General features: G+C 48.0%; 13 protein-coding genes, 3 long non-coding RNA genes and 1 pseudogene across 28 annotated transcripts; 6 read left to right on the top strand and 11 right to left on the bottom strand.

Moving 5' to 3' along the window:
- Positions 1–5,182: 5,182 nt before the first annotated feature.
- On the bottom strand, positions 5,183–20,283 carry PPP5C (protein phosphatase 5 catalytic subunit). Its single transcript, XM_072980380.2, has 13 exons — positions 20,071–20,283; positions 16,700–16,941; positions 16,249–16,396; positions 14,002–14,123; positions 12,722–12,787; positions 11,197–11,295; positions 10,334–10,439; positions 9,897–10,039; positions 9,621–9,708; positions 8,775–8,815; positions 7,900–8,078; positions 7,669–7,750; positions 5,183–7,459 (listed from the first exon to the last, which is right to left on the bottom strand). Exons 1-13 carry the CDS (start codon positions 20,234–20,236, stop codon positions 7,397–7,399), a joined length of 1,545 nt encoding a protein of 514 aa, XP_072836481.2. The 5' UTR covers positions 20,237–20,283; the 3' UTR covers positions 5,183–7,396.
- On the top strand, positions 7,654–9,538 carry LOC144584261 (uncharacterized). Its single transcript, XR_013538393.1, has 2 exons — positions 7,654–7,775; positions 8,204–9,538. It is a non-coding gene; the product is annotated as an uncharacterized LOC144584261 (long non-coding RNA).
- Positions 20,284–31,467: 11,184 nt separating the features above from the next.
- On the bottom strand, positions 31,468–67,895 carry HIF3A (hypoxia inducible factor 3 subunit alpha). The gene is made up of 15 exons (XM_020787070.3): positions 67,742–67,895; positions 46,587–46,777; positions 45,845–45,990; positions 43,826–43,910; positions 42,626–42,735; positions 42,197–42,411; positions 40,738–40,844; positions 38,149–38,296; positions 37,328–37,488; positions 36,363–36,598; positions 35,630–35,725; positions 34,058–34,440; positions 32,448–32,562; positions 32,203–32,308; positions 31,468–31,769 (listed from the first exon to the last, which is right to left on the bottom strand). Exons 1-15 carry the CDS (start codon positions 67,765–67,767, stop codon positions 31,618–31,620), a joined length of 2,277 nt encoding a protein of 758 aa, XP_020642729.3. The 5' UTR covers positions 67,768–67,895; the 3' UTR covers positions 31,468–31,617.
- An 11,998-nt stretch (positions 67,896–79,893) lies between these two features.
- LOC144584253 (forkhead box protein G1-like) lies at positions 79,894–80,916 on the top strand. Its single transcript, XM_078379988.1, has one exon. The coding sequence runs from the start codon at positions 79,894–79,896 to the stop codon at positions 80,914–80,916; it is 1,023 nt and encodes a 340-aa protein (XP_078236114.1).
- A 4,618-nt stretch (positions 80,917–85,534) lies between these two features.
- Positions 85,535–88,056, top strand: SNRPD2 (small nuclear ribonucleoprotein D2 polypeptide). 3 transcript variants are annotated; one of them, XM_020786999.3, is made up of 4 exons: positions 85,605–85,690; positions 86,721–86,761; positions 87,151–87,330; positions 87,605–88,056. In XM_020786999.3, exons 3-4 carry the CDS (start codon positions 87,179–87,181, stop codon positions 87,777–87,779), a joined length of 327 nt encoding a protein of 108 aa, XP_020642658.1. In that variant the 5' UTR covers positions 85,605–85,690; positions 86,721–86,761; positions 87,151–87,178; the 3' UTR covers positions 87,780–88,056. The 3 variants fall into 3 exon arrangements, with proteins under 3 accessions (XP_020642657.2, XP_020642658.1, XP_078236144.1); XM_020786998.3 differs by lacking the exon at positions 86,721–86,761 and having other exon boundaries at positions 85,535–85,690; XM_078380018.1 differs by lacking the exons at positions 85,605–85,690; positions 86,721–86,761 and adding an exon at positions 85,736–85,757.
- A 4,056-nt stretch (positions 88,057–92,112) lies between these two features.
- On the bottom strand, positions 92,113–98,902 carry LOC110075763 (adenosine receptor A1 pseudogene; annotated as a pseudogene). Of its 3 annotated transcripts, none has more exons than XR_013538391.1 (3): positions 97,744–98,902; positions 97,535–97,600; positions 92,113–94,689 (listed from the first exon to the last, which is right to left on the bottom strand). The product of XR_013538391.1 is annotated as an adenosine receptor A1 pseudogene, transcript variant X2 (transcript). The 3 variants fall into 3 exon arrangements; XR_013538392.1 differs by having other exon boundaries at positions 98,541–98,902; XR_013538390.1 differs by lacking the exons at positions 97,535–97,600; positions 97,744–98,902 and adding an exon at positions 95,580–97,505.
- Positions 98,903–99,107: 205 nt separating this feature from the next.
- Positions 99,108–115,376, top strand: MEIOSIN (meiosis initiator). Its single transcript, XM_020787095.3, has 14 exons — positions 99,108–99,272; positions 101,762–101,841; positions 103,084–103,174; positions 103,394–103,493; positions 104,270–104,404; positions 104,888–105,139; positions 106,296–106,419; positions 106,990–107,093; positions 107,395–107,541; positions 107,943–108,019; positions 109,079–109,198; positions 110,374–110,621; positions 112,497–112,586; positions 113,735–115,376. The coding sequence occupies exons 2-14, from the start codon at positions 101,762–101,764 to the stop codon at positions 113,904–113,906; spliced, it is 1,740 nt and encodes a 579-aa protein (XP_020642754.3). The 5' UTR covers positions 99,108–99,272; the 3' UTR covers positions 113,907–115,376.
- On the bottom strand, positions 115,258–124,813 carry LOC110075764 (homeobox protein SIX2). The gene is made up of 3 exons (XM_020787284.3): positions 120,413–124,813; positions 118,327–118,490; positions 115,258–117,722 (listed from the first exon to the last, which is right to left on the bottom strand). The coding sequence occupies exons 1-3, from the start codon at positions 120,794–120,796 to the stop codon at positions 117,452–117,454; spliced, it is 819 nt and encodes a 272-aa protein (XP_020642943.3). The 5' UTR covers positions 120,797–124,813; the 3' UTR covers positions 115,258–117,451.
- Positions 124,814–125,180: 367 nt separating this feature from the next.
- Positions 125,181–134,442, bottom strand: SIX5 (SIX homeobox 5). 2 transcript variants are annotated; one of them, XM_020787093.3, is made up of 3 exons: positions 133,357–134,436; positions 128,988–130,261; positions 125,181–128,369 (listed from the first exon to the last, which is right to left on the bottom strand). In XM_020787093.3, exons 1-3 carry the CDS (start codon positions 134,199–134,201, stop codon positions 127,729–127,731), a joined length of 2,760 nt encoding a protein of 919 aa, XP_020642752.3. In that variant the 5' UTR covers positions 134,202–134,436; the 3' UTR covers positions 125,181–127,728. The 2 variants fall into 2 exon arrangements, with proteins under 2 accessions (XP_020642752.3, XP_072836012.2); XM_072979911.2 differs by lacking the exon at positions 125,181–128,369 and having other exon boundaries at positions 129,023–129,185; positions 129,814–130,261; positions 133,357–134,442.
- Positions 134,443–134,454: 12 nt separating this feature from the next.
- On the top strand, positions 134,455–171,069 carry DMPK (DM1 protein kinase). 6 transcript variants are annotated; one of them, XM_072979914.2, is made up of 16 exons: positions 134,455–137,543; positions 140,867–141,301; positions 155,708–155,799; positions 157,428–157,511; positions 157,820–157,915; positions 158,145–158,293; positions 161,324–161,417; positions 162,154–162,354; positions 162,863–163,126; positions 164,686–164,771; positions 165,475–165,583; positions 165,746–165,888; positions 166,814–166,911; positions 168,428–168,504; positions 168,970–169,050; positions 170,819–171,069. In XM_072979914.2, exons 2-16 carry the CDS (start codon positions 141,142–141,144, stop codon positions 170,918–170,920), a joined length of 1,836 nt encoding a protein of 611 aa, XP_072836015.2. In that variant the 5' UTR covers positions 134,455–137,543; positions 140,867–141,141; the 3' UTR covers positions 170,921–171,069. The 6 variants fall into 6 exon arrangements, with proteins under 6 accessions (XP_072836015.2, XP_072836016.2, XP_072836014.2 ...); XM_072979915.2 differs by lacking the exon at positions 140,867–141,301 and adding an exon at positions 137,644–137,793; XM_072979913.2 differs by lacking the exon at positions 134,455–137,543 and adding an exon at positions 137,649–137,793.
- A 1,673-nt stretch (positions 171,070–172,742) lies between these two features.
- DMWD (DM1 locus, WD repeat containing) lies at positions 172,743–182,305 on the bottom strand. The gene is made up of 4 exons (XM_072979912.2): positions 181,650–182,305; positions 179,935–180,117; positions 177,568–178,821; positions 172,743–176,239 (listed from the first exon to the last, which is right to left on the bottom strand). Exons 1-4 carry the CDS (start codon positions 182,172–182,174, stop codon positions 176,192–176,194), a joined length of 2,010 nt encoding a protein of 669 aa, XP_072836013.2. The 5' UTR covers positions 182,175–182,305; the 3' UTR covers positions 172,743–176,191.
- A 734-nt stretch (positions 182,306–183,039) lies between these two features.
- Positions 183,040–198,659, bottom strand: SYMPK (symplekin scaffold protein). Of its 2 annotated transcripts, none has more exons than XR_013538389.1 (27): positions 198,425–198,659; positions 197,597–197,740; positions 197,400–197,465; positions 196,922–196,975; positions 196,711–196,784; positions 196,192–196,318; positions 195,561–195,810; positions 194,876–195,046; positions 194,246–194,485; positions 193,971–194,125; positions 193,482–193,632; positions 192,834–193,050; positions 191,519–191,669; positions 191,203–191,438; positions 190,507–190,588; positions 189,867–189,980; positions 189,542–189,689; positions 188,706–188,866; positions 188,467–188,575; positions 187,871–187,971; positions 187,538–187,628; positions 187,092–187,193; positions 186,429–186,616; positions 185,412–185,588; positions 184,958–185,098; positions 183,722–184,068; positions 183,040–183,399 (listed from the first exon to the last, which is right to left on the bottom strand). XR_013538389.1 is itself a non-coding variant. In XM_020787133.3 (27 exons), exons 2-27 carry the CDS (start codon positions 197,690–197,692, stop codon positions 183,196–183,198), a joined length of 3,924 nt encoding a protein of 1,307 aa, XP_020642792.2. In that variant the 5' UTR covers positions 197,693–197,740; positions 198,425–198,659; the 3' UTR covers positions 183,040–183,195. The 2 variants fall into 2 exon arrangements, 1 of the variants encoding a protein (XP_020642792.2); XM_020787133.3 differs by having other exon boundaries at positions 183,722–184,039.
- A 4,153-nt stretch (positions 198,660–202,812) lies between these two features.
- LOC144584260 (uncharacterized) lies at positions 202,813–212,149 on the top strand. The gene is made up of 2 exons (XR_013538388.1): positions 202,813–203,016; positions 204,511–212,149. It is a non-coding gene; the product is annotated as an uncharacterized LOC144584260 (long non-coding RNA).
- Positions 212,150–224,280: 12,131 nt separating this feature from the next.
- LOC140702003 (uncharacterized) lies at positions 224,281–227,325 on the bottom strand. The gene is made up of 3 exons (XR_012081047.2): positions 226,213–227,325; positions 224,877–225,356; positions 224,281–224,640 (listed from the first exon to the last, which is right to left on the bottom strand). It is a non-coding gene; the product is annotated as an uncharacterized LOC140702003 (long non-coding RNA).
- A 9,260-nt stretch (positions 227,326–236,585) lies between these two features.
- FOXA3 (forkhead box A3) lies at positions 236,586–258,063 on the bottom strand. Its single transcript, XM_020786997.3, has 2 exons — positions 257,507–258,063; positions 236,586–238,923 (listed from the first exon to the last, which is right to left on the bottom strand). Exons 1-2 carry the CDS (start codon positions 257,576–257,578, stop codon positions 237,733–237,735), a joined length of 1,263 nt encoding a protein of 420 aa, XP_020642656.1. The 5' UTR covers positions 257,579–258,063; the 3' UTR covers positions 236,586–237,732.
- A 1,873-nt stretch (positions 258,064–259,936) lies between these two features.
- Positions 259,937–266,563, bottom strand: IRF2BP1 (interferon regulatory factor 2 binding protein 1). The gene is given in 2 exon segments (XM_072979534.2): positions 259,937–263,280; positions 263,282–266,563. Coding segments are annotated over 2 exon segments (1,896 nt in total). The 5' UTR covers positions 263,492–266,563; the 3' UTR covers positions 259,937–261,594.
- A 1,795-nt stretch (positions 266,564–268,358) lies between these two features.
- Positions 268,359–274,351, bottom strand: MYPOP (Myb related transcription factor, partner of profilin). The gene is made up of 2 exons (XM_072979695.2): positions 273,432–274,351; positions 268,359–270,320 (listed from the first exon to the last, which is right to left on the bottom strand). The coding sequence occupies exons 1-2, from the start codon at positions 273,910–273,912 to the stop codon at positions 269,632–269,634; spliced, it is 1,170 nt and encodes a 389-aa protein (XP_072835796.2). The 5' UTR covers positions 273,913–274,351; the 3' UTR covers positions 268,359–269,631.
- Between the last annotated feature and the right edge of the window lie 3,712 nt (positions 274,352–278,063).

The following is a 278,063-nucleotide window of genomic DNA, read 5'->3' as shown; positions in this document are numbered from 1 at the left end:
CATCGTCTAGCAAGGCACCACTGTATTTTCAGCTCTGACATCTCCTGGAATTGTGATGTCAATGATCCAGACCTTTCTTTGTTCTATGACTACTATGTCTGGTGTGTTATATTCAAGATGTCTTATCCGTTTGGATCCGGAAATCCCACCATATCTTGACTTTGCCATTTCCTGACACTTTCTCCACCTGATGTTCCCGGTGGGCATTTGCAATGCATTTTCTCCATCTTTCACAGATGAAGTGTGACTCAAGTTTGTCTTTTTCTTGGCAGAGTTGACATTGGCTGTCGTTTTTGTTCTTCTTCTTATATTTTAATAATAAACAGTAATATGACAAATACATAGTATACCCATACAATTTTGTTGTATGGGTATGCTATGTATATACTCACAATGACAATACATTTATTTGAAGTTTATTTGAAGTTTAGTAAATAAAACACAGAAAAGAAAAATTAGCAACAAAAACATAAGCCCAATTTCAAATCAAAACTCATCATACAAGATACATCCAGTGCCTTGGGACTGTTAATTTTTTCCCCTCTCCTCCTTTTTAATGGACATGTCCCGTTTCTCTCCAAAATGATGTGAGTGAGATATTTAAGGAGTGGTTTTGCCAGTTCCATGCACTCCCTGTGAACTTGCATGATTGAGTGAAGATTCAGACTCAAACTTCCCGAATCCTAGACCATTACTCTTCCCCCTACACCGCACTGGAGATCCTCTTTTAAGGAACCTAATGCCATGAAGGCATTTAACATCCAAGAGAAGTTTTCAACTTGATTTTCCCCAAGGGTGAGAAGACACCAAAGGGAAGGGAGAGGCTGGCTTTTCGTTTGATGAATGTTCCTGTGGAATAACAAAGCCTGTATACTTCTGTGTCACCCCTTAATTCAATCTAATCAGAGGTATTACTTTCACCCACTTCATACCTCCCATCCCTTGGGCTCCAAAACAATATACAGCTTCCCTGTTTAAGAATTCATGGCTGCGCAGAACCTGGCAGCCTTTATCACACTGTCAATAGATGCCTTCTCATCAACCTCGTAAATGTCATTTATATACCCTCCCATTCTCCCAACCGTTGGACCCAAGGCTTCTTAAATTCCAGATATTAAGACGGATAAAATTGCCATCAGTGAGAGTGCTGGAAATCTTGTTGAGATTATACGGGCACCCAAGCGGAATCCGGTAAGCTGCTGTACCCGAGAAGGTGCTAGTCGTGGGCTGGGCGCAGGATCGGGAACACAGCTGGGCGTGTGCCTGGCCTGTGCTGGGCTCTCTCCGCGCTTAGTCACAGCAACCAAACAGGATCCTTCTCTAGCATTTGTGTAAAATCCCAATGGAATTTTGCCCATCCATTAAAGAACAGTTCAACACGGTGTACTGAAACCATTAAATCAAAACCGTTTAAAACTACTTCACTCTTTGCAGGTCCTTGACTGATATTTAAGTTACTACCAAGTTGGCATTTTCTGCAGGACTTTGAAAAATTGCGCTCTCTCTTTCTCTCTTTTTTAAGATGACTAATAGCCAACACAGACTCTCCCCCCCCCAAAAAAGGGGACATTTCCAAATGTACATCTTCTGATCTTCACTTTAATTGACAAGCAAACCAAAAACAGATGGAGGGCGCCTGCAGGGCCCATAATAAAATACAGTCTCCCTCTGCTGGTCATTGCCAATGAAGGCATCCAGGTATTGTGCAGAAACTTGTTTTTAAACATCGACAATAATTTGTTTTTGCGCGGTCCCCAGGCAAAATTTTGAGTGCAACGTTAATGGAACATTTAGTGCCTCTTAGTTTGAAGGTTCCGTTGCAAAAGAAACTTTTGCGTTCCTAATGAAGCGTGTTCTCATCTTCAAATGCTCACACTGTAGATCATTCCACCTTTAAGGTGCTGCAGAAGGCTTTTTGTTCAATGCCACAGGCGAACAGAGCCAACCTCTCAAATTCGCCATGTAAAATGAGCCTCAAGTTTGGTCTTTGCAGAAAAGATTGAGTTGCATCCTAAATAAATATTTGATTTATTTGATGCACTGACACATGGAACCTGAACCAAGGGAGCAAGTGAAGGTCAGCGGTGATTTATCAGTTCCGCTGCCTTCAAAGAAAGACATCCTTCTCTTTTCTGCTCCACAGGAAAGAGGCATTTCATTGTTTACAGAGGAAATGAGCGGAGGCACCTCTGCTTAGATTACAAACGGCAGCCTCCACTGACACACAAGCCTACATTATTTTTGCAGATGCTTCCAGGAGGATTCATCCCACGGATTATGGTGCTTGCTCAGTCCATAGCCCATTAGCATTTTGGACCCCTTCAGGACAAAGTCCAAATGCAGTAGGTCGAATATAGCCGCTCAGGTGAGTCTGCTGGGTTTTGCTTCTAAGCATTCAAAAATGGCAGAAAAGACACCTCTGACCATATGCGGAGTGCATGCCTTCTGCGGGGCGAAATACTCAACTAAGCATAATCTTTCTTTTCAAGCATTTCTTAGAACATATCAGTGGGTGAGGACAGGACAGTCCTCTGCCTGCACCAATACCCATCAGCAGGGCTAAGGGTCAGGAATGATGGGACCTGTAATACAGCCCCAGAAGGCCAGAGCCGTCCCCCCCAGTTCCCAACACATTCCAGACCTTTTCAGAAACATGCACATACTTTCAGCAATATAGGATAGACATTTCATTGGGGGATGTGCCACTCTAGAAAAAGATTTTCCTCTTTTCTGGCATGATCTGAGAATTGATGAAAAGTACAGTTCTAGAGAGCAAGAGGGATGCGTTCCTGGTTTGCCGGTTTCTGTCCTTTGAAACTGGGGCAGGAATGTGGAGTCTTGGTCCAGCGTCAAACCAAAGTGAGTGTATGAGAATCTTTTTGATCCCCTCCTCTTGGGCTCCCCCCGCCCCCCCCCCAAGGCGCCCTCCTTTTTCAGTTTGTTTTCGGGCACAAACAGAAGCCGCCCCATTGACATCTGTGCTCCAGCCTCGACAAAGCCTCCTTTGTCCTCTCCGGAGAGGGGCGGGCTGGACAGGAGAGGTTTGCAAGTTGGGAAAAGAAAGGTCCCCGCCAGACCCAGCCAAGGGGTCAGGCGTTTCTCAGACCTCTCTCTGTCCCAAGATGGCATTGATTTTCCCCTCCTCAGTGGGCAGCAGGCCTTTCGTTGCCTTCCCCCATCCCAGACACGCAGGAACAAAAGGGGAAAAGTGGCTTCAACCCCCCTGCTTGCACCCAAGTCAAGAGGATGTGTGCATGAGCGCATTCCCCCCCTCCCCCAATAGCAATAGTGCCGAGACATTCCACATGGATTTCCAGCAACAGGGGCCCGTTATGGAAAACGCTCCATAGCTTCACACCACAAAGATGGGTTTTAGCATCTCCAACAGTTTTCAATACGCAATTTTGATTTATTGTCACTGTCCTATCCTTGTTCATAATTTCTCTTATGTTGTTCTCAACTTCTTTCACCTCTGGGGACTGAAAGGTCCTCTACTGGTTGAATAAGTACTTCCAAGTATGAATTTTAAGGACGAACCAGAGACGGCCTGTGAAAAATTTCAGAGATTTCTCAGAGCTGCATTGCTCTGCTTGCTTTTAGTTGCGTTGTTAGCGATCCTGAGTGCTAGGTTTAACAGAAAGGCAGGATTTTTAAAAAAGTAATAAACAAACACTATCTCACAGACATATACTGTAGACATACCTCTTTAAAAATGGGATGGGAAGTTATATTTTTGGAACAGAGGGCAGTGATCATCTGGGTTTGCGCTTGCTTCCAGCCAAAACTGCAGAGTTGCACAAGAATGGATACTTACCTATACGACCCAACATTCCAAACCATATTAGTAGAGAATTCAGGTGTTCAAGCCCTCACTAGATGGCCCCCAGGCCAGAGGTGGCCTCACTAGGCTTCCCGTCCGATTTCTAGGTGGAGCTAGGAAAGATCCCTGGCAGAAACCTTGGACGCTTGCAGCTTGCCCTTCGGAGTAGACACCGCTGGACTAGATGGACAATGTTCTGACTCAAAAAAAGCAGATTATTGTGCTTCCTCCAGCAAGAACATTTTGTGGGTTTCAGCCAAGCCAAACAGTGCTTTCTCAAAGCTCCATTTTGTCACCTTCTTGGGAGAAAAACATTCCCATGTCTATTTGGGCATGTCTATCCATTCCTCTTAATTCTGACCATTCTTTGAATCAGACAAAGAAGAGGAAGTTTTTCTTCCCTTCCAGGTTCTCCTTGGCTTTTTTGTGCAACCCTTTTTCTACAGAAGGAACACTTTTTGCAATAGCTGATCAACAATCCTTCACTCCAAACCAAAACTCTGCCTGAATTCTCTTTGGGAGCAAAAAATGATCAAACTGAGGTTGTTACATTTCGGGCACATCACAAGAAGACAAGATTCCTTGGCCAAGGCAATAAAGCTGGGAAAAGCTGGCGGCAGCAGGAAAAGAGGAAGACAAAACGTGAGGCAGATCGACTCAGTAAAGGAAGCCGTGGCTTTGAGTCTCCAACACGTAAGCAGGGCCGTTGGTAAGAGGAGCTTTAAGAGGAGGATCCTCTCAAAGGCTGAACTGCAGGTGCGCACAGGTAAGAATGCTCTCCTTCGTGGCACAAACATCTGCAGTTGCTAATTTCTACAAAAGCATTTCGTAGCACAGATCATGGAGGTGAACATCGATACCTGATGCCGAGAGCGACAGAGCGAAGGCCAGTGAACAGGATAGCAACCTGAAAAGTTTCTCATCTTATAAAAATTATTTCTCCTTCTTCCTTCAGGTCTCTCTTCTGAGTTTTTTCTTCTTTGTATTCCTTCCCACTGATGAGTTTCAGAACTTTCAAGACACCGACTCAATTCATCAGTCTTTTATCACTAGGACACACTGTCACCTCTGAGAGAAAGAGAGCTCTCGTCACCTCCGGGTTGCCTCTTTCCCCAATAACGTCCTAAAGGGAGCGAAGCTCTTCCCAGACCATTGACCCATGAGCTTGATTCAAGCAAATCCTACATTAGGCATGCAGCCCTTCACAAACATGGGTGTGCGTGAGCGCATGCAGAGCATGGAAAAGTTATTTTTTGGACTAGCCGCAGGCCCATCAGCCGTGTTTTCCAAAAGTGCGCATCTGCAGGGCAGGTTGTAGAAGACTTGAGCAAAGGAGAAAGCAACACCGTGCCCCAGCTGGCAGATCTTTCAATAGTTACTTTATTTTAACATATTTTTGTTTAATTACAGACAGTAAAATAGCTCATAGGTAGGAGGGCAAGTGGAAAGGGGATCCTGGATGTATAAAAACCCTCCATGGTCAGCATGGAAAAAACAACATCCAAAGTGCTTCTGGAATATTCGCTGGTTTCTCTTCTTTTCGGCCACAGAAGGAGGGGGGAAAGCAGCCTCGTTTCATTTTTTTTTTGGGGGGGGGGAAGGAATTGACGTCTCCTCCTTGCGGGGCAAAAAGGGAGAATGGAAGGGGCCTCAAAGCTCTAGGGACAAAGGGGCAGGATTGGGGAGAGGTGAAATCTAGCTATAAAAACAGCCACCCTGTTTCCACGTCAGTACAAAGGCTTTTTTTTTGGCACAGACAGATGCCAAGAAGCTGGATTCTAGCCCCTCCACGCTTTCTGCTGCTTCCGCGGTTAGTCACACAGAAGGCTGGCCCAGCTCGTCTCGACTGCCGGGTTGAATTGATGCTGCCCTTTGTCAGAATCCCCCTCTCTTTCTTTCTTTCTTTCTTTCTTTCTTTCTTTCTTTCTTTCTCTCTCTCTCTCTCTCTCTCTCTCTCTCTCTCAGTTCCCAAGAAGGTTAGTTGACCTGGACTTTCCAAAGAGGCCTAAGAGGAACATCCTCGGGATGAGGTGAGCTCCCCGCACGGCAGGCACGAGAAGGGACTCAGGAGGATCCCTCACTCGGGACAACCAGGAAGAGAGATGCCCGAGGCCTGCAGGTCTGAGAGAGCCATGACGCCTACACCAGAAGAGTAACACCACTAAGCTGTGGGTTAGAGGTCTGCAAGAGACACACACACATACACCAAGCTGCAAAGCTGGGGTGCAGAAAGCCACAGGGCGGCCCAAGACCTATCCCCTTCCATCCCCTCACCCTCTCCTTCTGTCTCCCCACCTCCACTCAAAACTGCTGCTGAAAAACTGGCGCGCTCCAGCAGTGCCCGCCTACTTGGTCTCCTGCGGAGGGCATGAAGACAGAGAGGGGAAACGGCAGTCAAAGACAGGCCAAGTGCAGGCCAAACTCTGCCCATGAATGAGCCCCCCGGGATCCTGCTGGCCATCTAATCCTGCACAGCAGAGATTAATTTATAGGGGGTGTGTGCAGAAGCGGTCCTTTCAGCTCTAATGGGCCTCATGCCCACACACACACCCCAAGCTCTGAAAATTCATCGGTTCTTGGGTCGACGAGACCAGCTGTGAACATGCTGGGTGCCAGCAACCAGGCATGCATGCATGTGGGAGGGGAGAATGGGGGGGGGGAGAACCCTGCCGGACAGTGAGGTGCTGGGTAGGGGCTGAGAGGCCTCCCTGCTCCTCAGGTCCATGGGATGGCAGAACCAGAAGATTTCCTATGGGAGAGGCAAAACGCTTAGGAGACAACACAGGTGGGACACACAGGATGAGGCCCTCCGCCCAATATTTGTTTCTTGGGACTTGCCCCTTGTCTTTTAACAGAGCTTCTAAATGCTACCTTTTCTGGAGTAGAGCCCAAGAGACCTTCCACCCGACCCCTCCGTGCTGCCTAGGGAATTCTCAAGAGTTGCCCTCCAAAAACATGAATACTTCTCAGCTCTGCTTTTGATTAGGTAGGCTCAGAATGTGCCAAAGCAAGATGCTGGCTCTCGTGCCGCCACGTGCCACCTTCTAAGAGGACGGGCGTCAACGCGGGCCAACCGACAGACCCCCCCATCTGCCTTCCTTCTGCCCTCCAGACTTTGCACGGGAAGGCCGAATCTGGGCAAGCGGAAAAGCAGAAGAAGAGTTTCTGAAAGGAAGCAAGCAAGCCGATTCATAGGGAATAAATACAATCAGTCCTTTCAAACACTCTGGCTGCCGTTTTCTCCTGTGCGTGCGTGCACGGCGTGAGCAAGGAGAGAGAAAAGGGGCCGCGCTGAATCGGTCCCTGCCTTTAGGGGTAAGGGGCGGTGGGACATGGGCAGTCTCGCCCCTGCAGCTCAGGTTTAAAGGCCCCCTTTCCTCCTGGTCCCTGCCCAAAACATAACCTCTGCGTTGCAGTGAAGGCGGATGTTGGAAGAATTTGTAAAAAAAAAAAAAACCCGAAAAAAACCCCCCACAAACAAATGAAGAAACGGAACCGTGGGTCGTTTGCCTAGCGCATGGGCCTCCAGACAGGAAGGAGGAAGGGAGGGGCCAGCAGAGGCGACGGGCCGCTTTGTTACATCATTCCCAACTGCAGCAGCGAATTGGCATACATCATTGGCTTGACATTCGGATGAGGCTGAGGAAGAAGGAAGAGACCCCGGAGTTAGTGCCGGCGTCGTGCTGGGCTTCGAAAGAAGGCCCACGCAGAGGGCGAGAGGCTGCAAGGAGGGGAACCGGGGCAGGAAGGCGGCCGGGGCCTCTGGGTCTCCACGCCTCCGATGAAGGGCTAAAAGTGCTCAACTCGGGAAAGCTTCCGGGGGGGGGGGGACACACACGAGGACTCACCACTGCTGTGAACTGGTGGAATTGCGGCCGCAGATCTGAGCCTTTCAAGTGGATGTAGGCACCCTTATTGCCCATCTGATCACTGGGGACAGAAGACCCAAAACAGAGTAAGTCACACAGGAGAAGGAAGTTGATGCCTCCTATCACAAATGGGGATGGAGCGGGAGGGGGGGCCGACGAACAGGGCAGGGGCCATGCTTGGCAGGTGGGCGCACCCCGTCGCTCACTCACCAGTAGTTTGGGGCAGAGAAGACAGTCACACACTTGCCGTCGTGGGCCACCTCGTACCCCTCGGGCTTAACCTCGTGGCTGCGGATGATGTAGTCCAAATGATTGCGCTCCAGGAAGCTTTTGGTGACGTCGGGTCCAAACTGGCAGCTGACGCCGCGCTTGCTGATGGACCGGCCGTTCTGGAGGAGACAGAGAAGGGGAGGGGGGGAAAATGCAGACGGGTCAAAGGAAGCAAGGTGTTGGGTTTGGAAAGGGCCGGCTGGTCAAAAGACCGGGACATCCAGCTTCCCTTTCTTCTCCCTAGCTTTTGTGCAACCCGGGTTTCAGTCATCAGCTTTCCTCCCCTCTAAGAGCTGCTACTGAAGCTGAATCAGAGGAACACACAGGAGCCTAGCCGGTGAACAGCTGACCAACGCAGCCTGAGTTGGAGAAGGATGGAAACACACCCAGGACCTGGGATTCTCTCCCCTTTCTGCTCCCAGATGGGCCCCACTGATGTCGCTTTTTGTTCTGGAACTCCCCCTCCCCCCCAATAAGCCCTGTGACGAAGCACCGGCTCCTCTGTTTTCAAAAGGTCGTGGCTTGGGTTGGATGGGGACGGGCTCCTCTGAGGACCACCAGATACTCAGAACTTGGGGTGGGGAGGGGAGAACAGGCATAGAAGGTACTAGAGCTTTATGAAGAACAACCTGGAGATGGAGGAGGTGGTGGTGGTGGTGGTGGTGGTGGTAAAGCAGCTGGTTCTACAGGCAGATCAAAAACTTGCTGTGTTTCAGGAGAAACTGTTGCACGGAACTCAAGACGAGACCAAAGAGGCAAACTGGGGGGGAAAGGCATGCGGGTCAAAGGCGGGGGACACACCAAGCAGGACCTACCTGGGGTTGTGGGTCTGACCAGAGTAAGTCACACATGGGACCTGTTAAAGTGAAGGGTTAGAGTGTCAACGAAGTCAATTCACACCGCAGAGAAGGTGCTCCTCTCTCTTTCACTTGTGAACCTGAAACCTTTATTAAAAAACGCAGACGAACTAAATGAGAAGTCACATGATTCGGGAACTTTCTAAGATGGAGTGGGGATTCGAGACTGCATCGTTTTGTTAAATGGTGTGAATAGCCGGTGTTTAGAATGTTACAATATTTAATAAGTAAGATGAATAGTTAATTGCATTATCTGTTTGTACCGTGATGGATTGTCTAAAACAAAGTAGTAATTCTAAAAAATAAAAATAATTTGTGAAACTGTTCTCGATCCTTCATCTCTGCCCTGTACAAGCTTCATCGGAACTAAACCTGCAACGCTTCAATGATCTGTTGTTGGTCAGATTAAACCAATATAAAACATTTTGAGCAATGAAAAGGTTTCTGAAAGCAAGCCAGCAAGCCGATTCATAGGGAATAAATACAATCCGCCCTTTCTGACGGCTGTAAATTTAATTATCTTTAATTAATCCTCATTCAGCATGGTAAAAGAAATTAATAACTTGTTCTACGTGCATTCGGGACTTATTCTGACCCCAACAGGAACTCCTGAGTACTTACTTTGCAGTACTTCAACAGAAGGAAAAAGGGTGGAAAAAGCAAAAAAAAAATCTATATTGCAAATTCCTCGATATGGTGCCACCTTTGTTCTGATTAGAAAACAAGGCCATTTGCCCCCCCCAAAGCACCATGACATGCTTTCCCCTAATGTTTGGGTTTTGATGGTGCCTCTGGGCTACTCACCTGAATCTGGAGGTTGCCGATTCCGCTCTATCTTCCGGATGTCATCTAATGTTACACCATCTTCACTGAAGAGCCCACCGTGCATGATCTACCATGGGGTGGAGGGAGGGAGGGAGAGAGCCAAAGGAGAACGGATGGCCGGGATTAGCAAAGGCGAAAGGACATACAGCAAAGAAGGCTCTCTCTCTCTCTCTCTCTCTCTCTCACACACACACACACACACACACACACCTCGGTCCCCGCCACACCTGCCCATTCCACCCACGGCCCTCTCACCAAGATTTTCCCGTTGATGCACTGAGCCAGAGGTAGCCACTCAAAGACCTCGCTGAAGAGTTCAAACATCTGAGCCGTGTATTTGGCTTTGACCTCGCCTTCAAACCCATAGATTTGATTCATGTTGTCTGTCTCATGATTCCCTAGTGGTCAAAAGGGAGCTGGTTAAATCAGAGGCTAAAACAACCTCTCTCTCTCTCTCTCTTTTTTTTACTTGAACCGGCTTGCATTTTGCAGACAGAACTGCTCCATCTAGAAAGCATTTCTGTGACCAGGTACTGGGGCCCAATAAGGCTGACAGGATTTGAAAAAACGCCAGCTTGGTTGCCGCTTGGTGCAGAAATCTGTATCAGGCAGACAGAGAGGTGAAAAAAGGAGGTTCTCTGCCCCGTTTCCCCCCGCCCCTGAGAAGCTATTTAGGGCAAGGGGCCCCTTACCTCGAAGTAGGTGGAAATGATCTGGATATAGCAGCTTAAAACCAAAGAGCGTTAAGATCACCTCCACGGAGAAGGAGCCGCGATCAACAAAGTCTCCATTGAATATCTGCAACGGTTGGGTTCAAGGAAGAAAAAGCAAGGTCCCATCGAGAACACGGTCCTTTCGTGGACAGCCTGAGGGCACCTCCTCCCTCCTCCCTCTCCCGCCCCCTTTCTCCCACTCCATGCCGTGAAAGGCCATTCCTTCTTAAGTGTGCCACATCCACAGTTCTTGGGAAAGAAACCAAGAGGGACACAAACCAAGGAATGGAACGGTGGGACCTGGTGGTTAACTAAGGTACATTAAGGCTAGGCATGTCACCAGACCTCATGAAGCAAGTGCAAGAGTGAACGAAATGCTCGTACAAAAGGAAACCAGAAGAGCTTGGCCTTCAGAGCAAAAAGAGGGCGAGGAAGGGGTTCATCTTGGTTCTCAAATAATCCAGCTCCAAGCGCACGACTCGTGGTTGTGCCTCCCAGCTCTGCAGTTCTGAAATTATTATGTTGTTATTATTATAAAGTTGTCCCCGCTGGCTATGGCTCAGAGGAGATGCAATCCAACAACACAGAGTGAAGTTCATCCTGTTTCTGCTCCTGAAGATTTTAAAAAGCCAGCTTTCTGACATGTTACAGAGAAAGGGAACTATGGTGAAAGAGGAACCACTATTTTCCCATCATAACTCCTGCAGTTTCCTCTTTTTGACTCGCTCCCTTCCTTTTCCTCCAAGGAGTCTAGGCTGGTTACCTTTCCTTACATCCAAGGGGAGACACAAACCAGCAGAGCCTCCAGCAGCAACACACAGGGATGAATCAGGAAAGGATACATATGGATTTGTTTCCGACGGCAGCCCATTCAACTCGAATATATTCAGGAGGTCGTAATATTGACCGTGGGTGTCTCCACAGACAGTAATTTTCTCTGTCTGGAATGAAGAAGTGGGAGGGAGGAGAAGGCAGAAGAAGACAGCAGGAGGGGGGGAAGCATAAAGCTAAAGCCAAATACAGTTACTCATAACTCTTGCTGGAGACTTTTTTCTGCCCCTTCCATTTCAGTGGGGCAAACAGATGATAACTGGGTACCCCAGGATGGTTCACAAGGTAATATTGGCTAGATTATCCTTCTTTTCTCTCTGTGAGATCCACAAAACTCTGGTGTATCCTGCCTAAAGCAAACAGCTATATTTTCAGGAAGAATCTCGATAATACAAAAAGAGCTGTAACCTTTCCAATGACATTGGTCCATTTTTGTAAGGTGAATGTAAAAGAAGATGCTCAACTGCCAGTATTTTAGTTTCGGTTGCTGGCTGTTTTAAACCTGATTCAGCTATGAGTTCCTTACAAAATGAGGACTGGGGATTATGGATTGCTTTATTTATAATGAAACTGGTTAACTCAGAAATTGCCATTACCTCTACTCACCTACCTTTAATTATTGTTACTTTTGCTACCTGTAATTCCAAGTCATTCCCTTTCCTGAACCCCCACTAGGATAACCAACAGTGGCAAACAGCAACTAAACTAAATTCTCAGACATTGAGCAAATGGACTACAATTAAGACAAGCCTCCTCAAATTTGGGGCCTTCCCGAGGGGCTGGACTACAATGTCCCAAATCCCCAGGTAGCTATGTGGGTTGAGGGCTGGGTCCCAGGCTGGGGGGAAAAGATCCAGCAAGGTAAAACTTCCATGGCACTTCGCAGGCCCCTCAATCGGAAGATGGCCTACCTGTGCAGACACATGGGATTTGGCTTTTTTTTGATCCTGCAGACAGGAACTCTCCTAGCCTTTCCTCCGGAACAACAGGAGCAGCCATGATGGTTCAGCTCCATCATGTGGATACATAAATTTGTGCTGAGGTTGCAGCACATGGAAACACTGACTGGGTCATGACAAAAGGAAGCAGAGACCAAACTAACAAGAATGCACGGCAGGGTAGGGGAAGATGCCTGACCTGGCTTGAACACGGAAGGAACAAGCAGGACATGAAAACAAGAACCAGCCTCGTGGCACCTTAAAAGATCAACGAGCCTGTCCCCACCTGAACCCTTACGAACCACAGCCCACGTCATCAGCTCTGAGTATAATGCACAGAAGCTTATGCCAGAATTGCTTTGCTAAGTTCTGGTGCATACGGGTTTTCTCTTTTTTAAAAAATTGCTTTTCACAGCAACGGATCCACAAACCTATCCTCCCGCAAGTAGCAAGTGACACTTCTTAAGGCTGGAAGATACAAGACAGAAACCGCTCCCTTTAAGGCGTCAGCCCAACAGCTACAAGAGTTCTGAAAGGAGGAGGGCGTCAAGGGTGGGCCTACATGTTCTGATTTAAAACCAAAGAGACACAAACTTACCTCTTTTAATGTTGTTTCTACTAGGGTAGGGAGTTTCGACAGCACCTGTTTCACCTGCACCAAGATCTACAGGAAAGAAAAAGCAAGCCAGGAGAGGAAGAAGAAGAAGAAGAAGAGAAAGTGAATGTGAAATAAAAGAAGTTGAGGAGGAGCAAAGAGGAGTGTCTCTCTTTCTCTCTTTTTTGTTTTGGTGGGGGTGAATGTTCAATAAACACGTCCATATTTATTTATTTGGAATATCCTGTTCTCTATTATAAGACCTCACAACAGTTACAAGGCAAAACATTAAACAACCGAACACGTATGAAATTATCTCAGACCTAGCCAGGTAGAGCAGGTAAGAGAATTTTTAAAATTCTAAACAATTTAAAGCCGTACACATGATTACACCTCTCAATCAAACCACACCCTCTAAGACCCGAAGCCCCTGCAGAACAGGGACATTTCAACTTGAGACCAAAAGGAAACCCACACTAGTGCCAGTCGAACCTCCAAGGGCGAATGGCCCTCAGTATGGGTGCTGCAGCTGTACCCCTGTGCTCCATTCTCATCAGTAGAACCTGGAGGAGAAGCCACGTGCCGTGGCCCTAGGGAAAAGTCTACACCGATATAACACTACAATGCTTCCTGTGCACCCGATTGTGTGTTGCATACACACACTTACAGCACGCCTGGTGACGGCTTTTGTTACATTTGCTAAAATAAACATCACTCCTTTTTTTAGAAATGCCAAGCTGGTGGGGAGAGGAGGAAAGCATGTGAGTCATGATGCCCAAGAGCTAAAAAGCCAAAGATCCCCAGTTGGGGACTTCTAGTTATCAAGACTGCCAACTTCATACATTCTTCTGATGGCCGGAAAGAAAAGCGGCCGCTCAGGCCCTGTGAACAGCACGGGTGGGGTGGGGGGGGGAATTCTTTGCCCCTCATCTGCTGTGGAAAAGTCACAAAGATGAGGGAAGAGGCGCTCAACAAAATCAGTCACTGGAATCCAACGTGCCTGTGATCAATAACGGGAAGCCACTGTGATGGAGGTCTGTTGGAATACGTGGTCTCTGTAAAATGTGCCTTCGATTACGGACCAAGTGTAAGATGACTCTTTTACTTAAAAACACTGAAGGCAGCTTTGATGGCGTTCTGGCGAGATCACAGCCCAGGCCAGGGTGGCTCCTTCCTCCTCGCTTGGGCCACTAGACCGATGTACAGACAGCTGTCCCTGACCCTGTGCCCTGACTTCGAATCCTGCTTGCGGCAGCTCCTGAGGGGCCCGGGAAGAGACGTACCTGATAGGCACATTTCCTGTGGAGTTTCTTTTGATCCTTGTACCACTGCATCAACTCCTTCATGAACTCGTGCGTCACCTTCCCGTCGTCCAGCTTCGGGCCGCTGTACTCGTCCTCAATGGCTGCGGGAATAAAGGGGGCAAAGAGGCTGAGACGGGACAGGCAGAGGGGAAGCACGCAGAGGCCAGAGACGGCGCCGGCCAGCTTTGCACGAGAGGAGTCTCGTCTGAGATGCAGCCGCACAACATTTCACGGAGAAGCTGCTTGCGCTTCTCAACCTTAGCGGTCTGCAAACCTTCCACAAACCACACCACGCTATGGGGATGCCGGCGTTTTAATGTCCTCCCCTGCAATGACTTCTGCGTGGGACAGAAACCAATGCTGGCACCTTATTTCTGTGAATGGAAGGCCCTCACCCTGCATCAGTCCACCCAATTGGGGGCCCAATTCACCCACCGAATGTTATCTGGGGCCAGTTCCATACACCTGATTTGGGCTTCCAATATAATTCTTGGAAAACTGGACTCTACGTTGTCACCGTCCCAAAGAGACTTCCCTCTGCTTTTTATTCAAAGGAAAGGAAGCGAAGGCGGCTCTCCTTTTGGTGGGCTATGGATGGGAAGTGCTTAAAGCATCCACTGGCAGAAATTATTTATGGAGCAAATCACATGCACTACACACTCCCCACGCTCAAGCCTCATCCGGTCCTTCTGGGCCTCTTTAAGTGCAGCCACTTGCTGGGCGCAGGATTTAAGCCTGGCTTCAAGCCAAGGCAATTCCCCCAAAGTCTGGTTGCCTTGACGGGATGCCCTTCCCATAATTAGAAAGCAAGTGCCTGCCTTTTGCTTTAAATCGGGTGGAAGTGCCTGCCTTAAGACGCCATGAACTCAACTGCAGAGACCATGTTCTGGAGGCAGATGCTTCTGGGTTCAATCCCTGCCATTTCCAGGGAGAGTTCAAAAAGAAGCATGCTTCAACCATGGAAGCACTGCGGCTGCCGGCTTGTGTTGGCAGCACTAGGCTAAGCAGACCAAGAGCCTGAATCAATAGGGGGCAGCTTCCTAACTACCCTTTACCTGCAGCCTCTCTCCAACCTTCTTTGACTCTTCTAGGGACGGAAGGGATTCATTCCAGAAATGTCAAATCCAGGCTTCACCGGCCAATTCAGGGTGTGACTACGCCGCAGCTTCACCCAGACACTGGGATTAAGAGCCCTCGCTCGTGCCAGCAGCTGGCCCGCTGCGAACAACGGCCTTGTTTATTTTTACGGATTAAGCCTCTCTGCACTGAGATCTATTTATGATCTGAGATTTGGATCTATTTTGAGTGCTGGCAGGAAACCTTGGCGCAGCCACCCGTGTGAAATGGCATTAGTCACCGCCAGCGGAATGACCAGGCTGCCTCGGAAAGAAGGGATGCTACAAGAAGCAGGAAGCATGGCCTTCCCCACTAGCAAAGGCACAAGAAAAAACAAATTTATTTGGGTGAAAGAAAATGGTCCCGCCCTCCATGAATAACCCAAATCCCTTGCGCTTTCTTAACAGCACCCAAAGAAAGCCACCACACTATTTTCGGTCTGGAGTGCATTGGACTGCTTATAATAGAACACTTTTTCCTGTACATCCTGAGTTTTCTTCTCTATTCTATGTTGGGTTCTATCAGAAGATTCCTGCGTCTTTTACCAAAAATGGGAAGCCAGAAAGGGCACAAACTGACCAATTGTGGAAATAATGCAAAATGTAGGATGAAATTTTTTTAAAAAAAACTTTTCCCATCTCTGACGACTGTTTTTCAACTGAAAAATCTTTGGTCTACAGATCTCACAGATACTGGAGGTGATGCATTAGCCCAGGAAATGCAGGAAAACAATACTTTGCATGCCCGGAAATCAGGAATGATGATGCTGTATATGCTGGGGATCTGGGCCCTTTTTTGCTCCTAGTTTAGGGGAAGAACCCGGAAAGGCTCATTTCTGCCTTCACCAGCTCACTCCTCCATTGCCCTGGAATGCTGCCACATGGACACAGCCTCCTCACATGCTCAAAACACCAGTTCAAATGGCTAATATGGAAAAATTCAGCAATGGGGTGCCAGTTAAGCCCTACAAAAACCCTCCCATGTGGACCAAGCCCGCAACTCCTCAAGGCTTCAGCTGCAGGTGCTAATCTGTTGGCGACCCTGTCACAGGCCACCCCTCACGATGCCCCTGGACGCACCCCTTCTCTTCCCACGGCCGCCACCACTCACTCATGTTCTCTATGTCCAGGGAGTCAACCACCGACCGCTTGCGCTCGTCGCTGGCAATGGCCCGCTCAAACGCCTTCTGCTTCACAATCTTGTTACATTCCTGGTACTTCATTTTGGCATCCTTATCGTTCGGCTTCACCTTGACAACCTGGCCGAAAGAGGGAACGGAGCTGGTTACGTTCACAAGAAGAGACTCAGGTCAGATGGGCCGCCGGGCACTTACAGGTGACACCCTATATATATGTCAGTTTCTCCATTCCTGTTTGAATAAAAACTCCCAGAAACCTTCTCTGCGAGTCAGGCTGGCCAAGATTTCTGGGAGCTGCAGCCCCAAGAACCTCTCGGGGGGGGGAGAGGACCCAAGGCTGGGAACCCCTGCCTAACCGAAACAACAGAAGAGGCGAAACCACTTCCCGATCGCCCCATCTTTCCAATCCCCATTTCTACTCACCGTCTCATAGTCCCGCAGGGCCGCTTTGAATTTGCCCAGGGCCATGTTGCTGGTGGCCCTCCGGTAATAACCTTTGATGTATTTTTTGTCCAACTCGATCGACTTGGTGGCATCAGCCAAAGCGTAACCGTAGCATTCCGTCCGCAGGTAGGCCAGGCTGCGGTTGCCATAATAGATGGCGTTGGTGGGGTTCAGCTCGATGGCTTGGGTGTAATACTTCACTGCGTTCTCATAGTCCTTTCCTAAGAAGGAAGGGGAAAAAGAAACCATAAGAACAGCCTTTGCCTGGGAACTGGCAGGACAGCTAGAAGTGACTTGAAACTCCTCTCCGGTTGTAGAGCCCCGACCTGTTAATTAGAGGCTGCAATCACATAAGCAAAGGGGAAGCTGTGTGCCCAAGAGCACACACACCCCATATAAAGGGGGGAGGAGAGCACAGATAAATCACATCTGGATATCCCTGACATCTCTTCTCAGCACTGCCCATGGGAAGACACCAGGGAAGGTCACAGTGTGCACCTTGGGCAGCCCCAGACACTTTTGAGAACCTTGGTCCCATCAGACGCTCCCGCCCTTGTGTCAAACTAAACAAAATCAGAACAAAACCTGGCTTTCCCCTGCAAGAGGACGTGGACTTGCCATTCCTGCTAGCAGCAACGCGCCATCAGAAAAGGCTTCAGGGGTGCCCTGCAATGTTTAACAGGCCCCAAACACCCATTTTTGAAAATCTGAAAGGCACTTCTGTCATTTTTAGTGGTCTGTGAAGCCAACAGAGGAGAGAAACCTGGATTCCAGACCCACTGAAAGTACCTACCCCATTCTACATGACAGACAGATGCCGCCTAGGGAAAAGAGTCTTGTGGTGCAGTCGTTAAGCTGCAGGACTGCAGTGAAGACTCTGCTCTACGACCCGAGTTCAATCCCAGGCACAGGTGGCTGGACTGAGGCTGACTCAGCCGTCCATCCTTCTAAGGTTGTACAGAAAAATCAAGTAAAGAAGTCCATCAACTAATTCAGGGAAGACGTCGGCTTCACTCAGGGAAAGAGACTAAATTCCACACAAACACAACACAAGGTCACATCTAGAAGATGACCGAAGCGGTTATTACATAACTGCCTTCCTTAGCCAGACATGCTAGACTCTTCCAGATTCAGAATGATAAAAGAGAAAATAAAATGTGTGCGTTTTCTGACACTGTTTGTGGATGTTTATACAGGGATTCTCACAGGTCTTAACACAAGGGACAACACGAGATGGACTGAATAAACTCCTGTCAGGACTGAAACCCAGAGCCCGTTATACTGAAACAACTATTTCTGTGAACAAGACATGAACGGTATAGAGAGAACAAGACAAGGAATAACTGAAGAGAAAAGTCAAGAGCGAGCAGCGCTCTTATCTATCATTTATTTCTCACACTTGCCTACCAGGCAGCTGCAAAAGTAATAATTTAAAGACAACCTAAGAGGCTATTAAAACATCTTGCTTCAGGGCACCGAGGATTAAGGTGAGTCTCTCATTCTGGAAGCTGGCAGGGCTGCCACCAAGTGCGGCAGAGAGGCCAAGAGGCCTGACCTGTTTAATTACAGGCTCCGTAACAGAGCCCAAAGGCACAAGCCATGGTTAAATGTAAGGGAAGCAGGGAAGCTTCTCAAGTCCGCCTTCCGAACTCCAGGAGGGTAGAAACCAGAGAACTCGGGCTCAGGAGGGTCTGTTTGGGAAAACAACAGTCTCTGCTTTTGGCTATATCTCAAAATTGGGGGGGAAACAATGAGGCATAGGGATCTTGGTTCACTTGGCGTATTCAAGGCAATCCGTCTTTCACAATTAATCTTAGAAAAGGCAAGTGGGTGGTTTGTGGAACACCGCTTTCAAAGGGATCCAGCCCTCTTCCTCTTCCCCAAAAGCGTCCGAAAGTGAATCCTCATCAGCCAGGCTGTCTTCCAAACCAGCAGACTTCCCAGGAACTGCAGCAGATCGGACCAGCCCACTGTTTGGCTCTCCAAAGCGGCTCTCCACAGCCGTGGTTCCGCTGCCGCCTCCAGAGATTACCATTCCTTGAAATGCTAAGGCTATCGATGGAGCTCCACAACGTTTGTGCCGTTGACACCGCAGGATCCCAGGAGATGTGCCCAGAGACGGAAGGCAGCAGTAACCATCTCATAACGGGCCAGGAAGCCAGCCAGGTCATCATGGCTCCACACGTATTGTATATTCAACTTTCAAGAATCACCAAAGGAAAGTCAGTCCCATATAAACGAACGAGGGGCAGTGCTGGTCCAGCCAACCAGTGTCCTCATCTCCATTTCCACCTGTGAAGCATACACCCCTCCATGGCCACCCATGTTCTCTGACACCACCATTCCTTTCTCCAACAGTGGTCCAATGCAGGAGACATGCCCCCCTTCATCAAAGAAGGCTGACTGCTTTTTTGCAAGAACATCCTCTCCCCACTGGCTCTTTTCTGTGACCTCCAAAAACAAAGCCCTAAAACAGAGGGCAGTGGTTGGCTGCTTCCTATTCACCTTTCTTACTACGGTATGCTTTCGAAGCAACTGAATTCTACCCTCCTTCCACCCAGCACTTGCTCTCTCCCAAAGAGGAGCCTTCAGAAAAGCTCATTCCCTTACCATTTGCTTGCTTCCCCCCCCCACTTACTAACATCATATTCTCTGGTCTCCCCACTTTCACAGTTTCATTCCCATAAACTACACTTCACAAGGGGAGCCCCCCCTTCACTCCCGTCTACTCCCAAATCTTCTTGTCCGAGAACCGTCCCCCCCATCCTGATGACACCTGTCCACCAAAAGACCTTCAAGGACCCCTTCCCCCTCGTCCTCCCCCTCCCCCTCCTTCCTCATTAAGGAAACCCCTCTCTCAACACCCCCTTCCACGTCTTCCTCGCTTCTGAGGCGACCCCTTCCTGTGCCGCCCCTCCCCAACTTTACCCCCCTGTGTGTGTGCCTCCTTCCTCCCCCCCCCTTTAGTCAATCTCCCCCCATTCCAAACCCTAACCCAAATCCCACCCTTGGGCCAGGGGCGCTCCCCTCAAGCTTTGGCCAACCTGGCAGGGTTGTTGTGGCACCTTCTTCACCCCAAGGCCCTCTGCCCCACAGAGGTTCCCGTAGGCGCTCCCTCCTCCTCCTCAGGAGACCTTTCTCCCCCCCCCCACACACAAGGACACCCCCTCCCCCCTAAGTGGCTCCCCCTCCCCAATTTGGGCAAAGCCCCCCCCTTGAAGGACAATCTCTCCACTAATTCTCCCCCCCCAAAGACAGGCCTTTGGCCCCGCCCCTCCTCTCCAGGCCCCGCCCCTCCCGGCGACCCTCCCCCCTTCAGAGCCCCCTCCCCCCCCACCGCCTGGCGGTACCTTTGAAGTACTCGTTCGCCTGCGTCTTGAGGGCTTCGGCTCGCTCGATCGCCCCGGGCTCGCCTTCCTGAGGGGTCCGCCCGGAGCTCCCTCCTCCTCCTCCTCCTCCGCCGCCGCCGCCGCCGCCGCTCCCGCCGCCGCTCTCCGCCCTCTCTCCCTCCGCCATCGCCGCCGGGCCGTAAAGCGCAGCCACCCTGACAACCGCCGGAGAAGAGCCAAGGGGGGCCCGCGAAGCAGCAGCAGCAGCGGCCGTCGAGCGCGGCCGTCGCAAAACGCTTCCCCGCGGGGAAACCTGCGAGGGGCGGAGCCAGAGAGGAGACGTCAAAAAAAAAACTTCCTCACGAGCTGCACGCACGCGCAGAAGCGACGCCGGCAGGAATCCTGGTGGTTTCCTTCCCTGACGCAAAGCTGCCCCGAGAGGGGGCGGGGCCCAAAGGAAGCCTCACCATAGAGAGGAAAAACGTCTTCCTCGGGGGCGGAGTGGAAAGGGCGGGCGGGATAGAGCGTCATCACGGTGGAGGGAGGCGGGGTAGCGTCGTTGATAGACGTCAGGGCAGAGGGCCTTGCGGGTTGGTTTCCGAGACTGGCCATCTTAGCGCCGGGGGAGCGATAATTGGTCGCTTCTTTATGACGAACTGGAACCGGATTGGGCCGCGCCAGTCCGAAATCTGATTGGTTCGGTTTATTAGCTGGGCGGGGTAGAGGAAACGTTCCATATGTGTTGCACAGAATCAATGGCATGGAAAGGGGGGCGAGGGGAAATGAAGGGCTCGGAGGTGCAATGAGGGGAGGTGGGAAGTAATTAATTTTTAATTAATTAATTACTTTTTAATTAATTGAGATTAATTAATTTTTAATTACTTATTAATTAAAAATAAAAGAGAGTAACCAGGAAAATTCTGCTTACCTACCCTGTTAATGTTTCCTCAGAAATAAATATCAATTAATTTAGGGCAACACATGCAAGCTTGCACGAGATGGGCAGTGTGGTGCAATGGTTAAAGTCCTGGCTTGGCAGTGAGGGACCCGCAGCTTGGGCTCCACAACCAGTCACGAAATTCATCGAGTAAAGTTCAGAGGAAAGTCGCTGCCCGCCACCAACCTTGACTAAAGCGAAGTGTGCTGCTTATAGGCCGCCCTGGATGGTTTATAATTCAGTTATGCGGGCTACAGATCATTTATTATTTATTTATTTGATTTATATCCCGCCCATCTGGTCTGGTCGACCTCTCTGGGCATTGCACCCTCGCAACGAGCTGGGTGTTCCTTTTACCGACCTCAGAAGGATGGACCCTTGAACCCATAGAGTTTGATCTCAGGTTGTGTGTGAGCAGAGTCTTGGCTGCGAGTACTGCCGTTTAGCCACTGCACCACGAGGTTAGAGGCTCTGACCAACCCGGGAGGATTGTTGTGAAAATAGAAGTGAAGGACAGCTGTCTGCACAGTTTGGAGCTCTACTGGAGGAAAGCGAGGATGGAAATGCAGCCACTACATAGATAAACTTGGAATGTTATGTTTTCCCAAGTCAGAACTGACATAGCCACCTGATTAGGGCTTTGAAGATGAATGGTTTTCCCAGTTTCACGGCCCCAGTGAGGTTCCATGGCTGAGCTTCCTGGGTCCATCACTCTATCCAGTACTGTACACCACACTGGGTATGAACTCAGAATACTGTACCTACATCTCATAAAGGCTTGGTGGCAGTTCTGAGTAAATATACTGGAAAACGGGGCCATGTTCGCCAGTGTTAATTTGTGCAGAATTAAAGTGAGAAACTAGGTTTTGTTTTGCAGGTTAAGGCCGGTGATCCCATCAATGTTTTTCTCTGAGGGTTATGTGTGGATGGATAGACCTCTGGAATGTGGCATTTTGAAAACTCAGTGAGAATCTCAAAAGGTGGGAAAAAACTTGAAGCAGACTGCAAGTGTGTCTGAAAGAGAAACTCTCCTGTCACAAATTACAATAGTGCTAGTGGGGGGGTTGGAGCAGAATGATCTTGGCTGATTTTTGCTGGCCTCCGAAGCGTTTGTCCAATGCATTGTGTCTGTGGATTTAACTTTTTTCTTCTATTAAAGTGTCGCTTCATTGCTGTGTTTCGTTATTATAATATTTCAAACTGTATTATAATCTGTTTATTAGTTATCTATACATTTAGCTGTGTATACTCAAATATTGAATTGTACAAATGTATCAAGGTTGAGGGATCGGGAATTGATCTAACTGTAGACTTGAATTGAAGCTGGCCTTTTTTTTATAGCAGGGCAACCTCACTAGCTTGTATTCAATGTCTGGTTCACAGCTGCATAGTGGACATAAGGCCTCAGTCCAGCTGCCAGTGTCACTCCACTCTCCTGCCTTTGTCTGTTCGTTGCTATCAGTTCCCTTCTTAATTATGGCAATCCTATGAACGAGCAACCTCCCAAAACTTCGATCCTGAACAGCCCTACTCAGTGTCTTCCAAACTCAAAGGCCATGGCTTCTTTATTGAGCTAAACCACTTCGCAGCTGGTCTTCATTTTTTCCTACCACTTTCAACCTTTCTCCGCATTATTGTCTTTTCCAGAGAATCTTGCCTTCTCCTGATGTGCCCAAGGTACAACAGCCTCAGTTTCATCACTTTGGATTCGAGAGAGCAAGCTCCACCTTGTCCTGTATTGTTTGTGTTTCTTCTATGGTCAGCTTGTCTGCAATCCTATACGCTTATTGCTTGTGTATTTGCATCTGTACCAGTAGATGGTGGTAAAGGTTTAGAAAATAAATTTGATTACCCTAGGCAGTTGTTGCCAGATTTGGTGGATGGGAAGGTTGAAAAACTATGCACACCCACTTGGGATTGCCCTACAATAACTTCTGCACCACTATATATGCAGTTTATTTTTCTGCCCTAAGGTAGAATTCTGGTCAAAAATAGCTGTTTTTGGAAGGTAAATATCGATGTAAAAAATGGGTTTAGCTCATAATCTTCCCCAAAATAAAACTAAGCACACTGGGGATATGTTGGTGAGTGAAATAGCTGCTTTGAGATAGTTCAAACATTTCTTAGGGCTGGTCTCCACTGACTTAGGGAACAATGTCCCTGATTTATCGCGGGCCATTCATGTTTCTTTTCACACGTATTCCAGTTTAGGAACAATGAATTTACAATTCAAGAGACGCTGTGTTGACCTGAAAAGGCAATTAATGTAAGCTGGATTTTTTTTTGTTGTTTAAGAAAAAGGACACACACACACAACCAGGGTATGTTATGAGACTTATCTTTATGTTTCACAACAGCGATACATACTGTATGCAGCAGGGGCTAAACCTGATCCCGCCACAGAGAAAAAAACACAAATTAACCATACACAAGGGAATAAGAAACAAGATATATAAAAAATTATATATAAACAGATCCCCAAAGCCTTTAAGGAGACACTCAAGCCTCCTGCAACCAGATCTCCTTTGAAAGAGCCCTCCTCACCCTTCCTTGTCATGGCCAGCAAGCTCTGATTTCACCGCCGGTTGAAGACAGGAGACCTCTTAATGAATTGCTGATTAATTCCGAGTGTTATGGACAAGGAATGCCAGATAAACCGAGAGCTAATACCTGTCTGAAGCGCAAGAGGGCTGCTGCTCTACGGCAGTTGTGCGGCTGTTCCACTCCAAACCCCTGTAACCATCTCACAAGAAACCCTACTTACCGTCCAAGGTAGGTGAGTAACTGGGTGGAAGTATCCGGCTCAAAAGACTATCCCCGCCTTCTGAACGCTTGAGTGCTGTCTCCTAGCAGAATTGGGCCCTAAAAAGAACCAGGGAGCTACTTCTAAATGAATCCAGTTCTCTGGCTTCAGAAGTGCCAAAGTACTCCTCATTTATACCAATCTGATACGCCACTCTGGATTCCCTCTACTATCAATGCTTTGAATTAAAACCTTCGGATTTTGAAACTTTAATCCACAAGTATGCCTATTAGACTTCCAGAGTGATCCTGGCCCCTTCTGTTTTCCCCACCTTCCAATAATTTTTCCACTCTACCTTATTTTAGCTCAAGGACAGTTGTGTGCTTTTTGCGACTTCTATCAGACTACAGCAGCTTTAAAAACGTGTCACCTCCTGGATACAACTGGTCTTAAGCTCCCATCAGCACTCTTATCTGTTTGCCCATGGTAAGGAAACATGGGTGTTGTAGTACATTAGCAACTGGAGGGCCACAAGTTGCCCCCTGGGGTTTCTAGAGTCTCGGATGGCCAACGAAAGGCGGCCTGTCAGATAAATCAGAGTGAAGGCAATCTTGAGCTACAGAGTTGTAGCAAACGGGTGCCCTGAACTTTTACCAGATGTATTGTTAATTAGAGGCTTTCTGGCATTCCTCAACCGGGAATTCAGCAGGAGGCACTTAAAGGTGTAGCAGGCCTCTGTTTTTGAATCTGTAAGGCCAAGGTCTCGTCTTGCATGAGAGCATCAATCCAGTGGCTTCCAAAATGCTTCTCTACCTTCAGAGGACCCTTCTCCAGACTACCGTGGGTTCTGCAAACCACGTTTCAAAGCCTCTGCCTGCACAAGTCACCTAAAGGCAATTGAGTGTGGGGTTGAGAACAGTGGTTCCCCACCTTGGGTCCCCAGGTGTGGAAGGACTACAATTCCCAGAATCCTTGCCCATGGCTCGCACTGGCCAAGGCTCTGGGCAGCTGAAGTCCAAAACAGGTGGCAAGCCAACACGGGAGAACCACGGTTGCAGAGCACACCCACGGGCCATCTGCTCCTCCCTGTGGGTTTGGTGCCAGGGAACAACCCTCGAAGTTTGCCAGAAGGTTGTTTGAAAGCCACGGATTGAGCGCCGGCTGGCATGACAGATATTTCGGAGTGAGGAGAGCCATGTGCGTTTGTAAGCGTGGCCGGAGGGGAGGGGGGGTTGTGTCTCTGTTACACGCCTGTTTTGTCCCGGGACCGACGTGATCTCTTCCAAATGGCTTCCGCCGACTCACCAAGTGCCATAAATCGGGAATCTAGCCACCCACGTCAGAGGGAATAGAAGAAGTCTGTGGTCTCTATTTGACCCTGCCATCCCCACCACGGTCACGGTGGGATGGAGCACCGGGGCCTCGCTAGCAGCTGAGCGACTGCCTTGCTAGAGACCAGAGGACTGGGTTTTCGGAGTCAAGTAGGGGTTGCCACCTTCCCTGTGCCTTCCTACGGACGCCCCTCTGCCTTCTAAGACCTGCTTGCCAGGCCCCGTGGGAGAATTCGACGGGAGCAATCGCCAGGCTCCCGGCTAGGATCCGACCCTGGAAAAGCAGTCGTAGCAAACGTCGACAAGGGGGTGAATCTTAGAATGCCACCCTTAAACCACAGGCGCAACGGGAACTGTGCCAGTGGCTCCCCTCGTACAGTTGCAGTTTTCTCGGCCGTTTGCGAAATCAGTCACGCATCCCAGTTGAGCAAAAAAGAAAAGAAAAACTCAATCTGGCAAAGAAGGGGAACCACTTGCACCTCTACCGTGGGATGTAAAGTTTTGGCCAACAGGATCCCAGCCATTTTAAAGTCATATCATCCCACCGTGTATTCTGGATTCTTCCTTTGGGGCATGGAGGGGACTCAGGGGGTTCTTAACCTAGTTTCCAAAACAAACACCCAAAGGTTGTGTTTGGAACTTAAAAGCGCGTTCAGCCGCCCTTTTTTGAAAGACTCCGGACTGCACGGTGGGCAAAGACATCCAGTCTAATGCTATGAAATGTGCGTATATTTGAAAGTCCGGAGTCTTTCAAAAAGGGCGGCTGAACATGCTTTTAAGTTCCAAACAGAACTTTGGGGTGTCTGTTTATATATTGTGGCATTCTGAGACTTCCGTTCCTTGTTTGCTCTTTTTTAACATCCCGCCATGAAACAGCACAGGAGCGGTTCTCCAGGGTGGCCTATTCGAATCCTGCCATTCATGCAGATCTGAATGCAATCTGGACAGGCAGGGAGCGGGCACAAAGCTCTACGTGGCCTAGCACCATAGCCTCTGCGTGGTCTAGCCACTGCCTTTAGGCGTGACCCGGGCACCACTGCACTTGGCAAAGGCTCCTAGCCATCACCAATTGGGGGGGGGGGGAAAGGATGGCGGAAAGGAGACGAGGACCGCCATTCGCTCTGTGTAAGCTAGCAACTGCCACGTGGGCAACAAGAGCACCATAGCCACAGTGTGGCCTGAAAACTTCTCCTAGGGACACAACACCATAACTGGCGTGTCGTTTAGCACCTCATGCTCCGTTGGCATGACATGTCCCCAGAAGTTGGCGTGGCAGGAGAGATTATCACAGAGCGGGGGGGGGGGGGAAGCTGCCATGTAAAAAACAGATGATGGTCCCGGGTGGAATAAATTCTGGCCATGAGAGAGGGAGGGAGACAGAGACACAATGCTTCCCCCTTTAAAAAAAAGAAGGAAAAAAGTAAATTAAAAAGTAGCAGGACTGATTAAAATTCAAAGGAGGGTGGTGGCAGTGGTCACAGCATCAGGCTTCTGGGGGGCGGACAAGAAATTAAAAAGCTACAGCCCTACAGGAACAACAATCAGCAACATCAACAAGAATAAAACGGTGCCATGATCATTTCACCACAGTCTCTGAAAGAAATGAAAACATGTTTTTTTAAAAAAAAAAAAAGAAAGGAAGGAAAATCAACAGTGGACGGGTGAGGAAAGGGGAAGAAAGCACAGCCCCTATTCCGCACACAAACATACACAACGGGGAGGAATAAAAACAATTAGAAGAATTGTCACAATTAAACAAAACAAAAGGAAAGAGAGAAATTGAGAGAGAGAGAAAGAGACGCAACATCCCGTGTTCTTCACCTGGCTTGGAGAGAGATAGATAGATAGATAGATAGATTTTTTTCTATTGTTCTGTGCGTCTTATCAAGTGCGGCTTTTTGAGAAACAGCTGCCTGAGCCGAACGCGGCCCGTCGTGCTTGTGTATGTGTGTGTGTGTGTCTCTGTGTGCATGTGCATGCACCGGTGCGCTTGTGTGGATCAGTGGATTGTGTGTGTGTGTGTGTGTGTGTGTGTGGCTCGCTGGGACATTGAGCCGTCTTGGGGGGTGCAAGATCTCGGTGCCGGACGAGGATCGGGTCCCTCCGCAGGCCTCTTTTGCCCCCTCGCGCCCAACCTCCTGGTTTTCCCGGAAAGGAAAAGCAAAGAGGAGGCAGGACAAACGTAGGAAGAGGAAGCATGTTAGGAACGGAGAGGTAGACACAGAAGAGTACTGTGCACGCGCACACACACCCCGTCCCTCTTCTTCCTCGCTTGTGGAAAACAGGAAGATCTGCAGCCCCTGGTTTTACTATTATTATTTTCTCCATTCTCCCGTGCCACCGACAGCCGCTCTCGCCCACCCGAAGGAGACGGGAGACGGTCAGGTTGGGAAGCCTTTCCTTGCTTGAAAATTGGGTGCTGGCTTTTTCAAACGCGAAGGCACAGGTGAATGGCGAGGACCGAGGCAAAAGTGGTATGTGTGTGTGGGGGGGGTACAGTCGACCCCTCTTAAGACGGCAATTCCCAAAGCAGCTCGTCAGGAAAAACCAAATAGGGAGGTGAAAGGAAAAAAAAACCCAACCCACAGGCTCTCTCGCCACCTTGCTGGCCCACGAAGGAGCCTGATCGCACCTGGTTTTGGTTTTCTGGTTTTCGCAAGACAGGCGGCCCCAGATTGAGTTGGAAGCAGGAGCCGACGGGTCTCAAAAGACGGGCGTTTTGCTAAACACCTGAAACGCAGTCCCGGCTTCCCAAGCGCCGCAGGGCGGGACTGCCAGACATGTGCATAGAGTTTCGTCCCGGGATGCACCCCGGGGGTACCCTCACCTCTAGGGAGCCCCGTCTAGCCACTGGATGGGTCCCTCAGCAAGCTGTCCCCGTTACTGGGGGTTTTGCGGGAAGAGAGATAGAACAGCTCCAGCAAAGGAAGGCTTGTGATAAGCGTCTGGGTTAATTCTTTTCTTCTTTTTTTTTTCATCTCCCTGTTGCTTGCTATCCAACCGGAGAACCCCCAAGGTGTACCTGTACGGCTCAGTTCTCATCGTCTAATGTTGTTTTAACCACCTGATCTCCATCCTCAGAGACCCTGAGGTTTGACATTTGGGGAGCTACTTAGAATTGAGTTAGTACGTTCTCGTCTACGCCCCTGGATTCTAGCCGAAAATCTTAAGTCGCTTGCCAAATATTAAAACTCAGAATTCCACGCTGGCTAAAGTGGGACGGAAACCCCCCTCTTTAGGGAATGTAGATACACCTTCTGGGGGGTCTCCTCCTCAGCTCGCAAGTTCAGCCGAGGGACAGTGAAATGGCCCGGCCGCCAACGGCCAGACCGGTGATCCTGTTCTCACACACACAAACACACACAACTGAGGAACTGGTGAGAAACACTGGCTTAGCTTACACTGTCTCCTACACTCTGTTTTCTCCTCCAAGACGTTTGCACAGCAGGGGGGGGGGGAAAAGCAGCGGATCGCGTTGATGTAAGCTCGGTTCGGGAACGGGTGTCAAATCCAAGCTTTAACTCACAAACTCCTCTGTGGAAGTTTGTGGTGAAAGGGGTATAACGACAGCAAGGGTGAAAAAACTGAGATTTTAAAAATAATAGTAATAATAATAATAATAAAGCAAGCTTTGTGGGCAGAATCCAACGTCCATTCCCATGAAGAGCAGACCTACTGAAATTATTAGCAACTAAGCGAATCTCATTCATGTCAGCAGGTCGGCTCCGGGGGGGGGGGGGGGAATGAAAACGAGATTCTGCCTTTTTGTTTTTAAACCGAGACTACTGGGGAATTTCCCCCCCCCCCACCAAATGGGCTTAAGAACTAGGGTTGCCTGCTTTCTCGTGTGGAACGGTTCCTATGATTTTAACACAGTTGCCTGCTTAGTAGAATCGGAGCAAATGATGCTTTGCCTCACAGTGTAATGCTACCAGGAGCAAAGCAAAATCTGCCAGTATTCTTTCTTCTGGGGAACAATTACAGACAGAGGCGCCCATCCCTCATAAAATCAGGGGCAACCCTACCATGAGTGTCAGCTAATACTACTGTGGGCCTTTTATATCAAAGGATACAAAAGAGCTAAGGCAATGCAATTGTTCGACCATTTTTGCTAGTGCAGGAGTATGCAGGGTTTTGAGTTACACAGAACTCTTCTCTGAGCAGAAGGGGAAGGTAACTTATTTTCAAGCACAAAAGGTCGGTTACAAAGCCAAACTTCTGTAACTTTTTTTTCTGTGATGGGGTTAGGACGCTCCATCACAAAATATTTCTTCGCTGGGCCTAAGAACAAGTTACCTTTCCGTGCCGCTGTTGCATGATGGAGCTGGAGTTTCAACTCCAAAGCATGCTGTCTTAGAAGTAAAATCATCTTACTCAATGAGACCTACTTCAGAACAAACATGCATAACATCAGGCAATACAATGGAATGGTTGGGGGGGGGACAGAAACTTCAATCACTAAAGCCTGGAAAAAAACTTGTTTTTCAAACTCTGTCCTATACACAGTTATTCTGAAGTCAGTCCTCTTGATTTAGATGAAACCTACTTCTGAATGAGAAGATTTAGGATCAGGGCACCAACCTCTCCTCACCCCAGATTTCTTCTTTAAAAATCTAATTCCCACATTGTTTCAGCAGGAAAACAAAAACTGCCACCTCCTAGCAAGGTATTATAAGGTGGATCCCAGTTCATATTAATTTGAACTGGACTCGAGGTTTGTTCAGCAACCCAAGATCTTAGGTCTGGGTTGCCCATCTTTAGATTTCCAAAAATAACAGGTTAGCTGTTCCCTTCAAATTCAGGAAACCTGCTTTTTCAAGATTGTCCTTAAAAGCTTCAAGATTGTAAAAAAAAAAAATCTTCTAAAAGTGGCCTTCTAGATTAGGGTTTTAAAATCACAGTGAGGGTTAAAATCACAGAGGGTTTTAAAATCACAGTTCAGGATTTAGAAAACTCCGTGGCTGAAATCCTGTGGCGGAGCTACGCAAACAGCGTTAACTTTTAAATGCAGATTGCAGTCAAGTTAAGAGATCTCCGTAGGCATCTCCTCCTAAGTTGTGCGTCTCAAGGTACAACAGATCATCTCGAGGGAGACTCTGCAACTTAATGGCAATCTGCTTCCTAAAGTTACGTTATTTGCTTAACAGCACAACAGGATTTCAGCCATTGTTTAGTTCCTTCTTAGTGAGAACTCAGTACTTGTGTTTTGCTTTTGTCACCTATTGTTCACTATTCGAGAGTCAAGGAACTAAAAAATATTTTGAAAATTAAAATCCTAACATGGCAACAAAGCAAGAGGGGCGCAAAGGGGTCTTCTCAGGAGCAGGAAACATCTTCACTGCACGATGAACTAGACATAAGATGCCATTTTGAAAATAGCTTTTCTAAGAAAAACTATTCCAGTTCCCTCCATTAATTTTTCTCCACATTTTAAAGTAAGTGGCCATGATTCTCAGAAGCAATTAAACATATTTTGTAAACGTCACTATAAAGTGGCCTTAAACGGGGTCAGAAGGTTAGAACCACTGATGTGACTTCCTCTCTTGGGGGGGACATATTTTTCGGCCATTTCCGAAAAAAATTATTTGGACGAGATAGCAAGAGGAGTGACGATTCCTCTACCCAGGCCATAACTTTCCCCCTCGGGTGACTCAAAAGTGCCTGTAATAGGCACTGGGCGCCTGCCCTAAAAGTTAAGAGCATCGCTGAGGTAAATTAACAAGGTGCTACTGCCAAAGAGACACCTGAAGGATTCTAGGATATCTAGCTGTCATTGTCATCTCTAGGGGCCAAGCCAAACATTGACCACCCAAGACTGAGCGCTCCCAGTTTCTTCAAGAACGGGTGGCTTCATGCGAGAAGTTGGGAAAACGGGCGTGGTGCTGGCGGTTTGCCCCATTGATTAGACCCCTAAATTAGACCCCCTTTGAGGTGTGTTGGTCAAAGCCAAGGGCAGCCGAAAGGGGAGAGCGTAACGGAAGCTACGCCTTGTCTTTTGAGGGAGCCCGCAGTACCTCTGTAGGATGCCCTGATCACTCCACGGGGGGAAGGAGGAATATTTTATGAAATCACACGATGGCGTTCCCTTCTCCACTTGGGGAGTTTTCGATAATGGTCTCTTCCCCACTGATGCTGGACGGAGTGGCATCAAGGAACCCTTTTTTATGCCGCTACCCCCGCCTCCGGAACATGTTAAAGAGGACATGCAAGCACCAAAATGGGGATGGAGCTGGGTAGCAGGCATTCAGGTCTTAAGGACGCAGGCTCCGGCGTTTGGCAGGGACCTCCTTCCTCGCCACCTCCAGAGAGGAGAGGCTTGCCCGGGGAGGGGAACAGGACTGAGGTAGGAAGAGATCCAAGGGGGGCCGGCAGAGGCTGGGAGCTGGGGAGGCCCGGGAGGAAGAGGAGGAGGAGGAGGAGGAGGAAGGCAAAGGAGCCCTGTCTCCCTCGGCCTCTCATGGATGATTGGGGCTTGGATTTGGTTCCGTCTGTCCCGGCTGCGCAGCAGGAGTGTCGGATGAAAGGTGCGGCGGTGGTCCTCTCAGGTGGCTCCCCTCTCAGGTGGCTTGGTCCAGTTCCACCAGGAGTTCCTCTCCGAGCTGGAAGTGCTCTCCCCCCCGCACGGAGCCCTCGTCCTCCCCATCGTACAGCGCCAGCTGGGAGAGCGCGGGCCCGTCCACCACGAACGGCAGGACATCCCCGAGGAGGCCTGGAAGGCAGAGGGCAGAAAGAGAGAGAAAGAGGGGGGGGGGGAAGAAGCAGGCGGGAGTTAAACGAGAGAGAAGCTGCCGAGACCCGGGCGTCTGCTCTCCTTGAAACAAAGGCGGAGGACGGTTCCGGCCACCGAGCAGCCCTATGCGTTCCACACACCCAACATGGAGCTTCTACAGTGCAAATGTGTTGTTATTCACACACAGACAAAGCAACAGAAATCCAGGCAGTTTGAAAAGAAAAATAAAGACAAAAACTCATCAGGCAAAACCAAGAGAACTGACGCGGCTCAAGGATTTCACCAGAGCTGAAATTTTTGGATCTTTCTGCCCTCCATCGTACAGGATTCCCACTTGAAGACAGGTGACCAGTTTTTCAATCCACTCGCTCGGCAGTGTGTAAATTCCTTCTGGGCCTTTTGCGGTACTCACCCATGGGTTCCTCTAGAGAAAGAAGCTTCCTGCTCAAAGCCAGGGTGCTTCCGCAGCCCCGTTCGGACCTGGCATCCAGACACTCTTCCACACTCAACAGGAAACCCTGGAAGGACAGAGGAAGAACGCTCCTGATCCTGGCAACCTCCCACGGCCCAGGCGTATGCGCCGGATCCATCCTCCGTGGCCAAGCTGATCACAGAGACCCTTTTGAACCCCACCGGCGGTTCCCTCTCGGCACATACCAGGCTCAAGGAGGGCATCAGAAAGCCGTCAGGCTCGTGGTGGCCATGGGCACGCTTCGGGGGCCCAGCCTCCAGGAAGAGGTCCCTTTCCTCTTCCAAACTCAGCTCCCGGGCCCTGTGAAGGGACACAGCAAAAGCGGTTTTTAAGAGGGGAGGCAAGCAAGCCAAAACAGGGCTTAAGAGGCTAGCCGCAAAATTCTGTGAGCCAGAGTGAAGAAATTAAAATGAACATTAATAATGATAATGAAAGTTCTGGCAGACCTGATCTGGAGATCTGGAGGGACACCCACCTCTCCTTGATATTTCGGTTAAAAACCGGAAGCACCACAGATGCTCCGAATCCCCATTTGAGCCCAGGAATGGACAGGGTGTGGGCCAGGAGACAGAGACTCAGTCCAGACAAGAGAGCAATACTCTCGACATCTTTATAATCTTTCTCCAAACCTTTATTGGCATAAATACAGCTGGGATTACTAACAATAAACACAACGGGTTATAATTTGGAAGTTAATTTAAGAATCTCAAGCAGAAAAATAGCGACAGCTTCAGTGATACGGGAGGAAGAATCATTCAGAAAAATCTCAGGGGTGTTCGGCAGGGAAGATAACCAGGGTTCTAGTAGTGCCTTACGAATGGAAAAATGAACTGAGCAGAAAAACAATATATGGTCAAGTGTATCCGGAACCAAATGGCAAAACAGGCATAATCGATCCTCTTTAGGAATATTTGCAAATCGACCGGTATGGTTCGCTGAGGGAAAAATGTTAAATCGGGCTAACATAAATGCTCTTCTTAACCTGGGGTTGATAAGTGAGGAAAAATAATTTGGATGATAACCAAGTGAAGGGAAAAGACCAAAAGAAAGCGGGGAACAGGTAGGATTCAGTTTGGCTGCAAGAACCTCAAACTCATGCTGCCAGAGTTTAGATTTAATAAGAGCATGGGCCTGTTGAATTCCTAAATCATTTAGGGATTCTAGATTCAAATCAAGGGATTGAAGTTTAATCTCAATCAACTTCAGCCACTTGGAAAGGAAATTGTCTCTGAGTAGATCGTATAGTAAGGAATTGGGCTTAGAGTTTAAATGTAAACGAAGCCAATATTTAAATGTGGTGGACCAAGCAAGGGTAGAAGGGAGATGGGTACCCAATTCCAAAACTAAAGTTGAAAGACGAATCATGTTGGGGACTCCTAAGATTTTCCTGAAGAAGGCGGCTGCCAAAGTGTCAACATCGTGATCTATGGCCTCAATCCAAATAGGAGCTCCATATAGTAAGTGGGAAAGCAATTTAGTCCGAAAAATAAGCAACGCTGCAGGCACAAATTGATTGCCAGATGCCAAAAGCGTGCTGAGGGCTGACCCCTTGTTCTGGAGGAGTTCTGTGCTTTCCAAAGATTGATTGCTGAGGATGCTCTTTGCTTTCTGTCCCTAAACGGGCACAAAATTCTTTGCAGATTTTCCGGGCAGTACAGATATTTGGAAAATAACGACCATCACAAAGAAAAGAGTAATTCCCCATTGTCCCTGTGTACCATTCCTGCAGCTCAGAAATCTTTCATTTTATTGCATGGTTTAAAGAAAAAATCTTTAGAGACGTCCACCTCCTCACCTCTTTCTGCCCCCAGCCGAGGCGCCCTGCCCGTTGGCGTTCGTCCCTTCCTGCACCGACTGAATCTTGACTGATGCCACCATCTCCACCACCTGCTCAGCAGCGCACTCGTTACCCCCTGGTAGCTGGACGGGACGGGTCTGACTCAGGCTGGTGTCGCTGCCCCAGCGAGGGAGGGTGGCTGGCTCTGGCGGGCGCGGCGACACCCCGTGGAAGCTCCTGGAACGAGGCCGCGGGGGTGGCGAGGCTGGCCGGGTGGCGGCTCCGGGGTCTCCCCGCTTCTCTGCCAGCCAAGGCGGATGGTGGTCGGTGCTGCTAAGCTGGAAGTCATCGTCCATAGAGATGTAGGGGGCCAGCATTTCCAGGTCGAGGCCCTCGTAATCCTGGAAGGAGCAGCACCGAATTATTGGCAGCCACCGAAAGGTATACTTCAAGGGCTGGAGAGATTTCTCAAACGGATATGTCTCCCGTAGAATACAGTAGGACCCCCGTATCTGTTGGTTCCAAGCTCCCCTTGCAGATACTGAAAACCGGGGATAATAGCAAACACTACATATATAGCATGGGGGGGGGAACCCAGAAAAATATTTTTTCATATGCTTTACCAGAACAGGTGACAAGATGGCACCAGAGACAATGCCATGTATTCTACACTAACAAGTATTCCTAGCACAGTCTCTGGCTCCCTCTAGTAGCCCGTTCTGGTAATACATGTAGAAATAGCATTTTCTGTATTTTTTTTCCTTTTAATATTTTCAACCGCAGATCAGTGAATCAGTGGATAAGGGGGTCCTACTGTACTTTTGCAAAACGTTGTACTAGTCTAGGCCGGTGGTTCCCAACCTTTTTTCAAGTCGTGGCCCCCTTTTATCATAGCCAACTAACCTGTGACACCCCCCCACAGCCATGTTTGCAGAGAAAGTCATTTTTAATGAGGTAAAGTCATCCCTTCTCAGAAAGCAGAGGCTTCTTTTTCTCCCCAAGTGCCAGTTCCTCATACATCCACATGCATGCTAACTTAAAAGTCAGAAATCATTAAACAAGGGCTACAACCTATGACTCGCCCTCAGAAACCACTTCGTGACGGCCCTCAGGGGCGACAGCCGCCAGGTTGAGATACATTGATCTAGGCACAACAAAGATTTAATGGATCTAAAGATCCTAAAGGATTGTTTTTAGGCATCTCATACATTCTGCCTCACAGTTGTCGTGAGGTCCTGGCTTGCCACATACAGAGCAGTAGCAATCCCAGGATAAGTGAAACCGCAGATCCCGATACTATGGACGGGCGGGCCCTACTGCAGGGTCGCTCGAAGGATCGTACCAAAAGGCATAACAGACCTCTCCTGTGACCTCTAGCAACCCTATTTAGACCAACCCAGCCATCCCAAAAGGCTCCCTTTCAGGCTTGGGAAATCTTGACAATCTTAAGGACTAGAAATATGATTTTTTAATAAATAAATAAATAAATAAATGAAAAAGAGAGCTATTGTAAAATATGGAATGCAGTCCTAAGCCAAATATATCCACACAGGTCAAGGCAAACCCCTTCCCAACAACCACCAGCCGTACCTGAAGTTCTGTCTCCATCGCTTGCGCCTCCTTGTTAGAAGCAAAAAGCTTCTGGACATTCCCCATGTCAAAAAGCAGTTCCTCTGGCAGATCAGCCTGGGGGTGGGGGGGGAAGAAGGAGAAGTTTGGTGTAGATATTCCTGCTTTGTGTCTTGTTTCTACCACAACAAGATAGAATCAAGTATTCCCCCCCCCCCCCAGTTTCCCGGAATTCAAAGAAAGCCAACTTCTTACAGGGCCAGCTCATTACAAGGTGAGAAATACAGTCTGGGCACAGTCCTGCTGTCCCACATCATATATCCCATAATAGAGCAAGGCCATATTCCCTCCCAATAAGATAATCCCACATTCCAGCTGGATTGACATCTCCCGTAACAGAAACAGGCAAAGCAGAGTGTGGTGCTTATATTCCACCCCACAGAGTACTTAAAGCACTCCCTGGGCGGTTTACAATTTAATGATGCAGGTTAAATTTAATGATGCAGGTTACACATTGCTGCCCCCCCCAATCTGTAAACTCATTTTACTGACCTCGGAAGGATGGAAGGCTGAGTGAACCTCAAGCCGCCTACCTCGGATTGAACCCAGGCCGCGAGCAGAGTTTTGGCTGCAGTACTGCAGTTGAATCACTGTGCCTTGCAAGACTCCCCCCCCCCCCCTCTCTCTCTCTCTCACACACACACACACACACACACACACATCCTCCTGGGGATTAACTCTACCGTCTCCTTACTGAGCTGTTGTTTCCAGAAGCTTTCTTGGCCACGGAAGCCAACTTGGGAGGTGGGGCCGGCGGCTTTGCCCGGGAAGTCCCCCCTGCTTGAGAGTTCTGGGTCCCCGGAGGGTCAAAGATGGGGCCCAGGAGTTTCTGAAGGTCAGGGCTGCAAAACCGCTTGGGGTCCATTTGTAACTCTTCTTCGCTGATGTTTGCAGGACGCAGAAAGGCCAGAATCTTGGGGCCACGCAGCTCTGGGGAAAGAGGGAGAGCAGCAATACTGAAGAGGGCCAGAAATAGCAAAAGAGATGAAAGGTTCCTTTTGTCCAGCATCCTGTTCACACAGATGTCGACCTGCTCACCAGCAAGAGGTGACTCCAATTGCACCCTCTTTCTCATGTTCTGGGTAGCTGATCTACCGAAGCCTTTGATCTCGAGATGTACACATGTCTTGACTAGTAACTGCGGATGGCCCTAACTTCACGAATCTCATCCCATCTCCTTCTAAAGCCCGCTCTATTGGCAGTCTCCCCTTGTGGCTGGGAGTTCCACAGTAGAACTGTATGCCCAGCGGAGAAGGGGGCATCTTTTTACCTGCCCTGAATCTCCCATCATTCAGCTTCAGTGGAGAACCTCTTTAGATTCTGGAGTTATGAGATAGGGAAAATTATGCCAGACAAAGGAGTGAGTGCTCGATTGAATCTGTCTTGAGCTGTCTCTAGAATTAAAAACGTGAAACTCAGGCTGTTGTACTTGGGCATTATCATAAGAAGAAAAGACTCGTCGGAAAAGACAATAATGGTAGGAAAAGTTGAAGGCAGAAGGAAAAGAGGGAGACTGCAAATGGACTTACTCAATGAAAGATGCCGCAACCCTTAGTTTGCAAAATCTGAGCCAAGGTGTCATGTCGTGGACCTTCCGGGGATCACCTGCCCAACCCTCCCTTGACTGGCCAAATCCTGCCAGCGCCACCCGTCACATACCAAAGCTGAGATTGATAATCGTGTCTCCTCCGTTGGGATCCAACTCATCCAGGGCTCCATCCGAGTCCAGTCCTTCGAGGCAAGGCGGAGGCAGCCGGCGATGTTCTCCTTGCCGGTCGGTCTGCTCCAAGGAAAGAACCAAGCCCTTCTCCTCCACCTGGCTATAAAAAGGTGTCAAGGCAAACATTACCTTGAGCATTGAGTTGGCATCATCCTCCATTCCACTCCCCACTGAGCCAGAGGCCCAGCAGGGGGGCTGGGCGTACCGGGAGCATTGATTCAGAAACGTATCTTTCCCAAGGACTTCTGTGCTGCCCTTAGATTGAAGAACACCCTACTCTAAGGAGTCATGACCACAGTTTCCACTACTGCTGCTTTCAGGGTGTGTATGAAGACAACCTGCTTGCAGATTAATGTTGTTGTTGTTTGGACCACAACACTTAGAATCCTCTATGCAAAAATTCTAAGGAGTGCAGTCCAAAAACTCAGATCTTCAATGAAGGCACCAATTTTTCATTCTAGGCTCTGAAACTGGTTTTATGATTGAGATCATTTGCAACGTCTTTTACAATTAAAAGCTTTAAAAAAATTGTTTTAGTGATGTCCGTTCATCACTTACGATGAGCATTTTTTAATGGAAAGATGAGAGGAGATCTAATGAAGAATAAAACTCCACTCTTGTGGGGCATGATGACCCACTAAAACCCACCAATCAATTGACTGTCTTGTCACCTTTCTTATAAACATCACCCCAATTTCCAGGATTCTTCCTCTGCTGTAGGGAAAGACCGCTCGCCAACCCTATTTCCCTGGAATCTCACCTTAAAATTGAGTGCATACAGACGATGCTCTCTGGCTGTGAGTTTTTGCTGCTGGAGATGACCGTGGCTTGCGTCTGGGTCCACAGGTAGCCGCCGTTCCTGGCCAAGAAGCGGTACTGGCCTGTCACTGCCTGCCCCTTGCTCAGCACTACCAATAGGAAGTGAAACACAGACAGTCTAGAACAGACAGACAAACGGATAAGCTGGGAGAGAGGGAGGGACCGGAAGGTGGAACAGGATGCTCGCTTGCTCTCGCAATGTTTTTTTTTCCAGAAGTTCCTTGTTTTCAGACTCAGAAACGACGACTGCACTACCTGACACAGTATTCATCATCATCATAATCCTCCTCTTCCTCCTCCTGATGTGAATTCTGACTTTTTCAGAGTGTTCCAAGTAGAGACAACAAACCGCCTTGGGTTTCAACTGTTGACAAAAGCACCCTAACTCTTGGAAGTCATTTGGATGAACTTATTTCCAACTGTTCAGAAAAAAAAATTAGAAAAAGGCTCTGTACAGGTCCTTACAAGACACAGATGCAGGAGCAGGCAAAACCTTTATTAAATAATAATCTTATGTCATTGAATCAATGCTGACTTATGGCAACCTTTTCTAGGATTTTCCAGGTAGGTTAAAACTCAGAAGTGGTTTACCTTTCCCTTCTTCTGGGGGGGGGGGGGCTTCCTGGGACTGTGTGCAGCTGGCCCAAAGCCACCCAGGCTGGCTCTACTTGCAGGAGGCACCGTAGGGGAATCAAACTCCCAACCTCTGGCTCCACATTCAGACGCCTAAACCAGTGATCTATCTAGCCAGCTGACACAGAATTACCTGTCCTTTAACCAGCTTGCCACCCTCCAGATGGTTCTGGGACCTTTGGCCCTCCAGATGTTTTAGAATACAACTTGCCCCACCCTTCACATGTGGCCATGACGGCTCAGGTTTCTAGACCTGAAGGCCAAAACATCTGGAAAGCTGAAGGCTTCCTATCACTGCACCAGGCTCATTTTTAGAAATCACACCTCTAGGGGAACATCTGTGTGATTTAACGCTAGTTTATAAGTCATCCTCTCTACCCTGACAAGCTTTGGAACTATCATGTATGGACGCAGATGTTAAAAACCAAGAATACAACAGAGAGCCTGACCCCTATCTCCCTAAATTACAGCTTTCAATATTCTTTGGGAAAAGCCGTGATAAATAAAGACACATGCAAAACAAATATAAGTTTGTAGTGCAGACAGAATTTTAAAAAAACCCCAAAACCCTGTGTCGTTTGAACTTTTTCTGAACTTGAAGGGTGTTGAGGGTGAAAATGCAAAAACCACAAATTCGCTTTGTTCTAGATATTGAGCAATGTCTGCTGTGCCCCGTTAACGGCCTAGCTGGCTCGTTCACCATCGCTGGCCGTTGCAAAACGTTATCTCAGTTCACACAACAGCCGGGTTCCTGCAAAGGGTCCTGGTTTAATTTGCTTTATGTAAATTAAGGATGTTATTGTTCATGATGTCTTGAAAGGCACCACGAGAATCTTCACTGGAAAGGTGGTCAGGAATTTGAGACTTTTAGACGGGTCTGATAACATCGCAGAGAAACCGGGAGGTTCATTTTCCCGCCAGCCACTTTATAATTCAGCCTGTTTTCTGCCTCTAGCAAGGGAGGGAAGGACAGGAAGCAAGAATACAAGAGGAAATTACAGGGAAAATATGCATACCAACTGAAATTACAGATCACAGGCTAGGTGGGGATGCAAGAGAAACCGGGACCACATAAAACAGCGTATGACTTTCCCTGCTTTTCTTGGTCTCCAAAATGATAGGGACTGGTTCTGTTCACACACAAATGAACACATTATGTTTGGATTGAATTAAAAGAAGCTGGGCCAGAAGAACATGGCAGAGCTACTACCTGCAGATACAGTACACGCTGATCAGAAATTACTTCCAGCTTCAGGGGAAAAAAAGAGAAGACCCCCACCATGCGCTGTAAAACAGGTCATGGGAGTGAATGTGAAACTAGAGGGTGCAAAGGTCCTCTGGGGTCCTGATTCCAGGTTATTTCTAAAAAAAGTAGATCCCACAATTGAAAGCCTAGCCATCAGTTCATTAATCTCCTCTTCGTTCTGGGCAACGTACTGTGTGTGTAGGTGTACACACAGCTAGGTTCTGCTGAAGCCTCCTACTCACGATGCAGGATGAAGATGAACGTGGCGTACATTCTGCATCGTTTGCTCTGCTTGAACCAGCTGCGGGCTAGAGAACTAAGAAAAAGGTAGAGCCAGCAACCCCCAGCTGTTTTCTGGCTTTCTAAAATTTCAACAGATAGCCTCTACGTCGTAACCACCATGAGGGCTAGCACCCTTGATTTCTAAGGATGGACAGCCAAGGCTATCACAGTACTGTAATGACCGCTGTCCGCAATAACTACACCCTTTACTGGACTTGCGCTGGCTATCAAGCAAGGAAGTTCTCTTCAATCTTTCTCTCTTTTCAATTGATCCTTTTTCTTTTGCTGCAGGGAGAATTTATCCCAAAAGCAGGATCAGAAAAACCAGGGCAAGGAAAACAGGCAAGGCTCAGGGCGGGTCCAACTTACGGGTGTTGATGCTCTTGATGACAGAATCGGAGTCCAGGGCGTGGATATATTCATACATGGAGCAGCCAAGCAAATCTTCAGGCGTGTAGCCGGCCACCTCAGCAATCCTGCCCAGGGAGACAGACAGTGCAGGACACGCAAGAATGAATTGCTGCTCTGATGTCCCATAGCCCCAGCTATTATTCCGGATGGCCTGGTGCTCCAGCAAGACCCCCCCACACACACACACACACACTCCCAGGCCGAGCATCCCAAAACTGTTTCCATGATGATGACAGCTACCTGCCACCACCCAGATTACTCTTTTTGTCTACCCATCCCTTCCTAACTGGGGTCTTCTGTGGAACCAAGATTTTGCAAGGGTAGAGGGTAAGGTGGGGAGAGATCAAAGCAAAGCCAAAGCAAAGTGTGCTGCTTATAGACCAACACATAACGCTTAAACCACTCTTTGGGCTACATACAATGTCATTATATAGGCCACACACTGCCTCCTCCCCTGGAGCAAGAGGGATACCCAATTTACCAATCTTGGAAGGATGGAAGGCTGAGTGAACCTTGAGCTGGCTACCTGAGTCTGTTGGGATTCAACCTAAGGTCCTGAGTAGAGTCTCGACTGTAGTACGGCACTTTAACCTCTGCGCCACGAGGCTCTGTGGCAAAAATGCCAGGAAGGAAATCAATAACCCTTAACTTAGTGCTCTCTGAATGGTTCTGATGAAAATTCTCAGCCGAACTGGCTCGGTCACTCTGAGAAGGGCAACGCCTCTGGAAAATGGCCCGTAAGAGAAAGTTGCATGACGAGCAAGATTTTAACCTAAACTTTACAGGCGCTCTCCGGGGTGCTGAAGTCGACTGGCTTCAGCCATCCCCACGGGTCCCAGTCTGCAGTCTGTGAAGACTGTTCTCTTTTTTTCAGCACACACAAAGGGGGCTACAAAACAAAAAAAAATTAGCAGCACAAAACCACAATTAGGTGCCAAAAAGCGCAACATAAAGGGACAACCATCAAGAAGAAGAAGAAGATTCTCGAAAGGAAACTGGGAGGATAATTTTGGCCTTTCCCCTGACCATTAGAAGTGTTCAGATTTGTGCTTTTTGGACTTCCAACTCCCAGAATTATCATCATCCTCTTAGAACGGCAGAGCTGGAAGGGACCCCCAGGGATCATCCAGTCCAGCCCCCATCGAGGAGGCCCACCACGGAATCGAACCGTCAACCTCTGGCTCTGCAGCCAGAGAAACCCCAGAGTCCTCCAGCATCCACATTCTGGGTGCAGTGGTCCAAAAAAGTACAAATCTACCCACCTCTACGGGATGTCGCGCATGCTTCCAGCTGCAGCCTCAGCAGCCACGGGGCTGGGTGAAGAACGGGAGGGCTGGCTTTTGCCCTCCCCTCCGTCGTCATCCTCGTCTCCCCCCGGAACCCAAGAGCGTCTCCACCCGCACGGCCGTCTGCTCACCTGTCGTCACAGTAGCTAAACTTCATGTCCATGGTGTGGCGGCTGAGGAAGGTGCCGCTGGCCAGGGGGGTCTCGATGTTGGCAGGGTGTGGGATGGCTTCGCAGATCAGCACCAGGCAGCGCAAAGGGGGCTCTACGAAGGCCCCCTCGGCTTCCTTCCCCTCCGCAGGCTTGGCCGGCGCATAACACCGCATGTGTCCGGAGCAATGCAGCACCTGTGAGCGCGGGAGGATTTGTGACTTTTAAAAAAGAAAATCCTGCTGAAACGAGGCCTTGACATGCAAGCTCTCCCTGTAGAACTGCTGGCAGGGTAGCTCAGCGGTTTTAGGCGTCTGGCTGAGCTACCCAACCAGAGGTTGCGAGTTCGAATCCCCCACCGGCCCCCCCTGGTGGGCGGAGCCAGACTGTGGGCTGTTCCAAGGCACTCACTTTCCAGGTGGCAGACTTGAGGTTGACGGTGCGCCCCCTGGTGGTCAGGGTGCTCTTCATCCGCAGCGAGAAGTTGCGTTCGGTCTTCACCTCCTTCTTCTTGGAGAAACCTGGGGAGAGGTTAAGAATCTGGTGAGGCCCGTTGTCCTTGGGCTGCTAACCCTCCTTCCACGCTTGCAGGGCTCTCCCTGGCTTGCTCGGGAGCAGGCAGAGAAGCTGGCCCAATCATGCAACTTCTCTTTTATTTATTTTTTACTCCGACAACGATGAGCCTTGGGAAAACTTCCCACCCCCATTTATTTTATTTATACCCTTCCTTCCTCTCAATACAGGACCTGATGAGATTCAGAATGTGATGGGAGTGGAAATGTAATACAGTAGGACACCCTGCAGATGCCAAAAAACAGAAGTATTGAACGTGATACATTGCATAGCATCTTGTTCTCTCCAGTGGGCAGTTCTGGTTTTTTTAATTTAGTATTTTCAGGCAGTGGATAAATGAATCAGCGGATATTGATGTTGCAGATAGGGGAGTCCTACTGTATTAAAGGCACTGTGGCCAAAATGTAATTAGAACGAAAACGGTATAAGGAAAGCCATTCCTTATACCGTTTTCTGCCCTTCTGCAGAGTCTTAGTTTGTGTGCTTGAACGTGCGAGGGGGGGTCTTGTTTGGGGCAGGGAGGACACGGCCACAGATGCTGTTATGCAATTGGATAATCAAACAGGATTCAGCCGTGTTATAATGCTAAAATACCGTTAAACAAACTTAAAATAAAATGATGCTGTTCAAAACAAATGGAAAGCAAGTTGTAACACACCGGGGGAAACAAGTATAACAAAGATATCCCACCAAAAGCCAATTTTTCTGTCCCAAATTAGCATCTTTTCTTTTGGGGAACAAAGCACATACATGTATGCACACACAGAGAGAGACAGAAGGGCTGTGTGATTGTTCAAGAACACACAACCGTCCAATGCTTTTTAATTCGTATACACCCATGAAACAGCCACTGCAGTTTTGGGCGAATTGAGTTCTTCGTGCAAAAGCCGTTCTGTGAAAGTGTTTGTTCAAGCCCACGGGAAATGTCTAGCTCTCTTGCAGGCGGGGAGGGGGAAAAAAATAATTCCCAGCTTCCTGCTCTTCTGCGTGCACAATACCGAGGCAAGAGAGGATTTTGCTTCTCGAGTACGGGCTGACCTTGTCTGGGGCTCAGTACATCTTGAAGCTCCTCCTGGTCGCAGGGATGAATGAAGTCAAAGACGCTGTGGCCAATGAGCTCCAACTAGAGGAAAGAAAGGGGGACAGAGCATCAGGAAGATCAGCAAGGCGGGAGGAGGGAGGAGGGACAGCTGGCGGCACGGCACTCTCTCCGCACCCCCCCAGAAGAACACCACCATATGCTAGAACACGAGACCGGGAACGAGGATCTGTCGAGAGCTCCCTGATTGGCTAGGCTGCCCAAGAGCCAGCCAATCAGGGAGCCCACCCCCGCCTGTGTTCCCTTGCAGTCTCCCACGTATGCCATTAAGAACTCCGAAGCCAGATCCGCACATCGGAAAGGAGACTTTGTCTGAAAGCATTTGACCTGCATGTTTGAGATGTCTCCCTTGTGTCGTCAGCTCCAGTTTCTAGCAGCATCGACGAAGAGGCGTTGCTTCCACCACCCACCCACCCACCCCAGGCCTCCCCAAGGAGCAGCTTGGGAAATTACAGACTTTGGAGCAACTGGCCCAATTAGCAGGCTGCAGAGCTGCAAAGCAAAATGGGTGGTTTTCAAGCCGGTTGTCTGCTCATAAATAAACGGCTTTATTCAAACCAACCTTCAGCAATAGGAACGTGCTTTAGTTATCTACAAGGATGTCGAATAATTTAAAGTCCTAGATTTGGACCAAATAGGATAGTTCTCATTCAGTCAGGTTTTGCAGGGGGACAACGACAAATTCTACACCTTTCATGAGCATAAATGAGAATATTTCTATTGCTGTAGTGCTTTTCTTGAGCTCTTCGTTCCCCCCTAAAAAAATTCATCACAAGGAAACATGATGTTGAAGATACCACCCTATTTTAAACATGTCACATGAAAGACATTTTAAACAGAACAAAATGGTCCATTCAGAAATCCATCTTCCCCCTCCCCTGCTCTGCCAAACTCTTCGAAAGGCCAAGAGGAAGGCTTGCTACCCCTGCGCGTCGTCCAGCGAGGCTGAAAAGGAGGCGTTGTCTTACACGGTGAACATTTTCCAGCCCACAAAAATGAAGACAATGTGACGCCTTTGTTTTTATGGACTGCAAGTCGTATGGGTGGCGAGAGAGGAACAGCATTGAGGCTACAGCTTTGCAATCATGAAATTCAGCTGCAGGAAAATTCGCTCTCTTCCAAGTTTTCTGCTCCTCCATAAGTGCGACCGACCGCGAGGAGTGCAAAGCTCTGCTTTTGTTTTAAGTGAACCATAATTGACGAAGGGAGAAGCAGTTTAAAAAAACCCCATTCTGGAAGCCCATCCTTGAGGGAAAGCTTGCCTGCAGAGAAAGGTCTTTGCCTGCTTGCAGAAGGACAGGAAAGATGGGTCTAGCCGAGCCTCCTGTGGGCGTCAGCCTAGCCATTCCATGATATAAGTCGCCCTGAGTCCCTTTTAGGTGAGGTATAAATAAATAAATGTCTCTTTTTTAAAAAAAAATCCTTAGACAATGTGGGGCACGACAGGCCTCCAAGGTCTGGAGTAGAAGAGGACAAGAATTCTGGAAGCTGCTTCTCCCTTCGTCAGCTGTGGTCCCTCTAAAGCAGCGATAGTGAACCTTTTTGAGCCCGAGTGCCCAAACGGCAACACAAAACCGACTTATTTATCTCACAGGGCCAACACTGCAATTAAAACCTGAATAGGGGCGGTATTAACAGAGAAATATTTAGCAATCCTTCAATCCCCCATCGGGTTAGACCGGTCATGGCTGCCATGGCACCCCTTCGCTGGACCACTGCATCGGCAGAGGGGAGTGCCAAAATCCGGGATCGGAGGATGGGTAAGTATTTCTCCGTGGCAACTTATGGCTGGCGTGCCCACAGAAAGGGCTCCGCGCGCCAGCTGTGGCTCATGGGCCAAAGGTTCGCCATCACTGCTCTAAAGGAACTCAAGCTCAACCGCTCTATAGCCTTGGTGCCTCTTCCATCAGGAGCCCCACACCTGGTCTCTGCATCCTGGCCTCACCCCAGGGTCTCACCTGACTGAGGCCCAGGTGTTTGTTGACGTTCTCAGAGAGGTAGATCATGTCCCCTTCTTCGGTCAAGACCATGAGGAAGCCATCCAAAGCCTTCAGGTAATAAGCGTCCACCTGCTCCTCCGATTCCATCTCATTCCTCCATTCGCCTGTGTCGGTCGGTTGGCAGAGAAACAGAACAGAGTTGCCTCAGGTTCGTTCAACTATATAGACATCACAGGACCGAACATTTGTGCCCCAACGAAAGTGGGTTGGTGGCATTCCACAGCCCTGCTCTCCAGAAGGTTCTGGAAGCTGTCGTACAAAACGGGAGGTGCCCACGCTGGAGAAAACATGGGCTGTTTCAACAATAAAGTAACTGTGATCCTAATTTCTTACCCTATTTTTGAAATACATCTTTATGACATCCTCAGTATCTACAACCAACATCTACGGTGGTAGATAACTATATGTTTTGTGAGCCATTATTTCCAAGTCATTCCATACCATTATTTTGGGGGTTATCACAAGGCCAACATCTGTCGCCATAGCTCAAGTCTTGACACTGAGTCCCATCAGTGCTTCCGTGAGGGGACACAGGCCATGAAAATGGACCAGGGGACGATTAGGGACCACCACCATCACCCCTTGAGAAGCTCAGCGCCACCAGCAATGCAGAATCAGTGCTTTGTGGCAGGTCCCCCTCATCCACAGCCCCCTCAGGAAGGAAAGAGGGCCACTCCGGAGAGAAGCCAGCTATTCTCACCAGAGTTTAAGAGTTTGTGCATCCTCAGGTAGCTGATGGTCAAGCGCATGATAGAAGCTTTGTCTAAGTGAGCACTGACCCCCCGGGCAAAGGGTAAGGTGTGTGCCAGCTGGTAGAACACCTCCGTCTCTTTGCTGCGCCGGCATCGTGCCGCGTCCCGCGATTTCTCCTTCCGGATCTCTGTGGTAGACCTGCAGGAAAGCAAAGAAGCATCAAACAAAGTCCGAGCATGGTCCAGTGCATCCTTGAAAGGCGGTAGGCATGGCCATTACCATGAGGATCAGGAAAAACCTGGGTTCAAATCTCCCCTGTGGCACAAAGCTTGCTAATGGATCAGCTTCCCTCAAGCGGCCCTAACCTGTGAGACTGTTTATTTAATATATATATATTTTTTCATTTGAAAGATTTTTACCTCACCTTTCTTCTTATCTTAGAAATTCTCCCACCCAACAGCCCCATGGCCTCGGGGTGCTGCCCCCTTACAGGAAGTGCAAATCCACGGCACGCAAATACAACAAGTTATTCTCACTCACACACAGCCTCTTGTCTCAAAATGATCTCCTGATGGACAGTTTCTGAAATGAAAATGAGGAGGAAAGGCCCCCTTGGAAATTCTTCTGTCTTGCACGTCCACCTCCACCCTGTGCTGTCAGCACATACGGTCAAGACGCGGCACTGCCACAGATCTTCCTCACAACCACACCGAGGGTGAGGGGATTCTTTGTCTTCCCTCTGAAAACCAGGCAAGTTTCTAAGCTCGGACCACAACTCACACACAACGCGCATCCCAGAACCAGGAATCGCCACCGGGGCTGGAAAGGAACACCTTTCTTAGCATTTAAATTTCAGTTCATCCAAAGCTGCCTGTCGTCCAGAAAGGAGAGAGATAAAGCTATGAGGTTCTTGCTCTGGCTTTCCAGCCAAACAGACAAACGAGGAAAGTGTGGGCAAGAAACACACGCCCTGGAGTGGGGACGGTTGCAAGAGTGAGAGATGGCAGGAGGCCGCTGAAAATGGAATGAAATCCATCTATGAGTGTCCGCCTCTCAACGCTATACACTAGCTGATGCTTCACTATTCTGTTGAAATCAAGACCAAATTCTATGCACCTCTGAATTCTACCATTCCTTCTCCCCCTACTAAACACCCCGTTTAGTTTCCCTGATCCTACACGACTCACTCAAGACAAACCGATCCAGAGTTCCAGTAACCAGCCCTCCTAAATCCTTGCCCGCCTCCAACCCCATCCTTTACGGAATCCAGATCCCGGCCACGTCCTCAGCGCCACTCTAACACAGAATAACTCCATCGGATGCACATCCAGGCTTCTTTTTTGTCCCTCCTGAACACAGCATTTCCAAACCCCGTTCGTGTAACTTGGAAGCAACCCCAGGGATGAAAAACAGACACTCTGCAGAGATGACGTTTCTCCACAGCTCCTCAGAATCCCATCATCCTGGCCACAACCCCCTGAAGAAAACCGAAGGAACGGTCAAGAAACTTCTGCGTCCCAAGAAATGCTAGAGGAAAGACAGGACGCTTCGTGAAAGACAGGAGGATATACAACCCTACCTTTTTGTACGGATTTCACCCAAGAGAGGCGGGAGGACAGTGTCTGCGTTCCAGGAAATACGCTGAAACTTACCATAGCTCGGGGGGGGGGGGGAAACACCACCACCCCAAATATTCTCCTTATACTACTGGAGGAAGCAGATATGGTATGAATCCCGGGAAACCTCCAAATACTGAGAGCCATACAATTCACGGAAGGGTCCCACACATTTAGGGAATCTGAAAACTAGAAGTAGGCAACTTCTAAGCAAAAAAAAGGAACATCATATAGGCAGACGGCAAATTCTGGAAGTCCGTTCCCAGAGGTTTCATCCAAAAATGCCAACGTCCACCCGGCTGCAGGCATGCATTTCTCTCTCCTCGACCCGTCCGGATGCACAAGAGACCACGCATGTACCATCTTCTGCTCCTCCGCCGCTTCCGTCGCCGACACATAGACAACGGACGGGCTCTCTCTTCACTCCCCGCGTTGACCAAGCTGGACTGCGCGCTCCCCGGTCCTCCCCACAGCTTATTTCCACCTTCTGACCCTCCCTTCCGAGGTCCCATCAAGGGTACAGGCTGTTCCATTTCCGTCCTCTGGCCGGGTGCCCATCACTCCAGGGCCCCAGGTTGCAGGAGACGGGCTGCGTTTTCTCACAAGGTGTAACGGCCCTCTTATCTCGCTCTCGGTTTGCTCCCGGGCAGAGGGTTCATCAAGAAGGCATGGGCGCCAGCCAGGTGGACCACGGAGTCAGCAGACGTGGCTGGCAGCAAGCCAGGGGATCCTCGTGAGTAGTCATGTGCATGAGCCCAGGGCGTACACATACATAGGCTCTGGAAGGAAGGGAGGAAGGAAAGAAGGAAGGAAGGAGGGAGGGAAGGAAGGAAAAAAGGGAGGGAGAGAAGGAAGGAAGGAAGGAAGGAAGGAAGGAAGGAAGGAAGGAAGGAAGGAAGGAAGGAAGGAAGGAAGGAAGGAAGGAAGGAAGGAAGGAAGGAAGGAAGGAAGGGAGGGAGAGAGGGAGGGAGGGAGGGAGGGAGGAAGGAAAGAAGGAAGGAAGGAAGGAAGGGAGGGAGGGAGGGAGGGAGGGAGGGAAGGAAGGAAGGAAGGAAGGAAGGAAGGAAGGAAGGAAGGAAGGAAGGAAGGAAGGAAGGAAGGAAGGAAGGAAGGAAGGAAGGAAGGAAGGATGGATGGGAGGGAGGGAGGGAGGGAGGGAAGGAAGGAAGGAAGGAAGGAAGGAAGGAAGGAAGGAAGGAAGGAAGGAAGGGAGGGAGGGAGGGAGGGAGGGAGGGAGGGAGGAAGGAAGGGAGGGAGGGAGGGAGGGAGGGAAGAATATAAAATTTTCCCAGGCATTTTAAAGGAAGAGTTGCAAAGAAGCCGAAATAACAGTTCTGGGGCTTATTGTTTCCTGCATCTTGGAGGATCCTGCTGTTTTCCCCAGGTATGTATTCCTCAGTGGCCAGTCATCTGTCATCTGTACACACAGGTATTAGAAACCTCATGCCAGCTTTTCCCGTTGAGCAATGTCACTTCCCAGTAGGGGTGTTTTTTTCTGTGTCTATCCTTATTTTAATTATGATTTTTTTAAAAAAGATGTATTTGTGAGGATCACCCACTATGCTTTACTATCCCTGAAACAATAATAAAATTGACTCCATTAGAAGGCGAGAGCTTTCTCTCCCAGGAAGTCTGCTTCAACTGGAATTATTCTTTACTGATCACGCTGTGGTCCGAAGCTTTGACAAAGGACCCGAAGCCAAGGATTTATGGGAGCATTCCGGTCCGCTGGGACAACCATTACTAAAGAAAAAAATGGACTTCAAAGGAATTTGTGAAAGAGAGATTTCAAACCTTCCTTGAAATCTTGCACATAAATGAAATGGACAATATGAAGAGAGCATTTCTTTGGAAAACTTTTCGGCTTCCTTGTGGATCTGTTGGTTCTAATGAATGAATTTGGGGACTGACTGAAATCAGGTTAATATTCATATTGTTTGACTGAGAAAGTACCTTAAGAAAACAGAGTAATTCTGGGATGTTTGTATTAAGTTAGACTACAAAGGGTTTCCTCTTAGGGCTTGATTACCGGATGGTGTTTCTCTTGTTTGGGGTGGCTCTAGAGGAGAAGGAGATCAAGAGAAAAGCATGCTGCAGAGAGCGGCTTTCACCCTCACCAGAACTAGCGCAGCTCTCCGGTCTTGGAGCATGTTTGTAGTGATGGTGGCCCTCTAAAACTGGAGCGTGGCCCCAGCGGGAGTTCATTCTGCAGCACCACTGCGCTGCCTGATAACGGCAGACGACGCAAGAGCGCACGTGGGCATCGCTGAAACCTTCTGCTCCGATCAAGCATCTCTGACGTCAGTTTCCTTCCTCCCCCGAGAGCATATCTCTGCTCTCCACATGCAGCCTTCTTACCAACTGGCCCTTTCCCCCCGCCTTAATAGCACAAAACTAGAGAGATCCCCTTCACAGATTACTGCCCTGTCATGGCGAAGGGGCTTGAGTTATTAAGAGAAGCTATGGGCTATGCCATGCAGGGACACCCAGGATGGACAGGTTGTAGTGGAGAGTTCAGACTAAATGCGATCCACCTGGAGCAGGAACTGACAAGCCACTCCAGTATCTTTGCCAAGAAAACCCCATGGACAGAAACAAAAGGCTAAAAGATATGACGCTGGAAGATGACCTCCTCAGGTCGGAAGGCGTCCAACATGCTAATGAGGAAGAGCGGAGGACAAGTACAAGTAGCTCCAGAGCTAATGAAGTGGTTGGGCCAAAGCCGAAAGGACATTCAGCTGTGGACGCGCCTGGAAGTGAAAGGAAAGTCCGATGCTGCAAAGAAAAATACTGCATACGAACCTGGAATGTAAGATCTATGAACCTTGGGAAGCTGGATGTGGTCAAACAGGAGATGGCAAGAATCAACATTGACATCCTGGGCGTCAGTGAACTAAAATGGACGGGAATGGGCAAATTCAATTCAGGCAATTATCATATCTACTATTGTGGGCAAGAATCCTGTAGAAAAAGTGGCTATCCAACGAGGCCTTACAAATAGCAGAGAAGGGAAACAAAATGCAAGGGAGATAGGGAAAGTTACAGAAAATTGAATGCAGACTTCCAAAGGATAGCAAGGAGAGACAAGAGGGCCTTCTTAAATGAACAGTGCAAAAAAAAATAGAGGAAAAGAATAGAAAGGGAAAAACCAGAGATCTGTTCAAGAAAATCAGAGATATTAAAGGAACATTTTGTGCAAAGATGGACATGATAAATGACAAAAATGGGAGAGACCTCACAGAAGCAGAAGACATCAAGAAAAACTGGCAAAAATATAAAGATTAATTATACCAGAAAGATTTGGATGCCCCAAATAATGTGGATGCTGACCTTGATTCAGACATCCTGGAGAGTGATGTCAAGTGGGCCTTAGAAAGCATGGCTAACAACAAGGCCAGTGGAGGTGATGGCATTCTAGTGGAACTATTAAAAATCTTAAAAGATTATGCTGTTAAGGTTCTACATTCAATATGATAGCAAGTTTGGAAAACTCAGCAGTCACCAGAGGATTGGAAATGATCAGTCTACATCCCAATCCCAAAGAAGGGCAGTGCCAAAGAATGCTCCAGCTACCGTACAATTGCACTCATTTCACACGCTAGCAAGGTTATGCTCAAAATCCGACAAGATAGGCTTCAGCAGTATGTGGATTAAGAACTCCCAGAAGTACAGACTGGATTTCGAAGGGGCAGAGGAACTAGAAACCAAATTGCTAACATGTGCTGGATTATGGAGAAATTGACTACGCAAAAGCCTTTGACTGTGTGGACCACAGCAAACTATGGGAGGTCCTTAAAGAAATGGGAGTGCCTGACCACCTTATATATCTCCTGAGAAATCTATACGTGGGACAGGAAGCAACAGTTAGAACTGGATATGGAACAACTGATTGGTTCAAAATTGGGAAAGGTGTATGACAAGGCTGTATATTGTCTCCCGCTTACTTATCTTATATGCGGAATACATCATGCGAAAGGCTGGAATCCCAAGGCGGAATTAAGATTGCCGGAAGAAATATCAGCAGCCTCCGATATGCAGAGGAATGCTATGGTTGCATTCTAGCGAATACGTCTGGCTCCAATGCTGTCCCTTAATTTCAAATATTAGAGCTGGCAGGGCTCCATCCTGCAGGACGCTGGTCATGTCTTCTACCCGGCTGGCCTACATCTTCCATTCTAGATTACCCCAGGCTAATCCCAGGGAACTCTGCCAAGAGAAAGTTACTCAACACACCATCAAAGGCACCCTTTCAGACTTCCTACATTCCAAAGATGGGTGCTGGCAGAAAACCCTTGGCCCCAGAACTGGGAAGCCACCCAGCTGAAATCAAAGTGCCATTTGAAAACCAAGCAAACGCTAGCAGGGCGTGCCTGCCTCCCTCCTAACCCCACCAGGTCTTAAAACACACTCCCTACATCTCCACACCAGGGACCCAATTTCAAACTGCAAGGGGGAAAAGAAACACGACAGCAAGCTTCACTGGCAAACACTTTATCACCCTTTGCTACTTAGTTGTGTGTCATTAAAGTCAGAACCAAGGGAGAGCAACCCTAAAAGGGCTTTTAAGGTCAGTGAGATATTTAAGGAGTGGTTTTACCAGTTCTGCTCCCCCAGTGACTTCCCGTGGCTGGGCAGGGAATCGAACCTTCTTCTCCAGAGTTCAAGTCCATCACTCCATCACACTGGGTGAGGATCCCCTGGCTAAGATCTGCTCATTCACAGCCTGGTAGTCCTCCTTTACACATTTTTTTATTTTAGTGCAAGAGCTTTATGGATCTGTTCCTGAGCAAGGCCATAGCTGTACTCAGTGGTCATACAATACAATGGTTTGTCTTTAAAAATGCTCCAGCATTTCCATTTCCTCTGCTTTTTTTTCCCCTTGTCTTTCTCCAACAAACTGAGACCGGCTTACGCAGCTACATCACACCACTGTCCCTTCCTCGGTAATCTGCACTGTGACTCTTTATCTGTCATGGTCCCCTAGGCATTTTCTCTCACCAGCATGGGAATAAACCACAAGGAGCGTGTGTTTGGACCCCACGAGGTCCGGAGAAGTGGATTTTGATCCACAGACACTCCTGTTAAAAATATAATCTTAGGCATGCGGAGCTGGAAGGGACCCTGTGGGATCATCAAGTCCAGCCCCTTGCCAAGGAGGCCCAAGTGGAGGATTGAACTCCCAACCTCTGGCTCCATAGCCAGATGCCTAAACCCCTGGAGTTATCCTTCCCCTGTTTGTCTTTGAAATGTTACAATATTTTCCCCCCTTCTTTTTCTACTCTTTCCTTTAGCCGGCATAACACGGAATATTTGGGCCTTGCACCGACCGCTTCCTTCTCTTCTCCAAGCCTTGCCCCTTAAGCGCTCTCGCCGCCCGGCCCCATCACAGATCCAAGCGCCTTAATCACAGCTGTGTGCGCATGTGTGTGTGTGTGTGTGTGTGCATGTGCGTGTGTAGAGGGGCCCGCCTTCCTTTTCCTGCCGCACGTGCTCTTGGCAGTGCCTCTGGCTGTTCTGTCCACATCGGTCCAGGACACTGTGTACTGTAGACAGGGCCAGGTGCCAAGAACTCATCCCTGGAGGAGGGAGGGAAGGAAAGGGGGGGCGGGAGGAAAGGTTCGGCGGTTGAGAAGAGGACGGGAGAACGCCGATCCTTCACCCTCACCTCTTACAACCTTTTGCGTCACCCCTAAAAAAAGAGAGAGGAGGGGAGAGGCACACACCCCGTCTTTTTGGGGAACACTCCTGTATCCCCACCTCTGCTTCTCCCTGCTCTTAAGTAACCTTACTGTACTAGCCTCCAGAGGCAGAGGGTGAATCTACCTCTTTAAAATCTACTCCTCCAGAAAGAGTGATGTTTAGGGATTCCACGGGGTCTCCTTTTATTTTTAAGGGGGAACGAGACGGGGGCCAACGGGGCAAGAGAGCCAGCGGCAGCTAACTTGTTTTTCCACCGGGGAAAGGAGGGAGTGTGGGTCCAGGAATATTTCGGAATGAAATTTTACTTCCCTCTGCACCCCGCTGCGGCCGTGAACCAGGAGTGTGTACAAAGCCAACTCCGATGGTTCCCCGCTCTTCACACCCACACGAGGGCCTCTTCCCTCTGGGTTGGGTGGGAACGCGATGTTCCTGGCAAAGAACCGGCCTCCCCACCCTATAGCTAGCTTTACATCTGGAGAGAATGTTATTTGTGTACATAAAGGAGGAGCGAGCTACCTTTCACCTGAACCGGCTCAGGGAAGGCGGCGCTGGGTTTAGGGGGGAAGGAATGGCACTTTCAGATCCCTCTGTTGAGATTCTGAAACCTTCTTTATCCGGAAAGCAACGGGGAAAGAGGACCGCCGAATGCGCAGAGGGTCGACCCCCTAACAGAAGCCACCGCTTTGAGTTTGCCAGAGCTGAGCACCGGGCATTACGGAGGTGGCTCGTTCTTAAGGTCATCATAAGGTAGAAATGACTGGACGGCACCTCACGATTCTAACATGCAAAAAAAAAAAAAACGCGGCTTAAATTTGCAAAAGAATCTCCACCCTCCTCGTCACAATGGTTTCCATTTCTCAGGTTGAGAACCAAAGTCAACAGCACGAGAGCTTGCCCAAAGCCGGTGAACAAGCAAAAATAAAACTCCGGCGCTCGGGGACCCCAAAGCAAGAAACGTGCAAGGAAGATTTCCCCGCGCTTAGAAGGAGCAAACCCGCAACGGATTAAGGACAGCTTAAGGCTCTATATTTATTTACAAGCAACGAGGCCAGCTCCACAGGGTAGCAACCAGAAAACCTGAAGACAGCCCTGACCGGGCTGCCATCCTTGGTTGGCGTGCACAATTGTGTAGATTTGTGGGGTTTGGGACTATATAGAAACCCACACAACACACTGACACACCTGTACAGGTGTAACAGAGCGACAATCAGGCTGGTTAAAGGGTGGTCATTCTCGAAAGCTGGGGCAGTTCAGTGGACAGAGCGGTGATCTAGGACTCCGGAGAGCTGGATTCAAATCCCAGTCCAGCCACAGCAGCTGAGCGAGAGGTGGCTAAGGGAGATCATTCTGTGAGCATCTCACGCACCTGGAAAAGCCAATTAGGGTCACCACGGACGGCCCATAACAACAACATCAACTCCCATTAGACACTGTGCTTTCCAGCCCGTCGGTGGGTGATGGTCTCCATTCCAACGTTTGTTACAACGACGACACCAGTCTCCTTGATGCCTAATGGGCTCCAAGGTACGAAAGGGAAGAGCCCTCTTTAATGGCACCCTCAAAAATTCTGCACCTCCCTTTCTTGCACCACCAACAGCCGCGTGATGGAAACGTGCACACTTGAGTTACATCAACGTATAGGGGCAAGCCTTTTGAGGCATTCTCGGTGCAGCTGACTCCTGAGGCCGACACAATAACGGTGTGTGTGCACATCTGTGTGTATACTCCCGCCCCCATGCGCATGCATAGATCCTGGGATTCCAGGCTGACAGCTGCCACTCATCGTGTGGAGCACGGATGTATTCTTCCCCAATAAAATGTGCCTTTTGTCGTTGCCAGGGACAGAGGCAACAAGACCAGGGGGTCAGTGTGTGATGGAGGGGAAGGAGGCGCCTGCTCCTTAAGAGGTGGGCAAAGTGCTGCCTGCCGCCACCAGCGACAAGCCAACGGGGCCTGGGGAGCAGCACAGCACCCACTTCTGTGCCACCGAACGGCCACGGCCCACCCTCTTCCACCTCCCGGAGCAAAGAGCCCCAGCCTTCCAAGGCCGGCTGAGAAAGGCCGGGGACGGCAGTGGTGGCATTCCTGAGGGTTGAGCCGGAGAGCTAAAAGCTGACGAGGCCGCCGGGGCTTGGCTCCCATCCACGACCTGTTCTCTGGCCGAGCCAGCAGAAGAAGCCAAGAACATACATAGCGTGTGAATAAGGGCAGAGAGACGGAACAAACTGCCCCCCCTCCCTGGTGCCGGCCAGGAAGCCAGAGAGGTTCCTCGCAAGCGTCAAGGCCGGGACACCCACGCCGGCAGATTCACCCAGTGCCCTACAAAAGGGGAGCGACTTCAAAAAGAATCCAGGAATCCTGGTGGTTTGGTGTGACTCCTGCACCGCACTGCCTCAAGTGCAGGGGGGGGGAACCCCGGTGGCTTGATTCTCTCATTGCACCCTTGACCCCCCCATGCACACTCTGCAGTTCTCAATGACTACCCTTGCAACCTCATGCTCCCCCACCAGGTTTCACCACTAGGCTTCAATGGCATCCCAAATCTTGGGGGGGGGGGGGAGAGAAGAGACACAGCAGAGATGAGCAGATGACCCCATTCAAGTCCTCCTGGCAGTAAATCTCTCTCTCTCAAACACACACTCCTTCACACGCTCGGGTCCAATCCTGCCTCCTTCCCCTACGTAAAAAGCTCCACATGTGAAGAAGTGGGTCACAAATCTACAAAAGCACACCCCTCGCTGAAATGAATTTGTTGTCCTTTCGTGGTTCCACAGTATCAATTTCCGTGTTTTGTTTTGGGTTCCCGTGTTTGTTTTGAAGAAAAAAGTTCTCCTTTTTTGTAGCGAGCGTGATTCTGAGGCTGACTCTTCATTTCAGGTGAAGGCAAGGAACGTGCAATGGGAAGACTACAAAGTCTGCAAAAAGCTACTCCTTTAGACTACAAGTCCCATTATCCACATACCACCCCTACTCCGCCGCCCACCCCCCCAGCTAGCATAGACAAAAAGGATTTCAGGACTAATAAAGTAACTTTCCCAAGCCCTCAGAGAAGGGGATGGGAGACAGCTCGCATGCCGTCCTAACCCGAAGCCCTCCACGGGAAGGAGATAATAAAAACATACCAGGCAATAGATTTTTTTTTCTTCCTTCCAAACTTAGACTCTTTTTATAGATATGTACAATTTCCAAGAGAGTAAAAACCGAATGTGCAGTGGTTTTTAGGATGGACAGTTTATACCCACTATTCTGGAAGGTAACAAGGGGGTAGGGAATGGGGTGTAAAAGAGACTTTGGGGTTCCCCTGGGAAAGAAAGGGGTTGCCTAAACCTAAAAGGATATACGAGACCAAATGACAACGGACATTCGACATGACTCTTGGGAAAAGAGGAAGGCTGCAGGTGAGATGGATTGATTCAATCAAGGAAGCCACCGCTTTGCAAGACCTGAGCAGGCGCTGTTAGCGAGAGGACCTTTCGGAGGCCATTCATTCACGAGGCCACCGTACCTCGGAACCCACTCGTCACCGCTGGCCAAGCACTTGACCCAGCTCTGAACCATCTTTTCTAGGCTTTTTCGGCCGGGAAATCTACGGCGCCCGACCCCCTTGGCTAATGTTGCCAGCGATGCCCACCCATGACAAGGCCTTGGGAGTTGCAGAAGTGGGCTGGGCGCCGATTCCTCCCTGGGAGTGGCACCCCCACGCCAGCATCTGGCCTGACCCCTTTAAAGCACCGGGCTGGAGGGGGGGCAGGCATGTGGGGCTTGAGGCAGCCTTAACCACCCCAGTCCTCTTCAGCAGCAGCCGCAGCAGCAGCAAAAAGCTGCCTTTCCCCAACCCACCCACCCCTGGAGCCCGCCGGCCCCCACCATCGCTTGGAAAGCGGCCCAGAGGCCTCTCGCTCAGGCCGGGGCTACGTGAGCCGAGCGACGGGAGGGGGCCCGGGGTAGGCCCGGAGCAGCCAACCAGCGCCCGGCCTTTTTTCCTGTTTGCTTGCTAATTTCAGCTGGGAACACGGCGCTGCCATTGGGCGCCCGGCTCCCATGCGCAACGCTGGGGCCCTCGGCCAGGTGGGCCGGCCTTGGCAGCATCAGCTGGCAGGATTCGACACTGTACTAGGGTTGTGGGTTGTTTTTTTTCGGGGGGGGGGGGGGAGAGATTGAGAAAACCGGCCAGGGGGTGTGGAAGTGAGCGAGGACAGCCCCAAACCGAAGAACAGCCAAGTAGGATAAAGAGAAGGCACATAAATTCGTGCACACAAACACACATATTTATATACAGAGGAAGTGGGTTGCATTTTAAAGATCAACCTTGCAAGACGACCGCCCTTTCCTCAGCAACAAAACCGTTCAAATTCTCCTCACGGTTGTCAAACACAGAAGGAGTTGGAGGCAACTTCCTTGACAGCATAGCAGGAAAACAGGACACGCTCCGATGGCCACTTCTTCCTGATTTGGGGGCTCTGATGCAGCCTCAGCCCCACAGTGCTGACCGTAAAATGTCCCTCCGTCCCTTCAAAAGATCATTTGGAAATGCATTCATCTGAGGGAATCAACAGAGGATCCGTCTGTCTCAGACACACACACACACAAGACAGAAAGGGGTTCCCATAAAAGAGACGTGACAGAACAGAGAAACCCACTCTTTTATCACTTTACCGTATATACAAATGTCCGTCCACTCATCCACCCACGCCTAACCATTTTTGATAACCTTACAATCCTCCACGCTTCCCCTCCCTTCGAAGATCTGCTCCCAACCCCTCTGGCCACCTGCTTCAAGTTTGCACCCAGATATTCTGCAAGAAGGAATCCGGAATAACTACCACCCTTCTCTATATGCGGCCATAGACTCAACACTGCCATTTTGTCAATGAAAATGCAATCAAAGAGGGAAGGGAGCTACCCATCTAGTGTGCTTTAATGTTTGCCTACCAAGTACAGCTCACCAAGAAATAGTTAAGCCTGTGGTAATTGGTAAGTAAGAGAGGTTATCTCTCCTAATGTGTTTCTCCTGCCTGCTCCATATTTTTGTCTCATTTTAAATCAACCAGAGGCTTAGCGGAAAGGTTAGGATTTTTTTTTCCCTCTCTCTCCTACTGATTCGACAGCCCTTTGGGTGTTCACCTCATATCTGTGAGGCTTCATCTATGACCTCCTTGCCCTACACTGCAGGGTGGGCGGATAAGAACAACTCTCCTCTTTCTTTTCATATGAGAAGATGGAGGGGTATTGCAGCTTCTGTTGGCCTTTTAATCTAACTCCTCAGAACATCTTCTCCAAAAGTCTTCCGTTCCAGCAAGACGCATCGTCAAGATCCGTTTGCACATCGTCAAGATCCGCTGACACACAAAACAGCCCATCACGGTGCCCGCAGTCAAGGAAAGCCGGGCAAAACCTGCCCAGCTGGCACCTATAGGGGCACGACCCCCTAATTATGGGAGCCGCACGCTTTTCACACAGCCAAAAGTGGAACAAGGAGGTTTGTGGCTAAAGACGGATGACACACCCCTCCCAAGAGCGCTGAAGGCAGGTAGAGAGAGAGAGGGATCGTTGCCCACGGACGGCTGTTCAACCCGTCCCCAACTCTTTTTTTTTAATCTCCTGTGAACAGACTCGGTCGGTTTTTCCAAAACATGTTGAACCAGGATCAACAACAGGACCAGAAAATGTTATGCGTCTGTTCTTGTGTGTGTCCTGGAAGGAAATCTGAGTCTTTGTTACCGAGTCCGGAGTCCCTATTACAAACAAGCTTCTCTCCCCAGAAAAAGCGGAGGGTTGCCGGGGTTCCTAATCCTTTCTACCTTTGGTTTATTTCCCAAATGAGAATTCAGGATACCTTACGGAACGAGGAGAACAGAGAGCATTCGAGGTGAGAGGATGCCACCCACTGACAACTAGGTCCTGCTTCCTCATCTTACGTTCTTACTGTTTTAAAAACACGTAAACGCAGTTCAGAGTGAGCCCCAAAGCATGACTTGGAACGCTCCGAACGTCCAACTTCTCTGTCCACAGGTACACATGATTTCCTCCTTCCAATAATCCTGGTTTGAGGGGGAAAAAAACATAACTTGCCTTTTTACTAAGGGGCTGTGCCTTCGCCACAAACCAGGATCAAACCATGGTTTATGGGGCCAGCGCAAGGCTTTGTTGTTCAGTTTGGACTCGAGAGCAGGAGACGGTTTGTTTCAAACCAGGATTTAAAGGGTGGGCCGGAGGGGAGGGGAGAAAGCTCGGCGCCCCGTTGGCATCGGAGAAAAACCGCTTCACAAACAGACACAGCATTCAGGCGGAAGGGAAACAAAAAGCATGACTGAAGAAAAATGCTCATTATGCCTTCTAACCGCTGACCGATCTGGACAGGAAATGTACCACCAGACACACACACACACATGCACGCCATTTTCCAGAAAGACAATTGGGACAACAAATACTTTTAATTTTTGCACACTCTGGTTGCACCGTTCAATCGAAATCTGTGATCAAAACACAGATGAGCATCTGGAAGGCCCCTGACCACCCCCACCCCCCATCAGAAGACAACTTAATGCTGTGCAGACACAGATAACCATTTCCTGGCGAGTTCAGTGATCTGTAATGGGGCAGATTTTACTTTCTTGGGCTCCGTGATCACTGCAGATGGGGACAGCAGCCACAAAATCAAAAGACGCCTGCTTCTTGGGAGGAAAGTGATGACAAACCTAGACAGCATCTTAAAAAGCAGAGACATCACCTTGCCGACAAAGGTCCGCATAGTCAAAGTTATGGTTTTTCCAGTAGTGATGTACAGAAGTGAGAGCTGGACCATAAAGAAGGCTGACGGCCAAAGAATTGATGCTTTTGAATAGTGGTGCTGGAGGAGACTCTTGAGAGTCCCCTGGACTGCAAGGAGAACAAACCTATCCGTTCTGAAGAAAATCAACCCTGAGTGCTCCCTGGAAGGACAGATCCTGAAGCTGAGGCTCCAATACTTTGGCCATTTCACGAGAAGAGAAGACTCCCCAGAAAAGACCCTGATGTTAGGAAAGTGTGAAGGCAAGAGGAGAAGGGGACGACAGAGGATGAGATGGCTGGACAGTGTCTGCGAAGCAACCAATATGAATTTGACACAACTCCGGGAGGCAGTGGAAGACAGGAGGGCCTGGCGTGCTCTGGTCCATGGGGTTACGAAGAGTCGGACACAATTTAAGGACTAAACAACAACAAATGGGGAAGAGGTGGTGAGAGACAGCCAGCTAATCTTCAATAATGAAGAACTGCAACAGAGATGAGTTTCATCTGACTGACCTGCAAGCCCAGATTCTTGTAGTCGGAGAAAAAAAAGCAGAGACCACTGAGGGCTGGAAAACAAGCGCACATCTGAATCGAGGAAAGCGAACAGCAACAAAATACATCGTTCGTGTTCCATATGAATTAACACCGAACACTGGTCATCATCCCCTCATACTGACCAATCACTCAATGTTGCTAAGCAATCCTAAGCTACAGAAGGACAGGGCAGAAACTTTCCACAAAACTAAAGGAAAATGGATATAACCATGTGGACTAGAATCATTAGTCATGTTTTGCTCCATGCTAATAACCAGCAAGAGGAGAAATGCAAAGTGACACTTTTTACCACCCTGCCTTACAGTACAAAAGGGGGATTAAAGAGCTGAGGGTCAATGTAGGTCTATAACGTGACCTTAAAGACCTTCCCCTTTCCAGCCACCTCCCACACTAGGGGTTCAAAATGGCTTCAGATTTTTTTGGGGGGGGGGACCAGCTGTGGTCTCTCACACACACCCCACTTTGCTCTTAAGCGTGCAAAAAATGGATATATATTTGAGAAAGCAAAGCCCTTGAGACACGCAACGCATTTTCTCGTATTGGCTTTACACATCCTCTTATTAGAGATCACGCGGAAGGGATACCAAGGAAAGCGCGAGTCGCCTAGCGTTGCTTCTGTCGTTCCCTTTCATTCATGAAAACAATGCTTGCCGACGGCATCCAAGATTCTCTCCGGCAGCAGGCGAAGAGGACCGCAGGCCGCGTTTGGGGTGGCAAGGATCAAACCCTCAAATGCAAAATGCAACCTCAACTCTGCCTGCTGGGAGTGACAGTGACCCTGGGCAAATCAGTTCTCTTACGCTGTGAAAATAAAACGAGGCAAACCTCCTCCAAACGGCAAGGTTGGGAACTCTCTATGAATGGAGCCTCACGTAGGGATCTCAAGGCGAGTTCTTCCCAAAGATTATCAGTAGTGCACAGAATAGCAAATGTAGACAGTGCTTTAACGTTGCCCACCCTGCAAAGTCAATGACCATCCTCTACCCTGTGTGGAAGGATGGGCCTACCCCACAGAGCACGTCTGAACCCTCTCCTAGGATACAATGCCAACCAACATCACGTCTTTGGACTACTTTGTGCTTTGACGCTCATAGGAGCATCATCTGATCTCGGCCTCAGTCTTAGATGGGGCTCTGGTTTTATCCTCTAATAAAAAGAGGATTTCTGAGCATGCACAGAGATCTTTTACTCCCCCCAGCAAATAACATGGCCAGCTCCTAGACGATATAAGAGGCCAGCAGGAGACAAGACTGTTTTCAGGCCAGTGTGAGTCCAGGCGCTTATTTTAGAAAACAAATCAGTGACAATTCAACAGACACAACCACGGAGAGACCTTACAAGCAGGCAAGAGGCCTCTTTACACGGAGATAGAACTGTTCACTCAACTCTTTCAAAATACCATCAGTAACCTTAGCTGGCTTATTGACAGAGAGGGAGGCAGGGAGGGAGAGAAGGATCTGATCAGCATAAAGCACCAAAAATCTCCTTCCACCCCCCCCCCCCCGCCGGCTCCTCCTGCCGGCCATTCAGATCCAAGAGTCCAAAATACCAATTCTTGACATTCCATAGCTCATCCAGGAAGATAAAAAAAAACATAAGCAATAAGAAATGGTGTTCTGTTCTCATCTACTGTCCAGTTTACAGGAGGTGGAAACGGAGGCCCAGCCTCAAAACTAGACCCCGATTCATTTGCACGGAGGTCCCGGAAAAAGAATCCAGGCATCCTGAGAAAACTCCTGCTGCCAATCCCTCAAACAGCTCCTTTCCTGGGGCCAGAAGGTCTAAATGCATGTTCCGGCTTCCTATCTCAGGAGAACACCATCACCCTCACAAATCTTTAATATCTTCCTCCCAGTTTCGGTCCTCTTTCGCCAAGAGTCCCATGTCACTGTTCCCAGTTTCAGAAGGAAAAGCAAAACAAACAAACAAACTAAACATTGTAAAAAGCACCACCAACAGAAACACAACGTCGTCTGGACGCGGTGGATCAAAGCGTGAGCCAAAGCGGAGAAAGAACAGACCCACTCCTGCCGAGTTCTGGGTTCGCAAGCATCAGCCCGACGCAGCGCCGTGAGTCAAGCCAAACCGTATTTTTCCACGGGTTCTGTGCGGCTGGAGATCTCCGGCCACTTCCGTAAGCCTTAAGGAGCAAGGTCGGCTTCGGGGAAACGAAGCACGGATCTCCCCTAAGCACAGACTGGGAGAAGCTGGCAGCTGGGGGGGAAGGAGAGACCAAGGAGCAACAGGTCCATCAAGAAGAAGAAGAAGACAGAGAGAAGAGAACAGGAGACATTTTAAAAAGCTGGGAACAAGATGAGTAGAAAGGGACACACGAAAGACAGAGTACAGGCAACGAAAGGGTGCTAGAAAGAGATACGGAAGGCATGGATGATGATAAGTTTCAAACGCCAGCCTGTGCCAAGAGGATGGAATAAGCACAGCGTGTGCCTAGGGAAGTAACAAAAGAGATCAAAGCGGGCACCAGACGAGGGGAAGGCAAGACACACCGCTAGACGAGGAGCAGGTAACACGCGGATGAGGAAAAAAAATCCAGGGAAGGGAAAGGGAAGAGCCGGAGAAAACCCACACGCGTGAGAAGGAACAGAGCAGAAAGCCGAAAAGCCCACACAGGAGGAACCCAAGATCTGATGAGAGATGGGTGAGAGCATATCCAAAAAGAGAACAGAGCCAAGAGGCGAACAAGGAATGTGGGGAGACAGAAGTGGGGGGGGGGAAGGAATGAAAGGAGAAGACCACCAGGAGGGGAGCCAAGGCGAGCCGGCAGTTGTGCCCGGTGCCCTCCAGTGCCCACACTCACCATCAAAGGGGGCCAAATGCCCACAGGGCCTGCTGCGTCCCCATCGCCCAGCCGGCCCGCAGCGGCCACCATCCGCCGTCTCGCTGCCAACCTCCAGCCGAGAAGAGGGCTCCTCTCCATATAGGAACTGCCCCCTACCTCCGCCCACCGCGTCACGGCCTGGCACAGGGCAGGGAACACGTGATGCCGACAAGACTGGTCATGTGTCCGTCCTCCGGCATGCGAGGGCCACGGGCTTCCCCGGGTGGAGGGAAACCGTCCACAGCAAAAAAAAAAAAAAAGGCTGCGGAGGAAGGACATGTGTTGAGAAGCAGGAGGCAGGGCTGGGCCACATGCCAGTCAATCCGCCTGCGGACAGAGAAAACGCTGAGGCAAGGAGGTACAGTCAGCAGCAGCAGCTCCTGGGCACGCCACGAGGGGGCGCTGGCCGCAGGCAAGGGGGCAAACGCTGGCCCGTGCCAGGGAAGCTACACAGCGGAGGCAGGAGAGAAGCCAAGGGTACCCGGCTCAACAGGAACTGCCAGGCTTCTTACGAGGAAGCAACGCCTTGCCAGCTGGAGGGGGGGCAGGCCGGATTAAAACACAAACCGTCTTCCTACAAAGCAAGCTTTAAGGGAGGGCACAGGCTGCAGGCATCGCAAACGGCTGGCCTCGGGCCCAGTGCATTTGTCTCTAGGGTCCAAAACAGGATCGGGGTTCTGGGTCCTTCAGACAGACATCTGTCTGCAAAACCTTTCGGAGCCACAATTAGCCCACATGGGGGGTCCTGTCGGGGCACCTCAAATATGGATGCGGACATTGCACCATGAATGCATGGATTGTACCAGGGTGCGAGGTGGGGGGGTCAACTATGGGCTATGGTCCCCATTCACCCGTGGTTTATCGGAATATAGCATGCAGATCTTTGCCTTAAGCGGGCCAGTCCTCGTAAGGAAAAGAACTGACAGAGGCAATTTTTGCCCCAGCCAGGAGGGGGCGGTGATGTCACGGTGGAGAGGGAAAAGAGGCAAGATCTGCGGTCGGAAACCCCTGCCTGCATTTGAGACCACAGTGATTTAGTAGATCACAGTGATTGCCTTAACGGAGAAAATGCAGGATCTGGTAATCAAGAGGCTGTGTCTGGGCGTTGCGACGTTTAGGTGCTTTCTCCAGCCATCTAAAAGGCAGCACTGACTAATGGTTAGAGCAGAGGGGGGGAGTGCAGAGGGATTTTAGCAGAACTGCCAGAGGCAGCTGATCCTTTTAAAAAGGTGATCTCTTTAGTCCACAATAAGCCGGTCCAGAGCGACCTGACAGATGCCATTTTAGCCAAAACAGCAAATCACACCCACCCGCACACTCCACCACTGGCTGAATTATACGGACTCTCCTTTTTGAGTGTTCATTGGACACCTCTCCACTTCTGCCTGCTCTTGGTTCTTGGCTTAATCCCTCATTAAGGGAAATGGAGTAAAGCGGGGGAAAAGGAAAACACCGAACCACCCCATGAGGTCCACACTGGACTTGTGCCCTTCCGACCGATGCCAGGGACAGAGGCCAAGTTCTGCAACGGGACATGAAGCGAGGTGGGTTTGTCATCATCCAGCCCAAAGGACGGAGAGGAGCAACAGAGAGCAACACGCCCACCTGGGCACTGGGGCATTGCCACGGCTCCACGCCCTTGTCTCATGGCATCACACACCAAAAAGCTTGCTGCGCCCACAGCCAAAAAGCACACCGCAAACGGGACGCTGTGCCAACCTCCCGTGAGCCGTACCTGGCCCCCATCCCGCAAAACAGCTCGGCCACCCTCTATCCGACTTGCTGTGACCCACTTCTGGAACAGTCTGCACCCCTTCGACCCCACATATTTCCACCACCCCAAGTCTGCCCACATTCCACGGGGAGGAAATGTGCTGAGTTCTACTCGGGGACTTCTTCCAGGTCTCCAGTCTGGTTCTTAAAAACCTTTTTGCACCTCAAAAAAAAAAAAAAAGCATACACCTCCTTCCCAACAACATCCTGACCCCATAAGCCCCCTTTTCCTGCCCATCTTCCCATGCCCTCGCTTTTGCTGGCCATTTAAATTCCCGCACGGGACAAACCGGGTCAGCCTCCCAGTCGCTAAAATAGCCCCCTCCACTGCCAAATTCATGAAAGGGGGGCTCTATCTAAAGAAGCCAGGGTCCCCTGACTGCAAACATTCTTCATCACAACCATCATCATCCTCCTCAGAAAGCGGCCAGACCATTCCATTGCCCCAGCCTTTTCCCGTCAGAGGTTTTCGGGCTTTTTTTTTTACTCCCCTGGCGCTACTGTACGAAGATGCCTGCCAACGCTCTGCCTGCCAAAGGCGCACAGATTTGGAAAGAGCTCTGCCCCGTGCACTTGCTGGTTTTCCTTTCCCCTGCAGACATCCTTTAAATCAATATACTGTACTGTATATATACAGTACATCTAAACAGACCTGCACAGATCTAGGTGTGCATGTCTATGCCCGGGCATATCAAAGAATGTTAAAAGCTCCCTGGTGCAGGTGTTTCTGAAAAGGCACCTCTTTTTGAACACCCTTCCTATTTTGTTCCTTCTTTGCAGAGTTCCTCCTTTCCGCCCACCCCCCATCCCTACATCTAATCCATATGATTAGATTACCCAGCCGGGTCTAAAGGCAGTCCGCAGAGAGAGAGGCCATGATAAGAGATTACAGCCGTTGTAAACAAGGCATGCGGGCGACCAAGCTGCATCCACACGACTCCCGGGAAGGGAAAACTGTCGCAAGCCGGTGCCTCTTTTTTGGGGGGGGGGCGCGAGGCTATTTCAGGATCAGAGCCTCCCACTGTTTGGGCTGGCAAGCAGCCTGCGCTGGCGAGCGAATCCGGAACAACTACGCGGCCACCTTTTCCTCTCCCCCAAGAATTCTAATTGCTGATGGATTTTTTTTTTCTTCTTCTTTTGCCCTTGGCACCGCGCTCCACTGTAAGCGACTGGATTCCCTTGCAGCCGAGAGGACATAATTTAAAAAAAAAAATACAACTCTTTCTTCCTCCTAGCTCGAAAGAAAGTCGGGGGGGGGAGCAAATTCCATGCACCCACCACGGCAACATGTCGCCACGGGGTGACTCTTTGGCCAGCCGGAGGTAAAACCCGGTCCCCTGAATTCATTGAGCATTTTTTTTCCAAACACCGATCCAAGCTCACCTCCCACGCCGCCGCAGGGACCCCGCAGGCACGTCCCGCCCCCAGCAAAAGCGCCCCAAGGTGTTAAAAAGACCCCGGGAATTTTGCAAGGAAGGCGGCTGGGTTTTTTCGGTTTATTAAATTTTCCCGAGGAGGGGGGGCGTCCTGTGTGGAACCCCAGAAATCCAGACACCCGACGGGGGAAGGGGGAGCCAAATCTGCTGACTGTGCATGGCATCGTCCCTCCCTTAAGGTGTGTGTGTTTTTCTTAAAAAAAATAAAATAAGAAATCGCCCTAATTTTCGGGGTGAGAGCCACCGCCGGCTGGAAGAGACCCCTGCAGGAAAAAAAAGGATCGCAAGAAAAATAAAGCGCGCCCCCCCCCCCCGCTATCCAAAACGGGGAGTGCGCATTTCTCGCGCATCCCGCCGGCGCAGAGCTCACCGCGGCGCACGCCCCGAAAATATTTCCCGCGGGGGTGGGGGGGGAGAAAAGGAGGCTGCGCCCGCAAACCGGCCTCCCCGCCCCCGGACTTTTCGGGTTTACCTTGGGCATTGCAACCCATTCTCCATCGCGAGGCAGATCTCCCGGCTCCCCCGGTCCGGCTCCCTTGGTCGGCTTTGCGCTCTGCGCTCCCTCCTCTGTCCTTCCTGCGCTTCTCTCTCTCTCTCTCTCTCTCTCTCTCTCTGCCTGCGCTCTTTTTCCCCCTCCCCCCTCCCGAAGCCCACTCCCCTCCAGGCTACTCCCACCGCCCCTCCCCCATCCGTGCCATTGGCTCCCCCTCCCACCCCCCAAGGTTGGTGTCCCCCCCCTCTCCTCTCCAAGCCCTGCAGATCCAAGCCACTTTTTTTGGCACGCCTCCTCGGGTGGATGCGCGCGGTGATTGGGCGCTGGGGTGTCACTCCGAGACTTGGGGGGGGTCGCCTTCGCCCTCCCTCCCTCCCTCCCTCTCGCTCCTTCTCCCGCACCCCCCCACCCCCCCACCCCACCCCCGCCTTCTGCTGGCAGCTGGCTAAGGCGAGGGTGCCCCTCTGCGGCGGCCGGTGGGCGCTCTGGCACGGCCCGGGGGTGGGGTCGAGGGCGGGGGGAGAGAGTAAAAGCAGAGCTCTCCCAATCCGGAGTGAATCTGGACTCACACCTGTTTGGTGAGCTAGTGGGCTTGCCGCAAGCTGGGTGGATCCGGGTTTTTGGTGTTTTTTTTTTTTTTTGGTTTGGCTTTTTTTGCAGCTCCGTGGCTCGGCCGTGTCGACGCCGGCTGAAACCAGCTGGGCGCCTACTTCGGATCTCCAGGCAGGTTGGAGGGCGGGGGCGGGGGCGGGGAAGGGGTTAACAGGTAGGAACAGACCGGGGGGGGGGAGGTCAGCCTGCAACCATCCCTCACCGCCACGCCTAGCTTCTCGGCACACGATCGGCCGTCCAGCCGGCTCCCTCCAAGCCCACCGACTCAAGCGCCCCTAGAAGGCGGCTGTAGGTTCCCCCGTTTTAAATCTCCTCCCTAAAGTCTGCTCGTCCACACGTTAAGTGGCCGAAGCGGACCTAAAATTTCTCCCCGGGGGGTTACAATGGTGGTTGAGAGGCGCCCCCTTGCGGCAAAAGGAGCTCCCTGCAATCCGTGTCTCTGCAATTCTATCCCCCGGATAATACCGTAGGCAACATTATGTTGTACGTTATTTCATTTATTTTTATCCTAGGCAAAACTCAAGCCCTGATTAGCCACTCTCCAGCCGTTGTTCTCACAGTAAAGCCAAACAAGACATTTCCTAAAATAAAACGCCTCTCTAAGAAGTGGAGTAGCATAAATATAAAAAAAATAAAGTGTCGGTATAAAAGCCACAGTGACACACGGAAGTATTTTATGCACCTATCCAGGAGGAGCAAACAGTTGCAAACCTTTCTAATCTTCTTGTCCAGGCACTGATAAAAATAATTTTAAAATTGCAGATTCAGGTTGGGTTCCAAGGATGTGGTAGTGCGTGGAAGAGGACGAATCACAGTCGGATTTGGGTCTTAGCTTCTTGGAAGATTGGGTTCTGTAATGTAAACTAGAACATGAGTCATCAACTCCACTTTGGGGTTCGCTGGTGACTCCACGTTAGCAGTGGCAGCAAATCCACTCTGGATTATAGTCAGAATGTGTGGGATGTGTTTCAGAAGGAGAACGGCAGCATCACGAATAGCTTTTGTAAACGTTCAGACCAAGATCCGAAGCAGGTTCATCCGTAGAGCGAAGAACAGTAAAATGTGGAGCTAGACTAAAGAAAATGGCAAAAGTGCACCGGTGACAATTCAGTCAACGATGAAATGCACCCAGTGTTAAGCAGGGTGAATCATCCACCCCAGTAGATATTAATCTTTGGGAATGGGTCAATGGATATCAGAGTGGGCCAGGAAGCCACTGCATCCATTCAGACCCAAATCTGTTGGTCCCAATTCTAAGTGGAGTTTTGAGCCATGACTTCACCTTTTCAGCTGTTCCATGTGTGAGCTACCTTTTGAAACATCTTTGTCATACGGATCACATCTGGGCTTGTAAAATGCCGGTGGGTAAGGATGACTTTAACCTGACAAATTTATTTAGTCTTCCAACTTTAAAGAATGGATGGACGGAGTAGACCCTACTCCTCAAAGGAAGATCAGGCTTTCTTTGTCCAGCAGAGGGCACTGCTGGTTCACCCATCAGCCTTCCCCACAGATGCCCTCCAGAAATATCTGAAGGTCCATCATCATCCAGGGCAGGGTAGGGAGAAAATCCACAGATGGGAGCCTCATGTCAAAATGCCATCAACTGGGGAGAAGCTAGGGCTGGTCTCTGATCTCTCCGTCCTGTTTTAAAGGACAAAGGCGGGATACAAATATCTTTTAATAAATTAATTAATAAATAAGATGCATCTCTCCTCCTTCCCCCATTGCATCATTACCTTTGCTAGCCTTTATAATGGTCTGCCTTTCTTTAAGGAAGATTCAAAGCAACCAGGCTGTCCAGAGTTGCCTACTCAGTCTCTATGTGTGCCGTATGCCATCATATTGCATCTGACTTCCAGCTATTCTAACTGGGCTTTCAAGGGAAGTGAGATATTTAAAGGGCGGTTTGACTCGTGCTGCTCCCTCTCCCCAACGTATGTTCCCATGGCTCAGGGAGGATTCGAACACAGGTCTCCTGAGTCCTAATCCATCGTTCTCTCCACTGCACTACACTGGGTATATGCTTTTTACCACCTCTGGGGAAATAAAAGGGTTCAGTTTGCAACTGCTAACAGATGGCTTCGAAGGGCTGTCATTCAAGAAAAGCCGAATCAAGCAACAAACAACGAATTCTCAAATTTTGCTACCTTGAACCAAAAGTAAAAAAAAAAAAATGAACAGAGAATGATATTGGTGCAAGTGAGAGAATCGCAGCAGCGCTGTTTTGGAACAGCGCTGCCGATTTTGATCTTCCCCACAGCCTCTCTGTGTTTTCATTGTTTGCATAATTCAAATGCCGCATTTATGGGAGTATCTTGCTGATGGACAGATCCTGTCTGTTTCCCTACAGGCAGCAACGAAGCAAACGAATCCTCTCTGGGCTTTGTGCTTTATTAATGAGGTTGCTGAAAGCCCGTTAGCAGAAATCAGTAACCAGACACAACAAGGCTGATGAGGTGAAATGATTGGTCCTTGGGGCATAAATGGCATAGGAGGACAATTCTGTTTCAGTTGTGTGTGTTTTTCACAAAGGAAAAGTGAATTTGGGAGCTAGAGATTACTTAATAGCCCATGTTACCCAATAAAGAGGAGCGCTGTTATCTGCTCACCACTCCTCCAAGTGTTGGGGAGTTCCGCCGGCAGTGCTGCCTGTTTTAATTTTCATTGACTGAACGTACACTGGAGAGAGAGCTAAGCTGTCTTTTACCACATTTCCTTTACTTACCTATAGGATGTGGACCAAATAAGTAACTTTTGGAAGCTCTTGGCCGTCCAGGAGGGTTGGGCACTTTGAAGCTGAGGGTAGGAGACAAGCAAGGGAGCATAAACAATTATAATCGGTTATAAAATGCAATATATTTCCAAAGGAAGTGCAAGAATGCAATAAAAAAAATAAGCAGATGCAGTAGCAAGCATCGGGAAGGTTGCAATACAAGCAAAGATGTTGGGTAAAATATGCACCCAGTTTCTCAAAAATTGTGTCTCTTCTGTATACAACTACCCAGGCTTTGGGGGATGTCACATCGGTGGGAGCAACTGGGTTTTGTAGAGTTATGAAGGAAGGGCTTCTCAGCTGACACTTTGGCTGAGGAATGCCCTCCCTATAGAGGCCCGACTGGTGCTGACACTGGCTTCATTTCAGTGCCAAGATAAAACCCGGCTGTTAATTAAAGCTTTTTAGGACTAGAGATCATGGTTGGAATTCTGACACAATGTACAAAGTCTTCACTGGCTCGACCTTGCTTTAAATTGTCTAACGCTGCTTTATACTGGGCAGAATCAGAATCGTTGCTAGTCAATGTGTTGCCGTCCACATTCCTGGCCATGTGCTGGTCACACAACATGGCATGTGACTAGGAATGCGAACGGCAACTATTTCGCTAGGAGCCATTCACAGCTATGATTTATGCAACTGCCCTTAACACTGGCATATCTCCCCAACAGATTTCAGGACATTTCTTTAAATCATTTGCCTGTCTTAAGCTAATTCTTCGCCTGGAATTTTTTGATAGAGGGCAGGACATAAAGTGTTTTAATAGAGGAATAATGGCCGATGTTGGAGAGGAAGCCCTTGTTTCTCATTCTGCCTGAACGGCTCTGTTTTTCCATTGGAGTCCTCTCCCCGGAGCTTAGCTAGGGTGGCCACTGGCCGCACTGGACTGAGGTATCCTGGGCCTCGCAGGCCAAAGAAGTACAAGTTTTTCCGAGTCCGGGAGTTCCCTAACCCAAAAGCCACACACGCTTTGTCACTGGCAACGTCTGCTTAACTTTGCTTAGAAACAGCACCGAGCTGGCAGTGAGTCAGCAGGAAACGTCTCCCAGGATTAGGGTGGGATTGTTTGTGTCTGGGAGCGCTCGAGACCTCATTCGGCTGCCCTTTCTTCTCGTACGTGAAGAATGAGGATCCTTCTACAAGTGGGAACAGCGACCAGAATCCTTTATTTAAAAAAAAGAAAAAGCTTGAATGAATGCGTAGGTGCCTTTGTCGTCGCAAGAGCTCCCTTGGCAACTGTGCCCCGTTCAGTCTTAGATCAAATACTTGATCTAAGAATACCATGGCCAAAATCCAACCCAGCGCCAGGTACAGGAGGCTGCACCGTGTTAATCGCTGGCACAGGCAATGCTGATGTAAATCCCTTGGATTCAGCAGGTCTCCTCTAGTGTAGATTAAAAGAGAGAGAAAGAGAGAGAGATCTTGTTCCCCATTCCAGCCTTACCCTAGAATCACTTTTGATATACAGTATATTTTTACCGAGCTTCATTCTTTTCTGAAAGGCAAGGAGATGACGGGAACAACCATTACAAATTTAATACTGGTCATTAATGTTTCCCAAAAGCTGATTAGCACCAACATCTAGGCATACGTGCTGCTCTACGGAGCGTGTTGTGGATTAATCGTGTTGGAATTTCCTTAATATCCAGGCATTTGGGTTTTTAAATTTCTTTTCTCGTCTTCTCTGCCTCCCTCGTGCATCCCCGCACCCGTTTGCCTTCTGAAAACCAAGGCGTATCTTTTTGTCCTGCCTTGCACTACGGGGGAGGAGTTTAGCGCTAAGACAATTCCCATATGCAGTGATGTCTGTGGACAGTCTAAATTAGATTAGCGCTATGTCAGATTACCGCTATGCCACTATTCTCGCATGGGTGGGGGAGTTCTAACGCTGCAGTGCCAATGTATGAGGAAGGGTGAAGTGAAAGTGACCCAAAATGGAGAAGCAGGAGGTGCTGAGCAGCAGAGGAATGGGGGGCTGGAAGGGGATAAAGATGGGGAAATCAGACACTTGGTATCCACTCCCTACCTTCTTCTAAATGACATAACCAGCCCACTTGAGTTCATTCTCTCTCTCTCTCTCTCTCTCTCTCTCTCTCTCTCTCCCACCTTTCCCATGCGCCTGGCTTTTTGGTGTACCAGTTAGAGATGGGCACGTCCCACTGGTTCTTTTATTGGCTGAACTGTGTTCAGTGCTTCAAAGCCCCGCCTCCTCCAGCAGGCACCCACTTGGAGGCAGCAGCCCGGCCTCCCTGCCCTGCCTCCTCTACGCTCCGCCTCAGAGTGGGCACCCACCGGAGGAGGCGGGGCTTTGAAGTGCCAATCCAATGTTAGGCCACTAAACGAACCGGCACGAACTGTCGAACCGGCACATGCCCATCTCTGGTATCTATGCTGTGGAAGCACAACATTCCTGCGCACGCTTTCGCAGGGGATTGGGAAGAGACAGGTACCCAGGCTTTAAAGACACTTCACACACAATAAGCACTGCTCTTCTGCTCCTGCCGGCCTTGAGATGTGTCTCTCCACCTGGAGACCCACAAAGACAGAGTGATTCCCTGAGATCTCCATCAGCAGCCTGAGACCTTGTCCGTCTGACTGGGATGGACTCGCTTGAGCATCCGCCGCCTACATCCTACACTGCTCACTGGGATCCAAGACCACAATGCGCCCGCTCTGGGGCGTCCCTTGGAGACTGGCACAGAACACACAGCTCATGACATGTCGGTAGTTAAGTCCCCGGGCAGAGCATAAGGAATGTTACACTCTTTGCTAAAATAACTCCACAGGCTGCCGATACCTGTCCAAACAGAAAGGAATGTTATTGATATATATCATGCCCTAAATTTGGGAAAAGTTTCCGTGAAGAAGCGCCTTCTCCCATAACCTGATTGTTGAACTCTGGAGGCAGGGCTGCGGGTCTTTGTGTGACTTGTAACACATATGTTAGGAGGAACCGTGAGGAGGGGTACCTCCATTCCAGCACCCCAAATTTAGATGTCTCCCCCCCTACACACACGGCTGCTGCGCTGTGACAGGCACCAATATTTTCCAGAGCCTGTTAAAAATACATTCACTTGGCCATGCATTTGTTGTGAATTTGTATTTCCATGTCACAGTCGTGTTCATGAATTGGGTACACCCGTACGGAATTTGTTAATGGAGGACAGAATCTTGGAAAAGTTCCTTTCGAACGAGCCCAGCCAGGGGCCATTCCGTGGAGACCTTCCGAGAGCTGGCGTCTGAAAAATAATTTTTCTAAGCTTTCGGGTGGGTGGGGAATATATAGATATTTTTAAATAAACTGAGCAAATAGAAGGTGTCTGTGAGCAGAGTCTTCTCGCACCCTTCGCAAATTCTATCGGGAAACTGATCCCCCAAGCCAAAGGCGAGCTGGGCTGGGCCGTTCCACCTGCCCAGATGCTGAGAGACAGGAACGACGGGGGCCGGGAAAGCGGGTGGCGGAGTGTGGAGAGACGCCGAGGGTCTGGCGGCCGGCCGAGCCGCGTCGGGTGGGGCTGAAAAAAATGGACGATCTGCAAGGGCCAGGCCACGGGCGCCATTACGGCTTTGACAAAATGGAAGCCTGCGGCGAAACGACAAAACGAGGAATCAAGCCAAATTAAAAAAGATTAAAAATCACTTGCCCACTACAGGGGAACAATTTCAAGCGTCTTTAATTGGAATTAAGAGTCAGCTAAAGTCGTTTTGGAGTTGGCTGGGTAGCTCAGTGGCTTAGGCACCAGGTTGCAGAGCCAGAAGTTGTGAGTTCGATTCCCCCACTGGATCTCCTGGGGGGAAAGCCAGCCTGGGTAGCCTTGGGCCAGCTGCACATGGTCCCAGGGCTCCCCCTAGAGGAAAGAAAAGGTAAACCACTTCTGAGTACAGTATTCTCTTCCTGGAAGACCCTGAAAAAAGACTGGCAGAAGTCAGAATGGACTTGTCGGCCCATGACGACGACGACGACGATGATGATGATGATGAAAGTCATTTGGGAGGTCCAGTGGTGAAAAAACAAAAAACAAAATGGCACCATCAGGCAGACATCACTTATTTCCTTTACTCATTCATTTCACAGAGCTTTTCATTCCTTGAAAAAAAAAATCTGAAAGCGGTTTAATGATAAAAACAAATAGAAGAGAAAGTGTAGGTAAATAAAAAGATGAGACAATAAAATCCATTAAAAATAATTCATTAAAAATACTTTAAAGGTTGGCTGATAAATCACTAAAAATCATGGGGGGGGGGGAGGAATCAGAAAAATGCTTGGGTTAACAGATATTTCTTCAGCAACTTAATTTCGTTAGAGAGTTTTCCATGTTGTTGGCGAAACAAATCAGGCTGTGCAGAAAGGCAGACTTCTACAGATGTATGTAAAACCAACTAGCTGCGCTTACATGTCAACAGAAAAGGACCCCAGTGTTAAAACAAACCCATCAGGAAGGGGCACAGGAAACAGACGCCAGTCCACAAAGAGGGTGGATGTGTTAAAATTGTTAAATAAACAAATAAAATTAATACAATAAAATAAACAGTTTTAAAAATCCCAAATCAAAAGTTGAAACAATATGGGAACAACATTTTTAAAGTGATTGTACCGGATTATGAATGTGGACCATGAGAAAACAATACCTCTTGCTATTTTTAATTTGTCTCTCAGCTATTCTTTTACTGTGCTTCTCTTAGCAAGAATTTTGCTTTTTAAATCTAATGATACTAAGGCTCCATAAAATATGTAGCCAGGTATACAAAGTTAGTTTCTTTCTTTCTTTCTTTCTTTCTTTCTTTCTTTCTTTCTTTCTTTCTTTCTTTCTTTCTTTCTTTCTTTCTTTCTTTCTTTCACAAGAGTCCTATGCTTTTTTAAAATCTCACGTGAATAAATAGGCTTCATGGATTTCTGTTTCAACATTTTATTCTCATTAATTTTCTTCCTAAACTGTCCATTCTTGGACAAACAAGAATTTCACATTACAAATAATTTTTGATGCAAATGATGCACTTTTGTACCTCTTAAACACTGACTGAAAAGCAAATTAGGAAACCATGGAATAGGATTTTAAATTGTTTAAAAAAAACAGTTTGTACAGTTTTGTCTTCTGACTGAAGATGTAAGTAATAATTTTTAAAATAACTATTCGAGATGTTTGGATTTTTTTTTTGGACGTGACAATGTTAATACGATTTTTCCCCTCTCAGATCCTCTTCGAAAACACATCTATTAATTTATTTTAAAAGTCTCAGTTAAAGCCTGCTGTTAAAAAGTAGAAAATCACAAATGCATAGCTTTGTATTTTGTTCCAATGCTGATAGATAGTTTCAATATTAAATATTCAGCCCAAACCAAAACAAACCATTTAGAAGATTTCGGAGGGAATATCTACTTTTCGTAACTATGATCTCACACCCAAGATTTAAGCCCAGTTGACTCAAACGAGACGGGGGCTTCCACCCGATCCTGTGGCAATTGAATCAAGCGAAATAATTAGTTATTAAAACTCACCTCGGTTTCTCAAGCAGCTGGTTGGTGGCTTACTATGTGCAACATATGAAGGAATGACTATTTACTCGATTAAAACGTCTTCCCCCCCTCTATTTCAGAATTACCTAGAGATAATTTGGCCAGTTTCACCGAATTATTTAGAAAACAGCTGTGAAATTAACCACATGTAGAGAACTGCTAGATAGCTCAATGGCTTAAGGGTTGGGAGTTCAATTCCCCCTTGGCGCCTCCTTAACAGGGGCTGGATTCAATTCAGCTCTGCAGTTCTATGAGGATTATTTCTATAATTATTCATTTCAAATGGTTGCCACAAGATTTTGGTAATGATGAAAGTTTCCTGTTATCCTGTTGCTATTTTAAGATCTAAATTGCTCTTAAACCCAAGTATCTGTTACGTTTGATGAAGGCAGAGGAAAATGTTCATGTTAAACAACCAACAATATATTGTAGAGATTTAAAAATACATACGTCAGTTGGAGGGTGAAGAACCGACTGAGAGGCAGATTAGAATCTATGGTTCCTTTGGGGATGTAAAAATGATTTTTTAAAAAACAACCAACTCTTTCCACCGAGCTTCATGACATGGACGGCAGGACCTTCGTTTCGAATACATGCCATTCATATTTCCAACTAATCATAATTTGTCTTCCATGTCTAATGTTCTCATTGCAAATAAATCCCGGAAAGAATCATATTAAAAGACATTACTCTAAAGAGCAGCAGTGATTTAAAACGTTCATTCAAGTAGTCCACGGTTTCATACTTTTCACAGAAACAACACTAACTCCAGTCTGCATCATTTGAAGGACACCGAGAGGATGATGTAGAATAAAATCTGCTTTGTAAAAATCGTGGAGAAAAAGCATAAATTATAATCCCTGCACATAGCCTTGGGGACTTTTAAAAAAAGAAAATGTTTATTTTAAATGTCTGATAAGGTGATGAAAATTTCTACCTGATGAATAGTCAAGAAGACACTGACTTGTCCTTCACACTTATAAAGGCCTACTGTTGTGATGATGTCAATGATGGATAGAGCCGCCTGACTGGCTCAGAAGGTGGCAGGCTCCCTTTTGTCTGAGGCTTTCAGACAGAAGTTGGACAGCTCTCTATCAAACGTGCTTCAGTTGTGGATATTCAGCCCCAGCAATGGGTCAGTCTAGATGAACTTTGGTATCTCTTCGTCACATACAATTCTGTGACACGAGGGTGCCTAGGGAGCACCTACTGAAGAAGCCGCTCGGTCAATTTTTATCAAATTCTGACTTTATCCAACCTTTAGCAAAACATGCTTTTGCAGAGGTAGCTGTAGGAGATGAATTACTCTACATTTTGAGCCAGCATTGCATTTTTAAGGCGTTATTTTCTTACAAGGGTCCCTTTTCTCCCCGTCCTTGTGTTTTTAAATCTGTAGTCTGTTTCTTCTCTTGTTCGCTCCTTTCGGGTTGGGCACTGGAGTTTATTTCCCAATGGAAGTGTGAGAGACAAGTAAAAAAAAAAATTTAAAAAATGTATCTTACTATATTTTTAAACCCATGCTTTAAAATATACATTTAATATGTCTTGGGGAAGTATAAGTGGTTGGGTAAATTATTCGCCACATTTTAAAGCCAGGAGGATTATTTGGCAAAACTAATTCAGCCCATCCCTTGGGGTTTGGAAAGCCGAAAACTGTAACAGAGACAATTTTGCTTCTATAGATTTTTTTAAAATAAAATGTTATCTCTCACCATCCCCGCCCCCCCGTCCTGCCCAGTCACCCACACTGTGTTTTACAGAATAGCTGTGATCTGTTTGCTGGATTTTATATCTAGTTATGCATTCAGCATGAACATGGGCTTAATACAGGCAGAAGCATGGGGACAGCCTTTTAATCATCATAATCTTAGACCTGCAGGGCTGGAAGAGACCCTCTGGAGCCAGGGACCTGTCCAGCAGTTTTCTTATATATTTTGGTGATATATTGTAAATAATTAATAGAAGCATAGATATGCAGAGCTGGAAGTAAGCGCCAAGCGCTCATTGAGTCCTCCACTCCCCTGCCAACACAAGGGATTCAAGAACTTAATTCAGTGAATAATTAGGCATGGCAAATGAAAGGAGTAGTCAAGAAGAAGTTACTGCCACCATTAATAACCCTTTAAAACTGATGGGTATCATATTACACAAAAGAAATTTGGATTCTAATCCATTTTCAGCCTAGAATGGAGAGCGGTTAGGATCTCTGGACGTCATCTACTCGATAAGCTTTTTGCCAGAATAAAAAGGCAAGACATAAACCATTCAGAACTCTTAGAAAACCATAATCACAGATACTTTATATCTGGTCAAGATGACATTTTGAGGAGCATAGAAAAGGAAACCTTGCATAGTTATACCTCATCAACAGCGCAGCGCAGGTGGCAAATAACCATAATATAGATTATTTTGTTATTTTCCGTGTGTTTTTATTTTAATTCTGTTAAGTGCTGTGATTTTATGATGATAAGCCACCCAGGAGAGCGTGCTGAACTAATGGAGCGGCATATAAATTCAATAAATAAATAAATATTTTAGAGTACAAATCAGTTTATGTATTTAAAATATATTTTTTTATCTTGCCTTTCTCCTTAAAAAGAACCCAAAGTGGCTTACATCAAATTAATTAGATTACAATTTCCACCAGAGTTTGGGAAAAGTCCATTTTTAAACTACGCTTCCCAGAATCCTCAAGATGGCTCTTAAAATTGAAATACAGTACAACAACAACAACAACAACAACAACAACAACAACAACAACAACAACAACAACAACAACAACAACAACAACAACAACAACAACAACAACAACAATGTGTTCGTGCTTGGATTTCCAACCATACTAAGATCTAGACTGTAGATTATTTCTGGGACTTTTCTTCTGGAGATGCAGAAGTGCTAATCTCACGGAAGGGTAATGCTCCCCGTGGGTTGCAAAGCATGCCGTCCCCCCTGCTCATGATACAGAAGGGGAGGGTGTGGAGAGTGACGGTATCAAGACCAGATTGGCTACACATGCAAGAAAGCTAGCCTTGAGTGGCTAAAAAGAGAGGGAACCCGATGGGGGTGGGTGGGTGGTGTGGGCAATGCCCAGCACAGGAGCGGTCACTTTGCTTCAGGGTTCAGAGAGAGAGACCCAGTTGGTTTGCCAGACAGGGTTGGCTGGCATTATCGTTGACGGTTGACCGGACCCAAGAAGACCCCATTCCGTATCGTCCCTCAGCAGGCATGGAAGGGTTAAAGACCAACAGCTGGGCCCTGCAATCTCCCTTCAGCATCACAAACCTCCTTCAAGACGGGGCGTCAAACAAAGCTCCCCGGGGCTCTCTGTCATCGCCACTTAGGGAAGACGAGACCCTCTCAGTGGCCGCCAGCGATGAAGAAGAACGCCAGAAGTTGAGGAAAGAGGAGCTTATGGGGGAAAGGAGAGGGAAACTCGAGAAGCCCCCCTTCAGCTACAACGCCTTGATCATGATGGCCATCCGCCAGAGTCCCGAGAAGCGCCTCACGCTCAACGGGATCTACGAATTCATCATGGGGAACTTTCCTTACTACAAGGAAAACAAGCAAGGCTGGCAGAATTCCATCCGCCATAACCTCAGCCTGAACAAATGCTTCGTGAAGGTGCCCCGGCACTACGACGACCCTGGGAAGGGCAACTACTGGATGTTGGGTCCTTCCAGCGAGGATGTCTTCATCGTAGGGGTCACCGGCAAACTTAGGAGGAGGTCCCCCGGATCCCGGGCCAAGTTGGCTTTCAGAAGAGGAGGTGGGCTGGCTTCTGCTGAGGTGACGTTTTCCGGGTCGCTTTGCTGGCCGTTGCCGCCTCTCTGTGGGTCCTCCTCAGCTTTCTTGGGCCATCATCACCCCGGGGCCTTCTCTTGGTTCTCCTCCCATCAGGCTATGATGTCTCCAGAGATCCACAGACAGTCAGAAGAAGTCGCTCCGTGCAGCCGCCACCAACACATCACGACCACGATGTTGGCTTCAGCCGTGCCTTGCGGCCTCTCCGCCCTTGACCGCTTAGACTCCTGTTCTGTCAACTTAATGGCAAGCCGAGCAAACTACATCTTGTCTCAGAGACATCACCACGCTTCGCCCTTTCACCCTCAACCTGGCCTTCTGTCCAAATGCACTGGAAATCTCCTCGGCGGAGTACCTCTGGTTTTCCCTGGACAACTTTCTCCGGAGTTCTCAAGCTATTTCGCTTTTCCGAACCAGGGATCTCCATTTAATCCCAGCCAGCCTTAATGGCGTATCTTCATGTCCAGCCTCTTCACAAAAAGAAGACAATAATTGGACACATCGGGACCGTGCCGTACTGATTTCCGTCCATTGTGGGGAAACTGGAAAAAACCTCCATGCACAGTGTTTGGACTGAACCAACCAGGAATTTACTTCTTCCAGCGCCTCTTGCTAATATTTTGAATTAGGAGAAAAGGCATCTTTAAGGGTCATTGCGAGCTAGTGATTTCCCCACCTGAATCCAGGCTGTATTTTGCCGATGCATGTGGAATCAAGGCCAGCACTCTGAAGCCAAGGTGAGACCACTGTGCCCCAGTGGGTGCAAATCAAAATTATTTCCATCCATTGCGCACACACCGACACGCTTTCCAGTTCTGCTTTTCTAGCAATCCGAATCAACAAACTGAAGCAAAGGATCATTGCCTCAATACACACACAGTAACCTCAACACCCACAGGCTTTGTGGGCGGTATTTCTTTTTATTAAGCATCACTATCATTTTCTCAATTGGGATCCAGGCAGAACAGAGTATAAAATGTCTGAACCAGACGTAACATTTTAATTTAGATGGATTTGAGTGATTAAAAGTGTTTCTTTGCAATAAGATCGACACCCCTGTGATCCTAAACAGAATTCTAAAAGTTACTTATAAGAGTCACCATTTCCCAAAATTCCATGGGCAAAAGGAGATTCTGGGAGCTAAAGAAGTGACTTCTCCAAGTTTGGAGCCCATGTACGTATTTAGAATAACCGTTCCTGAATTTGGTTGATCTATTGGAAACCCTCCGCCTTACAGCAAAAGGAAGAATCTTGGAGAAAAAACATAGGTACATTCTCTGCAGAAAAAGGGAATATTCTGGACATTTCTGGATGGGAGCAATCAGCTATGCATATCAGAGATGCTCTTTCCGAAACAAGGTATGACCGAGCATTTCCTTCCTTCACTGTCTAGCGTCAAATGCCACAAGGTAACTCACAGTTTTCAGGTACGACCAGGATAGCCACCCTGTTCTTCGTCCACAACATCCCAAGGATGCTAAATGTGGACATGTAATTAATTACTAATTACTAATGGCCCTTTTGTACACCTGCCCTCAATGAGTCTGACATCAAGTGAAATGCATGACATATTTTATATTCCTAGAGCCTGTCAATCCATTTCATTTGCAAATTCTAAATACGGTATTGAGCCTTGGCCTCTGCTGGTCCGTGGTCCGGGCCATCGGGGTGGGCAGCCCGTCGCACCACTGTGGAAGGAGCGCACTGAGGTTTTGACAGAGGGGAGATCAATTCCCTATTCAGCGATCCTCAAGCAACAGATACAGCCTCTAGAACTAGCAAGGCATGAGGGTTGCAATTTAATTGAAGGAAACATTCATCAACCCAGCTCATTGGGTCTGGACCCAAAAATGTGTCCAAAATGACCAAATAAAACACCAGTGGATCAGTCAGTTTGTGAATCAGGTTCACTCTCTAGTCTATACATTTCTGTTGAATCTGATAATATTAAGGAAGTAGAGCAGAAACTGCAATTTGATAGCCCAGCCCTGAACACATTTATACACTCAGTCCAGCTCCATTGACTTAAGCACTGCATGTTTAGAATCAGTATTTTAAAAAAGAGGGTTCAGAATCAATTCAGAATCCGTTTTTGTTCTATTTGTTACTAACTTGTTGCAGTGAATGTGACTGTGTTGTTGTTAATGAACTGCTACAATTTGTGTGTGTGTGTGTTGAATTCTCCTTCCTGGGGGGGGGGTAAAACAACCCCCATCCCTTCCAGCCCAAACATTTGCTTGCAGAAATCACAACTTAAACAAACAAATTGCAACAGATACATATTGGAAAACGCTCATTCATGGTGTCACCTTAAGTCAGAGGCGACCGGATGACACGTAATAACAACAACTCTGAATTCTATTTTAATGTGCATTTCTGTGTTAAGAGTTGGCGAGACTTGGAAATAAGGAATGACGGAGAGGGGGGAGAAATTAAAAACAATTTAATGATATCTTCCTGCTCAATTTTGAATACGTTTAATAGAGAAGTTCAAACAGTCGGACTAATTTTTAGCTTGCATTGTTTGCTTAACTGTATTACTTCTGAACTGCTGTTTCAAACTGAACAATAAGAAAATAATCAAGAATATACCCAGCACATAAGCCCCATAAACATGAATGTGTGTTGTGAACAGTATGGGGAATTAGCAGACACGCTGTCTTGCAAACGTAATTTAAATGAGATATGTTTGTGTGGAAGACGGAATGTACCTTAAGCTTCTGATACTACAAACTACAAATTAAATGTTGCCTTGATGCATTGATCCTATAGAAACCAATAAAAATACTTATCATTGATTGTATTTTATTCTGAATTTTCATCATTCTGTCATTATAATGGCTGAGAAGTATTGGGGTTAAGATATAATGGTGATTAATGTGTTTTGGTTTTTTTTAATTTTGGTGACTCGCAGAATTGGGCAAAGTATTTATTCATGTCTGGTTTTATGCATAAATGTCCTAACAGTTTGGAATTTTGAGGCCACATAAAACACAGTCGAACAACAATCTCTATTTATTCGCATTTCCAAAAACCCAGACACCTTCACCTTAAAAAACCCAAAGCAACAATTTTATAGAAAACCTTTTAGATCAGGGGTTATCCATTTTTCATACGTTTAGATCTCCCCCTCCTATGACTCTGTCTAAGAGTCTGAGTCCGCTCATGATAAACCAGCTAACTTCCCCCAAGATATCTGTATGTTTACAGACATTTCTGTAATTATCCTTATTGTCATTTATGGTAAGCTGGTGCACAGAAAGAACATAGGATCAGAAGCAGCAGCGTGTGTTCAAAGTTATTCATAACATGCCTAACGATCACAGAGAATCCGTGGCAGCAAGGATTGATAAGAAGAGATGGGAGGCCACGGGAACAGAGAAAGAGTGAATTTTTGTTATCCTGACATGAAAAAAGTGGGCACCGGTAATTCAAGAAAAAGCTGTCTAAGGAGGCAGTCATGAAAGGTGGGAAGTAGCCAGAAACTGCTATTAATTAAATACAAGCCCCATGTTTTTGTCTCTCTTCCTTGCCCTCTCCTAGGCTAGCATCTTGACTTTTACGGTATTCAACACACCCACAAAGCAAAGTTCTCTTCTACTCCTCTCTGGCACAGTGGCCCCACTGTTCTCAAAAAGGCATTCAAGAAAGTTGTCATGAACATCATTACTTAGTTTCCCTGCAGCGCCTCTCCTCCAACTGTCCCGAAAAGCTTTGGGATTTTAATTCTCTGAAGGACCATTAACCAATACACCTGAAGAGGGGCACAAAATATGAATTTCTTGTGGCCTTTTATGAAAGCGGGGAGACAGCTCTCCCTGAAATCTGGAAGAGGACACAACTTGCGTTCCACTTGTGAGGTGCATCACAGATTCTCACCTGACCCAACCTTACGTAGATGCGAGAGTAACACACAACACAACACACGCACCCCATCAGTTGACACACACACACACACACATTGTGTGCAGTCCTTTATGAAGAGGAAGGCCATTAAAAGTCTTTGTGTTTCGTAGTTAGAGCAGAAGCGGGCATTCAAACCTTTGGGTCTGGAAATCAGTCCACTGGAGTACAGGTTCTGTTTTTACAAATCTATGTTGTTCTAAATTGTGTTATTGAGTGTACAAGTCCCTTGGGATCCTCTTCAGCCATAGGACAGAGCATGTTTTAGTAAATTAAGCAGAATAAAACCTATTTCACAGAATTGTTCTAAGGTTAAAAGACGCCTAGGAGGAGACAACCACACGTCCCAACTTGAATTCCTTGGAGAAACTGCAGGTACTGTAATAAACTAGAGCAATTTCCGACAGTGCATTTTGAAGCCTTGAGTTAGGATGATGTTTTGGCCTGATAAAGCTTCTACTGTACATGCGTGTCAGTTTTGGATTTTCTAACTTACAGACCGCCGGACAACCATTCTGTAAATGCATTTATTTACTTATTTACAATATATTTACTGTATCTATTTATGGGCAGTTCCAACATCTCTTATCATCTCCATCGTCTTCTCCCCTGCATTACGCAGAGATATTCTCTTTAAGAGAGGAAAAGGCAATAAACCATATTACTACATATAATAAATTATCCAAAACCTGAATACTTTTAAAGTTTAATTGCTCTTTCATTGAATTCTATGTTCCTCCTGTTTATACCGCCTATGTTGTACACACCACCCAGAGAGACTGTTGGCTTAGAAGTTTAAAATATAAATAAATAAAATAAATTGTTTGCTAAAGTATAAGCTTTTAGCTTCCATTCCGGTGTTTGCAGGGAAATCTGGCGTTACCTGGGAGGAGAGATGTAAAATTTCCAAAAATTTCCATTTTTTTCCAAGAAAAAAAATGAAACATTTTCAAAAAGTAATAATACTAATACTAATACTAATACTAATACTAATACTAATACTAATAATACTAATAATACTACTACTAATAATAATAATAGTGGCAGCTGGCTCTTGCGTCTCTTTAAAAGGGCTACAAACACGGGGCCATAGCTTCGCGAAGCCCCAAGGGAGCGCCCCGACGTCTTTTGGCCCCTCCTGCGGGCCGTAGCTGTAGCCATCGAGACCGTGGCGCGGGAGGCGAAGAGCCGCTCGCACGGCCGCCACCACGCATGCGCGACCCCGGGCGCTCCTCCCCCGGAAACGGAAGCAGTCCGTCGTTGCGAGGACGGGCCGAGGTGTAGCTCACGCTGGTCGGCGGGAGAACGGCGGCATCATGTAAGGAAGCGGGTTTCGGAAAATGGGGAGCTGTTGCTACGTGGTGGGGGCGGCGAGGGGGGGTACCGTAAGTATCCGAAAAGCGTGGGCTCCTTTTTTTAAAATACTGTAGGCCCGTGGTATCCGTGGGGGATGGTTTCCAAGCGCCCCCCCCCGCGGAGGCCGAAAAACGCGGGTTTGTCTGGCTCATTCTAATGGCCAGTTCTGGTAAATACATTCTGGAGAAACAAGCACGCATTTTGGGTTGGGGGGCAGTTATTTAGTAGTTAGGCAGTGGTAGATAAGTGAGTCAGCGGATACTGATCCCGCGGATAGGAGGGTCCCCCTGTAATTGCTCCTCCAATGGATGGGAGACGCTCCCTGACTTCCTCTTCCCTAATAACCCCACCACCATCCATATCCATCTGCGCCTTCAGTGTCTGCAGGCACCATCCTCTCTCCGGACTGGGACGGATCCTGCCATTCTGGGGTTAGGATGTAGATTAAGCGGCTTCTTCCGAGGCCTGGGTTCCATGCTCCTCTTCTTCCCAGGAAGCGCTTAAGCCTCCCTTTCTGTTTTCCTTCACACGCCGACGGTGTTTTCTGGCCCAGAAGGCTGCCTGTGCACCATAGCAATAATGCATCGGTGCCCCCCCCCCTTTGTATAATTTGTGGAGAGGAATGGGCTCGTTAGAAGAGCTGGTCTCACTAGATCTGTGGGAGTGCCTGGCCTGGAGAGCGCCAGGCGCTGAGAGTTTGGATCCCACTGTGCTTTCTGGGAAACGAATCGTCCAAGATTATGCCAAGCCTTGTGCCTGCTGGGGTTCCCTGGCCTTTCACTCTGCAGCCATGGGCGTTATGATGATTAAAGAATGGATTACATCCTGATGAGAATAGTATCCCTTAAATGGGTGATATTTAATCTATAATCTTCCCCGTTCATTTCAGTGGCTTTACTCAAAGCACAACTAAGTCTAGCCTAATATAGGTAGCAACCTACTTTGTTGTGATAAGTCATATGTCCTTACATTCTTCTTGTATCCACACACAGAAAGACTAAACCCTTACTTTCGGTGCATGCTGAGTGACAAGGTGAGGTTTGTTGTCCGTAAATGGTTACAGAATGTAAGGCTGTGATTTTGCATTTCAGGGTGTGGGAGACACTAGTTAAACTCTCTGAATCTCATTCCTCTCCAATTTGAGTAACAGCTTGATAATAGCCTTCTGTAGAATGGCAACATCATATATATTAACTCTCCTTCCTCTGAAAAAAATAATCAGAGACGGAATCAAGCCACAGGATAGTTCTCCACCCTAGTTGGTACATCCGTGGTGCTGCGAGCAGGAGCTGGGCTGTATAAATACTAGGAAATGTTCTAGAGGGTGAATTGCATTTAGGTGGTGCCAGTTACCCTGTTCATCAGGTCCCTGCGTCATAAGCATGGAGTTTTCAAAGGCCCATTTCCTTTCCTGCTTCTCAGGAGCCTTCTAAACAAGCCCAAGAGTGAAATGACGCCAGAGGAGCTGCAGAAGCGAGAGGAGGAAGAGTTCAACACGGGCCCCCTTTCTGTCCTCACACAGTCCGTGAAAAACAACACTCAAGTGCTGATTAACTGCCGCAACAACAAGAAGCTTCTGGGGCGTGTCAAGGCCTTTGACAGGTAGGATCTCACCTGTGTGCCTTCCTCTGGTTCGTAAGAGCTTCTGTAGATTTATAGCACTTTGAGTCACCAGCTGTGAAATAAACAGCAATAGCTTAGCTTTAAAGATTCAGTCTTTGCCTGATGACAGAAGGACAAGAGAGTGGGTTGGTGAGGGGAGCGGCAACCTGGCTTAAAGACCGGAGAAGATGTGTCACTTGGCAGCAGAGTGTGTTGGAGATAGGATCTTGCCTCTCGTGTCCGTGCAACGTGACCTCTTTTTCTCCCCCACCAGGCATTGCAACATGGTGTTGGAGAATGTCAAGGAGATGTGGACGGAGGTGCCCAAGAGCGGGAAGGGCAAGAAGAAATCAAAGCCAGTCAACAAGGATCGCTACATCTCTAAGATGTTCCTGCGTGGAGACTCGGTCATTGTGGTGCTCAGGAACCCCCTTATCGCTGGCAAGTGATTAGCCGTCAGATGGTTGTGAATGGCCCAGAGTCGTGCCAGCACGGGAACATGACCCAGGGCCACGATCAAGAGACTCATGTAGCCCTAGCCACTTAAGGGATTAGTTATTTGAATGGTTCTTGTTTCTCGATATTCAGGGGCCAGATAAAAGAAGCTCATAATCTGCTACTTGTCTGGTAAGGATAATTACCAGCTGGCAGATAATTCTACTTCTCCAAATCCTTGCTGTGTTGTTTTTTTTCGGGGGGGGGGCAATAAACATTTTGTTACATTTCTAGGTGTGCTTGTTTCTGACTCACTCTTATCCCTGGAGAATTCTGAATTTTGGATGGATACTGGAAAGGCGGGAAATTTGAGGCTAAAGGGGGCCAAGCAGTGTGCCCAAATTCTGAATTATATGTTTGTCCCTTGAAGCCCTTTTTGTTCGTTTGGAGACCTCGCATAGCAGGAGAAAACTCACTCCAGGACCTGGAGGTTTTTATTTCCTTTGCCCTTTTCACTGGAATGAGTCACGGTCCTCTTGCCATTCCCCACCACCATCTCTATTGCCTCTGCTCTGCAGTTTCCCTTTAAATGGCAGCAGAGCTGTCTCCCTTGTGTGGATCCACTTAGCAAAGGGTACCGGAGCTGACGTCGTGTTTTGAGGCTGAACGGGCTCCCTGACACATTTGGGGGCCCTTGGAATCCTGCATGCATGGGACATAGAGGTTGGTGATCTGTGTGGTGTTGCAGGCTTTAAGCTCAAGAACAGCAACAGGGTTGCTTTGATTTTAGAAGTCTCCCTCCCGCTCCCAACTTCTTAAAAGGATCTCCAGATGACCTTTAGCTCTCCAGTTCAGAATAAAACTTACCTATGGAGAAAATGAACCAAATGTATGTTTGCCTGAATCAAAGCTGAACATGAACCCTTCAAGGTTTCCCAAATTCAGATCTGAAAACTCAACTTTCAGGAAAGGAGAGAAATGCATTCATCGTCTGTAGGGTAGTGATATTTAAGCACCATATTTCCCAGAGTCGGGGGTTTGCCTTATAGGTTTAAAAACTGGATGCATCCCTGGTAAGAGTGCTGTGAAACCAATCCAAGTGGAAAGTTTGAATGAGAAGCATTTTCCCCAAGTTCATCTGGCCAAATACAGTGATACAACTGTGCATAAAATATAAACTACTTGGGGGTAATTTATACTGTAGTCCCTAAACCCAAAAGCACTTTCCTGCCTGTTTTCCATGCTGTGCCTGGTATCTATTCCTCTGTGCTATCTGTTAGTCTCTTCCTTGCTCCATATCAGCATGAGCTCATTCCTAAGAACCCGCTGGCTTTCTCTTCTCCAATCCACCCCGCCCCATCTTGAAACCCTAATCCTCCACAGCCAGTGCAAGTGACTTTGTGCCGCTTGGATACAGGACAAACCTTTTACCGCCTTGTGCGTGCTCGTAGCATGTTTTTCTGGCGCTGCAGCTTTGCTTAAAAACAAATTTACTTAAAGTATCCATTGTCCTCAAGGGGATGATCAATTGACTGTGTGCATAAGAATCCAGCTGCTACGCCAGGGGAAATTTTATACAGGGACAGATGGAGTTGGCAAAAGATTCATAGAAAGGGGGGGCGGCGGCAGGGAACACACTTCCCGAGGTGGCTCATGACATTTTCAGCATGGTAGGATGGGGGGGCAGGGAAGGTAAACCAAGGCCGGTTTAACGCAAACATCTTCTATGGTGCCTTTCGGACTTTAACTGGGCGATAAAGAGTGTTTGGGCCTTTCACATTCAAAGGAGCTCTTGAGAAAATCTAGCTGCATTCTCAGCCTACAGACCAAGGCTGGACAACCTACGGGCTCTAGGCTGTCAACCTGTTCCTCACCTTGCAGCTTTTTGGCCCATACTCTGCTGGATCTTCCTAGATAAAAGCTAAGAGCAGCACACTTCCTTTAAAAGTAAATGCAGCATGCACACTCCTTTGCAATTTGTTTGCCTAAAAAGGCTTTTTTTATCGTCTTGGGTTGGGAAAGTGCTGGAAGCCGCAGCTCCTGGTGGGGTCAAAATGACCCTGGAGGTTACCCACCCCTCCTATTAATACAGGAGGCCGTGCTTGTGTTTGTTGCTCATGGCCTGGAAAGCTAAGGTCAATGACGGTTAGCCGGAGACCTTGACGCTTACTGACCTGTGTGGCAGTTCTTGGCTGTCTTGACAATTGATCCCTTTTAACTGGTATGTTCATTCCTCTGTTCTATAAAGTGTGCTGTGGCCTTTAGCGACGCTTCTCGGAGTTCTCTGTTCAGCAGGGACAGGGAGAAGGCGAAAACCTCAGAGACGCAGCTCCTAATGGCTCTCGGGGGGCCCACGTCGATTTCTCCATCACCCTCCCACTCCTCCTGCCAGGCATCGCATCTCTGACAAAGAAAATGCAGCTCAATATTGCAGCTCAGGTTGAATGCAAGCTGGGGCTCAGATTTCATCAAGTCAGAGGTTTTTGCAGAGGCTTCGGCTCCTGCTCAGGAAATGGGCAGACAGCAGACTCCTGATGTTTAATTCAAGAAGGCAGGGGGAGGAGGGCAAGAGAAGAACGTTCAGGATGATTAGAGGGTCCACGGTTGCCCAAAGCAGGTGGTAGCCAAAGATCTTCTGGGAGATTTTCCAACCCGGACAGCCGGCCCTCTTGCCAGTCTGTGGAATGGGAAGCTAAACTGGTTAGCCAGATCATAGGGGGTTGCACAATACTCTGTGGGTGCAAAGCATGGGCTTTGGAGGTTAGGCCCTCTCATATTCATTCTTCCTCTTTTCCTACCGCCTTCCACTTCTCCCAGCATGATGGTCTTTTCCAGGGAATCCGGCCTTCTCATGTCGTGCCCAACGCAGGCCAGTTTTGCTTCCGGAGTTAGATCCGGCTTGATCTGATCTAGGACCCACTTGTTCGTCTTTCCCGGGTATCCACAAAGCTCTCCTCCAGCACATTCTGTTACACATCAGTCTAGCCTCACAACCTAGACGGTCAGCCTCTCCAGAAGTGACCTATTTCCTGCTAAAAAAAAAACCCTGCCTAGCAACTCTTTTGTCTCTGTTCTCATCAGGGCGCTTTGCATATGTTTAGGGGCCTGCTGTCTTTATCTTTTACTTCAAAACCTCTGGGACTGCAGATTTCAGAAACAGAAATTAATAAACATAAACTCTAGAGCCCATCTAGCCACTAGGGCCACTGGCCATGCCGCCTGGATGAGAACACACTAACTTTTCTAAACTTTGCACAACAGAGTCCTGTCACTGAGCATAGATGCCAACGATGGCAACATGTCAACAGAGCTTGTTTCACACTATTCACCTACATCAGGTTGAATTTCTTGGGTTCTAGTAGTAAAATGCCTGTGATCTTTGTCCAGGACATGGGGGATGCTCTTAGCCCCCCCCCCCAAGAAGTACAGCCCCTAGGAAATAATTTTGCAGCAGCACCTCAGGGACGCAGACAGGCAGGTGGCTTGGTTCATCTCTCCTTCGATCTGACCTGCGGGCCAGACTGGATGGCCCTCAGTTCCTGCTGGAACGAAAGGAAGGGACCCTCGGTGTAGGTAAGGACCAGTCTTACTGCACCCTCTTGTGGACAATGCATAGACAGAGGTTTCCAGAGACAGGCCGCTCTTAGCTTGTTTCAACCTCAACAAATCGAAAACCAAAACCGAAGCATTCTGGCCCTTTTAAAGACTCAGCCCATTTATTTCATTGATTTCAATCTCCCTCTTCATCCCTTGACGCTCCCACTGATACACGTTTGCCAGTCTCAAAGGCGCTTTGCTTTTATTTTGTTTTGCTTTTGCTTTTATGTCTTTTTTGTTCTTAACGTATGGATAAATCTCTTAGGCAGGAGTCAGCTTAGAGCATCGGGAAATTTGGGAAGGCAGTTAAATGGATGTTTCCTCTCCTACGTGAAACCAGAACTCAAGGACTTCAGCCTGCTAGGAAAGCGGTCCTTCACACAATTTGTATGATCATCATCATCATTGCCTTAGAATGGCAGAGCTGGAAGGGAGGCCCTCTGGATCATTGAGTGCAGCCCCTGTCCAGGAGGCACCAAGGGGGGACTGAACTCCCAACCTCTGGCTCCACAGCCTGAGACTTAAACCACTGAGCTATCCAGCAGCTCCTAGCAGACGCCCTCTTTGCACGTGGAATATTTTTTTTTATTAAAGCTTGCAGGGGAATGTTCTATGTACATTGCCCAGAATCCTCCAGCCAGCACAGTTGAGATATTCTGGAGCTGCAGTCTGAAAAACAACTTTTCTAAGCTCTCATCTTTATGTAGCCCACATGGCATCACCGTGACACAAGAGAGAGGCGCTCTGCGCTTGAGAGAATCCCAAGATTTATTTTACTGGATTTTCACAAGAGAAATATTTAGAAAAAGTCCTAATTGCTCTGAAGGGCAACAGCCCATCCTCCAACATTTTGTTGCAGCTCCCACTTCTGACATTCACCATAACCCAAAATATAGAAACATTACCATTTAAGATACAGTATAAGAAGAGTTTATCAACAGAGAGGAGGGGACAGAAAGAGAGAGATGCATTTCTAGAGCTATGGCCTTCTGGAACCTCCTTATCCTGATCATTAAACGAAACCCTCCAGGACAGGCTTCGACCTCCCAACATTAACTACTGAGGACAAATCACAGGAGAAGGCAGTTCCCAAAAGTAGTACAAGAGAAAAAAAGTATCAAAACCTAATCTTTTGAGACTGCAATTCCCAGAATCCTCCAGCATGGTTCCTTAGCCACACTATGATTCTTAAAAGAAGAGACAAAGATAATCATAATAATGCTCCACGTGTCCATAGGGGCCTGTCCTGGAGATTTCCAAACACTTAATCTGTTTTACAAAAATTACAGCAGCTCGAGTACATTTGTGCTACAGAACTGCTGCACTTTGATCCCAATTTAACTGCTATGGACTATCTGTAGTTACGGGGAGGACTTACAGTTCTTTGCTAGACAGCAGTAGAGCCTTCCGTACCTCAGTAAACTATGGATCCCAGGATTCCATAGCACAGAGTCGTGGCCGCCTTGTTAGACGATGGCCGACTTCATTAAGTGATACACATCCCAAACTGGTTGAAACAAATGATGCACGTTAGACAGTAGGCATGGGGACATGGAGGAGGCGACCCAAACGAGGTGGCACCGGATGGAGAGTTTCATTCCTCGAGAATCTCAACTTCTGCTTTCATTACAGGAGCAAGTTTCTAGTCCTGAGAGTGGAAAGATAAGGCTTGAAAAGGTGGAAGCAATGACTGTGGTAATCTTAGATGGGAAAGAAACATCCAGGTTCCCCAGCGTGTAGGGATGTACCGTGAGGAGCAGCATCCATGCGCCATTTAGCCATAGGTTCCTCACCCGAAGCAGCAGAAGAACGTATGTGAGGATAGGGGAAAGTGCAGGTTTGCTGAAGGAGTCCGTTTTTGTTTTTCTTTTTGCTAAGACTGGACTGCCTGTTTGGATCCTACCACAATGGTTGATCAAGACGTTGGCCTCAGGAACTCAAGCAGGCGCCTTCTACTGAGCCATTGTTCCATCTATCCCAGTGTTGTCTTTCAAGAGTCTTGAGGCACCCTTCCTTCCCAGCCTCACTTGGGGACCCCAATACTCTGTGGTGGTCTCCTTCAACCAAATACTGATCAGTATTTGCTGATGCTCCTTCAGGGAGAACTTCCCCATGAGGGCTTCAGTAAGTCCTGCTGGGTCTGAAATCTTTTCCCCGGAGACACTGATTGACCACAAACTCCGAATTTATTTTCCCGGCAGAGCAGTGTTCCTAAGGGGTGGCTCCTCCAATATGGCGGAGGGCATGGCCTCAGACCCAGGAAACGTGCCCGCGGTGGAGGAGTAGCAGATGCGAGAGAGGGCTCCTTCAAAGGCCTTCCGGAAGGATCTCATGCGGAAGACGTACACCACGGGGTTAATGGCGGAGTTGGCGTGGGAGAGAATGACGGTCGTCAAGCCGAGCAGATTCGGAATGCAGCAGGAGGGACAAACGAGGGCGACGGTGTTCAGGATGTGAACCGGGAGCCAACAGACAGTGAAGAAGAAGATGAGGATGAAGAGGGAGGTGGCCGTCTGCAGCTCCTTCCGGATAATGATCCGGCGTCTCTCATGAGCGCTGAGGTCTACCTCCCCTTCGGCCACCTTGCGAATCTGGCGTCTGACCTCCAGAAAGATCCGCCCGTACAGCACCATCATGATCGACAACGGCACCAGCATGCACGCGATGAAATTGAAGTAGACCATGTACGAGTTTTGGATGATGCTCTTGAAGAGGCATTCCCCGCTGGCTGGAAAGGGGCCGTGCCACCCCATGAAGGGCAGAAGGCCGCTCACAAAAGCCAGCACCCAGCAGGCCAAGATAACCAAGAGCGCGTTGCGAGGGCTCAACAAGGCTCTGTACTGGAAAGGCTTCAAGATGGAGACGTACCTCTCCACGGCGACAGCCAGCAAGCCGAAGACCGAGGCTTGAGTGAACACCAGCAACGTACACAGCATTAGGAGGCACAGCTGTGGCCTGTACCGGGGCAAGCCCACGTCGGTCACCTGGGCACAGGGGATGACCACCGCCCCTACGAAAAAGTCCGCTACGGCCAGGGAGACCAAGAAGTAATTGGCAGTGATGACGCGCAGCTCCCTGCTCTGCAGGATGACGGCGCAGATGAAGAGATTCCCCACAATGGACAGCAATGAGGTCAGGCTCTCGCACAGAAAATAGGGGACGTCCAGAACCAGGGAGTACGTGGCCTTCGGGGTCTGGAAGCACTGCTGGTCCGAGGAAGAATTCACAAGGACATCCATCCTGGGAGGGTGGCCTTCTTGTCCCCCGTGAGCATCCGCAGGTGGCTGGCTCATCAGCCCTCCTTACCTGCTGAGGAAGGCCATCCATCTGTGGAACAAGAAAGGAAAGGGTGGAAATTCTCTGACCTCTCTCAAGATCTCTAAACAGGTGCTGCTGTATTTCACCTGGATGGCAGCTCGCCTAGTTTTTGTCAGCTTTCTGTATCTCATTTCCACATTTCAAGCATCCTGAATCCATGCTAGGAAAATCTTGTCTGCAGAAACTGACAGCCTGTTGATAAAAGGGCTTTGGACTGCAGTTTTTTTGCCCCAGACAAGCTTCCAAAGAACTGCAGAGTAAACCCTATCTGGAAGAAAACTGCCTTAGACCACCTCTGTTTCTCTGTCTAGCCCTATAACGGTGGGTCTGACTGGCAGATGCCCAAAGCCTGCTTTCTTTAACAAACTTAAATGCCTGTTTCACACCTCCTCCCCTCTCCTTCAGTCATACTCTCCGCTACTCCATTTCAATCATTCTTTCCTTTGTCAACGATTTTGCTAGCCACTCCCTAGGTGCTTTCACAAGTGATGATCTTGTGTTCGAGACCAGCCAACGCCATTCTGCGCCGTTCATTTCTGCTTTTGTCCGTGTGGGGAGCCAAAAAGCCTCAAAGGTGCAAAGGGCTGGGGAGTAGGGGGAGCTGGCAGCAGATATTGCTCTCCAAAGCAGAGGCAGTGGGTAAAATGCAACCCAAAGCTTAGGAAACTGGGGGGGGGGGGGGGACTTTTTTCCCCATTCTGATCTACAACCCCCAGAAACTCCTGGCCATTCTGGGTGAGACTTCTGGGCGCTGCACTCCCCCCAAAAGTAACTTCTCCAAGTCCTGGGTGCCACCTTTCTTTGAGTCTGGCCAATTAAAGTTTTGGAAAGAAACAAAAAATGGCAAGGGGGAATCTTCTAAACTAGGGAAGCCAAGAAAAGGAATATTGCTTTCTCACCTGCAGGTATCACTCCCTACGCAAAGGGCAGCCCTGAAAGACGAGGGCCAGAAAAGGCAGATCTGTCGGTCCCCAAAGATCCATCTCATGCAAGCGGAGCCGTCCGGCTCGCTCTTTGCTGCTTCCGTCCTCTGATGTTTATAAAAATTGGATCTGATAAACGGCAGTGTGCATACAAAAGCACCTGCATACTCCGTGGAAAGAGGTAGACAAAAGGCCGGGGCAGCTGAGAGGGAGAGAGAGAGAAAATTGTTGCCTGGCTCCAGCAGAGGAAGCAGGCAGGCAGGGTGGAGGGCGAAGCACCCCATAGAGGTTTATTTCAGATTGCTCATGGCAAGAGATCCAGGAAAGCCAGTGAGAGATTTCTCAACGCCAACTAGGATGGCCTCGCGGCAGCAAGAACTACATAAAGTGTTTAAGAGATCTGGGCAAGAAACTTGGAAAAGTTACTTCTTTAAAATGACAGCTTCCAGAAACACCCTGACCAGGAAGCTGGAGGGTTCTGAGACTTGTAAATCACACACACACACACAATTTTTCCCCAACTCTGGACTTGGAATTTGCAACAGAGGGGTGGATGGTATATTATAGGAGATCTTATGCTCTCATATATTTATAATTTTCTCCAGCATCTCACAGTGTTTTTGCTCTCTCTGGGTTTCCTGTGCTTTAAAGGCACAGGACCGCAGGCAGAAGAAAAGTTGGCAACCCTCAATGGGAAGAACGTATTAGCTCATTACATAGGGAAGGTCAGCAAGCAAACGTCACTGAATGTTGTAATTGTTTATATATTTTTGTTTATTCAAAAACATTGTTTACTTTTACATCAGAAAAGCTTATAAATCTCTTATCTGGAGATTTGCCTGATGGGGGGGGGGCGGAGGGAAGTATCAAAACTATTGAGACAAGCATTTATCAGCCCAACGGCTCATTAAACCTGTTAAGCTGCTAAAAATGGGGACAGGAACTCAGTGCAGTTGTGTGGATACACACTGGATAAATAGACTTTCTCAGCAAGGGAACAGGAGCAGAACCAAAGAAAAAATGAATTGGGCTGAGAAGGTGCCACCTGTCTTCAAACCCACAAAAGCAGGTCACTAACTGGTATTTAGTATTGTGCAAAAAATGTTCATAAATGGAGTTAAATTCTGTGAAAACTGATGTTCCCTTGGAGAGCTAAAGAAGTACTGATTAAATAACATCCTATTTAACATCAGACGGTCAAAGGGAAGCAAAGAGTGGTTTCCAAAGTATTATAGGTAAAAGCAAAATAGAAAAGTTTTTGTCTCTTTTTTTCCCCTTTTTATTTCTATTTTGCTTTTACCTATAATGGTTTCAAAAACAGTTTACGAAGGCGGAAGGCACAGCCTTTCACCTAGCTGCTTTTCTTTTCTGTCCGATTGTTTATTTTATATACTTCAACTCCCCTTTTTACTTCAAATAAAGGTGGAAGAGATCTATTTATTTCTAATTCCAGATTAATTTCTGTGCCTGTTGACTCGCTTGTTTGGTGCTGTTTCTTTGCTACACTCTTTATTTTTTACGTTTCCATCTTTTTCGCTGTGTTTTGTTCTTGCTTTTAGAACCATTTACAAGCTCAGCAGTGATTTATTTAAAAAAATGTGGAATGCAAATGTGTAAATAAAGGAAATAAATGTTGTAATACTCAGAACTGCAGAGCTGGAAGGGATCCCAGGGGTCATCCAGTCCAGCCCCAGTGGGGAATCGAACTTCCAAACTGATACTCAAATGGTTGAGTTATCCAGGAAAGAGAAAGGAGGAGAAAGATGAAAGAGAAGCAGAGCTCCTAAGTGAGTTTCTGTGATTTTAAAACCAGTTGGTGTGACCAATCAGAGCCTGGTTTTGCAGATCACAACTCCCATTACCCCCCAATTCTGGTAGACTGTCACTGGTAGATGCTCGAAGCTGTAGTTACCAACAGGAACATGCCCTACCTCTAGTCTGGAGGTGCCATCTCACTTGCTCCACCGACTCTGAACCTGGAGGGTGCCTCTGCAAACCTAGGGAGCAGAAAATAGCAGGGGCCTGAGATCGGTCGTCTGGTTTAGGAACATTTTATTCCTACTGTCTTGGTCTAGCTTAACAAAGTGGCTCAACCCCCTCTAAATAAGACCCGTGATGCATCTTCTCATGCCTTTCTCACCTTGTAGGATACGGGCAACTGGCAAGCCAGAACTACGCCCATCTTTGCAGAAAACAAGACAAGAAAAAAAACCACATCTTTAAGATAATTCTGATTAAAATCTCTTCTAAGCATTGGTTAGTGATCCATTTAAGGAGCTGAAGGATGCAGTGTCAGGGATTCATCCCCACAGGTGTGAGGGCTGAGGTTCAGGGGCAGACGTGTGTCAAAAGACTTGACAATTTTCTCTCTTAACCCTTACACCCTATTTTTTTATGTCAAGGGCTCTGAAACATTATGATCTCTCTGATCTCCCTCCTCTGGCCACCCAGTTACTCATTCTCCTGCATTTATATTTTCTCCCAAACCCTCCCTTGATGAGTTCCCCCCACTCCTCATCTAATCGCTCTCTCTGTTTTGATCTTCTCGCCTCTTCCAGTTTTCTGTTTGTTCTTTTTACCCGTGGTTATTCTTTCTGTCCTCCACTGAGATCAGCCTCCTCGTTCTGGCTGCTTTTGTCTAAGTTCAAACCAGAGCTTTAATAATAATAATAATAATAATAATAATAATAATAATAATAATAATAATAATAATAATAATAATAATAATAATAATAATAATAATTCATTCCTGTTTAGGTTGGCAGAATTTCAGAGAAATCTCAAGAGAACGGTGTTGCTTCTCAGGGTAAACCCAAACTCCACACTGTGACGATCCCTTTATAAGCCAATCAGACAGGCATGAGAATTATGATATAATTTCTGTCCCTCCTTGTTCGAAATTCAATTTTAATTGTCCTCCATTACTCTTTCCCCCACCTAATCATGAGATGTTAATCCTTTTACGTATTGCCACCCTCTTCTCTCACTATTTCCTCCAAAACGGCAGCGGGCTGATTTATTTTTCAAGGTTGCCAACGTCTTTTTGCTGGTCTTGCGCCTGTGTCTTTAGCAGCTTTTTTTTTTCACGTCAGATCAGCATGTGCAATTTTTCCTGGCATGGATGGAAAGGGAGAAACAAGCTTAATTGCTTTTCATCTCCATTTCATCGTGCCTTTTGATAAGGACACATAAAGAAAGCGAGGAGAATCAGCAACGCCTTTCCCCATGTATTCCATGATGCAACTGATGGCAAATGAGGACCAGCAAAGCGTTCCTTTCGAGCTTCACCGGCAGCTTCTGATCATGCGCTGGAAATCTACGCATGCTCATTGTCGACAACTAAAAGACGGCAGTTTTCGGCGAGGCCTCTCCTTGACTCCGCCCCGCTTCTTCTCCCGTCGAGGTGACCAACCAATCGTTTCGCCCTGTCCTTCCAAGGTCCACGCCCACAGGACCTCAAGGCCACGCCTACTCCTTATTAACTTCTCGCGGCCGCCTCGCTGGCGCGGTCCTGAATTCCGCGGGCGCGCGCGTTTCATTATATGGCGCTTGAGCAAAAGCGACTCTGAGGGGACAAAAAATCTTTTTTGATGTTTTAATATTTAGTATCAGTATATTGGGGAGGTTCAAGTTCTCCTCAGCATTGACCTCTCTCCTTTCTAAAGAAAAGTACGAAGCCCACAAAGTATTCCCGTTTTATTCTTCCTGGTATTTTATTCTTTTATACACCTTCCTCTCCCCTCTTATTTATTCGTTATATGACCTCTGTTACCTCATGAAATGTTAAGAAAAGTTACCACACAAAAATGAAACAGCCAACAGATGCTTTCCTCTTCTGAGCGACCCATCCCTCAGAGCACAAAAGTTATTTTTTTAAAATTGCTTCCCCTGCACTTCCTTGCACAGAAACCTGTACCCCTTTTCAGTATTTTTCTAAAAGTTTGCAAAAACACATACTTTTTTTGGGCTCCTACAGACCCAGACCTCACAGGTCAGTCCTTTCAATAAGCAGCCACAAACCCTCCGTCTTCAGGGTCACTGAAAAGGGCCACTAAAACCCCACTAAAAAGGATGTCTCCCCATTCAAATTTACCCACCATTTTAATTTTTTCAGCCCTTGAAGGAGCCCCTTTAAAACCAATCATCCCCACATTTCCCAGAACTGGGACTGAACTTGCAAAGAGGCATCTTGTTTTGGTAGGAAGGCTGCCTCTGGTGGGTCCCAATAATGCCCCTTCAAAATCTCTAAAAAAACGATGTACTGTATATATTTCTAGTTTTCCCTCAGACCTCTTCTCACTTCTGCTCTTCAGCCATGGCAAGGAGAAGCTTCATCCCCATGAAATGCTTCTACACAAAGAAATAATGGCTTAACCTGCACATGACAGATTTGTTAAGATTTTCCTCTTCCCACTGTGTTTCTAGGGAGCAATATTAACTCTTTCAAAATAAAAACCATAGACATTTCTCTCTACTATGATTTTGTATTTGATTCCAGTCTTTGAGGGGAAAAATCTTCCTCTACAAACTCCTTTTTGATTAATTTTGGGTTTACCATGAGATAATCCAATTAAAACTGAGAGTTGTGTGCGTGCGTGTGGTTTTCTGAGTGTAAATCCTTCAGATTACCTCATCTTTGGCTGGGTCTCCTTTCTCATGTCACCGAGCCCCAAGAATTTAACCTTTCCTTATATATCTCTTTGGTGAACTATCATTTTGAGGCCACTGAGTTATTATTATCTTTTTCTGATATCCCTCGGGCCTTCAACATCCCCATAAAATGATTGTCATGGGTGGGGAAGTTCAAAAAGCAAGTCAGTTCATGAGCGCCCCATAATATCTTCCATTACTAGTTGATCTTTCTTTTCTTTATTTGCACAATTTAAAATTATAGGCGTATCTGAAATATGTAAAATTAAAAACAAATTAGAATGTCAAGCTAATTAGACTACAGTATTTTGACCAGAAGCAGGATACTTCAATGGTGTTAGCTCTGCCATTTGCTAGATCTCTGTCTCTCTCTGTCTCTGTCTCTGTCTCTCTCTCCCTTTTGTACATGTGGTGTACATGTGGTGATGTGCATGCACATCAGCTGATATACAGTGACTTCCCCCATTTTGGATGGGTGAAGAATCTTCCATCCCTGCCGCCATCTTGAATCCTGTTATCGTTCTCCATGCACCTACTCAAAACCCTCATTCATGCAAGTTCTGCTCCATTGCTTCCTTCACGCTGTGGTCTCTGTGGGATTTCCATGAACTTGCCTTTCCCCTCTACCTTTTAGTTCCCACACCTGCTTTTGCTTCCCCAGTTTCCAAAATGGAAGGCAACAGCTGCCTTGACGTCTGCTCAGAGCTGGGATGTTGCTCTCACCAGCTCCAGGAGGAGAGCTTGTCTTACAAGCCAAGCGAGCACAGCTACCAAGCTGAACAGAGTTCACTGGCCATGTACGGAGGGCAACCTGCCAAAATTTGGACAGCTGTCATGATATCAGCTTTGCAGCTTGCAAGTGATGTAGACCCATTTTATGTTCAGCAACTGCTCTTTATTAATCCTCAAATTAATCCCAAGACTGTCTTGTACAGCCATTTTATGTGCTTTAGAGCTTGGTAGGGTGGCTTTTAAAAATAACTCCCAGAATTCCCAGCCACTATGAGCACCAAGAGCTTGGAAATGTTACATTATGAGATTACAACTCCCTAAATTTCTACCCGCATAGTAATGGAGAACCATGGGGATGTTACTTTTTTGAGACTGTAACTCCATAATTTCTAACCTGTCTGCTGGCTAAGGGATTCTGGGAATTGTAGTCCAAAATGTATTTATTTGTTTGTTTGCTTGTTTGTTTGTTTATTCAATTTATATACCGCTGCCATTATGCCAAGACACTACTCTGGGCAGTTACAATAAATATAATACAAAACCAGATATGAAGTTAAAAAGACTAAAAACAATTAGCAAAAAAGGTATCATCTCCCAACTCTGGTTTCTTCACTGGGAACATCCTGTCTCTCATCTTCTTTTTCTTTATGGCTTCTATATGCCCTTACTTTTCCTTGTTTAAGCTGATTTCCCTATACTCTCTATTTCCTTTTTATATCATATATGATTGAAGAATAAACGAGATTTCTGTCCCCCTTCATCCCTTTCTATTATAGATGTGGGACCAAATTGGACGTGTTTGCCCTGAAGAATTGCAATCAAACAGCAAGAATTTCAAACAGAACTTAGGTGACAGGTGAGGGAGGAGAAGCCTGACAGCTTTTATGGAACATTTACATGTGGGTCTCGCTCAGATGTTGTGTTGGCCCAAAGCTGGTGTGTTTGTGTTGCCATGTCACTCCTCCTACAAAGAGCAGTAGCTAGACAAGCTATTGAGTTCTGTTCATGGGTTTGTTTATTCTTGTGTGCAACCTGGAAACCCTCAATTATCTCGCTCCCAGCAAGTGGTAGTCAGAAATCAAAAACAAACTGTGCTTTATGACTCTGGCTTGTCAGAGGAGAGACAAGCCAGGGTTCTCAGTTCACAGTGGGATAATAAACCAGGAACGGAAGCTCTCCAATTTGTTCTTTTGCTTCCATTTACAAGAGGGCTCATGTTCTGAGTGAATGAAAATCAGACACTGGTTCTAATAAGCTAGTATTCTATAAATGTTGACTTATTTATTTACGGTATTTATTTGTACCCTGCCCATCTAGACTGAAGTCTTTTCTGGGTGGCTTATTGTGATATACAAGTGCAATATGGCAGAATTCAAACATAGCTAGATCAGACTAGCAGTGAATTTAACATAGGTGGACCTAAATTTTGTATAAATGTGCCTGAGATTGAGCCCTGTTAACTTGATGGTCCAAATCCTACTATTTTTGTTTTCTGCACATGAAGGTAAAATCATGTAAGTGGTTCACTGAGGCTGCTTAATTACGTCCCATCACATGACCAAGCCTGCAATTGACATGTTGTTAATTAGCCTCAGTTAGATGCTGTAACCTGTATGCTATGTGGAGAAAAAAAAATATTCTGGCCAATGGAAGTTGCCACTGAGTAGGGGTGCCTAAGATTACTCTGTAAATGCATATCTGTCTGTTGGTTTAATTCAGAGCACTGTATGAAGAACTGCCTCTGTAAAATTGACACTGTAAATATGCAAGGTATTATTTTCCTCTCTTGCAAGTCTTCAGTGAGTAGAGAAGGTATGCAAGCCACTGAAACTGCTTTCAGTGTTGCTAATGCAGCATTGAAAGACAGAAAGCTGCTTTTAAAATAATACTAATTTTAAAGATCCTAAGAGTAACTAGATGCTGAATTCTATACTCTTGTGTGTCACAGCACAGACCACACAGCTTATCTTGATTATCATCCTCATGTCACTATTGACAAACAAAAGCAAGCACCTGCATTTTTATTTTATTTTTTTTTAATTATCAGTAGAGTTTGGAAAGAAAGGCTAACTTTCCTCATCTCTCTTTCTCTCAGCAGAAGAAAATGTGATAACTATGCCAACACCCTTAAAGAACTGGCAGGAATGCTGCCTATCCCTTTGAGAACTAACTGCAAGAGGTTGACAAAGGTACTGTGTCACTGGATTTACTGTAGACATTGAAGGGATACTGAGATGGCAGTATTTGACTTGCACAGCTGATAACTGGCCTTCACTGTTTGGAAAGTTTAATATGTGCAGTACCAGGCGGTGAGGGACTACTGTTCTTAGACCTTATAAGAATAAGAATTTCAAATGTTCTTCTTTCTATTCCTTTCCATTTGTTATGGATTCCCTGGCTTGAAACAGAAAGAAATTCTCCTGCGTGTCCTCCAGTACATTGAACACCTGCAGGAGAGCATTGATACAGCCAGATCGTTACTTCACATCAATTCTGACGAGCGAAAAGGTAATGTTCCAAAGAGAAGCAGAGGAAGCAACATGACAAAAATGTCGTGAACATCATGGAAAGACATACTGGCCTAACATAGACAACTGTCCAGGTCGCGTGGGGAAGTAATGTGAAAAAAGAAAATGAGGAATGAGACAATGCTGCCTAAATGCATGATGGTAAACAGCGATTTTTCTGGTTGTCATTTGTAAGGAAGAAGCGCCTCCAGGTAGTTAGGAAAACAAATCTTTACAAGGGTTTCCTCTCTTGTTTTGGGTGACAAATGCCTGATATTTATATGTGTGGACCTGTTGTCTAATAAATTGCTTGAAGGCTAGAAATCTTGTGAGCTTTTAAATATACTGTAAATAGTATTCTGTGCAGCACTCCATATTAAATTGTGTGTCAAGGAGAGTAGAATTAATTGTTCATAATTGTTTAATGTAAATGTTTCATATACTTTCCTAATTTATGCCAGCGGCAGAATGTGCATTTTCTGGTTGCAGACTTATTACCCTGTTTCCCTGAAAATAAGCCGTAGTATGATTTTTCAGGATGCTCATAATATAAGCCCTACCCCAAAAAGAAGACCTAGTTAAGTGTAAGTCCTCCACACTTGTGCAGCAACCAGAAGAAGATGACATGACTGTATTTGAATAAATGTAGATCATTGCACGTGAAAAAAATTAAAACATCCCCTGAAAATAAACCCTAATGTGTTTTTGGAGCAAAAATTAATATAGGACCCTGTCTTTCGGGGGAAAAAGGTAGTATGTGATACTTTGTTAATGCAGGGGAAGCTGAGCAGCTGGTGGTGGTGGCCCCTGCCCAAAAGAGAGGACAAAGAGAAGCCACACCACGCACAAAGAAAACGAAGCCAATGGTGGTTTGCAAAAAACCGAGGAAGAGGAGACGCACCCGCAAATCAGGTTTGGAAAGGATTCCACAAACTCTGAAAACACTTCTTAGGTATATGTCAATCTGTAGAGCTTCCTGTCTACACATGACAGAACTTATACACTGTCTCCAATGCCCACAATTTACACCCCATGTGTGTAAAGTCTTTTCGGTTCAGTATGTACCAGATTCCTCCCCAGGTGTGAGGCTGATGGCATGGACCAAATTGGCTAATAGATCGAGCACCACATCCTTATTGCTTCTGTTAAAAAGGTGCCATGGAAAAGTAGTGCCTGTAGCGCTCATCTATAAGGTAAACCAATAACTTGAACTATATCTATCTTTGTGTTCTTTAAACACAATTGTGGGGAACGCTTGAGCCAGCACATGGATACCCAACATGTTTTCTTGTCCTTCTGTGCCCGTCTCAAAGACGCCTGTGAAAACAATGCAGGTGGTTGTGATAACCTGAGACTCGTTTCATGAATGATGTTGGTGTTGCTTGGTTTTTGTAGATCGGCGAGCAGTGAACAAGAAAGCCTGCAAGTGCCTCGCTCTGGAGACTGAGAACATCCCTTGCCAAGCTGGCAGATACAGTGAAGAGAACAGTTTATACGCTGTGGGAAAGGTCAACTCTATTCTTTCATCCTCCCAGAAGCAGTCACCTTTCTTTCCTAACTTCCAAGTTCCAGTACCAGAATCTTACCAGCCTGCCAGCACTACCTCTCTGGATGTCACCCCAAATGGAGTTCAATTTCATACCACAGGCATGGTTTTTTCATTGTTTTGTGGGGGCTTTAAGTAATTTTTGGTGAAAAGTTGGTAGACTTCTCTCCTGTAGTCTGTTTAGTGTGACATCCATACCTGTCAGAAGCTGCCACTCTGGCTTGTCAAGGGAAAGACAAGCAAAAGTGCTGTCTCCTACTAGGTTTGGGTGTCACATTAGCAATCCGCATATGGAAACCCTGCTCTTTGTTTATCCACACTCTCTGAAAGCAGAAACAAGCAGCCAGGGTGCACCAGCAGAGTGGATTGTTCCACACAGGGATTTTGGGGCACAATTGAACCCAAAATGTACAGCTGGAAATTTTTTGGAGCAGATGGAACATTATTGGGCTCAGCTCAGGAGATTAGGTTTTATCTGTCAGTTTCCAACTGCACATTTTTTTATCCTAATGGTAAATTTTGCATCCAGTTGATTCCTAACTGCTCTTCCACCCCATGTTCTAGTTTCTTGTGCCCTTTATTTTGTTGCTGTGAAATTCATCAAGTTAATTATGTGTGGAAAAGTTGACATGAGTTTTATGAGTTACACATAAGTTGTAATTGGGCTGAATATAATGCTAGCCTTTGGTTATGTGGAAAGAGCAAGACAGATTACAGGTACAAATGTTTTTTTGGTCACCAGAAATATTTTTCCACACTTTGGGGATAATTAGGTTGCCATTTTTTAAATCTGCTGTTCCTGATGGATTTGATAAGAAAATGTTAGCCTATATTCTTTATATTTCTTAAATCTCTCTGGACTTAGTAGCTAGGTAGATACTGCATATGCTTAATTCTCCCCCTCTTCTCACGTCAATTTAATTTACAGTATCTGTTTGATTTCAGCTAGACTGTCCCAGACTTTTAAAGAATAGCATTACAAATACTGTATATTAAGACTTTACCTATTGGGGTAGGGTGAAGGCAGCTCATTTCTGCCATACAGTGCTTACCTCTCAGGAAATTCTAGCTTGGATTTTATCAGATTTTGAGAGTGTGCTCCTAACCCAAAGGCCACTACTAGGAACTGTTCTTTTCGTGCTTTTCCAGTTTGTACCTGGCTGCAATAAAGCTTGCTTTATGTAGTTCGCAGAGTGTGGACTGGATGGATTCTGAAAAGTTTTACAATCTTATCTCTCTTTATAATGTTATTGGCAGACTGGAGCTTGGGCAGCAATGAAGAGGAAGGCAAGAATGGCGATATGTTTTCTGTGTGTGCAGCACAAGTAGCTTATGATGAGCTGCATCAATATGTCAAGGAGACAGGACATTCATCAGCAGGGTATGAGCACGAGCAGAGAACATATAAATTGTGTGCTATAACATTTAGGTTCATTTGATACTGTGGGTTGAACTTGAATTGGGAAAGGGCTTGAAGGCTACAGATCATAAACAGGCTGTGGAAAGGGAGACAAAGCATTTTAAACCATTTACTCCTGACCTCAATGGCTCATCCCCATGTTGGCCCATGTTGACTCTTTCACAAGCAGGTGAGGTACATAACCAACACTGATGTTAAATAAACCTTTGCCAACATCCCCCAGACAAGACAAATGGTCAATTTTGAGGGGAATGACCTTAGAATATATGAAGGAAGAGGGGAAAAATCCTGGGAATCTTTGGGAAGGGGGTTAACCCTGAAGCCTCTGTGTCACTAGTTATTAACAAAGTCCAAAGCAGTCAATTTGTCGAATGCTGGAAAAGAGTACTAAAAACATACTGTATGCTCAACTCAAGACATTGTGTCTCTAGGATGTCAGTAATCAAACAACACTCTCCTTTTTGTATCTGGAATAACATGTACTCTAGTGTCCTTTGATTTTCTTGGTGACCACTTTACTTGTATTTTCAGACAGGAACTGGTGTGTTACAATTCTTCTTGTGAGGAAGAAGATGAAGAAGGACCCAGAGCCAGCCCTTGGCTGTCCACTCAGTCTCCCATAGGCATGCCCCTTGGTAAGCAGCAAACAGATTAGTGAGAAGGCCCAGGGATGGTCATTGCTGGACACAGACGCAGGGAGCCCAAAAGGCCAAAAGGGTGCAGTTCAAGCTACAATATGCCATTCCAAGCATATTTATCCAAAATTACATTTAACAGGAATTCCAGTTTACCCTCTAGGAAATGAATTTAGAGTTGTAGCTAAGTGCCCCAGAGAGGCAGGCAACAAGGACACTTCTCTGTGGTTGCTCCCATTTTCATCTATTCAGCATCCTCTTAAAAGCTGAACTGAAACAATAAACTGCACTCTTTCATTAGCAGGGAGCATGCAGCTGTGCTCTCCCAGGATTGAGACACAAAACAACAGTTGCTCGGATTTGGGGCTCAGTCCTTCGCTTTTCTCCTCTCCTGGCCGGCTACTCACCAGACACACTCTCCAAGGCATTCAGGAGGAATTTTCCCCAGGTAAACAAGCAAAAAGTAGTGGTGGTATGGGAGGGGATCAGTTGTGTGATTGTAAGTCCAAATTGCAGCACATGTTGTATTTCTGTTTAAAAGACTTATAAGGCCTCTTTAATGCTTTTTTTAAAAAAAAGCCCTCTCTAGAAATCTTACAAAAATAGTAAAACATCAATAAGATAAAAGTAAAACCAGAAATGGCAATTCAGAAGAGCCAATGATATTTGGTTACTGTTTCTCTCTCTCTCTCTCTCTCTCTCTCTCTCTCTCTCTCTCTGTTGTTGTCGTCATTGTTTTACTGTATGACACAATGTTCTCTTGTCTTGTTGGGCAAATGAATGGGGGATCTAGCCTTCTTTGAGAATGCTTTCTTGAGATTTAGAAGAAACTTTTTTGTTTCCTTGCAGTTTTATTTGAAGATGTGTATATGTCTCTGCAGTCTAACAGTTTTGCTCAGACCCTTTCAGGAACTCTCTTAAGAAAGGTAAACACTTTGTCCTTCAACGTCATATATTTGTATATTTGCCATTATAATTCTTTAGCCATTGATGCAGTGGAATGTTACATGATGCACTTGCTTGTGAACCAGCCATAAGAACACAGGGAGGAGGCAAAGATAGCTCTGCGGTAGAGCCATGTGCTTTGCAGTGTATAGGGACTTTGTACAGCCCACAAGTCCCTGTCATCACCAGCTGAAAAAGTTGGCTAGCTAGAAGGGAAGACATTTTTTTTGCTGGAGGTCCTAGACAACTTCTGCCAGACATGATAGACGGTGCTGAGTAAGATGAACAAATACCCTGACCTGACATAAGACAGTGAGTGAAATTTTCCAGGCATCAAATGTTGGTCTGTGTTATACCATTTTCAGTATATTTTGGTTGAAGAAGAAAGGTGCTAAAATAATATTGAACTGTCTAGTTCAGGGGGATATTCTGATTTGTCTGACAAATTTCCTCTAACTTTATTAGCCACCTTTGGCAAGGCCATCAACAGTGAACTCTTAGTTCAAAAGATGGCTTGGGAATTGGTAAGTACTGTGTCATCCTGCGACCGTGTTGGATTCCTTCCTAGAGTAGGAGATGATGGATACTTCTTGCCACACAGTATGGAGGAATAGTTAAAGTGTCAGAATAAACCCAGTGAAGTGATCACTTCTTTTATTTCTGTTCTTCACCTATCAAGGGGAATATGTTTAGGTCATATACTTGGGACAAAATGTCTATAGTTGGTGACCCACATCAGTGTTGTTTTGACTGTCTTCCCAACAGCGAATGTCTCTGAAGTTGTGGTAATAACTTTGCACCATGGTTACACTGTTCCAGGAGCTCATGAACTAGTTTAAATTACATGGAATTGAGGATTAGTGAAATTTCAAACCACAATCTTATAGTGATCATAAGTAGCAATATTGATCTATACATCTCTGTGTGGAAGCAATAACTCCTTAGACTACTGTATAAAATGCATCACTGCTGTGGTGGCGGCAGTATCAGCTCCTTTTTCATTGGTCCCTGCCTCTGATTTCTTCCTTCACCCCTTGCAGCCTGCGTTCAATCTGGATCACTGCTACCTTTCCTACAGTGAAACAGGTCAAAGCGACTCCAGCCCTGTGTCTAGAGTAAATGAGGCAGCATCTTCATGGAACAAGCAATTCCTCCAAGAGGTGGGAAGAGACTCTGGGCAGGGGGTGTTACTTTGTGCGTCAGAGGAATCATACCATGGAACAAAGGCTCTCACTCCCTGAGCCTAGTCTGATAGGGAATGGAATTTGTGTTCTGTAAAACAAGATCTGCCGGTAATTCATTACAGCAGTGCTAAAAGTAAAGGTTCCCCTTGACAATTTTTGTCCAGTCGTGTTCGACTCTAGGGGACGGTGCTCATCCCTGTTTCCAAGCCATAGAGCCAGCGTTTTTGTCCGAAGACAATCTTCCGTGGTCACATGGCCAGTGCGACTTAGACACAGAACGCAGTGCTGGCTTCCAAGTAAATTTTTAGGATTTAGAGCTAAAGTTACAATTTTCTTACTAGTTTTTTTTTAATATCACAATGATAGAAGAGGTGTTCTTTGAACTCACACTCAAGAGTTGCCTTCTGTTGTTCTTCAATGAGATTATTGCACTTTGTCAATTTTACCTGCTATCTTCCTTTTGCTTTTGAAGAAACATTGGAAATGAAGAATTCCTTCAAATGTTGGGTGAAAGGGCAAAGAGGCTGGGTTGAGGATGTAATGAAATTCTGCCCTTTTCTAGCTTGGTTATGAAACTGGCTAGCAAAAAAATATATATATATCAAGGAGCCAATCTGAAACTTTTTCGAAAAGGGAGATCTCCAGGGAGATATCAAGTGGCTAGAGTGACCATCTAGGACTCAGGAAATCTGGGTGCAAATCCATGCTCAGCCATGGAAACTCAGGAGCGGGGCTGGCAATAGAATAGCTCATGTAACTTAAAAACCTCATTAGGTTTGCTGTCATTCTATAAGCTGGATATGTTTAGATGGCACATGACAATATAAAAAGAAGACTGGTGAGTTTCCTAATTGGTTGTAAAACTAACCATGAAAATACATGATTTGTAGCTCCATCAGGAGCATTTTTGTTCAGCAGTACAGGTGCAGTCCATTTGACCTGCTTTGCTGGCTATGACGTTTGATTCCAGTGTCAGATTAGTAAAATCAATTTTTTTACAAGATTGGCAGGATAAGCTTGATCAGCTTAATCATACTGAAAAAGTTGCAAGATTCATAGGATGCTTTAGTGTTTTCATCAACTAATTTCACAGGCGTCTTTCCACATTGATCACCCTGACCTTAACCCCTCCCCTCACCTTGTACTATTAGGAGGCTTCCAACATCAGGTCTGAAGGCCCCATGTCCTCGAGTGATGAGAACAGTGATGCTACCTGGACACCATGCAAGAGGACAAAGCCACCTCAGGTTGCCTGTCAGAAGAGGAAGAAAGTTGTCAGGAGGCAGAAGCGCCGGCCAGGACTCTGTGAGAAACATAGCAGTTCTTCTCTACAGCTGAAGAAGAAATGTGTGAATGGATTTATCATGTTCTGCCGCTTGAACCGCAGACACTTCATCCGGTGAGAATCTGAGAACCAAACTCCTACAGAGGGACTCAAATTCATCCAATCAATAATTCTTCTAACAGCACATTCCTTTACACTAGAGACACATTAATTAATTGGCTTCAAAATGCAAAATTAATTATTAGCTTGTGTGTAGTATTTCAGAATCTCCAGAGCTTCTCAAATATGTTATCTTTCTTAATAGTCTAATATTCCTATTACAGTCCTGTAAGGCAGACCACAATTCTTAACTCCTATATTGTAAGGAGGAGGCTGAGACCTCTCTTAAACTGAGGCCTAAGCTACCTATTAAGTATACAGTAATGAAAATTTCCATCCTTATTACTTCTTGCATGCATTGGGGGTTAAACTGGTGGGATGACTGGGAAGTGAGATTTAGCTAGAGCGTTGTGTTCTCAGTCTGGATCAGGGTCCTGTGCATGTACACTGAGAATAAGAAAGTAATTTAGGGTTGTTGGTCATTTTGAAAGTGGCTCACTTTGAGGCGCTATTGTGAGTTCAACCCTGAGTCTCTAGGAGCTTCTGAATTCACAGATTTATATTATTATCCATAAAAGTTAAGGAAGTTTTCAACTATTATTTAAAACAGTGAATGGCTTCAACTAACAGCTACAGCAGCATTGCTGAAGCTGAGCAGGTTTTGACTTGTTTGGCAATTCAGATGGAAAATTTGGTTTGTGTATGAATGAGAGCTGTGCATAATAAAAGCATTTTTTTTAAAAAAAAACCTAAAATACATAAATGCAGAGTAGAGCGAAAGCAGCTGTTTCATGGTTCTAGGTGTCATATTTGATGAAGGTCAATATACTTTTTAATATTCTATTATTGCAGAAGTCTAGCCCTCCATTCACAGCTTGTGACTTCACCTGTCCAAACAGAGTTGATTGGCTTCGACATTATGCTATATATATCCTCTGTTGAAGTAGCCGTGCTAGTAGCATAGCACAGCTTTAATTCTGCTGTAGGAATCAAGGAAGAGGGATTGTTTATGGCTCAGAAGCTTTGCATCTCATGGCATCGTTTCTTCCCCAAGTACCATTCTGAATCCCTTTCAAGTACAGTTGTTTGTTTCTTGATTATTCTTGCTTGCCTTATTCTGAAAACTCAGCATGGGTAACAAAGGGCAAAATCTATACTTCTTGATCATTCTCTTAGAATGCTTAGTCTGGGCTTAAAATTGGGTGGGTAATTACTGAGAAGTAGTACCACTAAGGAGGAGAAGCCATGAAAAACAAAACTATTCTGTAGTCACTTTTACACCTGCAAATTATAAAACTCCTTGTTACAAATAAGAGATTTGTTTTAAAGCTTCAAATTTTAGGAACTTGTGCCTGGAGATCACAAGTTATACATCTGTATTTCTTAGCAGCCCTGAAAGTTGGGATCTCAAATTAATTGCCCCCTCTATGGAAAGTAAAGCTTTTAATTATTTTATCAGAAGACCTGTAGCCAGGGAGCAAAAACAAAAACCCAACAACATAGCATCCCAGAAGCTGTGCCTAGAGATCTCAAGCTCAGGGCTTCAGAGAAACATGAGCATAGGGAAAGTGCAACTGAATACTACTACCCTGTTGTTTTTCATGATAAGATGCTAGGATATCTTATGGAAACATTTTTTTAAAAAATGAACATCCAAGTACCTTTGGACTGAGAAGTTATAGCATGGTGTTGGGGTAAGGTTTTCATCGTGGTTTTTCTTTGCAAAGGATTTTTAAACATTGCTCTCCGAAGACAGCCAAAGGCTGGCCTGGCAGGGAGTTGGCACGGCAGCTTTGTTCTCTTGAAACCTTGAGGGGAACATTGGCTGTGCTTTGTGTGCACGCTTCTCATGAGTTTGAATGATCAAATTAGTTTTTGTCTTCTTGGCAGTGCTTACCCAGGCATGGCTTCTACTGCTGCCACAAGGGAGCTGGCCCAGCTGTGGCGGATGATGACGAAGCAAGAACGGAAACCTTATTGGTATGTCTGGAACTGGCCAGAACGAGCTCGGAGCTCAAAAGTAACATGTTACAAGCCATGTCATTATCTTCTTTCAGATTACAAGAGGGAACAAAAGTACATTTCAAAAGTAACTTAAGCGGATGTGAAGTCACTTCGCTGTTGTAACATGTTTCGTTTCTTTTGACGTTACTTTTTGAGGATTGTTTAAACTCCCTTTAGAAGCATTTTAGCAGAAATCTTCCAAAATTTATGACAATCTCCCTTAAACCCAGTTTAAACAAAAAACAAGAAATAAAACAAAGTAATGAAAAAGTAGCAAGTGACACAGTATTTTACTTCTGTAAAAACAGTAACAGAAAGGAATTACAGTTCAGATTAGAGTCTGGGGAAAAATTGCTTTTTCCAAGAACAACTCCCAGATTGCCTTAGAAAGTATATCCAATGACTATTGGGGGATCTGGACATTATAGTCTTTAAAAAAAAAGACAATGTCCATCTTCAAGTGAAATGTTCAGGTAGCTGGTTATGGGAAGGGTCCTTCACTGCTGATTGGAGGAGTCAACACTACTGGGCTAAACAGAGAATCAGTTCAGTGCTGGCAACTTCCTGTCTATACTCTGTCATATTTTGGCAGGGAACTGGAATTCCACTGTATTTTTAGCTCTCTATGAACTAATTATAAAAAGTAACAAATTTAATCACTTTGCATCCTTTTCTGGCAAATATAGGTAGAAACTGTATCTGCCCATTGGCACCTTGAAGATATAAAGCTGGTGTTCGAGCAGTTATAATGAGATGATCCTTCATCTATAATTCCTCTCCCTAAAACAATCTGTATTATTAGCAATTTATTCTATTTATCCAATGCCTTTAAAAAATCTGCCCAGTCTTAAAAAATACAGTATTCTGAAAATAAGCAATTTATTAGCTAAGAGTAGAAGTTACATTATGACTGGAGGCTATCATCCCTTTTTATTCCAGAGCAAGCTGCTAAATGAACTTACCCCTTGTGTGCTTGATCTTGATTTATCACAGGACAGTGGCAATTAGCAAATGGTAGTTTGATTGCCTGTTGCAGTCTGTTTATTATAGATAGCTGTCAACAGGAAACAACTCATTAAGTCATATGCTTATCACATATGCTGTATTACTTTTTCCCCTTTCAGCCTGAAAGCCCGGAGATTCAGCCGGATGAACAATCGCATTGTAAGGGAAGACAACTCCAGTGGGGAGGAAGAGATGGAGCCGCCCAAGCCTTTCCATCTGTTACTGGCTGAGAAGTCCTTTCATGGTGCCCAGAACTTTGGTGACTACTCTTTACTAGACTTTATCCCATGATTATTGTTTTTTAATGGCGGAATGTTGAAAATGGCAGGTTCACCTATGAAAAGATGGCCCTCTCCCACTGGTTTGTTATTGTTTGTTACAGAGTTTCCTAGTTGGTGGGTCCCCCATTCAGTGCTTCGCTTCCTTCTTTACAGCAGTGCACAAGTTGACAGGGGCCTCATGGGTCCCATTGACAGGCTAGCAAAAAGCAATAACAGAGAGGGGAGGAAGGGGGCCAGACAACCCTATTTCACCAGCCTCCTTCCCCTATACATCTCTTTTTTATTGCTTGCAAATATCCAGGGTATCCTCGCTCACTGTGCTTCCAGCTTCCAAGGAGTAGTTGCTGAGGGGAAGCAATATAACAGATGGATGGGTTGTAGGTTTTACCTCCTGCCACCATCCAAAGTGGTCCCTGATGGGTTTGGAGAGCAGTACCCCTGTGCCCGCAGCATTGGCAAGACGAATATTCAGGTTTGCATGTTTACATGGGCATTACCATGGGTTTCAGAGCCTGCTCCATTTGACATGGATGGGTGTAATTTTCAAAAGGCAACAGTTCTGTGTGGAGTTTTAAAAAAAGAATTTTCAGAGTATATAACAGTGTCTTTCCTCTGGAAAACTCGACGTCTGTTTCATTTTGGCTTTTAACTTCAAATCCATATTTATTGCCAAACATGTTTAGCTCCTCTGATGCTTTACTAAAACTTAAGGTTTTTGTTATTGGGCCTTTAGCTTTGTGGGATGTTTTGCTGCAATACAGGATCCAGATTTTGAGGTCCACGTGGGTTAACTCGTTTCATGGTAAATGTGATGCTTTGTTACATAGCAAGTTGCTTCCTGTGTGTGTTTGCCATTCCCTGAAGCAAATGAATGTCCATGTATGTGAGTTCATATGTTTGCTCTGGGTAGCACTGAATTCACCCTTGATGGGTCTGTTACACCAAAGATCCTGAAGAGGAAAACACTTGGTAGTTTTAGTCTGAGGTTAAATAAGTTCCAAGACACTTGATTCTGAGCAAACAAGAGTGCTCACAGTGGGAAGGTAGAATGACAGGATTGTACTTGTGAAGAGCACAGATCAGGCCACTGTAGCATAACATTTTGGGTTGGTTTCCGTCCTACTTGAGGAAGACCTTCAAAATCACTTGCCGTTGACCTATCTCATAAATCAAAGGTGGGTAAAATGTAGTGCCCCCCCCCACAATTGTAAGATTGGAACTTCCATCAGTCCTAGATAGCTTAGCCAATACTGGTGAAGGCTGATAACAACAGTCCAGTTACATCTGAAAGTCTACCCTTTGCCCACCCTCATCTGAAATGGTCCCTTACCTCTGTGTTTGCAATCAGTTTTTGTTCCAAATTTTGTTACAGGCTTGAATGGATTTTTCTGCTGTTGTATTTATCTATTTATCTATTTATTGGTAGTTTTTTTCCACCTCTATTTATATTTAAAATAAAGGCTAGCTTTAAAACTAACAAGTGTTTTTGGTGGCTCTATGCCTTTCCTCCCCCTGGTCCTTTGAGGTCTGAAGCTAAAGGCTTTGAGTGAAATCAAGCAGCCCCTTTCCTTTGGAGTTAGGACTGTTTTCAGGGAAGACAGTTATCTTCCCCAGAACATGCTTTGGTTGGGCCAGAAAATCAGTTGCATCAATTCTCTCAATGTGTGGGCTGGTGGAGCAGTTATTTATCATTTTAAAATAGTTGCTTTGGGCAAGTGATACCATGTTATAAGCTTTCATCATGTTTGTAAACAATCCATTGTCTTGGTTTTCCCACTGGCAGAGATCTATATTTCCCCATTCTATTTGTAGATCTGGGAGACTCCTTTCTTACCATTGCTCCTTATTCCTGTGCTGTAAAGTACAGGCCCCATGGCTGAGACACGTTTTGGTTGTGCCTTGCATTTATTTATATTGTTTTACAGTGTTCAAAACATTTCAAAAATTGGGTCAATGATCTGTGCAACAACCCTATAAAGTAGAACAATAGTATTATGCTCACATTGCATATGGGGGCTGAGGATGAGAGGGTGCTTGTGTGCCTAGGAGAGATTATATTTGCACTCTGGACTTCCTCACTGCAGGTCACTTTCTTGAATCTGAGTCTTAACGTATCTGCTCAGAAGCATATCCTACTGGGTGGAGGGGGACGTATTCCCTGGAAAGCATGTCTTGGATATCAGCCTTTATCATGACACTTGAGAAACTCTCAACAGAGCATCTCACTGCCTGTCCTTCGCCACCTTCAGAGCTGGCAGTAGGCTGCAAGAGGCTCAACTAAATGGAAACTTTCCTCATAGGACAGCTCCTCAATGTTCCCTTAAAGTCAGCCACAGTTTCCCAGTAGCCATGCTAGTTCAGGGATTCTGGGTGTTGCTATGCAAAACAGGAAAAAGGCAAATGGCTTGTGTGATTCTTCCCGTGCCAGCACAAGGGGGGGTGGACACACCCCTTGAATGGCTCATCTGGCCATAGGAACACATATTATTCACTGATGTCCTTAGACAAGAGGATACCACCCTTTGGAAGGCTTCATTTATTATGAAATGTGGCAACACAAAGTGACTTGGCAGGCTAGAATCAGAAGACCAAGCAGAAGCAAGCAGCTGAGTTGGGTCTCTTCAGGAAATGTGCCCGAGAAGCATCTCAGAAATCCAGTGAACCTCTTCCTGCAAAATGTACCACCCCCTGAATGAAATGACTGTAGGTTCATGGTGAACTGGAGAGGGCTGCTATTCTTCTTTTCTTGGGTCCATTCTCATGCTCTCAAGTGCTTCATTCAAGTCCTCTATCAAAGTCATTCGGTTCCTCCATTCTTTTGCAAGTCACTCTAATTGCTCTTGCTCTCTCTAGAATATGATAGGCATTCTCATGTGTTCAGTTATCCAGGCTATTATCTTAATTAGCCTTCTTAACTCAGTGCTTTCCACTTTCAATCAGTGCTGCTACTGCAGGATATAGTTGTACAGTACTTAGCATCAAAGTCCTAGTTTAGAAACTACTTCTGCTTCATTTTTGCTTGGTTCTGTGGAGGCAGAACAACTCTTGTTTCACCACCAAGTGTATTTCATATTGTTCTTTTACCAGAAATGGAGGTCAGACCTTGTTATCAGCTACTGTATAGGGGAACAAGGGAGCTGCAAATTTTGGCAGAGTAAGGCAGTAGGGAATGTGCTGTGATGAAAAAATATATATACCCCAACATCCTTTTCTCTGCCTCTCATCCTACAGTACGTAGTAATCTTGGAGTTTAGAGGCAGGTGAGAGGATTTTCTTTAACTTTTACATCATTTTCTTGGGTATGGCTTTTGGTAGAAGAGAGAGAGAAAGAAAGAGAGAGGTCTGCTATGACTACTAGAGCGTAAAATCTATGCTACAAACCCAAATTTTGGATTGTAGGTTATAAACGTGGCAAGGTGAAACTCTTCTTCTCCACATAAGCCAGGAGATGATGTTTTGTAATAAATGGTCTTAACGACAGTGTTGGTCAGACAGATGGGTGTTTCGAAGGACTAGAAAGAATCTGCAAAGGGGCCTGTGTTCCACCGTATTGTTTTAGGACCCCAGATCTACAAGGGTAGAAGCGAGAGGCCCCTGGAGGCTGTTGTGGAGTGGCTGGTGATGCAGAAAATCTATGCTGTGGGCACCAGGTGTGGAGTGTCTTAGTGGAGTTGAAAGTGGCAAGCCAGGGTAGAGGAGCGAGGGGCTGGATCCAGGAGCCACAGGGCTATCTGTGGGAGAGTTCTCGTCATCTGAGCTGCGGACAGCACATGCCTCTCGTGCCATGCCCCTTCCTTCCTTCAAAGCACCACCTTCACTGTTCTCTCTGAAGAGAAGAAGAAGGGGAGGAAAAGTGGGTGGTGGAAGCAACAAAACTCTGCCTCCAGGTTCCAAGTCCTATCAGTTCCACAGGATCCCAAGAAGAATTTTTAAAAGAATACAAGTTAAGTTCTTGGATACAACTCCCAATATGGCCTGGAGGATCCTGAAAGCTATAGCTCAAGGAAGTAACTCAGTCCCAGCTCCAAGAACAACAGATCTTGGTGCCGCAGGAACCCTTCTAACCACTAATAGAAATTAATGAATGTCTTAGTCCAGTAACTTTCAGCCTTTTTAGGTTTGGTTTCAGTTTTAAATCCAAACTGCAAGGTGATATCTACTTCCCTCCCCTGCATTGTGTCCAGATAGTTCTGCTTATTTCCCTATTTCCTTCATTGCCACCACCATGTTTCGCTCTTTCTTTAAATAAAATCTGATAACATACAGGAGATCTATGTTATCCACTGAGGAGCTCCAAAGAGGCAATCTAGCTTTTCTCCCTGTTCTGTTGGTACGCAACAGTCTCTGTCCAAGTCCTTTCCATCTGCAGCTACAGCAAACCCCCTAGAGGTTGTGTTCCAGTCCCAAGTATGTAGGATCAGCCCCCTCACCTTTCCTTGGTCTCTGTGGCACGGTCCCTCTGGCGCCGGTTTTTGAACCAGTTGCTGACCTGGGTGGTGGTCAAGCCAGTGGCTTCTGCCAGTTCCCTCTTCTCACGAGGGGATGGGTAGGGGTTGTGGGTGTACCACTCTCGTAACACACTCCGAGATTTTTCCTGTGTGAGAGCAAAGGGGGTCAGGAAAGAACTGAAACGGAGTCAAACAAGAATTTGGGAAATGATGTGTGTGACAATTCCATATTCTCTCTCTTTCTATTTTGGCTAGTTAAAATTTTATAAACCTCTGCATTTCCCTTAATATATTCTCTCTCCCAGTCCTTGAAATAAAAGCACCAAATTCTTCAGCTTTGCCTCCAATCCTATGAGCATTTTAGTCATTCTTCTCCCAGCATTTCCCAGTCTGTGACACCCTTTTGAGCAACCAAACCTGTATACGATATTCTAAATTATGTTTATATGTAGCAGCCTAGATCCAAATTTAGTCATATTGACCGTTGATGGCGGGGAGTCTACTCTACAGATGATGAAGTCTGGATCTAGTCATTACCATAAATTTTCTTTCCTTGTAACATTCGTTATAAGTGTTGTAACTCTTATTACAGATTTGCTTTCTTTATAACATTGTAAGTCATGCTTTTGTTTCCTGGCTGCTGCAGTTTTCGATATTCACCCCCAGTACAGTATGTCTTCTTTTGTCTTCCAACGTCTTTTTCCAAAATTGTATCAGCCAGTGTTGCCTCCATCTCCGTGTTTGTGAGATTAAGTTTTTATTTTTAATCTCAGTGTGCAGGGTTGTAACTTCAGTTCCACAGCTCTTCACCATCACTCTTGTTAGCTGTGGCTGAAAAGAGCTGTAGTCTTTCCTGCATCTAATTTAGGGGAAGTCATAGGGAATAACCAGCAGAGGGCAATGATGACATTGTTTTCTGTGCTTCGTTGTGTTCCCTACAAGGAAGATTTAGCAATACCTTCTTTTATTTTGAATCACAGATAACATAAGACTCAGCTGGATTTTTGTGATTTATCACTGGAGGAGTAAAAACCATTGACTGGAAAAGTTGGAACTGTGGGCAGGGGTTGTAGGCAGTTAGTATGTTATTATTATTACCGTATATGATATATTATTGTGGGAACAAGTGAATATCTTGCTGAGCTTGTTCCATTCACCTTTCTCTCCTGCCAGGGAGACTGTGCTCTTAACAGGTTCAGCAGTGGCAGTCTTCCCTGGCACAAGCATGGGAAAAGGTGAGTCGTCAGAGGCTGTTCCTCTCAGACAGTTATGAGGAACATAGGAAGTCTTCTTCTGGATCACATTATTGGTCCACCAAAGCCATTAATGTTGACATGGACTAGCAGTACACAAAGTGTGGTCCCCTTTCTTTTTGGAACTGAGGCCTGGGCCTCCTTATATCAGAGGATCCCTGCTTGGAGATGGAGTGAAGAGGAATGGAATGGAATCTCTAAGGATTTGCTATCCTGTCACCCTTCATGGGGGGAATCTAGTTCTATCTTCTTCTAGTTTCCTAGTTCATTGGCTTATAATCTAAATCAGGGAGGACAAAGGTGGTGTGGAGGGGAACACCTGTTTGACCACTAAACGAACCACCACAAACTGCCCAACCAGTAGTTTGTGCCCATCTCTAGAGAAAAGGTATTTGTACACTTTGAGCCCATTGGTGGAAAAGCGATAGTTATGACTCAGTGACTCAAAATGTTCTGCCCATGTGAAAAGTGGAAACTTCAGGAGCAGAGCCCAAGTTATATAGAGCCAGTGGTGATAAAAGAAAGGTTGTTTCAATGGAGTCCTTTGATATTGACTGTCAAGGGCAAGCTTGATAGGAAGCGGGAGAGTGAGTGAAAAGATGATGGCAGGTAACTTAGACTGTTAAAAAGGAACCCAAAGTCAGTCAATTAAACAGAAATACTGATTTGCAAACCTCCAGGACAGGAAATTTTACAAAGGCTTATGTGCAGGATTTGTGCCTACAAAACATTAAGCAGTGGAAACCTGTACGTTAAAAAAATGATTTTTCTGCCCTATCTCGGTGAGAGCAAAGTGTGGTTCCATGAAGTCTTACCTTGAAACAGTAGCTGGTTTCCTCTCCATCCCAGATGGTTCGTGGCAGGAGAAATTTGCGCCGCACCCTGTATTTTCCCACGGCCCCCAGTGGCCTCCCGCGCAACTTCTCCGCTTCGATGTAGTGGGCTTTGAGCCACAGTTGTTGCAGCTTGGGGTGGTTGTGAGGAGAGAACTGATAGCTCTCCAAGATCTTGTAGAGCTCCCGGAAGTTCCCCCTGTGGAAAGCCACCACGGCCTTGGCTTTCAGGACGGCCTCATTCTTCTGCAGGTAGTCGCAGGCTGGCAGGGACCATAGGAAACAACCCAAGCGGTCAACGTTACCCCCTTGCTGTAGAACTTCGCACACGCATGCCACTTGCTCTTGAGTGAAGCCGAAATTCATGGCTGATGAGGAAGCGCACAGGTTGCCTGTTCATGGAGGGTGCCGAAAGCGGACTCCGAAACTCGGTGGCTTTCGAAACCAGCTTAGGCGGGTCCACAAGCGGAATGCGCTTCCTCTGAGGAGGCCTGCATGCAAAACACAACGCTGCCCTTGCTGCCGAGAACAGGAGGCGACCCTGTCTCTTTCAAAAAGGAAACCAGATCTGGCCTACTGTGGCCAGCGTGGATGCGAGGAGCCGGAGGCAAGCCAGGTGCCTGGCAAGTTTCTCTCCAGGGTGGCCATGTTCCCTTTTTCTCTCCTCCTGTCTGCGCCGTCAGGACTCTCTCTGTCTCTACTGGCTCTAGAGACGGTCGCCTGGGGTACACGTCTAAGAGGGGTATCGGTTACAGGCCCAGCCCTTGCAGGCTGGAGCCGTGGACAGCCATTGGCCGGCTCAGCAAGAAGAGCAAGAGAAAAAGTCTTAAGCCATGCTACCTCTGGGTGGTAAACCTTTCTCCGGAGGGGTCCTCCTGGATAAGGAAACATGAGATATCCCCTACACAGTGTGGAGTGGGGTAGGCAGAAGGTGTCTTGGTCAAGACGAACAGCTCTGCTTCTGGCTCATACTTGCCTCTTCTGTTATTAGCTGACATCTGCCCAAGCCCTGGCTCAGATCTGTCAGCAGTTTTTTTAGATTTTCATCTTATACCATGCTACTTTGAAACATGGGTTTTGTTGTTCCTGTTCTGGAAAAGAAAAAAGAGCACCAAATCCTTCCTTGTAACCTGTAGGAATCCTTTTTCCTCAGCATCCTTCCCTTCCCTGTGTCTTCTTCAAAATCATTTTAGAATCCATACTAAACTCTTTAAAAAACCCTAAAGCTTGATACCAACATGATAGCTAATCCCAAAGTTTCTCAAACTAGATCGGTTTCCTTTTATTTCCTCAAAATGAAAAAAGGGAATAGAAAGGAGAGTTTTGGTTGCTTTTAACATCTTTGGATGGGAGCAAACTCTTTTAACATGTATCACGTGCTGTAAATCCACAGGCAAAGCTCTTTGTCTCCCCTTTGTTCCTGGCCTTGCCAGGTGATTGATCAGCCCCTCTGAGCCACAGCTGCTGCTTGTGCCGTTTCATTCTCCTGCCTCCTTGCTCTTCCCATGTGGAGATCATGTTTCCCACCCAAGCCAGCAGCCATTCCTAACACAAATAACTGGTTGAGGGAAGACAGATAACAAGAGGCCTTGTCTGGCTTCTGGGCTAAAGCAGCATCTCTCTTCTAGTGAAGAAAGTGGAGAGGAAGACACTTTGCTTACGGAAAAACTGGAACCCAACTCCTCAAAAGGTACCAAGGCAGAGGAACCCTAACTCCATCTGCCCAATAATGCACCAAGTAGAAGATGGAAGTAGATAATAGGGCTGGGCAGCTGCTACCTGGTGCCTCTGGGTTCTGTAGTGGGCACAGCATTCTAGCAAGCAGATGCTGGTTCCACTTGCTCGGACAGGTAGCGGTTGCTTTGGGGGAACATGCCCAATCTTGGAAGTACTGTAACTTCAGAGCAACATGCTTAAAAAGAAATAAATAATCAACCTGTATTCCTCCTTTTCCTCCTTTGTCTCCCACCAGAAGCTGGATAGCATAATGGCTTTTCCAACTTCAGATCTGGCAACTCTAGATAACGATGTGGTGCTATCTCTAAACCAGTCTCCCAGGTTTCCCAGTCAGGCCGTCCTCTCAAACTTTTCCTATTTAATTTGCTTCGAACAATAATCTGTAACAAATAGCATTACTCATTTCACAATAGGTGAACAAAGTATTCAGGTTTTCTAGCCTGTATGTGTTTTGCGACTTCTTGGTGTTTTGTTTATTCACGAGCTTTCAGGTCATCCTCTTGATTCCAGAAATTCTTAGCATCCTGTGATGAACCCAAGATTCAGATACGTCTTTCTTTTTCACAGTTGTCTGGGTACCTATATAGATTGTGCAAATATGCCTCTATGTTTAGCCCAACTTTATCCCCACCAAAAAGTCTGTTGAGGTGGCTGAGGCTGAGAGAGGATGACTGGCCCAAGGTTAACCTGTAATCTTTCAAGGCTGGGTGGGGATCTGAGCCCAAATCTCCCCCAAGTCCCAGTCCACCAGCTTAACTGCTGGGCCATACTGACTCACACCAGATTGACACCTGCTCTGGTTCCGTTAGACATTGCTCTGCTTTCCTAACTTTTGGAAGCCCTTCGTTTCAGATCAGATTGAAATCTCCAGACTTCACACTTTTAATAACTGGAAACTGATTTCCAGCTTTTTTTTTTAAAGACATTTCTCTCCTCACCCCCTTCAAAGGGGATTCCACCACTCAAATACAACTTTTGGCAATGGAATGGGATCAACTGTACAGGTCACATGGACTTAAGCTGCAGTATCTCTATATAAGAAAGCAAGTCACTGGTTTGTTTTGTTCCTTCCCTTGATTCTGCTACCTTCCCCCTTATTCCAGCTCATATTAATTTCTGCAGCCCCTATCCGCTTTCCCACCAATACGGAATTAAATGCTCTCTCGGATACTACAAAGGGTTAATCATGCCTGTCTTTCCCTCCACTCCACCCTCCACTTCCCCACCTAATTCAGGGACAAGAAAATCCCCCTCACTGCTCCCACCCCAGATGGTGTTGCTTACACAGCCATTTGAGTAATACTATCCAGCCTGGATCACCTTCCTTCTTCTCAGCGACTTAACAGCCTCTTGGGGAGGAAAGCTTTGTTCTGGAGCTGATGCGGCAGCAGTGGCTACAGCAAGAAACTTGCTGTATGTAGAAAATTAATCAGAGAAGCGCTTTCTCTGTCGGTCTCAATCAACCATGTTCCACAGGAAGTCCAGGGGCCTCTTGTCTTCCATCCCACCACTGCTCCCAGTTCTTTGGAGAATGGTTCCAGGTGACCATTTGGTCCTTTCCCTGCTAACCTATTTCTTTGCACACATATACAGGTGTAGAATTGCAAAGGTGAGAGGAAGAGATTCTCAGTTTATGGAATTCATAGCTTCCATATAAATCTGTGGTTTGGATGGCTTTAAAAAGTCTGCTTTGGACAATATAAAAGATTGATTGCCGCATTCCGGGTTGTGAAGCACACCTCGTGGTAGGCAACGTGCATTCCAAATTCAATTTGCTCAGAGCACAGCAAGGATGTCCCTCACCTTCTTGCTCTGATTCAGAATGCTGAAATTAAATAATTGATTCATTAAAAGAGGAATCCCCTCATCCGCTCAAGATGACTGATTGTCACAACAGGTGCTTTTCTCCGTTCCCCTCATTTGCCTTTAGAAGCTAAAAATGGTTTTCGTTGGCAAGCCTGATCACTCGGACTCAATGCTCTATTGGAATCACATCTCTGGAACACTAATGTGATTTTGGCTGTAAGTTTGGCTTAGAGAGGGACCGAGCGATATGGTTTTGTAACCAGATCATATGAACTTCTGTTTGGATCCAGAATAGCCAGTGTTGAACTTGGTTCCGAGGAATCTAGATTCTAGTCCCCATTGAGCAACAGAATTCACTAGGTAGCCTTGGATCAGTTGCATTCTTTCCTTATCATTCAGCCTGGCCTACTGTGTTGGGAGGGGGGGGGTGGGGGTTGGAGAGCCATGTAGCCAGGCTTAAACCCCATAAATGTAAAATATGAATATGGTAAGATTTCAGCTCCTGAAGCGTGATGCTTAGCATGCTGGTACCCCTGGCAAGGTGGTAAGTGCTACAGGAGGGAGCACACATGTCAAGGCAACATACTAGGGATAAAGTAGTTCTCTCCACACTTTACATGGGTAGCAATGACCTTAAGTTACACCCCATCAAATAAACCTTATTTTCAGCCTGAATTCTCTTAAGCCAAAACCTTTCTGCATCCCTGCTTCTGACCATTATCTTCATATTTTAATTTCCCAGCAAGCACACTCAAATAGTGATCCAAATTGAATACACAAAAAAGGGAAGATGCTCCCTTCATGTTTTTGGAACCGTTGAGTGTGCCAAACCAGAAGCTACAAACCACCCAAGCCTCACTAATCCCTATACCAGATTCCATGTGGTTAAACAGATTTACCTATGTGTGCTTAAAGTTCTAATACTCGTAATTAAAAGACCCGAAAACATAAACAGAGATTCTCAAAATGCTGACTTCTCTGCCCCATAACAATTTTTGCATTTGTGATTGCAGAATATTATACACCATTGAAGACTGTGTTCAAATAACTGGCAACTTTGAGTACTACTTGCTGTGAAAAAGGGGCATATAAATAAATTAACTAATAGTCATCTAACATAGAATTGGACCACTTTAAATCATCTGCTGGCTGTCAGAATGGCAGAGCAGGTGAATTTCCAGAAGATTCATGAACGCATAGACAAACAGAGATTTAAGATAAAATATATTTATATATAAAATATATATATGTATGTATATATATATATAAAAGACACAAATACACATTAAAAACACGAGAAGATATAAAAATATCTTGTAGAAATGATTGTTTCTCACAAACAGTGGGAAGACGTGTAATGCTGTAGTACCTGTGTGGGGTAGATAAGGGCTGGGCGGGGCTCAATTATTCAGCTGAAAACTTAGATGCTTAGCTCTTATCATGGAAAATACAGTAATGGGGGAGAGAGAGGAACAGTTAGTCTTGTCATTTTGTAGCAATACTGTGATTTCTCTCCAGAACTGTCAACTGTTAGAAGCCGGGGGAGTAGGCTTCTGACTCTGCAATCAAGGTGGAAAATCCCAATGGCACATTGCTACTCAACAGCAGTTTTTGAATAAAATTCCCCTTCTACTTCAGTGAAAAACTCTTGATTGACACAGAGAAGTTCTGCAAGAGGGTTGAGTCTGCATGGGTACATAAACGAAGGGCAGGAATTTCTGCCCTGGAATATTTAAGCTAGCGGTTTCCTTTTGTAGGATTGGCTGGTCTGTTTTCTGGCATGGAAACATTATGCACCTGCCTTACATCATGTCAGTCTTTTGGTCTACATAGCTTTGCAGTGTTTACATCAACCTTTTCCTAGCAAGTGTCTTTCAGACTTATTGGCTTCAACTCTCTTAATCCCACAGCTGGCACGTTGGGAACATGGGCTTGAGCAGCTCTCTAAAGCTTCAGGCAAGCGTCTTTTATAGTGTTACCTGGAGATGTTACAGATTGAACCTGGGGCATTTATGTGCGAAGCAGATATGCTTTACCACTGAGCTATAACATTTCTTCTCTAAATTAGAAGCTTCACTTTTTCTTGTTAAGGAGCATGGGTAGTTTAAAAGAATACAAAAGAGAAAACCAAAGTTCTTCTGGAAGACAGTAGGGAAAGTAGCATAACCTGTAATGTTACTATGATTACCTCGTTGAGTTGCTCCATGGTGGCTCAAAAGTTTCCCTCTGTATCATTTCCAAAACTGGCTCTGTTTTGAAAAGTTTTACAGAACATTCCAAATTCCTTCAATCACTACCACAGATTCAATATTCAGAAATTCCTTCACCTGCACAGCAGGGCCTTCACGTCATATAAGATGTTAATGGTCCTAATATTCCCCATCAATTACATGGATGTAGTGTAAAAAGAAAACCAGTAACATATTGGAAGGAAAGATGCCACTTCACAATAGAAAGTATGGGAAATAAGAGATTTTAAGCTTGCTTTTTCTAATGAGAGATTTATGTATATATAATTCCTTCTGTGCCTTAAAAAAAAAGTCAGACCACCTGCTAATTTTAAAATTTGCAAAAAGAAACATATGCTCCAGGGAACTCAAGTGTAATGACATAACAAGGTATTCAGGAATGTTTTTAAGTGTCTCTAATTGTCCTGGGATTTTTTGTTCCCAACCCCTAAAACTAGGGAATTTTGGGTAAGGCCAATACTGATTTTACTATGGTTTAAAGGGCTGCAAAGCCGCATCTAAAATCTATTTGCATGTACCTTTAATTGCCAGACGGATCTCTGCAGGATCTCATCTGTTTTTCACAAGTCAGGGCTTCATGTACAGTTCACACGTTCCTTTGATTTCCTTTGCTTTCTCATATGTACTAAATGCTGAAAAATGCTTACACGGACATAAAAAATGTAGAAAAGAGACTCTAGTCAGGCTTTTCTATCCTGAAGGACCAGCACAATGTCTGTATTTCCTTTTTGGTTCCTTTTGTGTCAATGCATTCCAATTTTGAACCAGATATTTAAGCACTGCAGAAACGCACCAACATAGGGCCCTAAAAACCAATACGAGGCAAAGCCTGGATCTTTCCCTGCTCCAAACTCAAAAAGCATAGTTAAGTCCAGCCACTGGAAACTGGCTCTTCTCCCTACCCCCTCCAAATTGGGATTTGAGGGTCACACTGTGAACTGAACCCCATCCCTAGCACCATGGATGAGAGGAAAGGAAACATCCCCTTGTGGTCTAAGTGCTCCCCATTGCTGGTGAATGGGCAATGCGTAACCTCGAAGTGGCATCATCGCGGCTCGCAAGAGAATGAGACAGGTTTCGAAGGGGCAGGAAGGCCTAACAGGAAATAAAAGGGAGGACAACCCAGCTCTCCCTCCAAGCAGAGAAAGCCCTTCTTGGCCTCCAAAGAAAGCAAGTGTAGATGTTGCTTGCTACTTTTCTGGTGGCCACAAGATGGCACTTAGATATTTGTAACTACTGTGCAGAACTGGAAGAGAACGGTCCATATATGAGTTTTTGTACTGTAGTGTTTGCTCACCCTTGCAAAAAGATACACCTGCAGCCGTGATTACAAAGAGAGAGAGAGGGAAAAAAGGGTTCACACACATGGGAAAAAGGTTTCCCTTTCAAGGCACTTCTAGCTCTCCTAAACCAGTCCTGGTCTGGGAGGTGGCAAGGAACAAGAACCCAGGATTACAGGGAGAACCCCGCAAACTATCTCCTTGGATCCCTCTGGATTTTTCTGTTTTACAAGTCAAGCGACTCTTCCACGGGCACTGACTGGAGCTGCGTCAGCACCTTCTCATCCGAGTCCAGGGCTTCAGAGCCCATGGGGTCAGCCCCAGAAGCATCGAGCAAAAGGCCATCATCCTCAGGGAGCTGGAGTAAGCCGCCCTGCTCCTCCATGGGGCTCTTGTCCATTTCAAACAGCCCCTCGGAGCCGGTCCCTTGAAGATCCATGCTGACGGCACCAGGCCACACCATTTGCTGCTGGGATGCTGTGAGCCCTTCTTGCTGGGAGAAACTGGAAAGAAGGATGGCCTGCCCGGAGTTGGTGCTATATGGAGACAAGTCAGCTGACCCACCACTGTCGGAGGCTGAAAGTGAGGAGACCCCAGAGGGCAGCACAGAAGTCACACCCGGGAGCAACACCCCAGTGCTGCTGTTGTCCCCACCTTCATGGCTTCCGAGAGTGGCTGGTGCAGTCACTCCCACTTCCTGCTTGATGGGAACAGCCAAGGTCGGGGCCGCTGCTGGAGCTGAGAGGATGGGTGCCATCAGCATGCCTGCTGGGAAGGTGGCCGTCAGAATGAGCTTGCCCTGCTGCAGAGCCATGCCAGTGACGATGGTACTACTGCCCGTTGCCGGATTGGTCAGCAGGAGGTTACCTAGGTTGGAGAGCAAGCAAGCCGTCTCACATCTTAAGCAAAGAAAGAGTCTCTGTATCCTGCCTCCCCGTTCCTTCTCTGACTTGGTGCACCAACATGGAAATTCCCTCTCCTTCTCTCCAAGATGGTCCCTACACATGTATCCCACCCTAAATGGAAAAGGACTTTTGTGACCTATCAAGTGCAGGCACACCACCATAAATCTTTCCAACCTGACAGAGAAATTGCTTCATCTTCAGCCTATGGTTCTACCACTGAGTTTTGCCTTCCCTGCAGCTGCTCACATCTATTTGAATCGTTCGGTAATCTGGAGACTTTACTCTGCAGTGACCGACCTTTAGCACGTGTAGTATATTGTAAAATACCAGGCCTGCTTCTCATGATGATCGCCTGTTTGGTCCAAGGGCTGCCATGTTTATGGCTGCACCCACCTACATGGGTTTTGCAACCGTCATCAGGAAAATGGGGGCAGTGATCACTCAGATGGCAAGCTGTCCCTCAGCCTTTCTAAGGCAAATGCTGAGATCCTTGATTCATCACCTCATTAACTATCCCCCTCACTATGGCACTTGCTTCATGTGCAAGCCCTCCCAACCAGTTTCTGCCCACAGAAAATACCTGGCGTGGTGCCTGGAAGTTGCACAGCTGTCATGCCGACGTTGGTGTTGATGAGATGCACACTGCTCTGGCCAAGATTTCCACCCGCCGCTGGCGTCCCCGTCACGGGGCCCATTTTGATGGAGGCAGCACTCGTTAGGATCTGGATGGGGCTGCCCACGCCCTGCTGCAGCGTCACCACCTGTGAGGTGGGCACCACTTGGGGGAGAGAGAGGATCTGTGAACCTTGGGCCACTTGAGGGAGGGAGACCAGCTGAGGGGCAGGAGTTCCCTGTGTTACGGTGTAGATCTGCGTGGGCGACATGGGCACCATCTGGGATGGGGAGAGCACCTGCGTCCCTGGGACAGACTGGGACAGAGGGACCACTTGAGAGGGAGGCGGCACTTGGGTGATGGGAACCAGAGACGGGGCAGGAACATGGAGGACCGTAGCCTGGGCTGGAGAAGATCCCGGGATGGAAATGAGTGGTGTGGCTGTAGTAGATGAAGATGGGGTTGCCAGGGTAACCTGCCCACTGACGGTTGCCACGGTGACCTGGGGAGTTGACATGGCTTGAGTGGCAGGGACTAGCCTGGCAAGAGGGACGATCTGAGGGCTGGAGGTGGCTGCTGGCTGAAGTGGCGGGGCCAGCTGGCTGGCTGCAGGAGCCTCCTCGTTGGATGGGACTACTTGAGACATGGAAGCAGCCACCAGCAGGGCTCCCTTCTGGTCAGAGAGCAGCGTGGAAGCATTGGGGAGAGATAACAGGGGTGGGACGGCCCCCTGCCTATCCTCGGACTTCACTTCCACCCCAAAGGCCAGCGGCTCCGCGGTCTCTGATTTCACCTCTCCTTGAAGAGCTGCTGGGCTGAGGATGACAGCTGTGGAGGGAAGAGGTTCCTGGGAAGCCTTGGAGACCTCCTGACTGCTGGGTGCAGCAGGTTTCCCACTCAGCAAGGAGGGGGAGCCGTTGAGGAGGACAGGTGGACTGGGGGTGGCCGCCACAGGGCTGAGGGTGATGGTCTGGTTGTCTGCCAGGGCCAATCCGTTCAGGATGACTCCTCCGCTGGGGGTCTGGATGACCGATCCGCCATTGAGGAGCATCGTGGGAGAGGTGGCTGTGATGAAGTTGCCGTTCAAAAGGATGGAGGAGGCGCTAGAGCAGGAAGCTGGCAAGAAAAGGCTGCCAGAGTTTGGAAGCCCTTCGGGCGTCATGGAAATCCCCAGAGCTGCTTCTGTCTCTTCGGGGCCACGGCTGGATTCATCTTCTGTGCTAGGATTCCCATCCGACTCGCTGTGGGGATGGAAGAGATGTGGTTATTAGAATTCCCTAAACTACACATCTTTGTCATGTCAGGCTGTTGTGGAAAGGTTATAAAATGCTTAATAATACTTTAGGGACTTAAGGCCAGGTTGACATTTGCTTCCAATTAAAAAAGAAAAAAAAGCAACAACAATTTCATTTGTGTTTCACCTCCTGAAGACATTAAAAGGTTCAGAGTGAGCAGATGGATGCTCTCCTTCCTCTGGAGAAGTTTTCATCTTGTTCATTCATTGCAGAAGTTTAAAAAGTATTTCTGACACTCTCTCCAAGAGTCCTCTGCCCCATCTCCCCAAAACAGGGATTTTTCTCCCCAGCATAAAAATATGAATTCTAATTCCTGGAATGGTCCGGTATCTTTTAAAAAGGTCACATCTCCTCGCTTCCCCTTGCCCACTACAGTGCTGAACACCCAAAAACCCAAGAGAAGATATAACACAAATGACACAAAAAAAACCCGCCCCAAACCCAAACGTTTTTCAGACCAGGTGTGGACGTCCAAACAGCCACTTTCAGTTTGCTTTTTTGCTTGCTTTTTTGCATTTTTATCAAGGTGTGTAGCTCACATGAATGATCCTGGGAACAGCAAATTGACCCCTGCCAAATATGAGCAGCTCAGGATTAAACCCCATCTCACAGAAGGGTGGGGAGCCTCTCTGCAGGTCAAAAAAGGAGCCAACACAACAGAGGAGTCTCAACACAGCTCTTGAAAACTAACAGCATCTGCTTGGGTGGCTGGTCTGCAGCCTGCTTCATCTGATGCAAAGACAGAAGACGCTTTGCCTAGAAAGTGTCGGGTTCAAATTCCGCTGCATAGTGAACGTGAAGCAACACAGTGACATGAAGCGACAGCCATTCTATGGGCAAGGGGGTGAATGCACGAAAGAAGCCCCAGGCAATTCAAAGCCTGGGCTTCACATTTCGCAACAGAAGAGCTGTGCCTGCCACTTTCTGGCTATGCGTGGCTCACTCGAGCAGGAGAGAGAAAAGGAGAGGGCATGCAGCTGCAGAAACATCTGGACTCGCCTGTGCTCCTGCTGCTCCTCCCTCTCCCCCCCCCCCAACAGTTGGTAGCAGAGGGAATGAGCTGGAACTTTCTCAAGCTTAAGTGGTTTCTGGCTTTTGTCTGCAGAGGAAAGGAGAGCATGCAGACCTTTTATTCCCCCCCCCAAACCCTGTGAATCCAACCACAGGGGGGAGAAAAACCCCACACCTCCAACTGAAGATCCTTTCAAACATGCCATGAGTTTTCATTCTTGTAAGAATCCTTCCAAGCCACCCAGGGATGGTGGAGTTGGTGGCAACTGAGAGGCTGGTGAGAAGGTCTACAAACTTTTGTCAGAGTGGCTCCTAATTCCTGTACTGCAGTCTAATGCTTCGGTCCTCATCCACTGCATCTTTACTGAAAAGCAAGGCTCACTCTGTTCAACGGGCTTAAGCATTTGGGAGACCCACCATGGACTGTGCAAAACAAAACAAATAAACAATGTTCTCTCTCTCTCTCTCTCTCTCTGGCCATCTGTCCTGCACAATATCCAAAACACAGTCTCAGCTTCTGGTCACCCTTTGCTTTGTTCTCCTTCATTTGTCTAGAACCGAGAAGTGGGAAGACACCCCAAGAAGAACCTGGGACTAGTTCCTATAATTTTCTAGCACTATGGAGGAAGAACCTCAGACACAGCATAAGCCTGGGGGACAAATTCTTTCTTCAGGGATACAGAATACACACTCCCAGGAAGTAAGACATCCTCATGCTCGAGGATGCTGCAGTTTATTTCTTATTCTTGTGGAAGAAAGGGCTTCATCTTTCCTCGAGGATCTTTTGATTTGTGGAACATTTTGAGAGCAGCAGATGAGACGAGCTTCCAACACAACCGGTTTTCCGAAAGTTACATCACTTGACCAGAGGATCCTTGCAAGTGTGTGATGTTTAGCAACTAAGAACAATGCACAGAGTTTCCCTAAGAGGTTCAAATTCCTTCCTCTTGCTGTTTGCAAGTACAAAGATTTGTCAGTGTTTCTGAGATTTCTCTCTTTTACTAATATCTGTCTCTCACAAAAAAGTTCTGAGAAAAGAATGGGCCTTAATTGGGCTGGACTCTGGAAAGTGAAATCTTCAGCATGATACACAAGGGCCTGCCTCAGATAGCCTCCGAACCAACCCCTGCTCTCCTACCCTGAGGTCAGCCCCCCAGGCCTTGGATTCCAACCTGCCTAAAAGCCCTTTCTCTGAATGGTCTGGATGGGGCATGAATTGTCCTGCTAGATCTGACCCTGATCCCAATGCAGTGGTAGAGTTTCCGACCAGGACCTGGAAGATCTATGCTCAGGTTCCCACTGAGCCATGGTGTTCTTTGGGCAACCCTGGGATTGTCACTTTCTCCACCTGGTCTACCTCACAGGGCTGCTGTGAGGATATAATGGGGAGGAAAGCCATAGCTGCTCCCTTAGGTTGGAAGAAAAGCATGCTGTAAATGTAACACGCAATTACTATTCCATCTGAAAGATTCCATCTGAAACAGGCTTCCTCGGAAGTATAATGTTGTTATACCCAAGGCTGTGCTCCCCTTTAGCAGAGGAGTCCAGCCGGCTGCCCACTTTCTCAGCAGAGTCAGGAGACCAGAAGCCCTGACAGCTCAGTGGTTGAGAGGCTGGGAGTTCGATTCCCCCTTGGTGCCTCCTTGACAGGGTTGGACATGATGATACTTAGGTCTGTCTGCCCTTCCAGCTCTGCAGCTCTAAGATTATTATACTAGAACTGCTGGATAGCTTGGGGGGGGGGGGGGATTAGGTCTCTTTGGCTGCGGAACCAGAGGCTGGGAGTTCGATTCCCCCTTGGTGCCTCCTTCACAGGGGCTGGACTCGATAATCCATAGGGTCCCTTCCAGCTCTGTAGTTCTAAAATTGAGAAAGCCTGCTCTTGGGTATCGAGGCTCTCGCCCAGGAAGCGCTAGGAGGGAAGGCGGCCGCAGAAGCGCTCTGCCCACGCCCAGAGACGCTCTCTCCAGCTGATGTCTGGGGGGGGAAAGAGATCGACCGGGTCGGGGAGCGGAGTGGGGGCCCCTCACCTCTTGCTGGGCGTGCCGGCGCCTCTTCCTCCTCCTCCGGCGCCGGCGCCTCCTCCGCTGCGGTCGCGCTGCCGGCGGTTCTTGAACCAGTTGCTGACCTGGGTGAGGGAGAGGCCGGTGTCGCGGGCCAGGCGGCGCTTCTGCTCGGGGCTCGGGTAGCGGCTGCGGCCGTAGGAGGCGCGCAGGGCGGCGCGGGAGCGGCGCTTGAAGCAGTAGACGGTCTCCTCGCCGTCCCAGATGGTGCTGGGCAGCGGGAACTTCTTGCGCAGGCGGTACTTGTCGACGGCGCCCAGCGCCCGCCCGCGGGCCGCCTCGGCTTCCCGGTAGCGGGCGCGCAGGTAGAGGTCCTGCAGGAAGGCGTGGTGCGCGGCGCCGAAGGGCCGGCTCTGCACCAGCCGGTAGAGTTCGCCGAAGTCGCCCCGCTGGAAGGCCAGCAGCGCCCGCGCCTTGGCCAGGCTCTCGCCGGCCGCCGGCGCCGCCAGGCAGCGCGCCTCCTCCTCCGGGGGCAGCGAGCCCAGGAAGCGGCCCAGGCGGCCCGGGTCGCCCGCCTGCAGCAGCGCCTCGCACACGCACGAGACCTGCTCCGCCGAGAAGCGCGGCGGCGGCGAGGAGGAGGCGGAGGAGGCGGAGGAGGGAGCCGGAGCGGGAGCAAGAGGCGCCCCGGCGGGCACCGCCGCCGGCCCCGATCCTTCTGCGCAGCTGCCCTCTCCGCCGCCGCCGCCACTACCACCGCCCGGCGCCGCGGGAGCGGGCGGCGGGGCCAAAGTTGCGCGAAGTTTGCCCGACTCCGCCGCCGCCGCCGCCGCCTCCCGCTCCGCCGCGGGATCCGCAGGGAAGGAGGCCATCTTCGAGCGGCGCGCCCCCCTCGCCGGGCCGGGCCGGGCCTGGCCGCCCTCCCCTTCCCCTCCCCTCCGGCCTCCCCTAGCCGTGCGCGCCGCCTCCCCCGTGGAAGCCCTCCCTTTCCCACATCCTCGGCCGGGCCACGATCCTGCCTGGCGCGCCCCCTGGGCAAGCTTTTCCCAGGCGGCGGTGGCGGCGTTGCCTTGCAGCCCGAGCACCTGGAACACCCCCTCCGTTTCCCCCCTTTCCCAGCCCCCTGCCTTGCCAGGCCCCACTTCCCCGCTCTTCCCTCGCCAGCCCCCTTGGCTCTCTCTGCCCCCCCCTCTAACTTTCCTTTCCCCTCCCTTCGACCTTCCTACTTTCCTCTCCTGGGCTCCTCCCAGATCTTTCTCCCTCCCTCCCTCTCTCTTTCTCTCCCTCTTTCTTTCTCTCTGCTTTGCGCCCTGCCCTGCTTCGCCAAGCCCGCGGCCCCGATCTCTGTCTCTTTCTCTCTCTCTCTGCAAAGACACCCGCACCCGCCCCCCCCCCCCGATCCGGCCCGCAGAAAACTTTGCAAAACTTTCGGGAAACGCGGGCTTGCCATTCCCAAGGCAAGAATTTGTGAAGTCCTAGGCGGCGAGGTCCCCCTGGTAACGCCACAAGGACGTGGAAACGTGGCAGAGGCAGAGGAGGGCGCTCGGCGGAGAACGCCCGCCCGTGGAAACGCCGGCCTTCGGTGAACGCGAGGCTGCCTTGTGTCCCGCGAACGCGCGTCCGTAAAAGCCAGGGTGGTCTTGGGGCCCACGCTCAACAAGCCACCTGCCAGGCCCGTGGAAAACCCGCAGGAGTGGGCCCTCCGGTTGAGCCAAGGGGCCCGAGGCTGATTTGAGGTGCGGGCCAAAAGAACAGCTCCCCCATTCCAGCTGGCCTGGGGCCTAAATATTGACCACCCCTACCAATCACATAATGTGGAGCCTGAAAATGTTACTTTCCCTACCACAACTTCCAGAATTCCTAGGGAATCCTTAGAATTCCTGGGGATTCTGGACGCTGTAGTCCACAAAACTACTTTCCCAGGCTCTAGCCAAGACATAATCATCTATCCTACATGATGGTGACAGGTTAACTTCAGGTGGGGAGACAAAGCAGGTGCCCCAGGAGAAATTGTGTGTGTGTGTGTGGGGGGGGAGACTGTGGATGCCAACTCTAATATCTGCCACCTAAGGCAGTTGTCAGATTTGTCAAAGACCTAAGGCAGTAACAGCTTTGCTCAATGTTTGCCCAATTCCTGTATTGGTGACCCTCCCTTTCAGTGTCCCTTTTTGCTTCTCACACCAACACTCTGAGGTAGATCAGGGGAGGGGTGGCTGATTGGCCCAAGGTTAGCAAGGGAGTTTCATGGTCAAGCTCCAGAATTAGATATGTAAAGGAAAACTTTATTCACATTCCAAATAATGTACATTCTAGATGTGCTTCCCTTTTTAACATGTTCTCAAAATTGCCCCTGTTTTGCCACTTGAGAGAGCACTCCTTCTACAAACAGATTTCTTCAGAGATGTGCCTTAGCTGGTCATCTCGCACTCCTCTGCTTTGGCTTTCTTCAGAGCTTGTACCTTAATGCATTGTGTTACTGCCAGTCCAGTTCACTGGGGTTTGGGGAACCACATATTAAAAGAGAACTTTTGGGGTTCTTTCCCCCCCTGATTCAGATACCAAAATGCCTTGGGGTGGATTGTGCAGGCTATAAAAACCACACCACATCCCATATAATATTCCTGCAATGGAGAATGTCCACCTCTACCAGTAGGTTCTGATGGTATTTCTCCAGGCTGGAAAAGCCACCCTCTCTTAGCAAAGGCTACCATCTTTTACTTCTCAGTAAACATGGGAGGCATCAAGCTGCACACGCTCATTCTACGAAAGTATGTGTATGTACGAATGTTTGCTTAATTGTTTTGGCATGGTTTTTTGGCACAGTCTCCAGGGGACTGCCTGTGTAGAACTACGCCAGGCCTGACTTTCCTGTTTTAAAAGTGGCTGGGAAATTTAAAGGAAGACCTAAACAAAATAAAATCTGGCAAAATCACTGTTTGGAATGTAATCAGTGGAAACAGTAATTCTAGAGGCACCCTCCCCAGTTTGATGCCCTCCGCCCAGCTTGGGCTAATGCCTTATGAACTGGGGGTGTCACTTGTCTATTGAAAAGCCTAAGTGAAGCGCTCTCTGTTGTTTGGTTTAATTCATTAATAAAATGAAAGACACTCTGTTTAATGAGCTACTTCTTCTTTATATACTTGGCAATTCTAGTTTTAGACTGCCTTGAGGACTTAACGGATGTGAAGTGAGATTATAACCTGTAAACAAATAGTAGATCTATTTTAGATGTTGAAATAGAGATTACAGGATGGGTGTTTATTCGGTGCCTTCTCTTGTTGATTTTCTGTGTTTCACCCCTTGACTTCCAGCCCTGCAGGTACTTTCTCTGTCATGGTTTTTCTGATTTCCAGTTGCTCACTTTTAAAAGACTACTGTTGGCATTCTTTCCCACCCAGACCTAAAAAACAACAACAACCCGGGAAAGGCTCTTTTGACAGTTGTGTGACAGGCAAGCATTCCACACCGTCAAACCCCCTTTTTTTACATCTCATCAATTAAAGGCTTTAGTGTGCTTTTTGTTGTTGTTGTGCTCTGACGCATCTCGCAACGGGGGAAGAGGATGTTGTTCCCTTTGACCGAGGAAACCATGGCGAGCCTAATTACTGGATTTGCCTTGCTTTTTAAAAATAGCTTTTACTTTTATGCAAATATGAAGGGAGAGGGCGTCTGGAGAATCAGCAAGAGTCTCAGGTTATGGGGTAGAATGAAGCATCTCTTTATAGCTAGGACCTAAAAAAGGAATCGGGAAGTTCCCGGTACCTTCTTGTTGCTCCCAAGTTATAGCAACCGTATGAATTCGTGGCTGTGGAAAGATCCTCTCTAATAGCTCCGCTCAGCTCTAGCAAACAGACCTGTGGCTTCCTTATTGAGTCAATCCGTCTCCTGTATGTCTTCCTCTTTTCAGCTCTCAGAAGGTGAAGGGAAGAAAACTGTGCTGCCTATTTAAAGGAAAATAAGTATCCAGCGGATCGTATTTTTAAATAATGCTGGGAAGTGTTAAGTGTTACATTGTAGTTTTAGATCTTTCCTGTTAGATCGCCGGAGTAACTTGCAGTTTCCAAGAGGAACACAAGATGCCACTGTTGCAATGGGGAAAACGGAACATTTTCGGCCTTTCCAACCAGCGTCTCTAAGAGTGTGGAGAAATAAAAATAAAAACAAGCCAACATCCAGAATTAGCAACCCCTGTTTGCACAGAAGAGGAAGTCCAGGTAGAGTTTTTTTATTACATCCACTTAACAAGAAGTAACCTGGGGTCCAGAAATAAATTCTGAGCTTCCTGATTTCCTCTATCTGCTTCTTTTAAACAAGGGAGATGCTTTACCTGTGGGTCTCCTGCCTTGCCCGGGGTTAGCCGAAATGACCTTCGAGGATCCTTCCATCTCTACAGTTTTTGAGAACACTTGGAATGATAAATCCCAGCAATGGAGGTGTTCTGGATTTCTGACCCTTTTAATTTGGGTAGGTGGGAGACTGGGGTGGAGTAAATGTCAGTTGAATCATCCCGAGTTGTGTTTTAGTTCCCAAATAGGGAAATAAAATTTGCAGCCAGTTCTTTTGCCTCCCTCTGGAAAATAAAATGGCCAGTGCATCACCAGAAGTGAACCATTGTCTTTCTAAGCTCCCCATTCACTGGCAAGAAGGCCTCTCCCACTTTCCTTCTTGGAGTGCAAAGAAGGCATTTGCAAGACCCTGTGTTAGCCCAGAGGGAGTCCAGCAAGTTGGCTTAGTAGCCAGAAGACGGCAATGACTATGAATCTAAGCAAACAAGGCAGCTGAGGTGGGGGTGGGAGTCAGCACAAGTTGTTCCCTGGGCAGCCGAAAATCCTGGCTTCTCTGTCCCTCGATTTAGGCTTCTGGAATGTCTCTGTTGTTCTAAACTTAGCACGATGGAGACCAGCCAGAAGGAAGAGTTGGGGCTAGAGAAGAGGGTGATCGCCAGCAGATCTTGGAGAAGTTTCTTTGGGGCACTACAACTCCCAGAATGCTGGCTGGGGGATTTTGGGCGTCACAGTCCCCAAAATAAATAAGTAAATACTGTAAATAAAGTTGCTGTCCTGGCAGCTGGGCCCAGGGTCCCGAATCAATCACACCACAGTGCTTTCAGAGCAAGGCCGGCCCTACCATTAGGTGGAATGAGGTGGCAGTGTAGAGAACAGCCTCTGGGTATTCTGGAAGGGTAGCAAACTATGAGCTCCTTCATGTGCAGAGTTTGGAGGTTTTTAGAACCCCATGGATAGGAAGAGAAAGGTTCTGGTGGGGTTTTCTTTCTGAGATGGCAAAATAATCTGCCTGACTCCGGGGCCCATGTGTCTGCTTACACTGGTATATATGTGGAGAGGGAACACCCTTCACTGCTGTGCCTCAGGCAGAAGAAAGTCTTGGGGTAGTCCTCTCCAGGAAACTGCTGGTCCTTTCAAGAACGATAGGCAGGGGGCTAAATTTGGATATCTGGCACTCATAGTGATCTCAATAACTTCTTATGCCAAGAATATCCTTATTTATTCTGTTCTTTTTGTGGATGTGCCTCACTATTATTTTATTTCAATTTATTTTAATTGATCAATGGGGTGATTTAATACACCACCTTTGTCTTGGGACAGGGGTATACATGGCTGGCAATGAGGTTAAAAAAACAGTTATCAAAAAAAAAACAGTAAGTTACAAATATTAAGATGCAATTAAAAACAGCAGAATCATAGGATGCAATTAAAATTGCGACACTGAGGCATCTCAGTTCAAATACAAGTAATAATTTGCATTAAAAATGAAAGTGATCCTGTGAGGTCCCTGTTTTCTCACTATAAAAATATTGTTGAAAATATCGTTACATTGATTAAAGCCCCTTGGCCAGCATCTATTCTGTAGTTCAAAACAAAAAAATGAAACAAGAAAAAAAAAACACGCTCTGGCTCTGTGGGCATTCCAATGGGAAATATTTCCAGTAGGGCTGGCTTTTAAAATAACGTGTGACGCAGATACTAAAATGCTGTGTGCATCTTATTGTGTTTGCCCGTTGGGGCACCTCTAATTGGAAAGAAGTCTGTCCCTAGTTAAGCCTCCTTTAATACAAGTCAACCTTTGATTTTGCCATCCTTCTCATTTCCCATCATACAGTTCCGTAAACGTCCTTTTTCGGGTGAGGAGGGTCCCTTGAATGTAGACTGGGTTATGGTCTGTCTAACAGGTGGACCTGTACATAAATTCACACCCTTAACTTTAACTCAGTTGTGTTCAGCTGCCTTGCGGTCTTACACTTAGTGCCCATGGGGAATAAACCCCCAAAAAGACGGGTCTGGGAGGTTACGAAGGGGAGGCAAAAATGACCGTTCTGTACCCCTTCACCAACACAATGAAAAGCTTCAGTCCAGTTTTCCCAGTTCCCCGCGAATAGACTTGCTGAATTGATGGGATTTGTGTATTTGTGAGCTTGCCCTTCAGCCGCTGACCGGGACTAGCAGCCAAAGTGGCTGCTGGAAAATTAAACAAGTTTCATTTGCCCTTTTAATGCTTGTAGCAGTCGCAGAGGACAAATGCGGCAGAATTGGGTGCTGTGCATGAATTAAGCAGAGGACAGAAACCACTTGCCACTGGTTTCATTAGCAGCGCCTCTGGGCCGTTTTTAGAGGTTCCTATAGACCTGGAGGGACTCAAAAGTTGAGGCCTGCTAGCTTACCAGGAAAGGAAGAGGCAGTGAAGCAGTTAAACAGGGAGTCCAGCCTCTTGGCCTGCAACTTCATTCCAGGGAACTTTAAATGGGCATGGGAGTTGTTTGTGCCTCCGGCGGTCCGGGCCCTGGCACACAGAAGCTTCCCAGGCTGGGCAGAGCCGAGCTGAACTGAGCTGAGTGGTCCGAGGTGTGCTGGTGCCCAAGGGAGGAACGGGGGCCCCTCTGGGTTAAGCTGGTGGCACGCTGAGCCGGGGCTGGGAAAGAGAGGAAGGGAGAAAGAGGCGGTTGGCGTTTTCCCTGGGAGTGCAACAGGCAAGAGCCAGACAAGAGGGGTGTGTGTGTGTGCGGGTGTGGGTGTGTTTGTGTGTGCCCCTTGTTTGTCCCTCTGTGCATGCCAGGGAAGGGGGAGAAGAAGGCCGGTTGTGTGTTTCTGGAAAGCAGAAAACGCTTTGGGGGGGGGAGTGTGAGTGTGTCAAAGTGAAGGCCAGGAAGAGAAGGCAGGAGGGACAGTGTGAAAAAGCAGGGGAGGAATGCGTTTGTGGGTGTAAGGCAGGAGCAGGTACACACTCGGTGGAGGGTGCTGGAGGGGAAGGGAGAGTTGATGTGAGGACGTGTGTGTGTGAAAGAAGGAGTAGGGACTTTTGTCCAGAGGAGAAAAGTTAGGACCGGTGTGCCAGGTTAAGACAGAAAGAGGGCAGAACTGAGGTTGGCAGGCTCTCTCTCTCTGTGTATGTGTGTATGTGTGCACGTCTGTGCAAGGAAGAGGGTAGGAGGGACGGCAGAAATCAAAAGGCTCCCAGGTTTGTCAGCCGCCCCCAGCACCACTAGACCGGGCCTCGCTTGAAATAACCTTTTGACGTGCAGAGGGGCGCCTGTGCGTGTGTTTTGGAGTTACACAGGTCTCTGGCAACGAGTAACTCCTCTCCATCCTTCACGCCCACTCTGGAGCAATCGGTGGATTTACCAAAGCCGGTGTGACCTCCCAAGAAGGAGATGAGGCTGGCTCTCATGGAGCAAGAGAGGACTCACCCACCCGCATAGGGGATCCAGGCCGCGACAGCCACAGCCAGCCTCCATTGGATGCAGCTGGAGGCCAAGGGGCCGCCGGGGAGACCCCTGGCCCCTGCCTGGCCCCCGCCATGGCTGCCGAGGTGCGCCTGAAGAAGATGGAGGAGCTGGTGCTAGACCGGAGCGTCATCGGCCTGGAGACCTTGGTAGACCTCCTGCTCTGCGTTCATCATGAGCTCAGTACCTCACCTCTGGCTCAGGAGAAGTACATCAGAGAATTTCTACAGTGGGGTGAGTCATCCCGGCTTGTAACTGCCACTACCCTGCGTCCAGTGGGTGCCCGCGGCCAGACAGGGAAGCGCTTGTCAGCTGGAAGAGAGAAGGTTTTGCTTGCTTGCTTGCTTGCTTAAATCTTTTCCTTTTTTTCCCCCTTTCTTCTTTTAAATCTTTTTGGCTGTTGATATACCATTAACCATGGCTGGATAGCTCAGAGGTTTAGGCATCTGGCTGAGGAGCCAGAGGTTGGGAGTTCGATTCCCCCACTGGTGCCTCCAGGGAGAAGAGCCAGCCTGGGTAGCCTTGGGCCAGCTGAGCAATCGTCCCAGGGCTCCCCCTAGAGGAAGGGGATGGGAAACCACTCTCTACCTGGAAAACCCTAAAAAGGATCACCATAAGTCAGAATTCACTTGATGGCACATGATGATGATGATGATGATGATGATGATGATGATGATGATGATGATGATGCCACTAACAGGTGATTTTCAACTGGTGGTACCTGTACCATTGGTGGTACGCAGCAAGAGCCTTGGTATGATGAACAGACAAGCTTTTCATACGAAGTGCTAACATTTCTCTCCACCTTAATCTCCATGCTAGTGAGTTAATGAGATTACTTCCCACTCTCCTAACAGATGTTTTTAATTGTTTGAGTTTCTTTTCAATAATATGACAGCAGTCTTTAGTGTCCTTAAAACTTACTGCAAAAAATTAAAAAGAAAAAAAAAGAAAGACTAAATACAGTAGTGTAACAATATAAGCCCAAAAAGCATATTTCTCAGCAGAAGTAGGCTCTTAATTTGTGTCATGGCTGGACCAAGCCTTTCTGGGATGCAAAATGAGGCAAGTCCAGAATCGGTGCCACAGACAACTTTCTGTGGGCACGTGTGGGCAGCTGGGAAAAACTGTGAGATACGGACAGCTTTTGCAGAACTAATTTAACATATGGTCTGACTCTTAAACTCTTAGTCCTGAAATAGGAGATACCTCTTTTATGACATGCGTATGTTATATAGGGAGCCTCCCTGAGGTTTTCAGAAGGATTCACAGCTGTTATCTTGATCCTCTTTTAGAAAGTGGGCCATGACTAATAACAGTTGATGGACTAGACTAGACCCTAACCTTTTTGTAACCCCACAAAGTCATCCACATAACAGCTCTGTGACAGGGACCTTAATGTACCCATTTCACAGACAGACCAAGAAATGACTTACCCACTGCCCTTTGATAGGTTCTCAAGCTAGCTCGGTCATCAACATAATTTGTGAACTATAGAAATGAAGGTGGTAGCAGATATTTTGGTGGACAAAAGTAACGTTTTGCTACCGATGCTACACAGCTGCAAGGATAAGGAAACAACAGAGAATCACAGAACGGGAAGGGGCCCAATAAGGCCATTGAGTCCGACCCCTTGCTCAAGGCAGAATCCAAATCAAAGATGGTTTTCTCTTGAATGCCTTGATTAATACTTGCAGAATACTGAGTTCTCCTTTTTTGCTGACTTCACAAAGGGTTGTCTGTTTCCATCTCAAGACACGCCCAAAAAGCGAAAAACATCACGAAGGCGCTTCACCCAAATTGGGAAATTCCCCCGTCCAAGCTATAGTTTGGGGTGATCTCAGACATCAGGCCCCTTGTTCTGGGGCACCAGAAATCCAATCTCCCTTAAGCGTGACTTAATGATTGAGTGGATGTACAGTATATGAAATCCGGTTACACATCAGCAGGCCCTAAATTTGAGGAACCGGTGCTGACCCCTTTCCCTTTCAGTCTCAACTCTTGAGGGCAAATCCCGGATCCCTATAGCGGATATTCAGAGACCACAGCCGTTGGGCCCCACTTTAACTGCTATGGATCCATCCTTCGAAAAGCTGGGTCTTGTAGTTTGCCGAGGGGGCTTAGAGGTCTCTGCCGAAAAGCTCCCGTGTTTGAATTCAGGACATGCATGAGAAAATTCTAAGCTCTTTCCCCAAACTACAAACCCCAGGATTTCATAGGACCGAGCTATGACACTTGAAGTGGGATCGGACTGCCGTAACTGTATAGTGTAGATACTCTCTTAGAAACCTGGTTTGCTCCTAATTCCTCTCTGCTCGTTTCTCCCCAAGCTTTCTCTTCCTCCCAGTGTCTTCCCTCTTGCTGCTTACCTACACAGTTGTTTCTTTCTTTATACCACCGTCTTATCTCCAGTTTGTTGAGTTTGCCGGGGGTGAATTTTGCCATGCGAACGCCTGGCGAGCCTTGGCCATTGCAGAGCCCATTGTCAAGAAGACAGGCCCGATTCATCTTCACCCTCCACTCTGCCCTTTCATATCCCCACCCTGTGCCAGCAACTGGCACCACCAAATCAAGCCTGCAAAAGTGGCATGCCCCCTCCCCTCCAAGTTGGTTTACAAGCCTGCTGTAAAGCCTGTGTCCACATTAGCCAAGCTGGCAGCTTTGGGTTGATCTCTTTCTCCTCCTAGGTGTTTGGAAGGAATCCCCTGGCTGACAAAACAAATTACAAATGTCACCAATAAATACTTTGTGCCGCTTATAAACCTCAGACTGTTGTGTCTGAAGAAGGGGTTTGTAATCCACTAAAATTCACGTGGACATAAATCTGTTAGTCTTTTTAAATTGCTACAATTCTTGGGTTTCTATTTTTGTGCTGAAACAGAGTAACACGGGCTACCTTGTTGAAAACCCGCTTTGTCTTAAATTAAATGTGCCGAATGAAAAGCAAACAGAAAACAAAAGTACTCGTGCAGGTTTAAGAAGGAATAAAACGCACAGATGAGTAATGTCTGTATTAGAACCAGCCAAAATGCCATGAAAGCTTTTATTTGGCTGGTTCCAATAAAACTATTTGTCAAATGAAGATGTGTGCCCTGTGACGAGCTCCTGTTTGCCGTTCAGCAGCTGTGCTGTTTGAGGATGATCGGCGGTGTGAGCCGGCGCATCTAGAAGGTCCCATTGCTGTGGAAAGCTGTCTGTCGAAATTTCTTTCTCAAAAATTCATAGATATTGGTGTGTTGGCGAGTTGCTGTTGAGAATGTCTGCACACGCCTTTTTGATTCACAAGGATGTTAGCCGTTGTGCTTCCAAACTGATATGAGACGTTTTGTGGTCTAGATCGAGATGCTTTGAATGAGACCCAGACAGAGGTTTCCATATTTTTTTTTTCTTCTATTATCCTCACTTGCTTGAAAGATGCTTTCACCCTTGTCGGTAAGCAACATGCAGCCAGAGCTTAGAAAATTCACTTCCACCTCCAAAAATCTCCCCGGCTACATGTAGTCCAAAAGGGAAACGTTTCAAAGCATGGACTCCCATGCTGGCGCTCTCTGGACCTTCTGAAGAAGCAGTCTGTGAGTCCACAAAAACTCGTGTTGTGTCATAAATCTCTTAGATTCAAGGTGCGACACGGTGGTCAGTGACTTTGCTGCTGCAGACTGACGTGGCTTTCCCACGGAATTGTGCTTTAAGTGTCCTCTTTTCCAGAAGAGTAGACCTGGAGAAGGAAAGGGTGTTTGTGAGCCTGGAATCCCTGCCTAGATCTTGCTGTGAAGTCACTCATTTGCTGGCCTCACCTTCAGCATCCTTACCAGGGTCGTTTAGCCCACCTCGTTTCTACAACTCACCCCATAGACTGCTTCCTAGCTGAGCTGTGCCCTGGCTGAAATTTTTTTTTTTTTTTCCAAGAGGGGCCCCAACAGAAACATGGGCTTATTAGGTTCTCGGCAGTTGGCTGTCAGGGTTTAATTCTGGAATTTAGATCGTTCTTGACAGATGTCAGCATGTTGCAGAGAGTTGGAAGCAGACGGAAAGGTGCCTGTGCACCAGCAAGAAGTAGTTAACCCTTGCCCATGTCCTGTTGTCACTCCAGCAACCTGTGTGGTGTGTGTGTGTGTGTGTGTGTGTGTGTATGCGCATGTCCATTTGGCAGCTAGACTGTTCAGCATATTCAGTGCTTAAGCAAAAAGGTGCTACCTTTCAGGTACGCCTGGTACTGTCAACCTAGTTGCCTTCTGTTCTATTTATTTATTTTATTTATTTATTTTATTTCTATCCCGCCTATCTGGTCATACTAGACCACTCTAGGCGGCTTACAATCGGAGCAACAATAAAATTATTAAAAACATTACAAATAGACAGAAATAGAAATCAAAGAATATAAAAGAAAAATCATCAGGGATTATCTGTTGGGAAAGCCTGCCTTTACATCAGTGTTCTAGTGGCAGATGTGTGTGTCATTAATGAACAGGGAGAGAAGCACTTTGCATGTCCCCAGTGGCACTCTCATTCAGCCTCTCTGGCCCATTCATCACTGCACCACAAATCTCCGGGGCCTGCCATTTTATGGTCTACAAATCCTTTTAATGGTGTGCTGCCATAGGCTGGGGAACTCAAGTGAAAAAGCCTGTGTGTTCCGTTGGCAAAGGGAGCACCTTGAACACTTTGAAAAACACGGCAGCGGTGTGGCTTGAAAGAGAGAGAGAGAGGAAGGAGGGGTAAAAGAAAGAAAGGCCGTCTCCATCACTCTCTCACAACGCTGTAGCAGAAATGTGTTTTGGGGGAGAAGAGGAGGAAGGAAAGAGTGTGTGCTGAGTATTCTTGTCATTTCCCCCGAAACCCCTGCAGCCACCACCACCAGCCACCCTCAAAAAGCAAGCCCCGGACCCCACCCCTTGGCTGTGCACACTGCCTTTTGTGGACAAGATGGCACAACCTAGCCCCCCTGCCCACCCCACCCCACCCCACTTCCCGAGAAGATCCGGGTCTCTCTCTGTGTGTGTGAGAGAGAGTGTGTGTGTGTGTTGTTCCTGGGCTTATGCGGTGTGTTGCTGGGACTTTGTGAAACTCCATAAAAGGAGACCTGCTTTAGGCACAGCTGGGGCCCCGTTTCCCCTCCCTTTTCCCTCTTGTTCCCTCTTGGTTCCAGGCTGTGGGGGAGAAAAAGCAGCCTCCTCTTCTTTCTGGATCCCGGCTTACAAAATTGCTGATCTCCAATCAGGGCCTTGCCTCCCTTTAGGTAGGGTGAAGTGACCTGCAACAGATTCGGGCGGGGGCGGGTGTCTTTGAACGGCAGCGAACCAGCCATTGCTTAGTCTGCGGTTGAACTGTGGCTAGCTCAGGAGGAAGGCTCTTTTGAGGTTTTGCAAAAGCAGTTCTGATCAGGTGGAAGGGAAGGAACAGCAGGCCCAGTACAGTCTCCAGGGGTTCACAACTCCTGTGCCAAAATAGAAATATCACTGATTTCAGCGCTGTTTCCTTACTAGTCAATGGGTGTAGAGCTGCCGTGTGAGCTATAGGCGTTTCCTAGCAACCTTTGCCCTGATTCCATGGTGGTGGTGATATGGTTACTATTAGAGAGTCATCGTGTGGTTAGGGTCAGGAGAGTCTGCACATGGTCTCAATCCCCCTGACATGGGGGAAAAAAGCTTTTCAGAAGCAGCCGTAGGCCTGTGAGTGCCACTTTTGGCAATTAGCATGCTGGAAAAGTTTCCATGCCCAGGAATTTCTCTCTCTCTCTCTCTCTCTCTCACACACACACACACACACACACACACAAACACACACACAGAGAGAGACACACACAGACACACACACACACACACACGTCTTTCCCCAGTAACCCAGCTTGCAGTCTCTGAGGGCCCTTGTGGAATCTGAGAATCGCCACCAGCCCAGATTCCCAACCCGCCTTGTGCCCGAAATAGGAACCCGACGAAAGAGAGCAAAACTAGCCACTAGTTTTGGGAACATCTAGCGAACACCCTGGGTCATCTTGGAAGCGATCCGATGCCCCGTTCCTGGCTGAAAGGAGGAGAGAGAGAGAGTATGTGTGTCTGAAGTGGCCCAAAATATGTGTGAGTCTCGAAGCAGCTGCCTGGGCCACCTAGGGTCCTTGTCCGTTGAGACCCGTTGGAGGCCTTCGCAGGTCACCCCGAACGGACCTGCATGAGACCTGCTGATTGAGCCTGTCATCTGCCATGTGGAATGGTGCTCAGCCATGCTGACTAAGGGCGTGATTGGGAGGGGAATCCCATGGCAGTCGAGACCCCTTGCAGAGCAGCCCGGTGCAACCGCACGACGTGCCAAGAGATGCGCTCCAGACCGACTCCATCTGGAGCTTTTGAGGTTTCTCCTTTTCGCGACCAGGTTGGAGTGATTCCTCTGTAGACAGAAGGGTTGCTTTAAGAGAGATCGCTCCCATTCAAGCAACCCTTTCTGGTGCAATCAGGCACACACTTCTGCAGGTGTCTGGTCGCACACTCAGGGCCTATCCACACTGTGAAATATGACACAATCCCCTGGGTGTTTAAAAGGTCCTTATCTTCAGTGCAATTTCTTTTAACTCTTGCTACCCATCCAGGAAGGCAGAGCTATTTTGCATCTCAACGAATCGTCCCCAAAAGATTGCATGCCTTTAGCCCTGTGCCAGAAAGATACCAGCCACCTCTTAAAGGGGAAGGATGGATCGTTTTTAAGCAGAATCACAAAAGATGTCTATCAGAGATTCATATATCATAATTTTATGCCAGTGTGGACAGGCTCTCAGATTAATTTGTTGGTGCATATTATTACAGGCGGGGGTGGGATAGTTTAGCAGTAAAGCAGCGGCTTTTTATGTGGAAAGCCACAGGTTCAAATCCTCTTTAGTTAAAAGTAACAGAGTTTTGAAATAACCAACCAGTGACAGCTCATCAACCAGGTGGAGAGGCTCCATTCCTCCCAAGCACCCAAAATTCAGGGCACGCCCCTTGTTCCTGGCCACAAACCACCCCCTCCTGCCACTAGGTTCCTTTAGCAGGGATAATGAAGATGTCATGAAGTTACATTCCAAAAATTAGTATGAGTGAGACAGAAATTATTCAATTGGTGTTGTGAGCAATGTTTGCTAGGCACGCTTGACATTTATTTTTAAAGAGCATCTTAAGGTGCCATGCTGAGTAAAGAAACAAGTTACATTTCTCAGCGTTGCAATGGATGATGGCGATAGGCAAATCTCTAATGCTGCAGAGCATTAGCTGTGACCCTTTCTGATTTTTAAAACTTTTGAAATCTAGAACAAATCAAGCCTGACCTTTCTCTGGAGGCAAAGTAATGTTGCATATTCATAGGGTCACCCTAAGTCAAAAGTGATTTGGCAGCCCCTAACAGCAACTAGGTCTGTAAAATAACATTTTAAAATGTGTAATATATATATAACAGCCTCATGGTCTGACTCAGGCTGAAAAAGCTCCCCCTGTTCATTAGGAGATTTTGGGTGGGAGATTGAGTTGATTAATCAGCAGCCGTCAGCCAGCGAATCTTTCAGAGGCCAGTCCCTTTGCAGATGAATGACTGGGGGGCTAACGTGTCATTCCGCCCTGCTGTCTCTCTTGGCGAATAGAACAGAACATGCCATTCCATCTTCCAGGTTTTGCTAGACGTTTCCCCAGATCATACAGGAGTTCAGGCATTGATGAAACCAGCAGTGAAATTAACAGGCGGACAGACCACAGAAAGTTAACTGTTTCCCCTTGGTGTCTTCAGGACACACACACACACACACACACCGGGTTTCTTTGGAAGCTTCTAAAGGATCCTCTGAAAGAGACAGACCATAATAATGCAACACACACAGTCCCAGAGCATGCTGAATATCATTTATCGTGTGTGAATCAGGGCAGAGCTTGAAAAAGTAGCTTCCTTGGACTACAGCTTCCAGAATCCCCAGCTAGCATGGCCTCAGCAGGATCCTGAGGGTTGCATTTGTTTTTAAAGGACTGTTTCCGAAATCCTTCACGTTGTAGGGATGATGGCTACAAGAACATTTTTATTTATTAGTCCCATTTCCGTCTGCCCACCCCTGGCTCCCCTATTATTCTTTGCCATGACTGTGAGTTAGGTCAGGCTGAGGGAGTGTAACAGACCAAAATCACCCCCGTGCATTTTGTAGTCTAGTAAGGATTTGAACCCAGACCTTCTGAGGCCTAGTCAAAGTTTTGCGTCAATTTGCCCCAGGCAGTTTGCCCTAAAATCCATTGCAATATGCAGAGCCTCCTTAGGAGTGGCCCAGGGATTTTACCACAGGAGGTGAGCCAACTATAGTGCAGAAGCAGTGGTGGCCAGAACTATGTGATATGTAGCATCTTGCCCAGCACTAAGTCACTATTAAATCTGTCTTCAACATGGCTTCTGCTCTATTAATTGGTTCACGCCATGCGGCCATATCCAGGGACAGTGGTACTCACAAGGACTAGATTCAGCATAATATGCAAAACACAGCATATTGAGAGCCCTGTTTTTGCTTGATCAAGTTCCTAGCCCTCAAGGTAACAAGGTTGGGCTTGGAAATGTGAGGCCTGTCCATGTGAAGATCTCAGACTTCTCCAAAGCCCGTCAAGGACTGCATGACATTAAGCCTGCTGAGAACAGAACCAAGTTGTTATATTTAAAAAAAAACACACACACACACAGAATCACAGGAAAAGACCAGGTTGAAAGTCGGGACAAATGTCTACATTCTGGACCAAAAAGCCCAGAATTCCAGTAGGAGCCAGTGGCTAAGGGATTTAGGTAAAGGTAAAGGTTCCCCTAGACATTTAGTCCAGTCATGTCCGACTCTAGGGCACGGTGCTCATCCCCATCTCCAAGCTGTAGAGCCAGTGTTTGTCCGTAGACAGTTTCTGTGGTTACGTGTCCAGAGCGACTAGACACAGAACGCTGTGACCTTCCCAACGAGGTGGTCCCTATTTATCTGCTCTCATTTTTATATGCTTTCAAAATGCTAGGTTAGCAGGAGCTGGGACAAGCGATGGGAGCTCCCTCCATCGTGTGGATTCGATCTTACAACTGCTGGCCTTCCGACCCTGCAGCACAGAAGCTTCTGTGGTTTAACCCGCAGTGCCACCACATCCCTTCAGCTAAGGGATTTAGGAAGTGGCAGTTTGGTAATGTTATTTCCCCCAAATTCTCAAACTGAGCACTTTGGATGGTGCCTAGTGCTTCCCAAACTTGGGTCCCCCCAATGTTCTTGGACTGCAACTCCCAGAAACCTCCCGGCCAGCACAGCTGGTGATGAAGGCTTCTGGGAGTTTGAGTCCAAGAACATCTGGGGATCTCAGGTGAGGAACCCCTTCCCCTGCAGGTAAGACTGAGGCAGACTTGGTTCCTGCCTAAGAGGGGAGCGCAAGAGGAGGGCCTGCCCCTCAAAGTCAGAAGAAGCAAAGCACGCAAGCCCGGAGATTTTCTGGGCCTCCTTTGACAGCTCAAGAGCATCCTGGCTGGCTGGCTAGCTACCTAGAGCGGTTGGAAGAGGAATGGTTCCCCTGGATGGCTGAGATGTCATGGATGGCTGGCGGAACCCCTCACGATCTCAACCATCACCCAGTTCTGCCAACTGCCCCCCCCCCCGGCGCCAGACCAGGGCGGTGGGAGGAAAGAAACGGAGGCCGACAAAAAGGAGCCCAGTCAATCCAAGAGTGGGGTGAAACGAGGTGAGGCCAGGCCAGGCCAGCCTGGCGATGGCGGAGGCAATTCCCGAGAGGAGACACTGTAGGTTTTTCTGAAAGGTGGGAAGGATGAACCGGCTGCGATGGCTTGTTAAGCATCTGCTGATTAGTTTTAAACTATGCACATTATAAAATACATCCCCGGCTTTAATGAAAGTGGCCATTCTCATTAACTTGTGGCAATTTTTAGGCTTCGGAAGAGCGCCGGCTTTTATGAGAGCTGGCAAAAAGCTCGACATTGCCTCAGCTGACAGGTTATCCTCAAGGGACCCGGCTGGCTGGGGCGTATTTTTCCATGAGATTTGGGGGAGAAAAAAGTTTTGCTGTTTGTTGATGGATGGGGGTGGAGTGGGGGAGAAGGCATGGATACTGGCCCTGCCTGCTCATTGTGTCTGATATGGTACATTCTGTTGGAGAAGGTGGTCTGCCTTGGTTCTTCAGCAGACACGGAATGTCAGCAAACACATCAAGATAGCAAGATGAAAAGCATCTAATATACTCCCTTTTTTCCTTCATCATCCTCTTCCTCACTTTCCTATTCTGCTTTCCACCCTTTCCACGTTCTGCTCTTGCCACTTTCGATCCCACCTTTCTCCCAGCTATGGAGGGAAAAAATGTGGCTCTCAACCCGTCACTTAACCCTGCAGAGTGTCCTTCTGCAAGGTCCAGCTGCCAGACTCCAGCTCCTCAGAGGGAGATCTCTCTCAGGTTTGCTGTATCTGAACCAATGCCCTTCTTTCTCTCTCTCTCTCAGCAAAGATCCTGCAAACAGAGGAGGTCACCTAAAAGGGAGCGTAAGCGCATTCGAGAAGCAACGAGTCCTGGGGGAGAGGGAGGTGACATGAGGTCGGCACGGTGATGGCAACGAAGATGAAGGTCTTCAGTTCCTTTGCCAGCAAACTATGAGAAGGCAGTGGTTAGGATCAGAACATTTAAACAAAACAGAGACACCAGGCCCGCAGATGTATTGTCGTGACCTAAAGCCAAAGGAATCTTAATTTTTCAGAAGATATGATCAGATGTAATACATCTATTAACAGTGCTTTATGGAGGAACACTTAATCTGTTCCCCACTCCCCCCCAGCCCCAAATCTATAAATCAAGTATATTAAAGGAGTGAAATAAGAACCTTTACACCTCTTCCCCCTGGACCTCGAGTCCCACAGAGTCGGGGAGGGCTTACCCCTAGAGGGCTGCGATTCCTGTGTTTCATTATAATACTTCCATCGTGGGTTTTAAAAAAAAATATTGCCCTGTTTTCGACCGCTTTATTCGCCAGGCTGTTGAACAAAACCACGTTGCATAAGCCGGATCTTCAAAAATGCACCCTGTTGCTCAATCGGTGGAGACGCTGGACCTGGTGGAAACACAAATACAAAACAAAACAAAACAAAACAGCCACTGCCGGGTTTGTTTGCTTTGGACTTTCTGGGCCGGTTCCTCTCCTGAGTCGCTCCTCCTTTGCTGTTGCCAAGAACCAGTCCTGGCCGGCCCTTTTTTGCCTCTTGCGGTGGCTTGGAGGATGAAGTATGGGGCGGCTGCCTAGCAACCCTACATTCCCCAGATGTTATTGCCATTGCTAGGCAACCACAAACACTCCCTTGCTCCCTCCCACACCTCTGTGTTTAGGGTTCTTGGGCTCAAACACCCAGAAGCCTTCCCCAGGAGCTGGGCTGGCCGGGGTTTCTGGGAGTTGCAGTTCAAGAGCACCCAGGTGACTTTCAAGGTTGGGAAGCGCGGCTCTCCAGCAGCTCTTTTCAGCCCTGCCAGATCATGTCCTGCATCTTTAGCTGCTGTGAAAGTGTAGGGTTGGTTCTCTCCCCCCCAGGCCCCTAAAAGGTGGCCCGGCAACCCTTCCCCTCTGGCTGAACCTAGTGAAGGCTTCTGGGAGTTGCAGTCCAAGAACATCTGGAGGCCCAAGGTTGGGGACCCCTGATCTAGGGGACAGGCTTGAGCATGTGCAAAGGGCCTTCTTGGTGGCTGCTCTTGGGCCACATAAAGCGCTTTCCTTCTGGGCTTTGCAAGGAAGGACCTTTCTCTTGAGACAAGGTATTCTTGGGCTGTCTTCTAGACCATCTGGGGAAATAAGAGCTTGTAACAGATTGATCCTTTTAGACCTGCAGAGCTGGAAGGGACCGTCGAGTCCAGCTCCTGCCCAGGAGGCACCAAGGAAGAATCAAACTCCCAAACTCCGGCTCTGCAGCCTGAAACACTGAGTTATACAGCAGTTCTTTTCTTTTTAGCAACACCTTTCACATTTGTTTTTGAAATTTGAAAACCTTCAGATGTGTTGGACTACAAGTCCCACTTTCCCCCCACCAGCCTGGCCAGTGGGATGATGGAAGCTGTGGTCTTATAGCCAGGAGGGGCATTTAGCCAGGAAAGCTATACTGTCCAAACAGGGACAGAGAAGAGCTCTGTGAATTTTCCAAAGCTTGGAAAGTTTTCTCCCCCCGCCCCGACTGCAACTCCCAGAATGCCCAGCTAGCCAAACTCTGGAGAACTGATCCAGTCCCCCAACCCTCCCCAACTGTCAGCCACAACAGGATCGAAGCCTAGTGGGTGGTGAGACAGAGAGAAAGAAAAGAGGAGGTTGTGGACCCAAAATATGTGCCCCTGGTTTGTTCGTCTGTCTGTTACGTTTATATCCCTACCTATCCCGGGCCCAGTGTGACATAAATGGCTCTCTTCCTTTCTCCTTACAACAACCCTGTGAGGTAGACCAGGCTCAGAAAGCCTGATGGGGCCGAAGTTATCGATTAAATCTCACGGCCCCATGGGATTTGAACCCAGGCCTCCTCCGTCCTAGTTGAGCGCTCCAACCTCTAGGCTGCACTGCCGTTACGGATGGGAAGGGCAGCTGCTGGATGAGAAGGCCTCCTGGTCGGAACCTCACAGGGCTTTTTTTAGGCTGTACAGAAAAGGCAGGAGAGATGAGCCAGCCGCTGTGTATACGCATACCAGGCTTTTCTCTCCATGGTTTAATATTTACTCAAGACTTTTGCACTCCCAGAATCCTGCCTCAAAGAAATCCCATTCCAAGCTGCTGGGTCACATCCTTAAGCTATTTTTAAACTTGTTTCTCTCCTCGCTCCGTTCGCTCGCTCGCTCGTGAACGAATCGCCAATGACATCTTTGCGCCTTCTAGCTTCTCTGGTGGCTTCCTCTTTCTGTCACCATGTGAGGAAATGGTTTAAGGCCTGACGGGTGGGGGATCTTGCCCCTTCCCGGAGAGAGGAGGGGGCACAAAAATATATATCTCTTTCTCTCAAAGATATGCCAGCCAGTCTGGTAGCTGACTCATCCGTTTGACGCCAACGATGTCTGGAGTCACCTGACCCGCATCCTGGCGGTAGATCACGTGACGGGACCCCCCACACACACCCTCACCCCCAGCTGGCCACACTTTTATTTTAAGGCATGAGAAAGCCCTTGCAAAGAAACATCTGAGTCATGCCAACCCAAGTCCGGCACTGTCGTTGCTGTATAAGGAAGCTCTGGGCAGTTATTAATATTTGGAGGGAGGTGGAGCGATGCTGGAGGGGGCAGCTGAAGCTGCAGCAGGCGCCTCCCCCCCCCCATGCAGCAGACCCTGCTTCCCCCTCACGACCAGTCTCCATCCCTCGAAGGGCCATTAGCTATCCTTGAAAATAAGAGCGAAGCACACCTTCTAGCAACTTATAATAGATCCAAAGTCATCAGATTCCCGGTGCTCCTCATCGTGCTGCTATGTGTGACAGAGCCACCTCTCTTAATCCTTCGTCACAATTCCACCGTTGCCTGATATATGGCATCTATTGAGCACAGTCCAGACATTTCAGTGCGCTTTGTGGGCGCGATCGGAGACAAAGGTGGAAAAAGTTATTTTTAGACTGCCTAACAGCTGCCAGAATCCTCCAGCTGTCATCCTCCATGGCCTTTCTAGCTGGGCGATTCTGGGTGCTGTCATTGCCATCGTCATCATCCTCCCCATCATGTCATGCTCACGTTCCAATTGTTTCCATGCGCATCATCCGGCATTCAGGGGGTAAGCCTTTGATTTTTATAGGGATGTTTTGCGTTTTGCTTTTACTCCGCCTGTACTAAAAATGCTGGACCTTGCAAAGAATGGGCCCCACAGCAAAAGCTTGGCTTAAATTAGTAGAGAAGGAGAAAGGTCAGATTTTAATTATATATTTTTAGTGCAGATGGAATGCCAGGGAAGGCCAAGCAGAAGAAAATAATGGTTCTCCTGGATCAGGCAGAAAGCTAAGAACAAGCTATACGTTACGGAGCGTGCATCAGTGGAAGTGAGAATTACTTGTAAGATAAGAAGGTCTGATTGCTTCAGCAGGCATCTTTCCATGCTTCCTATCGTTTTTACAACTTACCTTGCTTCGTTTTGTGATTCGTCTTCCAGACATAAACACAGGCTTCATTAGCAAGTCTGGCTTCTCAGTCACAGAGTGTAGCCAGAATCACATCTCTTGAGAGAGTGATGCTTCTAAAGACATGCTATCAGTAACATACCTGTTGGCTCTTAGTTTAGCTTAGCTTCCTCTTTCCAACAGTGGACAGATTATTTATTATTTTACTTAAATTATGTATTTTATGTATCCTTCTGGGCAAGCAGGCTTAGAGAGGACCACTCACCATTGAGCCCAAAGTTCTTTAATACTGAGGGAGATGGGAAATAAATCTCCCCCTTTCCCTCTCTCCCCTCTTTTTCTCTGGCTCTCCCAGAGAGAGAGAGAGAGAGAGAGAGAGAGAGAGAGAGAGAGAAGGAGCTTTCTCTGCAAGACAAATATTTTGCCCTGGGTTGGTTTTGAATCTTCTGCAGCTTTTTTCTCTCCCCTCCTTTTCCTTGTCTTGTTGTGGAAAGTCTACATTTACCACGTGCGAAGCCCTTTCCCTCCTTTCTCCAAATAAACCTTCCTCGGCTTCTCTTTCCCTCCAGCGGAGCCGGTGACGTCCAGACTGAAAGAGCTCCGGATGCAGCGAGATGATTTTGAGATCCTCAAAGTGATTGGACGAGGGGCCTTCAGCGAGGTGAGGGATCCAGGAGCCTCGTCACGCAAACAACAGGCAGGCCCCCCGGGGGTGCTGTGTCCCAGCAGGACTGGGTGTCCCGCTGGACTAACCTTCTCCACAAACTTTTGCATGCATAGAAACAGAGGTGGCGTCAACCCTTCATGGGAACATCAAAAGCTTGGGTCCATCACAAGAGCTTTGGGTAGGATCCTTTCCTAGCCCTACCTGGAGATGCTTAGGATCCCCTGGTGTCTCTCATCCTGACATGGACCTAGTCCAGCCCTATTTAACCTTCCGAAATCTGATGAGATGAGGTGTGTTCAGGGTGGCGTGCTGGTACTATTGACCCAGAGATTCGTAAAAGGGTAAATATGTCGCATTCAGCATGTGTAACAAAATCTAAGCTGACTGGACAGTTCAGTGGTTTTCAGGCCATCTCATTGCAGAGCCAGAAGGTGGGAGTTCGATTCCCCGGTGTGCCACCTAAGAGAAGAACCTGCTTGTGTTGCCTTGGGTGAGCTGCGCACCGCCCCAGGGGCACCCTTGGAAGAAGGGGAAGGAAGGGTGAACCCCTTGTGTGCGTTCTCTCTTTGGAAAACACAGAGAAAGGGTTGCTGTAGGTCAGAATTGACTTGACTGCACATGATTATTTATTATAACACAATCAAAACTAAAATCTTGGGGTATCGCTAAACTGAAGAGGTTTGTACTGTATCATTACCAGCCTTTCTAAATGACAAAACTGCTTCCTCAAACACAATGTATCTAGACCCACTGGGGGATTCTGGGAAATGTAGTCTTGCACATCAGGAGAGTGCCAGGTTGAGGAAGGCGGATCCAGAAGATGATGAGAGTTCTTCCCCACCCCCACCCCCGTCCGCCCACAGTCCCATCCTTGATCTGTCCTTGATCCCCTTCCATTTATGCTGACTCTGATGTTAGCTTCCTAGTGGGGTGTATTAAAAGATGATCTGGCCGGCTTGCATTTGTGGGGACCAACATGGCAAACAGCCTGAAATTCCAAGGAGAAAACCTAGAATCGTAGAATGATTGTGTTGAAAAAGGGGCCTATTTTTTTAATTTATAAAAATAAAATAAATAAAATAAATTGAGCCCAACTCTCTGCTCAAGGCAGGAATCCAAATCAAAGCAGATCTGACCGATGCTGTCCAATTTTCTCTTGAAGGCCTCCCGCGCTGGAGCGCTCACCGCCTCCTTCTAATTGGTTCCATTGTCGTACGGCTCTAACAATTGAGACATTTTTCCTGATCGTCAACCAAAATCTAGCTTCCTGTAGCTTGAGCTAATTATTTAGTGTCCTGCACTGTGGGATGACCGAGAACAGATCCTGCCCCTCCTCTGTAGGGCTACCTTTCAAGTATTTGAAAAGTGGTCCCCTCTCATCCCTCAGTCTTCTGTTCTCAAGGCAAAACATGCCCAGTCATTTCAGCCTTCCCCCACTGGACTTGGCTTCCAGCCCCCTGATCTTCCTGGTGGCCCTCCTCTGAACTTGCTCCAGTTTGTTGGCCTCCTTCTTCCAAGTGCGGAGTCCAGAACTGGACGCAGGACTCCCGAGGAGGCCTGACCAGTGCTGAATAGAGGACAACCGGACGGCCTCTTCTCTGGCTTGTGTTTTACCTGTGCAGGTGGCGGTTGTGAAGCAGAAGAGGACGTCCCAGGTGTACGCCATGAAAATAATGAATAAATGGGACATGTTGAAGCGAGGAGAGGTAGGGGCGAAGGTGTTTTATTTTTGAAAAAAAAATACCTATGTTGTGTTATGAGCTGCCTTGGATCCCCAGCTCTGTGAGGAAGGTGGGACGTTATTTAAATGAATCAACGAGCTTGTCCACACAGCAAGGGAGGCAATTTGTCTTTACCCATGTTGCGGAATCGAGGAACCCCGAGGCTGGCTGACAGTATTTTGCTCGGAGCCCAGGAGTGATCCGTGGCTGAGCTGTCACCGAAGGATGCTCAGAAGCCAACCTGAGATCACCAAAGGCGGGGCCTCCGGGCTGTCCTTCCTTCTTTCCACCAGGTTTCCTGTTTCCGAGAGGAGCGGGACGTTTTGGTCAACGGGGATCAGCGCTGGATCACGCAGCTGCATTTTGCTTTTCAAGACGAGAATTATCTGGTGAGTGCCGTCGCTGGGCGTGAAGGAACGACTTTCGAATGCTAGGAATGACAGGGCTTGGCCAAGCCTGAGAGTGGGTTAACCCTGCCTCTGGGTAGCTCTGGGATTTAGGTACTTTAGCTCCAGGGCTGGAGGTCAGGTGGATGGGTAGAAGATAGGCAAGACTTGGCTGAAAAAGGAATGAATCCTCACTGCTTTCTCTCCATGTTTCTCACCCCCCACCCTGTAGTATCTGGTCATGGACTACTATGTCGGGGGTGATCTCTTGACACTGCTGAGCAAATTCGGGGACCGCATCCCTATGGAGATGGCTCGGTTCTACCTGGCCGAAATGGTGATGGCCATCGGCTCCATTCATCGCCTGGGTTACGTGCACAGGTGAGCAGGCTGGCAGCGTGTGTGTGTGTGTGTGTGTGTGTGTGTGTGTGTGTGTCGGGAGACCTGGGGTGAGTTATGGGTTGGAATCTCTCATCAGAGGAGGGACCAAGGGGAACCCGAAACCTTGCGCGTTGTGTGGATGTGCAGCAGACCCTAAGAAAGGTTTTGTCCGCCTGCAGACGTTGCTTTTTCTTCCGATGGATCTGCATCCCTGCTTTCATGTTCCAGAATGACTTGCTTGCTTTTTGCAGGCGTTGTGCCTTTGCTTATTGCTTTTTTCGCTGTTTTTCATTGCTTTCGTAAAGGTTAAGAGTTAATAAGAAAGCAATTAACATTCTTTCACACGCACCCTGTCCTTTTTTACCCCTACCTCTGAATTCTAAAACAGGTAAGGATACTTGCCTGCCAGGGGAGCGACCTTGATCATAAATTCCAAGACAGGCAGACACGCCAAAATCTCACAACTGCAGGGTCTTGAGTTTCCTGCCGAAAATTAGCCAACCCCAAACTCGCTCTCTTGCCTGCTGGTAGGAATCAGAACTGGGGGGTAAGGGGGTATTTACCCCCTCCCACAAAGTGCCCTCTGGGATTTCTGGGCTAATCTGTTGGCAGAGTTAACCCTTCCAGCACCCTGGTGTTGCAGTTCAGGTGGGGCAGGAAGTTAAAGACTTCCTCATCTGTCTTCTGTTTCCCAAAGAGGCCAAGGAACATCTCTCTCTCTCTCTCTCTCTCTCTCTCTCTCTCTCTCTCTCTCTTTCTCTCTCTCTCTGTGAGGGGTGGAGGGGTGGGAGGATGATTCCTCAGCCTTCGTGACTAACATCCCACCCACCCTCCCAGTTCGAACCGCTGGGTCTCTGAGGTTGGCTAGGCCTCCATGCGCTCTGCTCGCCTGCCGGAGCCAAAACAGCCATAAACGTTGTCCTAGATTCATAATCGCCTAATTCATCTCATTCTGAGCAAGGCAGCCTGGGCTCCCCTCCAAATCACATGGGCAGCCCGGGCTTGGGAATGCATGGAAACGCTGGTGGGGGAGCAGAACGGAGGAGACGAGAGAGAGAGAGAGAGAGAGAGAGGACTCCCCAGGGGGGAAAGATGGGTCCAGTGGGTGCCCTTGGAACAAGGCCGGGCGCTCCGCTTGGCCCTCCAAATAATCCACCCAAATACACCACACCTACCCATCCGAGAGAGCCAGTGTGGGGTACGGGGTTGCCGCTTTGGACAGCGACTGTCTGTTGGAAGATGCAGGTTCAAATCCTGGCGAAGGCCCAATGAGATTAGATGCCAGGCTTTGCAGTTAGGAGGTGAGGAAACGTTCTCCTTCCAAAGATGGCGTTGTTCAGAATTGCTCAGTCTGCACAACCCGCTTGCCCTGACCGGTCACCCAAGAAAAGCAAGCTGACTCGCAACTTACGAAGCTCCGAAACCTCATGCAAGATCACGTAACTTCTTAAAGAGCTCTGCTTTGTAATGGCGGGCTCATTGTAAGAGCTGCTTCCACTCTGAACCCTAAAACCCACAAGGTGATATTCTGAACCTCCTGAATGTACAAACCCAATTGTTATTTCTTTATTATTTGTTACTTGCCCATCCTGCCTTTACACCACATTTTTATAGCTCTCATCCGATTGCTTCATCCTCCCTGTTAGATCCTACCTGTAAAATAAGTCAGGCTGAATGAGCGTGACTGGCCCATGTGAGATTTCATGGCTGAGCAGGGGCTAGACGGTTGTTATAAGCCATCAAATCACCTCCTATTTATTGCGACCCATGAATGAGCCCTCTCCAAAATGTCCTGTCCTCAACAGCGCTGCTCAACTCTTATAAATCCAAGCCTGTGGCTTCCTTTATGGAGTCAATCAATCTCATATCTGGCCTTCCTCTTTCCCCACTGTCTTCAACTTTTCCTTGCATTATTGTCTTTTCCAGTTCATTTTGCCTGTCCAAACTCCGATCTGATGCTTTAACCACGACACCATGCTGTCTCTCTTGTAGGTGTGGTCCCTACATAAATGGATGTCTCAGCTCTTCTGTCTCCCACCCCCATCCCCTAGGACTCAAAAAAACATCTTAATGCCCTGTTAGGATGATGGCTGGGTTTCCTCTTCTCCTTCTCGGCAGGGTTCCCCAAAGCTTTTGGGTGGGGTGCCCAGCCCTCCTCCTGTCTTTCTGCCCTACTTTTTAGCATTACTGCCGGGCGAATGGCTGCGAATTTGATGAGGAATGTTTTGGAGTTAGGAAGGGAGCGAAGGCTTGGCAGGGAGAGCCCTTGGCTGCATCATGCAATGCGGAAGAGCCTTGATTTTTCAAGTAGGATGCTAGAAAGTCCATTTGGGGGATGATCGCTCTCAAAATCTTCCAGACAGGATGCTGTAAGGGTGACCCTGGAAGCTTTGATAAAAAAAAACCACCCCACAACTTTTACATACTGTATTTTTTGCACCATAAGACTCACTTTTTTCCCACAAAACAGGGGTGTGGAAAGTCTGTGCGTCTTATGAAGCTAAGAAAACAGATTATATTTTCCTGTTTTCTTCTCCTAAAAAATTGGTGCGTCTTATGGAAAGGTGCATCTTATGGAGCAAAAAATACGGGTACTTTGGAGTAAATCCATATCTATATGAGGTTTGAGAACTATAGTTCAAAAAGTTCCTTTCCAAAAATGAAGATGTCTTTATTCTGATCCCTGGTCTTTGTGTTGTTGTTGTTTTTGTAACTGTAGTTTCTGGTATTTAACTAAGTTGAGAAAGCCATGCACCAGGTTTCAATCCAAGACCCCAGTTCCAGTCTAGAATGAACTACAATACGACTGATCTGAGAGTCTCTGAGCATGTGCAGAATCTGCCTTCTTAGACTCATTAAGGGAAGACGAGAAAAACAGCTTGTTTCCAACCAGCTCAGGAAAGACTGTCTTTGAGGACAGGGCCTCAGCATGGCTGATTTCAGGAATTAAGCCATGGTTTTTATGCAGCCTGTCTCACTGACCAATCTCTCTCTCTCTCTTTCTCTTGACCCCCAACCCCACCCGGGCAGAGATATCAAACCAGACAACATCCTACTTGACCGATGCGGGCACATCCGACTCGGAGATTTTGGCTCTTGTCTCAAACTCCGCGAAGATGGGACGGTGAGACAGGGATGTGAGTGGGGCATAGCGGGGCTTAGCTGCAGAAATAGTTTGCTGCATGAAGGCTGAATTGTGTAATTGTCTCTCTCTCTCTCTCACACACACACACACAAACAGAACAATGAGATGTAGTCATGCCCTAAATATCATGGTTAAGGAGGGCTTCCCTTGTCCCCGTGCTACCATTTTATGCCAGGCTGTCTCAGGGCTCAACTCTACATTATAGCTAACCTATCATTAGAAAGGGAAATTCCTTAACAGCTCAAAGCATCTGACTGGCAGAGCAGGATATTTTCTCTCTTCCTGTAACGTGTAAATTAACCTCATTGTTTTTATGGTGGGTCTTCTCAGCAGAGCCCAGCAACTTGTTTGCAAGTTCCTATTTTCTCAAACACAAAAATTACCAGAATCAGATATCTAGAACATGAACATGATTTCAGGTACGGTGGGCCCCGCCCATCCGCTGGATCAGCATTCATTGATCCGTTGCCTGAAAATATTAAATAAAAACCCACAGAAATATGTATTTTTACCATTGTGTATTTACCAGAAATCATTAAAGGGAGCCAGAGACAATGTTACCTATAGCGTTCACTATTTCTGCGTTTTTCGGCATCTGCGTGCGTGTAGGTGTGTTGGAACCAATATCCGGTGGGTCCACGGGCTGGAACGTTGTTTTCTGACCCAGCAGGGGTGCTCTCCTGATTTCCCTTTTCCTTGGTCTCGTGGCGGCTAGGTCTGCTCCACCGTGGCCGTGGGCACCCCGGATTACCTCTCCCCTGAGATCTTGCAAGCCGTGGAAGACGGAGCTCCTTCGTACGGCACAGAGTGTGACTGGTGGTCCCTGGGAGTCTTCGCCTACGAGATGTTCTTCGGCCACACCCCTTTCTTTGCCGATTCCGTGGTGGAAACCTACGGCAAGATCATTCATTTCAAAGTAGGTTGCTGGAAGCGCCACACAGCCTGCGTGTCGGCCTGTGTGTGCCTGTTTATTACTTTTTTAAAATTGCACTTGTTTACTCCATTTGGTCGTAAACCTCCCGGAATGGCCTTGGTAGCCAGATGGGCGGCATATGAATTCAGCAAATAAACAAACTACAGGAAGCCAGATTTAAGATGAATATCGGGGGAAAACTTCTCAACTGTTAGAGTGGTACAACAAGGGAATCCACGACCTCGGGAGGTGATGAGCAGGGCTCCAACGCTGGAGGTCTTCAAGAGAAAATCGGACCACCCTCTTGTCAGATCTGCTTTGATTTGGATTACTGCCTTGAGCGGGGGGGGGGGTTGGACTGGATGGCCTTAAGAGGCCCCCCCTTCCCACTCCAGGATTCTAGGATACAGTTAAAGATCAAAAATCCATCTGCTGTAGGAAAGGCTCTGACCTTCATGGCTGTAAAAGAGGACTCAATAGTGGGTGATCTTCTTAACTTTTCTTTCCGAAGGAGCACTTTCAGTTCCCTCTCTCGGCGCCGGACGTCCCTCCAGAAGCTCAGGCCTTGATCGAAGGGTTGATTTGCCCTCGGGAGACCAGGCTGGGGCGCCACGGAGTCTGGGATTTCCAGCAGCACCCCTTCTTTGCCGGCGTCGACTGGGAGAACCTACGGGACTGCGTGCCGGCCTTTGTGCCGGAATTTGCCAACGCCACGGACACGTGCAACTTTGATGTGGTGGACGATTGTCTCACTGACATGGTGAGCGGGGGAGGGGTACGTGCCTTTTTTCTCTTTTTTTTCCTTCGTATCCCCCCCCCTTTTTCTCCTCCTCATTCCGTGTTGGTTTGTCTTTTTTAAGTGTAGGCTTAAATTGGTTTAGTTGATTTCACAGCTGAAAAGAGGCGTGGGGAAAGGAGGGTGCATGGGACCTCCCTGGCCCCCCCCCCAGGTAGTTTCTGTGACCCATCCTCCTCCCCCTCGTGGCCTGGCCATGCTCCCCCAGCAGAAAACAAAATTGGGAAATGTTTTTTGAGAGCGCAAGGTACGGGTGCTGGATTTACCCCCAAAGGAGTCGTGACTTCACCACTTCTCCCCAAGCCCTTTGGCATGAAACGAAACCCTCCTAATTCTGGAAGTTGCTACATTAAAAAAAAGAATAAATAAACCCTACACTTCAGAGGGTTATTATGGGCTATGGTGGCTCCTGCAGGAAGAAAATTGCCCCCACCCTTCCAAAGTGGTCCACATCCTGGCACGGGGCCTTCCGAAGGCAACCTTTTGCGACCGGAAGCCCCGCCGAGGACTGTGACCATCGTCCACAGCCACCACCTCTGTGGGAAGGCCACCTTAAGGTCTGCCACGGAAATCCAACAGACTGCGATGGAGCTTGGGGACCTGTCTTAGGGCCTTAGAGCTCCTAAACTCACCCAAGATTCTGGGACACGTGGTGCGAAAATGTAAGTTTCCCAACTCCTAATCTGCCTGGCTATTTATGGTTTCGTTCCCCTTTTTGGTACAAAACGGGGAAGCCACTGAGCCTCAAGAGGTAAACACTGGGGTCCCTTCACTGATGTGCTTGTCTGGTTTCCCAAGAAACGTCGCTTGTTTTCATCCAGGGTTGTTGGCCCACGGTGGTTGCACACCCTGGTCAGAATCCCATCGCTCATTTTAGGAGCTGAATCAGTTGTAGAATGGGGAGAAAAAGCCAGGAGCCCATCCCACTGATTCACTGGAGCTCTTCCGGCTGGGAACAGCCACCGGCTTGTGGCCACCCAGGGCTCCTGGGAGCCCCGGTGAGGCCAAGACTTGCAGGGCTGGCCTCCCTTCTTGAACAAAACGGAGGGTCACTTGGGACGCACTTGTACGCTGCCGGGGAGCAGGGGCTGGAGAGGCCAAAAGGGACCCAGGAGGGCATCCTTAGGAGCAAAACCCGGAATTGTGTGAGCTCTCCGGCATAACTAGGTATTCGCCGTGTTCTGAATGGAAGGAGTCCAGAACACACAGAAATTTTCCAAAGGGCAGCAGCCTTAATAACAATAGCGGGAATTGTGTTGTTATCGATAGGGACACACATGCAGGAGGGGCGGCTTCCTTTCCCTGTGCCTTCACAGCACAGGGATGGGAAGACATTCAACAGGTGAAGCTCCTCCCCACTCCACGGCTTCCGTGCAAGGAAGGAAGAGGCTGAGGACCCCGTTCCCCCCGCGCTGCACCCTGCACGAGCCCAGGAGCCTTTTCAAGGGTAGGGGCGAGGGAACCCGTACGAGCGACACTCGTACCGCGTCTGCTTCCAGTTAGAACTAACCCCCCCCCTTTCTGTCTCCCTTTCTTAGGAGACCTTGTCGGATGTGATCGAGAGCTCTCCGTTGGGGGTGCAGCTGCCTTTCGTGGGATATTCCTACACCTACTCCGCCGTGAAGTAAGGAGGCTTTGGAATCGCTCAGTGGTGCTTTGTAAGGGAACCCCGAGGTGGCTTCGCTCTGCCCCGTGACAGGGCTGGCCCGGAGGGTGGCTCAGAAGGAGACCCTGTTGTCGGGAGAGCTGTTCCCCCCCCTCCCCTGAAAGCCCTGGGAGGACAGAGGCGAAGGCTCAGGAGGCCAACTCTCTCTCTCCAGGTCAATGTGGCAGGTCAAGGTTGCAAAATTTCTTAGCTCCCCCGTGAAGAGTGAGCCAAAAGTGGTTTTTTCAAAATTGAGGTTTCTGCAGTGTGGGCCAAATGTCTCCGTGGGGTTAAAAGGAGTGGCTTTTCCCCTCCGAAAGCCAAGACACAGGGACCCTGCGAGGAGTGGCTGATGGATCAGAAAAGCATAGACAATCCAGCCAAAGCTTTTCATTTCTAAAAGTCCCTGCAGCGAGGCAGCCGCCGGTCTTGTCATTTAGTTTTGCTCAGCAAAACAAACCAAAACAAAACCAAAACAAAAAACAAAACAAAACCTTCTTACAAATTCAACAGAGGGTGGAGACCAACAGAGGATCTCTCACTGCCCTGCAGCTGAGGAGGAAAATGTTGTGATTCCTTATTCTGGCGCACGAGAAGGGCAGAAGGGAGGGCTGAGATGTCCCCTGTGCAGGGCCCGTTTTCCTCTTGAGAGGAGATCTGTGAGAATCTCCCTTTCTCTCAGACAGAATGAGCCCAAGGAAGGAGGCCAGAGCAACCTCGACATGGAGGTGGACGGCACCGGCAGGATCTCATCGGGGGAGCAAACACCCAAGTGTCCCCCAGAAGAGCTGGTAGGTTGCAGAAGGAGGGCCAAAGGGCTGATACCAAGGGATGGCCGGCCATGAAGGGTGGGCATTCTCTGTGTGTGTGTGCGCATGCGCGCGTCTCTCTCTCTCTCTCTCTCTCTCATATCCACGTCTGGTTGAATGGATGCCTGCTCTGCCCCCTGCTAGGCATGCAAACTGCCAGATGGGCAGAAGCTGGACCTTGGCACCTTTCTCGAGTTGCAGTCGGCGCTGGAGGAGGAGCTGAGGAGCCGGGAGACGCTGTGTCAGGAGCTCAGCATGGTTAAGATGGCCAACCAAACCTTTGCCAGGTGAGAGGGCAGGGGAAATCACTCCCCGGCCTGTTCACCCTCTTCGTCCACACGTGTCCACTGACCAGCGGTCCAGGAATCACAAGGGAGCTTAAGAGCCAGGGCGTGGACCGTCAGGCCCTGGGGCTGAATCTGGGCCCTGTGGGGTCCCAGAGATTCTCTGGATGGCTGCGCCCCCTTCCCCGGGACCCCATTATTTCTGGTTTTAAATTTTGTGGGGGTGGGTGGGTTATCTTCCGTTGGAAAAGCCCGGATGGCCACTCCTAAGCCTTAATCCCCACCAGCGAGAGATTCAAGCTGAAAATACTGCAGATATTTCCACTCCCGACTTTTCACCTTATTCTTGCTGGCATGCACCTTCTCCGTTCCCAGATCTCTTTGGCCGTGGGGCGGATCTGTATTTGCCGCGGCGGGCTGGAGAGGCAAAGGTTTGGATGGGGCAGGTAAACAGGAACATGGGTTACAGAGTCAGAGAAGAGCCTCGAGGTGCTTTGTGGAAGTGGCCCCATGCTTAAGCGCCATAGGGCAAGCCAGACCCGCTGATCGCTGGTCCCCTCTTCCCCTCCCCACAAAACTATTCACCTGAAGTTTAATATGTTACTTGATGAAATTGATTAAAGCTCCCAGGAATACGGGCTGGAGAACCGTTGACCTTTATGTGCGTCTCAGCCGTGGCTTTTGTCACGTCTCTGCCTGTAATGAGACAAGCAAAACCCATGACTTGTGCCATCACAGTCGATGGGTGACCTTTTCCATGCCCGGGTGTTGCCGTTCGGTGCAGGGTTTTGAATGGGGTTGGAAAAATGAATTGCTGGTAGTAAGAGCAAAGAAATGCTTTGGGTGGATTTGGGAGGGGGTGGCTGAGTGTCCTCTTCCTCCCCACTCTTCCCATCGCAAACTGACCATCTCGTCTTCCCCTGCGCAGCCAACTCAAGGAAGCTGAGAGCCGCAACTTACAGCTGGAAGCCCAGATCAAACGCCTGGAGGAGCAGATTGAAGGGATGAAGGCCGTGGGAGAGGAAGGCAAGTTTCATCAGGCCCACCTCCCACTCCACTGAGCAGCGTCCCCTTCCTTCTGTCCTCCCAGTTTAGCCTCCTGCCGAACTTCCTTCCCACTTTGGAAGGATTTTTCATAGCCGTGGGTGGGTTTCCCAGAGGTGGGCGGGCAGAATACAGTACCTGTTTTTGAACCTCCAGTTAGAGTAGCCTAGGGAAGAAATGGCCCTTAGAGATAATCCGTCAGGGGCAATTTAGGGTTGCAGAAACTTCATCCAGGCAAATTTGCATGTTTTTTTGGGGGGGAAATCAGACTTCTGAGGGATCCTCCTGCTTAAAAGCTGGGGATGAATCGCAAAACAAAGCCACCTGGTTTGCAAACGTGTGAGCGAAATTCTTGCTGTGACATGGATCTTCTAATGATAGGTCTGTTTCCACCCTCTGTATTCGAACATCAAAGCAGGAAAGCTCCCCTTAGCAGCTCTTTTAAAAGAAGGTTTGCCTAAAACATGCAGGAGGTGCATATCAAATACATAGACTGTTTGAGGGCGAGGCTTAGGGATCCCCAAATACTCCATGATTCAGGCACTGTTGACTGTTAGGGTTCTGCTGGCATGGGGACTGGGAGCAGAAAGCAAGCGTGGTGTCCGCACAGAAGCCAAAACGGGAACAGGCCCCAAAGGGAGACTCCTGAATCCGATGGACGCCCTCCGGAGTGAGCCAGAGGGCAGGAGATGGCAGACATCTGCCCCCTTGATTCATTGGAAGCAAAGCAGCATATAAATGCAAAGCATACATAAGGATCCAGAACCTTACAGGAGGAACCCCCTCACACCTTAGGTGCTCCATTCATTTTCACCAGAGAAGCTGTGACATGTCCGCTTGTGTGTGGGGTGGGTGGGTGGGTAGGTGTATGCATGTGTGTGCAGTAGACTCTGCGGTGCTCCCTCGATCCTTCTCCCTCCAAAACCGCCGGTCCAAGCGGGTCCTCGCTCATCAGAGCGGTGGCCACTCGGCTCCTTAATCTGAGTTGCACATTCCGGGGGCTTGTATTTGAGTATTCATAGCAGGGCTCCCCATCAGCTACATGGGTCCCTCCCTGAAGAAAGCAAAACAGAAAGCGCTTCCCTGCTGATTCCTTTAATTGCCCAAGGGAGCTCCCCACCACCACCAAGAAATAAAACAAAAACCATGTTAATGAAAAATAATAATAATGCAGAGCGGGGAGGGGGTACAGAAGTAGCTTTCCAAGGTCTATGGGCCTGCAAACCTCTGGAAGTCTGCTCATCTTGCTTTATGGTGTCCGCCCTTTGGCATCCATATGGGGTGGGGTGTGAACTGCCGGCCTCTGAGCACGATGTGGCATGCATGGCATCCATGGGCTTCTCTGCCCTTCTCCCCCCCCCCACCTTGTGTTGTGGCTGCTTGCATGCCTGTAGATTTGTAGTGGCTTCGCTGCAGACGCTCTCCTCTTTCCTTCCCCCCCCCTCCGTTCCCACCCCCCCCAAGAACACTGGGCCCCACATTTCTCTTTTCCTTCCAGCTGCCCTGGGGTGGAGCCCTCGCTGGCCCCACAACCACCCGCACCCTTTCTTGTGCTGCCTGGAGCGCCCTGTCGATGTAAGCCAGCCTTTGCAGGTTGCCAGACCTCAAGAGGGAAGGAAAGGGGGAGGGAGCTCAGGGTAGGGCTTTCTCCTGGGGCCACAAGGAGGGGAGAGCTGGGATGGGGTGGTGGGGGCTCTCCTGTACCACCGTGCGGTTCTAGGTTTGGGGTTCTGTGAATTTTGCGGCAACATCTTCCTTCTCTTTCGCTCCATGACCTACAGATTAGAGCGCCCGGCCGCCCATTTGCATCCTTCCGGGGGACTTTGCTTCCCCCGCCCTCCGTGCCCCAGAGCACGAAATAACGAATCTCGCAAAATATGCTCTGCCACAAACCACTGCTAGAAGGTGGCGGCCACAGGGCACAAGGCGTAGGAGCCACGCAGCTGTAGCTTGGGCCTCCCCCGACCCCGTCGTCACCCCCGACCGCCCGTCTCTGGCGCTGTGCCCGGCTGACTGGTGACCTCTGCTTTCTCTTTCCAGCAAAGTGGCACCATGGCATCTCGGCTCTGTGAATACCCGCTTGTGGTACCTCTGTACCGACACTTGCTGCTCTTTTCCAGGGTATGTCGGCTGCTGTCTTTCTGAGTGTGTGCACACCCTTCGCTTCTCTGGCTCTGCGCCCCCCCCCCCCGGGCATTTCCGGGGGATGGCGTTCGCTGTAGTCTCGCTGGTAGCAGCTCTGTCCTGCTTGACCTTGCCGTTCTTTCCTTCCCCCCCCAGCCCCACCCCGCCCCTCTGGGGTCCTGATTGAAAGCTCCTAAGGGCCAAATCCTGCCCCGTGAAATGCAACACAAATGAAAAAGCAGGATAAAAGCCTTTTAAAAATAGCAACAAACAGCCAAGGACAAAATGTAAACCAAATGGGTTAGCACTTGCATTGAACAATCCACTCACTTTTGAAATTTAAAAAAAGACATTTTAGGCTTATCTTCCTAAGGGGCCTGAATTTATGTGTCTAAGCTTGGTTTTATTATGCTGCATGGTTTATATGTTGGGATGGCTTCTTAGAACTTACTGGGTTCTGAATCACATCCACGATTTTCTTTACTGTGTTGCATTTATGCATTTTTAAGGCTCGGTGTTCATTTTTTTCCAAACAAGGAACTGATTTAAGACCTCCCCCTTTTTCTTTGTTCACATGGCACTTATGGATTACCTTTTTACACCACCTTAACGAGGCAAGTCCTAACCAATTTAGTTGACCTTTTGTCCTTAACCCAGGAGGAAGTGTGGAGCCTGAAATAAATCCAGTCCGGTTTCCCCTTTGTGGTGCACGATTGGAGAAGGGACGAAAGGCCATGTGCCTTTGGCCTCGGGGTGCGTGTGTGTGTGTCTCTATGCTTCACAGGCTTTTGTGCCTGAAAGTCAGGACCCAGCTAGACTGTCCACGCTGCGCCAGTGAGCCCCACGGCATAGGCGGGACCAAAGCAGAGGGCTCCAAGTGGACAGGCCAGCCTTCTCCGCACCGAGGACCCAAAGAAGTCCCCCCCCCCATGGAGAACAGCATGGCAGGGGAGGAGGGAATCTCGCCTTTCTCGCCACCAGGGCCGGCTTCCTGGGCCCGAACAGCACTTGCTTCCGCACCGCAGGGAGGGCTCAACTTGTTCTGGGAAGAGCCAGCCTGCAAGGACGGCTGTTCTGGGGAAGCCGGTGGAACTGAGTGCCGAGAGAGTCCCACCAGCAGCCCTTGGAGATCATTCCAGCCTCTCCGTTTCTGCAGCAGGAAAACGGTTAGCGGTTCAAGCCCTGAACCACCCCTTGCGGGACCTGGGCTCAAATCCTGAGTCAGCCACAGAGCGCACTCGGCCTGACCTACTTCGCAGGGTTAGTTTTATAAGACCAAGTGGGGGAAGCAGATAGCTACTACGTACACCCTTCTTGAGCTCCCAGGAGGGCGTTTGAGTTCTGCATGGGGCAAGCCAGCAAAATATGTCCGTTCTGGGTCTGCCACCTTTCATCAAGGAACGCGGCCCCATGCAGAAGCGCCCGGGGGGAGTGAGTGAGCAGCACTCCCAAGTGTGTAACTAGGGTTGGGTGTCTGAACGCTTTCTCTTCCAGCTGGGAGGCGTGTCTCCTCGTTTTAATTCAGCAGCAGATGTGCCTCGGCGGGCAGGTAGCCATTTGAGGAAAACAGTGCTGCATAGACTGGCAGGGCTGCTCTCCAGAGAAGGCGGGTCCAACGAGCAGTTTCCGACCTGCAAGGGGACCCCCCTCCCCTTCGCCGTCACTGCCCCCCACCGCTTTCCTTTCCTCTGCTCCTTCTCGGTGTTGCTGGCTCGCAGGGAGCGGTCTTCCGAGCGTCCTAACTTGCTTTTCTTTTCCTCCACAGGTACATAGGCCCTGCATCGTCAAGGTGGGCTATCTGCTTTTGTGCACTGGTGGATTGGGCCCGGAGGCCGCTGCGCCTTGGAGCCCTGCGGACACGGTTTGAAGGGGGCTGCCGGGCACGCCTGCCTCCTGGAGTTGCCTGGAGTCTTTCCGTGGGTTTGGGACGCTCTCCTTTGACCCGATGCCCATTACCCCAGAGGGCGCTGGAGCCTAGGCCTGTGAAATCCGGGGTCCCGCTGCTTCCCTCCCACCCCCCGCTGCAGACAATGTGGCTCAGAGCCACCTCTAGCTCCTTGCACCTAGCCATGGCTTGGGGTCTCCCCTCTCCTGCGCCCGCTGCCTCCACTGCTGTGGCTTGTTTCCCTTTGCTGTGCCAGGACAATACGGCGGCTTGGCAGCTACAACATCCCTGCCTAGTAGTCTTGAGCACATCAAGAGGGGAGCTTTTCCAGTGAGATACGAGCAGCTGAAGCTGGCAGGAAAGTCCAGCGGCAACTCCAGACCTCTCCCGAAACCACCTTACTCCCCTTATTAGCTTGTTCCAGGCAGAGCGGAAAGGGAGGCGCTTGGAACCTGGCCTTCCAGGGCTTCTAGATCCAAAGGCCTGCACCTTCCGTGGTTAACCTCTTAAATCCCACCTTTCTCAGGTGCTTCCAAGCCACCGCCCCCCACCCAGTGACTCCCACCTCTAGTCAAGCTGGAAAGAAATTCAACCAGCCACAATCCACCAGCCTCCTCCTGCAGGATGAGACTTTCCAAGAGGCAAAGGCCTTGGTGGTGGGTCTGTGGAAAGAAGTTGCTCTAGGACTCGATTTTGATTCTCGACCTTTCGCTGGAAGGGCACTGTGGAGGGCTGCTACCCCTGACCTCCGTACAAGCCAGCCAGAAGACGCTTCTCATTGCTTCTGCCTGACCGGTAGCTGAGCACTGGGTGCCCTCTGGGAGGCTGGTGCCATCAAAGCATGGGAGACCGGCAGCCGGCGGGAAAAGCGAACGGCCACTGGAACCGGATCCAAGTCCTCCCAAAGGATTCCCACAAAAAGCAGCTGATGGGCACACGGGTTCGCCCCAGCAGGGGACCCGGCTTCCCGGGATCGGCAGGCCACTTGGCCGTGTTCAGGCGTAGGCGTTGACCAATGCCTCCAAGTCACACTCTCATCGAGGAACTTGCTGCGGGCTGGTGGGGGGCGAACATTGTCTCTGCGAGAGGCAGGGAGCTGTTCCCGTCCCAGCTACCGCATCCCAGGTGTGACCTCGGAAAAGGTCAGAAAGCTCTACGCCCGACACGCCCCTGGCCGCCAACAGGGACAGCTATCTGCACTTCTACACTTCAGGCACCTGGGGGCAGCACTGACTCTTCCTCGCTCCGCACTTCGACAAACACAAGGTTCTCCATAATTTATTTGGCATTGTGGTGTTTAGCGGTAACCTTTCCGTACTTGCCTTCCCACCCTCCTGAGCAGGAGGGACGCCTTCTGCTCTCCGCCTTCCTTAAAAGCAAACAGAAGTTGTGCATGTGTGTTTTTAAGACAAAAGTGCACAGAACCAGGTTTCGCTTGAGGGAGCCAACGGCTAGCTTGTGTGTTGCACAACGTGCGCCTCTTGGTCTGTCCCTTCACTCCACCCTCCCCATATTTATTATTCCTCTCTTGCGCCTTCCTCCTCCTCCCCGGGTGTAATAGGGTACATTTGGTTAGACGCATAAGAACACTGTGCATCTGTGACAATGTGGGTTAAGAAAGCTTCCTCTTTTAGCGATCAATAAAGGGGATCAACTCCCGATTCCTTGTCGAGCTGCTCTCTGAAAGAATTGAGAATTCTGCCCACTGTCGAGATGAAAGGCACAGAGGTGGCCTTGGAAACATTTTCCCAACCCACTCCCAAGTTTTGGCAGGTGACACAGAAATGACAAGCTACACTTGACATGTTGCACAATCCAATTTTTTTTCTTTTTCCGGGAGAAACAAACTCTTATCCATTTTCTTCCTGGGTACGGACGCTCCCACATGTAGCCTTTCATTCTCTAACACACTCCGACTCGTCCTTCAACAATCCTCCCCCCGCCCCTCCCAACATTTAGCAGGGGACTTGGTGATGTGAAAACGGTCTCTTTAGTATAAATAGTTCACAATTCTATAATTTAAACACTCCCCCCCCCCCCGGACACAACAGTAACAAACGTTTAGAGCAGGTAGTAAAGTGACGAAGGCACAGGGGGAAAATGTCGGCAGCTTCTGGGTGTGTTCTTCTGTGGACTCGGGGATTGGGGGGGGCTGTCTGGGACGGGGGGGAGGATATCCGGGCTGCCAGACACCAGCTGGCAGGCAAAGACAGCAGAGGTGATGGGGAGGAAGGATGGGGAGGGTCACATGCACCAGTAGGCAGGGACGGAAAAAATGCAGAGAGCAAAATGAACACAGTTCTCCGAGGTCCTCGAGTCCTGGTCGCCAAGGATCCGGGTAGAGCCAAAGCCGAAAAAGCTGGTTCCTCGCCTGCGCCCTCCTGGTTGTTCTCGCTGGGCTGGGAGGCAGCCGGCGTCGGCGGTGTGTGCAGTGGTTCTGGACCCAGTATGGCTTTTTCTTCCTGGGGGACGAGAGAGGGTCTTGCTGTGGTCAGTCCTCGGCCGTGAGAGATTTTCACCTTCCCTGGGTGGGGTGGGGGGTGGTGTTGCATTTTGCAAGACGGAGAGCCGAAGGTGGAGTCACCGTGAAGCAGGAGGCGGTGGAACCCTTTGCCAGTCCGGCGGAGGAGTTCGGACCAAGAGAGGGAGTACAGCCACAGGACTTGCATGAGAACACCACCAGCTCACAACCACAGTGTAAATCCAAGGGGCCTTTCAGCTGGCCACCTGGATCAGGGCCTGTTCACCCAGACAGTGCACTTCAGCCCCTCCCAGTGGCATCAAACACCAACTCAATGGAGCCAACAGGGTCTCAGCCAGACCTTGGCACGTCCTATTGGCTAATGCCAACACGACATGGTCTAAATGCCCACCCGCCCTCTAAACAACTCACCACAATAAGCCGATAAAAAATAATAATAAAGCACCTCCTTTAGCATCTGTAGCTATAGGCCAGATGGATTTGAAAACACACCAAAAACGTATTGAATCCTCCTGTACTAATATAAAAAATAATAACATGCCCGAAGATAAAGGGTTACATCCAGACACAGCCCAAGTTACAGGGGACCCACTGAAGTCAGGAGGGAAAACCAGTTCCAAGGTTTTTAGCAGGTCTACGGGAAGCCTAGCCAAATCTGGATTGGTTGGTATTTAGTGTCATTTTTTTTTTCTGAATCTGGATTTACTGTCATTTTTTCCCTTTGACAGAATCGCACCATTTTACATGTTCTAGAACTCTCCTTAACTTCCAAAACACTCAAAACAAACTGGCGCATTTTAAACCACCACAACACTGGATCAAATAGATGTGTTTTTGTAATAAACGTCCTCTTTGGATCAAGTTGTCGATGGGCTGCTGGCCCAGCGCGCTTTGGGCAGACAAATGCTTGGCATGGTTTCTAAGAAAAAGAATTCTCAGATCTTAGCCTTCAAAAAAAGGGCTCCCGGAAATGGACCCACCTGGGACGCATACTCTGAGGGTGCGCAGGCAGGGACGGCGGAGGGCTTGGCCCTTGGCGACAGAGTATCAACTCCTCCTGTACCCGAAATGTTTGCTTCCTACCATCAGTGACCACCATGGAAGGAAAGCCACTGAACCTCAACCTTCTGTCTCAATCTTTCTTATCTGGGATACCTCCCAGACACGTCTGTAGGCCTACAGCTCCCATGATCCCCAGCGACATCCTACCAGGGCAGGAAACAATAACAACTTTGTGGTCAAACATATCTGGAGGGCATCGTGGTTGGCAAGACAGAGACTTACAGGGCCAGGTGGGCTACCCAGTCTCAGGGCAATGTATCACCAGTGGGCAGTCACCACCTTTATTTTGCTACATGGACACCACGTTCCATAAGCACTCAATTACTTTTGCTGAGGACCCTGGAGTGTGTGAAAAGGGAGCCTCTGTCCCTCCTGCACTGGTGAGACTATAATTGTTCTGATCCAGCATCTCCACCAGCCCAGCCTCGTTATTCCAGGACATGATGGTGAATGTGGTTGTACAAAGAGGCCCCAGGTATGTTAAAACATCTGGAACCCAAGCAACACCTCTCTACATCGACAGGGAGAAGCAGACAAAGCCACAAGAACGTCCGACAGAGGAGAGACTGCATTGAGCTGGCCCAGCCCTCAGATCCCATCAGAGGCAGATCCTTGGATGGTAGCAGGTGAGGGAGCAGAAGAAACCATGGCTGGCAAACGGGTCTCAAGGGGGGGGGGGTTGAGGAACAGTCCATTGAGCGCCGGAGAAAAACCACAGGCAGAGTTTGTGAGGACGGGAAAAGAAAACAGAGCAGACCGACGACTCTGTGGATCTGACGTTGAGAAATGACGTTGGCAAAAGGGCAACAGGTACTCCTCGGCAGTATCTCGCTGGACCCTGAACGGTAAGCGACCCGTCTCTGAGGAATCAAGGCCGGCTGCCCTGGGACGGTGGCCCCGGAGAGCGGAGTCTGCTTCGAAGGATGGGAGAAGCCGGCTGCTGGAAGGCTGGCCTCTGCTTCCTTGCCGGCAGAAAAACAAGGATATCTTGCACGGAACACACACACAAAAAGAAAATTAAAACCGCCTTTTTTTTCTTTTTAAGAAGGGGAATAAAAAGAAGAAAAAAAACCCAGCAAGAAGCAGCAAGGATTCCTTTGTCAGATCAGGGTGGAGGGCGGTCATTTCCCCCGTCGAGAAGGTCCTCTTTCATTTTCTTCTAGGAGGTGTTTCGGGAGAGATGTAGATCAAGACAGATGCCGTTTAAGTTTGCGGCAGTGCAAGGAAAAGACAGTTCAAAATCTCTGCCTGGGGGGTGGGGTGGAGGAAGGGGTGGGGTCATCTCTGTTCACCCTTGTGCAAAATCTGCCCCTCCAGCAGCCTGTGCTAAAATCTTAGCTTTAAATACGGTTTTAGAAGTGTGCAAATGTGTCGTTTTTGGACTTCAGCTCCCAGTGGCCCTGCCGCCTGGGGGGATTCTGGGAAACGTGGTCCTAAAAAAAACACATACCTGCAGACCTCTAAGGTTCGTTCATTAATACTTTTAAATAGCTGAGAAGTGCAAAGGGTGCTGTGCTACATAGGTCTCCGTCGATTAATTAACTCCGCGAGCGTCTCTGTCTTTCCAGACCGGCGAGGAGAGGGAGGGAACAACCTGTACAAAGCGCAGATGCTGCTGCGTCCCAAGGGTTTCACCATCTCAGCCGAACGGCCTCGGCAGAGCAAGGAACTCGAGTCACCTGTTAGGAGATCGGCCGGCCGAGGGGGGGTTATACTACGGTGCCACTTGGCGACCCACCGTTCTGGGAATTCAGGGTCTGAAAAGAGAGAAGGTGGAGGGAGAGTTTAGGAACCACAGCAGCCCTCAGCAGGGCAGACCTGAACCCGCAGGTGCAAAAACGGCACCTGATTTTGAGGAACGCAGGGGGAAAAAGCCAGGCTCACAGGAAAAGGGAGCTGGTCTTTCAGCAAGCCCATGAGCCTCAAGAGTTCAGGCTGCGACAAATCTACTGACCTGAGTGGGTCTATTCCACCCAGGACTAACTTTGGCTCCAACCTCTGAGCGCTTTCTCCTGGACCTGCTAGATTTTTAAGTGCCAGGAGGGTGCCGATGGTCCAGGAACGGGAGATTTTGACTAGGAGATTCTGCAGATTATCTGAGCTGGTTCTTTGTTCTCCCAGCTGCAGAAAGCCAGTGCCAAGCCTGAGCATCTCTGCCCAGATCTGTCCAGAGGACGAAAGCCAAGAGAGAACAAGGCAAACATGACAAGACAGCAGCCGTTGTCGCCACCAGGGTGATGGTGGTGGTTGTTGTTTCCAGCTAGAAGAACAAAAGCGCTGAGAAACAGCAGCAGCACTAACAGGGGGAGATGGGGACGAGACCAACCTCACAGAGGTTGATCTGGCTTTGCAGGGACTCAGGTGGGAAAACCAAAACCCACCAAAAAAGGACATGTCACATTTCCACACAAGGAAGCAGAACGAAAAGCAGAGAAGGCTGTATCCTGAAAACACCAGGCGGTCATAAAATGGTCTATAAACCGGAGGCACCAGAAACGTAGACTTCTGCACATCAACCAAACAAAACCCAAGAAAACATTCAATATCTCTATCTAATATTTTTCAATGTATTTATTGCTATCAGAAGCCTCGGCCACGGCTGACGGGAAGTCCTGGGAAAAACTGGAAAAATGGGTGGGGAGGTTAAGGATTCCTGCCCCCCCATTTCCCCCCAGATTTCCCCCCCCCAAAAAAAATTCCTGGATATTTGACATCTATACTGCTGCCTCAGGTCCACCTGCCACTGATCTATCTAGATTCACGGTTCTCAACCTCGGGTCCCGAAATGTTTTTGGACTACAATGCCCAGAAATCCTGGCCAGCACACTTAGAGGCGAAGGCTTCCGGGAGTTTTAGACCAGAAACGTTTCAAGGCTGGGAACCTCCGATCTCGTCCATGCGATCTAGATGGGTTGCTCTCTGGGCTCAGTCGTGGTTTTCTAGGCACTGGGGACCCTCGGGCTGCAAAAACAGAGGCTCAGGCCCTCCTCCGAAAGGGGTGAGGATGAGAACCCAACGCATCGGAAAGCAAGGGTGGGAGCCGCCGGCGTGGGAAAGGACTGGCCAGGAGCGCGCTTTGACTTACCGCCTTCCCCGGCCTGGCCCAGGTGCAGATGAAGCCCTCCTGGCAGGCCGTCATGATGCAGTCCTCCAGGAACAGCAGCACGCTCAGCCGTTCGTGGGCAATCTTCTTGCAGATGAGAGGCTCAAGGAGGGGCACCTCGTGGATGCGGGGGCACAGGGCGGTGCCCAGGACCTTGGCCGTATCCAACTTGCTTTTGGGCACCACGTTGAGCTTGTCGTTGCTCTTGCTGATGTTGCCCAGGCTGTGGTAGCGCTTGTGCTCCTTCTCGGCGTTCTTGTCCTTCCGCTCCTGCAAGGTGAGGGTGGCGAACTTGCCGATGCTGAAGGGGACCACCCCGTCGGCCACGTGGCTCTTGGCGGCACTGGTGACGGCGGGGTGGGGCAGGCTGTTGGAGCGGGAGAGGGAGCGTGGGAGGGCCCCTCCGCCGGATTCGGCCGCTAGGTTGCTCCCGCCGCTGCTGGAAGGGGGGAGGCCAGCGCCGAAGGTGTTGGTGAGCGTCCGGGCCCGGGAGAGTGGGTGGTGGGGGTAGAGGACATCTTCGGTCAGGTCCCAAAGGCAGAACTGGGTGTCTTGGCCAGCTGAGCCAAAGCGGTAAGTCACGGAAGGGGTGCTTTTGGTGCTGTGCTTCGAGAGGTGGGACAGGGTGCTGCTGGTCCGCACGCGGCCGAAATGGGTGGCGTCTTGGGCCTCCTCATCGCTGCCGCTGAACTCCCCGCTCTCGTCATCCCCCGTGCTGGTGGTGTAGGGGTCGAAAGCCACCGCATTCACCCACGACTTGTGGCCGTGGCCCCTGGCGATGACCCGGCCCTCGGCAAAGGACCAGACGGTCACCAGGTCGTCCTCCCCTCCGGTCACAATGTAGCGCCCGTCGGGGCTCCAGCAGACGCACAGCAGGCCGCCGAAGTAGCTCTTCATCATCCCCTGCAGGAGCATGGAGTCAAAATGGAAGACCCGCAGGCAGCCGTCTTGGCTGACGCAAGCCAGGTACCGGCCGTCGGGGGAGAAGGCGAACTCGTTCAGCGCCCCTTCGCCCACCGCCCATTTCAGCAGCGGGTTGCGGGCGCTCTTGCTCTTGCAGGAGTAGACGGTGAAGCCCTCGCCCTGCTTGAGGAGGGTGTACTGGGGCGAGGCTGAGCCGCAAGGGTGCTCTACGTTGTACAGGTACAAATGGCCACTGGCGTGGGAAGCCAGGAAAAGACTCTCGGTCTCAGGGATCCACTTCACAAAGGTGACCTTGGTCTTGTCAATCAGCCTCTGCAGGGCGGAAAGCAAGAGGAACAGGCCCGGGCCGGTGTGAGGAAGACATACCCACCCTAAAAATGGGACGTTGATGAACACAGCAAGCTTGGGAGCCCTTCAGAACTCTTTCACTTAAAGATGATGTAAAATGTGGGGAACTTTGAGAAGGAGCCAACAGTCCCAAAACTCTGCTAGAGGTTAACACCCCCCCCCCAGTTGCTAATGCTAAATTGATCTGTAAGGCAATGGAGTGATGGCAAGGGAGATGAACAGTGGACGGGGCAGTTTTCCTTTTGCAAGTCAGCCGGCCAACAAGAATAGTGGCCAAACATTTTGGAGCCCTTTGCTTCTTCTTTAGTTTCCAAAATTTTGGAATATATGTTCACGAAGAACAGTTGAAGGGTTGGGGAAAAGCAATGCAAAACCTCACCTTGCTTACAGCTTTCTGGGGACCTAATAAAAGACATTAAACCCAGTCCAGAATTTTGCATCCTTACATAGACAGTAACCTCTGAGCAATGCCATAAATCCTAGTCCTAGGTCACAGTTCTGATGGGAAAAGTTTGTCGTTCCCAACAAAAATGGAACATTGAAACAAGGCATATAAATGCGTATGTTCTGAGAAATAATCATGAAAATATGATTTTTTGTGTGCAAATTCACAAGCCAATGCAGAGATGGGATAAGATGAACGAAACATTTGACAAATAGGAATATGAGTTTGACAGATGCACCCATCCTTATTTAGCATTCCTATCCCATCTTTCAGCTCTAAAGATTACCCTTGATCTTCCCCTCTTCAGCCAGTTTTAGTTCTAACAAATTTTTTTTCCAGGACTCCACTCGATTGTAAATAACTTACAAAATTAATTACCCATCCTTCTGATTAATCTCTCAAGGAAACACACAGTAGGATTTTAAACCTGCCACATTGAAAACTATAGTTTATCTCCTGATTAAATCAACTACTACTGATTAAAACCAAAGCTCAAATCATAAGCAGCAACCTCGGATTAAGAGAAAGGGGTGACTCAAAAGGAGGCCCCAGTGCAACTAAAATCAGCTTCTTTTGGAAACGCATTGGCAGTGACTCTCAAATGCTTGTTTCTCCAGAACACTTTGACTCACCTCCTCATTGAACAGCTTGCTGGTCTCTTTCTTGATAAGATCCAGGTACTGCACTTGACCGGCTGAGAAGCCGACCAGCAGGGAGATGGTTTCTGAACCAGCCGTGAACTGGTTGAAGTCATGGCAGGTGGGCTGCGTCCCCTTGTAGATCCGCTTGTCAATGGGTTTCTTCAGATCAATAGACTGGAAAATCAGAACAAACGAAAAGGGTGAGTGTTTAGAAGGCAGAAGTCAAGAGCATCAGACAAAGCTGAAGCTGGCCATGTTTGAGAGATGGCAAAAGCCAAACTGAAGTATTTTACTTTGGTTTCAGACAACACGTGTAGCATCCACCTGCGTGGGTCACCACAACAGCCTCAAGACCCACATTGTCCCTTCTCAGCTGGGCACAGATCCCAGGTTTACAACAACAGTTTCCAGCAAACTGCCATCCTCATCCTGTTTTATCCTAGCTAAGGATAAATTTAGATTAGGCATCCTTCAGTCTCGAGAGACTATAGTAACGTGCTCTGTATGGAGGACTTGGAACAGCGTGTAGCGTGGCTGAGAAAGCCAATTCGAGAGTGACCATCCCTTCCACACTGAGGACAAATACAATCTGTCCCCTGTCCAGCTACCTGGTTCTGCTGGTTTCAGGATTGTCTCTTTGCCTTGGCCTGTTGGACAAAGGTCTCTTCAAATTGGGAGAGGCCGAGATGCACTGCCTGCCTCCAGGCTAAACGCTCAGAGGTCAGGGTTTCCCATCTGTTGAGGTCTATTCCTAAGGCCTTCAGATCCCGCTTGCAGATCTCCTTCTATCACACCTGTGGTCTCCCTCTGGGGCGATTTCCCTGCACTAATTCTCCATACAGGAGATCTTTTGGAATCCAACCATCAGCCATTCTCATGACAACATAGACGTCACTGTAATGTATACATGCTAAAAATTCCAGCTCGTTCTAGGACTACTCTATTTGGAACTTTGTCCTGCCAGCTGATACCCAAAATGCGTCGGAGACAACGCTAAGGATAGCCCATGCAAAAAAAGTAATAAGAATTTTGCATTTAAAAAACAAACCAACCCTGTTTTGACTACCCACATTAATCTCAAACACAAAGCCACATATGTGCCTGCAAAAGACATTTCTGTCCAGCATCTCTGCCCGGATAAAGGGCAGCTATTCTTACTTGCCACAGACCCGCACTGTAAGTGTAAACCCAGCAATATGTCATCGCTTCCTCTGCTACCGCCAGGCGTGCCACTCCTAAGCAAGGGAGGCCGAAATGATGCAGCCCAGGAGTAGCGGCCAGCCTCGATGATCCTGTTCCAGCCCTTCCCACCACTCCCTGCAAAAGGGCTCACCCCCATTTCTCAGGCACCTCGGCTGACCCATTCACCCCAATACACACTCCCCTCTCCCCGCTTTCCTCCTGCCAGCCAGCCTTCCCCCCTTTCCAAGGGCCCTCCTGCCCGGTGACCCGGCTCATGGCTCCCCTGTGCTCTCTTCTTTGCCAACCTCTCCATCCCCATCATCCTCTTGTCCCTTCCTTGCAGAAGGGGCCTCTTCCTCTTCCTCCCGTCCCTCCTTTTGCCTTTCTCTGCCTTTCCACCCCCACCCCACCTGCCTGCTGGCCTGAGCCTCCTTTCCCCCCCCACACACACACCCCAGCCCCTTTCCCCAGCAGGCCCACCGCCCGCCTTTCCCCTCCCCTTCCCGGCGCCCTCCCCTCCTCACCCGGCGTCCTCGCCCGGGGGCGCCCCCGGAGCCCGAGTAGAAGTAGAGCTCGCGGCCCAGGTTGAAGCAGACGCGGCTGCGCTCGGCGGCCAGGGCCCCCGGGTCGCCCTCCCCGCAGGCCTCCAGCCCACCCGCCGCCGCTCCCGCCGCCCCGGTTCCTCCCCCGCCGGCCGCGCTCAGCCGGACCAGGGAGAGGCGCACGGGGGGCAGCGAGGGGGCCGGAGGGGCCGGGGTCCCGCCGGGGACGGCAGAGGCGGAGGAGGCCGGGGCGGCCCCGGAGGCGGCGGCGGAGGGAGGGCCGCCGAGGGGAGCGGCGGCGGCGGCAGCGGCGGCGGGTCGGGCGCGGGGCTCGGGGCCCCCCAGCAGCCGGTAGGCGCCCTCGCGGGTCCGGAACTGGCTCTTGATCTCGGGCGGCGGCGGCTGTTGCGGCGGCGGGGACGGGCCTCCCTCCGGGGCCTGGGACGGGGCGGCAGGAGACAGCGCTCCCCCCGCCGCCGCCGCCCCCCCTGCCGCCGCCGCCGCCATCGTTCACGCCGAACCCGGCCGGGCCGGGCCCTCCTCCTTCAGCACCAGCACCAGCGCCGCCGCCACCGCCTCTGCTGCCTCCGGCCGGAAGCCGCGACCCCTCGCTCACCCCGCCGTGCCCGGAAGCTCAGCCGCGACGCCTGGGCAACGCGGGGAGGGGGAGGAGGTTGCCTCGGCAACGGAGGGAGGGAGGAGGCGGGCCTTAGCGACCGGGAGAGGCCCTTAGCAACGGAGGGAGGGAGGAGGGGATGGATGCGGTCCTTGGCAACGGGGCGAGGCCCTTAGCAACGGAGGGAAAAGGGGATGCAGGCCTAGGGGATGGTTGGCCAACCCGCCTTGGTCTTTGCCCCGGTGGGGAGTGGGAAGGAGGACCAGCGGGCAAAGGGCCCCCAAAGCCAGGCGGGTGGAGGCCGGCGAAGCCTTGGGGCAACTGAGCCGCGGCGGGGGGGGGGTCTAGGATGATGATGGCCGAGGGCTTCACCCTGCAGGCGAGAGAGGATTCTCCTTCCAGCAAGGCGGCGGGATGCAAGAGTAAAGCCATTCGCTTAGAAGCTAAAGGGAGGCCTCTAGCCAGCCCTAAACATTATTGTCAACCGTCATTCTGGAGGCTGCCCTGAAAGAGACGGGATATAAGCGGAATGAAAGAAAGCCCTTTCCCTCCCACCCTCAACAGAAACTGCCTCGAGAGAGGGGTCGAGCAGCAGAAAAGCAGGGTGAAGGTGAAATAAGTGGGGCCATTTTGCCCCCAAGGGAAAAATTAAAGGGATGTTGTACCTAACGTCTCAAAACACAGATTCTATTCTTTGCCTCAACAGGCCTTTCTGTGGATACGGACAGACGAGAAACAAAACAAAATCACAGAGGATGAGCAGAGGATCTAAAAGTCTTTATTTAGAAACCTCATATTTTCCATTTCTGTCTTCTGGCTCTTTTCCTAGTTGGCTCCCTCCCATTTTCCCATCTCCCCAAGTCTCTGTGTTCTGTTTTGTATTTTCTCTCCATTCTCCTCTGCTCTCAACTATCAGCTTTCAGTTTTCTCCTCTTCCTCTAGGCTGGGTTTTGGCTCTTCTTCTTCTTCTTCTGGGGCGGGTGAATCCGCCTCCGCCTCCTGACTTTCCTTCTCAGGCTCTTCTGGTGTGGGGGCCGACTCGTCGGTGAGGGGTGGTTTGCTTGGGGCTCCTTCGTCTGAGCTGCTGCTTGTTCCTCCTTCCTTGCTTGGTAGGTCCTGCAAGAATATCAAGAGACAACAACTCTCAGCATGCAGAACTCCAAAACTCATGCTTAAACAGGGCTGGTACCAACCCAAAAAGTAATGGGTCCAAGTGGACAAAGTCTAGTTTAAAGCCTCTTTTTACAGCAAGGAAACCGTCCTAGGAGTTAATCTGGCTTTTAAGCACATATTTAAAACACATGGTTTAAGCACTATGTCTTCCTAGCGGAGAACACTGGAAATCCAAAATAGGAGGATTAAAAAAACCTACGTAGTGGGCAGTAAGAGATTTTATAGCCCGCCCACCCACATCCATACAGTGGAAAGTGCAAAGCACCTTGGTCGGCCAGGGTCCCTCCAAGCTGGAATCCAGCAGAGAGCTTTCTCCTCCAAAGCTCTCCTCTTCCTCCTGCATGCTGATGAAGATAGTGGGTGTCTCCACCTCAGGCACTTCCTCATGCAAGTCTAGAGAGTCCTCGGCAGGCAATGGGGTTGGTGGGATTGCAGGACGGGCAGGTGGCGGCTGCTGCTGCTGCTTCAGTTTCAGCTTCTGTTCTTCTTCCAGTTGGCGTTTGAGGGCTTTTTCCTGTGCCAAGCGTAGGGCGATCATATCCTGCGACACACGAGGCAGGAGAGGCTGCGGCTCCATTTCTTCCTATAATTGAAATAGAATTCTGTCAAGCTCTGCAAAAAAACAAAAAACAAACAAACAAAAAACCAACATCTTTCTCTAACTCTTTTCAACGTCTTGTCCAATTTGAGGTGAGGCTCTACAGCCAATTATGCCCACGGTTCTGAAGATAATCCACCCAATGTGCTGGGCCTCTACTTCTCTCCCTAGCATAGAAAAGCTACTCTGTGAACTTAAATCCATAAAACTCTCAGGGTCTTTCATTAAGGTCTTCATGTTATAGTGTTTGAATACCATGCCATAGACATATTGTTTATACCTGTAAAAGAACCTATTTCACACTCAATTTTCCCCCAATTTTTCTGCGGGGGGGGGGGGGACAGTATTTTTTTTCTTGGGGTGAAAGTATTCCATGCTGTGTGATCAAGAAAAAGCACTATAAAGAGTCTCTTACCATCTACGGTGGAACTAAAAACTGGAGCTAACCTATCCAACCTCCTACTGTTATCAAATAAATGCAGAAGATCAAGATTTCTGCCTGACCTCCCACCCCCAAAGATTCCGTTGTATTGCATTTCCTCTCATTTGCCAATTTTGGGCAAAAAGGGGGTGTATATATTTTAGTTGGCCACAAGGAAAAGGGTTATATAGGATTTTACTGTAAGTCTCATAAGAATCAGACTCTTTGGAAAGTTTTGTGAAGGCTACCTCTTGCTTGATCCGGGAGTTAAGGCATCACCAACAGATGGCTGTTCCACTCTCTGCTCGAAGAAAGGGACAGCCTGCCTCGCTCTATACAGTATGCGCTTTCTCCTCTACTTTTACAACACTCACAAAACCAGTTCCTCATTATACCTGTTCGCGTTTGCTACTAAACTCACACAGATTTACTGTAATGAACTGTGACTCTAACCCTTTCCCACCCCTTGCTGGAGTGCTAACCTCTCTCTCTCTCCTCAGTCCTTTGTTCCTTGGTGGGGCAGTGCTCCTCGCCTCCTCCAGGGCCTGCATCTCCTTCCCTTCCAAGTCTTGCTTGTTGCTGGCTTCCAAGATGGCCATGGTAGAATTGGGGACATGAGCTTGCTGGGTGAGAAAAGGAAGAGGGGGAGAGTCATGGCATCAGGCTGGTTATCAATGATCAAGACTGCACTAGTGCGAATGTCACCTTGTTTTCTTAGATCCGGAGAGGACACAGTAAGCACTGGCCACAACCCTACTCCGGATTAGAGCAGTCTCACTCCCCACCCTGATCTGTTCCAATAACAATATCTGAGTATATGGATCGCAAGCAGAAAACAATAATAAATGAGAGTGAGTAGATTTAAAGTGATTTTTCTGCACACACTGTGCTTTCTGCATGCTCGATGCTTTTCCCAAGGCACCATTTTTTGAGTACCTGATGAGGAGTGAAGGAGCGGACATGGGCCAGAAGAGGCTCCCGCAACTCCGGGCACTTCTCAAAGACGGCGCTGAGCTGCTGGGGAGGCAGCTGGAGGATGACCTGGAAGGACTGAGGCTTGGTGCGCTGGCAGCACTTGATGAAGCCCTCCCACACTTTGGGGTACTTCCACACCTGACAAGGAAGAAGAGAGTTAAAAGACAGAGTTCGCACTCAAAACTTTCACAGTGTTATGACCCCTGGGTAATAATAATAATAATAATAATAATAATAATAATAATAATAATAATAATAATAATAATAATAATAATAATAATAATAATAATAATAATAATAATAATAATAATAATAATAATAATAATAATAATAATAATAATAATAATACAGGGATGTCCTTACTAGGAGAGGTTAGAGTGCACTAAGTTGATCATTTGTTTAATAGAGAAGCGGACAGTTCCCATATACCCCTCGACTTTTCCCTTTAAAAAGGGTTTTTTAAGTCTTCCAAACGGCAAATCCAGCTGGCCCTTTTACATTGTCATTTTGCTTTCCCCACACAGAGGTTTGATAGAATGTATCACACTGATGTTGGATATCTGTTTTCCATATGCTCCCCATTTGGGACTTTGTAAGTACAACATGCACAACCTGTGGTTTTACATATTCTTTTCTTACATCTGTTTAAGTTATTATTTTGAAATCTTTTTGAAAAACATATTTGCTAGCTAGCAACTTCCCAATTTTCCTCTCTGTAAGATGGCAAAAAGCCAGCCATGGGATAAAAGCACAGCTGAGAAGATTCACCGAGAAGGCCCTCTCTTGTGTCCCAATCAGTTGCGCCTACGGTGGCATTGGGACTGAGAGGAGGGCCTCCTCTGATAATCTTAAATGCCGAGAGATACTCCAGAAGAATAAAAATCCCTGCTCAGCTATGCCAGACAGAAGATGTCGACAGTGGGAATCCCTGTGCAACGAACAGGGAAGGAAAGGCCTCTTCCCGGATCCGCTTCTCACCTGCTTTAGGATGAGGCGGGAAAGAATATTCATGACGAAACCACCCAGGCGCGGATACATGGTCAGTGACTGGATCACAGTCCGCATGAGAAGCATAGGCAGCGGACTCTGTTCCATCAGCTGCTGCATCACCACGGCCAGCACCTCCGACGTGTACACGTTGCGTTCAGCAAAGCATAGATTGGTGGCTGCAGGCAGGGAAACAGAGGGGAGAACAGCTGACCGCAAGGGAAGGGAACAAGAAGGGTCCGAGATGGGAGAAAGGCTGAGAGGTCAACGGTTCCTGGCTCCTTCCGGCCAAAGAGGCACTCCACTGCTCCCTTATCTGGGCAGCCTCCAGGATCCCACGCAGCTCCTCCCCCGCCCCAGATAAAAAAGGAGGGGTGGAAATGTGTCTTTTCTGCTCTCAGAGATCTTGGAGCAACAATTTATACATAAAACAAGTTTAAGGGAGTCCCTAACCTTTTAAAATAAAATCTGTCTGCTTCTCATTTTCACTTTATGAAACCACTTTCCTGGAATGTCTGTGGGTGGCGATAAGGGCCTCCAGGAATGCCAAACACCCGGGGAGCTCTCTTTATCTGCTATTAATAATAATAAAAAGGAGCAGAAAGTGACTATGCAACATGAGCAAGAGGCACATGCCCATCAAAGCAGCCTCACCTTTGATAATGGACTTCATGTCACACTTGGTGGAATCTATGCTGTGCAGGGCAATCAACAATTCCCCGGGATTCAGAGGGGAAACGGCAGAATTGCCTTCGCCTGTTGGAAATGAAATAAGAGAATTATCACCGTGTTTCTGGGCAACACCCTCCTCCATGCTTCCAAGGCTTGGGAAGTTCCTCTTTTTAGACTATAACTTCCATTAATCCCACAGCCCACAAGCTAGAGAGGGGACGATGGGAACTAAAATCTCCAAAATAAAACATTTTCTAAGCTCTACCAGTGTCTTAAGACAGTTTTAGACAAAATCTTCCAATTATTTTTTTACAGCTCTGCTGATTACTCAGAGGTTCTTTCCCTACCCTCAGCGCTCCCTTGTTAGAAGCTGTGAAAATCCAGAAGGCCACAAAAATTCAAGAGCTGCTTGCAGACTGGATACCTACCATGCTGTGTTCCCAGGAGGCGGTTAAAAACCTCTTTCACAACTATGGGGTTCAGCTTGATGAGTTTTGGGAGGGCTTGGATCACCTCTTTCTGAAAAGAAAACAAAGAATGAACTATAAGGAAGAAGAAGAAAAAAATTCACATCATGCTTGTCATCCATTCCTGATTAGCTGCCGCCAGGGCAGACAGACAATATATTACCGCTGGGAACCCTTCCCTTCTTTCCACACCACCTTCTGTGGAAACCATAACATGAAAATACTCAAGGCCAAAGTGACAGCCTGGTTAATTGGGGCAGAAATTACGGATCGAAAATGGGCCTCAGAAAATACCTTTTCCAACCCATTGAGGACAGGAATAAGGAATCGGACATCCGGAAGTCTTTTGTTGTACAGATCTCGAACCCGCTTCACCAGCTCTGGAGACGGAGGAACTGAGCAGACAGAGCCATGTTAGACTGTAGCACACAATACGTTACTCCTAGTGTAAATGTCACCTTCCTCTACAGCAGGGCTTGTAAACTTCACCCCTGGGGCCAAACCCAGCCCCACCAGCTTCCCTAGCTGGCCATGGCCCCTTCTGCATGACAGTATCACCCACGGGGTTCCTAGCTTCTGCTCTGGTTCCCCACCCCACCCCGTTCTAAAAGGTCGGAATGCCTCTCTCTTAAGGTTCAAGGTTGCCACTCAGAGCTGTAAGTAAAAAATACGGTAGTATTTTGGAGCCCCACGCTTTTGCTTCTAGCTCCACCTCTCATTGAAATGTGGCTCCCAAAAACTTATTGGAAATTTCGAGCTAAATGGGGTTCCCCTCCTTCGTCTTACGGGACAGGCCAAGGATGGTCACTTAGATGCAGCTACTGAGAGGAGGAAGGCCAGGGAGAGGATGATGGCGCATCGAGAACTGAGCGGAATTGCCCTCCCGGTACCTTTATCCGTTAGGCTGTGCAGGCAGCGAGTCACCAGGGTCTCTGCGCCCTTGGGGCAGTTTTTAACCAATTTGAGCAGCTCCTGGGAATTCATCCCCATCCCACGGATCTGGAGGAGATCGAGAAGGGTAGAAACAAAGGAAATGTGAGCTGGGGGGGGGCAGAGTGGAATTTGAGGGAAAAGGGCGATGGCCCCACTCCACCCCAAGCACATAGAGGACGATGCCCGGAAAACTGACCGGCTGCTCAATCACTCGGAGGATCGTGCGCTTGATGTCGGCAATGGCTTCAGTGTAGACGGACGCCAGTTCATGGATCAGCTTGTGGTTCTGGGGCAGGAGAGCCAGGTAAAGGTACAGGCAATGCTTGATGGTCTCTTCTGTCCAGGGAGCAGCCACCTCTGGAAGGCAAGGCGAAGCCAGCGTTTTGGGGGAGGAACAGACCAAGCACACAGTCAAACTCAGTCCTAACATGTAGGACCAGTCACATACTTTTAAAAGGACATTTTAGCTGTGACGAGAGTCAATTTGACATGAACTCCCTGGGTTTTATGCGTTTCCTCAATCCCAAGGCATTTTTTTTTTGCTTAAAAAAAGAGGAAGACCAACAAAAAAAGCAGCAAGCAAGCAATACAAAGTGTCTTTCAACTAGCAGCTTCTAAATCTGTAACTTTAGTTCATTACTTTTAAAACAAGTTAAGAAGGATGAATTGTTTTTTTAGGAAGAAAAACCTTCCCAGTTCTGGAAAACCACAAAGGTCGATTTACCTCGGAGAATTCAGAAAACCAAAGGGACAGGCTTGCCTGAGCTTCAAAGCCTCTCTCTAGAAATACCATTTCTGGAAGCGAGGGGAGGAAAAGGCTACTTCCTAAAAGTCTAGTTCAGTCCAGATTTGCTCGGCAGGTGCCAAAATATTTCCACATGCTTTATGTATAAGTGGCAACGGGACTTGCACTCTACCGCAATGTGTCCTTACAGTTATTTTTTGCCAAGCCCTGAGCTGCTTTTTCCTCATTTTATTTACGAATTTGTTCAGCTAGTTCTACGGGGGTCCTCATGAGCTCAGCCCGATTACCTGTATCTTTGTCAGCTCCAAAGAGGACAGAGGGAGGATTCGGATGGACCAGGAGCTGCAAATAATTCAGTGCAAACTTCTCCACATATTCCCGCAGCTGGTCTTTTTCATACATTCGCTTGATGAACAGCAGTGCTTGCTGGCGCACCTGAGAGGCAGATAAAAGGGGCAAGACCTTAATTCTTTAAGACCCACCGCGTTGAGAGTTGCAAGAACCTATTGAAGTACCCCTGCTTAACTACTGCAGCCCGTGCCGTGTCAAATGGCTTGAATCGGAACACGCGTCGTTTAGGGCCACCAAGGCAGGGGATCTTGCGGCCCTCACCTTGTCTTTCTCGTGGGAGCTGAGATCCAAGAGAACGTGTAGATACTCAAACTGCCTCGCCGGGCGCTTGAAGATCAGGTCCCGAAGAGTCGACATGCCCAGATAAGTGCGGCTCTGAAAGACAGGCAGAAGAAAGCACTCGGCAAGCTCAGTGGGTGTTGCGAACGGAGGAGACTCCCTCCCCAAGGCCCCTGCTGGCTTGGTAAAAGTTACACCTTGGATTCACATCTAGAGCCTTGGAATGGGGCAAGCACAGGGTGACTCCACTGACTCCTTTTCCCCATTACAATCCCCTCTAGCCGCTCCCCCACAAAATGCTACACAAGAGGGTTAAGGGTTCAAAATAAGATGGGCATTCCCCCACAAATCACGGGAATGATGTATCTTCTATAGCAGTAGAAGGAAGGTCCCAGAATCAGCCAGAGCTTAACCAAACTGCCAAGTTCACCCCTGGTGGCGAGCACCAGCATGCCAGGAGAATTCGTTCCTCAAGACCCCGCAAAGCCTTTGCCAACTCAGCCCACTCCAAAAGTGAGAGACTATGACTATGGCTGCCCACAGTCCAGCACTTAAGAAGGGTGGTCATGTTTGAGGGGGCGCGACTACAGGAACCGCGTACGGCGTCTCCCCAAGGACATACTTCATCTTCACAGTACTTCCGGATAACTTCCAGGGCGCTCTCCGTGATCAGAGGGGCTTCTAGAACCACCTTGGTGAAGATTCTAAACAGAGAAAATACAGGAAAAAAACTCAAGACGCAGCCAAAATCCCAGGTGAAAAAAAAAGAAGGGGAGAGAGCAGGAAGTAGCCTTGCCATCTTATAACCTGGGCTGCAACCGTTACTTAAGTAAAATATTCTCAACTAAAGAAATGTTGGCAGTTAATCTGGAGCCTATCACGCAACAGATTTTTTTTTAAATTCAAAGAAGTCTGTTTTTAAGCAGGCCACTTACTATACCTCTATCTTCAGTAAGGTATTCCATGTATGCCCTGTGGGAATGAGTGCTTTTTTTTTACCAAGAGTGATTTTTCTACCGCCACCAAGACATGAATGCCTCCTTCCCTTTGAACCACAGAGTGCCTTCCATGTGGTATTCCTATCCTGGTCTGATCCTGCTTAGCTTCTGAAATGAGTTGAGATTAGCTATATATTCAAAGCGATACAGCAGTTGCAGTCACCGCTTGTTACTAGAGTATGAGGAGGCCAAGCCTTCACTTTGCTGCTATTGGCTCACAACTGCAAAGATGTCCAGCAACTGCTGCAGAAGGAGATCAGCTCAAAACACTAGCTGAGGTTTTTTTTCTGTGATTGCTCCTCTTAAGAACATCCACATACCCGTCCTTCTGATCCGGCTTCTCCTGAAGACCGGAAAGCAACCCAATGAGACACTCGTCGTAGTTGTTGAGCACGCCGGAGGGGTACTGGCTGAGGTAGGCGTTGTACTCCTGGTACAGCCAAGCAAAAGCAAGGTCCAGACGGTTCCTGGTGTCATCCAGGATGAAGGTGAGGACTTCGCTCTTCAGAGGGACCTCGAACTGGGTCACCAGGGAAGAGAGGATCTTCACCCGAGCCTGCAGAAAGAAATCCGGGTGAGTCAGGAAGGCACTAAACCCCATCAGCACCGACAGTGAAGAGACCAGAACGCACTTACTTGGGCTGCCCCGCTGGAAGCCACGGCTTTCTCCGAGCGCAGGATCCGCTTCACGGCGGCCAGCTTCAGCTTGTCCTTCTGCGCGTTTACGAGAGGCTTGACCACATCACTCAGGCGGAAGATTTTCTTGCGGGCACTGGCCCCGGCCAACCTGGAGGGAAGCGAGGGGGAGGCAGCATTAAGGCTATAGATCTCCAGAGACAGGCGGCTTTTTGCCTCGGAGGAGGCCAAGCACAAGGCACCGACACTGCCAGGTCCTGGTGAATGTTTGATGTACCCCCTGCATGACTTGAGAAGAAATCCATCTAGTTAAACAATGGAGCTGGAAACATTGGGAGGGCAGTGATCATAAAACCTCAGGCTGCGGGGAACAGAATCTGTAAGAGAAACTCTGGATCAGGTTTACAGACTTGTACAGATTTATCCTGACCCAGGGTTTCCCATGACATCACGTGTATACAGTAAGACTGAGCACCTCAACTGTATACAAGACTGGTGGGATTCTTCTTCTTCTTCTTTTAAAAAGTTTCATAAACTTGCAAGCCACCCAATTCATGCTAGGCACTATTCTGGGCAGTTTACATCAAAGAAAACGATATAACAGGACAAACAAAAGATTTCAAATCATCAAATAAAACCATATAATCGAGAAATCAAGAGAAAACAATACAACCATACATAAGACTAAGCAAACCCAAACAATGGCAAAATGGTGGTGGTGGTGGGGAAATGTAGGAAGCTATTTAGTCAACGATGCCCTTAAAGCCTCCTTCACACTGCCTAGTTTTTAACATCCTCTTGAAGGCAGGGAGGGGGCCGGGCACAGCTCCGCTGGGAGACCATCCCAGAGAAAGGGGGCCACAACCGAGAAGGCACGATTTCCTGTGGATGTTTTCCTGGCCTGTTTCCGGGTGGCAACCCACGGGGGCACTGCCTCTGCGGGCTGGGTGGCGCATGGGCTGACGTTTTTAGGAAAAGGTGCTCCAATAAGTAGTGAGATCTCTTTATAGGTAAGGACCAAAAACTTGAACCCATCCCGGAATGGCACAGGCAATCAACGCAGACGAGCCAGGACTGGGCAGGTATGAATGAATTTGTTTCCACCGGACCCCAGCCTGACCGCTGCATTCTGCACCCAGTGCCATTTTTGGGTCCGCCTCATGGGAAGCCCCACACAGAAAGCATTACAGTAGTCAATCTCTGAGAGACCTAGGATTCATCCCTAAAAATGTGGTTACAACTTCCTATTTGAACCTATTCCCATCAAACCCAGGCATATACATCCCATAGACAGCAATCACTTTTTAACTCTCACCTAGGCTGGGTGGAAGGTATGATTGGTTCTGGACGTCGCTTTGCCTGCAGTAGCCCAGACTCTGTCACAGGGGAAGACGTGGAGCTTTGAGCTCCCACCACGGAAATGGCTTGGCCCAGATTGAGTGTGGAGAGGCGTCGTTTGATCAGCACACTTTCCGGCTTGGGCATTTTCTCTTCTTTAATTGCTTCCTTGGCCTGTTTGATCTGCTCTACCCCTAAGAGAGGAGGAAAAGGAAAGAGACACGGGTTCCTGATAACTGGACAAAACACACGGTACTCTCCAATCTTATTCATTACACACACACAAAGAGAATTCTAATCCTACTTAAATAGTAATGCCTAATGAAAAGATGGAAATACAGCAAATATATAGTGGCTTGATTTTATTGCCTGGAAATAACCTATGAATTTCCAGCCCTATTGTGACAATGCAATCACAACGACTTCAGAAACTAATCTGATAGGTTATATTTATGATTGTGTGTGTGCGCGCGCATGTCTTCTAAAACACTGAAGCGCAAAGGCACCATTTCAAAAGGGCAGACCAGGCCTACAAACGCCGATGTCCCATGTTGCAGACTGCAAACCGAAGCACCGAGCGAGGAACACATGAGGCTCCTGCCGGGATCCAGCTCTGCAGACCTACCAGGTCCCAGTCCAGCGGCCGTCATCTGGGTTGCCATGAGCCGGGCGAGATGTTTGATCTGGACTTCAGTGCCGGCGGATTCCACAGGCGTGTAAGTCGCTTGGAAGGACGCAGGCATGTTCTCGGGGAGATAGACCATGCTGATGAGCACCTAAAGACAGAAAGATACACAGCAGAAGATGAGAGGGGTACTCAGAATGTCACACCCCAGCAGAAAAAGATACAGCTTTCCAAAAACAACAACAACAACCCTGGAATTTGTTCACCCTTCTTTTATCAAGGCTTTCCAGCCTTGAAGCACATACTGATCCTGCTTCCAGAATATATCCTTTGAATAAGCAGGGAGATTCTGTCTGTCTGTCTGTCTGTCTGTCTGTCTCTCAGCCCCCACCCCTCACATTCCAAAATATACTCCTTCACAATCCAGCAAAGCGGCTGACCACGGAGGCACAAATAGCTCTTCCACCAGATAAAACCAGGAACACCCACCAGGTTGGCCACGTTATCCGGAGTCAAGAGGGGTTGGAGGAATTCCGCTGTTATGTCGATGTCCGACTGCATGCTGACTTGAATGGAGGGCTTGGGGGCTGGCGCTGCCACCTGCTCCAGGTCTTTATCTTCATCATCCTCCCCAAGAGCTGGTTCTACATACAGGGGGAGGAACGAAGGGATGAAGAGAGCAAGACCCAATGGGGTGAACAAGTCCATAGCCTCTCCCCCCCCCCCCAAAAAAAGCCATCCTGGCCCCACGTCGGGCTGTTTACCGAGCTTTATCTTCTTCAGTGCCGGGTCGCCTTCATCCCGCGGGCGCTTGCGCAGCTCTTTCAGGTTGGGCATGTTGCGGGTGATTTCGGCCTGCTGCGTGCCCAGGTCCATCAAGAGGGTGGTGATCTGGGCCTGGAACTCCACAGAGGCCGGGTGCTTCAGGACGCTCAGCAGATGAAGCTTGAGGTTCTTCCGTACGCTGCTCACCTGGGACTTGGCCAGCGTCGGAGGGAGATTGGCTGTCAGGAGGAGAGCCCAAGAAATAAGTTGATAAGGCACACAAACACCCCCCAGGTTCTTTTCTGAGAGGAAACATTTTTCAAGCTGGAATCAGAACAGATCCAGGGAAAACCTGGTCCCGTCCTCTGCCTGGATGCTCACCCATGGACCTATGAGTCTGGACCTGGGATCTCTGAGAAACTGCTGGGTTCACTAAAAACTTGCAGAGACAACACAGAAAAATTATAGGGAAATCTCAGGTTACAGGAAGATTTCTCTACTTAATGAGATAAGGATAATATTTACGATCCAGCCCTGATTTGCACCATCAGGAACATGAAAATTGGCCATGACTTGTTCAGTCTAAATATATCACCAGGTCCTAGATGTTGTGAACCGGATATGCTTACCGTGCAGTGTCTCATAGGCCTGGATGACCTCCGACATGAACATGGGCCGCTGGCGGGCGATGGAAGCCAGAGACCCCAGGGCTGCCGTCAGGTTGATGCTGGAGATGGCCGGGTGCACCATGAACTTCAGCAGCTGCTCTAGCGCTGTTTTCCCTTCTTCCCATAGCATGTCTGAGGGGATGGAGTAAGTAAAGCAGAGCAGGAGAAGAGGCATGGATAAGCAAGGTTACTGATGGATTAAACGTACTTATTTCTACCCTGCCTTCCTCCCAAGACTTGGCCTTGTGCAACTAAATACACGGTATAATATTAAAATGGAAATAAATGGAACCTATTAAAAAGAGCCACCAATCTGAGAACAATTTGAAAGGAATTTGGGGAACGATCTGGGCAAAGAAAAGAAAGAAGAAAAAGGAGAGCACTCTCTCCTTCTCACAGCCCTCTTCCTCAGCAGCTGGTCTGCAAGTTGCTCTAAGCCTTCTGTAAAAACGAAGCCATGAGTTACTCTCACAAACCCACCAGATGAGCTTTGGACTGTGCGGTGAGATGCACAGAGAGGCCTCCCTGAAAGAGCTCAGAGCTTGGGCGCACCTGGGCCCTACAGATATCTGGACTTACAACTTTAAAAAGCTGCAGACTCTCCCTGCCCCCCTGCCCCCTTCCATGCCCTGCCCTGCCCTCTTACTGTATTTGATGTAGGAGTGGTCAGTAGGAACCCGGTCCAGGCTGATGTCATTCTCATGACGCTTGGGTACCTCCGAGTCTGGCATGCGGGGCGAGAGGGTGATGATCAGTGCCTCCACAAATTTGATGGCGTGAGTGCGGATCCCGTCATTGTCAGAGTCCAGCAACTGGATGATTTCGCTGGCCATGGCAGACACCATTTCCCAGCAGGCCTCTTGCATGTCGTTGATCACTCTGGATTTCACCATCCACTGGGTGGGGAGGTGAAGAAGGGCTTGTCATTAGGAGGCACGATTTCAGAGAGACATAAGACCAAGAGGCAAGTCTCAAGGAGAGAAAGAGAACCTTTGAAAGCCTCTGAATAAGAAAATGGAAGCCATGGTGATCTCTACTGCCACCACCCGGGGTATGCGCCTAGTCCCAAATGAAAAGGGTCATGTTGCAGATACCGAGTAAAGAAGGAAACTACACTCTCTCTTTCCTTAAAGGCACTTTTAAAAAAACTTTTGATACTCCAGAATTGAGACACAGAACTATAAACACTGGAGATCTGGCTCCTACATGCAGAGAAGGCCCCTCATGACCTGCATTATTGCAGTAGCCAGCAAGATCACACCCTTCTACCCACTCACCTGCAGCGCCACCTTATACAGCTGAGTCATAGCAAGGATCGCTTTCTTTACCACGTTCACATTCTCATCCCTCAGCAGCATGTTCAGGTTGGCAATGAGCTTGAGCAACAGCTCCGTGTCTCGTTTGCTGGAGGTCAATAGGGAGAGCATTAAAGAGACAACTAGCAAGGGGTCTACAAACGGAGACACCCAACAACAGCAAGAGGGTCACACTTTGTCAGCCCCTAGGTGAGAAGGAGGATGTTCATTTATTTAAAATATTTATATACTACCCAGTGGACAAAGCTGGATGGACTTCTTGCCACATGCCACAAATGGAGAAGCCCCTTTCTCTGGTAGTCACCTGTGGTACCATTACGAGTGGCAGCACTAAGACCTTCTAAGGATTACCTTAATAATTGGGCAGGAGCATGTACAAGGAAGTGCACCTTCGGGGAGACTGGTCCTAAACTATTTAGGACCTTAAAAGTTAGCACCAATGCTTTGAATCTTGTAATGGCAAAACAGTGTCTGTCTTACCAGGCTTCTTCTATGAATCCAATGACAAATTTCCGCACCTCAACAGACTTGTCGGCCTGAAAGGCAATGATCTCCTGCAGGGTAAGAGTAAAGAATAGGTCACACCCAACTGTGCCTCCATATCAGCAAGAGAACCGAGAAGGAGCAGCTGAAGAACCACAAAATAGGGCCTGCAACAAAAAGGAAGCCATCTAGTTTGAACAATACTCACATCTAAGAAATTATCCAGCAGTGTAGGGTCCTTGTTTATAATCAATTCCTGGACCTGAGAAAGAAAAGGAAAAAAACTAATATAGCCAAGCCATGACTGAAACCCTGCCCCCCCCCCCGAATAATGCTTTTGAAGTATCTATTGATACCCTGTGAGCCAACCTCACCCAGAGTTGATTTTATCAACAAAACATACCCAAATACTGAAAACCTTTTTACTTTCTTGATGCATAATAAAAGTTGACCAATCCCAGCCAAACAGACTGAATTGACCCAAAAAAACCTAATAGGATTTGCTACTAAGTTTATTAAAGTTTCTACTTAGAAGCTAAACTCATCAAATTCAGTCTGTTTAATTGGGATTGGTCAAGCTTTATGCCCAAATATTTTCTCCTTACACCGTTCTACTAAAGAAGATTTTTATGGAACAAAGTTTGGGGATCAAAGCCCCTAAATACAAAACCAGTGGCTTTACTCACCTGTTTGAGGATTGTGATTTTAGATTCATTATTGATTAAGGCTGCCTGGTTTAGCAAATCCACAACCTGTTTTAACCACATAAACAAACAAATAAATAAAATTATCCACCAAAATGAGGCTTGCCTTTAGACCTAGGTCGTCAACCCCATATCCCAGTCCTGCCAACCCACTTCCTGTCTCCTGGCCTGGGCCTTACCCTCTCCGAAGTGGTCATGGTGTCTATGCCGGCAGCCTCCTCCCCAGTAAAGAACTGGGAAGCGATGCTCATGCGGGAGAGACTTGCGTTCGCCATGGTGAGCCACGCTGGAGCTATTCAGCCACCAAAAACCAGTCTGAAAAACTGAAAGAAGCAGCTGACTGTTAGAAGATGCAGCCCCTCCTTTTTCCACCCAAAAGGGCAGTGCCTTCTTCGCAGTGGCACCGACTTTATGGAACCAGCTTCTACAAGCGTTACGCCTGGCTCCCTCCCTCCCTGTTGCTGTTTAGAAGGCAACTTAAAACACTGCTTTTTCAGGGAGGCCTTTCACACCAACCCTGGTTGACTGATCGCCTCTCTCCAGTGGGAAACTGTCCACTGGCGCCATTTGTTTTTGTTATGCTGCTAGTGTTTTCATGTTACTGCTTACTTGTTTGTTTAATTATATGTTTCAGCTTCTTGTTCAACTGCCCCAGCTAGTGCTTCTCCACCAAGAGGATGGTAAATTAAATAAATAAATAAATCAACAAACCAATAACTCTTCGATAGCAAGATTAAGAGAACAGTGGAGGTCCATTAAAGTCACAGGCACGCAAGGGCAGAATTATTTCCCCATTCTTCTTCGCAGGCAGAAATTCAACAAGACCATCATCATACCTCTGAATGGACCATTAGCAGGAGATAATTAATATTTTGGCAATCTTAGGAGCTACGCAGAGCGAATCCTCTTTCTTCCCCCCTCCTCCACCCGTTGTCATGGCAACTCCCACCCCAGTCCAGGCTTCCGGTCAACAGCCAGGCCTCCCCTTTGCCCACCCCCCCTCTTACCGAGGCCTGGCCCAGTCCCCTTCCTTCCTCAGTCCCTTTCTCAGCCTCGGAAAAAAAGACGCTTCTCTTCCCCAAAAGCAGCCATCTTGGCGACGGTCAAGTCCTCTCCATGGTCAGTCACCGTGCGCAGCTGCAAAGCCCGCTGGGTAATGTAGTTTTCCTCTCCCAACACAGAGGGCGCTGCCCAATGTAAGAAAGCGGGCCCAACGCGCACGGCATCCTGGGTAAGGAAACATTGTTGCCTCTGGCACGGCGATGACGTGCCCGGCTTCGGCCTATCGAGAAGCGGCCGCTGTTTGCAAGCGCTTGTGGGTAATACGTAGAAGTGTTCCAGGAAGCGCGGTGTGTATACGTTTGCCGTAAAACACCGCGAGGGGTTCTGGGAAATGGAGTCCTTCAAGGCAATTCATTCGCCTCCATTTAAAGCAGAGTTTGGAAGCAGCTGGGCGAGGCTGGCTGTGGTCATCATGACAGATGGGCAGTGGCCTTTTTTAAAGGCATCAGTTAGAAATGCAATAAATAAAATAAAATTATATGCATTCGTGCATAACATCTGTATTTACAGTCGATTCCTGAGAAGGATATTGTTGCCCCTGCGGACAAATGCAAGGATGAATTTAAAAGTGTAGTGCTTGTCATGATATTCATCATCATCACCATCATTATTAAACAGATACGTTTTTTGTTAAAACATGTATGTTATATAATACCAGTCAATGCTTTTATAATTTTGATTGTGCCTGAATAACAACAACAACAACAACAACAACAACAACAACAACAACAACAACAACAACAACAACAATAACAATAATAATAATAATAATAATAATAATAATAATAATAATAATAATAATAATAATAATAATAATAATAATAATAATAATAATAATAATGCTGTCAAGTCAATTTATGACAACCCCTTTCAGGATTTTCCACCTAGAGGATGTTCAGAAGTGGTTTACCCTTCCCTTCCTCTGATGTCACTCTGCCCAAAGATTCACAGCCTGGCTCTACTTGCAGATGTTTGTTGGATTCCAAATCCCATCCTCCCTCACCATTGGTCATGCTGGCTGATGAGAGCTGCAGTCCCATGAAGACCTGGATTGCTGTACTTTACCCACCTTTGATTTAATTTAGCATTCCATGGTGTTGCAACTGCTTCTTTGAAACTTCAGTAGTCAAGAACATGAAAGGGAGAGCAGTCCCCACCAACACATGTGTGTTACCTAGCTACCAGGATCAGGTAGCTTCAGATGTTTTCCGACCCCCCCCCCCGAAAGACAGATTTTCTCCCCTTTCCACCAGCCCTCAGTGTTGGTGAGGGAGGGGGTGAAGTATGGCTTGGGGAGGGAGTGATGGCAGAAAATATTTACTTCTCAAAGATGCTGTTGCTTTAAATCGAATCCCTGTCAAATTCTACAAGAAAAATAGTTCTGAATTGCTAATATGTGTGATTTTTCAAATCCTGCACATTTTTGTCTTTTTTTTTTATTACTCTTGTACATAAAAGGATTTGCTTCTGTCACTCAACGTGTGAGGAAAGTAGCTGCAAAGCATGGGGGAGAGATTAAAATATGTGCTTTACCCATGCTGGCGACCTCATTCCGATTTCTGACATTTGAGCTTTCACCTGTCATGACTTTCAAGAAAATCTGGAGCAATGAGGACTAGCGGCCTCCTTTTGAAAATAATAATATGAAGCTGAGATGCATGGGGAAACAAAGTTCTGTGGCCAGCATTTCATTCTGCAATCTCGCCCAGAATTTTTACATATGATGTACACTCCCAAATCGAGGTTGGGAGACTTTAAGGAAGAACAGAGAAACATTTCAAGGGGATCCAGGCGTCGGACTTTTCTTCTGGGCAGTGGAATGGAAAAGTATTCCAATAACTCAAAAGCTTATTTCCCTTTCCTGCTCCTTTTCCTAGGGCTTGGCCCCATCTTTCTGAAGCTGGCAGTTTGGTACCAATAGGCAACTTGGATCTTTTTATCCGAGATGTTCTGGTCTGATGTTCTGTGGCTGAGAACCCTTCGCCACCCCCCTGCCCGTTTGACTTGGCCACTCTGGTGGCTTTTAAAAACATGCCCCTTCGCCCGCTAGGAGCCGGTTTCCCAGGAGTTTTCTTTTGTAATGGGATGCGCTGGGCATTGGGTTACAAGCTGCTCCTTGACTGGGATTAGAAGGGTAAAAGGTAATTAGTTAATTGTGCACCCTTTTAGCCGGCTCCTTTTGTGCATCTTCTGGATCTTTAATCCTGAAACCGGTGGCTGGATCAGGCGCTCTCCTAACAACGGCGCAGAAACCAGGGAACTGAGAGAGATAAGGGGAGCCCCTTAGGAAATATGATTCATGGTGACAAGGACACGGTGGGGAGGGAGGAGGAAAGGCGCTGAGCAGGATGAGGGGCTCTGGAAGGGACACGGTGCAGACAGGAGAACCATCCGAACCACTGCCTGGGAATCTCTGTTGCAAAAGTGGAAGAGGGCAGCGGCAGAAGGCTCCTTTTGGGAACGACATCTCCCAGAATCCCCTAGGAATCGTGGACCGCTGGATTCTGGGAAAATGTAGTCCAAAAATAACATTGACCTTCCCTGATAGGGCGGAGTCATTTGGGGGCTAATTTGCTGTTCTTTGCTTATTTATTTATTTATTATTTATTTATTTATTTATTATTTATTTATTTAATTTATATCCCGCCTATCTAGTCGTGGTGGACTACTCTAGGCGGCCAACAACAGAGATAAAATACAATAACATAAAACAGCATAATTACAACAACAATTAAAAATAGGGAAACAATAAAGGAGAGAAAAAAAATCAAAAGTAATCTGGAGAGAAGGCCTGCCGAAACATCCAAGTCTTTAATAAGTTCTTAGGATGGCACCACGCCACATCCAGTCTCCTCTGATTTCCAACACAAAGCAGGGTGAGGCCACCAGGGATCTCCAGATACAGCGCCATAGAAGAAAGAACCTGACCTCAAACCACAGAGAACCAGTGCTGCCAGTCAGAGTCGGCAATATAGGGCTAGGTGGACTAAGAAATCTTCCTTAATTTCTTCTGTTCCGCACGCAGTGAGGGACGACCCCTTTTGATGTTTCCCTATGTGGATTCAGCACTTTGGGACCTGGCCACCTTCATATGGACATTTGAGACCCAGGGTCCCTCCCTTACCCCAAAATGCAGAACCAAGGGAAGCTGATGGAAGGAGCGCTTAATCATTGCTATTAACTTTTTTAAAAATTGACCTGGAGGATCAGGTGTCGTGACGGGAGCCCCCACCACTCCTGTAACCGGAGACGCCTGTCGTTCTCCTTCAGGTGTTCCCCCATCTCTGACCCCCTCCTCACAGGTACGGCCCCCATCAGATGTTTGTCGCCCTCCCCTCCGAAGGGGGTGCGTGGATTGGTCTGGGCTAAATCCCTTACAAGCCCATCTCCATTAGCTTAGCCCTGATGGTTAAATAGCTGAAGCTGAGAGATGCCAAGCGTCTGTTTCCACCCGTCGCCTCCTGGAACCCGGCCGGCAGCTGTATAGCCCACGGAGAGAAGGCAGTTCCCTTCAGGTTGTGAGGCAATGGACGAGACCTGCTCCCCGTATTTTGACAGACCCAGGATTCTCCCCGCGTGGCCCTGCCTTCTCAGCGAAGGGACCACCATCTTTGTGTCCCAGATGCAACCTGCAGAGGAGTTGGAGCCCAGTGGTCTCCCTGCTCGGGAGAAGACCAATGGCTCTCGGCGCATGGCCGATTTCTCCATCCGTTCCATCTTGGCCTTGGAGGGGTGCGAAAGGGAAAGAGGAAACCTCGAGGAACCTGCAGGAGGCGCTGTGGAGTGGGGCAGGAGCCACCCCCCTTACCCCTGGATCAGCTGCTCCCGTGTCAAGCCCCACTTGGCTCCAAGTAAGGGGGAAGCAGGCAGCTTCAGCAGATCTGGAATGGGTGGGTGGGGTGGGTAAATTCCCCCTATCCACCCATTGCGGGCCTCCTGCCCCCCCCCATGGCTGAAAGATGGGTGTCTGTGATTGGGAAGGAAACTCAACTTTGCTGTAAACTTTGGCAGCCCGTGCCTTGCTTTAAAAAGGCTCCCCCACCCACCCAAGGGCACGGATTTTCTTGCATTCCATTATTTTCATTTCCCCATCTTGCTACTGGAGTGCAACCGTGTGGTTTTACAGCCCCCCCAATGAAAACCGTGTTGGGGCACTCCATCGGTCCCACAAACCGGTACACTTGAAGTAAAATTTCATCATCAACCCTCCTTCCTCTCGGCAACAAGCCATTGCCAGTACCCCTCCTTTCTCTGTGTAGAAACCCTGGTGTCCACATGCACGCACAGTGCAATTCTTATTAATCTTCTCTCTCTCTCTCTCTCTCTCTCTCTCTCTCTCTCTCTCTCTCTCTCTCCTTTCTTTCCTTTAGAGACCAAGCAGGCAGGCAGCAGATCTCGGCCGGCCTCTCGCAGTCCCCGGGTGCCCTTCTCGGCAACCCAGCTGGGAACTCTGGAGAACAGCTTTCAGCAAACACGGTATCTTAGTACCGGACAAGTGCGGGAGGTCGCTCTGCTGCTGGGACTCACGGAGAACCGGGTAAAGAAAACGCCTTTCCTCTTTCCTTTCTGTCCATTCAGGATGAGATTGAAGCCGACGACCACTTTCTGGGCAAGAAGCTAGCTAAGTTTAGAGCCGTCCGTACCATCCTGAAAACATCTGATCTGATCTGATTTGAAAAGGTAGATACGTAGGGCTGGGCTAGGTCAATGCAACCACCAGAGAGTCGCAGATACCTCCAGACAGGGCTAGGAAAGGATCCTGTCGGTAAAGGAGACTTATAGCTGCCAACACTCGATTTCACTCAGTGTTAAGGCAGCTTTCTCCATTCCTAGCTGCTAGAACACCTGCTAAAGCATCTGTTTGACCACCCCCCTGGGAGGAGCGGTTTGCTTGTTTACTTGGTATTTTTGTATGTGACCTGCCAATAATATTACAGCAAGCTGGCAATACTGGGCCAGAGGGACGTGTATATATACTGGACCAAAATAACATAGCTTCCTAGGTTGCTACTTGAATTCTAGTGAAAGTTAATGGGAGGATATAAATATATTTGGACTTAATGTGACTTTACTTGTAGACCACAACAATGATACAGATGTCAAGCTAAACTAACCATTATGACTGCTTATAAAGGACCTTGGAAATGGTTGTATTAACAGAATGTTGGGATTTCCCCAACCGAGAAGCAGCGGCTCCCAACCTTAAGTTGCCCGATGTTCATGGACTGCAACTCCCAGAAGCCTTCACCACCAGATGTGCTGGCTGGGATTCCTGGGAGCTGTAGTCCGAGAACATCTAGGGACCCAAGGCTGGGAATCACTGCGAAATGATAAATATATTCTTTATCATGCCTTGTGAATGAATCAGTTTAGGAGAGTGGTGTAGAGACAGTCTTAAAATGTCCCATTTTACTAAGTCATAGCGCTATTCTGATAGCTTTTCCTAATACCTGCACAGCATGGTCTGGCTTCCTGTAGCCTCAGTGACGGTGTGCAGATTTGTATCGTTGGACTACACCTTCGGCCTTCCCCAGGGAATTCTGGGAGCTGTAGTCCAAAGACACAACTCTCTAGCTTCATGTTGGCTGTGGGATTCTGGGAGTGGTTGTATAGGGCAGCCAGGTTGCCCATCTCCGGGTGGGGCGTGGGTAGATAGGAGAGGATTCCTTAACTGCTGAAAACATGAAATAGTCACAGTAGGAGCTTTCTTCCCCTCGCCTGGCTACACATTAACTTGTTTTCCTTTGTGATTGGTCATTGGGAGGTGAACATGGCCTTCATTTGCAAGTCTGATTGCAGCCAGACATGAGAATTTGCTTAATTCATCTCTCTGTAACACGAACGCAATTTCATCACAAATGACGGGCTAGCTATAATGTCTGTTTCAGTTTATTATTATTTCGGTGTCCATGACCAGCAAAAGACATTGAACATAATATGGACTGAATTAATCAGACAGTTCACAAAAGACCTGTCACGTCTATTTTGGCCCCCATTAGATAGCTGATTGCCTCTTTTTGCTTTTTCTTAGGTAAAAATTTGGTTCCAAAACCGAAGAGCCCGAGAGCGCCGGGATTTGCTGAAGCTGCACCCAAACAGCGGTGCTCGCCTGAAGGGGAGTCCGCTCCCAGTCCAATCCTGTTTAGGCTGGCACTCGTAGCAAAAGCAGGCTGATGGGGTGAGGGTGGCCTCAGAATCCCCCCCAGGGCCATTATTTTAATCCTTAGGCCCTTGGCCCTAATTTCTGTGACAAATCAGAGATAGATTGAGCTCCGGGGTCCGAGAAGCTACTAAATGAGCTCCAGATGTTCTCCTCCTCCACTACCACCACCACCACTATCCTACATCCATCATCTCCCCGATTTCAGCCCATCCCATACATTACTTTTCAGTCTTCAGCTGGCCTCGTGTACTGACTCCTGCTGTTTCCACACCTGTCCAGGCACCAGTATTTTTCCGCAATTAAAAAGTTGGCAAACCTTGTCCAGTGAACTGACTCTTCTGTTTATATCGCTGAAGGTGTGGAAAAAGTCACCTCTGGGAGAGTCGCCAGCTGGCCCGATTAAACCCATCACGGCCTATGCTTTATTTTCATCCATGGGTCACACCCCATCTTTGATATGACTAAGATGGCTTAGGGTCCCGAGGGAACAATGTGTTTTATTTCTCTTTAAGCTTTTAAATTTGATTTGCATTTGTACATGACCGATCGTAATATCTGACACAGGGTGGCTTGCTGTGCAGTGCTTGGTAAACACGGTAAATAAGTTAGTCGTACTTCTCAAGCAACACAGTAATGCAACAGAAAACATTAGCAAGTTATTCGTTTCCAAAGCAGACGGAGATATGCTCTTCTTGGTTGCCTTCCCCCACTTTCTGATCACCCTCATTTCCCCATCACCTGAATATTAACTGTCATTTATTCTTGATAAAGAACAGGATTCCTACTTCTGTTAATATAGTGTCGCCTTGTGGCGAGCAGAGGAATAGAAGCCGTCATTTTCCGTCACTGATTTTTAAGATCTAGGAAGCTCTAGCTTAACTTGGGGCCAAATACTGAGAACGGCATCTTATAAACTAAGTTTGTTTCTCTGTTTTTTCCCAACCGACCATCCAGTACAACTCTGAGGCTTACACCAAACAGTTAACTGAAAAATTAAGGCAGGCCGTTTGCAAACTATATACATTTGAGCTTTTATTTTATTTTTTGGAATTCACAATAGGGTGGTATATATTAATTGAAACAACAATAACAATCCACAGGGATCTTGTTCAAGAAAGATTGCTTTCTTGGACTGCATGTTCCAGAATCCTCAGACAGCGTGCAATTCGTTCAGAAGTACCAAGACTCAAAAATGTTATTTTTAAAGTCTGGATGGCCGAGCGAATTCTGGAACCTGTCGTTCAAGAAAGTAGATTTCTATCCTCTGATGTCCTGAGAGCTAACAGGTGGTTTCAACATGTGAAAAGGCAGGGAGAGCAGTTTTGTGAGATCTACCTTGCTTTTTCCTGGCCCTCTCCCAGGTATATAACCACATGCAAAAGTGTGTCTAGACAGCCAGATGCAATGAGAGAGAAGGAGAAAAAATATGCACAGTGTTCTCATGAGCCATAGACTAAGATGACCTGCATATATTTTCATTTTAAGATGTTTGGTGTGCTGCTTCAGACAAAAGGTCCACTGAAACGGATTCATATAAAATATACACATATACAAGAAAACCCAATTAAAATACAATAAAATGTAAACCAGAACAAGGTAAGTACAAACTTGTCCAACGTACTAGTGCAAAGTTGTTTTGCTCCATCTTACTTAATAATAGCTCGCTGGTCTTCAGGCAAGGAAAAGCTTCCTAACTGTTAGAGCGGTACAACAACGGGACCCACAATCTCAGGGGGAGGCGGTGAACGCTCCAACACTGGAGGCAAGGAAGGGTCTTTCTTTACTTTATTACCCATTACTTGAGGCAGAGAAGGACATGATTAGCCCATAATGGCAGCCACGGCAGAATATTTTTGTTTGCTACCACTACCTGGTCAGGAATTTAAAACCACTGCCCACAAATCCTGTCCCTGCCGGTTTCATTAAAGGCTAAATCGTTTGCATGAAGCTAAAGAGAGACATGAGTTGTTTTGCAAACAGCATCGGGGCTACAGCAAGGTTTCCCCTCCGTCTAAAGGGGCTGCCCCTTTTTCCTGAGAATTTTGGTTTAACCTTTTGGCCCCGGTGGTCTCCAGAGCGAAAGCAAACAAGGAGTGGGAGCCCTACAGATTTGAGTCCAAAGTTTCCTCCTGTGAAATCTATCTGAGGTCACGAGGGGAGGCAGATCTTACTCCTTTAACACGGCCCGTTCCTGGAAGCAGAGCCATGTGGCCACCCGACCTCCATTTGAAAGGTGCCCGTGAAATCGCAGAACCATCAAATCCAACCCCTTGCTCAAGGCAGGAATACAAATCAAAGGGTATCTGCCAAGTGGCTGTCTAAATTTCTCTGGAATGCCTCCAGTGTTGGAGCATTCACGACCTCCCCCTGAGATCATTGGTGCCATTGTCGTACTGCTCTAACAGTTAGGAAGTTTTTCCTGATATTTGTTTGTTGACACCCTTTTAAAAGTCTGGTGTCCAGAACTGAACACAGAACTCTAGATGAGGCCTAACCATTGCTGAATAGAGGAGAACTCGTACCTCATAAGATTCAGAGACTATACTTCTCTTCATGCATCGTAAAATCGCATTTGCCTTTTTTTGCAACCGCATTTATTTATTTTATTTATTTATAAATGTATGTATATAAATGGCTCGTACTCAACTTACGATCTAAGAAATCATGTATAACTGAAATTCCAGCAATTTCGGTGGGTCTGCTCTAAGTAATGGCCACACCTGGATTTCTAAGTAATGGCCACACCTGGATTTCAGCCTTTGTTATCCTCCCAAAGCTACACGGATCCAGCCTCTGGACAGAAGCTGAAACAGGTAGATGGTGTTATTGATCCCACTTCTCACCATTGGGAATACCTTTGAAAATTGCACAAGGAATGGTACCTCCATGGTTAATTTCACCCTCAGGCTTCATCTCATCTCAGTGTCAAGGCCCACCTAAGTGGCACCATCTCTCCACCTTTCCACTCCACTAACCACAATGGCCAGTAACTGGTTGAGCACTGGCAAAGGATCCGATCCATTTCTTGTTGGGTACAGGATCCCTTTCCTCAGTACAGGTTGCCCTGCACCCATTCAAAAACAAAGAGGGAGCTCATTCTTTCAGTTCAAAATAGCAAAGCAAGTTACCCTCTCCAAACGGACTTCCCCAGCAGGTTGAAATAACAGACGGTGTATGATTAATACACAGCCCATTTCAAAACATAGTGTACTAAAGTTAGCCCCTCTTCCCCCCTCCCAATCAATGGTTTAACCTCTTTTAGGCCAGTGCTAAAATATTGGTTTTGGCTGGACACACAGATAGGGCTTGTTTTTTTCATGCGCTGTTTGTCATGTAGGCTGTTGGTCTTCCTGGAAGGAACCGTATGGAATTACCATAACGTGTTGGATGATTGGTTGGGGGGGGGGGTTGATTGATCAATGCCCTGAGATGGGAGGGAAAAGTCCAATGCACCTGCGGCAGAAAATAGAACATTGGTCCGCCATCTGATCAACAGGAACCGTCGGAGTGAGGTTTGTTGAGTAATTGCTATAGAAATAGGACTACGGATGATCAGGAACAGAGTGTCCAGAACTGAAGCAACATCCGAGGTTACTCAAGCCCGAGGAACGACTGCCCCCCCCTTTTTCACAGGATATGCTTTGCATTTCCTTTACCCAGATTTGAAGGGGGCATTGTGCCAAGGCCGTTGATGGGTGGAGGTGAAGAGGGCCTTGCCTCTTCTAGGTCCAGCCAGCCCACAAACATCTGCCTCCTGAGTCGACACGGAGAATACAGGCAATACTTTGCCTGTATTGCCCTCTTGTTATGTACCTGGGCGAATCCTGCTTGCTTCTTTCCCTATGAATGCCCACCTTCGCCCATAGCTCTGCGACCGCTTTGGATTCTCCTTCCTGCCCACAACCAGACGTGGTCACAAGCCACCATTGGCATCTAGACGAAGCTGGACGTGAGGGAGTAGACATGCATTTATATGCTTCTATACTGACCTTTCCCGGGACATTCCACTGAAGTTTCGAGACAAAGGGACAGGAGTCCATGGATCCAATTAGCTGAAAAAATCGGAGGACCCCCCCTCCCCAAAAGCAGCCAGGTTGGCTTATTACACCTTGAAATAAGCAAAGTAAGGAATATTTCCTACAAAACACTCCCAAATAACCAAAGTGTGTTATTGTTTGCAGAATTTAAAAGTACAAGAGCAGTAGCACGGAGCAACGCGTAAGAAGGAAGAGCGGACAGAAATCCAGACGTAAAATAACAAGTAAACCAAACTAAACAATTTAAGGGAGACTGAAAAGCATTTGTAAAGAAAAGGGAATTTATTTGGTGTCACAATCGCAGTAAAGGACCTCGTAAGGAACATTGTATTAGTACGTTTCGGATGGAGTCCACGCGTGTCTCTCATTGGTTTACGACTTCACTGCTAGGTGAAACCCCCCTTGTATTATTTCCTCCTGAGAATCTCTCTCCTACAAAGTTAGGGTCTGTCTGTGTGGTTAAAAACAGAGAGGCCACTCAGTAAAGAAACCAGAGAAAATAATATTTGTAGGGCTTCCCACCCGTGTGCGTTTTTAATTTTTTAACCGAAGTCGTGGGACAGATTTACTTTTCGAGACCGTTAGGGGGCGGCCCTTCCCCACCGGGCTGGAGATTCAACCCGGAATATTATACAGCTCCAGAAGAAGGGTGCTATGGTTAAGATATTTCCCCGATGGGTACCACTCCAGGAGCGCTGGTTGGCGCTCAAGCAGAGAAGACACCACAGGTTATTCTTCGGGGAAAGAGCCAAGGTTAAGCCTGAACTTTGATGTTTTAACATTGCAGCTGTTTACTTTATTGTCGTACTCCTTTATTAGCCATTTTGAAACATCTTCGGAGTAGGAAGTGACCTGAAAATGCAAAACAAATAAATAAAAAGTAGATTTACATAGATTTCCAGAGTCTTTGCTTGGTGATCTGTTTCCTACAGAACTGATCGCACATTTTCGCTCAGTTCCTAGAATGCCATGACAAGGTCTGTGGATGCCATTGCTTCTGAACACCTTCCACCAAATTGTGGAGGCATCATCAGCGGGTTATCCCTTTGAGGAGATGAGGATGATGAGCCAGCAAGGTTGCAAAGGGTGAGGTAGACAGGCTAGGAATTATTCTGGTCTGTTTCTGTCAATGGAGACACTGCTAGCACTGGTTGGCAGTCTTCAAGAGTTAAGACAGGTTCGGCAGCCGTGTCCCTCTCTAGTTGACCTTACTGACCTGCACCTTGGTTCCATCCAGGTTAGACTGCCGCAATTTACTTTGCATGGAGCTGCCCTTGAAGATGATTTGGAAAGTGCCTCCAGTTAAGAACACAGCAAGTGGTAGAAAGATCGTACTGAAATTATCCTATGTAGTAGAGACTGGCTGCCTATTAATTTCTGAGCCCAAATCAAGGTGGAGGTTTTGACTGCTAATGTCCTAAATGGTTTGGGATCGCAGTATTCAAATGACCGCCCACACATTTTTGTAAAAATGCATGGAAGGCTTTGCCCTCTTCCCTACCAGTGAAAGCCATTCAGCTGCTTGTACTAAAGACGCGGCTTTCTCAGCAATGAGGTTGTTTTTCCACTCCAGTAATGGTGCCATTCTTCTGGAACTCATGGAGACACATCCCACCTCATCTCTGCAGACTTTAAAAGAAAGAAAGAAAGAAAGAAAGACACATTTATTCCATGGCGCATTACACTGAATTTTGTTGTACTTAATAAACAAATTGTTTTTCCTGCAGCTCCTGCTTTGTTCTTGCTTTTATCATTTTGAAGTTTAGAAGCCGGCGCTGAAATTGCACCATCCTGCATCGTCAGCACCGTGTACAAGATTTCTAAATCCTTAAAAAAAGAAATACATTCCCCACAGCCCCTGTTAGAGAGCAGCCACTTTCTACCACCATGCTCAAAACAGATTTTAATCTTCTTTGACATAGGTAGGGAAGAAAGGCTGCCTCTGAGGCTTTATGCTCATTTTGAGACGGCAAAGAAAGGACGGTTCAAGCAAGGGGTCCCCCGTCCGCTGCACTTATGCCTGTGTTTTGATCCCAGTTATATGAAACGTTGTATCACTGAACAATACTCAGGAGCCATCCTCCGGAGGTAATATTCTTACAGTGAAAAAGCTGAGGTATCAGTTCCACTACATCAACAAATAAATATTGGTTTACATCTGGAGCAAGGTAAAAACAATGTTCAAAGCCACTGGTGCACATGTATACAGGCCTTTTCATGCAACCAGTTGCATATAAATAAGATTGTGTGTGGAGATATTATATACAGCCGAGGTTCTGCCCTGAGCTCCATACAGTGGTGCCTCGCTAGACGATGATAATCCATCCCTACTGAAATTGCTGTCCAGCGAAATCATCTAGTGAAAAGCAAATCGTCATCTAGCGAAAATCGGTTTGCGAAGCAGGGACCAAACATTGTCCAGCGAAATTCCCCCATAGGAATCACTGTTTTGCAAATCGCTATAGCGATCGCAAAAAGTCAATGTCTAGCAAAAAAAAAACTGTCATGCGGGGTAACTGTCTAGCGAGGCACCACTGTACTTTGATGGGTTATGTGAGGGAGAGTCCATTAGTTTACAGAAGTTCAGCCTCAGAGGTCTGAGAGGCTGAGACTTTTTCCTCTCTTGCTTTTCAGCCCCTTAGGGCGCTTCCAGTCACCATGTAAAGGTGTGAAAGCTGGATGGTTTAGAAGCTGGTCAGAAGGAAATAATTGATTGGTTTGAAATGTGGTGCTAAAAGAGAGCTTGGCAGATACCCTGGATGGCCAGAAAGACTAACAAATGGGTCCTAGATCCAATCAAGCCTGAACTATCTTTGGAGGCAAAAATGTTGAAGCTGAGGCTGTTCCTACTTTGGGCATGTCACGAGAAGGCAAGATTCTCTGGAAAAGACAATCAAGGTGGGAAAGGCGGAAGGCAGCAGGAAAAGAGGAAGACCCAATACAAGATGGACTGACTCAATAAAGGAATCCATAGGGTTGAGTTTGCAAGAGCTGAGCAAAGTCATTGAGGACCGGGCGTTTTGGAGAGGGTTTATTCATGGGGTCACCAAAAGTCAGAGACAACTTGACAGCACATAACAAAAAGAAGGGTGGTTCCAGACTAGATTTTTGTTAATGGAAATTAATGGGGTGAGGGGACAAACAGAGCAGAAAGTTTTCATCTATTTTGTTTCCCCTTGATCACCTCTGTCTTCTTTTCTCCTTCCATTAAGAAGTAAAATTCGGAACAGCTGCACAATACCTTTTGACTGGTAACACTAGGAGCAGTCTGGAGGGTTTCTTTAAAAAAAAAAACTCCTTGAATTATTTACTTCTTCAAGGCAATCGGACAATAATTAAGGTTGCTCAGTTTGCAAAAGCGCTGCGTTGCCCTGCATGCCACTAAAACAGGCCGGCAGGCCAGGAAAATACAGGAAAAGTATCCTATGGTTTCCCCTTGTGGTCAGTTCTGAGACTGGACCTCAAAAGCACAACAGGAGAAACAAAACAGCATTTCCCTTAGGAATGATAAGAAAATGGTACAACATTTGGAAGAGTTCTGCGAAAATGCCTTCTAAAAATCCCCAGAACTACCCTTAGGAAATAGTTTTGAAATTTACTAGAATGCTTTATTAGTTACACCAGTAAAGTAACGTTGCCGGTACTTACGTTTCTTTTGAAACAGCGAGTAGTACCACCCTTGTTAACAAAAAAAAGTAACTAAGCACCAGCCACAACATTACTTGTAACTAATTACTTCCAAGCGCTGTCCTGGAAGCAACATTTTGGTGTCTGCTTTTCTGCTCTACTTTCTGTGGATAAAGAGATCTGAAGTGGCCAAAAAATGTGTAGCCGACTATAGTAAAAAAAACCACAATTGCTCGCCCTATTGTATCCAGTAAGAAGTTGAATTTATTTATTTATTTGACTTTATATGCTGTCCCTTTAGTGCAATGCGCTATTCTGGGAGGTGTGCTATTTTAAGATGGCGCGGGCCAGCTGGTACCCTCCAGATGTTCTGGACGATGGTTTCCACAATCCTTGACCATTGGCCACGCTGTCTGGGGCAGATGGAAGCTGGAATCCAAATGCAGGGGAAGCAGGTCACTGACACCTGATTTAGGGGGAAGCGCCCAGAAGGAGAGTCATCGCTGCTCCTTGTAACCCAGTACTGCCTGCTCTGACCCGCAGCATCTGACCGGGGTCCTTCCCGCCAGCCGTGGAACATTTAACTGTCGGTTCGTAGAGCTGGACTCTGGACTTTTGCCATGAGGACTGGAGCACTCTTGTTGCAGCTTTTCCTCCCAGTCAGCTACAAGGCTTGGGCAGCCCCTGGCCTGATCTTATTTTCCCAGAGCGAAGGATGCTTAGCAAAGGTGTTTTCAGCCCTGAACATAACCAGCCCTCTCTCTCCCTCTCTCCCTCTCTCTCTCTTCCTCCTTCTGTCCCCCTTTTCCTTCTGTCCACTCTTGCTGCCGTCTGGGTCCTGCTGCCATCTTTCAGGAGCAAACAGGAAGTCCTGGTTAATTATCAACTGGACAGCACCCGCGATGACAGGTGTGGGCCAAGGACACCAAGAGATAAGCGAACAGACGGTGGTGGCGGCCGGCGCAGAGTTGCTGTGGGGACCCACCCCACAGATAACACGTAGCCAAAAGGCTTAACCTTTTCCGTCCCGCTGCATCCTTGGTGGATTTTTTAAAAAAAGGAAACCAGAAAAGCAGTGAGAACAAGAAATGTGTTTATTTATGTTTATTTAAATGATTGTTATCCCACCTCTTCCCTTAAAAAGAAAAAAGAGGCAAGGCATCGTTACATCATTCAAAAGACAATATTTAAAAGCTAAAAATAGTAAGTCTACCAATACTAGAAAAAGATTTAAACAAGTGTTCGGTTAAAAATGGTAAATTAAAATCAACACTGCAACAACGCAGTGTGTAAAAACAACAGAGCACAGCAGAAATCCACTTTTAGGGTTACCTGTTGCAGAATTTAAGCTGTATTGGAAACAAGAAATAAGCGGATTTCTGATTGATGCCATTTTATTTTTATTTTTGGAAATAATTTTCTCCGGGGGACGAAGGGATGTCATCTCTTCACGTTGATGCTACAGTCCAAATAGAATCCGTGCATTTTATCCAAATATAAAGCAACAAGCCGTCCCTTCAGAAATGGATACAAAAATAAATCTTGGTTGGAAAAACATTTTCTAAAAAATCCTGAGGGATCTTCAGAAAAGAAAGGGAAAATAAAATACACATTTTCCTATAGCCCGTGCAAAGGTTGGCCTCCATTTGGGAAAACTGACAAGCCAGCAAATTCGATGTATGGCCCCACTTTCCCCGATATTAACAGTTTCAACTCATGACAATGTAATCAGTTTGTCCTTTAAGGAGCTTAAAACATGCTAATAGAATTTACATTGTCCAGAACCTGCATTTGGATGTGGATTTGCACCTCTAGTAAGCAGAACTTGGTGAATTTATTTTATTTTATGTTCTGCATTGTTTTCAAAAGCCTCGTATACCTTTCTGAGCAGCTCAGAAACAGCGAATCTTTACAGAGAAAAAGAAATACTGTAGGTGGTTTCCTTGTAGTATTTTGTGCTATGGGATGTGGTGCAACTGTTACCGGACAATAAAAACCTGACTTCACCCCATGGTTGTTAGGCGATATGCATGTGCGGCTTGAAAAAGTTACTTTTTTTGGACTGCAACTCCCAGGTTCTTTCCAGCCAGCACACCTGACTTTGCAGGAAGTCCTCAGTTCTGCAACTTGATTCTTTCCAGCGAAGTCTGTGTGATTTCTGGCTTATCCCCACAATCATCCTGCTGTGGATTAAGCTAGTCAAATCCACATCTCTGTAATCTGAGGCCGATACTGCAGATCCATCATTCTCTTCCTCTCTCTCTCTCTCTCTCTCTCTCTCTCTCTCTCTGTCTTGGAATGATTCAGGTGGTTTCCTTATCACCCATCCTTCCAACCTCAATCCACACAGGCCTGTACATCGAGAACAATACACAGGCCATCCCTCCTCCCTTCTCCTCCCAGAGAGTAGCCTTTGACCCATTTGTTCTGCTTACAAAATCGCCTTTCTCACTGGCCTTCGAGCAGAAGCGTCTTAGGAGACGCACAACGTTGCAGGCTGAGGAAATAAGCAGGAAAGACCCATCTCAACGTATGGCGTGCTGGGCCTCTGACGTAGGAGATCCAGTCTGGTCTGCATTTTTTAAAAAAATCTATAATTGCAATATCTATAGCGATTTTCCTGTCATAAATCTGATTTATCACCATGGATGTCTTTCTGTGTCTGAGAGATGTGTGTTCCACTGTTTTTTTTCCTCCTAAGACTGGAGCCTTTGCATGGATCAAATTTTGGTACCATTCCAGCTTTGTTAAGACCTTCCGTCTTTGATTTATAGGAGTTTATCATAAAACCTTTTTCCTTATCACAATCAAGAAACTGTACCGTTGACTTAACCATCTTGATACAACCGAGAAGACACTTGCATCTGTGGCCAATGCAGCCTCTGAAAATTCCAGTATGGATTGTGCAGATAATAATACATGATTGGTTAAGAGGCCAATAAATGCTAGCATTTACTGGTTGGCTACCAGTGGCCACTGAAGTCCTGTAAGGAAAAATCCAGGATACAGTGGCCAAAAAATCCTGTTGCATAGCATGGTCAACTGCACTAGCGCAGGCCGATGGAGGCAATGGGGATACGGTGGGTCAACTCTTCCACAAATCTCATGGATTCAAATTGTGCTACTCTAATTCTGATTCACGATGCTAAAGTTAAGTTGCAGCTAGAGGAGTCTTATTTCAGTCAATAGAACCTATGGAAGAGTGGGCTTGTCAATCCCCATTGATCCAACAGACCCATAAGAGTGAGTTTGGCTACCTTAATCAACAGGATATTGACCAACGCTGAGGACCAAGTAGAAATTTTAGGGCGGAAGTCGGGGAAAATAAGTTTAGAAAATGACCAACAGTTGAACAGTGTGCTTCTTCATACAAAATGGCCGCCTTCTGGCCAGAAAGAGGAATAAGATGGATGAGTCGAGACAGTGCTTCGAAACCACATCCTATCCCTTGTTATTCGGTTTATTTTTAATGGCGCCCAAGCATGCCTGCCTTAGGGAACAGCCCTCCGTTGACTTCAGAGGAGGCATTCGAAATCCATTTGGCTTTTCCCATCTTCCTTTTCACACCGGTCTCTTTAAGGGCTGGTCTGAAAAGCCACCTTTATAGAAGGAATGACCCAGTCGAGGGCTAGCCCTGAGGTAATCCTTCATGGCAAACACTGAATGTGTGCTCAAGATACAGGCTTCGTGATAGACTCTTAACCCTTCTGTTGAAAACAGCAGTAGCCTCTCCCACCACCACCATCGCCCCCACCCAAGGGCAGAGCTAATCCATCACGGCTTGCTGGCACCTGTTAAATATTAACCCCCCGGTGCAATTTTCTTTTTCGCTTTTAAAAAAAAAATGCCTTCCAGCCAGCACCCGGAGGGTGTCGCCCCGTAGCGCTCTTTGCTGGGTGGGGTCTCTCTGTTTACAGCCACCATCAACACCCTATCTTGCCCTCTCGAGAATACGGTTGTTGGGTGTCAGCCTGCTCCGACATGTCGGACGTCCAAAACATAGAAAACAGAACAGATTGATGGATTTCGGGGAGAACCGAAGATCAGGAGGGGGGGTGTCACGTGCATCCAACCGAGAGGGAGGCGGTGCATCATCCAGAGAGGAGAAAAGAGAGAGCGTGTTGGTTTGCATAAAATTGCATGTGCTGATTGATAGGTATAGATGCAGAATAAGAAGCAGGTTTTGTAATTTCAAATAGAATTAAGCAGCATCTCACGCACGAGGGGGAAATCGCTGCCGAGCAATCTGCATACATGCACAAGTTCAGTTGTTTACAAGCATCTCTCTACTTGTGTTCATTTCTGACCTGTACCCAGGTACAATATTCCTGTTAAATCCAGGTACAGACTAAGAATCTGGCTGTACCTGGCCTGAATATAATGTGTGAACACTATTAGGGTGTAGCCCATGGGCAAGGCTGTTTACTTGGCAGAGGACATGCTCAGATGTGACACATTTGTTCACACTGGAAAGGCCTCCAAAATTAGAAGCTATGCAACTGGACCCAAAAGATCCAACTTGGTCACAAATTGAGTTGGGCTGGAGCGCATTTCCCCACGCGTCGTGTGATCGCCAGGAAACAGATGATCCTGAGGCCCATCCCAAGCAGTCCAAATTGCAACCTGGTTTTTACCGTGATCACACCCGGAGAAGCACAGAACTGTGAAGCAATTTTGGGAAGTTCTACAGTGGTGCCTTGCTAGACAGTTACCACGCATGACAGTTTTTTTGCTAGACATTGACTTTTTGCGATCGCTATAGCGACTCGCAAAACAGTGATTCCTATGGGGGAATTTCGCTGGACAATGTTTGGTCCCTGCTTCGCAAACCAATTTTCTCTAGACAATGATTTTGACAGCTCCCTCTGTGCTCGCAAAACAGGTGTTTTTGCAAGACAGCTAAGCTTCGCAAGACAGCTATTTAAGCAGCTGAGCGGTGGTTCGCAAATCGGCTTTCCTATGGCCGATCTTCGCTAGACAACAACGATTCTTCCCCATTGGAACGCATTAAGCAGGTTTCAGTGCATTCCAATAGGGAAATGCTTTTCGCTAGATGATGATTTCGCTAAACAGCGATTTCAGTGGAACGGATTATCATCGTCTAGCGAGGCACCACTGTACCTCCATTTTGGGGCAGCAAAGTCTACCTCAAGCGGGATCATCCTTGACCAGAGGAGGGGCTTTCCCAGCCTTGCACAGTCTGAATCTGCTGGATTTTGGTGGTGAGAGTCGGAGTCAATCCGTCCAGGAAGTGCCAAGTTCGGAAAAGGGCGCAGACAGATATAAAGTACACCCCTGTGGGACCAAAGGTAGCAGGCTTTCCGCTCCGGAAAAAACTCCGCCATCGCAGACGCTGCCCTAAGAATGGGCTAATTCTTGTGTGGGTTAGTTGAGAGAGATGCTGGTTCCTTCAAGAAGGGAGGAAAATACCATCGCAAGTTTAACTTTCCTCCCATAAGTTTTGGTAATCCACCTTCCTCCTTCCACATCAACTGGGACCTTTTTTCCTGTCAAGAAAACCCCCCTCCTTTCCTTCATCGCTGTCCTCCACCAACATCCTCCACCCCACCTTCATTAGCGCGCACACACACACACATGCATGCACGCATGCCACACCGCACCCCCCCTCCTCTGTCCGTCTGAGTTGTCCTCCTGTCTTACACCTTGGAAAGAAACTGGCGAATTTGACAGGAACATCTTTATACTCCCAGCCTGGAAGCTGAGGTCTTCGCACCCAGCCCACCGAGAGGGATACAAAGACCCGAGTGTTCGGTGCCGGCCCCCCTCGTCCCGTTCTCCAAAGCCCAAACTGCCTGGAAAAGACAGAGTCCCCGGTGTTGATTTAATAATGTATGGATATATATAAAACTCCTCTAAGCAACCGGGGCCAGAAAAACGGATGTTTTCAGGGAAACCGAGTGAGGATGTGAGGAAGGTTGGACAGGCAAGCGGCCCAGCGATCGGAACACCGATGGGGTTCACCAGCTCCTTTGTAAAAAAATAAAAAATAAAAAATATGTTTTCATCTCTCTTCTCTCCCTCTGAACATTTTATACCCCAGAGGCCGGACATGGCCCACCTCCAAGTTTATGGTGTCCACAAGCAGGGTTTTATCCCCCATGGAGAACTATCAGGAAAACTTGACAAGATAGAAAGAGAGAGAGGGAAACACCAGCCATTGTTCCCAGGCTCAAATTGCTGACTTGCCCTTTTTGAGATCAGGGTCACTGTCCGCCCGTCTGTGGTTCTGACGGGCCACAAACCCACACCTACTCCACCACCTCTGTCTGAGTGGCCAGCCTGAAATGTGGATATATTACGGTCTGACAAAAAAAAAATAGTGGTCACGTTGGTATATTCTTATGTAAGCGGACAGGTGGGTTATATAACTTGTTGCTGACGCTGTGTGTGGAATCCTTTGGTCTTGGGTTTGAATTTCACCTAAGCCACAAGCTGAGGGTGAAGCTGCCCAGTAAATATGCCTTTTCCCGTTCTTCAATATTTCCCCTTCAATATTTCAAACATGCAAATGATGGATGAGATTTTGGGATTATTATTATTATTATTGGACTACAAGTCCCATGATTCTCCATTCCAGATACCTTGCAGACCCCTCAGTGTGGCTCACATGGAAGAAAGGCTTTTAAACTGGAAGGCTTGGAGGTTTAGCTACGCCCAGCTCTGCGCAAAGTTTTCTGTTCCTACCACGGTGGTAGCTGGGAGCTTCCTTTCTGAACAGGAAACTAGGCCTAGCTAGGCCTCGGAGCCTTCCAGGTTAGGCCTTTCTCCCAGGTGAGCCACATTTAGGTGCCTGCAAGGTAGCTGTCTTGTCAGATAGGACTCTCAGAATGGAGAATTATGGGATGTGCAGTCCAAAAACATTCCAAAACTTCCATCCCTAATACTGGGTTTTATCTCCTGATGGCTAATTATGATACAATAACAAGCAAAATGTGGATTAAGGCAAGGTTGTGTCGGATAAACTATTTTTTAATTTCTCTGTTTTCTAATAGTGTATTAATTATGTGGTCTTAGACTGGCATTACCCATCCTGTACACAATATTCAAAGTATGAGTGCTTTTTTAAAAAAATGCCATTACAATACTGCCAGCACTTTGTTTTCTAATGACCCCCCAACACAGAATATACCGTTTTCACAGAAACAGAGACTGGGTCAATTTTCTGTCAACCCTGCAATATAACCAAGAGCAAAATCACAAGGACCACTTGTGTGCAATCAGAGTTACCAGCCTGTACTACATTGAATCCCTTTTTGGTAAGTTGAGACCCATACACCCTACTTTGTTTCATTCATTTGTTTTATTTATACTTGACCTTTCTTCCTTACAGAAACCAACTTAGGACACAAATTGAAAACAAGCAAACAAGGAAACAAACAAACAAAAAGATACAGTTTTTAAAATGTAAAAAACCAGCAATTGCAGCGCTTAAGAGATGATCAAATGAATGTCTTTAAAGGAGGTTCTAACAGCATGTAATTTAAATGTACTGGTTTTGTGTAGCCTAGCTAGAAAATAAGGAAGGAAGGAAGGAAGGAAGGAAGGAAGGAAGGAAGGAAGGAAGGAAGGAAGGAAGGAAGGAAAGAAAGAAAGAAAGAAAGAAAGAAAGAAAGAAAGAAAGAAAGAAAGAAAGAAAGAAAGAAAGAAAGAAAGAAAGAAAGAAAGAAAGAAAGAAAGAAAGAAAAAGAAAGGTTCTTTACTCTGTTTCATGGAGATTTCTTTGGCTTTGATATTATTTTATTGTTTTATTTTATTGTTGTTTCAAGTTTTATATGTCTTTAAAGGAGGTTCTAACAGCATGTAATTTAAATGTACTGGTTTTGTGTAGCCTAGCTAGAAAATAAGGAAGGAAGGAAGGAAGGAAGGAAGGAAGGAAGGAAGGAAGGAAGGAAGGAAGGAAGGAAGGAAGGAAAGAAAGAAAGAAAGAAAGAAAGAAAGAAAGAAAGAAAGAAAGAAAGAAAGAAAGAAAGAAAGAAAGAAAGAAAGAAAGAAAGAAAGAAAGAAAGAAAGAAAGAAAAAGAAAGGTTCTTTACTCTGTTTCATGGAGATTTCTTTGGCTTTGATATTATTTTATTGTTTTATTTTATTGTTGTTTCAAGTTTTATATGTCTTTAAAGGAGGTTCTAACAGCATGTAATTTAAATGCACTGGTTTTGCGTAGCCTAGCTAGCTAGCTAGAAAGGAAGGAAGGAAGGAAGGAAAAGAAAGAAAGAAAGAAAGAAAGAAAGAAAGAAAGAAAGAAAGAAAGAAAGAAAGAAAGAAAGAAAGAAAGAAAGAAAGAAAGAAAGAAAGAAAGAAAGAAAGAAAGAAAGAAAGAAAAGCCAGTGAGCATCTCAGTTTGCTCCCCGGTCCTTATCCTTCCTCTTACCTCCTCTGCATGTGTGCAACTGGGCAAGGGCCCGGCCAGCCACAGGCCCATCTGTCGTGGAAGTGACGGAGGAAGGCAGCCACGCGGGGCAGCTCTCTGGCCGGCGTGGCGGCGGGCGCCTGTTGCCGCTGTGTGGGAGCATGAAAGACGCCTTTGTAGTCTCCGGCTGGAGCCAAGGGAGAGGGCAGGATGCTGTGCCCTCCGCCAGTTATTTATAACTGCCAGCAGGTATTCCACGTCTCCACCCAGCCCCCCTGCCAGACCGAAGGCAAACTCACCTGATTCGGCAGGATGGCGGGCCTACCCAGGGAGCCCCAGGCCCGGGCTGTCTCCGGACCGACGGAGGGCTCCGGCTCCCTAGTGGACGGGGCCTGAACCCACTCCCCTGCCTCTCTCTCTCTTCCACGGGCTCAGGTATGTGAGAGAGGCGCACCTTAGTTCCACGCACGGACCCTGGCGCTCACCCTGGCACCTGCCTTGGTATCCCATACAGGACATGTTTGTCAATACCTGGAGAAGCTCCTGGTGTGTGTGTGTGTTGGAATCCAGCATGCCTATTTATGTGTGTGTTTAAGGCAGAAGCACCCAACTGTGTACATGTTCTCTCTCACACACACACACATACACACACAAACAGACACACAAACCCTGCATACAAGTAGGGTCATATAGGAAGACATTTATTTAACTTCAGTTTTATCCTGTCCATTAACAAAAGCTTAGAGGAAGATGCACGGTTTTGAGCTTCACAACCACCCTGCGGAGTCGGTTCAGTTTGATACAGGAGGGCGAAATACGTCACCCACCCTAAATCATCTGGGAAGCTTCCGGTCTGAGCAGACACGAGGGACTGGCTCTCCCGAGCCCATTCTCTGTGGCTCCTTAAAAGTTGGGGCTCCGAAAGTCCCTTCCGTCTCTCTACTGACCAGAGTGTAGAAATTTGAATTTGTTTATTTATTTGGCCTACTACTCTCAGAAAACCTTAGCCAACCCAGCTGAGCTGCCTCCTTTTAAGGAGAAAGGCAGGGTAAAAATATTTGGAAGGAAGGAAGGAAGGAAGGAAGGAAGGAAGGAAGGAAGGAAGGAAGGAAGGAAGGAAGGAAGGAAGGAAGGAAGGAAGGAAGGAAGGAAGGAAGGAAGGAAGGAAGGAAGGAAGGAAGGAAGGAAGGAAGGAAGGAAGGAAGGAAGGAAGGAAGAAAGAAAGAAAGAAAGAAAGAAAGAAAGAAAGAAAGAAAGAAAGAAAGAAAGAAAAACTCAGCCATGGGGTCCTGATTAAACTCCTAAACCAGGGCTAGATTGATTTAAAATATTCCTTTGACATAATTTTGCATTTCTGATCTAGTATCTTGAGAACCTGCCCAGATTGATGGGGGGGGACACTAGGAATGTCCCTCTGTTTGTGTGGGCTTGTTTCCTTTCTTTGCACGCAAGAACACAGCCTTCTGGCCTTCAAACCCCCCCACCCCCCCATCCAGAGAACCTCTTTAAAAGGGCATCTCCTTGTTCTGGGCAATGTCGACAGAGATCGTTCTGGGAAGGTGGGTTCCATCATCACCAGCCCATTCATGGCCTGGGCGGCGCCCCTCGTTTTCCCACAGCCTGGGGCCTGAAGCAAGACGGGGGACATCCGGTTCGCCGAGGCGTTTCACCTGTTGTGTTTGCCCTCTGTAACGCACGAATGGGGAGGACTCATCCTGGCAAAACAAACAGATTAAATTGCACAGAGCAGGTGGGAGGAGCAGAGCCTCTCGTGTTCCACCCATGGGGGCACGAGATAAGGATGTGGGGAATCCTGGGGGTGGGTGGGGGCAATCCAACCTGCTCCTTCCCCACTTGGGGGGGGGAAAGGCATCCAGAATCATCACGATCCTCCTTCCAAACTCTTCTGTGGGAAGATGCCGGTGACCTCGCCCTCAGCAGCTTTTGGAAGGGTGAAAAGAAAGGAAGGAGGAATGTGAAATTCTGGCCTCGTGGACAACCTGGCCATCCGTCCATTGTGGCAGTTATTCACCAAAAAGGGGGAAAGTAAACCATTGTACCACCTTTTAGATGGATATGTATTTGGATGAGTTGTTCATCGGGTGACCTGCGCCTGTAGCTTGTGTAGGGTTGCCATCCACCAGAGTTCATGCTAAAATAAATACCTTTGTACCACAGGTGCAGGAAAACTGCTTTTCTTCTACGATGACTACTCGTTTTCCTATTTGTGACTGGACAATGGTAGCGTCGCACATCTCTGTGAGGAACCACTAATGACTTTATTTGATGATTACTTACCTATGTAAACGTTCGTGGTGATGGACGTCAATCCATATCACCACCAGGGGAAAGCTGTGGTCTCTGGGTGTGTGAACATGTATGCCTTTTACCTTTCTCTCAGTCCTGCCACCCTCACGGGTGCATAGGTGAGAACCCAGGAGAGGGGCCTTCTCTGTGGCTGCTCCTCCCAGACTCTGGAACTCCCTCCCACTGGAGGCCAGGCTTGGCCCCGTCTTTGCTGAACTTTCCACAAGCAGGCAATGACCTTTCTCTTCAGGCAGCCTTTTCCTTAATGACTGGCTGTACAGGAGAGATTTTTAAATGGGATAGGTTGTATATTCCCTGCTTTTCCATCTGCTTTAGTCATTTTTAGATAAAATATACAGTGGACCCTCTACTTACGGAATTAATCCGTATTGGCACTGTGGCTGCAAGTCGAAAAGTCTGTAGGTCGAATCTCCATTGACCTACAATGCATTGAAAACAGATTAATCCCATAACTGGCAGTTTTTATTCTATTTTTGTTGCATTTTAGTTTTTTTTCGGTCTGTAGGTCGATTCTCCGGCTGCAAGTCGAATCTAAATTTTGCAGCCAGAGAAGTCTGTAACTCGAAAAGTCTGTAAGTCGAGCCGTCTGTAAGTCGAGGGTCCACTGTATGTAGTGTCTGTTTAACTGTTTTACATTTTTTTTTATAATTAACAATTTTTAGCTTTTAATACTATATTTTTAATGATGTAAGCTGCCTTGGGTCCTTTTTTACATGGAAGGTGGGGTAAAACTATTTTAAACAAACAAACAAATAAATAAAAAATCCCCCCATGATGTTAGGGTAATACCCCCTCCTCTATGTGGACCACAAGAAAAGGGGGACAAGACCATCTCTCTCTCTCTCTCTCTCTCCCTCTGTGTGTGTGTGTGTGTGTGTTGTGCTGTCAAGTTGGAGAGACCCTAATAGGGCTTTCAAGGCATGTGAGATATTTAAGGAGTGGTTTTATGATGAGCTCTAACCACCCCCAATGTGTTTCCATAGATGAGCAGGGATTAAAACCCAACCTCGGGTCTCCAGATGTTCCTGAACTACAACTCCCAGCAGCCTTCAGCCCTAGCTGCGCTGGCAAAGACTTCCAGCAGTTGCAGTCCACGAACATCTGGGAACCCAAAGTTGAGCGCCCCTGCAGTCCACCATATCCATATTTTAAATTCTGACATATAAGGAAAAGTCCAAATATCTCCCATCCTGGACTAGAAAATGTGATGTTTGCCATTTCTGCCTTTGGTCTGCTTTGAGTGGGCAGCCATTGATTGATTGCAGTTGAGTTTGTTGTGTCCCTTGTGAAGCATGTTTTATGCCACCTGAAAAAATGCATTTATTTTGTGTGTGTATATAAACACATGCATATATTCCTAGAGTGACTACTGTACCACAGTCACACAATTAAAGTCACAACTGATGGAGGATTTGGGCTTTCTGCTCCTGCTCTCGCTTTTCTATGAGGCCAAACCCCTAATTATGAAGTCTGTGGGAACGGCAGTGAAATGCCTCTCCTTTGTTTACAGCCTGCCTCCGTCTCCTGTCTGGTCCTCCCTGATTGTAAGCATTATGGGGCAGGGACCTCGTCCGGTACCCTTTTGCAAAGCACCACGTGCATCAGCAATCCTGTCTCGATGCAAAATCCATCATGATCCTGTCATGAAAAACAGGACACAGAGTTTGCAAAACACTCTTTCCAGCAAGACTTCTGCAAAGTGAGCTGCCTATATATATTAAGAATATATATTTTCCCCCAGAATCCCACTGGTTTAGTGGCTCTGGATGCTGTTGGTAGCCTTTCCGTCTTTCTCCACCTGTAAGAATTTCAAGCCTCATTCCTCCCTCCCCCCCAGCTGCTTGCTTCGCCCCCACCTGTAGGGCTCAGCCTACCTGAATCCCTGCTCTGTACTTTTCCATCCGTGCTCCTCCGGCGTTGTTTTTTCCTCTCTCTGCTCCTTCTCTCTCCCCATTCCTCTCTCCCCACACATTGCCCACTTATCCCCGAACACCAACGCCAGGCACGGGGCTGCTTTGGGGATTTTATTTGCAGGTTCCACGCGGGCGCTGTGGTCAACCCCGCCGGGTACAGCCGGGCCTCAGAATAAACGGCGCTTTGCTTAGAAGGGCCCGTTTTTTAAAAAAAAAATTAAAAAATGGACTGCAGTGTTTCTTGGTTTTGGATGGGAACGAAGGGTGAAGCTAGGTCGTGGGCTCTGGCTGATAAATTTAGAATGTCTTGGAATCCACGTGGCTGGTTTCTCTCTTTTTTCAGCCCAGCCTGAAACCCCCTTGAAAAAGACCATTGAAACCGTGTCCACCTGGGCCCCATGGGTTCTACCGCGGACGTCTCCTTCGTTCAGATGAAAGCGCCTGCAGAATTGGACAGTGGGTTTATTAGATCAGTCAGTGTTTCCAGAGCTGCTGGATGTAAGCTTCTGAGTAACACAGGACTCTTTTACAAGCAAAAAGGTTCAGAACAGAAAGGCTGGTTTTTTTGGCTGGGGGGGGGGAGATATGTGGTGCAGTCCCAAAAGGGCCCAACCCCATTGTTACTCTTCTGTTTCTTGTGAATGTTTTAGCCATGTTGAGTATCACCTTCTGATCACCTTCTGCACATATTTATATTTCTAATTTCCTTAGCAGAGCTGCCACACAGAAGAATCCTAAAATAATAAGAGACTGTTTCTATTTATTAAAAGGCGTGGAACACCAGCCTTGCGAGGTTTCTTCTGCGCTACATTTCTCCCTAAGAATTTAATTTTTAAAAAAAAATTGAAGTTCGTGTTTTCCCTTCTTCTTCTGTATATTAAACGATGCTGCCAGTTCTACCAAATTTGTCAACCTGAGGGACCCTGAAATGCCTGAAGAAGTCATTTAGTGACCTTCATCACACAAAATCCAGAATTTGGAATATGTGCTTTGTTTTTTTAAAGGATCTGGGTACCTCACTTACTATGTCTTGGCTGCCATTGTTGTTATCATTGCTTCAAATTATTTCCGGTGTTGTTTGACTCCATTTCTCTCTCTCTCTCTCTCTCTCTCTCTCTCTTTCAATGAAAAAGTGAGCTTCGAACATAATAAACAAGAAATAAAGGGTTCCACAGGGCTAATTGTTCGCTTCAAGTTATGGTGGCATTGCCAGCCAGCCACAAAATACAGGGAAACTGTAGAGGAACTCCAGACTTAAGATGTGATTTCCCCCCCCCCCCCTTCAAGTTCGTCTCACCTTCAGCATCTGCTTCTGTTTTACTTGCATCACAGGGCAGGGGTTGGAGTTTCAGAGACCTCACTCGGATTACCTGTTTGGGAAATCCAGGTAAGCCCACTTTAGAAAAGCCGCTCTCTGCCCCTTTTTCTGGCTGAGGTGGAAACAGATGAGTGGCGTCATTCTGTGCGAACGGTGGAGGGGACCGCCTTGAGCTTTTACTACTGAGAATTGTAAATCCCGAACCAGGAAACCGTATCCTGTTCGACGAGGCCCCTGCCACCACACCCTGACTTTATCACCAGGGAAAAGGAAGACGGAACCAGGAAGTTGGCACACGCACACGCCCGCACCTTTTCACCCATGTCACGGCTGGGGCACGCTCAGCGCTTCGGGTTCTGACACCCAGTTAGCTGTATCTGGGAAAGAAAATGAATCTGCTAGGTTTACGAATCCTGCCCGTGAGAGCAAGACACACTGCCGTTCCTCTCCTCACCTGGGAGGACTATTTGGAGCTACTGCCACGCTCTCGGATCAGTCCTCTCCTTCGAGAAGTTTCCTGTTCTGAAATATAAAAAAACCAATTGGCGTGGTTTTTCCAAACCAGGATGGTTGCTACTTTGGTTCCCGGGAGTTTGCCGGGAAGTCAAGCCCTGAATGGGTTTTTTGCATCTTTCAGCCGGTGTATGCATGCTTTGACACTTGAGGGAAAAAAGGCACCTGTTTTCCAGGAATATTTTGCAGACACCACAGAAACAATAATGGGGGGAGGGTGGCTCATTTCTCAGCTAGATCAAGAGTCTTTCAGGGCTTCCTTGAGTAACTGTCTTGCTGAAATGAGACAGCCAAATCCTGCAAAGTCAAGCAGAAATACACTGGGTGTGTATTCTTTATCTCTTTACTGTGTACTACACAGGAGACCATGGCAGCCGACGTCATGCAGGGTTATGAGTGTTGGATTACGATTTGGGAATTCCAGGTTCAAATCACTGCTCAGGCATGAAACTCACCCGGTGACCTCCCTCATTCACTCTCTCCCTAAGCCTGTCCTACTTCACACAATGATTGCAAAGGATTAAAGAGGGAGGATGAGAATTAGGCGTATCTTCATGAACTCACTGGAGAAAAGGTGGTATCTACTAAATTTATGCTAGCTGGATAGCTCAGTGGTTTAAGTATCTGGCTGCAGAGCCAGAGGTTGGGAGTTGGATTCCCCCATGGTGCGCCCTAGGAGAGCCAGCCTGGGTGGCCTTGGGCCAGCTGCACACCGTCCCAGGGCACCCCGCGAAATAAGAAAATGGGAAACCACTTCTGAGTATGCTCTACCTGGAAAACTCTGAAAAGGGTCTGCATACACACACACACACATATATATATAACCAAATTCATAGCCCTACAAGATTGCACCCGATCTCATATATACATATATATGAGATCAGGTGCAATCTTGTAGGGCTATGAATTTGGTTATGGCAGCAATGATGGGAAGGGGGGGAGAGAGAGAGAGCAAGAGTGAGAGAGAGTGTATACTTAAGAAAAACTGATCTTTCAACTAGCAACTTTCTTGCTTACTTTCTTGCAAACAAACAAAAACACCCAAGAATAATCGTGAGAGGTTGCCGCTCTCTTCACCCATGTCAACACTCAAAAACGTTTGTCCTGCAAAACTGGAACTTCTATCCACGTCCTGTTACTTTTGTCTTGTTTTTCTTTTTTTTTTTTTTACCTTTGTTTCCTTAGTTTGGGTTGGCTCCAGAGGGTCCCAGGAACAGAAAACGGATTGCTGACATTGTACACCCCATTGTAAAGATCCATCTCTTCTAAACTCTTTGGTTGTTTATCAATTATTGTGATGATTTGTACAGTTTGGTTGCTGGGTTTCTTTTGCTAGTCCCGGGCGGGGGGGTCCTTTATTTACTGTGCTATTTATTGCATCTGTATCTCACTTTTCCATTCAAAAGAAGAAGAAGAAGAAGAAGCAGATATACAAATATAATAACAGTAAATGCAACCATCACCCACAGACATGCATTCTAGCAAGCTATAGCAGCAATATAAGATGTTAGCACTCTGCCTCCACCAGAGACCCGCAAGATCTCAGTTTCTGCAGGTTGCCACCCCTTGCGCCCACTGGAGCTTGTAAGAGAGTCATCAAGGGTTGCCCCATGTAGAATGCATTACAGTAGCTAAGCTTTAAGATGGGCTAGAGAAATTGGAGGGTTCAGCTGCATCCTCCTTTACAACCAGCCATCGTACTGCTGACACTTCTTCCTTGCAAGAGAAGTGTGTGATTGGGGGGGGGGGGGGAGAGATGGGGAGACAAAAACGGACGGGACTCAACGAGGCAAACTGAACCAAACAAGACTCCGGTCCTCATTGCTGATGGGTGTCGAGGTGCCCCTTTTACCCTTCTGAAAGACAGCCACCTAGGAGTTACGTTGCCCCTTTTAGACATGAATAGGTGGATTTGGTACCCTCTTCTTTTTCATTTTTTTTCCTTTTCCACGGGCAAAGTCTGTGGATTTCTGACCTTCTCCCAGCAGCCTGTGGTGTTTTCATTAAGAAGGTGTTGGGGGAATGACGTTTTCACTGCCCAGCTCTGCGGAATAAAGAGCCCTTTCTGGGGAAAGATTTCGCACCGGCCTGCCTTGGAAACTGTTAAAAACAGCTCTAGGAAGGAAGAGAGAGAGAGGGGAGAGATTGGTTTGGTCGGGAAGGAGTCTCCGAGCAGCCTGCGCTTAGGGAGGGGCGCTTCTTTTCATTGGCTGGCGGCTATGGAGAGATTCCTGGGGTCGGCCACGGAGAATGGAGACTTCTATTTTTCCCCGGCTTACTCAGCATACAGGTGGCCCTGAGTGCGCCGGACTGGATTTGTGCGGCTTTATTTTCATCTAAGCCACCATCTAAGGGCTGTGGGGCCTTGCCTCCCTCCCTCCCTCCTGTTTTTGGCCCTTGGGGTATTGCTTTCATTACAACAATCCTAGGAGGTAGCCCCCCTGCAAAAAAAAAAAAAAATAGAGCTACTGGATAGCACAGTGGTTGAGGTCTCTGGCTATGGAGCCAGAGGTTGGGAGTTTGATGCTACCCTCTGGGCCTCCTTGATAAGGGCTGGACTGGATGACCCAGAGGGCCCCTTCCAGCTTGGCCGTTCTAAGATTATTGTTGTTATAAATGCAAAAAGCGTAAGTGGGCAATTGAAGGCTCCGCTAAAAAGTTTTTAAAAACAGGCACATTTTTGCGTTCTACAGAAGTCTTCATCAAGGGAGGTGGTTAAAATAAATCAACAGGTAGAGAAGAGTAACTGTCAAAATTAGTCCTTTTCAGCTTTTTTCCCCACAAGTTTGAAAGTCAGGGGTGTGGGCGTCGGAGAATCGTACCGGTATTATGTGATCCATTCAGTTTTGGGTTTTGGCAAAACACCCACGTTCCTTTGTTAGCTTTCAGCAGTGGTATAAAAACTCCGCAGTCTTCTCTCCCCACTACATACTTTTTTTTTACACCATCCATCTTGATGAAGACTTCTGGAAGACCCGAAAGCTTGCATATTTTACGCATTTATAATTAATCCTAACAATGTTGTCGTCCACTTACTGATCTTGCTTTTTGTTTTACACCTGAGCGACAGGTGAGACTATAAGACAGATCCACTCACGGCTGTCGCCTTGGCCCCCAACCACCCACGGCTGAGTGAGGAACTGGAACCCAGGTCTTCCACTTAGATCATGGGCTGAAGCTTTTTCTGAGGCTTAGCTCAACACAGCAGCTGCGAGTCTGAATTGAAAACCAGGAAGCACAAAAAGGCAGCTTTAAATAAATAGCCAGGTATGCTCCACCTCAGTCTTTAATCTCCTGCCTAATCGGGATATGGGTATTGTCAACAGAATACCAGCCTGCTTTATTGTCTATGACATCTGGCAACTCTTTTCCAGGGTTTTCCAGGGAGAGAATGCTCAGAAGTGGTTTCCTATCCCCTTCTTCGGGGGGGGGGGAGCCCTGGGACTGTGCAGGTCGCCCATGGCTACCCAGGCTGGCTCTTCCCCGGGGGGGGGGATCAAACTCCCAACCTCCAGCTCTGCAGCCAGATACCCCAACTCCCTGAAATACTTTGGAGTCTTGAAATAATTACAAAACTCTACATTTGCATTCATTTTGCTGTAATAAAACAGAACAGCTGCATGAGACAGACAGAAATACACAGCTATTTTCACCTGGGGGTGACCATTGTGGGAAAAATCTCACCAGCTGAATTTTCACCCGCCAAGCAGGTATGAAGGCATAGATAGGGCCATTATCAGCTTCTCCCTGTTCCTGTGCTAATGAGCGAAAATGTTTTCATAAGTTTGCAACAGGGTCAAGATGCTGGGAATATAACTCAGTATCACGTCTGACACACCTTCCCTAGTCAAAAATTGGATAAATCACTTTCGTATGCCGTTCCCTCTGATTTCTAGCAACCTCTAACAGGGTTTTCAATATTTAAGAATATTTTTATCAGTACTGTACCAATTTTCTGTCTGCCATCAGCTTTCATAGCTGAGCAGGAATTTGAACCCAGGTCTCCTGAGTTCTTGAACATCCCTCTATCCCCAACACCCTATTGCAGTGGTCCCCAACCTTGGGCCTCCAGATGTTCTTGGACTTCAACTCCCATAAATCCTGGCCAGCAGAGGTGGTGGCGAAGGCTTCTGGGAGTTGTAGTCCAAGAACATCTGGAGGCCCAAGGTTGGGGACCACTGCCCTATTGGGTAGTACAGGTCCCATCATCGGCTACCCTTGGGAGGATATTGGGAGCACCATGTCAGCTGTGTGTGTGTGGGGGGGGAATTTGGAGGGTGCCATGCTAGGTGGGAAATCCTTAAGAGCTCTACTGCTAAACTCTAACTTCGCCCACCTCTGCTTCTTCTAGGGCTCTCCTACACCCGCAACAGGCAGAAATGCGTCCGGAGCAGCCTGCCTTCCTCATCATTTCCTCCAACCCCAAACTCTACCGGATGAAGTTCTTCCTGGCATGGAGCACTTTGGGAGACGGGGGGGGGGGGGGAGGAGGAGAGACCTAAACCAAACGGGAACGAAGCCGGGGTAGGTAGGTGAGTGGGTGGCTGGGGAGGGAGTCCCTCCGCGGGTGTGCCCAGCTTCTGCCCCCTCCTCCCTGCTCAGGATGAATTCCCGGGCATGGTTTTCCCTGCCCAGCCGAGCCCGCAAGGAAAAGGGCAGGGCAGGGCAGGGCTTGACTGAGTCCCCTTCGGTGCCCACCGGCTGGCCAGGCTTGCCAGCCTCGCTTCCTGCATCATCAGCCTCAGCATCACCGTCCCGCGGCCGGGCCGGCGTGTTGTTTTTTCCAGGAATGTGCGGCATCGCCCAGCCTTGGACCGCCCGTCGGGGGCGCGCACCGGCGCCCGCTCCCGCGCCTCACACTGGCCCCATTCAGGCCGGCCGGCCGGGAGGAAAGGAGGGAAGGAGGGAGGGAGGGAAGGGAGCCGCTCCGCAGCGGCCGGACGAGGGGCCAGTGCGCTGGCACCCTTTTGGGCCAGAAGGGTTGGCCTTTCCTGGAGCAGCGAAGCCGCGGAGGCGAGGGAGCGCAAGACACGGGGAAGGAAAGGCGAATCTGCCTCCTGCCGTGTGAAAGCGGTTTTTTTTTTGCTCTGCTCCCCCCCCCCCCCCATCTCAGGACTTCCTCACTGTAAGAATTTGGAGCGGAGTCGATTTCACGGCAGGCTCGCTGAAGGGACCCCTAAGTCGGGGGTCCAGCCTCATGTCTGACATGGACCTTTGGGGCCCCCAGATGTTCCTGGACTGCAGTTTCCCATAAGCCTTCACCACCAGCTGTGCTGGCCGGGACTTCTGGGAGTGGTAGTCTGAGAACATCTGGGGACCCAAGGTTGGGAAGCACTGGTTTAGAACATGTGCAGAGTTCTTGTCACTGTCGCTACTCTGCTAGTAAGCTTAATAAAGCCGTTCACATCTGGGGTTATCCCGGTGGCAGGTAAGGGAGGTTCAGACGACACAGGAAGATCCTCAGTGCATGATGTACACCAGTTGCCCGGGGAATCATGGGATTTTTAGTCCAGAACAGCTGGAGGGCATCGGATCGGCTGCCGCAGGTAGGCAGCGTGGGGAACGTAACAGGGTCTGAGATCTCTGGTCAATGGAGAGAGAACTGTTTGTATAATTATAATAATTGTGTGCTGTCAAGTCAATTCTGACCTATGGCGACCCTTTCCATGTTTTTCTAGGTAGAGAAGAATCAGAAGTCCTTTCCCCTTCTCTTTTTCCAGGGGAGCCCTGGGACCTCACAGCTTGCCCAAGGCTATGCAGGCAGACTCTTCTAAGATGCACAGTGGAAAAACTGAATTCCCAGATACCTAATTCACTGAGCTATCCAGCCAGCTAATTGTTTCTATAGATATTATTTTATTAAGTATTGTTTTATGCATGTTGGATGGCCTATACAGAGGCAGGAAAGAACAAGTGGGGGGGGGGAGAGAAAACCATCAAAGATAAGAAGGCTTTAAATTTTTCAAACTTTTTCCTGCTCTAGAGAGTTATAGCAGTTTGATACTAATTTAGCAGTTGTGGGTGCAGCTTATAGAGACCCGGAATTCTTTCTTGTTATTCAGGCGAGCTTCTCTAGCTGAGAATTCCACTGCCTTCTTGTGACAACAAACCCCGCCGTGATATCACAGGAAGGAGCCCTGGCACATTTTGAGTAACACTGAAGTGTCATAACTGTACCTTTGCGCTCTGGGTTCCTTCCAAGGAATCCCATCAACAGGGGCTTCATCTTCCAAGAAAGCCTGTGTAAGGAAAACACTGTGCCAGGTGTGGGCCACCTGCCAGGATATGGAAGCTCACCGCAGTCCCACGTGGGCGTTTAACGTGCGCTCAGGCACATTCCGAATGGTGCCCCTTTTCCAACGGCAGAGGAGTGAGCCCAAGGCCACGACTGGCTCTTTTTCAAGGATGCGTGCTTGGCCACCATGATGAGGAAGTCCAGGATTCCTGTGACCAGAAAGCCATCTGAACACCACTGCTGGAGAGAGGCTTGGGAGCTGAGCAGACGTTGCGTTGTGGTGGTGCCGCACTTGCAGGAAAGAAATGGTGTCCAGGAGTTCCAAAAAAGGGTGGAGAAATGTGGATTGTCAAAAGGTCCAGATTATCTCCGAACTGGGCCTTTTTTTTTCCTTCTCTCTCTCTCCTTTCTTGAAAGGTGTTTCATTTCTCCACCTTCTGCTGGTCTCTCCATCTTCCCACAGCGACCCTCTCTCCCAAAAGTGGGCCGCAGTGGGGCACCACTTTGCAAGACAGAGCTAAACTCAGGAAGAAAAAAATGATTTTTTTTTTGGGGGGGGGAAGAATGGCACACCCTTAGCCAGGCTATGAGGTGTTTTCCAAAAAAAAACCCTAACTTTTCTTGTAGCTCTGAGGCTGAAACAGAGAGACCCTTTTTGGGAAAGGAGAGAGGGAGAGAGCAGGGTTTGAAGGCCGAAAAGGCCCTGGGAGAACGTGGTCCCGCATGTGTCCTAGTTTCTGGGCCACGTGGCGCTCAAGTGTGACCCATGGCATACAAATCTGTCCCAGGGCAAGTTAGTGTTTAATCCATGCTACAAGGGCAGCAGCGGTAGGAGTTGAGGGCCCGGAAACTTCCGTTCCCCCCTCCTCTCCAAATGTGTGTGGGCACTGTGTTTGGTGAGTAAACAAACCCAACGGTCAGGGACCAGCGTGAGTGGACAGGCAGCGGTGGCGGAGGATAAAGGTTGAGGCGATGGCCCTGAAGGGAGACCATGAGGACTACAAGGGTGTCTTCCTTGTTTATCCCTCCCGACCCAGATGGTTCTTCTTGGTCAAGGATTTGCGAAGAACCTCGGGTATTCCTAAATGTCGGCCACATCGTTGGACTCTTTGACACTGAACCACTGAATAACCTCACCAAGCTTGAGAATAAATTATGTTTTGGACTACAGCGTCCAGAATCCCCCAGGCAGATGAAATAGCTTGTATTCTGAACTTCTTATGGCATAGCATGTTGCAAGTGATTCTACTGCAATCACCCAACATGGAGGCGATAGTGATCTGCCCTGACCCAAGTTGAAATCCTTTCTGGACCCTTTCTCACCATCTGATCACACTTTGTGTCGACATTTCATTCTGCACTTGTTCTATATTCAGAGTGCTTCAGGGTCTCCTGAGTTGTTGGAGGGAATTATTGGATCTGTTTGGAAATCCAAGCTAGTAACCATGATATAGAAACACTTAGTGATCTTTATAAGATAGATATTCAAGAACCTAAAGAAATATGGAATGAGAAGTAGAATACAATCTAAACAGTGGGAAATTGTACTGGTATCTATATAGGATGTTTCCCTGGATTTGAAGATTGAGCCAATAGCATATTGAAGTCCACACTGGTTGATTGGAAGCGATTGTCAAACTCTGACAGATGTGAAACTGGAAATGCATGGTGGACGCATATGTTCTGGACTTCTCCAGTAATACATTTATTTTGAATTGAAATCATCACGTGTATTAATACTGTCTTGGGGAAATGTTTGGTGTTTCTGGATATTGGTGTTCTCTTCAATTATATCTCTGTCCTATGAGGTTTTAAACAATGGGCCACAAAACTGGACAATAGGGGCCCTAATGGTGGCCAAGAAGCTTATACTCCAAGTTTGAAGGATAAATATTCAACATCCACTACACAGTGTTTGGAGGATCTGTTAGCACTAGCTTCATTTGAACAAGTATCATACAGTATCAGTATTTCATGAGGATGTTGACTTGAACATCAGGAAGGCCTACACTGATTTATATGCCTGACAGGAAATGTACAGCACATAGCAATGGTTATAGCTATATTGTAAATTTTACAATGGTGGTTTATAGTTAATACTGACATTACTGCATTTACCTTTCCACATCTTTTTATTATTATTATTATTATTCCTTTGTAAGCTCAGTTTATTTTTGGGTTTGGTTTTTTTAAGTTAAATCTGCAAAAGGAAAAAAAGGAAACAAATGAAGTAAAGTTCTGTTTCTTGGGTCTTTGATTTCATCTTTCCAGATGTTTTTGTGGTCCGCCAAGTTTAATCTTACCTTGCAAAGGGGTTGTTATCTAGGTTGCACAGACCACCTCCATCGTTCGTGTCATTGCTCAACATGCATCAAATTGGAAGTGCCCAAGAAAAATGTCTGGAGATGCGCGCATGCACGCGAAGTAGACGTTGTGAGAGTAGGGGGTTGTCAGCAAAGTTTAAAGGCCTTCTTTTAGATAGATATTCAAGATGATCAGGCTGTCAATTAAGGATAAAGTAACCCGGCAGGCATGATTAGTCATCATGTATAGACTTCCAGGATCAGATGCACTCTTCCATACCAGTTGCACCCTCGTCAGATGGTGTCTTTAGCTCTACGTTCTGCTTGTGGGCTTCCCAGAAGAAGCCTTTGATCTGATTCAACACAGATGCTTTTGTATTTGTCAGTATGCATTTTCAAAATAAGTTTCCCATTTTTATGACCATGTCTTGGGCTTCCTTTTTTTAAAAAAAATGTCACATCAACTGAAACAGCATTAAGAGCCCCAGTTGAGTTGTTCAAGCAAAGAGATGTGTACCAGCTTCAGAAAAATAATTCCATGCAGCAGGAACGACAGGACGATGTGTCCCCCCCCCCCCTTTGGGTTGGTTCATTAGGGAAATCAGAACAGGAGGGCGGGAGACCTGTTGTAAACTATGACATGGGCTTGCAAACCCCAGGATAAATTGATCCTTAGAATCTTCAAAAGTCCTTTATTATGTGCTGTAAAGACATGGTTCTCAACTTTTTGCCCTGCATGTATTTTGGCTTTCAGCTCCCTGAATTCCCTAGTCAGCATGGGCATAGGATTCTGGGAAATGTAGCTGGAGGTTTTGGGAGTTGCAGTCCAAAATCTCAGGAAGGCCAGAGCTTAAAAACCATTGTGGTAGAGCACACGTCAGAATGAAACAGGGGGCATTTTAAATTCCTGTGGTGAATGCTCATATGACTTGTGTTGGGCTAGTTTTAGCCTGTAAATTTGTACTTCCTTGCCAAAATGGCCCTCTATTAAAACTAGGGTACACTTGAGCTTGATGGGGAACGGTTGCTAGGCAACAACCATGGCCTAGTTGCCTCCGAGCTGCCAAAATCATTGGCCAGTAATTAGGAGGCAAATACTTTTAGCATCTCCCAACTAGACAGAGGTGAATTCAGTTGAATTGACCCATCTCTCCCCCCCCCCAAATCCCTGGAGATGGGTTGAACATTTGATAATTTCATTTGAAATAATTTTGGTTTAATTGTTTTCCTTTCGGAGACCTTGAGTATTGGGAAACCAGGGATCTTCTCAGATCTTGACACAAAATCATATGCGTAGACGATTTGCCATGGGAAAACACAACAGAATAACATTTGTTTTAATTATTGTTCTTGACAAAAACAAGGAAAGAGAACCAAAATTGCTGTCCTGAATTGCCTCTAAAGTATGATATATTAAATCAGCTCGTAACCCTTTTTCCCAACAGAAAGCACAAATATTTAAATATATAGCCACTTTTTAGGAGAGAAAGGAAGGAAGGAAGGAAGGAAGGAAGGAAGGAAGGAAGGAAGGAAGGAAGGAAGGAAGGAAGGAAGGAAGGAAGGAAGGAAGGAAGAGAAACCCCTTTAGGATGATAGTCTCTTTGCTCCTCTTCAGGCTGAAGCCTACATTGTCTTCAGGGTAACCAAACCCCTGTAGGTGTATATATATATATTTAATCTCTGTGTAACAATAAAGTCTGGCAAGAATGATTCTGACCTAAAAAAGTGGGTTTGAGAATCCCAAGATACAAGTCCAACTGTCAACTTGTAACATCAGTGTTGTGACAGAAAAGTCAACTGTCCAATCCTAAGGCGATAGTCCTCAGCTTGCTTCCAATTGCAGAAAATTTCCATAACTATGTCCCCTTTCCCCACACACACACCACATATACATGCAGAGACACCTTCACATCGGGAGGTAACCAAGCATCTTGAGTAACTGTCAAATTCGGGCCGGAGTCCATCATTTTCAAGATGGCGGGATTGGCCCTTAAGAACCCAAACGAACAATCGTCGTCTAGTCGTTTAGTCGTGTCCGACTCTTGGTGACCCCATGGACCAGAGCACGCCAGGACAATAACGGACAATAAACTGTGCCAAAGTGGAGATGAATCTGTGAACACCAGTCTTAACCAGCTGGCCGTTGGTGGAGAGAAGGAAGGCACAGGCTTCTTGCTCTTTATGGACTTTTGAAATTAAGGCCATGGAAGGAACTGTTGACCACCGCAAGCAAATGGCGGCGTTGAAAGCATGTGGTCTGTTAGCGTCCTCTGAGCAGCTGCTTCGTTCTTCCTTCTGGCCTTGCTGTGAACGGTTGGCCAAGCCAGAGGACGTCTTTGTTGATGGTCTTGCTGGAGGTTGTTTCAGGGCGAGGCCCGGACCTTATTTCTCTAACCTCCCTGCTTCTTTTCTTCATGTTTTCTTTGCAGTCCCGACAAGGCCACAACCTTACGAAGCATTGAGCAAGGAGCGGCTGTACAAGCTCTGGTAGTAGGAGCCGGTCTCGCTGAGCGAAGTGGACGTCTCGTAGGCATGCTTGCTTTCCACCGAGTGGGGAGAGTTGTATCCGCTGTAGGCCATCGCCTGCTCGTAGGACTTCAAGTCGATCTTGTGACTCTGTTCAGTGGACATCAAGTTGGTGATGGAGAAGGGGTGGTTGAAGTTGAACTGAGGGTCCATTTTGAGGTCACTCGGGAGATCCAAGTTAGTGATGGAGGTGGCAAAATAGTGGCTATTCATGGACTGAGAGATGGGGGCCGGCGAGGCCTCCGAAGCTGGGGATGAGCCTTGGCCACCGGAACAATCAAGTTGGACCAAATTTCTTTGCTGCTCCTCCGAGCCGTGGGATGTGTCCGAGTGTCCAGACTCCGCTCCTTCTGAGCCTGTGTTGGGGCTCTGGCCTTCCTGAAGCCCTTCTTGAATCTTGGAAGCCTGCTCTTGTGTGTTGGAAGCCTTCGTGTTGGGCTTCTTGGCCTTGTCCTCGATTTTGAAACGCTTCTGGCGCCTCAGATAGCAGCCGTTTTCAAACATGTTGCCAGAGTTTGGATGGAGCGCCCAGTAGGAACCTTTGCCCGGCTTGTCCGGGGAACGGGCCACCTTGACGAAGCAATCGTTGAAGGAGAGGGAGTGGCGGATGGAGTTCTGCCAGCGTTGCTGGTTTTCGCGATAGTAGGGGAAGAGGTCCATGATCCATTGGTAGATCTCATTGAGGGTCAGCATCTTGCTTGGGGCCTGCTGAATCGCCATCGTGATGAGAGAGATGTAAGAGTAAGGTGGCTTGGCGTGGGTCAGCGTGCGGCGGTACGACTTGCTGATCTCCTTGGGCCTGTTCATGCTGGACGGTGAGTAGCCCAGAGGGGCCATGGACTGGCCAACATTTTGATAAGGTGACAGAGAATTGAGAGTGGGGGCTTGAGCGCCCAACGGAGTCAGCACCGGACTGACGGGTGAAGTCACTGAGGGGAGGCCCATGGGACTGCTGGCGTTGGTTAGTCCAGTAAGAGAAGGGCTACTCAAGCTGCTGTTTGGGTAACTCATGTTCATGGAGCTGGGGGAAGTCAGAGGGTTCAAGGTCACGTAGGAGTTTATAGAGTTCATCGGTCCCAAGCTTGACGTCATCGTGCTCACCGAAGGAAACACCTAGAGGACGCAAAGGGAGACGGTCAAGAGACTTCAGTTGCATAAGGAGACATAGAACAGAGTAAGGGCCGAAGCTGCAGCTGCCCAGGAAATCAAGAGACAAACCATCTCCATGTCATTAACAAACAAAAGACAGCAGCCCTAGTTGACATTCTTGCATGCCACTGCCAAAGATGTAAGCCCTTTCCACTAACAAACAAAGGTGGCAGTGACTTGTGTATTTTCCCGAAATATGAAAATGAAAATTCACAAAATTTGGACAGCTCGCAGAATCACTCAGCCAGCATAGCTGGGTCACTTTGGTCTTGCCAATTGTTTGCTCCTAACTGTCTTGGCCTTGACTGCAGAGTGTTACCATCCTAGACCTTTCGCCAAGCTCTGGATCACCCCCATCCCCATGCGAAGGACACCTACAGAGTGGAAAGCAAGAGAAAGACAAGCTGCTACCAACCAATAGGAAAAAGCTCCCTCTTGTCTCACGGAGTTCCATAGGACGAATAGCCTGTTTCTCTCTTTTATCAGAGGGATCTGTCTCTATGGGAAGCCAACTCACTCCTAGGGCTGTGCTAGTGTAAGTCTTCCTAGCTTAAAAGAAGAGAGGAAACTATTTTTGGTATTTCCAGAACTCTCCACCCGTTAGGGGGTTCTGGATGCTGGAGTCCTTTCCCCACAAAAAAAGTTTGCCAGATTCCAAGAAGTTAGTGTTTGGGTCTATAAATAGTGATTTCTCTTTTAGGCACCAAGCACATTAACCCAACATTTACATGTGTCAAGAGATAAAGGGAACCAGCACCTGTTTGCTGTTGACCTAAGATAGGAGCTCCGCTGGCTATTGATATTCATTGAGAAGTAGGAGCTCCTACTGAGTGTTGGTTGATACCAATCAATATACAGTAGCTTAATGTGACAAACCACTTCTGTTATAGAGCTTAAACCCTAGAATCTATTCACAGGAGGACTCTGCATGTGAATGGGATTTAGGGGAAGGAAGTTGACAAGTTAGTAGAGGGTAGGGCTTCAACTAACATTGCCCAGATTAATCCCATCCAGGGCATCCCATGCTTACGACTCCAGGCAAAGGAAGATGATCATTCAAATTTAATCAATATTGGTATCAGGCTTTGCCCACCTGAGTGTCTACAGATCTTGTCATTCTCAGCCACTGGCCATACCAGCTGAGGATAGCGCGAACTGTAATACAAACTAGCGCGAACTGTAATACAAACCAAACAGGAAGGCTGAAATCTGTACTTAAACAACCTTACAGGAGAGCAAGCTCCACTGAACTTAGCAGGTTTTGTGGAGTTGCTCTACATGGTGATCATTTGTTGTACATTTACATGGGAGCAAGGCCAACATAGGACACACTGAGGTCTACGTGCATATGACTGGGGCCGAGAGTCAAGCGAAGCACGCTGGTGACCGACAGTTGATGCTTCAGCGTTAAAGTTGGAAAAACTTGAAGGGATGCAGAAACCCAGCACGGCAGCCGCGCTTTCTGGGTGTTCCTGCATACCACAGGCCTGATCACAGTGGTCTTTACAACAGGTCTGTAAACAGGCGAGCATTATTATCCCTCTATTGCAGGTAGTCGGTGGAAGAGAGCAGGTTCCTTAAGAGCCAGCTGGTTAATGGGTTGAGTTTTGAACCCGGGATTTTCCAGCTGGCTTTATTAGGCACTAGACTGCACCGCACCGGCTCCTTTCTTCCTGTCGCTTCATGGACCAAATGCAACTCACGTCAAAACCAACCCCCATTGTTTGTCTAAGAACCGTTTACGGCCAGTTTCCCTGATACACACACCATCTGCGAAGTTCAATCGAAGCAAGGAGCTGATCAAAATGATCCTCTGTTCTCTCTCTCTCTCTCTCTCTCTCTCTCTCTCTCTCTCTCTCTCTCTCTGTGTGTGTGTGTGTGTGTGTGTGTGAGAGAGAGAGAGAGAGAGAATGCAGCGAGTTGCAGAAGTTGGGGTGCAGACCTTTGGGGGACGCAGAAAAGGGTCCCGAAATAGGTGAAAGAAGATGGTTTCTCCCTGGGGAGGAAATTGCCCCACGCCAGACTCTTTTCTCCATCCTAGCTGGGGGGAAAGAAAACCTGGAAGAGCTGCTGCTCCATTCTCATTCTGTAGACACATGTTAAGGCAGAATTCCTCCAGATGTTGGAGGAACCACTTGGCCCTCTTCAAAAGGGAACAAGATCAGAGAGCCATTGGCAGCTGCTGGTCAAGGGTGGCTATCTATCTATCCTTCCCCATTTTGAGAGGGTCTCAGCTGGGGCTTTAAAGATGGGGCTCACCGTGGCATTCATACCCAGGAGAAACAGACTCGAAAGGGACTAGAGAGGGTTTGTGTTGGGTGTAGCAGGAATCTCCTTTTGCTTTTACTATTTCATCCCTGGCAGTCCTGGCAGGGGCTAAGGAGGTGAAGCCCAAAAATACAAACCCCCATCGCATGGTCTTCCTGCAACCTGACATCTCCCAGGTGTGTGAGATTACATTTCTGCATAGGCAGATGTTGGGCATTGTGTTCCGATCTCTCTCTGGGTCTGCCAGGTTGGAAAGGAGGTCGTTTTAATGGCAGCTTTCCTTATGTGACCCAGGGAGGCTCAGAAACACCTTTGTCTAATGCTGTTGTTGGGATTCCTCTTTGCAACGTGAGATTCTCCCCGGTGACGGCCAGAAGCTGCAGAGCACAGCACTGGAGACTCTGTGCATGCTCAGAGTGTCACGTTTCAGAGGAGCACCAGGTAGAGGGTGTAGCAAGTCAGAGAAAAGGTTAAGAAAGCTGTCTTGATAAAGTCTGTCATTTGCATCTGTCAATAGCCACAATCTAGAGAGTGCCCTTTGGTCCTCTCTGAGACTGCCCCGCAGGACTTCTGACCTGTTTGCTTTGACCCGGTTATACAAAAGAAAATGGCCGTTATAGCGCTGTGGAGTTTCCAAAGCAGTTTTTCAAGCATTTCAGTTGTTTTGACAAGCAGGAGGCGGAGCACAACAATAAAAACGGGCTCAGTGCAAATGTAACCCTGATTAAGACAGAAACGGATGGCACCCCATCATTTTCTGTGCTTCTCCCCTCTCCCCCCCCCCATCTCCCCTTCTTTCTGTTTTGGAGCAAAGAGAGGTCAAACTCTGTTGTACGGAGACCACACCATTCTAGCTCAAATCCCATTAGCGTTTTAGAGACATGATTCCAGCAGAGCCTCGTATCTGAGAACTCGGATTGGCAGACAAAAAGTGGACGGAGCGAAGCCCGAGTCAGCAACCTGAGATTGAACGCAGGCCGTCAACAGAGTCTTGGCTGCAGTCTTGCAGCTTAACCACTGCACCACGAGGCTCTGTAGGCTAGGTTGAAAGATCGCAAAAGATCAACTACAAAGCTAAGCAAGGAATTGTCCTGTTCTAATGTTGTGCATTCTGCAATATATAATAGTGATTCCCAGTCTGGTGTAATTGAGGGACTAGGACTCTGGAGAACAGGGTTTGAATCTCTGCTCTGCCGTGAAAACGCACTGGAGGAGTAGAACGGTTAAGACCACTCCTTACATATCTCACTTATCTTGAAAGTCCAATTAGGGTTGCTATTAGTTCTGACTTGACAGCACAGGACATACATCATATATAATTTGACCCTGAGTTTAGGCTTAAGCCTCCACTGGCGTCTCCACTCCCCGTTACTGGTTACGGCTATTTGTTTTTAGTTTGCAATTGTCGTTAGATTTTGGGTGGCGAACTGTGATTTGGGCTAAGGGCGAGGAGCACATTCACGCATGTATCTGCAGCTCCTGGGCAGAAAGGGGGACAATACAGCGCATTATCGACCAGTGGTCTCATCCTGTGGGAGAGCCAGACCTCTTCGCTGCTGGCGCAGGCTCCCACCTTCTCCTCCCACACAAAGTCCCTCACTCAGATCGCCGCTTCTCCCATGACTGTTTTCTAAAGAACCACATTCGGGGCTGGGCCCAAACTCCAGAATGCCAACGTCAACACATCGCCGGCTCCTGCAGCAGCAGCGCATACCAGCTGCGTGGAACTCTAGACTGGTTTCTCCACCTGATGTGTCCTCCTCTATCTGCTTTAGCCCAGCTCCGGGTGTGTCCAGGCTGCAACTCCGTTTTTGTGGGCCAAACATCGTAAAAATCCTTTTTAGGATGAGTGGAGATTACCTTCCTCTGAACCAAGGTCAATTTCCCATTGTCTGCAAGAAAGCAGATGGCTTTTGAACCTCTTCCATTATCTCGGATTAAAAGGAACTATTTCAGGGCCGGGTTTTGAAACTCCCGAGTCACATGGTTTGAATTTACTAGGCTCCAGATAGTGCTGGGGATCCGGCTGGAAATTTTCCTCCAGTCGTGATTTCAGCCTTTGGGTGTAATCCATAGAGAAACTTCTTGTGCAGGTAGTGTTGCTGTGAAGCATCAATGCAGCGCTTTTACTCTGGTGTTCACAGATCTAAAATGTGAGGAGGAGCACATGTGTGTTTGTAAATAGGTAAGACCCACATGCGTCCTGGTGTGTCTACACAGAGTGTTTACAAAGACACGCTTTATGTTTGCAGTGCAGTGGCCAGCATGTCAGGCAGGAACAAGGAAGATGTAGATCCAAATCTCTTTACAGCTGGCAGCTCCCTAGCTGGTCTCAAGCCTATATGTTTTCCCAGACACTTTTTAGAAGGAAGAACATCTAACCTGAAGCTACCGTACTTCGGGCACATCATGGGAAGACAAGAGACAGAGACACACGCCGGAAGAAGACAGTAAGGCTAAGAAAAGTAGAAGACGACAGGAAAAGAGGAAGGCCAAGTAAGAGATGGATTGACCCCAGCCATGATGGAAGCTAAGACACCGAGCTTGCAAAAGCTGAGCAGGGCCATTGATGACAGCACCTTTGGGAGGTTGCTAGTTCATAAGGTTGCCATACGTCGGAAGGGCGTAGGTGGAAGAAAAATGATGACCGGATTTGCCTATGCCCTTTTGGCAGTCCCAATTGCTAGAGGAGGCCCATTGAATCAATTCCTGATATTGATTCCGTGGGTCTGCTTTAATTGGGACCATCCATTGGATTCCACCCGTCCTCCTCCTCCTCAGTGAGGATCAGGCCCAACCTGGAACTTCTCTGCTGGAAAAGCTGCCTGATCCCATGCCCGCAGGTTGTGAAACTCTGCAGTGCTACCTCCTCCATGCTTTTAATGCACTGCTCACAGTGGAGCAGAGTTCTCCCTTTCAACGCCTTCAGATTTTTTTGGAGGGGGGGGACCAAGCGGCCGTTGATTGCCGCTCAAGAGACGAGTGCAGGCTTTAGTTTTTCCATGGCCTTTCTCATCTTGCAGATAGCCCCAAATCCTTTCCAAACAGCCAAGCAGACTTGCCGGTTGTGCAAGCTTGACCAGGGCCATCACCCCCATACCCTTCCTCCCGGCCCTTCCCTCTGTAGGAGAGCAGCCTTGGACATTAGCATGGGCTGTTTGCAAGGGGGCCTGGCAGCCAGTCCTCAGCATGTTCCTCTCCCAAAAAGGACAGAGGGAACTTTCATCTCTTCCCCCGCCCGCCCCCGCACGGCCGGCCGCCCCCTCCAGCGATGTGCAAGAAGACCTTTGGATCATGACGAAAGCAAATTTGCATCCCACCCACCCCCTCCATTGGGAAACAGGGAGTAGAACCTCTTCCCACCCCATTCTAATGAAGACAGAAGATCCTTTTGCAAAATCTTGGAAGAATTTTGCTCTTGAAGCCACAGCAGCAACTGTGCATAATCAGCATGCCCTGGTTTACTGGGCAGAAAATGCACTCTCATGCATGCTTACTCAGAAGTAAGTCCTGCATTCTCCTGCTGAGGATTGTTAGGCGCTCAGCTCTGCTCAGCACCATACAGGCATCAGTAGAGTTTTCCTGAACTCCTTTGCAGTGTGCGATGTGTCTAAGCCTATGAACACAGAAAGCCGTACATTTTTTAGGATCTAAATCACAGCGTTTGGCTCCTTTTCTGCAAGTTTGTAAAATTTGCATGATCACTTGAATTATCTGATGTGGATAAGCATCTTTAGAAAGGGAAGATGGACCAAGCAGGTTTTCTGCCCCTTGGGAAGCTAGGATCCAAACCTGTGGATTCACATTATAAGAGAGTAGATTCCAAATAAATACAGGAATAGGATAAAAAGAGGGACGTGGTGGTGCAGAGGGACGTGGTGGCGCTGCAGGCTAAACCGCAGAAGCCTGTGCTGCAGGGTCAGAAGACCAAGCAGTCGTAAGATCGAATCCACGCGGCGGAGGGAGCGCCCGTTGCTTGTCCCAGCCCCCGCCAACCTAGCGGTTCAAAAGCATGCAAAAGCAAGTAGATAAATAGGGACCACCTCAGTGGGAAGGTAACACCGTTCCGTGTCTAAGTCGCACTGGCCATGTGACCACGGAAGATTGTCTTCGGACAAACGCTGGCTCTATGGCTTGGAAACGGGGATGAGCACCGCCCCCTAGAGTCGAACACGACTGGACAAAAATTGTCAAGGAGAACCTTTACCTTTTTAGGATAAAAATTCCTTGATCTAAGAGGTGCCCAGCGGTGGAAGAGACTGCTTTGGGAGCTGGGAACCTCTTCTTGGCTGGAGATTTTTAAACACAAGTGTTTAAACACCACCTGTTGGGGATGCAATAGCTGTATATGTTCCTGGATTGCCCCCTGGATAAATCAGGCGCGCACGCCCACAGACGCACCAACACACCATGTGCAAGTGTGTGGCAAGGGAATGAATGAATGAATGAATTCAACAGTGCAATTAGCTCTGGCTGTGATTCTAAAAATATACTAGGAAATGAACGTGCATCATGATTGTGCCATATTTCTTTAGAACTGCTGGATAGCTCAGTGGTTTAGAGGCGAGGAGTTCAATTCCCCGCTGTGCCGCCTTGACAGGGGCTGGACTTAATGATCCATAGGCTCCTTTCCGGTGCTACGGTTTCTAAAATGATGGTTATTAAGCCTGCTCTGATTTTATAGCATCTGGGTTAAATAGCTTTTATTGCTATTTATGCAACTCCGTTCCTGCAGACAAGGAAGTGAAAAATTCCTGGAGCACCTGATGGTGGAGGAGGCTGAAGTTTGTGGAGGACCTGAGGGGGCTGTTCTGTTGCCCAACTGTTCAATGGTGCTTATTTCGACTGTTGGGGGATTGTGGGTGTTGTAGTTCAAGCAAGAAACACTCCCAAACTGTGTCTTCTATTGTTGATATTAGGAAAGATGCCCTGCTTATCATAACCCTTCTAAACCCACTCAAGGGAAGCCACCTCTCAAGGAAACCTAAGCCTTAACTTTGAAAAGCAAGGACAGTGGTACACTTAAAATGTGATCCTATACCCGAAGAGGCAATGGTATGAAAATGCTAAAATTTTTCCTTGCCAGAATTCTGTTAAAGGTGCAGAAGATCCATAACGATGGGAACGACTGGGGTTCCCCCCCCTTCATCTCTTTGTTACATGCTTGTGGGTGAAATTAGGATCCTGGTGGATAAATGGGAACATCTAATGTGGATTCTCCCCAGCCACCTTATTACTGCCCATAAAACATTGTTATGTACCATAAAGCAATACACGCACGGAGAGATTCCAGTTTTTATTGCTCATTTTGACACCCACCTCTTCTAGGCTGCTTTTAGCCCACAGCAGTAGCAGGGGAATATATTTGTTCTGTCCCTGTCTTCACTTCCCTCTGTAATTAATAAAAGTTTTGGTAGCTACTGCGATCCTAGCCATGGACATAGAAGAAACAATGGCAGAAGCCCTCCATTATTTATTGTCCAGGTACAGAGGTTCTCCGATGTTCTTGGACTTACACTCCCAGAAGCCTTCACCACTAGCTGTGCTGGCCAAGATTTCTGGGAGTTGTAGTCTAAGAACATCTGGGGACCTACAGTTGGTCCAGGAGGAGAGCCTCTGAAGTTCTTATCACACTGGCTCTCCAGACCGCCTTCTTAAATCGATGGATGCCAGATGTGGCTTGACTGTCCATCCCCCTACTGATTAGAGATTCACTAACCACCCCAGACATTTCTGCTGGTGGGGTGGTGGGACCTTTCATCTCACACCTCTGGAGGGACCCTCAATCTGAACTACTCCAGCTGTGGCCATTTTCCATTTGGGACATCTTGCCCAGTGATAGAAGACGACCATTTTGGACAGGCAGTGCCCGGTTCCATCTCCCACTTCTGGGTAGGCATACGACAGAAAGCAAAGGACCTTCCTCGTTCTCCATCAATGTAGACAATCCAGAATACCTTCCTGTATTTCCACAAAGAATATCTGCATCTGTTCTCTCCCTTCCTTTGTATTCTTGAAATTTATCCCCTTTGGGGCAGAGACCTTTTCCTTTGGCCTAAGGCATGACACACACACAGACAGCCCTATCTTACTCTCCCTAGCACTGAAGGCAGGTTCTGGAGCTGACTTTATTTCCGGCTCCGATCAGATGGCTGCCCTTCCATAGAATCCCAACTGGCTTCCAGACAGTGGGTTCAGCCAACGAAATTCTCCCCCTGCCTTTTGTAGCCATGTCTTGCGCTCCCGTTTCCTCCGAAGGACACCCATCGGTTCCTGGACAAAATGTGTATCCTGCTCAGCAGGTTTTTCTGTTTGCTTCATTCCACCAAGACCACAGACGGTGCTAAAATTAAGCTGATCTTCCTGCATGGGAAAGTTTCGGCCAATTCTGACAGTCTGGGGCTGGACGGGGGGGGGGGAGGGGGGGAGAAGGTGGGCGGGACCACCAGAAAGGTGGAGAGAAAAGAGCCCTTGTCATCAATAGATGGCTCTAGGTGTTCAAAAACACCTGGCCTTCGAAAAGGGCTTTCTTTTTGACCACCCCACAGTTAACCAGAGTTTTTATTGGCCTGCAGCTTAGAAAAGTCACAGCAGATGACACGTTCTCCATTAAATTAGCGCCAGGACAGGAAAAGCTGCAGTTAACTTTTCAAACTAGCCCTGCTCCAATGCTGGTGAGATATATATATATATATATCTCACCAGCATTGGAGCAGGGCTAGTTTGAAAAGTTGGCAACCCCTCCCTAGGTTTAGGCTTCCACCAGTTTGTGATAAATAATTAAATCAATCATTCCAGACACATACATCATGAAAAGCCACAATTGATTTTTTTTTGGGGGGGAAGCTCCTTTAGAATGCTTTTTAAAATTGGGTTTTATTGGAAGGTTTGCTTAAGCTGCAGTTTCCCCTTCTGCTATAGTTTTAAAACAAATTTATTGTCGTATTTACTGCGGTGGTTTGACATTGTTATAAGTCGCACAGGGTGCGGGCACTATAAGGAAAGAGTCAAAACCTCTCCATAAAATAAAAGCTTCAGCTTCTGGCAAAGAGGAATAGTCAGTCAGGGTTAATTTTTGTCATTATTTTCTGATAAGCCAGAAATGACAGGAAGGAACTGCTTCTTTCTCCTAAGCTGGTTTGTGCTTTTGGGAGGTGTTGACCGCAATCCGTGTGCTGAAAAGGTGTTTATCCCCTTGAAAGCAACTGTAGGTTCGTGGGTGTCTTATCCCAATGGAAGGCAACAGAATGCGTGCAACAAATATTATTTCTCTCACCAAGAGATTAGAGGTACCCAAAAGGCATTTCTGAGGTGGTGATTAAACATCTATGGAATTGACCGAGGCTTTCCCCATCTCTCCTAGTTTTTAAGAAAAGTCAATGACATGGAAATCCTATCACAGATGCAATGATCGCTAAATGTAATGCCCTAGACTCTGGAACTCCCTGCCACTGGAGCGCAGGCTGGTCTCATCTTGGCTGTCCTTCCGCAAGCAAACAAAGACTTTTTCCTTAAGAGACCAGCTGTCTGAGAGGGTTTTTTTTTTTTCAAATTAGATTGTCGTGCCTTGTTGCTTTTAAATATGTTTTTTAATATGGCTTTTGTTTACCACTTTTTAAAGTGTAGCCTTTGTTCGATTCTTTTTCAGGATTTGTATACCGTATTTACGGTGTTTAGCTTTTTAAATATGGTCTTTTTAATGATGTCAGCCTCCCTGGGTCTTTTTTTTTTTTTTTTTAAGGAGAAAGGTGGGGTAAAACTATTTTCAAGAAATAAATACTGTAAAGCAGAAGGAAATTGGGAAACAGAAAAAGGTTTCAAGCTAGGGAGAGGCAGCGGTAATCTGACTTATCACAGGAACACTCAATGGTGAATCACCCAGTGCTGGGTAAATTTAACACATTTCCACTGTGATCAGTAACCCATTTTTTTTTCTTTCTTGACTCCAAACAGCTGCCAAGCCTCTGAGATACGTTTTCGTAGCCATGAAATCTGTAACAGAACCTCTGCAGGTCATTTTCCTAGCCATGTCATGAAATATAGAGGGAACAAATTTTAGATTTATTTCCTGCATAGTAGATCATTTAATGTAAATAAAACCTGTATCAGGGAGTGAGTCGGTTTCACCCATCCTAAAAAATATTTAATGGCTCAAGGATTGTTCAGGAGAACCCCTTTACCAGTTCCTTGGCAGGGCAGTTGGTCTGTTACATGCTTTATGGTCTCCTGTTTTCTATATGTTCTATCCAATTATGAGCTGCTTTAGGTTTCTTTATGGACAGAAAGGTGGCATCAGGCGTACATATATGCATACATAATCACTATCCCAGCAGTCACTCTGTCAAAGGACTCAAGTCCTGTCATGAACCAATCAAAAACCCATTCTTCCCTAAGAAAAAGTGTGCTGCTTATATACCGCCCCATTGCACGTAAAGCATTCTTTGGGCAGTTTGCAATTTAGTTATGCAGGCTATATGTCTATATTTCCACAGTCATTCTATTCTATAAGTTTTTGTGGAGGGTGGGTTTGTGCCCATGTCTCCGGACAAAGAGGAGAGAGGATCCCACCTGCTATGATGCCAAGCTGGCTAAGTGGTAAGGGATTCATGTACCCTGGGCTGAGAAACCATCACGACATGGCCACAAATGTCCCAGAGCATGCCAAGTCAGGAAGCTTCGTGAACACACGTTTTGGAGGCTTACGTTTCAGGGGATCCACTCAATTCAGAGTTTCCCAAGGTACCTTCTGATGGATGTGGTCTCTCACTTAGGCCAGTTTTCAAGGTCGCATTGGGTGTTTTCTCATGATTAAAAGAAAGAAAGATTTGCCATCAACTATTCCTACTATTTCTAAATTTTCCCCACTGCCTCCACCTTGGAAGGTGTCAGTCGGAGATCATGGATTGCTGCACCCCAAAATCTCTTTCTCTATTTGCTGTGCAAACAAGGCGCAGAACTTCAGAGGGAGAGCAAGCGATTTATTTCCTGCTGACCCCCCCCAAATCCAGCAATCTGGAAATGCCCCCTTTTCACATGTTTTTAAAAATCCCCCCATTGATACATATCGTCTGTTTAGTTCTACTTTCCTCCCTCTGCTCTTTCAAGTGGGGCTGTCGATCTCTTTAGCAGTGATTCCTAACCTGGTGTATGTGTGTGTGTGTGTGTGTGTGTTTTATGGGTCTCTTTTAGGATGTAATGACCTAAGGACATGCACAGAACCTTAGGGGTATGGTTTTTAATGTTACAAGGAGGGAACCCAGGAAAAAAGACCTCCTCTCTCCTGCACATGGATGAAGCCCCACCGTAAATAATGATTTTTTAAAAAACAAGCCCTGCTGATATAATCTCCTTGTATAACTCTTGGTCTATGTACATACAGTGCATATGCTTTTATTTTGGCAAAAAGCTTCTCTAGGGCCATCGGCTGTGAAATAACCCTTCGTCACAAAGATCCACCCGTTAAATAATCTCTGTGCAGCTGAGCTCTCTTCACGTACTCCAAGATGTGTCACGCTAGGTGTGAATCACACACCTTTTCTGAACACTGATGTTCTTGCATGTCAGTCCAACTGCCCTGCCACGGGGGGGGGGGGGGGGGAGAAAAATCTTGGCCCCTGCCCAGATGCTGGGGTCACTCTACTCTCCCTGAAGCCAAACAGAGGCCCTGGGCTATGTTGACTCTAAGAGTCCCCCATAGCGTTGCCAGAAACGAATGTTCTCACATAGTCCAGAAATTTGTTTGTTTGTTTTTAATGCTTTCAAGAGCTAATTTAGTTCTTTTCTGTTTGCTTTGTAAAATGAAGTCCCTCCTAGTTTCATAATATAAACCGGGCAACTTTGGAAACCATAGGAACCTGTTTTTTTGGGGGGGGTCATCCTCATCACTCTCCAGACCACCGAAAAGGTCCAAGCAAGCCTCCAGAATGGAAGAAATGAACCCAGGGCTGGCGAGAAGGGCAATTTTAGTTTTGAAACATGGGTCTTTCGAGGGGCCGAACAGCACAGGGAATACCTGTGAGCTCCTTAAAAGAAGAATTACCGGTCCTAGAGTTTCCGAGAGCTTCTGTTTATATCTTTTCTTAGAAAAAGAAAGAGTCCCCAGAGCCTCGGAAGCAGGCTCAGCGGGCACTGCTCTTAGCTGTAGCTTACTTAGCACATTTGCAAAGAAATGTGCTAAGAAATTGTCTCCTCCATCCTTGGTATTAGAACCAGCTCCAGAATTTGAAGCTGCAGCAGACAAGATGCATGCATGAAAGGGGGAGTGCTCTTATGTGTTGTGTGTGTCTGTGTGCAAAGTGAGCATGGGTGTATGGGTGGCACAAACAGTAACCAAGAGCTAAGGTTGACTGGTGTGAACCTTTGTTTGGTGTAGGAAATTTGCGTCTATTAAAGGAATCTTTATTATGGTGGTCCTTTTTTTTCCTGGCTATTTTTTTTTCTGTTGGAACATGTAAGCACTGAAAACACGGAGCCATTGGGGTTGTTCACCGGTTCAGGAAGGTTCGACAGAGCTCCGCTCAAACAGATGGCTGAGCACAGGGCCCGCAGACTTCTGTCTCATGCAGAGTTCCTCATCGAGCAGAATGAAAAGGTGGTGCATTTGAAAGTACATCAAGACCAAAGTTACTTATTAAGCCAAGCCTTTCCAGTGACTCATAAGAAAGTGGCACAATCATAAAATCTTCGGCAATACAATAAAAATGCATTAACTGATGGGAGGAACTGTTGGAGTGACCCACAACCTGAATTCAAACCATTGTTTGCAGACCTGTGCGGCTGAATCAATCTAATCAGTAAATTGAGCTTTGGCTAAAATCCTACTCCTATATACAGGACTGGCAGCCTTCTCGTTAATTTTAATGGACAGGATTGGAGGTATGAGTAAGAAGGTACCGTATTTTTCGCTCCATAAGACGCACCTTTCCATAAGACGCACCAATTTCTTAGGAGAAGAAAACAGGAAAATATAATCTGTTTTCTTTGCTCCATAAGACGCACAGACTTTCCACCCCCCTGTTTTGTGGGGAAAAAGTGCATCTTATGGTGCGAAAAATACGGTATATATAGGATGACCATTTTTGTGTTACTTCAAAGTTACTTGCATTGAGAGTTTGTAATATTATTTTTTTTTCCAATTTTCTGCAGATGAATCACAAATGAATTCATTCGAGGCCAGCTACTCAATCTTTAATCAACAGACCACGCCGAACGTCAAGCACCATTTTACTTTTTATAAATGCAGATTTCCAGACAAAACTTCTCTAGTTTGAGAAACCCGAATGAATTTAACCGGATCAAGAACCGGCAAAGAGACCCTATCACACCTTGAACGCTTACATATATTACTCATAAATGTAATGCAAGACTTCCCGCCTTTCTGACATGGGTCATAACAGGGTTTCCCCATCGACGTTAAGCCCAGGGTGGTTTATATTGTGCAATGGCCGTGTGTGTGTGTTGTTTCATTGTGTGATACAATCTGGATTATTTTATCTTCACCACTCAATGGGGAGAAAAAGTAGGTGAAGCAACTGCTCAAAAAACCTTGTTCTCTATGGCTTCCTTATTTGGATCTTTTAAATGTAAAACTTATTCATGCCCTTTAATAAGCTGAATTCAGAAGGGGGACAAAAAGACATTCAGTGAATGGAGTCACCTTGGCTGGCTGTCCTGGGGTCAGGGTAAGAGTTCTAAGGTTTCGGATAACCCACGAATTATCCATTTACTAAGGCAAAGGTGGTGAGGAATAGATTTGAAGCCTTAAAACACATTTCTACACTCTTTTAAGATCCAGTCTATTCCAGGTAGATCTATATTTCCCCCCCACTTTCAAGCATTCTTCTCCAACCTGTTGCCTTTGAGAGGGCTCGGACTGCGACTCCCATGATCCCCGGGCAGTATGGATGATGGGCATTGTAGTCCAATCCCTCTCAAGGGCCCCAAGTCAAGGACTGCTGACATCCCCTCGTATTCTTGAAGCCTCCGTCCCCTTTTAAATGGCTGGTTCTCATGTGGGTACGCTGTTACAGGTGGGGAGGTGAGTAAACAGAATTTTAGTTTAATTTACACAGAAGATTTCAAGCCACCCTTGAAGCCTGTTGGGTGGAAAGCAGGCGGGCATGGACCTTCTCAACGCAGCTAGCAAGGAGGGACTGGACCAAAATGAAGCTGTGTTTTTCAACCCTTGACTCGATCCCATGTTGCTTGCAAACGTAGCGCTTGGAGAACTGGGTTCACTCTTCGCACAGACGCCACAGAGACCATGACGCTATAGACACACGGAGAATGAGAGAAGGACTCGGTTCTCCCCAAGGTGCCCTCTCTTGCCAAAACCTGGAAAATTTATTTTTCTAATCGGCAAAACTGAGCGTTCTCCACTCTACATGGCTTCTGCCTCAAGCTGGTGATTGGGGTCCCCAAAAAAGTAACTCTCCCCCCCAACTCTGCCTGCAATGCGCAAGAGCGATGACTTTTTGCTGTTTTGTTTCAGAAAAACCACCACCACCCAGGCGTGTTTATAGAGCTGACACCCTGACTGGGCTTGTAAAATTAAGTGTTGTTTTTAAAACCTGGGAGAACACTCCCATGTCCCTATAGATATATATATATAGGGTGAGGCATGGGGGGGGGGGTTCTTTGGTTTGGTTATTTCGCTCTGCAGCTCACATGCTGCTGGGTTTAGGGGTTTTTTAAGCTTAGACCAGAGAATGTTTAAAATCTACATAAATTGGTCCTGGCTATTTTTCTGTTTTCAGCATCATCCTTTCCGCATCTGATGCGCTGTTTATTGATGGCCTGTTGCTTTCTTTGACATGCTGATGATGCAGCCCAGCCAAAGAATGTGAATTAAAAGCATTTTGAAAATAATAAACAAAGAAATTGCACTTTGAAACATATGGCTAGTAGGCAAACGATTCTGCCTCTCCTCAGACCTGTATTTCTTTGTAGGATTTTAATTTGCTCGATCCTCTCCCTCCCCATGTTCATCCCATCTTAACCAAACAATGAATGGCCTGTGAGTGTCAACAACCCATCAAAGGTGACTCACTTGAGGCAGAACTTTTGAGGAACAAGAGACAAACTCAAAGATAGATAGATAGATAGATAGATAGATAGATAGATAGATAGATAGATAGATAGATAGATAGATAGATAGATAGATAGATAGATAGATAGATAGATAGATAGATAGATAGATAGATATTTGTGTAGATTTTTTTTCACACACTTAGGTGGGAACTGGGGTTTGTTGAGGGTTCCCCCCTCCTGTTAATTGAGTATTTTTTATTTCTGTGGCTCTTCCTTCCACTTTTTAGATGATAAACCTCCAGGCAAGTGTCAGTTTTTGCTTTTAATTAAATTGCCATAAAGCTTTTATGGTCAGGGACAGCCCGAGTCCATTTGCCAACTGAGGCACACCTAGCAAATTGTGTACCCGCTCACCCAAAAAACCAAGAGATGTAATACCCCAAATCTGAGGCCGAAAAGCTCTCTCCCCTCAGACATGATAGTGAACAGATAACTGCCACAAAAATACACAGAAGGGTGACCTTTTCACAGCTGCATCTTTCTCCTAATTGTAGGGCCTGCCCTGCTGGAATTTATTATTATTATTATTATTATTATTATTATTATTATTATTATTATTATTATTATTATTATTATTATTATTATTATTATTATTATTATTATTATTATTATAAAATACTAAGTACAAACACTGTTGCTGTTATGTGTTTGGTGGAAAGATCTGGAAGATAAAACAGGCCTGCAAGTAACTAAGGATACTGTGGATGAAGAGATGCGTGGACAGCTGTTTCCTCGGAAATTTAACACAGAGATGCACACAGACGCGCATGCGCGCTCACCACACACACACATACACACACACACGCCAGCCATTACTAGGTGCCCCTTCGCATCCTGGCTACAGCCCTTATCCACCTTAATGGGTTTATCAAATCTTTTTGGAAATGTGGGGGAGGAAAACACAGTTGATCAGTTGAGCATTCCGTATGTTAATCATGCATTGCGAGATTAGTTCCCCCTTGGGCAATTCTGAGCCTTTTGCCTCTCCACCCAAGGCCCCGAGTTCTAATCCTCGCAGAATTGAGAGAAAGGAAATTTTAGGTTGACTCTGAATTAATTTCTGCTCTGCTTGGTGAGGTTTTTCTCTGAAAGAAGCATCCATAGGATTGTAAACCAGCAGTGGATTTCGACACATATCTCCTTAGAAATGAGTCCCATCGAGTTCTGTGGGGCTTACTGCTAGATCAGCATAGAATTGCAGGATCTGGATATCTAGTTTTTAAAACATAGGCAGGAATGGAGCATGTGTGGAAAGATCAGAGGAGCGGCCCTTGACATATGTTTTTTTGCTGAGCGTTGCAGGGGATGGGGGGGGAGATAGAACTGGCGCAGCGATTTTTTTGCACAAAAACACATTGGGATAGAAGAAGGCCTCTACTCCTTGGTGGGCGCTGCAGGAAACCCAGAGTAACATCCTCAAAAGACATAAGCGTTGCCACCGTCCGCCAACCACATTTCCAATACAGCACAGCTAAACTGCCCTTACTGTACGCATCCATTTCAGAGTGTGCCTGTCCCAAAAATGGACTGGATGGGCACTTGGAAAATTTATATTTTTGGACAGTGACTCTGCCGGCTGGAGCTGTAGTTCAAAAGAATAACTCTACTGAGTTCCAGATTGGGAGGATCAGCATTAAAGATGACCAGCGTAGCAGCCTGTGTGAAGGTAAATGTTTGCCCCTGTACGTAGGACCCAAACTCAGCGTCCAGAACTGGATCAAGAAGACAGGCAGGGGCCCTAACCCAGCTCAGCTTGAATAGGTCCCTTAATATCACCTCAGAAGGTCTATCAGTCTTCACAAAATTATGTTTGTTTCTAGGCACAAGACTCTTGCGACTAAAGACCTAACCTGTAGCTTTCTTTGCCTGAGCAGAACTCATCTCTCTGCGCGCACCTCCTCTTCCGTACTCATGAAGCCATTTTGGAAATCGGCATTACAAACTACTCAGTGCTAAGTTGGGATCCAGAAAGCAAAAGCGTGGTGAGAGGGTTGCAATTTCGGTCCGTTTGCCCACAGAAGGAGTGCTTCGGGTTAAACACACTCAAATGCCCACCCTCCAGAAGCCGATGACAAATCAATAAATCAAATCAATAAATAAATAATGACAGGAACTCTTCTACCCAAAGACCCATAGTTTGCAACATACCGCTGTAAGAGTTGCCCACGAGAGATCAACACTGAATGAACAGCAAAGTTTTCTAAGTGCAGGAAAAATGAGCACGAGGGAAAGATTGTGGAATGATGTTTTTGTTTGGGGTGTCTGGCATACGGGGATTTATACTGTCACCCAGCGCATGGTGTGTCCCATACGCCTCAGAGAAGGCTGGCGCGGATGGGCTTCAAAATGTGGGCATGCCGTGTCGTACGGGTAGCTGTCTCCAGAGACTACGGGCCCTATCCTGACCAGCCTGCATGGCTTACTGGGAAAGGATGATGAGGTGTGTAGTCCTGCCCATCCGAGGGTTGCCCGTTTGGTGGAAGCTAAAGTAGGACTAAAAACAATCAGCCTCTTGAAAGAGCGAGGAGCAGTCATCCTCTCTAACCGTGAGATTTCCCCGGACTCCCAAACGACTGCCTATGAATTTGCCACTGAATTCCAAATGCTCAAGACGAAACGCATAGATAGAAGAGCAGCTTATGGACTAAACATGGGGGGCACTTCACCCCAACATGTTTGGGCTGGGTGAATCCCCCATTCGGGCCACGAGCCACCTAGACAGAATGACTTATTTTCTCTCAGCCTGGTTATGGGCTTCCTGGGGACAACTGGTTTACCGTTGTTGGGAAAGAAGGCGGGAATATAAGCCTCATATTCTGAACCTTAGCCGTCTGTAAGTGACCTAGCTGTTGCATTGAGCTCCTTTTCCCCTGATTTCCAGCTGGGCAGTTTCGGCTCCCAGCCACGTGCCGTTGGCAGCCAACAAGTTTGAGGTCCGTATCGGAAGGAAGGAAAGACACTGTGCCTTGCCTTCCACACTCACAAACTGATGTATCCCCCCCCCTTCCCTGGATCACAATGTGGATAAATCTCCTACAAAATACTGGGTTTGTAGGCATGGATCCGGAAAAAAATCCAACCATGTTTTGCCCAAACCCAACCCATGTTGCTTCTTCTAACCCTCCTTTAAAAAACACAAAACAACACCCCGACCACCATCTGCTCCCAAAAACATTTCGCCGTGGCCTACCTCCGTGGATTCACTATAGTATGAAGTCCACTCTGGAAGTTCGTGCGATTCCATTTTGACGGAGCCCAGCATTCCAAAATCCAGGAGAGGGGAGGGAAAAAATAAAAATAAAAAGGAGTATTTTGGTTTTTAACTTAAATCCGAGAATCACTTTCTTTGAGTTTTTAACTCCTTTTTTTTTTCCTTCTTAGAAATATTTTTGGGAAGACCCACTTCGCCCAACAAATGACCAGTGGTTGACTCAGACACAGGATCGGGACCACCGTCTTGCCTGGTTGGAAATGGCGCGCTGATTCCGGGCGAGCGGATGCCTGCCCCAGGAAATCAAGGGACTCAACAGGCTTCCATGGCGTGTTCAACCAAAACAGGGCAATAAGTCCAGTCTTGGCACATCCAGCTTTCTGCACCTTCTTGGAGACGTTTCCGAGATGCTCTTGGCTTGACTTGACGTCTACTGGGCAGAGCGGAGCTGTTGGCAGTCCTCAGCTTGTCTCCCAGTTCTTCCTACGAAGGGCTGGCCCTCTGGAGAGAATCAAGTCTTTATAACTTCTCCCATTTACTCCGCCTGCTCGTTAGCGCCGTCTAAGTCCATGATGATTGAGCAGCGGTGGCCAAGTTACCTCTGCCATCTGGTGGATGGCGCTTGACAACAGCTTGGCTGGCTGGAAATCTTGGGTCTATGGAAAGGCTGCCGGGTTACCAAACCCAGCACTGGTGTTGTAGCGAAACCGGGGCTCACAGGGGTGAAAATCTGAGATTTCTCCATGACCAGGTATCATTCGCCGGCTGCCATCCCCTCTGAGCTTAACTGGCGTGGGCAGATATCGGGGCACGGAGCCCTGCCTGGCATTGAGTGAGTTTGCGGGTCCGCTTAGCCCTCTACATCCAACTGTGACAAGCAAAAACAACTCTCTATAATAATAATAATAATAATAATAATAATAATAATAATAATAATAATAATAATAATAATAATAATAATAATAATAATAATAATAATAATAATAATAATAATAATAAAGGGCCGTCAAGTAAATTCAGACTTATGATGACCCTTGTCTGGGTTTCCCAGGAAGGTAAAAATCAGAAGTGGTTTAACCCTTCCCTTCTTCCCAATGTGCCCTGGGATGGTGTGCAGCTGGCCCAAGGCTACCCAGGCTGGCTCTTCTGAAAGACCCAGTGGGGGAATCGAACCCCCAACCTCTGGCTCCCCAACCACTGAGCTATCCAACCAACCCCTCCAGGGTTCTAGACACAAGTTGACACAAGTTGTAGATGCCAAGTTTTAAACCTCTGAGCTTCGTAATGCAAAATATGTGCTCTGGTAAGGTGCTACTCACCGACACAGATCTGATTTTTGTTCTTTCTGACGTCCTAAGACGCACTGCTATCTGTGCTAGGGAAGTGTGGATGCTCATTCTAACATAACTACACACCTCTACAAGTGTGCAGCTTTTTGAACTACAACCCACCAAATTCCCCAGGCAGCCGTGCCTGCCAGGAATTCTGGGGATTGTGATTCAAAAGCATGTTATCTGCCCACTCTTGATTTAACCATCCCATTGCTGACAAAAGCCCCCTGGACTAGGGATATAAATTTTAGGGGGGAAAAGCAGCAATTTCTTGGATGCATCAAGACAGACTTGTCTGGTCAAGAATGAGTGATTCAGGGGGCATATCCATCTCGAGACCTGTTTCTCTCTTCAGCCCAGCAACCTGCTTGTTCATCCACCTTTCCTCTGACCTGAAAGAGCTACGGATGGGTTATTGTCCTTTTTCTCTTTGTTTCAGTGCCTGGCAAGAAAGCAGGTGATGACAAGGGACAGGCAGAGGAGGTAGAGACCCAGCCAGTGACAATACTAGTGGGGAAAACAGGCCCTGGGGCAGAAACTGAAAGAGAGTGAGAGCAAAGCAAAGAGAAAAGTTCAAGCCACCAAGATCTCCAGATCTCTTCATGCAGTGAGATGTTACAAAAAGCAGGCTGAAGTGGGGATACTGGCTGGATCTTGAAATCATGATGTCTACCTTTCCAGAGTCTTCAGATAACACAGGCTTCTTGGCCTCCCTTGGTTAATAGCAGACTGTTCAATACAATTCTGGTAAGATTTCCAGTCCCTGAATTGACCACTCTCTCTCTCCTAATAGGAGTTGGACTCCAAGAATTTAGCCTTGAGCAGCTTGAGTATTTGTGAACATTCTGTGCCATCCTCGAACGCCAGCTATGCTACAGTAGAGAGCAGAACTGACACTCCCGCTCATCAATAAGCCCTTGGTGAGTGAGGTTGGACCAGTCGGTATCTTTTGAGGAGGTGGGCATACGCTGACCCAAGCTGGTTATAAATGGAGGGCAACCAGTCGACCTAGTCTGCGCCGATGTAAATCAGTGCTACATGCCAAACACTACACGTACACACATGCAGAAACGGGGAATTAAATGGAAAAAAAAAGATAACCAAGTTTATTGACAAGAGACAAGTAAAAGAAATACAAAAAAACAAATTTAACATTCTCTCTTCCTCTCCCTCCCTCTGCAGACTTAAAAAGGGGGGATCCAACCCCCAATCCTCCCCCCTCCCAAATTTCACAACATAAAAACATACAAAGTTGGCAGAAACACCTGCCCAGCCATGAGACAAGTCTAGAATCAAACTTTATACGTATTTGTGTCTGCGGCGGGCCCCCTCCCCCTGCCTCTCTGAACCACATCACAATAAGTGCTAGACCCCCAACCCTTCCCCCCTGACTGATTCACGGCCACCCTCCTCGTTCAATCATCATTCTTCCCCCTTCCCCACCCATTACAATTTCCCCAATTAGAGCTGGCTAAATGAGATTCTTATTCCATATACAAACTTTGAATTCTTGAATTCTTTTATTTTTGGCTGGGGCGGGGGTGTGTGAAAATAAAACCTCGGATGGGTCCCTCTTATATTCCCCCCCAATATTCTCCTCCTCCCCCCACCCCACCAATTTAGAGAAGTTTTTCACATCCTTGAAATTCTGTGTTCAAATCCTACCAAAATGAATGGCAGCCTCTCTTTCATGTCATCAGTGCTTATGCAGAACGGCCCAGCAGATCTGATCCTGCACCTGTCCTGCATCCCAATTTTTGAGTCCGTCATGTACTTCCCCCCTCCACTTTTTCTTATTATTATTATTTTTCTTCATTGTCGTCTTCTTTTTGGTGTGCATGCTTAAGTCTTTTGGTATGAAAACAAACTCTCCCCTTCCAACGTAAAAATCTACACACAAGAGGCACTTTTTAAGCATCTCCACCTCTCCTGCGCACCCACATTCTCTCGTAATGCTCCAAACCCTCTCCTTCCCATGCTCGCCCCCTTCCCAAAAAAAGCAGATTTCCACACAGCCTGTCTCCCTTCCCTCTTGGAATAAAAACAGAAACTCAACTTGGCCCGTGACAAGAGCGGTATGGGTTTCACCTAAAACTTGGCGGAAGGGTTTTTTTTTTTTTTAGGGCCATCCCATATATACAATGTTCATGGGGTGGGAGGACAAGCGGAAGTGAATAAGGTTGGTGTCATGGATGCAAATGTGGGAGGAGTGGAGAGAAGGAGAACTGCAAAAATCTAGGAAAGCAAAGGTGTCGGAGTTTAGGGATGGGGGACATAAGTGGAAATCCGGGAAAACTTAGATGAGGATAATATTACAAGCGGGAGGGGTGGACGGGGGTGCTTTGCTCTCCAGCAACACATCCTCAACAACCCTTCCCATACCACTTCTGCCCCTCCATGGTGAAGCATCGCCCCTCCTCAGAGGCTACACAAAGGTTGCCTGCCCCCCTCCCTGTACATCCCTCCCCTCCCTTCCCTCCCTATCATTAGGTTAACGTAGATGTGGCTTCATATATAAGCTTGCTATGGAAATATTATTTAAAAAATAGATTTATGTACAATACCCCCAGTCCACCGTGGGTTAAAGAAAGGGTGTCAAGCTGGGGAATAAGTTACTAATTCCAGTCACTGCCACAGCGGACGGGAGATGGGGAGGAGGGTGGGGAGGAGGGCCGCGCAGGCCTCCGTTTCCCCCCCACACACACCCCTGACCCAATGTTCTAGATCTTGGCTTCCTCACGGGTCACGCTCCTTTTTTACTTTCACGTCTCCGGCCAAGATGGTGGCGATCTCGCCCTGCATGAAGGCCCAGGGCACGTTGGATCCGATCAGGGGGCATTTCTCTCCGCTGGGGCAATACACTTCTCCGGCGGCTCCTTGGGCTTTAATGAAATCCCGGGAACAAGGGAAACAGAACTTGTGCCCGGGCACCGACGGGCACTGGACGAAGTGGGTATCCTCCAGCCGCTCGTGGCAGATGGTGCAGCACAGAGGGGCGCTGCTGGCCCCGCCTGAGGAGTCGGGGGCGCTCTGCGCGCCGCTGGGCTCGACGCCTCCGGACGAGTGGGGCCCGGAGGAAGACGAGGACGAGGAGGTGGTGGTGGACGCTTGGCCCGGCTCGCCGTTGCGGGACACCAGCCGGTGTTGGCCCGAGGCGGCGGGAGAGGCCGGGCTGGTGCTGTTCTGCCGGGCGGTGGTGGAGTGGACCGGGTTGACCTCTTTGTTCCCCAGGGTGTCGGCCACGTTCTTCAGGGCGGTGATGGGCGAGGGGTCGTTTCGTAAGGAGCCCTCGGGCAGAGGCCCCTGGCCGGCTGAGGCGGGCAGGTGGGCCAGGCCCGAGGGGTACAGGCCGCTCGCCCCTTGGGAGAGCCAGTGCTGCCTCTGCTGCTGTTCTTCGCCGGTCAGCTTGCCCGCCAGCTCGCCGTCCGGTTCCGGGGAGGCCTTGCGTCTCCTCATGACCGCCCGGGACGGGGGCACGGCCCTCAGCAGGAGGTTGGGGGGCATGGCGCAGTTGCTGTCCAGGAACTGTTGCGGCAGGGCCTCGGGGGCCGGGGGCTCTCGGAAGAAGCGCACATTCTCGGTGAAGAGCTCCCCGAGGAGACGCCACTCGTTGGAGCCGTGGCACTTCTCGTACTCGAGGTACTTGTAACCCGACGAGATGACCTTGCCGGGCTCCTTGAGGGAGTCTTGGAACATCTGCTTGGCCACCCCGAGGACGCCGGCGTAGACGTTGCCGGAGCCGCAGGGGTACTCGGTGAAGAGCTTGAGTTCGTACTCGTAGCTGGGCCGCGGGGCGGCGTCGAAGGCGAAGATCCGCCCGACCAGCGCGTGGTCCTTCTTGAAGCGGACGTTGAAGGGGGCGCAGCCGTAGAGGGCCATCAGCCGCTCCCGGACGGCCTTGGGCTTCCCGTGCCACTCCTCGGCCCGCCCGCGCATGGCCTCGTTGAGCTCGGCCAAGCAATCGCTGTTGCGCTGTTTCTCTTTCTCGTAGTCGCCGTAGGCGGCCCGGCCCCCCGGCTTGGCCAACTCCCCCAACATGGGCGAGGGCAGGGTCAGCGAGGCGGCCCGGGCCCCCAAGCCTGAGACGGCGGCCAGGAGCCCTTGGGGGGCCCCCATCAAGCTCTGGGGCACCAGGCTGGGGGGCACGGGGCCGATGAGGGCCCGGCGGGCGGTGGGGCTCTGCCGGCTGCCCTCGCCTTCGTCGGAGCCCCCGCCGCCGCGTGCCAGGCCGTTGGGCAAGCGGGGGCTGAGGACATAGTCGCCCCCGGGGGCGCTGCTACTCGAGAGGAGGCGCCCCGTTCCAGAAGCAGCGGCTTGCGCCCCCCCGGGCCCCCCTGCTCCTCCGGGGCGCTCGTAGCGCTCCAAGGCGGCGGCGGCGGCGGCGGGGGGCCCTTCCTTGCCGTGCTTGGCCCCCGGGGGGGGGTCCCGGCGAAGGGCGCCCTTCTTGCAGGACGTGGTTCCGCTTGAGCTGCCGGGCCGTCTCGATGAGGAACTCGATGCGGTCGGCCCCTTCGAAGTTGACGCAGCCCCGGCAGACGGCCTCGCTGAAGTCCCAGATCATGGCCCAGGGCATCTTGGGCAGGTCGCACAAGTAGCACCATTGTCTGCGGGACGTCTGCACCGACGCCGACATCTTGCACCACCACCACCACCACGACGAGGACGACGACGCCTCCGAGCCTTTGCACCCGCCGCCGCCGCCGCCGCCGCCACCCCCGGGGGGATCCTCCGCCGTCGGGGCTCCGCGAGGGGAGAGGCGATCGGGCCGCGCCGAGGAGGAGGAGGAGGGCCCGATCCTGTTTACACCTGTGCAAAGCGGTGCAAGCAAAAAAAGAGAGGGGGGAGGAGGAAAGGGGGACCCCCCGTCTCCCCTCTTTCCCTGCCCCGACGGCTCGGCTTGCTTGGGGGGGGCGCCTGACCTGGGGAGGAGAAGGAGGAAGAGGGGAAGGCGCGCCCGCCAGCCACGGAGAGGGGACTAGGGGAAGGGATAAAAAAAATAGAAGACGACGACGAGGAGGAGGAGGAGGCGGGAGGGGGGGAATTTCCCCCTCTCGCCTGCCTTCTTCCAGGGAGAAACTTACATAACTCCGCTGCAAGGCCTGCTGGGAGGTGTAGTTTTTGCAACCTGGCTTGCAGAGCGGGAGGGGAGGAGGAGGAGGAGGAGGGAGTGCCAGGAGCCCTCGCTGGCAAGGGCGAGGGGGCATCCAGGAGGGGTGGCAAAGGAGATCTTAGGGAGGGGGTGGGGTCCTTGCTAGGGGTGGAAAATTTCGGCCAAGGTCCATTTTTCTCCGGGGGGGGGAACCCAAGGGGAAAAAAAGGATTCCCCCCCCCCAAAAATCCATTTTTTCGTGTTTTCCCCTTGGAAAAAGTGAAATTTTGGGACATCTTACATCTCTAGAGAGAACTTAAATACACAAGGTCTCTGTAGTCCTGCATTCAGGTCCTTGTGTTATATAGTTTGAATACCATGTTGTAGACATACAGTATTATCATTGTAAAAGAACATATTCCACACTTCTCCCCCCCCCCCCAATTTTTCCAGGGGGTGGGAAGTGCATGTCCCCCCCCTTAATTTTCCATTTTTTTTTCCTCCCCAGGCCTTCCTGTCTCTTGTCGGAGCAAGAACGAACCCTCGGAGAAGCACAAGGGCAGCGCCTGGAAAAATTCTGGGTACAGGGACCCTTTCTGGGCGTTTTTGGAGAAAAGCAATTAAAAACAAACTGGCGATGTAAAAAAAAGGGGGAGCAAGATCATAACTTGCAACATGCTTTCCTGGACTAGAATCCACATTATCACCGACTACAGAGAGTTTTTATTCCCAAAGCTGTTTCTTTGTTGCAAAGGAAAAGTTCTTTTGTGCTCAACTGAAAGATGGTTGTTGTTTTATACAAAGTTTAAACAAACAATTTTAGGGGAACGGAGGATGTCCTTTCCAAACCCTCAGTTAAATTATTGCAGTTAATCAGCTCCTTGTTAAGAGGCTGAGTGGTTTTCTCTGCCTGATTTATTGCTGCAGGCCTTATGCTTTTACTTGCTGGGAGTAACCACCACTACCACCTTCAACTCACATGAATTTCTTCACTTCCTTCGATCGGATCATTTTTAAATACTTTTCTTAATGCCATTTCATCTCGGCCTGGATCCCAACTGGTGACTTTGGTCAATTTAGCAAGCTTTCAGATTGCACAGAGTTCTTCATCCAGAATTCCCCAGCCATGTTTACACCTACACACAGCAGCCTGTAAAGCCAGCTAAAGCAACCATCTGGGCACATTTGCACGGTTTTGCTGATGCTGGATTCGGTGTACAGAAGGGAGGTGGTAACTGCCAAGGTTAGATCCTCACAGAATTATTTTTCACAAAGAAGTCGATGGAACATAAAAGTGGACATGGTTTGTAACTGTTAGGCACGTGGGCCCTTTGTCAAGCCAAGATCCTCGGCTTCCAATTTTAGGGGATTTTTTAAATCCCAAATTATGTGCATATTTTGAACGCATGAAATGGCAAGTATGTTACCTTTAAATTAAAAATGAATGGCACTTCCCCAAAATTTGATTTTTAACATTTGTATTTGCTTCAGTTTAGATCTTGTGCAGGCAACTGGCCTTATCTTAAACTTGATTTTCATTCTTCTCATAGTTTTAATATTACCTAATAGTAATTATTTTGCTTTTATAGAAAGCCAACTTATCTGTAGGCCCAGGTATTATCTGTAGGTCCAGGCCTCCTGATGCCTTCTTTGGGGAGAGAGACTAAAGAAGCCTTTCTATCCCCTTTTAATGAAACCTTGAAGGGTTAATTAGATGTAAGATGCAAGAACTACATTTCCCAGGTTGCCTGGCGCCGCTAGGGCCCGGATGCTGTTGCGCATTTCCGGTCCCCTCTGCTTCCCCTCTGGTTCAGCTTTGGAAGGGGTCATTAAGGGGGTTACTGACAGACGGAGGAAAAATACAGTTGCAAAGTCCAGATCTCCTGGAAAAAGATATTTTTATTTGCAAATTATTGCATATATTATTTCTCTACCCAGATTCAGACTGAAAGCCACTTGGGTCCAGCAGCTTAGGGACACCAGTGATGGGAGCATGTCAAAGCAACAGCAAGAACAGAGGACTGAAAGGTTGAACTGGGCATCAATAGATCAGTATTTGCACTTGGAAATAATATACAGGCTCCAAATCCCTAGTAAACTCTGCAGAACACCAGCAGGCTCTCTCCAAATATAAGCTCAACAAATCTGGGTTTTGGGTTTTTTGGGGGGGGTTGTTCTTTAGAGGTGCTTTTGATCTAAAGAGAAAGAGTTAACTTGGTCTGTGTGTTCAAGGAGCACTGCATGATACAAACTTGAGGAATTTACAGAATAATTGATAGTAATAGGATAGTACGGGAAACCTAACAAGTGTCTTGTGAATTATTTGCCACTTGAACAAGACCAAACGGTTAAAGGACATTGATAAGAGATGTTGAAGGGAATATTCTCAACCTGCAAGAACCTGAACTTATAAATGGAGTTTTAAAACAAACTGACCTGTTTTTTTAAGTGTTTCTAAACTGCCTTTCTACTCCATAGTCCTTGTGTGCTGTAATTTGTGTTTTAACACTTTAATCTTTTGTTCGTCTTTAACGATACCTGTTTTCACCTTGCTGGGCACCACCTTAAGTCCCAGTCCTTGGAGAAAAACGTGATCTAGTAAAAGGGAATTTTCCTATTGTTATTATTATTATTATTATTTATTTTATTTCTATTCCACCTATCTGATCGTATTAGACCACTCTAGACCACAGAAAACATGGATTTGCAAGCTCGCTGCTCTGATCACATGCAAATTAATTCCTCCCCCGTTATTCTACATTTACCTTTAGCTTAGCATCAATTATTTCAACTTTTCCTGTTGGTGTACCAACTAATCTATCTATCTATCTGACAGCTGGTGACATGATTCCAAATTAAAAACAGAAATAAAAGCATGCCATTTCTGTTGGTGTGGCACCATGCAAACTTCTGAGCACTACAAAATTTTCCTATGCAATGAACTCTGTCAAACCTGAAAGTCTGCACATTCTTGTGCCTGAAGGTCCTGTTGGTACTTATAAGCCTAGAACCTGATATTCCCATCTTTTAACGTGTCCTGACATTCCCATTTTAAAAAGGGCTGCTCTTAACATTCCTTGATGTAAAGGTCTCTGATACTTTCCAATGGATTCTCCCTAATCAGAGATTAGATGGATTCCATGGAGAAATCGGTTTCCTAATGGTGGCACTTGTTTTTTTGTTTGAATACTTTGCTAAAGAGACCTGCCTCACACTAAATTTGATTTAAATTGAATGAAGACTCAGAAGAAGTCAGCCTTCCTGCACTTTTCACTGTTGTGTCTTGAATACAATTACTGTCTCCTATTACTGCTTTAGACCTTTTAAAGTTTGGTCTGAAAACCTAATTTTCCGATTCACTGCCTCGTCTCCTTGTTGCTCTCACTGTATTTTGGAGAGGGTTTGAATATTTATGTCATGAGCTGTCTTGATAGGTTCAATTGAAATGGGATTTTTGATGGGAAGTGATGAGAAAAACATTTATTTTATTGAAACCTGTAGGTGGTCTCAACCTTTTGAACATCGGCGCTTATATAGGTCAGGCCAGCTTCCCTCTCCTCCAAGTTTTAGTTTGGAAACGTGCTTTCGGTCAAATTAGCCTGTCATTCGTCCGAAACTCATGCAACACACACAAAAAACCATATTACTGTTATTGTTCTTCCGTGTTGTTTCCTTATAGACTGTAAGCCCCCGACAGCTAGGGACGTATCATCCTATACACTGTAAACCATCCTATACTCTCATGGTGCTATATAAATAAGTAATAATAATCCTCCGTTCCTACTGTCAACTTTTAAACTGCAGTCTTAACCATCACTGAATACAGTGGAATTTTATTAAGCCAACACGCAGCCACTTTTTCTTGATGCTTTATATATGTTGCAAGCCCACAGACCTAAGTTTACCAGTTTATTTTTATATGCTGCCCCGGCTGATGGTTAGACGGCTAAATGTGCCCTAGCACGGTGATCCCAAATCTCTAGTCCTCAGGAGGTTTTGGACTTCGATTTCCAAAAGCCTCAGCCAGCATGGCCAGTGGTCAGGAATTTGGAAGTCCAAAAACATCTGGACAACCGGAGTCTCAAAACTATTGGGCTAGAAAAACCTGACTATAAGTCTCTCCTGTGGTCCTAGGCAAAATATATATATATTTCTCTCTTTCACATACACACCGCTACACAGCTGGGCTCCATTCCTCATCATATAATGGAAATAACTGTGCCATATTCCCCTTATAAATAGAATTAAAATACTTTACACTGGAATGCAACAGTGGTGAAGTGTATTGTGAACTGTGTCTTAATAAGTGGGGGAAGTTTCCATTCTTGTCTATCCGCTTTGCCTTATATACGGCACAGCTGCTTCTCTCCGCATTACAGCCACAGATAAAATTCTATAAATGCAAGGGAAATCTGGTATGAAAATAGTTTATTGAGCTTCCACTGGCATGGGATTTAGCAGAGGAAGAGGGCATCCTCCGACTGGTTAAACTGCGGTCATCTAAGGCAGCTGCTCCTCCCCCAAGGCCTCTTCTGTCAGGGTTGCAAGCTGCACTCTACCTTGTTCCTGAGCAGACAGAGGTGCCAGGTTGGGACCCTGCGAGGTGGAAACCAGCCAAATCACCCCAGGCTTCACAAGATCAAGCGTGTTTCAGAGGCAAAGGCAACTGGGATGGAGCTTGGGTGCTGTTGGAATCGCAGGTCCTTGTTCCTCAGCACTGCATCATTCCTAACAAGCTTCTCCCTGAACTTTTCCAGCCGTTTACAGTGGTCAGTGAAGCACAGATCCGCACAAATCTGTGAGCCGACAATCTGTCTATGGTGGTCAACGGCAGGCTCAACAAAAGCTTCCTGGAAGTGTCTACAGTGGGTGTGGTCACTTGGACTCCAACTCCCAGAATTCTCCATTCTGGACGTTCCATCTGGCAGACACCTAAAGGTCGCTCACCTGGAGAAAGGCCTAGCTTCCTGTTTAAAAAGGAAGTTGCCTCAGTGCTTTCAGGGAAAGAGGCAGGCCTTTTTCCAGCTGAGCAAAACTTAGGTGTCTGTAGTGTGGAGCTCAGAGGACAGAGGATTCTGGAAGCTGGAGTCAAAGCAACAACAACATCGAAACAGCACACTCCCTTGTATCTACATGACAGTTATAGCCGCCTGAAGCCGTTTTAATGGCCACGCCTCCATCCTATGGACTCTTGAGGCTGCCATTTCGTGAGGAACTTAGAATTCTCCGCAGAACACCTTAGGCTCCTCACCTAACTCTAGGAGGAGAAAGTCCTAACCATTAAAAGTGGCATCAATCTGCTGTAACTGTGTCATACAGATGGGGTGCTTGGTTCCATCACCTTCCTGGCACCTGGAGGCTCTTGGAGACGGTTGTTCTGCAGACAGCTGAGGGGAGAGCTGCGTTTGATTTGGTGGGTGTCACGTCGGGCCAGTAGGACAACCCCTCATAACAAACATGATGCACGGATGTGCGGGGAAGCAGGACCGTGCTTTGTAAAGGGCACAAACTTGCATGGTTCACGGGGTGGCAGCAGGGAACTCCGAGGGTGTGTGTGTGTGTGTGTGTGTGTGCAGGAAAGTCACTTAAGGCCTCACCCTCTCCAGGAGGCATGCATCCCTCCTTCCCCTCTCTCCCTGTGCTGGGGGGGGGGAACAACAGCAGGTCCTTCCGAGCAAGGATGCTCACACGTTCTTCCAGCGCCCCCTGCGTTTGCGGGTGGGGATCCCCTTCCTCCCCTTTTGGGGAGGAGGGACCCGGGTTGGGGACGTCCCGGTTTCAGCCACTACGGGCTGTCCTTCATCTCCCGGAGACCTGGCCTCGTACTCTTCCGGCTCCAGGGAGGGTTCCACCTTGGTGGTAAAGGCGTCTCTGGGAAGCAGCGTCTCCGAGGAAGGAGGTGGTGCCGGAGCAGGGATCCCCTCCTGCGGAGGTGACACGTTATTTGTCTGAACCGGAAGGAGGGGGAGCAGAGCTGCCACAATGTCGGTCAGCCGCTCCAGGCCTTGCCGTAGGGTGTAGTTCAGCTCGCGGATGGCTTCGGCGGTCTCTCTCTGGGCTTGCAAGAAATCCAGAGGAGGCTCGCCGGCTGGGTCGAGGCAGGTGCGCCGGCGCCGTGGCAGCGGGGACGTCGAAGGGCACGGGGTGGCACCCGGCGGCTCCATGGGGGAGGGTTCAGCGTGCGGTCCGCAACTCAAGCTGGCCGGCGACGGAGCCAGCTGGACAATCTGCAGCGACGCGGGCTGGGCTGATGGGGGCGCCGGCGAGTCACGTTCCTTGGGTCTCAGCAAGCCCCCATCTAGAGGGTAGCAGGAAACCCGGTGGGCTGAAGTCTTTGGGCTGCAGGATGACGGGTGGCCCCCGGCCGGTATCTCTGTAAGGGAAAAGGAGGAGGTTTGACATTCAGTAACCTTTTCTCCAGGGAAGGTTTTTCCCTCTCGATACTAATCTGATCCTCCATCAGATGTACAGGAAAAAGGGCAGATAGACGAGGCTGAGCTGTCAATGTTTTAATTGCAACAACTGCTTTTGGGCCCTCAGGGGCCCAACGCGGCTAACATAAACAGCTTACTTTGCCCAGTTATTTGACGTAACGCACTTGCATGCAGAATTCCATGAACCTTAAGCACAGATGCACGAGAGGAGGCTCTTAGCTGAAGCTCAAGGGTCGATAACGTCTTGATGTGAGAGAACTTCTGCAATGTTCTCTGACTCTCTATTTTTATCCTATTATTGATTTAATTCCGACACCGCCGCTCTCTCGAGTTCCAGCCGACAGATTCAAACCAACAGACGTCTAAATTTCACTCACCTGGAGAAAATCCTAGCTTCCTCTTTGCTAGCCCTATAGGCCAGCTTCCTTTTCTTAACAGGAAGCTAGGCGGGAGCGAAGCCTTTGAACACAGGCAAGGAGTTTGAACACATGTGGCTGTCCCACAGCTCCAACCACTTTTAATCTGGCTTCAAACACCGACTGTATCGATTCCTCAGATCACATCTACTCCTTGATGGGCTGATTCAGTTTGGGCAAAAAGAAAAAAAGAAAAGCACGTGATAACAGATCTTTCTGGGCTGTATTGCTCAGAAGCTCGGTCAGTAAACACACCTTTAAATGCTACTTCCCCATGTCTAAAAACATCCGTGCCCATGAAGTTTAACTTGTCAGAAAAAAGTTAAGGCAAAAAAAAAACCTTAACTTTTTCCTGGGAATGGCTAGCATTTCCTGGGAATGCTAGCTTGTTCCCAAGACAAGGAACTAAATTTTCTTTTAAACACGGGGGAGCCTTCAAATATGTCCTGTCCTGCCTACCAGAGCATGTGCAGAGTACCTTGCCTATGCCCTAAACATGAGTCCTGTTTAGAACGAGCAAGGGGGAAACTAAAGTCATGGTTTCTGAGATAATTGTCTATTTGTGGGTCTTAGGAAGGAAGAAAAGGAGAGAGTAAGGGAATGGGGGAAAAGAGTGTAACCGGAAAACTGAGCGCACAGTGTGTGGATGCGCTGTGCATAAGTCTCCAGTTCATTCAGATGTCTGCCTAAGTTGAACAGAACATGAGAGGTTATGAATCCACTGCCTTAATTAAAAAAGGAATGCTTTAAAGCTTTGCTAACTCAGTGAGCTAGGCATCTGCAGAGCCAGAGGTTGGGAGTTTGACTCCCCACTTTGTGCATCCCAGGAGAGCCAGCCTGGGTGGCCTTGGGCAAGCTGCACAGTCCCAGGGCACCCCAGGAAGAAGAGAAGGAGAAACCACTTCTGGAGATTCTCTACCTAGAAAACACTGAAAAGGGTTGCCGTGAGTCAGAACTGACTCGACAGCGCAGGATTGTTCTTATTATTTCACCAAAGTGATGTTGCCAAGGTTGTGCAGCCCATGGCGCACATCTATACAAACGACTGCATGTGAAGGCTTGTGTCTCAGGAACCGCTCTGTTACCGCACCAACCTGTCATTATTTCTTCTAACATTTCAGAACATATGTCCCCCCCCCCCGGCCGATAGGGGAGTAATAATTCAAATACGGGGAGCTGGCTGGCTGGATAGCTCAGTGAATTACGTCTCTGCTTGGGGGTTTGATTCCCCCCTGGGCCTCGGGGGAGAAGAGCCAACCTGTGAAGCCTTGGGCAAGTTGCCTGGTCCCAGGGCACCCCCAGGAAAAAAAAGGACAGGCAAACCTCTTCTGAATACTCCGTACTTTAAAAGCCCTGGAAAGGGATGCTAAGTTGAAATATTCTTGATGGCTCTTAATTATTATTATTAAGGCCCTAGATGTCATCAGAGATTTTTTAAACTAGCCTTTTAGCACTAAAGAGGTCCCCTACGGTGAATAAAAAGGCACACCGATGATGCTCAGAAGCACATTTATTATTTCCCATTGTCCTGGGACATGCTCTGCGTCCACTTAAGCAAAGGCTGAATCCTCTTCTCCCTTTTCCCTCTAGAACCGGGTTGGGCACGGCGTACCCTTCCAGCTGACTCCAGACTGCAACTCCCTCATCCATCAGCCTTAGCCAAGCACAGCCAACAGTCTGGAATACTGGGATATGTAGTCCCAGCACATCCAGAGCAGGGGTCCCAGCTGTTGTTGGGCTTTTCAGAATCCTCTTCCCTAATATTATCAATGGCCAGGCATTCTGGGGATTGTAGTCCGACAGCAGCTGGGGGAATCTTCATCTGAGACCAGGGTGGTGTGGTGGACAGAGTGTCAGACCAGGACTTGGGAGTCCTGGGTTCAAATTCCCAATGAACCACAGAAATTCACTGGGGGAGTAGAACTGGGAACCCCACTCCTTAAATATCTCACCCTGTCCTATTACGGTCCCTATAAGTTGGTTCCAATTTGATAGCACGTAATAACTGCAGACCAGCACTGTGCCCGCTCTTGCTTTGCCAAGAACACATAGAGGGTTGCTTGCCCCCCGCACCTCGATATGGATAGCTCAGGGGCTTCGGTCTTTGGCTGCAAAGCCAGAGGCTGGGAGTTCGATTCCTCACTAGGGCCTCCTTGTCAGGGGCTGGACTTGATGATCCCTGGGGCTCCCTCCCAGCTCTGCAGCTCTAAAGTTATTATTATTCAGAAATAATACCAAACACAAGTCAATTATATCCACGTGGACCGATATTATATAACAGGTACAGGTTTTAACCAAAAACCTAAGTATCTGTTGAACGTCAACGTATACATGCTGTTCCTAATGTTCCCATTGTTATTACTATTATTATTACCCTGGAGGGAGCCTTTTTTGCCTGTCACAGTTGGGCGTAGAGGGCCAGAGTTGGACCCACAGACTCGCTCAATGCCAGGCAGGGCTCTGTGCCCCAAAACCTGCCCGCTGGATACGCCGAGTGCACCCCCTGCCACCGTTCTCTGAACCACCTCTCCTCCAGCCCTGAGCCCTTGTGGAAGCCGCCACCAGTGGCCCCACGGCCCCACCTCATTGCCCCCCCCAGCAGAGGGTGCCCCATCACCCCTTTTGGGTCCTCACCGGCGCCATGCTCCGCTGCCAAGCGGACCCCGTGGGTGGCCCCGAAGCCCGGGGGCGGCGTGTTCCGACAGGCGCTGCTGGGTTCCGCCCCGCCGCCGCCACCGCCGCCCGTGCCCGTCACGACGCCGGGCCCCAGGATGGCAAAGATGGTCTCCTCCTCGGCCAGGAAGGTCTCCTCGCCCGCCGTGCCCGCCCCTTGGGTGGAGTGGGGCACCCGGGCCAGCTTCTCCTTGGTGCGCCGCTTGAAGTCATTCCAGCGCTTCTGCACCTCCTGGCCGGTCCGCTTCCAGCTGGTGATGCCATTGATCTTGGCCGCGATGCCTTCCCAGACCCGCCGGCGCTCGGCCACGGTCACCCGGCGGCTCTGGGTGCCGTAGAGCTTGGCATAGTTGGCCCGCACCTCTTGGATCAGGATCTGGTTCTCCTCGTAGGAGAAGCGGGGCTTGCGGAGGCGGGTGATCTCCTCGCTCTCCCCAGACATCCCGCGGGTGGCTGTCCAAGTCTCGGGCCGTTCCGCCGGCTGCCCACTCCCGTCTCACCCGCTGGGCACCTGCGGCTGCGCCCACGCCTTGCGCCCGGCCCCGCGCAGCTGGCCGGCATCACCCCCGTGCACGGAGGCGAGGGGCTGGTCCGGAGGGAGAGGGGCCAGGGGGGGTCTCCCTTGGCATCGTGGCTGGCACCGGCAGGGATGGGGGGGTGGCACAACGCCTGGACGGGGGGGGCGCTTTGCAGGGGGGGAGGGTTTCCTGCCTTTGCAAAGGCCTCTCTCCAAGCAGAGGGATCCCCCCGGAGCTCCCCCACCCGCGGGGCAGCGCTGCCAGCCGGGCACCGGGGAGACTCGCGGGCAGCCGCTCCGCCGCCGCCTCGCTGCACTGCAAAGCCGCCTCCGCTTCCTCCTCCTCCCCCTGCGCATGCGCCCTCCTTAGCCGCACTCCCAGCAGGCCAAGGGGCGGCCCGGACGGTTGCCGCGGCAACCGGGGGGTCTGCTCCCCCCGCGCTAGGCCTTTCTGCCTCCTACGGGGTGGGGAGCGCGCACGCGCTTTCGGGCACGTGTATGCTTGTATATTCAGACGTACATATACAGTCTCTCTCGCTCGCTCGCTCTCTCTCTTGCCCAGCCTCCCGCCACAGGCTTCCCACACACAAAATCACCCTTTCTGGCTCTCTCACACAACCTGCCCCGCTTGTTTATAGGTGCACATCCTGTCTCATGTGTGTGCGTGTGCGCACAGAGTTATATGCACATGTGAATGTGTTGGGACAGGCTGTGCATGAGAGTCTGGGATAAAAGATGTGTGGAAGAAAGGGAGAAAGGCATTGTGTGTGTGTTACGTACACGCGGCACACAAACACACACAGTCTTTCTTCCTTTCTTGCACACATCTTTCCCCCAAAAACTTTCATGCACAAGCTCTCTTGTATGCGCGTGAACGTTGCTCTTGCAATGTCCCTCCTTAGCACTCCTCACTCATTCTTAGCATGTGTGCACAGTTCCTCTTCCGTGCACGCAGCCTGGCCTGTGTGCATGTGCAGACCCATAGCAGGAGGTTGCCTTCCCCCCCCCCCAAGCTTCAGTTTCAGCAACCTACATACTGGTCCCAGTTGGCAGTTCCTGGGCAATAGCTGTGTGGCAAAGTGGTTTGGTTTTGTGTGGGCAGCTCAAGCCATCTGTGGGGGGTTGCTTTTCCATCTTTCTTCACCTTTATAAAACACACCATCCATTCATACCCCGCTTTTCCACTAAAATAGGCACGCTTCCAGCCATACAAATGTTCCTGATGCCAAATCTGGGCCATTGCTTGCTTGCTTTTGGTGTCAAACATAAAAATAGGCTCAAACACGATGTAGAAGGAAATGTTATACAAGGCTATTTGGTAAAAAAACAACAACAACAAAGGATTTCAGATAAATTAAAGAAGCATAGGTTGTTTGTGGAATCACAATCATGATATAGTGGTGTCGGAGTATGCACTTTTGCAAATAATTAAACAGAAGCAAAGGAGAGAGGGTATGTGGTTCTCTGGATACAACGAATTTACAGCTTACTTATTTGGCTATGGGAGGCATTTGTGGACACAAAGAAATAAATAAACAAAGAGCTGAAGAAAGCAAAAAGAGGATTGTCTCTGATTGTGTACAGAAGATATTACTCCAGATAACGGTATGTGTGTAAAATGTAACAAGATCAGTTCCTATTTTCATATATCAAACAAAAACTATATACTGTATATATATTAAAAAGACAAAAAAGTTGTGGCACTTTAAAGAGTAACTTTTCCAGACGGTCTACGAACACTCATATTAAAATAGGGCTGTAAGTCTTCAAGGTGCCCTAATATTTTTGTTTGTTGTTTTGTCTGATAAAACAGTTACTTCTTCAAAAAACGGCTTCCTGTTTTTGCAGGTTGATACAATAGCAACTGTAACAAGAGTTCTAGGGTGAGGAAGCTCACTGTCTCAAAGCAGGTTGTCTCCCATACCTGGGCATTCCAGATTGCAACCCATTTAAACTTTTAATCTTATTTTGTTCCTTAGCACTGTGTTTGGCAAACACAACTGAAAAGTGAGCCAGTTCGTAGCTGTGACTATTCCTTGTCGAGTTTTACCCTGAGGTTTGTTTCTTCATTGCATTCTAGGACAGAAGCCCATAAACCAGATTTTTTTTATATACCTATGAAAATTAATGATGTAGATTATGGAACAGCTACAGGCTAGGACATGTGGTAGGGGGCACATTTGGCCATTCGAGTGGTTTAAGCAACAACTCCCACCTGCTCTATCGAGCGTGATAGGGGATGACGGTAGCCGTTGTCCTAGAAATGTAAAGGGTCAACTGGAGATCAGTAAACAAGAACCACAGTCAGTGTTGACATATACACACCCATTATTCTCACAGCAATCCCACAAAAACACCCAGTGTCCTTTTCTGTGAACTAGAATTTGACTGCAAGCCGTTCCAGTCTGGTTTCGCCACCCTAATCACAATTACAGCTTGGCTGGATAGCTTAGGTCTCTGGCTTCGGAGCCAGAGGTTGGGAGTTCGATTCTCCCCACTGGGCCTCCTGATAAAAAGAGCCAGCCTGGGTAGCCTTGGGCAAGCTTGCACTGACCCAGGGCTCCCCCTAGAGGAAGGGAATGGGAAACCACTTCTGAGTACTCTATGTACCTGGAAAGACCCTGAAAAGGATTGCCATAAGTCAGAATAGTCTTGATGGCAGATGATTTTTATTATAACAACCCCTACACAGCGTTGCCTCTCATAAGAATAACCCTGCTGACTTACTGATCTTTAGTCTGTGTCCCAGGGTGAACCACCAGATTCTCCTGGAAGCTGAGGAGATGGGCCATGAACATATGAGCTTCCCCCCATGGCTGCCCCCCCCCCAGTGTCCAATAGTATATTTTCTATGCTTTTGGAGACTCCTATTACTCATCATCCTTGTCCAAGGTTTCTCATGCTTCCCTCCCTCATCCAGGGCAGACAAATGCCTTCTTTTACACATCCTTTTTTAAGAAAGTGCTGCAGCATTTTGTTACATAGTAGGGATCACTGAGTCCGAACAGCCGGAAGGTGGCAGCATCCAGGCAGGCTGGAGCAAAGACCAAACCAAAGCATTCAACTAGGTGCTTGACATACCGATCTGAATTAATTGCAGGGGTTTAAATGAAATAGAGATGGTGGATGCTTTGAAATTGTGGACACGATGCCATTTGTTCTTATTACTAAAAAAAATAAATAATTAAATTAAAATCAATGCAAACAATCCAGATTTGTCTCCACGTTTTATTAAAAAGGGATATTTAAGAAGTCATTCATTAGGGCCATTAACTTAAGAGATGGCAAACAATCAAAATGGACAGCTCTCGCCCAACCCCACTTCCATTTGCCATCCAGGTTAATAAAAGGCTTGCCCTTCATTTCATCATTATTCCCCAGGGTGAGAGTTAAATCTCTCTATGTTGAAGTTCAAACTGTGAGCAATGAACAGTGACAGCCTCAGCTAGAATCTTAACTCAGCCACAGAAAAAACTCTCCAAATGGCCTCGGGTAACCTCAAGGTATTCTGGCAGGATCCCTTTTTCCCCATCAGCAATGTGGGTGTCACAGATCTGATACTTTCAGGGAAGTTTAAAGGGCAGCTGAAATACTACAAGAGGGGATACTTGAAATGCATGCAATAGATACTTAGAATTCTGCCTGTATATATATATTTAATTGGCTGGTATGTAGAGAGTGGGAGCTGATTGATTTCTAAATAGGGCAGGATTACCTTTTGCCCATGAGAGGGAGTTGATTCCTTAGTGAAAGGGTAAGGATGATGTGGTCTGTGAAATGGGTCAGCTGTGGGGTGGGGCAGGGGTCCTTCCTTCTAGGCAACAATTGGTTTTTTTGGGGGGGGTGGAGAGAGAATACATACAACGCCAGTGGCTGGAACACCCCTGGCGAAAGAGGGAAAAGCTACTGTCTGTCCCATAATAAAGACTTCCTTGGACACGGAGTAAAGGGTGGCCAGAAGAAGCAAATGACAGAGAGGAGGATAAACTCTCTGTTTGGTACCGGACAGCAGAGACACTGGCCAAAGGGACCTGGTGTCCGGAGTAAGGGACTGGGAACTCTGGTTTCGCCTGATA

This window comes from Pogona vitticeps, chromosome 9, assembly GCF_051106095.1.
Source record: "Pogona vitticeps strain Pit_001003342236 chromosome 9, PviZW2.1, whole genome shotgun sequence".
NCBI classification, from domain to species: Eukaryota; Metazoa; Chordata; class Lepidosauria; order Squamata; family Agamidae; genus Pogona; species Pogona vitticeps.
This window is presented reverse-complemented; position numbering and strand designations above follow the sequence as displayed.

Bases quoted from the DNA above. Each gene is read 5' to 3' on its own strand.
- PPP5C (XM_072980380.2), bottom strand. From the start codon at position 20,236: ATGGCGGAGGGAGAGAGGGCGGAGAGCGGCGGCGGGAGCGGCGGCGGC. The intron at 7,751-7,899 runs GTGAGTGAGCGA...TTCTGTCCCCAG, and splicing joins TTCTCTGCCCCAAACTACTG to TGATCAGATGGGCAATAAGG. The intron at 7,460-7,668 runs GTGAGTCCTCGT...CTTCTTCCTCAG, and splicing joins TCCACCAGTTCACAGCAGTG to CCTCATCCGAATGTCAAGCC.
- HIF3A (XM_020787070.3), bottom strand. From the start codon at position 67,767: ATGGAGAATGGGTTGCAATGCCCAAG. The intron at 37,489-38,148 runs GTGAGATTCCAG...ACCTTTTTATAG, and splicing joins TGTATGCACTCAATTTTAAG to CCAGGTGGAGGAGAAGGGCT. The intron at 32,309-32,447 runs GTATGTGCCGAG...CTGTCCTTCCAG, and splicing joins TGATGCCCTCCTTGAGCCTG to GGTTTCCTGTTGAGTGTGGA.
- SNRPD2 (XM_020786998.3), top strand. The intron at 87,331-87,604 runs GTAGGATCTCAC...CTCCCCCACCAG, and splicing joins CGTGTCAAGGCCTTTGACAG to GCATTGCAACATGGTGTTGG.
- DMWD (XM_072979912.2), bottom strand. From the start codon at position 182,174: ATGGCGGCGGCGGCGGCAGGGGGGGCGGCGGCGGCGGGGGGAGCGCTG. The intron at 180,118-181,649 runs GTGAGGAGGGGA...CTGATTTTCCAG, and splicing joins CCCCCGGGCGAGGACGCCGG to TCTATTGATCTGAAGAAACC. The intron at 178,822-179,934 runs GTGAGTCAAAGT...TCCGCCCTGCAG, and splicing joins GCAAGCTGTTCAATGAGGAG to AGGCTGATTGACAAGACCAA.
- DMPK (XM_072979914.2), top strand. From the start codon at position 141,142: ATGGCTGCCGAGGTGCGCCTGAAGAAGATGGAGGAGCTGGTGCTAGAC. The intron at 158,294-161,323 runs GTGAGCAGGCTG...CCACCCGGGCAG, and splicing joins CGCCTGGGTTACGTGCACAG to AGATATCAAACCAGACAACA. The intron at 169,051-170,818 runs GTATGTCGGCTG...TTTCCTCCACAG, and splicing joins ACTTGCTGCTCTTTTCCAGG to GTACATAGGCCCTGCATCGT.
- FOXA3 (XM_020786997.3), bottom strand. From the start codon at position 257,578: ATGCTGGGCTCCGTCAAAATGGAATCGCACGAACTTCCAGAGTGGACT. The intron at 238,924-257,506 runs GTAGGCCACGGC...TGCGTCCTCTAG, and splicing joins ACTATAGTGAATCCACGGAG to GTGTTTCCTTCGGTGAGCAC.
- LOC144584253 (XM_078379988.1), top strand. From the start codon at position 79,894: ATGGAAGGGTTAAAGACCAACAGCTGGGCCCTGCAATCTCCCTTCAGC.
- MYPOP (XM_072979695.2), bottom strand. From the start codon at position 273,912: ATGTCTGGGGAGAGCGAGGAGATCACCCGCCTCCGCAAGCCCCGCTTC. The intron at 270,321-273,431 runs GTGAGGACCCAA...TTTCCCTTACAG, and splicing joins GGCAGCGGAGCATGGCGCCG to AGATACCGGCCGGGGGCCAC.
- MEIOSIN (XM_020787095.3), top strand. From the start codon at position 101,762: ATGTGGGACCAAATTGGACGTGTTTGCCCTGAAGAATTGCAATCAAAC. The intron at 106,420-106,989 runs GTATGAGCACGA...TTGTATTTTCAG, and splicing joins ACAGGACATTCATCAGCAGG to ACAGGAACTGGTGTGTTACA. The intron at 109,199-110,373 runs GTGGGAAGAGAC...TTGTACTATTAG, and splicing joins ACAAGCAATTCCTCCAAGAG to GAGGCTTCCAACATCAGGTC.
- SYMPK (XM_020787133.3), bottom strand. From the start codon at position 197,692: ATGGCGAACGCAAGTCTCTCCCGCATGAGCATCGCTTCCCAGTTCTTT. The intron at 185,589-186,428 runs GTGAGAAGCGGA...CTTCCTTGTCAG, and splicing joins CCCGCCTCATCCTAAAGCAG to GTGTGGAAGTACCCCAAAGT. The intron at 183,400-183,721 runs GTGCTTTGCACT...ATATTCTTGCAG, and splicing joins AGGGACCCTGGCCGACCAAG to GACCTACCAAGCAAGGAAGG.
- LOC110075764 (XM_020787284.3), bottom strand. From the start codon at position 120,796: ATGAATTTCGGCTTCACTCAAGAGCAAGTGGCATGCGTGTGCGAAGTT. The intron at 118,491-120,412 runs GTAAGACTTCAT...GCTCTCACACAG, and splicing joins AAACCAGCTACTGTTTCAAG to GAAAAATCTCGGAGTGTGTT. The intron at 117,723-118,326 runs GTGAGGGGGCTG...TCTTCTCTTCAG, and splicing joins GCCACAGAGACCAAGGAAAG to AGAGAACAGTGAAGGTGGTG.
- SIX5 (XM_020787093.3), bottom strand. From the start codon at position 134,201: ATGGCCTCCTTCCCTGCGGATCCCGCGGCGGAGCGGGAGGCGGCGGCG. The intron at 130,262-133,356 runs GTGAGGGGCCCC...CCATCCCCACAG, and splicing joins GCCGGCACGCCCAGCAAGAG to CGAGTCGGATGGGAATCCTA. The intron at 128,370-128,987 runs GTATTTTCTGTG...TCTCCAACCTAG, and splicing joins ACTTCCAGGCACCACGCCAG to GTAACCTCCTGCTGACCAAT.